The sequence below is a fragment of the Mytilus galloprovincialis genome, chromosome 1, assembly GCF_965363235.1.
Source record: "Mytilus galloprovincialis chromosome 1, xbMytGall1.hap1.1, whole genome shotgun sequence".
In the NCBI taxonomy this organism is placed as follows: domain Eukaryota; kingdom Metazoa; phylum Mollusca; class Bivalvia; order Mytilida; family Mytilidae; genus Mytilus; species Mytilus galloprovincialis.
Genome location: NC_134838.1, coordinates 73,931,673 through 74,220,030, shown reverse-complemented (window position 1 = coordinate 74,220,030; position 288,358 = coordinate 73,931,673). Strand labels below are relative to the sequence as shown.

General features: G+C 32.2%; 3 protein-coding genes across 3 annotated transcripts; all 3 read left to right on the top strand.

Moving 5' to 3' along the window:
* The first annotated feature begins 11,395 nt into the window (after positions 1-11,395).
* LOC143083511 (uncharacterized) lies at positions 11,396-55,182 on the top strand. The gene is made up of 11 exons (XM_076259768.1): positions 11,396-11,586; positions 14,864-14,998; positions 18,965-19,102; positions 20,943-21,086; positions 23,098-23,232; positions 24,857-25,000; positions 26,494-26,586; positions 27,351-27,462; positions 29,653-29,714; positions 53,114-53,144; positions 54,584-55,182. Exons 1-11 carry the CDS (start codon positions 11,583-11,585, stop codon positions 54,714-54,716), a joined length of 1,131 nt encoding a protein of 376 aa, XP_076115883.1. The 5' UTR covers positions 11,396-11,582; the 3' UTR covers positions 54,717-55,182.
* A 15,221-nt stretch (positions 55,183-70,403) lies between these two features.
* Positions 70,404-92,774, top strand: LOC143082356 (uncharacterized). The gene is made up of 13 exons (XM_076258391.1): positions 70,404-70,628; positions 71,652-71,852; positions 72,615-72,788; positions 75,631-75,828; positions 78,152-78,289; positions 78,700-78,843; positions 79,430-79,564; positions 85,641-85,784; positions 86,295-86,384; positions 86,682-86,778; positions 88,866-88,930; positions 90,651-90,681; positions 92,256-92,774. The coding sequence occupies exons 1-13, from the start codon at positions 70,409-70,411 to the stop codon at positions 92,386-92,388; spliced, it is 1,770 nt and encodes a 589-aa protein (XP_076114506.1). The 5' UTR covers positions 70,404-70,408; the 3' UTR covers positions 92,389-92,774.
* A 31,985-nt stretch (positions 92,775-124,759) lies between these two features.
* Positions 124,760-244,330, top strand: LOC143083500 (uncharacterized). Its single transcript, XM_076259760.1, has 31 exons — positions 124,760-124,844; positions 186,510-186,611; positions 197,665-197,874; positions 202,424-202,654; positions 203,425-203,625; positions 204,669-204,842; positions 207,516-207,713; positions 208,129-208,263; positions 209,320-209,457; positions 209,890-210,033; positions 210,582-210,716; positions 212,498-212,641; positions 213,672-213,761; positions 217,986-218,097; positions 220,940-221,007; positions 221,975-222,231; positions 222,550-222,637; positions 223,593-223,660; positions 224,393-224,429; positions 225,576-225,673; positions 225,985-226,116; positions 227,060-227,205; positions 227,921-228,056; positions 230,128-230,277; positions 231,314-231,413; positions 232,155-232,228; positions 233,559-233,684; positions 233,896-234,006; positions 241,006-241,157; positions 242,129-242,264; positions 242,955-244,330. Exons 1-31 carry the CDS (start codon positions 124,811-124,813, stop codon positions 243,027-243,029), a joined length of 4,002 nt encoding a protein of 1,333 aa, XP_076115875.1. The 5' UTR covers positions 124,760-124,810; the 3' UTR covers positions 243,030-244,330.
* Positions 244,331-288,358: the final 44,028 nt, after the last annotated feature.

The following is a 288,358-nucleotide window of genomic DNA, read 5'->3' as shown; positions in this document are numbered from 1 at the left end:
GACAGGTCCCAATTTTGTTGTCTTAAAACTTCTAGAAATATTAACGGAAATAAGGAATGATCATGAGTAAAGGGAAAATAAATATAAACAGAACGACTGAATTAAATAAAAGGATATTCGATATAATTTATATTTAGTTTTATTTTTAAAATCTAAACAATGCTTTATTTTTATCTAGTTTCCTAATCAAAATTATTAGAATGAGAAAATAAATACCTTTATACAGCTTCTTTTACCGTCGATCCTGAAATGTTTAATATTATAAAACAATTTTAGCGTCTTTGACCTACTTTATCTTTTTATTCGGATACTTGTGGTTATCTTCTCCAAGTTCAACGGGAACATTAGAATAATCTAGTATAGAACCCAGATGGAACCAAGAAGTCGGGTTGCTATAACCAAACAACCCGGTTGATGAACCAGTTACCATGGTTTCGAACCAAAGAACCCGGATAGAACCAAGGTTCAGAACCAAACAACCAAGATGGAACCAATTAAGGTTTAGAACCAGAGTGCCCTGACAGAACCTTATTGCATTCGGAATTCTCATGACTTTTTATACCTTCAACGTATTTTCCAAATCATTTATTTATTTAGTATATTTATATATAACTAATTTAAGAATATTTCAAAAGTACAAATCTTCAATTATACGAAAGTACGTTTTGTTACGTTCCGCTAGTCTATGGTACGTATTTACTAGGTTTCTACTTTGTTTCTATTTTCGCTACGTTTGTTGTTGAATTTTCGAAACATACGGGACAGGTCCCGTTTTGAAGAAAGGATCACTTCGTTTTGATACGTTTCGTTGCGTATATCCCGTTTCGCTACGCTTTCAAAACGCAGTAAAACGTAGCTCTTGAAACGTCACGGTGACAGTGTTACTGGAGCTTTAGCAATGATATACTTCGTTTTTTTTTTCTCCGTGGTCAAATTTTGCGCATGTTCAAAAAGTTTTAAAGACACAAAAGTACTACTACGTAAAATGTATGACTTCGGCTACAATACGGAAAATTTAATGTACAGACTAATACAGTTTGCAACGACTGATACCGGTCGTAACCGTTGCTAGATTTGCGTCAAATCCGTGAATGTGTGGCCTAGGCATTACGAAACCGATCTAGGAATTCAATACTTATTTATTACATAATTACTAATTTAAGAATATTTCAAAAGTACAAATCTTCAATTATACGAAAGTTCACATATTGTGACAATAACACATAATAGTATGATATTATTTCTAATTAAGGATTATGCATTTTGCAATTGATAGTGAATGAATTCCTGTACATGAGTACATGTATTATATATACCACGCTATTTACGAGTTAACATATTCAAACGACGAATCCGCAGGATGAGTTCATTTAATAGTTATCCCACATGGACGCGGTGTGTCAGTGTAAGATCACCCGGATAGCCGGAGGCCAGAGGGTGATCTAACACTGACACACCAAGTCCGAATGGGATAACTATTTTACATCCCAGCTGTTTTAGATTAGACGGAAAACCATATACAATTCATAAAATCTAGTTTAGAATGCCACACAACCATTATAATATACTGTTTATATTACTATATGATGTATACCCTTAATGACCCTCAACCACGATGAGTAGATATCAAATAATGTCAACTCGCCCCACTTACCAATCGGCCCACACTATATCGCCACTTTATAAAAAAAATCGCCCCACTCTTCTTTACCGACTCGCCCCACTTTTGAAAAATTGTAAAATCAAATTGAACAATCAGTCTGAAAACTCACTTATTCATGTTATTAACGAAAAAGGTTTAAACCCCAATGAATAAAGGTTTAACAACTGGCCCCACTTATTAAAAGATCTTGCTTCCTTTAAGTATGTCAAATTACTATTAATTCGTATCCAGTCGTCCTGGTGTTGTGGTATGTGTCGTGGCTTGATATGCTAAAGGTCTTGAGTTCGAATCCCAGCATATACACTGGATTTTTTGTACGTGAATTTTGATATATAGTCTTTTCCGTATAATATATTATAAGTTTTATAGTGGATTTGACATTCCCGCCAAAATGTTACAGAACAAAGGAAAGCATGCATAACAAAGAAACTCAAACTGGGGTGATCTGGTAGGGGTGATCCGGTTCAGATCACCCCTGTTAGAACAAAGGAGCTGGGATGTAATTACATATGTTAATGAGTAAAGTAGGGTATATATGTTTCGAACATAATTCAAAAGTGGCCTTGGGATTTTTTATCCAATAAAAAACCAGTGTGAGTGTCCTTCTAGCCCGCTGCTTAGCGCGGACGAGAAAATCGATGCAGGCAATATTTCGAAAATCAGCCGGTTCATTCAGTGCTTACATGTCGTTTAAAAATGGCTGTGAAATTTGAAGACGTAGATTTTAAGGATATTGTTGGAACCGATGACATCGAATTATCTTGATTTAAGTTGATTTAATTTTCTGGGAGCCTGAGAATTTTTAGAACAAAATATTCCCACTCTGATTTGTCATAAAAAATTTCTTTAAAAACAAAAAAGATTTTCCCCAACCAATTTTTATTGCATTTATTAAATGCATTGGCAAAAATAATCTGGCTGTGGTATAAACATCCCCCCACCTTCGAAAATTAAATGTTATATATATACAATGTATGTATCAGCGTAATTGAGGTCAAAATTGACTGTAAACTAAATGACAATAAGCTATTATACTAATAATTAATGTCTCTAAATAATAAAATACTATGATTACAATCTGTCAAAGTGTGTTACAGTTCGATTTTATACCGGTGTCATTGTTATTACAGAAGCTGCTCGTATGGATGGATTTAAATTGTATGTGACAAATACATCAACTATTCCTCCTGTTGGTTATCTCTGTTATGAAGATGGTCCTGGCCTTCCAAACACCACTCAGTCGATTCCATGTAATCAACTTGGAAAATATGTCATTTATTACGATGATAAAGGATCTGAATACAAAAACGGATATCTTGGACCTTTAGTTGAACTATGTTACGTTGCCATTAATGGTATGTTTTAAAGCAACATTAATATATTTTATTCGTTTGATGTGTTATATCATTTGATTTTGCAATTTGATTAGGGACTTTCAGTTTTGAATTTTCCTCTGAGCTCAGTATTTTTGTGTTTTGACTTTTTTCATCTTCTGCATTAAAAGTGTTAGTTCTTAGCTGTGTCGGTTTATAATTATTAGACATCTTTTCATACTTGTATCCCGTCCGAATCCACATGAAAAAGTGTAAATTGCACATAACAGAAGAAAGAGGGAAGAAGATCATAGAGTATTTGATTATTTTAGGTCATACTAGTGTGAGATAGTAACACTTCATAGTCTTACAATAAAAAAAACAAATCTGGAACGTATTATACATATGTTAATGAACTACAACTTTAACAGCATTTTTCAAAATCAAACCATTCTTTTGTCTACTACACTACTACACTTATTTCAAAAATAAAAATATTTGATGTAAGGTTTACGAGCTTGAATTAAATGCTTTTAAACATTTATTCAAAATCAATCGTTATAAATATATATTTTTTAGGATGTCAAAAGAGTTTTTGGGGAAGTAATTGCGAACAAATATGTCCCGAAAATTGTATAGAGCGAAATTGTTTCCCTCAAAATGGTTCTTGTGTATGGGGATGCAATGCTAAAAACTGTTTAAGTGATATTTGCGATAAAGACATATCAGTTTGTACAAACGGTTGTAAACACAGACGAACCGGAATCTACTGTAACAATTGTAAGTACTTGTGTGCTAGTAATGTTTCATACTTTGCAATATTAAAGTTTTTCTTGCAATGAAAAATAATATTGTTTACATGTATAAAAGGTCAAAGGTAGTACTTATATGTACATGAACAAAACGACGGTTGCCATATGTAGAGCAGCATATGGTTACCCGTCCGTAGCACCTGAGATCGCACCAGATTTGAATTATGGATTCGTAATGCTCAATCTTCAGTATATATATATATATATATATATAATAATATTTTTAAATTTGGAAACTACATTTCACATCAAATAATAACAGTTCGTTAAAATATTGTCACTAGCGCTTGTAACGTAATAAACGTTACCTACGGCGGTGTCGTCAAGGACATTGTTAAAACGTCGCCTGAAGATTGCCAGAAGGCATGAAAGCGCTAGTGACAATATTTTAACGAACTGTTATTATTTGATGTGAAATGTAGTTTGCAAATTTAAAAATATTATTATATACATTCTGTACACCGTGTTTATTTACTTTTGCTATATATATATATATATTAATTTGTATTTTCTGTAATGTCTTATGTATTTTGATCTTTTCTGTATTTTCCATGGCGTTGTCAGTCTATTTTTCCATGTTTGGGATGTTTTTTTTTGTATCTTTCATATCACTTTTACTCATAAAAAAGTATACATTCCGTGACCATTAATACAACATAAGTGTTCTAATGATAAGTTTTTGCTGTTTACATGTATAAGTACTTTTGTAACCTCAAGGAAGGCATCTATTCCAAACAAAGTCTTGTATGGTTGAAATCAAATATCCAAAAACGTAACCGTAAATGGTTTTGAACATTTAGTTTTGGTCTTATTTGTATTGCTGTTATTTAAAGTCGCATTTATTACATTTTTAATTTTAATTTATGATCGCAACAAGATTATAATAAAAAGATGTGTCTTTTGTATTTTAAAATTCTTATTCAAATTTAATTGGCTGAAGGACTTTAAGTCAAAAAGACGTCATTCATTTAGTATCAAGGTTATTGCTATTGAAATGAATTCAGATAAAGAGTTTGACTGTCCACTTTCAGTTTTTGTTTGCTTAATTCGTGAATTTGTCTATCCTTTTTATGTATTTTTGATTGAATTTAATGCTCATAAACATTTACGTACTTAGCCTTTAAAATGTTTGAAGGCAAACGTACCTTATTACGATATCTACCAGAAACTTATAGAACCAGCAATAAATATTCATATGTACAACATTTTTTTTGACAATGATTTCTTATATATGTCTCCAATTGCATCGTCAATATGAAATGAAATAAATCTAATTGCAATGGACATCTTGTAATTGCAGATAACATAGCATATGACAGTTTAGTCTGGCAGGATCCAAGTGGTAGTCAACCAGCTGAACAAGCGAAAGATGGAGATATAAGAACATGTTCCAAAACAAGGGGATCTAGTGTCAAATTTCAGGTTGACCTTAAAGAGAAAAGCATTGTTAGAGGATTATTTATCATTCTAGGTGGTATATAACGATATCGATTTAAGTAATATTATGACTTACATATTGTTAGTGTCTATGAAGTAATAACATCAAAAATTTGGTGCACACTGAATATTTGTGCCATTTTTTAGATTATTTCAAATAGAGAGAAAAAAATATTACATGCATTCCTTCAAAAATTATACATTGATTCTAAATTTCATTTTTAAGGAGTATGTGTAATAGTTATCCCATTCGGACTTGGTGTGTCAGTGTAGGATCAGCCAACTCCCGCCATCGGAATGATCTTTCACTGACACACCAAGTCCGAAGGGATAACTATTTCACATTCTATTTTTACAAGATTAGTTCAAAAATCATTTACACTTCGTAAAATCTAGTTTAAAACGCTCCTAAATCCTAAATCAGAGACTTCATATATCTTTACATAGTATTTACCTTTAATTAGCCTCGGACACCGTGTTATAGTATGTTATACTAACATTGAGTTCATATTCAGTCGTCCTTGTGTTGGGGTTTTAGCCGTGGGTTGATATTCTAAAGGTTTTGAGTTTGAATTCCAGCATAGACACTGGATTTTTCCACATAAATTTTGATAGTTAGTCTTTTCCATGTTAATAATTCTAAATGTTATTGCGGATTATGCCTTCCCGTCAAAACGTTACAAAACAAAGGAATGCATGCAAAACAAAACAAACAAAGGGATGGTGATATGGATTAGGTGGTCCGACTCAGATTATTCCTGGTAGAACAAAGGAGGTGGGGTGTAACATATCTATAATCTTATTTTTACCATGGTGTTGAAATATTTTTTTCAATTTTTGTTTTCCTTCATAGACCTTTCCCGTAAAAATAGCCTCATCAGACGTTACAGTAAAGGTGCTTCCGTCAATATTTGATCACATGATAATAATTATTGATATTCTAATGTTGTCTCTTGCTCATCAATCCAAAATGCATACATGTAATACAAATATTAAAATCTAAATATGAAAACCTATCTACATTTTGGTACTAATCGGTGGGAGAAGGGAACATGTCAAGGACCTCATCAACCCACACAGTCAATTTGTATTGCCTGACCAAATATAGCCCTTAAACAAACCACTTGGATATTAAAAGAATAAGGATGTATCACATGAACTTACGCCAAAGATATCAGTCAATGAGGTTAATATGATTTGTACTCACAAGATTCTGATAAGACAAATCTTATCCTTTTAGGTTAATCGAATTCATTGATATAAATCATCGTGCAATGTCATATTGCTTCGTCTTCATTCACCAGCTTGTCAAAAACTGCAGGTAACACCATCTGCAAACAAAAGTATTCTATTAAATTCTTTGTAAAATCAAACAGACCGCTGAACGTGGACCTCGCCGAGACAACTTATAATTCGATACACATCACTCCATCAAACAAAACTACTATCAAAGTGACATAGAATTTCACATCAAATTATATCACTTTCTCAATCTAACTATTCTTTTCTAACAAAGTTTTTGAAGAGCATTTTCTATCAGTATATACGTTATAATAATAATTAATAAATTATCAAAAGTTACAAAAGAAACTAACCAAAATGGCTTCTACTAACGAAAGCTCCGTTTGGAGTTAATGTGTTTAGAGACCACCTATGTCAATACACCTTTCCTATATTGCCTACAAAAGAAACTTTATTCACCCTATTAACACTCTATTATTTGACCATCCGATAAAGGTCTCTAAAATGACATACCAACTGCTACATAAAATATTTTAACGCGATAGCACTCATCCGGCGTTTGACCGACGCACGGCATAACATTATAATTGACCACATTGGTTAATACTACCCATTGCAAGGTCTAAATCCAAAACATTTCGCCACCAAGGTCAAAATGACCACATGGGTCTATTAAGAAGCCACCACTGTGCATATAAATGACCACCAAGGTACATTTGTATTACAGTCACCAAGGCTAGTATTTTTCATTTAATGTTGCCACCAAGGCAAATATAAATGACCACATAGGTATATTGCCACCAAGGCAAATGTAAATGACCATCAAAGTTTTAAACCCATCAAGGCTAGTATTTTCCATTTAATATTGCCACCAAGGCAAATGTAAGAAAAAAATTAAAGAATAAAATTACGTTGCCGACAAAACGTCGAACACGGCTGTTCCACAGCTTGGATATTGAAAGAATAAGGATGTATCACCTATACTTCCGCCAGAGCTATCAACCTATGAGGTTACGTTTATCTTCAATTTTGATTAGTTTTCGGAATGGTTTATCAGAATATAACTGACTGTATAAAGATTTTCACGATTTAGCCAACCATTAAATTTACAGTTTGATTAAGATATTTTGATTTTTGCAATATTGTTAATTGTTCCTTCATAATTAATTTTTCTTAATAAAGAACTCACCAAAACACCAGGCTTTAAGTTTTGTTAGTTCAACGCGCGTTTAATTTCCATACATGTGCTAAATGACGACACTGAGAATGAATACGCTACGGAAAGAGTCGTACTTAATTTCAAACTAAGTGAAATGCATCAATATCAATATATTCATTTACCTCTTTTACGGGGTATAACAACTGAACTAGAGGCGTCATAAGTTTCCCTGTCACAACCACGATTTATGTGACCAATACCATGTGTGTTTACTGGTCATTGATCTTTATAATAACATTAACGGTACCAATTGTCTGCACAAGATGCATATAAATCACACTGGTCTATGTTAATGTTAAGGAAATATGCCATTGCGTTGTTGGTGTACTCCGACTTTCATTTGCAGCACCAAATACAAACAGTACATTAGGTTGGTGTGCTTATTTCTGTTCTATACTTACTTTTGACATTATAGTAATAGGGTTTAAAACAGAATAAGGAATTGTACAATTCTTTGAACTGAATGAACGTTGCTTACATCAATTAAAAATTTCCATAAAAGTGATAGTACAATATACACGTGTTTCGGTATATTGTATGAACGTGTGATAGCGATCGAGGATTTTAGAAAAATAAGTTGAAAAACCTCGTAACAAATGCAAAATCTTGAACATCAGTTAACTAATAGCCCCTAAAACTTGATAGCTCACCACGCATGAATTTCCTGACAAATTTCGGACCGCATTAGTCCGCTGTTAACATATTGTAAGCGTGTCAGTAATATATTAAAGGGTTACGTGCTCTTTAAAAAGTGCAGCATTATTTCTTTAAAAATGTTTTACCATATCGATAACTTATTGATTATTACATTAATGCTTGTTAAATAAGTACATTAAGTTCCAAACAACTTTCCTAATTTTTAGTTCATGGAAGATTAATGTCGTATATGTTTTATGTCCGCTATAGAAGAATTTTAAGAGAGAGATTGTTCACGATTTAATATTTTAAAATATGTGTATTATTATCCTTTTCAATTATGTGGCCTTTCAGATAGTGCCATAATCAAATAGGAACTAGTACCCTTTTTTACCTTTCTTTGTTTAAAGAAGGAATTCGGTCAGACAACACATTCTAAAAAGAATAAAATGTTTAAAACAAAGCGGTTCCCATGCGTAGATGTGGTACCAAATTATACTAAATGACTTGTAATCATTATACAACTGTTTTGACTAATACTTATGAATAATTAAAACATGCATAACACATAAAAAGGAAGGTACATTTTACCTGTTTATATAAGATATAAAATACCTGTTTTAGTACATCTGCAATCCCGTAAACTAGTTCTCTCTTATCTGCAATTACGGAACTTGGATTTGTTTCTGTACAAGACACCATATTTTAGGGGTTTGCTTTGACATGCAATGAATCTTACTTTCCTTATACTTAAGAAGAAAAAAATGTTAACAATATAGTAGTTTAAGTGTCATCATTTTGAATTTTCAAATCAATATATTATTGAATGAAGGATAATTGTGATAAGCTATCATAGTAGCCCATGACAAATGGTCTTATGTAGACGAAACGCGCGTACTAAATTATAATCCTGGTACCTTTGATAACTGTTTACACCACTGGGTCGATGCCACTGCTGGTGGACGTTTCGTCTCCCAGGGTATCACCAACCAAGTAGTCAGCACTTTGGTGTTGACATGAATATATGTCAATTATATGTTCATTTTAATAAATTCCCCCCTACAAAACTTCGAATTTTTTGAAAAACTAGGGATTTTCTAGTCCCTGGAATAGATTACCTTAGCATTTATTATTTGGCACATTTTTTTAGGAATTTTGGTTCCTCAATGCTCTTTAACTTTGTACTTATTTTTTTTTATATAATTTTTAGATCTGAGCGTCACTGATGAGTCTTATGTGTCCTTCTTAATTAGACATAATTGAAATGAACTCACAATCAGCATCTATATGATTAGTAGTGTTTGATAATGTGATTAGTGAAGACAAGAAGTGTATTTCGATTTTTTTATTCACTATTCAAATTATAAACAAAATATATATAAAGATAGTGTCAAAATTGGATACATGTGTCTATTTCTGAAAAAAGAATTTCAATGCATAGTCATTGGTTCCTTACTGTTAGGATTATGTGTACTCTATAATTTTTCATATCATATCATTATAAGGAAAATCAACTGTGTGTCTACTATCCGATAAAGTTATTGAAAATCATGCTCTGAATAATTGAAATACAAATAAGCTTACTACTTTAATGCAGGACACAGAACTTAATTGAAGACTCTTTTTCTTATTTCAAATCCATGTTCTTAATATGAAAGGCCTTGGACTGTTGGCAAGCTCATGTACATATATCCATTTATTCCAAAAGTAAGATATGAATTAAAATTTAAAAGGGGATCCTTTGAACATCTAGATATGTTATTTTGCAGATTTATAAAAAAAGGATATTATTGAATTCGAGGGTGGAGGAGTTTTTGAACTGATCATAACATCCTCTCTTCCTTTTTATTATGGCACCCTCAACGGAGTTGGGGTGACATATTGTTATTGTTCGATTCTTTTTTTCTTCTTATTATTATTATATTTATTCTTCCACACTTTTTTGTCCATATTGGCTTGAACAATATTGATGGAACTATACCATAATGTTGACCACCACATTAAATAGTGCAGTGGGGTATGGCATCATCAAGATGGCTGCCGTTGCCATGGAAACGAAACAAATGTGGAAAAATCCAGTTTTTTTGTGTTGGTGAACTGTTTGGATATGCTTTAACTCAGAATCATTATATTTTAATACAATGTAGGTGCCAACTATATACAGGTGTTGGATGATTTTGGTACTCATTGGAACTACTATGTTGCCATGGGAACTGCACCAAAAATTTCAAAAATATCAAAATGTTCCAAATCTTATGAAACTTCACAGGAACGATGAGCAACATTGGAAGATGTGGCATTTGGAGTTGGAATTTCCAAAATGGCTCTTGTTACCATGGAAACAATGCAAAAAGGTCAAAAAATTCAAAAATAAATAAAAATCCTGCAAACTGGATGAAACTTTACAGAAATGGTCACTGGCATAAGCAGAGTTGACTTTTGCAGATGGAATTTTCAAAATGGCCACCGTAACCATGGAAACAGCAAAAATGTCCAAAATTTCAAAATGCTCCAAACTTAATTAAACTTCACAGTAATGATGAGCAACATTGGAAGATGTGAATTTTGAAGTTTGAATTTTCAAAATTGCCGCCGTAACCATGGATACAGTAAAAATATCAAAATTTCAAAATGCTCCTATCTTAATCAAAATTTACAAAAATGATAATTTGAATGTGTAGATGCACTCTTTGACTTTGGAATCTTCTAGATTGTTGCCGCTCGCCTGGCAATAGGGGAAGGGTGCCATCCGCTATTGCTTGCAATGGCAAATCTAGTAATTTTTTACTTTTCGTTTCTGAAGTATATCAACTCTTACTACATTAATGTGGTATGGTTTTAAATCTTCCTATACTATGTGTGTGCCACATTGCTTTGTTTCTTTATCATTGGACGAGTATTCTATTATTTACGTATCATTTTGCTTATCAACTAATTTAGCAGTACTTTTCAATTCATTTGAATGATCAGATTGTATTGCCAACTAAATTTTGATATATTGCATAGAGAATATAAATAAATATATACTGGTCATCTGAAATGAAACGTTCATTCTTGTTGTTTTAGATGGTACAACTACAGAGGGTTATCATACTGTTTACGCTTCAAATACTAGCAATACCTGGAATAGTGGACCTGTTTTATACAATGGGACATCTCCGAAAAATGAAATCAACTTTAAATCCGTTTTTAGATTTCTAACCTATGTACTTCCAGTTGGAAATCCATCTACTAAACTTGAATTATGTGAAATTGGAATAATGGGTGAGTATTATTAGTAGACGGAACACAAAGTGTCGAAAAAGAATGTATATTTTACCTTAAGTTGAAACGTTTAGTGAATTCACTATTTCTGTTTTATTTTTGTTAAATTGCAAAGTAAAGACTTACATATATTTAGAATATATATGAACGGTTGAAAATAAATATTTGATACAAATTTCATTTTCAATTACGTCGCCAGCCGTCACAACGATGCTCCTTGTACTGAGACCGCAATTTAAATAGGTTAGGTATGTCACGGAGCTGTTATAAGGCACTGGCTTTAAAACTCAAGTTCTTATATACATATTTATTATATACAAGTTCCTAAGTATACACTTCAATTAATTACATTGTTCAATATAAAAACACATCCATTCACTATCATTTACTATCTTCAACTCTCCCGCATGTCAACATTTACCAACTTTTATTATCGTGAAGGCCTTCACTACTTTCATCACTTTCTCACACATAAAATCGTCATTCATCCCCAGACCACACAACTATAGGGACAGAATATAAACAAACAGAGACATAAATTATATGGCTTCTAATTATAAATGATAACATTTAAAAATACAGCTGCATCATTCATTAAATTTAACGGTCAATCAGACTGTCTGCTTAAGTTCATGAAAACAATACATTTACAAATACTTAACACTCTTTACTATAGAAAATTAAGGTGGTACCTAACACTACAGGGAGATAACTCTGTAAAGTCAGCTAAACGTTATTTACGTTGTGTTGTAAAAGGAATATTAATCTTCTAAATGATCTAAATTGGTGTTTGTCAAACTGCTATATTTTTTCTGACAAACGGTTGGTTCAAAATTTTTGAAATTTTTATATTTTTGTTAAAGGGTCAAAGTAAATACTTTGACAACATTTTATGAAAATTAAACGAGCCAAATAAATTTTAATGAAAGTGTTGGGTACCACCTTAATGTGGGTAATTAAATACCGATCTTAGATAGATATAAATGTGCAAAGTTTCACCCTATGACAGGTACATTAAATACCACTTAAAATAACTATGGCAACTATTCGTGAGGAATCCACGTTTGACATATTAAAAGCAAAAGAATTTAGATATATCAAAAGGAGCATCGAACGGTGTACATGAATCTTTAAAATTGATATGTGGTATAAATCAATTATATAACAACCCACCGACCAAACACACTAAATACAATTCGTGGCCAATCAACATTGTTCTTGAACTTCATATATGTCACATATTATAAAATAAGCAACCGTTCTTAATCAAACATGTTTGGGAGCACGAATCTACCCAACTTCTATATATAGTACCGGCGATTTGTACATTTTCCTGTACCAGATATCCCCAAAAATGTTGCAGTTAAAGGCTATCAGAACAATAGAGTCACGTGACCGTGAAAATTTAGTAAAAGTACGGCTGAGACAAACCTCAATTTTACACGGTCACGAAAAAAACATAATTTGTATATACATGTGCATAGTTTTCACTCTGTAAAATTAACACGTCATCTGAAAGTTCCTTCTACTTAATTCTTTTTTCAAACTTTGAATTTGTGTGAAAATTGTCATATCTCCTGATAAAAAAATCTAAATATTTTCGAGGAAACTTAATATGACGGGCGAAATTAAAATATGATAAGGTATCTCATTAAGAAAAACAATCAATATGACTAGTCATGCAATATAATTTTTGATACGCAAACGGCAATTTATTTTTTAATGCATATATCACTGTTTACTGCAGATGAATATCTCCCCAGATATCACAAGTAAAACGTAATTTCATAGCAAATAGGCCTTTTTATGTTATTAAACTGTATCTGTTTTCCTTAGTTGAACAGTGCAATACTGCCTAGAAAATATTCTACAGAAAAGGGTCAAGTTTATTACATGTAGAAATATTTCAGAATAACTTATTTCCATTATACAATAGAAATTCTGCTTACAAATTCATAGTATTTAAAGTGTCATCATTTTGAATTTCACAATCAATATACCAGTGGATGAAGGATAACTGTGATAAGCTATCATAGTAACCCATTCCAAATGGCATTTTATAGATGACGAAAGTAAAAACTTTTTTCGAAAAATACTAAAAAATGGTAATTCTACATGGCTATTTTCTAGTTGCTGTGTAAGTTGGATAAATATATATTGTATATCTGCACCTTCATGGCCTTACTGATATAATCATTCGAGAAGAGAATTATTTAGCAGGTGGTAAGACAGAACTTGTGCAGTTACTAAATGATTGTAAAATTGAATAATACTTCGCTATGGAAATACATTCCTTTTATGTGAGAATTAATTTCGCCATCTAACTAATACTTCCTGCTAATGTTGCTGATAGAGTTTGACCATAACGGACGTTGTCAATGACTTGCTTTCGAAACGATAGAAATATGATTTATTAATTTGTCCGATAAATATAGTTTTATAATATTATTGAGTTACCAATGGATTATCGGATGTGACAAATTCTTATAAAGTGAGAAACTCGGCCAAAACTTTATAATTGATATTCAATGAGGAAAATTTGATAAATAAAAGCAGCAGTAGTATACCGAGATCGAAATTCATCAATCGATTGAGAGAAGGGGAAAATCCAGATGACAAACTAAAACAAAGAGAAACACATCACCTATAAGAAAAAAACTACGAAACAACAGAAACACTAAAGTGCAACAAAAAACCAAACGACAATGCAACACACACAAGAACGAACTATAATGTAACAACTGCCATTTTCCTGACTTGGTAAATCTGATAATCCACTAGTAGTTCTAGGTTAATCTTTTTCTCTAATGAACATCGCATAAATGGTTAGGTTTGATAAACGAAAATCAACTTCGTGTGCCTTCCATAGTCCACAAAGTTGTCAATAATTACACCTATTAAGACAATTTGATTCACAAAGTATGTTTTGAACTTAAACGCAGTCAATCATCTTCGGAGATCATAGGCTGTCACACTTTAATTTATTTTTCTATACTACATGTATGGGTCCAGAATAGGTTAAATTAATACAGAATTAGAGAAAAACAAAACAAATCGCGTTTCATTTTTATACCGTTTTAATCAGCTTGAAAATCGTCTCAGTCTTGGTTTGATTCTCTCTAATAAGTTCTTATCCAAGTCTTAGAATAACTTGTATAGCCTTTCTATACTGCAATGCACTAAAAGCTGTAATACAACACCTAGAAAAAAGCTGTTATATGAATTGAGTGCTTAATTTCAAAACATCAATTATTTCGAATTTATGATTGCTTTTTAGGTTGTCCGCCTACACACTATGGTCCTTTGTGTAATATAACGTGCCCTCAAAACTGTAAAGGTCCGTGTGACCTAGATTTAGGGCATTGTACATTTGGGTGTATAGATGGTTGGACTGGGATAAGTTGTGAACAAGGTAAAACCTAATAGTATGTAAGTCATACATTTATAGCGATTTAATTACACAAGATACCACATGACACAGAAATTAACAACTATAGGTCATAGTACGGCCGTCAACAATGAGTAAAGCCCATACCGCATACACAGCTACAAAAGACCTGGAAAGGACAAATGTATTTTGCTAACATAATATAGTTCAAATAATGCATGAAATACAAAAATTCAAGCTTATTATGTAGTTTGATTTATTGTTGTGAAAAGAAAGAATTTAATTTTACAATAGGTAACATAAAAATTATTATATAAATTCAGATAGGCCTCTTTAAATTTTTTTATTTCTTTTTCAAATCTACTTGGATTTTCATCAAACTATGCAGCTATCTTAGATTTATATTAAGCTTACTGAATCCCACGTCATTTAGTTTTTTGTTGTATTGTTGTAAAATTTAAGAGTTTAAGTAATCATGGTAAAAACAAGCTAGGATTTACAATTCAGACAAACTAGAGATAGTGCACTTTAATTTTTTCAATAACTTTAATAATTTCAAAAACAACAAATGCCACTTTTAAATCGACAAACTACTAAAGGTGGATCTATGCGATTGAGATTTCCGCCAATGACCAAACAATAGTGTAAATGGCTTCTTGCTCTTTCGACTAGTTTAAAGACCTTGCCCTGTGTGGTATATCGTTGTCGTCAATGAACAAGGGTCTTGACAATGTTGACGCAAGTAGGGGATTATTAAAATGAGGGACTACAATGTTTTAAGGCATCAAATCTCTGTATATCTGTCCGTTTATGTTACCCTGAACAATATGCATACCCACCTTATAACGGTATAAGAAGTAACCCCGTACTAGAACACCATCAGCACTGTATGAAGTCCTTGTGCAAAGATTGTTTTGGTCATAAGCCGTTTTGTTTCCCCGCGAAATTCGTATTATGGCGTCTACTGGCAGTAAAAAAACTGACTCCAATCTGACCAATGAGGGTTTTGTCAGCTTCTTATGTTCAAGCATAGATAGTCATTATCCCATTGAAACCTGACGGTAAAGTGCCTGCCTGTAAGTACATGTCTCTATAAAACACGACTTGCTCTTTGGTTGCCTCTATGATTTCGACGGATCAATGTACGAACACTAACACGACCACTTGGAGAAACAGTGTATTTGTAAACGCGCAGATGACCTTCGATTAAACGTTGCTTGACTGCTTTATCGGAGTTCAATCTTTTTGGTCGTAATGCATTTTCTTAGTGTATGTTAAAGGTAATTCATAACACCAAACATTAATATCTTTTCGCAATAGTTAAAACAATATCGCCAGTTATATTTTGGTGGTGCTTAACTTTAGGCGGACTGTATATAGCAAGAAAATGTGGTTTGGGTGCGGTTGAGACATCTCTTAATACTATTCCCTATTTAAAGTGAACCATTAAAGGTCAACGCACGGCCTTCAACGTGGAGTCTTGGTTTACAACAAACAGCAAGCTGTAAAGGACACAAACATGACTAGTGTAAAACTAATCAAACAGGAAATCCAACAGGCTGATTGATATAAAACACGAGAAACACTTATGTAGCACATCACCAAACGACAACCACTGAACAACAGCTGCCATAAACACATTGACGAAAAGTTAAATAATAAGAAACTTCTAGAAGACAAAATGTATTATATGGTTATAAACAACAAATAACATAAGGTTTTTATACACATAATATCCAACCTGTCCAAACCAAGGAATTACAAATATTGCAAAATTAAAAGCAAAACAATCAAAGAACGATCGACAGTTATTTGTTAAACAATTTCTTAATGTTTCGCTAATGAAAAAATTGTAAAACGAATGCAGGAATAGACGAATACGATTAGATCAAAGTTGACAAATCAAAAGAATTGTAATTGAGAAAAATTAATCAATAAGATTTCATGGATGTTAATGTTGGTTTGAAATGATTTTATTGCATATTTTTTTCAACCAAGGCAATACAAAATTTCAATGGTAAATATGATTTTAAATTATTTGGACTCGATATAAATCTTTTATAAAAGATACATTTAGCAGAGTATAGATCGTTTCATGCTCATAAGAGTAAATGAGCTGGTTAAGGCACACTTTGCCTTCTCAAACTGTTAAAGAAATTAAGCCGTGAAGCAGTTTTTTTTAAAGACGTCTGACTCAGTTTATCCGTCCACCAATTTATATATTCGATCCTTATGTCAAAGGTCAAATTTGCTGTCCTGTTTTCTTCTTACGTTTAAATACACTCTTTTTATAAATTTAGTATGATGAAACAATTCTTTCCTAAAAAGAAACTGTTTAAAGTAGAATATACTTCAACTTTGAAAATGTAGAAAAGAACGTTTTTTTAACACAAAAATTTAAGTATATTTAATGTCAAATAAATATTTACATGTACATTCGCCTAAAGAAAAAAAACGAATTCACAAATCGGAATCATGCGACGTTTCTGTGTTTATATAAGAAATACATTGGTAGTTTCAAGAATAAACTAGCTTGATAATAATTGTATTAAATTATTAAAGTGCAGATGTGAATACGCAAGCTATACACAGTGAACAATTGTCTGAACTTAATTCAAATGGCATATGACTCTTAGATTTGACTATTTTGAAATCAGTTATCTACAATTACGCGCTCTGTATCGTCTGTTATATTTTTAACAGAACAGAAATTATGCAAGCATACTATACTCATGCTACGAAGTAGATTTTATTTAATAGAAAAGAGAGAGTATATTGTACCGATACGTGACACAACGAGCAGACGATATAGTAAATGCTTTTATTGATATTCATGATCTCTTGGTCACATTGATGTTTTCAATATTGATAACAATTTCTGATATATTTAAAAATTCAAGACAGTCAAAAGCACAGGTTCAAGTTGAATTATTTGATAGATGTCGACAACTTTATATATGTGGGGTTATATTTGTATTAACAAAAGAGAACCGAAAAATATCAAAGGGATATTAAAACCCATTAGTCGAAAACTAAGTAACAATGCCATGGCAAAAAAAGCAAAACAAACGAAAACGACAAAAACACAACAAAAAATACAACACAACAAAGTTAACTAAAGACTGATCAACACAATTTCCATTACAAAATTAAAGAGATTTCAGTTGATGAATTATTTTCGACAACAGAACCTAAATAATACAATCATACCTGTAAATCCCGTCTGTTATGTTGTGAAATACCGTCAAGAACAAACAATGAAAACAAATGGATGGAATAGAAACATCGTTAATAAAGATTTATAGATATAAGAAGATGTGCTATGAGTACCATTGAGACACTTCCCGGCCAACGTAACAATGTGTAAACAGTAAACAATTAAAAGTTAAAGTATAGAGCACTCGCAACACGGAGCCTTGGCTCAAACCGAACAGCTATATGATACATGTTTATAGATAGATAGATAGTTTTTTTTTAAGTACAACCTATTACATATATATGAAATACAATATATATCAGTTTTAAACATATGTAGTCAATAAACGTGTATATTTATATTAACCAACCTTTATTTAATTGTATAAATAGGATGAAATTTACGTTGAGTAGAGCAGTCGAGTAAATATTTGATGAAATACTGATTGAATTATTCGATTTTTGTCACATGAACATTTTTTTCTTTTTAAATTCATTTCATAAAGCATCTACATCTACATCATACATGCTAAAAGTTGTTTTTCTTTATATTTTGCGATTGTGCACGGTAACTTACAGTTTTTTTTTGTTTTTGTGTTGCTTGGTTTTAAGTTTGCTTTTCAATTTTTATCGACAAGTTGTTGTCATTATCATATACATCAATCTTTTTCTGTTATTGAAAAATAAACATCAAGGAAGTTTTGTGAATCGTGATGAAAATGTTTGCAAATTGTCCTAATGTAGTTTACATTTTAAATTTATTGTGATTTTATGTAGTACACTATATTTTTCAAGTATGTCATGCTGGATTCTACGGCAAAGATTGTCTAGAAATATGTTCAGCAACCTGTTTGAATCCACCGTGTCATCACGTGACAGGGGAATGCATCGGTGGATGTCAAGATGGATGGCAGGCATTCAATTGCTCACAAGGTGTGTTAATTTTATCTTAGAAATATGCTATTAACAAGTGTTTGATATCTTTTATTATACAGCATGTACAGTTAAACAAGGAAGCTTTATTCGAAGTCAAAGAGTAGCAGATGTAAGCTTTAACTTGAATTGATCATATGCAAACTACAATTAAAATAGGCAAAGGCCGTATTCACATAGACCTAAATTCGGTGTTGTGTTAGTGTAACTCACACGTAAACTAAACACACTTGCGTTCTCATTGATAAAACACAATGTTTACATGTAGTTTAAATCATGTTTTGTCTACACACAGTCGATAGTCAACGCAGGCCTTGTGTAGGTTAAGTGTACACAAAACTAGGCATTTAGGACATTAGTTTAACCGTGTTTATATTTAAGGAGGAAACTATTTTTGAAAAAAAATGATATTTTTAACAATTATTAACAAATTTCTTTACAGAAATTGTTGTCTAAAATGTATATGTTTATTTGTTTTAAAAAACTTTAACGTACTTTATTAACCCCTGATCAAGACTCAAAGCAGCATCATTACCGAACTCACAAGGCAGCAATCATTAGATTTTCGGGGGTGGAGCTATGTATTTTTGTCGGGAAAAAAGTTTGTTTTCAAATTTTTGGAGAAACAAATGTTTTTGACCCTGAACAAAATTGTTTGTTACACCCTCAGCTGCCACTATATGTAATGCTAAAATTGAAAGAAGTCACCAAAAAATTTGTCATGAAAAAAACCATAGCCACCCCCCCCCCCCTAAATAAAACAGTTGCTTCCTAATTCATTTGGTAAGGTATTCCCGAATCGACTTGACGTACATAGAAATATTCGCCACTGGTCTTTACTCAAACAACGATTCACTCATAAATGCATTACTAAAAACAAGTGTGAGGTAAAGGATATGTTTTTCTAGTATCTCAGATCCGTTAAATTACACTTAAAATATAAAAAAAACATTACCCTCTCCCTTTGCCAAATACTCCTTGGAGAAGAAATAGCATTTGAAACAAACAGAAAAGATAAAAATGCTGTGATCCCTAATATCTCAATCCTTTTTTTGTCTGTAAATGCGCTGCTTCAGCCTACCTTTTCTAATGCGTAATCGAGACATCTTGTGTATATTTATTTAAACTTCTGCAGTTCATCAAAATAGCGTTTATAAGGGAGCAACCACTTAACTTCAAAAAGGGGGGGTGATTTTTTTTTTATCTGAGTAAGATTTTTTTTCGTGCGAAATTTTTTTCTCTCAATATTTAACTATAATGTATGGGGAAACTCCTGATTCAGAATATTTTTTTTTATCATCTCTATGACTTGATTATTTTTTATCCAATTAGGGATCGGAATATCTCCATCCCCCTTTTTAAAGTCAAATGGTCGTTCCCTACTGCTAGAAAAGTTTTCCGAAAACTTTGCATTCGGTTATACGTAATGAACATTTAAATGACATATAGTTTACAAGTGTGAACAAATCTAATGTACAGGTAATAAAACAAGGTGTAAAGATGTGAACAAATTTAATGTGAAACCAGTGTATGTTACATTAAACTAATTGTAAACATGTTTACTGTACACAGCGTTTGGTGTGAACAAGGCCAAAGTTTAATTAGGATTGAGATTAATATTCTCAGTATCATATTTAATTACTTTGTCAGTTGTAAATGTTGTACAATAAGATATATATATATAATTAATTTTCTTTTTTTAAACTAAGTTGTTCAAATAGAAAATAAATATAATGACCTAGGAATCAACTTGTGATTGATAACACAAATTATACAATATCGACATTAACATATATCATGTAAATATTTATATGATGTTGATTTGTATACATATATTCAGAATGTCCTTATGGTCAATTTGGGAGAAACTGTTCTGGGTTTTGTGATGGATGTTTTGCAAGAACTTGTCACCATGTTAGTGGATTGTGTGATAATTCATCCGCCTGTAATTATGGTTATAAATTCTCTCAATACTGTGATACAGGTACGTAAAGTTTGAAATATCTCATTTATTTGAAAGTTTAACATACTTTTATGTCATTTTAAAACAAGAAGACGTACAATATGATTTTAACCAACGTTTAACCTCCGATTAAATCATTTGTTAACAGGAAAAGCTATATAGGAAGATTTCTTGAACACTGATAGAAAAAGGTTTCCCAAGTCAGAAGCACAAAACAAATCAGAATATCCCTTGTTAGAAAATCTCATAAAACATGTAAAGCATTTAAAGAACACAAGTTTGACCGTGTCCTTCAACCTCAGAGAAAACTATGGAAGATCAAATTTCAAATGAATGTAAAGCCAAGTTCGTGGTTCTTTTCCTTTTCATTTTTGAAGAAGCAATATGCCACGAACGCCATTAAATTATACAACACAACATCAAGAAGGAATTTCATACCGGTATATCACATAGCAATTTATGTGAAACGATGTTTGCTGTCTGTCTGTTTGCTTGCGCGCAGTGCTAAATACACGATATAAAACTACAACTCTGTTCTTTCTATTAAAAAGTACAATAAATTAGCCACAGTGTTTGATTTCAAAGTTCAAAGTGATGTTTGTCAATCGCCTCACCTATAAGAAAAGCATTTATAAAGTAACTTTTTCAATGCTCACATGTAATAAAACCGACGTTGGAATTACACATGTTACACAAATTCCTTTAACATTAGTGTTTCAGTGCGATACTATCTACGTTGGTGGCGGTATATGTTAAAAGGTGTACACTTAAATATTCATTGATTTTTTTTGTGCGATGGCATGAACATTGTTCATCTGAACGCTTTACTGTTTTACAACTATTCAAAGCAGGTGTTAACACCAGGAAGAATATCTTCAAAATCTTACTTCTCGACGTGACTTATATAAATATATAATAATTATTAGTTTAAAATTGACAGAACTCATCTTCAGAAAATCTGCTCTGAACTGAACAATACTTTTGATCTGACACCATCGGTAACTATTTTGAATGATAAAATTTGTCTTACGTTGATCCTAGAGTCATGATATATTCACATGCAACAAAAATCTTAACATGTGGCCCTGGCAGAGCATTAAATAATTATTACGCTGCATATGAGAAACACAGTCTGATCATTGGTTGGATTCTTATTATCTATATCGTTTTTGTTATATTCACACATCGTTGACAACTAATGAAATTCGATGCAACTGTCATACAAGTGAAAGTTTTAGCTGTCTATAAAACCAGGTTAAAAAGTAAAATCACAAAAATACTGAACTCAGAGGAAAATCCGATCGGAAAGTCCATAACCACATGACAAAACACATCAAAAACGTCATATTCCTGACAGGCATTATCAAATCTACCAGTTTCGACATTAGCAAATGCATGTACCATGTCAGGAATATGACAGTTGTTATTCATTTCTTTGTTGTGTTTGAGCATTTGGTTTTGCCATTTGACAATGAATTCCGTTGTGAATAATCCTTTATGTTTTTTTTCTTTTCGAATGTCAACTGTGTTTTTCATTCATCTTTTTAAGTCAATCGGTGTCAGTTAGTCACGTAGCGGACATTTTACAATGACTACGAGTATTTCGTTGTGTGCTTTATGAATACAGAAAAAACAAGGAAATAATCTGTAAATTCAGAAATTATGGCGTGCATTGGTACTTATGATTCTGGTTTTTTAGACTAAAATACGATTTTTATTTTTGTGATATTGAGTATAATCCTGTTTAATTCATATAAAAAGTTTTAAAAACCGAGTTTGAATTATTGCAATGATAACCCTATCGATTTTTCGAGGTTATAAAAACATTACAACAATTTCTGAATTTACAGTATTTATCACAATCAAGGCATATGCCCTGTGTTTCAAAGATATGAAATCGTTAAACAAAAAAACAAAATGAAACAAAACAAAACGTTTTCCTAAACAAATATTAGAGATTTATTGTTACAGTAGGATACATGTTAGTTGTTAAATTTGATTTGTTTGGTATCTATGACTTCTTATCTATCAGCCTGTGATGATGGACAGTTTGGTAATAATTGTGCAAATAGATGTTTTTGTCTCACCAAGCCTTGCAACAAAGTTAATGGGATATGTCCACCTAGCGGCTGTAGGGAAGGATGGTACGGTGAATCATGCAACAAAGGTAGGAAAATGCAACAAGCACTTAATACAATCACATGAAGTCACACTTTCAATTTTTATTCATAAAAAAAGAGTTGAATCACACGTGATGGCATTTTTTGCGTCCTAAGCGTTTTTTGTTAAGAATTTAGCTCGAATCGCACTATTTTCTGCCAATATAACACCAATTTCACTTGACTCTTAAGGAATTGATCATTTGAACGAACCTTGTATGTTACGAGATTTTGATTATTTGAACCGCCTTGAGTTATGCATTGCAGGATCTATTGTTGGTTTTAAATTGTGATTGGATCGTTATCAATGTTTTTGTTCATATGACAGTTATTACCCTGATGATTTTTTAATGTACATTTCGATGTAACCATTGTTGACAGTTCATTATGTTTATCACAGATGTTACTGTATATATTTCTTTTCAAGAGAAAGTTATTAGAAATGTTTCATTCTTGTTACAATAGGTAATACACTTTTAATTACTGTCCATAGTACTATTGATTTTTTAATTGTAATTTTTGATACATTCATTTTATCTAACAAGAATATACATAAAATTGAAAATACATTTATAATAAAAAAAATGTATCACATAATTAAATAAAGTCATAGAACATGAATCAATTGTGTTTAAAACGAACTTGATAAAGACTCATACTAACGCTATAAATAATTGTTTTGTTTGCATATTGAATATACATTTATAGCCTGTAAATTGTTTTGGTCATTGTTCCGTATACAACAACAACATATGTGGTAAAAAAACAATACTAGGTTACAATTTTGAGACTATTGTATTATCCATTACTTTTTGGTATTCCGGCTACATTTGTTTCATCTGTTTAAGTGAAAATAACATTAACAGTTCCTTTTTTATAGCCCCAGACGAACAAGGAAATAGAAAGTTTGTAAATAATTCCGTTCTAATTACTTCTTACTACATACCGAGAAAAAAATATTGTTGAATATCAAACTCTTGAAACACTCTAAATTAAAACAAGAATGTGTCCATAGTACACGGATGCCCCACTCGCACTATCATTTTACATGTTCACTGGACCGTGAAATTGGGGTCAATACTTTAAAATTGGCATTAAAATTAGAAAGATCATATCATAGTTAACATGTGTACTAAGTTTCAAGTTGATTGGACTTCAACTTCATCAAAAACTACCTTGACCAAACACTTTAACCTGAGCTTCACACTATCTTTTGTTTTTGTTCAGTGGACCATGAAATTGGGGACAATACTTTAATTTGACATTAAAATTAGAAAGATCATATCATAGGGAACATGTGTACTAAGTTTCAAGTTGATTGGACTTCAACTTCATCAAAAACTACCTCGACCAAAAACTTTAACCTGAAGCGGGACGAACGAACGGACGAACGAAGGACGAACGGACGAACGGAGGCACAGACCAGAAAAACATAATGCCCCTCTACTATCGTAGGTAGGGCATAAAAATATCTCGGCTTTACAGAGTCAGGAGATAGTTTATCCTTTATTTTTCCTTTATAAATGACAACTATGACTTGAGCAATGTTAATATCAAGATTTCCAAGAATAACTGTTTCCTTTGAAATAATGACAAGAAAATGTATTCCTTAAATTTTACTTGCTTTTTCAGAATGTAACAGTGGTTATTATGGTCGGAATTGTGGAGAATTCTGTGGCGGATGTATATCTAATGTATGTGATACATTTGATGGGTTATGTACAAATACCACTGGATGTGAAGCTGGTTATCTGTACGAGGAATACTGCAACAAAGGTGCGTAGAGTTTAATGTATAAGGTTACTTGTCTTTTCTATTATTTTTCCTTTAATGTCAGTCATTGTTTTTGTATAAGGTTGTTTATGTAGTTATTTGCAAACATTTTTTGAGCAAATATTCATCTGTTTATGTGGCTGTTTCAGAAATCGTCTGTCATTTTCTTTTTTAAAAGGGTTGACAGAAGCTGCTGATATATGAATTTCACAAAAATATACACATTAAATGATATTTTTGAAAAAAACATCGTTTTTGCTTCAAATGTCCTTAAAGGAGTAGGTCCGGTATGGGCTAATTTTGCCTCACATTTCAAGTTCATCTGATAAAAGAAAACTCAAGTGTCTACTTCAGTCGATTCAATTAGTTTATGTGAAAGATTAAAGACGCCCAAATTCAAGCTAAAATAGGAAAAATCTACCAAATACGCCATATTATGTCACTTTCCAGATGGTTTTTGACAAAAATGAAAATGGCCGCATTCGTGTTGACTCTCAAACTTTTTATGTTATGTGCTTTTATTTAATAAAACTTACCTTTAAATATTAAAAATACAAATGTGGTTACTTGAATTTCAGACGGAAACCGTCTAAAATTTATCTTCAGTATGTACAAAGGTGAAATTAAAAAAAAATCAAAAATTTTGAGAAATTTGATATCTAAAATATAGCGTGAAAAGGCTGACACGGACTTTTACCTTACATTGCATTGGTATTATTTGTGTCTTAAATCAAAAGAAATACAATCTGCTAAAATTTTGCTAAATGACCTTTTATGAGTTGTTAAATTTTGGATGAACAAATAAATGGGTGTTATGGGGCAAAATATTATACCTTGTTTTGTATGGAAAAACAGAAAGGAGTTCGAACAGTTGACACAAATGCCAAAATCTCACCTAAGTACATCCTTAAATGCTACAATTGCGAAGATTTCAGTATTTAGTATGACTCAATGATGCAAGTACCCAATATATGTACATTTAATTGTAAAAAAACCAGCCCATATTTATGAAACAGAAGCATTCTACTTTCAAATAAATAGTTTAAAGTTTACATTATAACAATCTTGTAAAACTGCGATATGTTTGGGCCAAAAAGGGGTGTCACTTGACCTACTCCTTTTAAAATCGACACCGGACAGAATATTAATATTAACAGTCTTTAATAAAATAAGTTTTACATCAAAGACACTTCTTGTTAACAAATGTTATCATCGAAACAGAAAAGCTGTTCCAAAGTAATCTAACACATAGATCACTATTACATTGTAACAGCATGCATATAAGTTTTTGATTTCTATTTAATTTTGCCGTTTGCTTATGGACTTTTTGTTTTGAATTTTCCTCGGACATGTCGGAGTAAGTTGTTTTGTTATTTACTTTTGACTTTTGACTAAATCAAAATAAAACGTTATTTCACGGTGTTCTTGAAATATTGTATTCGTATAATTGAGTTGACTTCTTTCTTCGTTGATATTTTTTTTTGTTATTTAACTAGCCTGTGAAGGTGGATATTTCGGTGACAACTGCACGTTGAAATGTAATTGTTTGACTGGAACTTGCAACAGCTTAACAGGAAAGTGTTCTGAAGGTAGACAAATAAATTTTCATAAGGTTGACAATCAAACCAAAGTGATATATATATGTTTTGGGTTGTTGCGTTTGATTTGTTATTTAAAACAGACAATTTGTAGGTTACTTACTCATGGAAATAATAACAGAAATCTGAAAAATTCTGGATATTTCAAAAGAACACATAAACCACAAACACCTCATTAGTTCGAGAAAAAATTCCAAACATAGACAGAACATACAAATATATTGTCCAGATAGCCTGAGATGGAGCCTTCAGTAAAGTTGGCAACCGTAATAACGTAGTACTACTTAGCATGTTTACAACCAACTATAAGAAATCTGATACTTGTTCATAAGTACCAAAAACAGTCCCCTTTTCGATTTTTAAAAAAGAAAGGTTAATCTAAATAGTTTTTGCATCACTACATCTTCCTATATTTATTAACAAAAACAAAATGCATATGCACAATAGTCTCCATTTAGATGTGTTATCTTAAAGACTTTCTCGAAGTGCATATACCTTTTTGAATACCTGGTTGCTGTGAAATCTATTATTCGTTATCCCCTCCCTTAAGTTCGTTTAACAATAAGCAGTAACATTGATTTGGAACGTGACTGTTTAAGGGTATTTTAAACATAGTTGACAATCAAACTAAAGTAACTTTTACAATTTGTGAATTTCTTAGTTTTTGAAGGGATAGAGAGAGAGAGTCTTTTTAAATTATTTTGTGGAGATGCCTTGATCTTATTGGACTTACACTATATGTGTTTTTGTTAAAGATGGAACTACATCACGACATAAAGAAACGTCTAACGCGGCTGCTATAGGCGGAGGTGTTGCAGCTTTCATAATTGTTGTGCTTATAATAGTGGCGGCTGTTATCGTTTACAAGTAAGTTTAAATCTTTATTAAATATACAAAATCTGAACCCTAAACAAAATTCAAAACGGAAAGTCACTTTTCAAATGACAAAATCAAAAGCTCAAACAAATCAAAAGAATGGAAAATAATTGGCATTTAGTTTCCTGGCCTGGTACAGGCATTTCCGTATGTCATAGTCGATGAATGAAAACTGTTTTGTATAGCTGCATGTAGATAAACCTCTCACATTTAACTCAGTCACAAAACATAAATTATATTGCCAACAATGGGTGAGGTGAATAAAACGATCAAACAAACAGTAAGTTAATTTTGCAGCAAAATGCAAAAATATCGTTCATATATAACTATAAATCACCCAACAAATGTATCGCCACAATATTTACACAGGGGCCATAAGCACATACGTATCCAATAACACTACTTTACATGTGTGATAGTTTACTTATTGTGTATACTATGTCTACTGTTATTAACCAACTTGTGGAAACTCGTTTAATACAACAAACAAGATAAGAGCAGGAGACATATATGTATGGCCAATTTAAAAATTGTTTGTCTGAATACCTTTGTATTACGTAAGGAATATCAGGATTTTTTTCATATTTCTATGTATGCATGTATTTTATCTAATTATGATAACAAAGCATCTAAATGAGGTACCACACGTTCACAAATGTAATAAACATAAATAACACAGTAAATGACAAACGCGTCGAAATCATGCTAAATATTATATCTTTGCAACAAGTCAGCAAGAAGATGGAAGCAACACTTATTTTAATAAAAACAATCAGTGTAATCACTTTAGTTTTATATCAGTCATTTATGTTACGTGTATTGGTATTATAGATTAATGCATTTTTTAGTGTTACTATCAGCGCAGAAATAATAGGAACATTTAAAATCGTCCAATTCGGACGCCATCACGAGTTGGTTGATCGTTATGGAATAATCGTTTCACAGATGATATCAGCAGGTTCTTATGACTACAATCCCCTTCGCTTTCATGAATGTGACCTCTCGTATCTTTCGTCCCTCTTTTGATGTAGGTGACACTCAGTTATTTATTAACCATTTTCCATGTTTGACACTACTACAATGTTTGTTATGAAAACAAGATAAATCTGCATTTGCAATCTTCTTTTTATATTATTACCTTATTATGTGCATTATAATATAAATTGATTTCTGCGATAATTATTTGACAAACTGTGTATCTTCTGAATATTGTTGTCTAAAGTTACAAAGTGTATATGTATAACCCCTAAAAAGAGAATTCATTATCATGAATTCAACGGATATTCATTGGAAACTTTTCTTTTGGTGAGCTGAAATTGTCACATATCATTGAACGGGTCGAGTTATAAAATCAAATGTTATTTCATTATCTCGCAAGACTCGACTCTCTTTCGTTTGCGAAATTCGTATATGCCTCATACAAGAAAGTACAACGTTTCTATGCTAATAGGTTTCTCTTTGTTTTAATTAAAAATGTCTTTTGGCCGTATTTGGCACAACTTTTTGGAATTTTGGATCCTCAATGCTCTTCAACTTTGTACATGTTTGGCTTTATCAATATTTCGATTTGAGCGTCACTGATGAGTCTTATGTAGACGAAACGCGCGTCTGGCGTACTAAATTATAATCCTGGTACTTTCCCTTTACAGAATCCTTATCCTGATTTCTTTTAAATAATAATTGTACCAACATCTGCTACTGTTAAGAGGTGTCGGCTAACGTGTAAGGTTAAGACATTAATTAAACATGTCCAATTAAAATAAATTATTATCGTTTGTATTATTCGCACAAAACGAATTGGCACCTAGAACTGTCAACTAATTCATGAAAATGCTGGAAAAAAAATCGTACAATGTGAAAATATACTACTGTATACTAACATGACTAGTGTAACCTTAAATTCATGCTATACTGGCTTGCTCTTCAAACCAGTAATTGATATTGACCTTTAATTATTTTTATGAGAACTGGTGTATAGAAGGAGAATATGCCAGACGTAATATATTATGAACATTGTTTCTTTTTAAAAAACTCTATATAGGAAATGAGATGTAGTGAAATTACCAATGAAATGTTTATTCAACACAATTCAAATATAACGGTTTTGTCAATTATGGGTCAACATATAATCTATTTTTATTTAAAACATCTAATATATCACTGTGCTCTCTTACTTTGCAGCCGCAGATTAATATCATCACAAGATGGGGTTCAGACAACGTCAAGCCATACGACTACTTACGGTGAGGAAAATATTTTCGTTGTTTTTTTTTATATATTTTTAAAAGACAAAATAACGTTACTTTCACCCTAGTTATACTTATACTAAACATTAAATGAGGCCTCCATTACATGCTGCATACATTAATATCACGATTTTTCTTTTATTTAGAACTAATATATCTGTTTGCTTTCAAAACATCACCGGGTTTTAATCAGCAACAAAATGTACTACTATTAAATGTCTTTGTTTGGTTGATTTTGTTTTATGTAGTCACAATTACGGTGGGGATCACGTCTAACCTCTTATCAAATTTGCCAGAATTTGTCAGGAAAACTGTTCTGGGACAGTATGCAGAACTGTCATCCTGACACCTTTTAGACAGTTCTAGCTAGAACAGTTCTAAACTAGAATTGGAATCGTCAGTTCTACCTATAACTGATTTAGACACTTCTACCAAGAACTGATCTTGACAAGTCAAACCTTGAATAGTTTAAAACAGTTCTACGTCTAAAACAGTTCTATGGCTAGAAAAAAGTAAAATAACAAAAATACTGAACTTAGGGGAAAATTTTAAACGGAAAGTCCCTAATTAAATGGCAAAATCAAAGAATAGAAAATCTAACGAATGAACAACAGCTGTCATTGACTTGGTACAAGCATGGTGGATTGAACCTGGTTTTATTGCGCTAAACCTCTCTCTCTTTTGACATTCGCATCGAATTCCTTTATTTTGACAATGATGCGTAAACAAAAGAAACGCAATCGTTAAAATAGTCAAAATATAATAACAGCAGTCATCACTAGTAACCCGAATTTAACTTGATCGGACAAAAACGTGTTAACGCTATTTAAATGAGATTGATCGTTATTTGATAAAGATTGACAAAAATTAAAAATTATATTTAATTCATTTCAATTCATATCAATTCATTTTAACGCCAGTCAAATAGATTTCTCTGCAGTCGATCAATTGAAATCACGTTAGTGGTTAGTTGCGTCAAACTAATAGGCCACGCCCCTGTTAAGCTATTTCAAACATGCATTAATTCGTTTTAAACATGGATGAGACCCGGGCTTTTTACAGGTAAATCACTCAAGCAAAACGACCTCGATGTATCTATCGTTTGGGCAGAATCAATTTGCGCCAATTGCAGTTTTTTGTTTCAAACTTTAAATGCGTACAGTCTTAGTAAAGTCGCATGTTTCGCAATTTAATCAAGCGAATTAATAATAGGGCGCCCGAATAATACACGTGACATGTTCATATATAAGGAATTAAAATAAAAACATTAAAATATATATGCACACGTGGTTTAAAAATGCAAAACTTGTGAATCTGTTGAAAATAAAATAGTTAGATATATAACATGATTTTGATTTGCTCAAATGCACTAGATCTTTTTCGCATATATACATGCGTTTCAAAAATTGCCAAGTTCTATGAAAACTCGTGGCATGTAAGTTACGTGTGGTCCTTTACAACTATTTACAAAACTTTATGTATTCCTGTATATTTACCGTTTCTCTTTTTTCTGTTTTACTATAATAATTCTTTATTCCGTAAGAAAATATACAGCTCATAGGATCAAATACATACACAAATTATACAGTTTACTATATTGTACTCATATGTAAATGTAGACACGGAAAACTACACAGAAATTATTTATTGTGTACATAATTTAAATCGATGTATTTCATATTTTCGGTATTGACTGTAAAAAGTGCTTGAGTGCAGTATGAGTGAAATACAGAATTAACTCTACCTTTTTTATATTTCTTTATTTGAGAGGTAAGCTGCTGGCCAAGTTTCACTTATTCTGTCGCAAATCGTTTACTTCAATAACCAATCAATTGTATTCTGAAAGAAGTTGATTTGTTCTCTGTACGAATACATGAAATATTTCTCACTGAACGTTATGTTTGCAATCGATGATCAAATACAAATCTACAGTATTTATATGAAAGAGACTTAATAATATATTTTTTTTTATTATTATTCTACATATATTTGAAGGATCGAAATAATCAGTTCTACAAATGGATGTTATTTAAAGACTTGAAATTTTACAATTATCAAGTGCATCCATGAAATTTTTATCGACGCACCAACCTTTTCCCTTTCATCGTGCATAGCTCATTTTCCGATTCACGTAAGGTTTCTAACGATCTTCTTACTTGTTCATTGCATTCTAAAATCAAAATCCTACACAAATTGCAAAAAATTTTATTCTCCGGCTAGACTGCGTAAAAGATAAATATTGCTTTGTTTGTGTATACACAATGTTTTGAAGGCCGATATCCAGTTTGGCTAAAAAAGGATAAATTTGCGCCACAAGTTAATTACGCGAATTCTTTTTTTTTTTTTTTATCACTTTATCATAAAAACTGCAACATTCATTTGCGCCAATAAAACACTCATTTAATTGTGCAAATATTATAGACTTGTTTTCGAATGTTTCTTCTTAGAGCACTGAGGAGGTCCTTTTCGGTATTTACATGTAGGTTCAGAATTCGCAAACTGAAAGGGCCTCCTTAGTGCACTTAGACTGACAAAAAAGTGCACTAGGGACCTGGTGGAAAGATAGAATTGACACAAAAAACATGGCATACGGAAGGAGAAGTACATAATTTCGAATTTTAGTAATTATAAAGTTATTTAACAGTTGAAGTAAGTATTATAATGTTACATGTACGTGTAAATATGTTAATAGTTTGGGCAATAGTTTCGAGGTAAATATGACACAATTAATAAAATTGAGAATGGAAATGGGGAATGTGTCAAGTTCCATTTATTGGCGCAATTAATATTATAAAACAGAAGAGATGACCGCTATTCAAACGTTTACAATATGACAAATTACACCTAACCGTTTTCACAAATCAGTAATTTTTTCGCCCGGGGATATACACCTGCCAGTAGTCTACCTTCAGTAACTTTACAATACCCAGCCGTGTCATTTCCGTATATTGTACATGTAGATATCACGTGTTATACATGTATATACACCAGAAATACCCATTCAAGTGATTTTTAATTTCAGAAGAGCTCCATATCGGGTACATCATGTACATAAACATAAAATTACAATAATATGTATCTTTTTTTTTTGCTTCAATTACTTTTTTGTATGTTATTGACTTATTCGTAAATCGAAAAAAAACGCACAAATCTGAAATGAATCGTAAGCATGGCATTGAACATGTTGAATGATTTCTCTAACTCAAAACTAGTTATACATGTACATGTAGATGCCTCTGAAATTATATTTTTCTCGTTGGGTTGCTTGTCCATTAATTGACGTTTACGCTATATTCTTATGTTCGGTATTTGTGAAAACCGCTCATCTATCAATTTTACAAGAAATATAATACTTGTAAGTCATGAACATTGAAGTTTAACTTGCTATCATTTTTTCGTATACGCACAAACATAAAATAAAATGAAACACCTTAAGCTGGGGTCACACATTCACGATTTTTACTACCGTCCTCGACAGGACCATTCCCGATTAAAATTTATCAAAAGTCTGATCAAGATCCTGTAAATCGTGGATGGAAATTCAAACTTAAATCAAAATTTGTAAAAAAAATAATTTGATCGCGACAACAATCAGATAGTGTTCAGGAAGCGACGATATTCAACCGTTTCTAAGCGAATTAGTACCGACAATCCCGTTCTGAATCTGCTTCTAACCCGATTTGTATTTTTCGCCAGGTAAAATTCGACCGAGTATGTCACGACTTCGTCCCGACTCTACCGAACGTAATCCGACAGAGATCAGACAGTGACCAGACAGTGAACCGACGCTGACGGAAGATATCCGTTAGAAAACTCTCGGCATATTCGGGATGATCAGGTACTGACGGAACGTAATCCTATCACGGTCCGCTCTATCGCATTGCAAACGGCTTTGTCTGGTCTCAGTCGTATTGTATTCTGTAATTATCGGGACTCTGACGTGTATGGAAAGCCATACGGGACCCCCGACTCCGTGCAAGTTTTACAGTGTAATAATACAGTACTTGTACGGCCGTGTAAGATAACCGAATCCCGTGAATGTTTTTGCCGACTCCGCGAAAGTTTTGGACCGACTCCGTGAAAGTTGTTGACCGATTCCGCGAATGTTTTATACCGACTCCGTGAAAGTTATGAACCGATTCCGTGAAAGTTGTTGACCGACTTTGCGTTTTGGAACGACTCCGTGAAGTTGTTGACCGATTCCGCGAATGTTTTATACCGACTCCGTGAAAGTTATGAACCGATTCCGTGAAAGTTGTTGACCGACTTTGCGTTTTGGAACGACTCCGTGAAGTTGTTGACCGATTCCGTGAAAGTTCTTGACAGACTTCGCGAAAAATGTGAACTGACTTATTGAAATATTTTGTAAACTCCTTTTCGTTATAATGTCTGAATGGATTTTTAACATTTAATTCATTCAAGTACGTAACATGCCAAAATTGAACATTGCAAGAATGCAGCCGGCTCTGGTTATTTTATAAACTACATTAGTTATCTAAATAGTTCTTCTTGAAATGATAAAAAAAAATTTAAATGAAGTGTACATGAGTGTTTGGATTAGAGTCTTCATACTTGTTTTCTTTAACTTTTTCGACTTTTTTTCTCTCTATCCCTTTCTATTCTTCATGATTTACCATCCCATTATTCGTTTTATTTTCTAGCACTCCACTATTCTCATTTCTTTTGTATCTGGCGCCAATTATTCTCATTTCTATATTATTTGCATATTATTCTCTATTTTGTAAACCGTATCCACACCCTCATACGGATATTATTGATATCATATTTTAAATTGTGATATGGGGAAAAAATATAATGCCTCAAAATGCTTGAATGGCTCGTCCTGTTAATATAATTCACGTGTAGATATCAACTTAATGAATTGTGATGTGGGAACAAACTTAAATATCATATGTTCCCTCAGCAATCACATGAATACAAATGACCAATTACATGTTAGATGTTTCCAAGACAACATCTATAATGTCATATGCATGGGACAGTTTCAAGAGTATGAATTTGTCTATCAATAACTACTAAGTTAAACAAAGTAGTATATTTGGCGAGTATAAAGATGTCTATGGAATTTTCTGTTATTAGATTTATGGAAGATGTGGTATGAGTGCCAATGAGACAACTCTCCATAGAAGTCACAATTTATAAAAGTAAACCATTATAGGTCAAGGTACGGTCTTCAACACGGAGCATTGGCTCACACCGAACAGCAAGCTATAAAGGGCCCCAAAAAATTACTAGTGTAAAACCATTCAAACGAGAAAACCAACGGTCTAATCTATATAAAAAAAACGAGAAACGAGAAACACTTATGAACCATATCAACAAACGACAACAACTGAACATCAGATTCCTGACTAAGGACAGGTACAAAAAATTGCAGCGGGATTAAATGTTTTAATGGTACCAAACCTTCTCCCTTATCTGAAACAATAGTGTAACATCACAACATAGAAAGACACACTATAAAATATCAATTGGAATGGCTTAACTCAATCAAAAAACGTAGTAACACAATGAACATACACTGAACGAATAAATTTGATCTATGATACAATGTAAATACAAAGTTGATAAAAATATTAATATTAATAAAGTCAAAGAAACTAAACAGACTCAAAGATCAGTAATACAAGATAAAACAAAATAAGAGATTTTTGTCATGAAGTCTATTCTCATCTAAAAGGTTGGAGAGTATATATCTATCCTTTGTTTGATATGCCCATAGATCAAGGTGAGCGACACCGCTATGCCAAAATTCGATATTGACAAAAAGAATAACAACAGTATTTAGACACTACATAAAAGCACAAAGACATATAAATTCACCTCATGAAGTAGGGGATGTTCCCAGGTGCTCCTGGTGGGTAACAAGAATCTGGTCAACACGTGAAGCGTCCGGTGCTACTTTTCGCTCATTGTCAGGGTTTATTCGCTCTCTTTTTGTCGAGCCTTCGACTTTAGTCGAAAAAGCGAGACATAGCGATCCTACATTCCGTCGGCGTCGGCGTCGTCGGCGGCGTCCACAAATATTCACTCTGTGGTTAAAGTTTTTGAAATTTTAATAACTTTCTTAAACTATCCTTGAATTGTACGAAACTTGGACAGAAGCTTGTTTATGTTCATAAGATAGTATCCAGAAGTAAATTTTGTAAAAAAAAAATTCCATTTTTTCCGTATTTTACTTATAAATGGACTTAGTTTTTTTTCTGCCAGGAAACATTACATTCACTCTGTGGTTAAAGTTTTAAAAATTTTAATAACTTTCTTAAACTATCCTGGAAATGTACAAAACTTGGTCAGAAGCTTGTTTATGATCAGGAGATAGTATCCAGAAGTAAATTTTGTAAAAATAAAATTCCATTTTTCCCGTATTTTACTTATAAATGGACTTAGTTTTTCTTCCAGTTAACATTACATACAGTCTGCAGTTAAAGTATTTAAAACATTTTTAAGATTCTTAAACTAGCCTGGATTTTTACCAAACTTGGACAGAAGCTTCTGACAATCAAAAGATAGTATCGAGAGGAATAATTATATTGATTTTTTTCATCATTTTTGATGAGTGTGTGATTAACAGCAAAAGTAGGCGAGACACTGGGTTTTGCGGAACCCTTACACATTTTTTTACTGTACGAGCGATATATGTATACCGCGAACAACAATGTGAACCTTTTTTGGGAGTGAGATCAGGATAAAGTTCGAATATCACGGCCCAGGCCGCGTGTAAATTTCCAACAAATCTATGGCTTCCATGAATTATTTCTTAAATAAAAAACGTCGTATCAACTATCGGAAGCCCTCTCGACCAATCATATTAACGTATTTCCTAATGTGCAAATCATATAAGAATTATTACTGGTCTTTTCCCCCTTCCTAAGACAGTTTTACGCTTGACGAAAGCAAGCTGGATAACGGCTCCTCACACTCGAATCAAGCTTAAGCAAGTCAAGTTTATAAATATAAGCCCATACCGCATAGTCAGCTATAAAAGGCCCCAAAAATGACAAATGTAAAACAATTCAAAAGAGAAAACTAACGGTAGGCTAATTTATGTACAAAATAATTTACGAAAATTAAATATGTAACACAGCAACAAATGACAACCACTGAAGAACAGGCTCCCGACTTGGGACATGCAGGCACATACAGAATGTATATGTTCCATCTTCAGACATAAATTCATTTACTCTGTAACCTTTTTTAACATGTTTTTTTTAAATAATTGAGTTTTTATAAACAAATCTAGCGGAAATTGTCATAACTCATACTTATGTTATATTTCCTATTTTATAACACTTATGTAGCAATGTTACATAATGTTTTCTTATTTACTAGAACCGATTTGTTAAATTTATTATGCACTTTCTCGTAGCTGAATCTGTGAATCAAGAATAACATAAAATAGTTAATTCTAGCTTTATTAAACTCGAAACAATGGAATAATATACTTCCACATTTAAATATCAATTATAATATGGGTTTTATTGATGGGCGATATCTTTTTTGCGCCTAAAATGAACTCATTTGCGCCACAACTTATTTACGCCAATGCTACTTTTGCGCCACTCCAATTTAAAAAATATAGGTATCATTTGCGCCAAAAAACAACATCTAATTGCGCCAATTTTATGAATTTATTTATTTTTACTTATATATATCAACTAAATAATTGACTTCTCTCCTCCTTCATCCATGCATAGGACCATCAATTTACCGCCTGGCAGAGTTATTTTAAAGTCATTTTAATACATAAAATATGCTGAATCATCTTTGTTTGTTGCAACACCAAATATCATCAAGAATTTGTGAAATTCGGATTGATTTTTTTGTTGAACTGGATGAAGTTTCCTTCTTTCTCTGTTTTATGTATAGTTGAAAGAAGGAGGTTAAACATATTTCAAATATTAATTATTGTAGGAGGTTGCTCAGATAACATACCAGTTGCTTTTTCGTTTGCATGCTTTTCTCAAAATCTGTCTTTCTAGTTTCTGAGTATTAGTTTCATGTAAATAATCTTAAAGCCTAGAACAACTCGAATATCTGTGTATCTCCATCTAATTTCTCTAACAAATGCCTGACGAAATTTATGTTCTTCGACAACGATGACAAGTTATCCTCTATCAGACTCGTATTTCTCGAACGATATATTATCAGACATCTTTACATATGAAAAAATATTCTATTGATACTGAACAAGTTATTTCTTGGTGACTTTTCTTAATTTTTATGAGATAGTATTAATGAGTAAACCCATTTACAGGATAAATCAACAGGAACATACTTTTAAAACCTTTGAAATAGTTATATTTTCTAGTAGGAATAATGAATATCTATATATGATATTTGTATCCTCAAAAGAAAAAAAATAATAGACAGTTCTTTTCGTGAAACTATAACAATTGCTAAACTTGTCTCCTGGTTCTGCTACTAATTGTATGCATGCATTATAAAACAGCAAAAGAAAAAAGATAATCCGCACTAAAAAAAGAACATCTAATATATTGTAGTCATGTGGAGCAAGTTATCAAAATTAGGGGCGGTACTGTCAATATAGTAACATAAAAAAATCCGCATATATTCTCGTTTTATACCGTTTACATAAACAAAGAACCCCACCCCCAACAAAATTCCCTTCTAAATTATTTCAAATTTTAGATCAAATATTAAAAAACTATAAGAGGTTAGAATAAAATTGTCAAATACATATTAATACAATGACAAGTAGCGAATAATACAAAATAATTATGCATTATATAATTATAATGGTTTTAATGATTCCATGGAGATCGCTAATGATATGTATGAAATGGACACAGTCGGCAATAAATTGTATTACACGACCGCGACCATCACTAATTACTAACGTTTTAATCAAATTAATTACTACAGAGTCGTCATCAATCTTACACGGCCGCGAATGTGCTATGTAATTAAATAAAGTTATCAAAGTCGGCATCAATCTTACACGGCCGCAAATGTGCTATGTAATTGAAATAAAGTTATCAAAGTCGGCATCTATCTTGCACGGCCGAGTATGTCAACTGGCATTGCGTTTAAAGAGTTTGTTGAATAAGTCGGGCTATATCATTCGCGGAGTCGGTCAGGAACTTTCTTGGAATCGGTCCAAAACTTTCACGGAGTCGGTCCAAAACATTCGCGGAATCGGAAAAAAACATTCACGGGTTCGGTAATCTTACACGGCCGTGAAAGTACTATATAAAACATGCACGGAGTCGGGGGGTCCCATGTGGCTTTCCATAGACGTGGGTATCATTGATTAATTTCGTATTAATAACGGGACTGTTTCGGAACGGTTTCGGCAAAAAACGGTTCGCAATCGACAAGATCTGCATGCAATCTGGACTCAATCGGCAGAAAAACAAATATGAAAAATTACTCCAGATCATTCCCGTTCCACAAGACACCGTCCAGAATACACAAGACATAGTTCGGAATTCGATCCGATACAGCAGAATCTGTCACGACATAGCCACGATTGTAATCCGACTAGACAAAATCGGCTGAGTTGTCCCGAATGTTACGGGACGCACCTAACTGTCGGGTGCTTTGCCGAACTATTCGGACCCTTCCTGACCCGTAAGAATCTGTTACGAACTAACACGACTGTGTTCAGACAATGATAGGACATTCCAGATAATTGATGATACTAATCCGACTTTTTCACTTTTCGTGTCGTATTGCTGTCTGATCTCAAACGGGAGCAATAATCGGCAATGTGTGAACCCCGCATTAAAGCGGTTTAAATTATGCAGTGCATTTTGAAAATATAGTTTTAAAAAACCGGTTATTTTTGTTTCATACTTTTTCTATCCCTTTTCTTAAAAATTAGGACACGTGTCACTGGTTAATATAGAATACAATTAACGGTATGAATTTTCTTGTACCAGATGCGCATTTCGAAAATACATGTCTCTTCAGTGATTAGAATTTGAGCTGTTTTATAAGTATATATGATGGTGCCTCGTTATAAGGGATTTTTTATCTATTCATCCATAATTATTTTTTTGTTAAAATACACTATAATTTCACTTTTTTTTAAATGACAACTTGTAATTACCGGAAGATTTGCAGATATTGACCCCCGTGCGTTTGGATTAGCATTAAAATGTTCCTGTATTTTTATAAGAAATACGTTATAACACAATTTGGACTTGTACACGTATATATATGCATCTATAAGTCCAAGCATGTGCATACAATAATGCATGTATGTATACGCATGCGTTTCTCGCTACATTGAAGACCCGTAATATAGGCCGTCCTCTTTTGTCTGCTCTATAGTCGGGTTTTTGTCTCTTTTACACATTCCCCATTTCCATTCTTAATTTTGTAATATACGACGGTATATTGGGGAGCGTCTAAACACCACCTAGGCCGCTTTGGTGCACTAAGCTCAAGAAAGTGCACTAAGCCTATGATGGGATGGTGCTATGAATGTAAAAAAGATACCATCGGACGCTGTTTTTCATGAAGATAATGTATCTGATTTTTTAGTCATTAGAAATTGTAGTTAAGCCGTAATTTTGATTTTTTTCTGTCATCAAAGGTTTTGTCGGACGACACGTGCTAGTAATTAACCAGGTAATAAAAACACTGATCCATGCAGAAATAAAGAAACATAACAAATACACGGCTTCCACCTTTTTGTTTGCCGTGTTATATAAGTGTTTGTTTTTGTAGGATTTAAAACAAAACTTTGTATTTCTTTCTTTTTTGTGTATTTTTTTATAGGTTAATTATTTTGACTTTATGATACTTTTTTGGGGTTTTTTAGTCAAACTTCATTGTAATTCGAAGTTGATGATTTTTGTAAAACGATTGTTTTAGGTGGTGTTTGTTTCGTTGTATTTGTAAAATTGTATGAAAGATTGGTTTGTCCTATAATAGAATACGGAGCAGGTATATGGGGTCAAAAAACATATTCCTGTATTAACTCTATACATAATAGGGCTTGTAGATTTTTTTTCTCGGAGTACGAAAATATGCACCAAATGCTGCAGTTACGAGAGACTTAGGAATACCACCTATTTTTGATATAAACAGTGGAAAAGTATTATTCGTTTGTGGTGTAGATTGACTAACATGAGCTCAAATCGGTTAAATGCAAAAGTTCACAAGTGGGCTGATAGTGTGAGTATTAAGCATAAGTGTGTTAAAAACTGGATTTTCTTAGAAAAAAAACCTTCTAGCTAAATTCAAGTCATTTATCGTGTCCTGAAAATATGGACACTAACTTTGTAATTTTTTTATGTCAAAATTGTTCCTGTAACAAATACCATGTACATGTACATATATGAGGCTATGAAAGTAAATAAATGGAGTTTACAGAAATAAAGATGATAATGGGATAAGCACTTTTAATTACAGAATAAAGAGATGAAAATATAAAGAATAGATTAAATGATTCATGGTTGCTTAAAGACCAGTTACAAATATTACATTCTACCCCTCCATGTTTTTGTCCATCTGATGAGTTAAGCCTATTTAAACTGATTCTTATAGTTCGTTGTAATGTTGTACATGTACTTTTATACTACTGACCGAGACTAGGGAGAGGATAGGGAGCCCGCTAACATGTTTAACCCCGCCACATCATTTATGTATGTGCCTGTCCCAAGTCATGAGCCTGCAATTCAGTAGTTGTCGTTTGTTTATGTGTTACATATTTATTTTTCGTTCATTTTTTTTTTGTTATATAAATAAGGCGGTTAGTTTTCTTGTTTGAATTGTTTTACATTGTCATATCGGGGCCTTTTATAGCTGACCATGCGGATTTGGCATTGCTCATTGTTGAAGGCCGTACGGTGACCTATATTTGTTAATGTCTCTGTCATTTTGGTCTCTTGTGGACTGTTGTCTAATTGGAAATCATACCACACCACATCTTCTTTTTCATATTCCTGTGCTTTTAAAATGCCCATTATAGACATACAAATGTATCATGCTACATTAAGCTTAACATTTTAATTTAACAATTTATATATTTATTCAATAACGACAATGTTGCTGCAATAGGTGCCAAAAACATCAACAATATTTTATTGAAAAGAAACGGCATTTTATTTCACTTGTTCTTAAAGAAAAAGATGTTTAATTTCATTTAGTATACGGACACTGTAAATTTTCAATTTAAATGAGTAAAAATTTGTTTATATTTATATATTGTGTCTTATACGTCTCTTATTTATCTTTTAAAGATTGATGCATACAACACAAATGTTTAAATGTTTTGTTCAGTTCTGTGATTCTCATTTTATGTTTGTATGTGGTGAGACTTTGAAATAATAATAATGATAAAATATTGAATCTAAAAATATTCAGAAACTATACACTTTTCTTAAATTTATACTTGAGTCAGAAAATTAAAACCAGCAGTGTCAAAAATATTTTTTCAAGCTGACAAATATTTTACACTCAGCGGCATTCAATATCATTGACATACTATGTAGCACTAATCGCATTATACATGTACATATATTTTGGAAATTTTATCAGTAATCTCTCTATTGAAGATGTTGAAATCTATGTATTATAATTATACGCTTATTAGGCAAATTCATATTCTACAAAGATATTTTCAATCATTTTAGTTTTGATAAATACCATTACAAATAACATATTTGTCTCAGTCTCCTGTGTGAGGATATTCGATTGATATAAAACAATAAACAATGTAAGGTCGTCAGGTAAATGTGGATTACGGATTAAGATGTTAGATGTCAAACTTGAATTAACAAACTGAGGTGAATTTAACCCGAATATGTAGTTTCTCTTCAACAGTGTTTTAATTCCAAGTTCCTTATTTTCATTTAAACTAAATCAATTATATAGAATGATAGAAAGATTCGGAACTAAAGATAGTCACAATTAAAAATATGTATTTTGAAAAAAAGACAAAAACCGCCAGATCATATCTGATTTAAATCCAGGGTCCGTATATGCATCTTCTGACATCAGACTCGGACTTCTCTTGAACTGAATCTTAATGTGCGTTTTGTTATGCATTCACGTTTCTACATTGGCTAGATGTATAGGGGGGGGGGTTGAGATCTCATAAACATGTTTAACCCCGCCGCATTTTTGCGCCAGTCACAAGTCAAGAGCCTCTGGCCTTTGTTAGTCTTGTATTATTTTAATTTTGGTTTCTTGTGTACAATTTGGAAATTAGTATGGCGTTTATTATCACTGGACTATATATATTTATATATAGTATATATTTGTTTAGGGGCCAGCTGAAGGACGCCTCCGGGTGCGGGAATTTCTCGCTACATTGAAGACCTGTTGGTGACCTTCTGCTCAATGTTGGTTTTTTTCTTTGGTCGGGTTGTTATCTCTTTGACACATTCCCCATGTCCATTCTCTATATTACAATGGTACGTAAATTCAGATTTTATCCGAAAAGACGGATTTTTCTACATGTTCTACAAAAAATTTGTACAACTATTGAATATTGTAAATGTTTAATGCATAAATGTCCATATCTAGATCGAACTTGCTTTGCTTCGTCGAAAGTACGAATATAGAAAAATCACAGATTTATATTACAACTAAAAGGTCCTAGAACAGTTGCAGAAATCATCAGAATTTGTTTATTGTTAGTTATTTGTACATGTATAACTATAATGCGAACCCGAAGTTGTGAAATAGCAACTAAGCGTGAATTCTTTGGAAAAGCGACGGTTCTATGAAAACCTATTGTCAATTTCAAGTTCTGTTTCGACATCATTATAATATATGTCACTGGACGTTAAAATTTAATCCTTTATTTCGTCTTCGTCTTCGTCAAATAGTGCTGTTGGTTTCTGCCGAAAAAAATCTTTCAAAAAGTTGTAACCTTTGTAACTTTTTCAGATAATTTGACCACATGACAAGAAATTATACAATAAACATTGGTCAGGCACGATAGATTCTGATGTAAGACACGTACCGTTACAATACCCAGTTTACACGCATCAGCGCACACAGGTTTGTCGAATAGGCCAGTTGATTGGAGGAAAGTTACCAAAAACCACGCCTACCTTAAACTATTATCCAATCAAACGCCTTTGACATAAACATAAATAATGCATGGGTAATATTACAGAGATTTTGAAAAAAGTTGAGACTCTAAATTCTAACTTAAAAGTATAGATTAATGCTCGTAATGCATTTTCGCAATTAATATTAAATTTTAAACATACTTTCACCTATCTAGTGAGGAAAAAATACAAATTTAAAACAATTGCAAATTACAACTATTTTAAATTATAATGCACAGCAAGGACGTATATTAGTTATCCGTCCGTCTGCACTGTTTGTGATACATGGGTGTCAAAATGTATTAAACAAAAACCTAAAAACCAGTTTCAAGAAGAATTCTTTGCTTTTATTGCAGAATCGCATAAAACATAATGTTGTCGTATTTTCAAAAAGAATCATCAATTTGAAAACTACTTTTCCTTTTTACCTTTCTAAATTCATATATTACCATGAGTACGCAGATATAGAAGTGGTAGTTGCCGATTGAGTCTAGAAGGTGTCAGGATTTACACAGAGAAGAGAGAATATGCCGTCTCTGTGACTCAAACAACATTGATGACGAGTACCATTACATTATGAATTGTAAAACATTTAAACTATAGAAAAAGAAGGAAATGTTTAAGGAACTACTGTTAGTCAAACCCTTATATCTTTAAAGCTGTTCAACAGTTAAACTCATCAAATATTGTAATATTAGAAAAACTATGTAAAAGTTATAAATGTGAAAGTCAGTCCTCCAAGTTTATTTAATTGTATCGTTTACACATGCATGTAATAATTTTACCTTAAAGTTATGTTTATGTATGTTATTGATAACTAGCAATTGATGTTTTATGAGAAATAAAGTATTCGTATTCCTTTAAACCATAAATTACAGTACACGAAGACAGCCTACGGGTAAAGTACAAGTGAATATATCACAAAGATCATCCGTACGCGTCCCTGTAAATGCAAAACTCGGGATTTTCTATGATAATTACCCGAGAGGTTATAAAAGATCTAGAAAAGACTTCAAAAGGTGTTTGCCAAAAATGAATTGAAATAAAAGATTTTTGTGTAGACGAGTTACAACATTGCATAAGCATGATTAGAAAATTTGAACAAAAAATGTAAGTGCACATCTTTTTAGTGGCGAAAAACACGCATATCGAGTTACGTAGACGAAAAAGAATAAGTACATTCATAATGATTATGATGTAAATTCACGAAATTATAAGGTTATAATTAGAAAACAATCTAAAACACGATTCGTCATTCCCCATGTTTATAGATTAAAACAGAATTATAATTTTAATTCTTAAATTAAATTTTGAAATTCAAAAGGAATGTTTCTGATACTTGACAGTTCAGCGAACACTATTACATGAAATGCACAATGATATTGACCGAAAACAAAGGTGAAAGATTCAAATTGTAAAATCAGCCGCTGAACGGTAGAATTTCTATCAATGATTCAACGATAAAAAAAAAAGACTATTGAGTGTAAAAGTATGATAGAAATACTTTTAATTTATTGAAATGCCTGTTAAATTTTTCCAGTCATTGGTTACTAGTGATTGTCAATCCATATCGATATTTCATAGCACTTTTACAAATTCTGAAAAAAATAAAATAAAAATATAATATTCCCATGGGAAAATATATCTTCCCATGAGAAGAAATTTGTCCCGCACAGTGTTTAACTCCCACAAAAGGGAGTCTAACCAGCAAAGAAATGCTTTATCATCTGTAGATTGATTTTTATATATGAAACGATGTGTATTGATTTTACTTGGTTCAATGTTCAGTGGCAAGTATTTTATATATGCGCAGGTCCTGAGACAGAAAATCCAATTACTCATTCACTTATGGTCTTTAAAAATAACGATTGCGGGATGACGGACAGGAAGACTTCAAACGTAACAGTGTGAACTAGCTGTCAGAAACTTAAGTACTCTCAGATCCTTTCTTGCTATTGTCGTTTTGTTCTTCTGGTAAACAAGTGATTCTTTCATTGTTGAAGACTCTCTAGCGACTATAAAGATGAACAGGAATAAAACGCTGACCATTGATAATTTGTATTTTTGTTAAGCTCTGACTTTGTGTTCGATAAGGTCCCGTGGACTTTTACTCCATATTCCTTTATTTTCTATAAATGCGTCTGTATTGACAGTAAGTTGACACGACTTAATACAAGTTAAACCCTTAAATGTAAGACACCAGATGAAAATACTCAAAAAGGAGAGCCAGTTTGGTATTCTGTAAGGTTAGAGTTCAATTCTTCATGAAGAAACGACTATATGTTTTCTGTATTCAGCATAGAATCATATCTTCTAAACTATATTTTTTCGCACAATGTCTGAATATTGGTGGACATGCATCATTGCGAAACCAGACATTTACAAATGAAAATTAATACTTATACTATAGCCATTTAGTAGGAAAGTAAATGCACAAAAGACAAGTAAATCAGAAACATGCATGGATCACGCAAAATTATGCAAGGGCGACACCGGAGTAATGGGAGTTTGCTTCTTGCAAGACATTCGCCGTGAAAACAATTTGATATGAAGACAAGCCTTTGTTTCAACTTTGTTTTAAAATTTCAAACATGAGGCTGTTACGGCCCAGGTCAATGTTCTTAAGCAACACATATTTTCCTTTCATTTTGCTGTTAGCTTTTTGATATAAATTTTACATATTATAGACTATTATGATTCTTTTTTTTCAATTTCAGTTAAACACTATATCTGATTTGCTTTTAAATAAATTTTTACATGTTTAAATGTCTTTTTCTTTTTCTTCATCTTTTTGAAACCCTGGTTTTGTATTACCACTGACCAGTTCAGTAAAGAAACAGCTGACTCATGTTTGCATAAATGTGTTTTTAACCAATCTAACATGCTATTATTTCCTTATTTTTTATTCCGTGTCTATAGATAGTCTTCATCGGGGAGGCAAGATTTATTTTGTCTGTTGGTTGCTTGGCTAGCGTAAGCTAATCGATTTACCTCACATTTTGAAGTTGGATGGAGATTGTTTTTAAATAAATGCCGTACCTTTGTACTTTGGTTTCCTGTCGGATTTTTCTCAATTTTAAATTGGAAAGTTTTAACATTAGTTTTGCATAATTATTATTTTTGACTTGCAAATGAACGATTAATAAATCTATTCCCATATGTGCTAGCGAAATGTCTTTAGTGTAATCTCGGAGTGTAATTTTTATTTCAACTTTTACGTTTGCATCAGGACGACCTAAAACACGAAAACTTTCTTTTTTTTAAGAATGACATTCGTTACTTCAAACAAAGATCGCTTTTATCTTCTTTTTTTTTGCAGTAAAAGACCGGTTTCTTTAAAAAAATCTTTCATACAATCGACTGAACGAAGTATAAGCTTCGGGAAGGTCAAGGATTATAACATATTTTTCGTAATTCTGAAAAATTCAATGGTCGAATTAAAGCTTAATACCTACAAAAAAATCTCAATGAGCGAGAACACTTTCATTTTAGTAATCTCTGGTGTATTTATGATGGCTTGGTTTGACGCGAGAACAGACGAACTATGCTTACTAGTGCTGCATAAAAAACATGAGGATATGGTTTGTCCTTTATTACAAATTTGACTCCAATAAGGATAATTTTTGTCTCATAGAAAAATCGGTATTTTTTACCGATAATTTATTTTTCGATTTTTATCGGATAGAATAGTTATTTTGAAAAATACAAACCGGATAATTATTTATTAAAGTTTCGTATGCATCATAAATCAAGCTCCGGCAACTTTTGACTTGTTCTAATATAAATAGTAATGATTTTCATCGGAGAAAAAGATAGATATTTTTGTCGTGATTGGAAGAATCGTAAAAGTGTTATTTTTCTAAATTCTGTTTGTTTAATCGGACATCGTAGAGTTTTACTTTGATTTCTTTTTGCCGAACTGGACTTCATATTGTGTATTGATTTGAAACATGAACGCGGACCTCGATGAGAACACCTGGATTGAAAGTTTGCAAACGTTCCGACCAATGAAATTCATTTTAATATGTAACGAGAGCACCTAGATGGAATATTTTATCTATACTACAATCAGTTTTAACTTAGAAATTTTCGCTCAAATATATAGGAAATAAAATTATATGAAAGCAACAATGCAGAATGTTTCTTTTCCATTTTTTGTTTTTTTTAACAATGTTTATGTTCATTTCAATTTGGTAAGTAGACTTATATTAAATGCCCAAAACGTAAAGGTATGTTTTCTTTTAAAACATTAAAAAACGTAAGAGTATGCCGAAAAATAGCCTGTCAAGGTCGTTAAACTTAAATCAACTTACCCATCTTTATCGCAGACTAAAATGTATCTCATATATACAGAATACATGTTCATTTATTACAAGTACGTCAGGGTGCATGATAGCACAATAATCTTTTTACAGAATCGTAAGAACAATATTTTTGTTTGATATTTGTTTCTCTTCCACAATTAACGCCCGATTTGGCAAGTGACCGGTATTACAATTTAACACAGTTTTAAAAGTTCAGTGGGTTGCTACTTCATTTAGAATTTTGAGCATGCCTTTCTGTTTATCATATTCAACGTCAACATTATCTTCGTCAATTTTATTATTCAACAATATCTTGTTTTTCATTACAAGCTTTTCCAAATATCAATATACAGCAAGAGAATGACTATATGTTGCTTCCCGGAAATATAAGACACATCAATTTAAATTATGTACACAATAAATAATTTCTGTGTAGTTTTCCGTGTCTAAATTTGATTTACGAGTACAATATTATATATATAGTAAACAGAAAAAAGAGAAACGGTTAATATACAGGAATACATAAAGTTTCGTTACTATATAGTTGCAAAGGATCACACGTTTCTTACGATAGATACATCGAGGTCGTTTTGCTTGAGTGATTTACCTGTAAAAAGCCCGGGTCTCATCCATGTTTAAAACGAATTAATGCATGTTTGAAATAGCTTAACAGGGGCGTGGCCTATTAGTTTGACGCAACTAACCACTAAATTGATTTCAATTGATCGACTGCAGAGAAATCTATTTGACTGGCGTTAAAATGAATTGATATGAATTGAAATGAATTAAATATAATTTTTAATTTTTGTCAATCTTTATCAAATAACGATCAATCTCATTTAAATAGCGTTAACACGTTTTTGTCCGATCAAGTTAAATTCGGGTTACTAGTGCATCACTGTGTTACAATCTCAAGACAAACAAACATTTACAAAAAACACAAAAAGAATCTTTCAAATTAAAAAAAAACCACATTCCTTGTTTCGCGTGTTGGTTGCTAGAAAATTCAAACGTCACAAAACAGTCGTTCAGTGTCTATTGAAAACAGTTATAATTTTTTTCATAGGGAATGGTGGAATGTAGGGTTATAAAATCAAAAGTTATGTTAGAATTAATTTCAGAAACAGACCGAGATTAAAAATTATAAAGCAGTTCTTTAGAATTTTTAAGAATCCATATATGGTTAATACTACTACGCGAGTGAAATAATTTTGTCGTTTGTCGTTCAAAGTATTGTCAAATTTATAATAGAACAACAACATAATGACATATAATAAAACAATAACATAATGACGGGATCTTTGAAAGTACAAAGTCAAGGAAACACAATAAATTGCATATAAAAAACACACCAACAAAAATGAAAGATAATACAAACGCATTGACGGGATGTTTAAGTACCGAGCCACGTTAAATTGATATCACATCAAACAGACCAAACAATAAAATGATATTAATAATTGAACAACGAGAAATAAAAGAACTATATAACACGTAGATAAGATAATAAACAACGTCGGTATACAGAATCTATACATCAAGACAATCATGTATTATTTGTGAAGGTGATACGGAATATTTATCAATAAGGTCTTGGTACCTTCCGATGAACTTCTTTTAGAAAAAGAACGAGACGTTCTTTGACATACCCCTGGTTCATCCATTGTCTCCTCAGACACTGGTGACGTTTTACAAAGTCTGAGTAGAAGCTGCAAGCTCTTGAATATAGAATAAGTTGGAAAATATATATCCCATATGCAGGTAAAGTTGGTATATTGCAACAAAAGGTGGGGGGATTTGATTTATAATTTCAAAATTAAAATTGTCTTGTTTTTCATAGATTCTGATACTGAGATGACTGTGTATTGTCAAATCGAGATGTAAGTCTAAAAATGAGGCGGAGGAATCCGTGTCTTTTGTTTCTTTATTTCTAGTTCTTGGGAATATATTAATGGAACTTATCAGAAAAGTTCGGATTGTTATTGGAAAGGACATCATCAAAATATCTGAAAGTGAAATTTGATAATCTGGCTTCTTTGTCTGTGATCTTCTTGTCTTGACAAGTGTCTGAAGGAACTCTGATTCATATGAAAATACGAAGAGGTCGGCAAGGAGAGGCGTACACTTCGCTCCCTTATGAATGCCGGCAATCTTTTGACAAAATCTACCACAAAAATCAACAAATATATTGTCAATAAGAAGCTCCAACATATTAATCAGTTGTTCCTCTGTGTAGCATAGTTTATCCTTTTGTTCATTGTTAACAAAATATGCTTTATGATATCCCAAAGTAATAACTTTATAGCGTATGCTACCATTTTCATGTTGAAAGGCATTGTAGAATATTTCTATCAGGCGATTTTTAAATTTCACATGGGGAATGGTGGTATACAGGGTTGAAAAATCTAAAGTTTTGATAGAACTAATTTCAGAAAAAGATCGAGATTTGCAATTATCTAGAAGTTCTTTAGAATTTTTAAGAACCCACATATGGTTAATACCACTACACGAGTAAACAGTTTCACAGTATTTATAAATACCCTCTATCACTGCGGACTGAATTTTAGTCAATCTAATGGACGATTATTTAGTGGAACATTCAGATGAGCAGGCAATGTACCGTTGTTTGTACGGAATTTTGTGAAACTTAGGTATCCAATAAAAACAAGGTAAGTCCTCCTATTTATTGTTCAAAGTAATGTTCATTGAAGCCATTAAGGACTTATGATTCGCCAAAATCTCATCTTTGTCAAATGATATGTCTTTGTATGTGCGGTTACCTGAGTGCTATTTTATTCCTTATTCTTTTACAAGGCATGCGTAGTATACGATTAACATACAAAGACAATATTATGTGAAGCTTTGTCCGCAGAACAGTTCTACGATAAAAAGTGATTTGGTCAGTTCTACGGCTAGAATTGATTTAGTCAGTTCTATCCATAAAACAGTTTTAAGAACTCGTTGTCTTAAAAATAAATAAGTCAAAAGAATATAATATATAGTAAAACAAATCTTCTCGCAGAACTGTTCAACAATCCTGACAGGTTTGGTCTGTTCTACTGCTAGACCAGTTTTAGACAGTTCTGTTGACAGTTCTACGGTTAGAACTGATTTGGTGCGTTCTGTTGACATTTCTACGACTAGAACTGATTTGGATAGTTATACCTAGAACGGTTTTAGACAGTTCTACTCTAGAACTTATCCTGACATTTCTACCTAGAACTGATTTGGGCAGTTCAACCTAGAACTGATTCTAGAAGTTCTACTTAGAACTGTTCTAGGGTAGATCTGTTCTAGGTAGAACCTTTCTAGGACAGTTTAGAACAGTAAAAGTGATCTCCACTGTAGTTACGTTGTAAGTTTGGAAAAGTAAAACGTTCAGATAGTTAGTGATAATGGTGTTTTTTTTCGGATTATAACAGACATCATTTAATCCACTGTGTTGTGAATCGTTAATAACTTCGACGTCTTTGTTTAATTTAGCAGGAATAGTTATCACAGTTAAAAGGCTTAAAAAACTCATCAGTGATGCCCAGATAAAAAAAATGGAAACCAAAACAAGTTCAAAGTTAAGAGCATTGATAAACTGAAATTAAAAAAAGTTGTGCCAAATACAGCAAAGGTAATCAATGTCGGGGATAAGAAAATCCTGAGTATTTCGAAAAATTCATACTTTTGAAAACATTACTATATAGTTGATGTTCATGTCAACACAGATGTGCTGACCGATTTTATCGTTTTTGTTTAATTCGAGTGTCAGTGATGAGTCTTTTTTTTTTTTAGAGTAACTGCGTGTATTGTGTATTTATTTAAAAGCCCAATATACTTGTACTGCGTTTTTTTGTAAATATATTTGATGAGTATCATACTAGCATAAATTCCTATATTTATAATCCTATTTTTGTCTGGAAGTCGTATCTTGTTTTCTTTTAACCATATGTGGATTTTCAGTTTTCAATGTTTGTTGATTGCCATTAATAATGTCTTGTTATCCTATTGACCTTGACATTTTTTGTTTGTTTATGTTGCTAATGACTCTTTCGTATGAGCTTACTGTTCAATATATTAAAAGATATGATAGTATTGCAAGTAACAAACTCTCCACAAGAAAATAAGGGGTGTGGATGTCAGTTTTACCATTCGGCCCTTCAACACAAGTAAAACTCATGCAATATAGCAAGCCTTTGCTGACCCTTCTAAACCTTACATATTACAACTCATACGTTAATCCAAATTGTTTGATTTTTGCGACAGCAAGCATAGCAAATTTGACTGTTCAAATCATTTCCAAATCTGTGACAGTTGTATTACATCACTAGCGAATAAACTGTTAACCCTATTCGAAACATGATTGATTGTAAATATCGTTACGAGGTAAAGTTAATACTTTGAAATGCATCAAATAGGACAAAAAATGATCTTTTAATGCAATTAGATACCTTGCAAATACCTAACATCCACGCATTCTAACTTTCATCACAATTCAAAATGGCGCGCGTTTCATCTACATACGACTCAAAAGTGACGCTCATATCAAAATATTTATTAAGCCAAACAAGTAAAAAGTTAAAGAGCATTGAGGATCCATAATTCCAAAAAGTTGTACCAAATACGGCTAAGGTAATCCATGCCTGGGATCAAAAAAAAAATCTTAGTTTTCCTGAAGAATCATTCAGAAAATGAACATTTTTTGGATCTTCCTTCCCTAATTATGACAATTTAAAAACATTACAAATCAAAGAAAAACTAATATAAGCTTGTAAAAATATTATTATTTATCATTTTAAATCTTACAAATGTGTTCTTTCAAATGAATTTTCAAATTAGAAATCTGCATTCCTCATAAAAATGTTCTGACTGAATTAAAATTCTGGACCTAGGGTTCTCTTTTATTTACGATCGAAGATCGCAAAAGACACCCATACCACCTTAATTACGTATAAACGTTTTAAAAGGTTTTAATTTTAAGTTTTACGATCGTATTTTCATATTTACATTTTCACGAAGACAATTTTATATTATACATTTATTGCAGAAACTAGTTATAATGCCAACAACTCACAACAGTAAGTATATATAATTTTTGAAATGATTTTTTGCCTTTCATTTTTGCATTCTTACATAGGTGTCATTAATATAACATTTCCCGTTTAGTCCTTTTTTATGTACCGTAACTTATGTAAAGATTGTCTTTTTATAAGTTACGGTATAAAAGACAACAGTACAATGTAGTTTACCGCTGTTTGATATTTATAAATCGATTGAGATAAAAAAAAAAAAACGGGTTACACACTAAAACTGAGGGAAACCCATCAAATATAGGAGGAGAAAAATGACACAACAGAAACACAACACTAGAATGTAACACACATATAAAGATATAAAATAATAAATTACCATTATAATTAATATCAACTATATCTTACCATTATTGACATACATGTAGTTAGATAGTCGATCGTTAGTTTTAAAGATTTGATTTTTAACACTGTTTATTATTTCTATATAATTTAAAATAAAGAAAAACAACTTTATTTCCCGCAACTTGCAATGGAAACAGTCTGATATTTCATATCCCGAGATTTACAATTTGATTTACTTTCAATCCAGTCTTTGACCCAGCGTGAGAATAAACATTTTAAATTGTGAAAAACCGTAGGATCAAATCTAAATAAAAAAGAACATGTATTTCTTGGAACCAAGTATCAAGTTTTGACCTTGGTTTTCTCAATACCATACTGTGTTGTAATTTCACATATTTTTCATACCAACGTTGGAACTTTCTACATTTTACTAGTTCCTTAAGAAAAAGGCAATTTCTGCTCGGTCAAAAATCCAGTCAATTATGTACGTTGATCAATTGCTAAAATGTCTTTCCAGCATATGCATGTTTTTTTAAGGAAATAATAATTAAGTTCAGAACCGTTTCGTGATTGCAAAAAAATTATGGAATATGGTTTATAACATTTATATACTAAAAACTATGCGACATTTTGGATTTTCCCATCATTCGTCAAATTAACGGATGAACTATGTTCCAAATTTAAGAGATTGTAACGGTTTGCCGTTAATATTATTAATACCACTGTGTAGACCATTTGCTAATGAACTATTAATTCCTCGCAGTATAACGAACTCCGTATCCAGTAATATTGAAACTGGAATGAATATTATTTGTGGTACTTTTTGGTTCAATCAGCGTATATTCGTATATATTAGTTTCAGACTCCAGAGTTTTTAAATCTTGGATCAATAACGAGACATAAATGCTCGAAATGTGCATCTGGTGCAGTAAAATTGCTATTGTTTTTTGTTTATAAGGTATTCTCTTTTTATCATTTTTTTCAATCATATCCTAGTAAATGAAACTTTACATTGATTTATCCAATACAATTGGAGTAAAGGGGTATTTTTTTAATACAGTGTACCCCCTTTTATATATGTGTAAGCTTTTTTAAATATAGCTGTCTACATTTTACAATTCTTTTTTGTTATGATTTTGTAGAAAAGATCAGCAATACGAAGACCTTATAAGAATGGACCCTTCATCACCATACCAGGATCTGACGACTCCTTCAGTATCAAACGAATATGAACAAATTGATAACGCATATGTAAATCTAAGTTTACAAATGTAGCGATTGAGTATTTTTTTTTTGTAAACTGCAGATTAATGTACATATTGTTTATACCCAATACAAGATAAGACTAATATGCTTTCTGCCTTTAAAAATGATAAATAAAGACAGTAAAGAACATTATCACAAGAAAAATGATGAATGCCATATTAACAAAAATCATAATGGAGGACAATGAAAGAACAATACATGTTCTGACACTTATAAATGCTATTGCTGAAGGTTTCATGGCTCATAACGCCAAAACATTTAAAACCTTAACCACTTTCTTGTCAAAAGAAACAATGTTTAACATTTTAAATGCAAAAAAGAGTCTTCGATTGCTTAGGCAGTGTGTTTGGTTTCTTTAGACAAAACAATAGGAAGTTAAAATGGATAACAAATACAGAATAACATCTTGCACTATCATTACTGCATCAGCTTTACTAACATCTATGTGTTTTTTATGAACTTTTAAAAATCTTATATAAATATGAAATTGCAAATAGATGTATATATGTTGCACTTCTATAGATATAGACAACGCAATCTCCCATTGGAATTCCTTTTACAGCTAAATCTTTGCCACTATCACTATTAGTTTAAAACAAAATCTAGAATGAAAAGTTCATATTGACAACTATTTTATTCAAATGTCAAAATATAGGGCTGATCCCCACATGTGCAATAATGATATGCCTGGAACTTCCTATAGTTCAAACTTATACTTAAATTATGTATTATGTCCCTTTGGATCTTTCTTAATCTGCAATTAAACCGCTACACATGTGTATTTGTACTGGCAAAAAAAAGTGATGTACGAGATAAAATCCTGGAACCATAAGGGTAACAAATTAAATTATCTCCATAAAAAAGGGACGCAAGATACCAGAGAGACAGTCAAACTCATAAATCGTTTGTTGACTAAAAAAAACACGGAAATAAACTGACAACGCCATGGCTAAAAATGAAAAAGGACAAACAGACAAACAATAGTACACATGACACAACATAGAAAACTAAAAAATAAAAACACGAACCCAACCCAAAACTAGGGGTGATCTCAGGTGCTCCGGAAGGGCAAGCAGATCCTGCTCAACATGTGGCACCAGTCGTAGTGCTTATGAGATATCAAATCCGGTAAATAGTCTAATACGGTAGGTCACATTTATGAAAGGGAAGGGGATTGTAGCTACGACGTAAGGAACATATCCGATATCATTTTTGAAACGGTTATTCCATAACGATTAACCAACTCGCAATGGCGTCCGTAAAATGTATGAAGAGATGATTTCAAATTCACCATTTGGAACCCTTGATTTAAAAGCTTCCTTGTGAGCAACAAACCTCTATCAAGAAAACCATGATTGGAAATGCAAGCACGGGAATATCGAATCAATTGGGAGATATATACACCGTATGCAGGTGCTGCTAAAATGTTGCTACTTAGAAATGAGAAGTTCACAATTGGGAAGCTGAAATCATATCTTTTGTCGTAAAGTTTTGTTTTTAATCGACCCTCATTGTCAATTTCTAGATGTAAGTCAAGATATGAGGCCGAATTAACTGTATCTTTTGTATCCTTTATTTCTTATTTAATGGGAAAGATGCATTCGACATAGTCACCAAATTTTGAATTATTTAGTGAAAGAACATCGTCTATATAGCGGAAAGTAGAGTTAAAGAATATTGCTAACTTCTTATCTTTCTTCCTAAGAAGTTCCTGTATGAAGTCAGCCGCATTATAATAAAAAACAAGTCGGCAAGAAGAGGGGCACAATTCGTTCCCACTGGAATGTCGATAGTCTGTTGAAAAACACGTCCTCCGAACGTAACAAATATGTTGTCAATCAAGAAATCCAGCATCTTGATAATGTCAGTTTCAGAGAATTTTTTGTTTGAATCAGAGTGATCCTTTACAAAGTAGGATTTATCCCTTCCCAAGACAAGATACTTGTTTCTTCGTTGGCCATTCTTTTTTTAAAGCAATACCAACTCTTTCAATTTGTCTTTTAGTTTGGAATGTGGAATACTTGTATAAAGTGTAGAAAAGTCAAATGTTTTAATACTATTACAAGATGAAAGAGAGTTAGATTGTATGTACTCTAAAAGATCTTCGGAATTTTTAAGTATCCATATTTGATTCACGCCACCTCTAGAATAGGCAGTTTCACAATAACTTTGAAGCCCGTCTTTGATTGCTGATAAACTAGATGTTAATAATTTAGAAAAAGGTTTCGCGGAGCACTTGGAAGACCCAGCAATATACCGTTGTTTGTAAGGACACTTATGCAGTTTATGTATCTAATACAGTTATAGAAGATCCAGTTCATCATCTTTGGTTGAAATTCCAAAAGAACATAGAACAGACATATGATTATCCCAGATTTCCTCTTTGGCAAGTGTCGTGAGGGTATATGTTGGGTTTCCAAGTGAATTGTCAATACCTAATTCGTTTATCAAGCAGTTAATGTAATGAGTTTTTCGCACAAAAACTATGTTGTTTGTGGCTTTATCTGTGGGGACAACAACATATTTGTAAGTGTTTTGAAACATTAGGGTCTTTAAAGATTGATGTAGCATGGGCATTGATAATTCCATTGAGTTTCTTAATTCTGATTTGTATCAACGACCTCACTGCCGTAATCCATTCGGAAAGAGTGTCTACGCATTCCTTCTCACGCTAAGCACATTGTCTGGCCATGGCATAATACTCGACTGAATCCATCAAAATTTTAAAGTTGTATTTCCAATTGATGGATTTCTGCTCACGATATTTTGGGCTTTTCGATAACACATTTCGTAGGGAAGTGTTATTAACAATGTTGAGGTTACCGGTAAAAACGTGGCCAGCCGGATTATATGTGAATTGAGAACTAGCACAACTGCGATCAGGAGGTTTAGACTTAATGTCGTCAATACTGAGATCCTGCAAAAAGGACGCGTGAATTGTGAATCAGCTATATTTGCAACCTATAGAACATATTATTCAGAGGTTATTGCTATATATTTAACACCATGCTTTCTAGTCACGATTGACTAGTGTTGTTGTTGTGTACCACGTTATTCAATAGTTGTTTTATGTTCCTTTGTAAATAAATAATGAATTATTTGTTTAGTATTCAAAACCTCCATGACCTCATCGATTATTTAAATAGAGATGTAAAATGATAAAGAGCAGATCAAGCACCAAACACTCAGAATAACAAAACTTTCCATCATAATTTGTTAAGATCAGTGTCATGATTAGACAATATCACAACTTGGTACTGATTTATAAACTTATTTAATAAGCTTAACATGAAAGTATTTTATTTCATAATTCAATGAATTTAGATAATATTCGAATATTTGTAAGAATTTTTAAACCAAATCGTGCAATAGCTATGTCATTTATACATATTGCTGTATCTTGTATGGCCAGTATTAAATTGGAACAAATGGGAATGGTTGCCGTTATCTGTTTATTAATAGCTATGAAGAATATGTTTTATTTATTCAAATGATATTGCGACACTACAATGGCCATCAATTTCAAAATAAGACATACCATTTTAACTGTAATAAAATACAACATTGTATTTAAAAGTTTCATTTGACATTATGGAAAAACGGAGATATCATACACGTACAGCCATATGAAAACTTACATGTTTTACTATTTGTGTAATACTCTATGGCCATAAAAATATCTGTTTGGTGATTTGACGTCCCAGGCCAGTGATTGATCCTTCAATACAAGGTCTTCAAGAAATACTGTTCATTCGCAATGAAATTGATTTCAGGTATCATTGATGAAAGTTTTCCTTCTTCTTTTACGACTACTTGGTTACAGTTATTATTGCCTATGTTTGACTATTATGGCTTACATGTATCTGTTTAGATTGTTTAGGGAAATGTTTAAAAAAAAGGGGGGTAATTATTTTGATGTGTTCCCATAGTAATGGTTTCGAGCGTACCTTGAAAGTTTTTATGGAAACATTTGTCGTGCACATTGGAAATATTTAACCAGAAAGGATTATACACATTATGACATATCTTTTCTGAATGTACTGTGTTGCCTCTTGTATGCAAACTCTGTTTCATACAAAAAAAATAAAACAAAGTACATGAATTGAGAATTGAAAATTTTAACTAACATACATCATATCAAAAAGAATATGTGGTATGATTGCCAATGAGACAACTCTCCACAAGAGACCAAACTGACACAGAAATTAACAACTATAGGTCACCGTACGGCCTTCAACAATTAGCAAAGCCCATAACGCATAGCTAGCTATAAAAGGCCCCAAAATGACAATTTAAAACAATTCAAACGAGAAAACTAACGGCCTTATTTATTTTAAAAAATGAACGAAAACAAATATGTAACACATTAACAGAGGACAAAATATTGTCACCTGTTAAAAAATTATGTAATGGGAGAGCTCCAGGAGGAGATGAGATTGTCAAAGAATATATAAAAAGCTCGGTGAATCAATTTCTGCATATTTACACAAACTTATTCAATTTAGTGTTTTATTCTGGAATCGTTCCAAATTCATGGCTTATTGGTATCACTAAGCCGTTATTTAAAAACAAGGGGAATCCAAATCATTTGGATAATTACCGAGCTATTTGTCTTATATCGAATTTAGGAAAAGTGTTCACCACTATACTTAATTCAAGACTTAATGCGCTGTCAGACGAGATCAGGAGTATAACTGGTGCCCAGGGTGGTTTTCGTAAGGGGTATTCTGTCCCAGATAGTGTGTTTGTCATGCATGCTTTGATTTCACTATATTTGAGTTCGGGAAGAAATTATTTTTCGCTTTCGTAGATTTTAGAAAAGCTTTTGATACAGTGTGGAGGGTGTGGCTATGGCAAAAAAAAAATATAACATTGGTGGGAAAATGTTGAGCATGTATACGAATATTAAGTCTTGTGTTAAAAATGGAGAACTAAAAACAGATTGTTTCCCGTGTGAGGTAGGTGTAAGACAGGAAGAAAAAATACCACCTTTTCTCTTTGTCTTATACCTGAATGACTTGGAGGATATCTGGATGAAAACTCTGTGGAAGATCTAACATTTATGAATGAAAAATTTACAGAGAATCTTGATTTGTATACCAAGTTATTTATTCTTCTGTACGCTGACGACACTTGTATTTTTGCTGAGTCGGTAGAAGGGTTACAAAATGCTCCGAATGAATTTGAGAAATATTGTTTTGAGTGGAAACTCACTGTAAATGTATCAAAATCTAAGATTGTAATTTTTTCAAAGTGAAAGTTTAATAAGAATGTTACTTTTAAACTATGTAATGAAATTATTGAAATTAAAATATGTTTAGCTCTGTCTGCTGTTTAATTACAACGGAAACATCTTTCAAGCTCAAAAAGCACTTTATGCTCTTTACAAGAAGATACAAAATATCTCACTCCCGATTGATTTACAGTTAAACTTATTCGATGCCTTGGTGGTTCCTATTTTGACCTATTCTTCGGAAATATGGGGGTTTGAAAATAAAAATAATACTGAAAAATCTACAGTTTTGTTATTGCATTTTTTGGGCGGATCCTCTACGCCAAATTTTATGGTGTAGGGAAAACTTGGAATATTTCCACTTGACCTGCAGATCAAAATGGTATGTTTTTGGCACAAGCTTGCAACAAATGATAAAGAATTATCGGGTAAACTGTATAAGCTACTTTGGTACATGCATGGTCATGAAGGTTATAATTTCAAATGGTTTAACTATGTAAAATCTGTGTTTAATGACTGTGGCTTTTGTGAAATATATAATATTCCGGAGCAAGTTAATTATAATTATGTTAAAACTAATATTAATGTAAGGCAGCGTCTCCAGGACTAGTTTATTCAAACATGGTTCTCTGATATAAACAATTCATCAAGGGGGAAAACTTTATTCACACTTTAAAGCCGAGTTTTGCTTTGAACCATATCTGTTAAATTTAAGGTGGGGTCATAGAGTAAATATATGTAATTTAAGGGTATGTGCTATAAAGTTTCCCATTGAAACATGGAGTTGGAGAAATGTACTACTAAATGGGAAAATTTGTCCACTTTGTAAAGCTGGTCTTGAGGATGTGTACCACTACATGTATATATGTATATGTACCAATTGTGAAGTTAAAGATTTAAGGGGAAAGTTCATACCATATTATTTAAAATATCCAAATGTTAAACAAGTACTGGGCATGCTTAAATATTGTAATAATAATATGCTAACTAAGCTCTCAATTTTTATTCAAAAGGTAGAAAAGATGCTTGTCTGATTTAAAATTGCAGTAAACAAAGATGTATTTCTGAATGCTACAAAAACCATAAAATCAGAAGCATATGCTTCAAATGATGCCAAAACGACAAATTTGACTACTTATAAAAAGGATTGCTTTTACAAAATGTCATTAATCTTGAACCGTCTGAATTTCCCACATTTATGTCGTAGCAAATGTAGAAGTGGCGTACACCTTTACATATCCATTATCTTTCATATTGCTTATTTGTTACTACAGCATACAATAGAATTATTTTCTAAACTAAACAATACTAGTTTATCGAATTATTTCTACATTTTTTTCTTTCTTAAAAAAACAATAAACTCAAGCGCTGAAACAGTGTTTTTAATATTACTTCAAAAAGGTTTTGTATTTTTGTATCTGGCTGTAGATAAATTTATATTTTGTATTATCGGACATATAAGTGATAATACCAAAAAAATCATAGTAAATCGAGGCGAATGCGAGGTTTTAGAAAAATCATAGATGTGACTTGCATTGATTAAGCGGTTAGTTGAGTATAAAACAAAATCTGTTTGCATGTGCATGAACATTACTGGGATTATACTGGTAATCTGTAGACTCGTCAATTGTTTATTTTAGGATAATGATAGATTCTGTTTTTTAAAATTAAGAAATAATTGATGCCAGCATTACTTTATTGTAGTTTTATCACGGGTAGGCATTATATTCGTGATTCTTTTTGCCAGAGCGATAGCGAGGGCTAAAATAACACGAATATAATGCCTACCCATTTTAAAATTAAAATAAATTTTGTCATTTCAGTACAACAGTTATTATTAACCTATATTTTATCGTCAGATCATATGTTTCAAAGAAATTATCATATACAATGTAGATGCCTTTTAACAGGATAGATGAAACGTGTTTTTTCAGAGGGAGGGGTTTGACGTTTGAACATGAACGTTACGATATCTAGGTCAAATATGTCAATTTTGAATTGTAACACATAGTTGTAATTGTAAAAGTATTAGTAACAAAATGTGTATCATTTTAGTGTTTGAAAGTGTCCTAAGTTAATGAAATACATTAAATGCGTATACCAAGTTGATAAAATTAATTTTTCTGCCGTAGTCAATATGCGCATGTGTAAACTAATTTTATTGGATAATAAAGTGTGGTTTCTTTACAAAGCTAAAGAAGCACGTCATATTAGAATTGACTGTACTTCACCGTTTGGGTGCAATGTAAACTGTACAGATATCTCAATATTGGCGATAGGGGAATTGTTATAATAAAAATATAGTAGTGTTGTGATTGATAGAAGTAATCGCGCGGGTATTCAAATGAAATACATTTAGTATACAGAATTTTAGTGTAATTCATACACAAATGTTGGTGAAAAAGTGTGTAATAAGATGACTGTTTCAGGTGACCATTGTAAAGCTTTATTTTACTTATTTACTTATTTCTAAAAATCTGATATACATACAATTGTAAGCAGTGAATAGAGACAACGGGGTAAATCCACTTTCAAAAAGAATGTTACAACTACATGACTACAAGTAGAAAAGTATTTGTACCCCCTCCCCCTTTTTTAAGGAAGAAAAAGGGGAAAGTCATGTGTAACTAGTTCTTTAAAAAAAACTATTATTATTCAAAGTGTAAGTATTAACATTATGTTAGCTTTCAGACAATATTTTTTTTCATATCAAAATTTTATGGTATAATTATTGTTTCACCCCAATACAATGTTCAGAGATAATTATACTGTATTTGTAACAAATATATGCTTTAATTTACGTTTCTTGATTGAGTTAAGATTGCCAATTGATATTTTATCGTGTGTTTTTCTATGTTGTGATGTTATGCTATTGTTTCAGAAAAAGGTGGAAGATTTGGTACCATTACAACATTTAATCCCGCTGTAAATGTTTGCACCTGTCCTAAGTCAGGAATCTGATGTACAGTAGTTGTCGTTTGTTTATGTAATTTAAACGTGTTTTTTGTTGTTCGTTTTTTTTTAAATAGATTAAACAGGTGATTTTCCCGTTTGAATGGTTTTACACTAGTAATTTTAGGGCCCTTTATAGCTTGTTGTTCGGTGTGAGCCGAGGCTCCGTCTTGAAGGCTGTATATGACCGTTAATGATTTACATGTATTTATTGTTATTTGGATGGAGAGTTGTCTCATTGGCTCTCACACCACATCTTCCTATATCTATTTACAGGTTAAATTTATCAATTAATATCGCATTTAACTTGAAATTGACATATAGCTCGGAAAATGGTATTCTTGATGAAAGGTACGGTTTCTTTTGTTAAAATATCATCTGTTATTGTCGTTACACAATATATGCAAGTAGCAATACTCTGTATTGAATAATGAGGGTTAGGTATCTTATCATTCTATATAGCATGAATACATTTTTATTTAATTATTTGAATTTAGTTTTAAACATATTTATTTACAGGGGAATAGGGAAACAAGTTATAATAACTTATATCAATTCCTTTAACACTGCTGGTTCGTGTGCTTCCTTGTAACATGTTGGCAAATAGTGAGAACCGGAAATTCAATCCCTAACATTTTCTCCACTGAACCGGGATCAAACAAGGAACCAATAACCTTTGTTTTACTATTGTGTTGTGATTGATAAATAATAGCGTGTGTATTCCAATGAAATACATTTAGTATACAAAATGTTAGTGTATTTCATACATAATTTTCCCACGCGTTTAATTCATTGAGAAAGTGATGTTGATTACATCAAGTTATTCTATACCTAGTACAGCTACTAGGATGTACATACGATAACTGTTGCAAATGACCATTGTGAAGCTTTGTTTCATTTATTTAAACATTTTTAAAAATCTAACATTCATACAAAAGTAAGCAGTGAATAGAGAAAACGGGGTATATCCACATTCAAAAAGAAAGTTAAAACTACTTGTCTATAAGTAGAAAAAAATATTTCTACCCTCCCCCTTTTTTAAGCTAGGAAAAGGTGAGGGTCATGTGTACCTAGTTCTTTACATTAAAGGCTGTTATTATTTAAGGTGGAAGTATTCATATTTTTTAGCTTTCAGACAACTCGGGAAAATGGACAAATTTACTTCCTAGTTCTATTGTTTATTTACCGTGAAAGTATTCTTGATGAAAGGTATGTTTTCTGTTGTTAAAATGTCATTTGTTATTGTCTTTACAAAATATATGCAAGTAGCAATCCTCTGTATTAAATAATGAAGGTTAAGTATCTTATCATTTCTATAGCATGAATACATGTTTATTAGATTATTTGAATTAAGTTTTTAACATATTTATTTACAGGAGATTGGGAAACAAGTTAAAACAAATTATATTAATTCCTTTAACACTGCTGGTGCGTGTGCTTCCTTGTAGCTTGTTTTTTTTAAATCTACAAGGATGTATTTTGCGTGTAAGAGATATAGCTCTCTTTCAACATGGGTCAGCCATTTGTCGTCCCCTTCTAACGGACTATCAACGTTTCTCAAAACACTGCTGGCAAATAGTGAGGAACAAAAATTCAATCCCTGAAATGTTCTCCCCCGGAACGGGGATCAAACCAGGAACCAGGAACCTTTGTTTTACTATTCCGATGCACTAACCACAACACCACAGCTCTCCTTACTACACTACTACTTTTGCTAAGGGCGACTTTGAAAGCTTTTTCAAAGTAGCCGCTTATATTTCAATTGTTTCATGTTTCATTTTTTTACATATAGACCCCCCCCCCCCCCCCAATCTAGAAAATGTCATACTTAAGTGAAACGTCTACTCGAGGAAGGTTCCAGTTCTCATTATTTTGATACTATTCAAAACAAAAATATGAATACTTTTCAAAGACCTTGCCGTCACCGGGTCATTTTTGAAATTGACAGCCACTGGTCTACTGAGACAAAATTACACTGACGGCTAGACATGTATGCGGATATACTAATTCTTACCTGTTCCTTGATCGTTGATGCAAAATATGAAAAAAAATATTAGATGTCAAGTTGATATACGATGACCAATTTTCCTTCACATATATGGAAGAAAATTGACAGAGAACTTACTTTCTCAGAGCTGAATTACCGGATTATAGAAATTTACTCAGGTGTCCAACTCAGAAAAGCATCTGTTTAGCGATACAGGCCTTAAATACCAGTCGATTTGTGAAACAATTGTTCAGATGGTGTTAAAACAATCTAACTTTGTACAGCAAACATTTATAGCTACGAACATATTTCAGAAAATCAAAATGGCTGCGCTGAGCAGTTATTTAAAATAGTCGACAGAAAATTTTGAAAAACTTAAAAAAAAAAAAAAGAAACTCATAAAAGTAAATGGGTTAATCAATTTTTATGAAATAGAATAAATGTATCACTAATGAGAAGAGGAAGTATCTGAGGAAGACTCATCAGTGACGCTAATATCAAAAATGTTTAAAAGGCCAAATAAAGTACAAAGTTGATGAGCATTTAGGACAGAAAATTCCTAAAAGTTTTGAAGTTGAAGATGAAAATACATTTTTGACTAGTAGAATATTAACAATGACTGCGTGGTGTTTTTCCTGTGATAATGCATTTGACGATCTCAAAGATCCATCGACATTTACAATTGTCAAAAGATCAAGTAAATGCGAACTTTACACATGGAAAAAAGTATTGAAACACCTTGAATTTTTCAACCTGGGATAATCAGACTCCTTTTTGTGATAGAATATGAAAAATATTGGTATAATAATATTGCAACATTGTAAGTGATATATTGGTAATAAAACAAGTTAAAAAAAGTATGGAAAATGGTTTTACAGTTAAAATAATAAAGCAAGCAAATCAAAAGTTTGCAAATGCCTTGCTTGCAAACTTTGTCGATTTCGTATAGTTCTTGTTTAAAGTCTCCTGTATGGCAACCACTCTCTTTTTTTCAGGATTGTATTGTTTTCAAAGGGTTTCGTTCTGATCAACCTTCAAAAGGCTTAGTATCCTAGCTGGTGTTACAGGGGGTCCTTCTGATGTCGGTAGGTCTTTGACATCATATATTGCCTGAATATTATTCACAAAACGACTTTAAGTTGTATGATGATGACAAAAATACGTGAAATTTGTCGCCTCGACATACTTATTTCTCTTATGCTGATAATCTGCAATCTTGCTGCAGGTGAGAGTTGTGAAGGACCCATTACATGTTATTAATTACAACTTTACAACCTTTGTTATTTAAGTGTTGAAAACAATGAGGACAAACGAGTGATGTTTGAATTTGAATTTAAATTTAGTGTTGCAATACTTTCTTTCCATGTGTATTGAAAAACAAGACACTGTTCTTTTATCCAAACTAAATGATAGGGGTTTAATATCACCAGAAGCCAAGTAGTATGCTTCATATTTCATTAAACCTCACAACAAAGCAAGCCGACAGAATTCAAAGACAAAGAAGAAAAGCCAGGAATATGTCATCCATCAAATTGTGCTTGCTGAGTTAATAAAATGTATTGATATCTCATATTCTCAAAAAGATATTGTGTCAATTTTCAAACTTGCTGATATCGCTAAACTGTTCGGAAAACGTCTTGCACAACTCAAAGGTGTCATGGAAGGAATGATTCACAATATGCATCTGAACAATTGGTGATTAGCTTTAAAAGAACATCTGCTAGAACATGCGCAAGGTAGATTTGTTCTTCTAATTTTTAACGTTTATATTGGGAGGTTCCTAAAACAGGTCACATCTGATAGTTTTGTTGATAAGGGCATCATTATAGCTAGGGTAGCTAACATAATGCGAATAGAAATCATTGATACTAAGAATAGCTTAACAGGGACTTTTAATGACAGCTTTCTTCATGACTCAGTGCCACAAATTTTAATTATTCCTTCCATCACATCCCCTAATCAATGAAAGCGTTTACTTCATTATTGAGAGAGATCGACAAGCTAGAAGATGGTAATAATATATATTCGAGACCGTCAACCGTCGATTTACTATGTTAATAAGACTAGAGGAATTCTATGGGTAACATATTCCTGACTTGGTTTCTTTATGATTTGATTTTGCCTAGTTGCAATAATATAAACTTTATACCAGACATGTTATGCCTTTTTATGTTCCTTTGATACTTATTGAACGTGGCTCCGTACTTATACATCCCGTCATTATGTTTGCAGTAAGCGTCCTGTGAACTATGAATGTAAAATTAAAAACAGCTGCCGAGGGAGATGCAAAGGTGTACTGCTCTGTGTATATGTGAGGGTCAATATGATAGGATATACTAGAGAGTGACCACTATCGTATGATTTGACAAAACATTTACCACTTAGTTATTGTTTGATATTAAATGTGTCAATTAAGAACATTTTAACAAACAATTTCCTGATAACATTACTTGTATTTTATGTAACAATTTATGTCTGCATGCTAAAGTTGTTTTCGGATAAACAATATAAACCAAACAATTTAATTATTCATCAAAGCAATTGATGTGAGCACTGTCAATCTATTAACAAGGTTGTAGTTTTTTCAAGTATTAAAAAATCTAACTTCGCCATTCTAAAAAAAGGCAACATTTCCCGCGAATTTCTACTTTGAGATTGGGTCCATTGCTGAAACAGTTTTTCATAAGCTATACGACTATTATGCAAAATTTCATGCTTTTACAACAAGCATTTTTGCTTAAAATCTGCAGAAATCAACTAAACTTTTATTCAATTATATATGATTATGTTTTCAAATAAAACTCGTCCGCCCACCAATAGCCAATCGATATTGTTGTTGTTGCAATAGTAGTTAATAACACATGTATCATCTAAAATACACAAAAAGTCAATTATATTGATTTTGACAGTTTCTTAAATTGTAAAAAGGGTAATTGATATTTATTATGCAACAATGTCTTAATATTTCCGTTTTCAATCTTCTATACTCCAACGATACCAGCTGAAGAATAAGTTTTAATTGAACAAAACAATACACAAAAAAAATCCATAATGTATCATTAATTTTGACCGAACTATATCCGGTGAACATAGTATATAAAAACTTGTTTAACTAATACTTCATTTAATGCGTCTTACTGTAGGATGAATGACTGCTTGATCTATAAAGGTTGACCAATCTCTCATCTGTCAGAAATCAAGTTCTCATCTGAATAAACTTTACATGTATTATATGCAAATTAAAAAAAAAAAGACAAAATCGATGAAAAAGTATTCGTGTAAACATCAATGAGAAAGCAACTTTACAGACTTTTACAAAATCAGACTATTCATGGTTATCGTGAGAGTAAATATTCAAATATGATATATATAAATTTGCCGCATTATCTAAATGTATCTTAATTTGTGCTCTGTTCTTTTTTCACAGAAAACCTTACACCATTTGGACAAGCTTCACAAAGTTCCAAATTTGGAGGCCCTGCAAAAAATGCTATAAAACCACCTGTATCAAATGAGTTTAGGTTTGATAAATGTAGCCACACACAGCTTGGCAACACCTCAGAATGGTGGATGTTTGAAATTTCTTTCAAATCTGCATTTGTCACAGATATCACTATATACTACAGAGAACACTGTAATTACATGTATAAAAAATACATAACTGCATATGAGCCGTGTTTGATAGAAACTGTCTATAATAAATTATTTAGAATTATTTCACATTTAAATAATAACTTATAAGGGAAGCTGTAGTCCAACTCTTATACAAACGCTGAAGAGCCAACCAAACATTAGAGGATCTAAAGGAAAACCAAACGCGGAAAAAGAAAAACAGCGAGAGTATGCATTTGACAATCGTTACAGAGTTCCTTTTCTTAATACATTTAGAAAATTTGTGACAGCGTATTGAAAAATAACACAATGTTCGTATGGTCATGGCCAGTACCAAAGAGACCTCATTAAATGTTTCATTTTACCGCTTCAGATGTTCATTACTACAAGTATCGTCTTTTCAGTGATGTTGAAGGCAAGCATACTTGAATATCCAAAATATAACATTGTTATCGAATTCGTATATGTTAGAGAATAATAATCCCTTTCTTCACGGTTAAGTACGACCGAAAGCGAGTACTTATCATGAATAAAGGAATTATCATTCTCTTACAAACTTAGAATATTGTAAAGTGCTCAAGGCGCAAATGATCTCTTGCTTGGGTGTATTCCAGAATTTGTTTCTAATGTTTATAATTGCTGGATGACTTCATTTTGCAGTATTTCATTTATGGGCTAGTTTTAGTGATGTAAGGACTTTCTTTTAATTTTGGAAATATAAAAAATAATTTGTTATGGACAAATTGTAAGGTGACACAGCAGTACAACGTATATGTTTCTTGCCTGTGAGTGTGAACGTAAATCTTATAATATCCGAGCAAGGAATTATCCTTTTTAGCTCACCTGGCCCGAAGGGCCAAGTGAGCTTTTCTCATTACTTTGCGTCCGTCGTCCGTCGTCGTCGTCGTCGTCGTCGTCGGTTACTTTTACAAAAATCTTCTCCTCTAAAACTACAGGGTCAAAAATAACCAAACTTGGCAACAATCATCATTGGGGTATCGAGTTTCAAAAATGTGTCCAGTAACCCGGCCAACCAACCAAGATGGCTGCCATGGCTAAAAATAGAACATAGGGGTAAAATGTAGATTTTGGCTTATATCTCTGAAACCAAAGCATTTAGAGCAAATCTGACACGAGGTAAAATTGTTTATCAGGTGAAGATCTATTTGCTCTGATATTTTCAGATGAAAAGGACTACCCGTTGATGGGTTACTGCCCCTGAATTGGTAATTTTAAGGAAATTTTGCCGATTTTTGCTATTATATTGGAATATTATTATAGATAGAGATAAACACTGTAAACAGCAAGTATGTACAGCAAAGTAAGACCTAAAAATAAGTCAACATGACCAAAATGGTCAATTGACCCCCTAAGGAGTTATTGTCCTTTATAGTCAATTTTTAACAAATTTCATAAAATTTGTAAACTTTTACTAACATTTTCCACTGAAACTACTGGGCCAAGTTCATTATAGATAGAGATAATTGTAAGCAGCAAGAATGTTGAGTACAAACACATCACCATCATCAAAATACAATTTTGTCATGAATCCATCTGCGTCCTTTGTTAAATATTCACATAGACCAAAGTGAGCGACACATGCTCTTTAGAGCCTCTAGTTTTAATTACAGTTTCAATCAATAAATAAATGTCAAATACAACATTTTTTTCAGCCAATACTTCAGTCCGGCTTTTTAAAACTATAGCATGTTTTGGTACTCATCCATTTGCTGGATTTTATTATTTTTTCCTTTGCGTTGCTGACGGAGGTAAATTTTTAAAAAGTGTTTTGGACACATACATTTTATATGTCTATTTATTCTTTGTGGTTAAGGACTGTGGTAAATTCTATGAATTATTTATAAAGGATCAAACAGTTTTATAATAAATTATTTTTTTATAACAGTTTCTCGACGAATGGATGGATTCAAACTATATGTATCCAATGCATCAACTATTCCACCGACAGATCATCTCTGTTATGCAGATCCTGGTCCTGGTGAACCAAACATTACACAGACAATTCCTTGTTATGAACTGGGCAAATATGTCATATATTACGATGATAAAGGATCTACAGAACCAGATGGTCGCAAGGATGGACCTGTTGTTGAGTTATGTTACGTTGTCATTAATGGTAGGTTTAATATGGATGTGTACAGATACGTAATTATATGTAACACAAGCTCAAGTTCATTTCAGTACTTAGCTGTGCTTGTCTATAATTTTCACATGTTTATTGGTTACAGCTCTAAAGGGTATTTCTAAAGTTTGTGATTCAACAAATGTTGTCTGTTATCTGTATGAACATCGTTTGAAATAAAGCAAAGAAAAAACTGGTTTAAATGTTTAAAAGTAAGATATACGGGAGAAGCGCAATAAGTAATAAGTAATAAGTAAATGCATACGGAGAAGTAAACTATATTAGGTCATATTTGCACAAGATAATGTAAATTTGTACCACTATTTTTTTTTTAATATTTACATATTATGTTTGTTTATTTTGTCGACACATCGGTGTCAATAAAATGTAATTTTATGTGACTGTTATACAAGTAAGAGGTTTATCTAGCCATCAAATCAAGTTTAAACAACCATTTTCTACATAGGAAAAGACATGTTCCAATGCAGGAATATGACAGTTGTTATCTATTCGTTTGATCTATTTGACCTTTTGATTTGCTTATTGACTTGATTTAGAAAATGAAGTATGAGTGCCAACGAGATGAATCTACATCCAAGTCACAATTTATTAAAGTAAGAGTAAAAGTACGGTCCTCAAAACGGAGCATTGGCTCACACCGAACAGCAAGCTATAAAGGGTCCCAAAAAATACTAGAAAAGAGCAAAACCATTCAAACGGGAAAACCAACGGTCTAATTTATATAAAAACGAAAATCAGATACACTTATGAGCTACATTAACAAACGACAACTACTGAACATCATATTCCTGACTTAGGACAGGTGCAATTAATTGTAGCGGGTTTAAACTATTTAATGGTACCAAACCCTTGTATTATAAAATATGGCGTACTAGCTAATATGTTAAGGAACCAGATCTCTGTAACATAATGTTTTTAACACAAATAGTTTTTGTGTCTCGATCTTTAAAATGAAAGATACATATAAAGAAAAGCATACGAAATTTGTTTTTTTAGGATGTGAAAAGGGTCGTTGGGGGAGTACTTGTGAACAGTTTTGTCCCGAAAATTGTATAGAGCGAAATTGTTACCCTGGAAATGGATCTTGTGTTTGGGGGTGCAATGCTGAAAACTGTTTAAATGACATTTGCAATAAAGATACTGCAGATTGTACTGATGGTTGTAAGAAAAGTCGAACAGGAAGGTATTGTAACAAGTGTAGGTAATTGTGTATTAATATTATTCATACTTTGTAATTCAGGAAATTCTATATTTAGCATTCATAAAAACATTAAAGGTTACTCATTTACCGTATCTTTATGAAGCCTCTATGCTATGCGATTAAGTAAAACACCTAGTGACAAATGATATAACGTGTTTTGCATGCTATATATGTTACGTTTTGACTCTAATCGAACCTAGGGTTGAAACATCAACCGGCAAATTTAACAACAAAAATAGTTTTGAATATTATTTTTGTCTTTATCATAACAACCGTCTCTTTGGCTTCCAATACTTTTGACGTCAAAGGTACACGATCATAGGTTTTTTTTTACAGATACTCCTGTCTTTCATGCAAAAATCTGTTTCAAATAAACAAATATATATTTTAGTTAAGATTTGTCACAATAACTTTTTCTATCAAAACAAACCTGCATATTTATTTTTTAACCAATGAGCTCTTTTAAAGAGACCGGATCGATCATTTGTTATTTTTTTTCTTAAATCTTACATATATGATTATATTTGCTTTTCAATATATATTTATGAATGCCATTTAAATGTTTATTGTATCTGTCATATTTTTTTGCTTTTAAAAGCAAATAAATGCATTTAACCAATAAGTTTAATTTTAGCCATAGTGTCTATGTCCCTGGTGCGCTCAATACATACGTCTCCTTATATCAATTGACATATGTTTATTCTTATTTCATGTTCATATAAAAACATAAATCTTACTGGTATTTATTTTTATCATAGATAACATAGCATATAATGGTCTGGCATGGCTGGTTCCAAGTGGTAGTACAGATGCTGGTCTAGCAAATGATGGAATTGAAACAACATGTGCCAAAACCACAGGTTCTAATTTTAGATTTCATGTTGACCTTAAGGAAAAAAGTATTGCAACAGGAATGTATATCATTTTAGCAGGTATGTAACTTGAAAAAAAACATATTTTTATCCCTTTTGGATATTTACATGGGGAAACTTTTAAAATAAAGTCAAATACACGCTTTTAATCATAATTGTTTACAGTTTTTTTGTTTTTAATATCACCTTCATATTCACTGTCTTGGAATTTAAAATACTGTTCCGCTAATTTCCTGAATGATTTTCAATGTGATTTTAAATGTTGCATATGGTAATGAAGCTTATACTGCATTCCAAATCAAGGTTGATTTGCCGTCAACGAATGTATCAAAATATGAGTTTCTTGTCATTACTGTCAGTAATGTTTTAACATTTTTTTAGTCCTAAAAAGGCTGCACTAATTATAAATCAACTGACAAAATTATTTTCTATTTAATTTTCAATTTCACACTTGTAAAAACCACCAGTTCACGTTGTAAGATTGTTTTCTTATTGAACGCATTGAACCTTAATAAAATGATCAAATCATAAAATTGATATGAATATACATGTACATTATTGATATATAATTACAAAATATTAGTGTACATAGATGTTGCAATATTATTCCAATGAACAATTTACAGACTTTAATCATGTGCTGTTTGGAAGTGATTTCAAAATTCAAAAATACACACACATTGCTGTACGTGTACTCCATGAGCAACTTAAATCAATGTGTTGGTCTGTTTCAAACTCAAACTTAACGAATAAAGGATTTAAATCGTAGTTCGTTTTAGATTGTTTCAATTTTTTTTTATAGGAAGACATTATTGATCGTCTGCTTTTATAAAGTATAAAGTTCAATTATACCCGCTAAATGCTAAATGTGTACGGTCAAAATTTACAATATTTCAATTGAACATTAAAATGTACATAAAGGTATGTCTAAGCCTGATGATAGTCAACTAAAAAAGCATAGATTAATGTTTTGCTAAATCGACGTAGGCAAACATCAACTAGTCAATTTTATTTTTGGCGTTTTGTCGAACCTGAGGTTAAAAGGTTACTCCTGTGGAGTGTACGTGCCTCCATTTCAGAATGTAACGTTGTTACATACACAAAATGTGTAGCATATTTTTGCTTATATACACTTTTATAATCATGTTAAAATGAAAGATGCAAATTAGTGGTTCTCTTTGTTAATTATCCGCACAATTTATAAAAGAGGAGTAATAGATACCAAAGGGACAGTCCAACTCATAGATCGAAAATAAACTGACAACGCCATCGCTAAAATTTGAAAAAATAGACAAATAATAGTACATATGACTCAACATAGAAAACCAAAGAGTAACACACAAAACAACCACTAAAAATTGGGGGTGATCTCAGATGCTCCAGACGGGAAAGCATATCCTTCTCCACATGTGGCACCCGTGGTGTTGCTAATTGTATTACAAACCCGGTAAATAGTATAATTCAGTAAAATTTCATATAAATGTAATTTCCTTTAATTGATCTGTTTCATACCCTAAAGTTAGCAATCCTGTCAAAACCAGCTATTTGCAGATTGAAGTGTTGGATGTGTACGGATTGATAGTTTACTCTTAGTTGCATGATTTTTTTATTAGTTGTTAGTGGCTTTGAACTAGCTGTCAGATAACTGTGAGTACTCTCAGATCTGTTCATTGTGTCTTTTTGTGTCGGGATGTATAAGTACCGGGCCACGTCCACCTGTATTTTTTGTCCATCTAATAAGTTTAGCCTTTTTCAACTGATTTTTATAGTTCGTTCCTATGTTGTACTGTTATACCATTGTCCCAGGGGAGGATTGGGATCCCGCTAACATGTTTAACCCCGCCACATTATTTATGTATGTGCCTGTCCCAAGTCAGTAGCCTATAATTCAGTGGTTGCCGTTATTTATGTGTTACATATTTGTTTTTCGTTCATTTTTTTACATAAATAAGGCCGTTAGTTTTCTCGTTTGAATTGTTTTACATTGTCTTATCGGGCCCTTTTATAGCTCACTATGCGGTATGAGCTTTGCTCATTGTTGAAGAACGTACGGTGACCTATAGTTGTTAATGTCTGTGTCATTTTGGTCTTTTGTGGATAGTTGTCTCATTGGCAATCATACCACATCTTTTTTATATTCGTAAGAAAATATTTCATTGGTCTAGTTGTTCAAACACGATTTGTATGGAGCTTCTATTCTAATTAAAAAATTAAAAGAGAATAGTTAATTTGCATATCATAATATGTCCTTGCAGTTCCATTGTCATCAATTAAACAACGTAATCAAATTTTAAATAATGTTATTTTCGCTAATGAAATACATTTTTCCAAATCAAAACATAACTACATAATAATGTATAATTATGAGCATTCATTAATCTATATCCTATCGAGACAGTTTACCAGTGTGTTGGCGTTGTAACAAGGTTTCTTAATCTGTTGTTGACGTCTTTATTCTAAATACGTCATATGCATGATATGTGTACTGTTTGATACCGTAGAGAGGCAGATCATTATTAATTTATTATTTATAAATGTCTTTGAACTAGCCTTTGAATTGTCTGAAATCGGTGCCATGTGTCTTATTAGTTTTATCTGTTTTTTTGTGCTGATCTATTGAGGTAAGCAATTTATATCTAATTTGTATTGTTTGCATTTATTTTCATCAACACGGTCCTTGGCTAAAAAAAAAGAAAGCTCACACACTTGCTTTTACATATACACATCATTTACGCGCCTGCCACAATTAAGGAGCCTGTAGTTCAGTGGTTGTTGTTGTAATATTTCTTTTTCATTTTGTTAAATTGAAATGTCTCCTTATATTTTATACTGTTATCTCATGTATCAGTCAGTTTATATTTGGAAAGTGAAATGAAACATGCATTTATGCTTTCTATTTTAGATGGAACAACAACAGAGGGTCATCATACTGTTTACGCTTCAAATGACAGCAATACATGGAATAGTGGAACTGTGTTATACAATGGGACATCTCTACCTACTAATATCTACTTTGACGTTGTTTTTAGAGTCCTAACTTATATACCTCCAGTTAACAGCCCAGTTACAGAACATGAGCTATGTGAAATTGGGATTATAGGTGCGTGTTTTTACATATAGGAGAAACAAAACACAACGTTTTGAAATGGTTGTATATTCACAGTTGAAACGTTTAGGAAGTCTCAATAAAAATAAATGCAAACAATTTTGACTAGATTGTAAAGACTATTCTTACATATTTCTCAAACATAGTAAATTTTGATTTAATACAAACTACTGCAGTTTAATGTTCTTTCTCCTGATGTGGCAACGATGTTCCTTTAATTGCGACTACAAAATTTCCTAATTATGTCAACCCGACGGAGAGGGTTCCTTCTTAAGTTGCACTTTTTTGTGTTAGGTAAATTTTTCAATAATTTTGTTTGTCAACTGTCCCTCAGGAATCCACCCAAATGAGCCAAATAGCCCCTCTATTTAACACACAATCATTATGAAAAGGCAGTCGGAATTCTAGCCTTCATCGGTACTTCGTTGGTAAAAGCAATCAGCGACAAAACAACGCGGTAGAAGAATTTATCAAGCCAATGTTTGATGTTTTGTGGTTAACTTACTAGGAATCTATAATCATTGTTCAACAGTTCACTTGATTACAAAGATTTGAATTGTAAACCTCGACTTGTCAATGAACATGTGAGAAAAAAAGCAGCAGTAGCATACAGCTGTTAAAAAGTCATAAATCGATTGAGAGAAAACGAATCCGGGTGTCAAACTTAAACCTAGGGGGCACATCAACTATAAAAGGAATACAACGAAATAACAGAACACAGAAATTCAACAAAAGCAAAAAAACAATGTAACAATAGAATGAACTATTAGATAACAACTGCCAAAACTTCGTCAAACCCTCCTATTTTACTGATAATCAGCTCGAATCTCTCTCAGGTAGGTTCGTTTTTTATTGCTGCTGTTATGGTCAGCATCAAAAGCTGAAAGTTCAACTTCTGTTATACGGTATGAGTTATTTTTAAAATTGCTCAGTAAAAATCTTTTATGATGTAATACACATTGAGGCATCAATGTGGTTACACAATTATTTCGACTCTATTCTTGTAATAGGTTGCCCACCTACACATTATGGTCGGCTCTGTATTACAGCGTGCCCCCAAAATTGTAATGGACCATGTGACCTTGAAAGCGGGATTTGTATACTTGGTTGTATGAATGGATGGACTGGGGATAAATGTGAAAACGGTAAAACATATGTTTTTTTTTCTTATACATTTATAGCGGCAAAAAGGTTACATAAAGTCGAGTGAAATGTATTGTGTATCAATGTGTTAACAATACAATAAAAGCGAATAACGAAAATGATGTTAAACTAATGACAAATATCAAATACCTTCATAGAAATGATAACACAAAATAGTTACTGACGATTTTTAAAAAGCAAACAGGATTTTCACCTTAGAATTCACAAAGCAAATATGTACCTCAAACGATATCGGGGACTGAAACCAATCTATTGTATTAGTTAATTTATCGTAAAGTACTAGTTTACGCTTTACATTTTGGAATACCAACTATTCATGTATTAATTTTTTCTATTTAGATGTTGTTTTTTTTTTAATTCTTTTTGGTCCCATTGATGTTAACCAAAATCTCCATTATTCATATTTTCCAAAGATATGTTAAACCATATGATTTAAGGTCAACATTATTAAGTCACGACATATTGACAACTGAGCTAGTCTTCTTGCAGTGTCAACAAATGTAAAATTATAGTTATGCTGTATGAATTGTTTACACTTAAGTCAACCTACGTGCGTTAAAAGCACACATGACAGAAACAAGATTGGTATTGCTTTCAGTATCTTTGGTTGTCCGTAACGCTTTCATCATGGTGCCAACATTCTCATCTGACTGCAAATTCAGATTCATATAGAAAAGGGAATTCTGAATTTAAAGTAGATACCCTTTATTTTGGCAAAACCTTTAAACATTTTTGAGCCCTCTTCACATTTTTATCAATAAAAGGTTTAAGAAATATTTGATTTTTGAACATAAATAAGCATTAGATTTTTTTTTTGTATATTCAATCGTAAATTATGAATAAGTTTATAAGAGGTCTCAAGCTACTTAACAGATGGATCTCTCACACTTGCGGAGTACCTTAGTTTATTTTCAGTTTCGCTTAAGTTTGCGTTGCTTAATCTTTAGTAGTCTTTGCACCATTACTCAGCTGTTAGTTTCTTTTATGTCTTTCTCGGATATTTTCATTCGAAAAATAAACAAAATAAAGTAATAAGAATTGTGAAGACGAACAACACATTGTTTTGTCTAATTGTATATATAGCTAACGTGTTGAATTATTTTTCCGTTAAGTGTTTCATATGCATTTTTATTTAGTAAATTTTATCTTACAGAATGCAATAATGGTTCATTCGGCAAAGATTGTCTTGAACAGTGTTCAGCAAACTGTTGGAATACTAAATGCAATCACGTTACCGGCAAATGCGTTGGTGGATGCAAGGATGGATGGCAGGCATTCAATTGTTCAAAAAGTTTGTTCCTTATTTTCCACAAAAAAAAGTCTAAATCATTACCTTTTATTCAATCACAAACAGACGTTATTTCTTGAGATTTAGAAGTTACATATTAGGACCGTTAACTTGAACTTGTACATTTGACGTTAGAAATACACAAACTGTTCAATTCTACTATTAATCAATGGTTTATTCCCTTACCACCTTCACATGTTTAGGTATAACTGTGTCAGTTATTTCAGCGATTCATTTTTTTCTCTCTCAAATAATGAGAAATTTAATTAATGTTAAATACATTTACATACAATATGCACAAATCTCGACCGCAGAAAGTACGTATAAATTAATCTGTCGACTAACAGAATAAAGTGTCCTGTTAAATATGTATAGATATATTTTGATGTGAAAATGTGTATACATATTTTCAGCGTGTCCTAATGGTCAGTTTGGGAGAAACTGTTCTGGATTTTGTGAGGGATGTGTATCAAGTATGTGTGATCATGTTAGTGGGTTGTGTGATAACACCACTAGCTGTAATCCTGGTTACAAACAAACCGCAAAATGCGACTTATGTAAGTAACGTTATATAAAAACTGTTCGGCAATTTCGAAGAATGAATTATAATCATATGAACGTAAATACAAGATATCATACATTTGGTTAACATAGAAATACAGGTTTGCAATATGCTTTTAATAACCTTTAAACTCTTAATGATTTAGTTCGCAATGAGTATAGGCATTTTACTTTTCTGAATAATCGTAGACGTTTGAATAATTTTCAACTATAACAATCTGGAAATTTATATGTATAAACCACGATTAAGAACGGATGCTGATTTGATTCAAAGGTGGATTTAACTGGAAGAACTGTCAATATAGTTTGCCCTTGATACTTATATGACATACACTAAGCTGCTATCAGCAGGTTTTGAAGTCAGTGGTGCAGGGTCTGTCTAAACCAGTTTTGTAAAGATCACTCGGTAAAACTATCAAACTCGGTAAACCATCACTACAAGAACAATCGCTGTTGTCTAATGTTACAAGCAGTTGATGAAAACTTGTAATAGGAAATTGGTGTACAAATAGAAAGCCTTTATATAAGAATATTTTTGAATTTTTAATATTTTATTGAAAACTACGCTTTATTTTACCTCAGCTTGCGACGATGGAGAATTTGGTATTGGTTGCGCAATTAAATGCTACTGTCTTATCGCAACTTGCAGTAAGGCGGATGGAACATGTCCACCTGGAGGCTGTGAGGCGGGTTTCCATAGTAAATCATGTAACCAAGGTAAGACATATCCAAAATAGTAAAATGCTCGGATTTTAAAAATATGGATGAACAAAAATTCTTTTGAAAATGTCCCAGTAAGGCAAATACGAATATTAAGTCAACACTTTATAAAACGCAATACCATTTTGTATTAACATAATGACAAAGCAGACATATATAAAAATAGGGAACATTTTTTTTTATCATTTCAAATTAGAAAATACAGAATTGACTTATTCGACTGCTTTGAATCATGCGATTCGGGATCTACCTTAATTGTGGAAGGTTGCTCTTGCATAATGATTTAAAAACATAAATATGAGTTATTTTCATGTGTTCATGTAGGTTCCAATCGAACATATTTGAAAATCTCAGCAAATTAACGTTGTCAGTCTGAATGATAATATGGTACTTCATTACAAGTCCACCTTTCACATCAATCATATAAACAATATTCGTCCGTATTTTGGTAAAACATTCAAATATTTGTAATGCTTTGCGACACACCCTTTCAAAGTTAGAGTATTAGGTTTCTATCCACTTTAACTTCTTTGAACTTGTTGACGCGTATGTTATGTCTACGATATAAATTTAGATTTTAAACAAAATGTTATCCCGGTAAAGCTGTTAAAGCTTATGTTTAATACTTTATTCGTCCAAGACAAATAAAACTTTTAGTACAAATTACAATTTCCATTAGGTGCTGCCATCTTTTCAAACACAAATATGTTGTATGATAATAAACTACTCATTTTTTACCAATTATGAAATCATTCACAAATTAAAACTTCACAATTTTGCAGACTGATAGACAATCTGCGAACATATGCATACTCAAACTTCGAGGCCTTATATACTAGTAGTTGACCATGCGGTATAGGATGTTCTAGTTTTTTAAGCCGGTAAATGGTCTATCTTTCCTTCAATCTGATTCATTGAAGCCTCTTAGAAACTTTTCTCGTTAGCACTCATATCATATATTCTAATGGAGTATGTTCGATAAAGTCCCAAAATGGCCCCCTTTTTTAGCGTAAATTTAAAATTCGTATTTATCGACCAATATCACGATAAATTATAGATAATACATTGACTAGCTAGGATATAACCCATTCTGTTGAAAATTTTACGTTTCTGCGTTTCATTATGACGTCACAAGTTGTACTCATATTGATTTTTCACGAAAAAATCAACGAAAATGGTAGAATTTCCATAGAGTATTGGACAGGAAACATAGAGCGCATACGTCGACAACAAAGATCTTTTCAAATAATGTTTGTGAAGACATTTCACATGTCTTATTTGAATCTTAAGCTTGTCGACGCCTGCGCTCTATGTTTCCTGGTCCTTTATTTGTTGAAATCTAGCTGATTTTGTCACATTTCATCAAAATCCCTTATCTTGACCTTTTTTGGATGTAAAAATCAACGTGTTAGAATTAAACTTTGACAAAAACAGTTCTGTTTAACTTTCTAACATGTCTTTAGGGCAACTTTAAACATGTATTACCTTGTAACTATGAACTGTATAATTGGGGCCAAATATGGCCCTTACCGAACTTACTTACTTAAATAATATATAATTTACACTTCGACATCAGTGCATTTTGTACGGTTTCTGATACACAAAATGAGTCATGATTATATAACGAGAACGCATTGCAATTAAAATTTAGAACATTGCATTTCCATTGCTAATAAATAAACCAATTAAAAGACATTACATAGCATATTTACCTGACGATATCAGGATATTAGTATTTAGTAAAATCTTAACCGAAATTTGTGACACAATTAGAAAATTTATAAAACGTAAACAACATGTCGAAATATTTAAGCTTGAAATAAATATATTTTTGAATAAGTTAATGCAAGCGCACGAGGTGTATAGTGTCTTTTACGATTACAGGTTTGTAATGTTTAACAACCATATTATATCAGTGTGTAAACACGTTAATTACGGGCTTTGAAAGTCAAGCAGTTCGAACATTTTTCTGAGTAAGTGTTAAAAAATTTCAAACAAATATTCTTTACTGTGGTTAGCATTCATTAGTCGTCAGTATCTACCTTGAACAGGGTTATAAATTTATCTTATGCATGTAGTTTTTCTATTGAATTTAAAATCGTTTCAAAATCTGTAATATACTAGATTCTCGAATTTTTCATTAGTTGATCAAAGACATTTATGTATATCTATAATTTCTTTTATTTGTTTTGAAATGTTTAAAATTAATATATACCAATATAAAGAATTATTTTGTTATCTTATAAATATGTTTTTTTGTTGTTTATGCCCGCGTCACACTGTCCCAATTTTTATATACGATGGACACCCGAATGCGAAAATTGTAAGTTCGTACGAAGTTGGTCCCGATCTCGTTAAAATACCAAAAAGTGACCGAAGCAAGTACGATGAATAACGAAGTCTATACGATGGTGCCGCAATTATATACGATAGCAAAAGATGGACATACGAAGGTTAACCGAAGACGGATATTTAAGCTTCATATCTCAGCCGAAGCCTACACGATTGATCACGAAGGCTACACGATGGATTACGAAGGCTACACGATGGATTACGATGATGGCGCGATGGCCATACGATGTCTAAAAGATACGAACAGAATTACGACAACATATCGTTTCTGTACAAGTCTGCCATGCATGGCGGGAAATCGATCTTTTTGTCTAATTCTTATAAAACTTAGTTTATTATCCCCTCGCCTACTACATGTAAGTTGCGTGTAGATACAATTGTTATGGAGACTCTAGAACCAAACTGCTCAAAACTTGGTATGGTGTTACTCGTTAAGAATATCTTAAGCGCTATTGACTTTAAAGTTCAAAGGTCAAGGTCACAGTGGCAGTTGTAATACAAGGCAATGTCGCCATTGTGGACACTCTAAAACCAATATGCTTCAAAAGATTTTAACCACATTTGGTATATTGTTCCTCCTTGTAATGATCTGACATTTGTTACGTTCAAGACCAAAGGTCAAGGTCATGCAGATGGACTTGTTTTTTCTCCTTGAAATAGCATAATACACAGGAAATTGGTTGCTCATTTTTTAACCTGCTGGTTCTAAAGACAATATTAAAGGTATTTCCAGTTACTGAATGTTTTGGTTGATTTCTAAAAAAATAGTTTATGTATCAAATATGCATATTCAATTTACAATTTTCTGCATGTGTCATATACAAATATAGTGTCCATATTTGTCCCCAATATGTTACATACGAGGGGATGCCACGCTCGGCATTGCCTTGTTTGAACTGTAAAATGTGTGCACTAGTCTGAATAATCACCCATAATTATGCCCATGTTTACTGATCTATCTTAAAGGTAAGGTAATGGATTCGTTGATCCCTTTTATTCAAAAAGAGCTCTTTCCAGGAGAATATCATAATAATATAGACAAAAGGAAGGATGTGGGGAAAGCAACAAATGCGGCAAAATATGACATATAGAAAACAAAATGGTTATGGAGTAAACATTCGTGTGTCAACAACTCAGACGATACATAAAAAATCAGAAAAAGTTGGTTTCCCTATAAACGTGTACCTGCAGTGTTGGTGTACGAGGCGCGTTTATGATTTTCATTATGTTACTTGATATGAAAAATTGTCAAAAAATAATATTTTACTTGTAAAAGTAAATCCTGAGCCTGTAATAGCTGCTCTTTTTGTTCCATTTGAATTAATAGAAACAACGCTGTCGCCTTTCTTGTTCTCATAGAATCATATGATATGAGCTCCATATTTTGTGAACGTCTTTCTTAACTGTCGTATTAGACTGACCAGTGCATATCGCGCATGGCACTTTAAATGTATTTTAGCGCGAAAATTAACTTACATTTAGCTGGATTTATTGCCGTCGTAGTTCCATCTTGTCGCCTTCGTACTTTTATTCGATGGCAACACGACGGGATTACGAGGTCTTCACGAAGTCGTGCTGCCATCGTTAGACCTTCGGGTATCTTCGTGATTCATTCGTGTAGACATCGCAATGTCAAAACTGCCCGATGGAAACGATGGAAACACGAATGCAATACGATGTGCAAAGATGCATTCCCGGTGACATTACGATGGTGATGATGGTGATACGAACTCAATACGAACCCTCAACATCGGACGCACCTTCGGGGATTTTTTAACATGTTAAAAAATTGTAGAACCCTTCCCGAAGTTGTCCCCGAAGGCTAGAAAAAGTGGCCGATGGTTCTACGATGGTTAAAGATGGAACTACGAATAGCCCGATCTGGATACGATCAGTCCCGATTTTGAAAATTTCTATTATCGTGTTGCCATCGGCGTAAAAATCGGGACAGTGTGACGCGGGCATTACTGAAAGCATTCATACCGTGTTTATACGTCAAAAAATAAGCAAGGTCAATGAAATCTGCCTTCATTATCACAAACTTTCTTAGAGCGATGAGCGATCACAGATCACAGGCACACGTTTCAGAATAAAAATTTCCTTTATTTATGAATTTAATGCTTCTTTTTGTAACTTCATTGGGGTGTAAAAGCGTTGATAAAAATACATTTTGTATACAGCGCAGAAGTGCTTCATTTTAAAAATGTGCGCACGGTCAACGCTTTTACAACCCTATGAAGTTACAAAATTAAGCATTCGATACTTATAATTACATTTGTTTAGCTATGATCATGAAAACACGATGTTTATATAATTTTTATTTAATTCCCCTGTGCACTTTATTGTGAGACGACGTGTTATCATGAATGGTAAATTTTATTGAGTAATGCAATTGCTTTAGAAATAAAACGTGATGTGCAGTTAGTCAATCAGAATAAAGTATTATAATGAAACATACATCTAATGTAATTATTATACTTTAATATACCATTAAGGTAAATAGGGGGAAATATTCTGAAACAAGTGACTATGTCTCAGAAAAAGCATCTTCCAAGTGTTCATGAAATTGCTCTCTATTAAGGCAATATTCCTACTTTTAATTTGAGGTACAATATGCCGGTGAAAAACATTAATAATGCTGTCAAGAATACACTGTTTCAAGTTGTGGTATTCATAAAAAAAAGCCCAACAGCATTCGTCCTTCTACTCGTAAAGGCATTTGTTTCTAAGATCGATATGGTGTATACCATTATGCCAGAACTCAAATGAAGCAGAAAGCTGATGTAACTTATCTGCTTTACTCAACCCCTTAAGACAAATACATGAAAGAAGTGTAACAACGCCTAACACAAACACAAAACAGTACACCATAGCCACCACTTTATTCCAGAAGCTTCTAACTGATGCCGAATGCTAGAGTGTAAAATTGTAATTGAGACCTACCCAAAACAATTAGAACTTTTCTAAAAAAGACTATAAATGAAAACAGAACTATATCATCTTCCCATAATGATTGAATGTTAGGAAAATTGACCAGAGTTATCTTACTTTAATCACAGAGAGGGAAAAACAAACAATTTTTAATTTAAGCCTAATTAACATTAAAACAATTTTCCACTAACAAATAAAGTTACCTTATTGAAATATAAGGACTTCGTTAGCTAAATCTATTAATTTTATTAGATGTTATGAATTTTTATGACAATAGAGAAACATGCTACATTACATTCGATTAAATGGTGAAATGTCAGTACGTTTTACTCTTTTCAACTCCGACATATTTAACAATAATATAACTTAAAGCCTTTTCCAAACAATCATTTCGCCAAGGATTTATAAGTTTAAGAATGTATTCATTAACAAACCAAATACTGGACAATGCTTGTGTTTTTATAACAAGGTTGGCATTTGTTTTGGTTATATCATTGCGTTTCAGAATTTTTCGTTGATGTGATAGATAAACTGAACCATGCTGAGCATTACTTTTATTTACATTTTTTATAACTTCCCAAGAAGTAAAAACGTGTCAATATCGTACACTTTATAAAACATTGCATTATAGAAACCACGACATCGGTTAGCCAGATATTTATTTGTAGTTGTATTAAAGACAGTTACATTGGAAAGTTTAGATTTTTGGATTATCTGACGAGATGGTAAATCTTTATGGTGTAGTACTAGTAACACAAAAATGTAGGATTATTTCACGATATTTTTTCAGAATGTAACAGTGGTACGTTTGGTCAAAATTGTAAAAATGTCTGCGAAGGATGTATATTTTCTATGTGTGACAGGATTGATGGATTGTGTTACAACACATCTGGATGTGAACATGGTTATCTAGACGACAAATACTGCAATAAAAGTACGTAGAATGATATATAATACTTTTATTGTACTTTCATATGAGTCAATTCATCATCGTTTCATGAGCTCATAAATGTAATTCCATGAATATGTATTAGTTGTCGTAACCACTATCTTGTCCTCTTTTACTTGATTGCCACATCTCTGATTTTGTACTTTTCATGAAAATTTGTTTGTACTTTCGAAATATTGCAAACACTTTAAAATGTTCAGTTGTATTGATTGACTGGCTTTTCAAATGTAGAAGAATTTGTTATACACAATTAAGATGAGGATAGTAGAATCACTACATATATTTGATAAACATACGTGTTTTCTTATTATAACCACTGTTTTAAACAATTAAAACTAAAACTACTTGAACTAGCTACGATAGATTTAATATCATTTGAGCAAGACAGGCACACTGTTTATTAATTGTTTTACACTTTTCTTATACTCTGGTGATAATCAAGAATATCCGTTACTTTATTGGCATATATAAATATTTGTTTCATTATTTTACTAGCCTGTGACGATGGACATTTCGGTAAAAACTGCACAGGAAAGTGTACTTGTTTGACTGGAACATGCGACATTTCTACTGGAATATGTGGAGGTATTTTTCAGTATATTAAATTTAACAAGACAGCTTTGTCAATGTTATTCCGATCTGATCATCTTATCTTTACTATTGATATAATATTTTTAATATAACAATAAACATGACAAATTTACCAAGAAAAAAGTGATCAATAGTATAGCTATGCATAACGTTCTGGTTTCTTTTCGTTAATAAAATTTTAAATGTTAATACATGTCCGACTTTCAACCCACAATTTATTAAAATGTCCTGTATTTAGTCAGGAAAATGATATATGCTATATGTGCTATATTAAAGATGAATTTCAAATAGGAAGTGAAGAAACGTCTAACGTGGCTGCTATAGGTGGAAGTGTTGCTGCTTTCATTATTGTTGTGCTGATAATAGTGGCGGTATTTATCTTAAACAAGTAAGTTTAAAACTTAGTTAAGTGGAAAGTAAAATAACAAAAGTTCTGAGCTACAATCAAAATTAATAAACGGAAAGTCCCTTACTAAATGACAAAATTAAAAGGTTAAATAAATAAATCAAACGAATGGAAAGCAACTGTCATTTGTCATTATCATTGAGATATGAAAGTTGTTATCTATTCGTTTGATGTGTTTGAGCTTTTGATTTTGCCATTTGATTAAGTACTTTCCGTTTTAAATTTTCCTCGGAGATCAATATTTTTGTAATTTTACTTTTTTCCTGACTGGGTACAGGCATTTCGAACGGTGGATTAAGCCTCTGGTTACACAGCTAGCTAAACTTCTCACTTGTATGACAGTCACAAAAATATCAATAATGTTGACAACAATGTGTAAACAAAACAAACAGACATTAAGTCGTATTAGCAGCAAAATACAATAGTCTTTTTCCTTTTAGAATGGCCATTAGAATGAATCGCACGAAAACTGGTATCCTCACGATATTGACCCATTGGCACGTTAACATCCCATACTAATATTTTGATTTAATGACCGTTCTATTATTTTGTATACTCTGTTCTACTGTTATAAGGCAATTAACTGTAGTTTTTTTTTTAAACTAGAGAAAAATCATTTAACAAAGAAAACAATGCAAGATAAGAGTAGAGGACATGTGACCAATTTTAAAATGGCTTGTCTGAAGACCTAATTAGCATACTGTGATGAACATCAGGATTATCTGTGCGATCACAAACATGCTTTTAATATTTATATTTATCCAGGCATATTATAAGGTTATTCTTATTACCATACAAATAAATTCAAATTAAATCAACTTTACTGTGTCGCGTAATTCTTAACAAATATCAAGAAATCATTTGAAGACGTTTAAAACAGTAGCAAACAGCAGAAAAACAAAAATAACTAAATCACCGACCCCGAGGAAAATTCTAAAAAAGTTGAAAAATTAAAAGCTCATACACGTCAAACGGATGGATAACAACTGTCATATTCCTGACTGTAAATGGAAAAAAAATGTCGAAATAACGTTAATGTTATTCAATTGCAAAAGGTCAGCTTGAAGTTTTAAACCAGACTTATTTTGATGAAAACAATCAATTTTGAAGTCTTATATTATAATAGTCATATAGGTTAGGTTAAGCGGTATTGTTTAATGCACCTACTTGTAGTGTTAAAATCAGTGGTGACACCAAACATGAATAGTATCAACTTTCCATGGTTCCTACTACTAGGTAATGGTTAAATAGTAGAACATCTTAAAAAAGTCAACACTCATTAATTTATTTGCAATTGTCCATGGTTCCCACTACTAGGTAATGGTTAAATAGAAGAACATCTTAAAATAGTCGACACTCATTAATTTATTTACGATTGTCCATAGTTCCCACTACTAGGTAATATCTTAATTTTTTAATTTGTTCTTTACATTATTACGTTGCTGTATCAGGTGGATTAATCGATATCTTCATTTTTTTCAATAACTATTTATAATACTGTGTATATTCTGAAGTTTGCTGTCTGAAGTTACACAGTTGATAGGTATTCAAGCTTTAATTTTATAAAGTATTCACTATAAAGAGAATTCGTTATTAGCAATTCATCGTTTATTGGTTGAAAAATTTTCTCTTGATAAGCTAAAATCTCACGTATCATTTGACTGGCCGAGTTATACAACCAAATTGCATTCCATTAACTCGCAAGATTCGAATTACGAATTACGCACATGCTTCATACAAGAAAATACATGAATGATCAATTTCTTTATTTTTATTCAAGCTCTCGAATGTAGCATGTGTAGAAGAAGACATGCCAGACGTAATATATTAAAATTTGTATCTTAGATAACAGATTTACAAACACATGAATTGACTTTGTGGGTATACCAAACGAGTTGGTAATACACTCTATATAGGAAATGAAATTTAATGGGATTGCTAATGAAACATTAATCCAAAATAATGTAGCGATTAAAGCAACTATGGGTCATTGTATCAGTTATTGACAAGTTAGCATACCTCCTATCTTAAAAATCTTTAACATCACTGTGTCGTCTTTTACTTTTCAGGCGCAGATTAATTGCATCACAAGATACGGGTAAGAGGACAACGTCAAGCGATACGACTACTTACGGTGAGGAAAATGTTCTCGTTGGTTTTTTTTTATTCCTAAAAAACAAAATAACGTTCTTTTAACCCAAGTTTTACTAGTATTGAACCATAAATGAGGCCTCCATTACCTGCTGCATATATTCATATCTCTTTCGTTTCACGAGTTTGTTATTTGGAAGTAATTATATATATAATATCATATGTTTGTTTGCAAACCATATCCTGGTATGAAATTGCAATCAGCAACAACATGTACTACTCTAAATGTATTTGTTTGGTTGATTGTGTTGTCTCTGGTCACAATTATTTATGTTGTAAGGTAATACAAGTAAAGTGTTCAGATAGCTAGTATTTTGTATTTCTTCTGATTATAACATACACCATAAAATCCACTGTATGGTTAATCGGCAGCTACGATTATGGCTCTAGTATATTAGCGGGAAAATAAAATTTGCTCCACTATTTTGCAATTCCGGCGTACTTGATTTTGTTTTCGTTTTTGAGTATCAATGATGAGACTGTTCAGACGCTCTGAACATTTTGTATTTCAAATTAAAAGCACAATATTTTTTCTTAGCTTTATACCACCCTAAATTCCTAAGCTTACTCCAATGTTTGTCTGGGAATAGTATTTTGCAGTTTTTGACGACTGCAGTTGGTCGTGTCAAGTAGTCCTGTTGACATTGACTTTAAATCCATTTAATTGCCTCTTTAGTAATAGCTAACTGTATTATATCAAGTATTAAGAGACATGATTGGTTTATAAATAAGAAACTCGCCACCACAAACTGAAGAAGTAGACTTTAGCATCATCGTTAGGGCTTCGACACAGACCAAAGTCATAAAGCAAAGTCAAAGCAATATATAAAAGGCACTATGAGAAAAAATACAATACAACTAAAATGTAAGACCCAATTGTTTTAATTATGCTAGAAGAAAGAACGACATATATGAGTTTGACAGACAAAAACCATGACAAATTCGACTGTTGATTTTACTTCACAACGAGCGAATAACTCAGTTAAAAGATGATCGACTCACAATATCGAGGCACTATCAAGACTAAAAAAGCAAAACAAATAAAAAATATAAGTCACCTTACAAACAATAGTGTTTTTGTTATCGTTTAGTGACTTGAATATCTTGATATTTGCAGTATTTCATTAAGATTGTTTTTCTGACAAACTATGTTTATGAATGGCGATCAACATCAACGCATTGCAACATCCATCCCAATCACAAATTGCATAAAAAGACGTCTTTAGAAGATTTAACAACAATAATTATATAATCATAACAATATATATCTTATATGATAAAACAAAAAGCTGCTGTTATTTTAGTATAACGTATATTTGAGATAATTTAATCCAACTTGACGGCACGGCGACACTTTAAATTCAGTACTGAATGTTACACGAATTCTAATACATTGTAAAAAGCAAAAAAAAAACCGATAACATTTGATAGAAAATATAATTCCAGGAAACTTCAGGAATACTTTTCTGACATAAACGTAATAGCTAAACGTGACGTCATTCAAAGAAAAAGTTCAATATTTATTAGATATCTGATTGGACATTACATGTAAGAGTTTGTTTATAGATTTTGTATTTAAAATGTAGAAACATTTTTTTTGAAATGTTGAAATATAAAGTTTTATGATGGTATTTGTATTTAATTTACATTCTCACGAAGATGATCGCTTTCAGATAATTATGTAATATAAATATTTATTGCAGAAACTAGGAATACTAACGATAACTCACATCAGTAAGTGTATATTATTTTCGAAAAGTTTTTTCACCCTTGAATTCTACATTCTTGTACATGTATATGAGTCTCGATTATAAAGTGTCTTCAAGTGATACATAAATATCGAAGGCAATAACTGCCTTATGTTAATGGGCATCATTATATTCAGTTGTCACAGCACTATATGCAGCTGTGACAACATTAATGTTCCGACAACTGCATATTATTCTATCAAGACTGTGTATAATGTTGTGACTACGGCATACAATGTTTTAACCACTTCATATAATTTTAGAACGACTGCATATAATGTTGTGACCACTTCATACAATTGTGTGACCACTTATACAATTGTGTGACCACTTCATACAATTGTGTGACCACTTCATACAATTGTGTGACCACTTCATACAATTGTGTGACCACTGCATATAATGTTGTAAAAACAGCATGTACTGTTGTGACCACTGCATGTTATTAATGCTGTCACGGATGTATATAATGCTGGGACCACTGCATATATAGATGACCATCAACATAAGGCGGTCATGGCGTTCCATACAGAAACATCTTACAAGATTATTTATCAAATTTGTTCATTTTTATTTTCTTTCACTCTATAATTCAATTTTGTTAGTTTATAAATGGCACTTATACCTAAGCGACATATAAGATAATACAAACACAAGTAGTTAGTTTTTCGTCATTGCTAATAACCAGAGGATATCATACATCTGTTATTCACTTTGATATCAACCAATTTATAAATATTTACGTTATCTTTTTAAGCATAATGTTTTACAATTCAAACTTTGGTCAACCTTTTCTCCACTATATAAAAAATACAGAGAAGAAGCATTGCATTCTTATCATCAAACAAAGATGTGGAACAAATAAAATACGATACAATCAAATCTTGTAGCTGTGTTTTGTTTCGAAATATTTATTTGATTTGTTGTATCTTTGTCATGTAAACATGTTCAATCGAAAATTAGCATCCCTCTTGTTGTCTGTCAATAAAGATGAAGGAATACTGATGAAATATTATTATGTATTTGTGAATGCATTCTTATGAATTATTGGCTTTAAATGATGATTTACGATTGGAATCAATGCCTATCCCTCTTAATACATTATCTGCTAATGACCTGCTACTCCCCGGGAGTATCACTTACTCGGTAGCCAATAATTACTGTGCTGAAAGAAATATTGTTTGTGGTCCTCTGTGATTTAATTAGCTCGTTAACGTATTTTTTTTTTTTGGACTTTCCAGTGTTTAATCTCGAATCAATAACAATACATTAAATGTGCATCTGGTGCAGTCAAATGATACAGATTTTGTTCTTACGATAATATGTTATCATCAATTTAGTTTAAATCTGATTAACCGAAATTTAAAAATGATTTACCTAAAAAGTCAAAGGATATTTGTGTAATTCAGTGAACATTATATATATGATCCTTTAAATGAATTCTAACGATTTGCATAATTAAAATGTACCACCCACACACTCTTTTTATATGTGTTAGTTATTGTGTAAAACTGCCATTATTTACATTTTCAATCTTTCATTTTTTGTCTTTTTATGCAGAAACGAGCAGCAGTATGATGACCTTATAAGAATGGACCCCACATCACTATATCAGGATCTTATTCCAAATTCAGCATCAAATGAATATGAACAAATCGATAACTCATATGTAAATCTAAGCGTACAAATATAGCAAATGTTTGTTTTTTTCTTTTTCTAAACAACTGCAGAATTATGTAAATATTGTTTATACTCAATTTAAGATAAGACTTATGTGCTTACTGCCTTTAAATAGGATAAATAAATACAGTAAGGAACAGTATGACAAGAATAATGATGTATGCCATATTAAACAAAACTATAATGGAGGACAATGGCAGAACAATGAATGTTCTGACACTTATAAGTGCTATTGCTGAAGGTTTCAAGAGTCATAACTCCTAAACATTTAAAACCGTAACCTCTTTTTTTGTCAAAAGAAACAATGTTTTAACAATTTAAAAGCAAAGAAGAGTCTTCGATTGATTCAGTCGTGTTTTTTTGGTTTCTTTAGACAAAACAAAATGAAGTTAAAATGGAAAACACATATAGAATAACAATAATTTGCACCAACTAAATCAGCTTCACATATATCTACATGTATTTTATGAATCTTCAAATATCAATAAGATAATTGCAAATAGAAGATTCTAATATGACGTGCTTCTTTAGCTTTGTAAAGAAACCATACTTTTATATCCAATAAAATTAGTTTACACATGCGTATATTGACTACGGCAGAAAAATGAATTTTATCAAATTGCTATACGCATTTAATGTATTTCATTAACTTAAGACACTTTCAAACACTAAAATATGATACACATTTTGTTACTAATACTTTTACAATGACAACAATGGTTTACAATTCGAAATTGACATATTTGACCTAGATACCGCAACGTTCATGTTGGCTGTTCTAACTTCAAAACCCCTCCCTCTGAAAAAACACGTTTCATCTATCCTGTTAAAAGGCATGTATATAATAATTTCATTGAAACATATGATCTGACGATAAAATAGAAAATAAAGTATAGGTAAATTATAACTATTGTACTGAAATGACAAAATTGTTTCATATTTATGATAAAATGGATTGACCCTAGCAGGGAATCGAACCCCATTCTCCTATCAAAAAATAGGCGTAATTACCAATATACCACTAAGGTTTCCAATCCATTTTACAAATGCAACAAGATTGTCACTCAGTATTAATTTTAATCATCATGTAATACAGCATTTGAAATCGTCAGATGCACCAGAATTTTGAATAAAATAGTTCAGCATATGAAATTTTCATTCTAGAAAATATTTTTTGGCGAAATTTAGTTGTGAAAGTAGCCCAGTTTTAGCTGTACAAGGAGTTCCTATTGGAAATTGCATTGTATATATCAACAAAAATAATCACGAATATAATGCCTACCCATGTTAAAACTCCAATAAAGTATAGCTGGCATCAATCATTTCTTAAATATAGGTTGACTTTTTGTTGATATATACAATGCAATTTCCAATAGGAACTCCTTGTACAGCTAAAACTGGGCTACTCTCACAACTAAATTTCGCCAAAAAATATTTTCTAGAATGAAAATTTCATATGCTGAACTATTTTATTCAAAATTCTATAGGGTTGTTCGTCATATTTTCAACATGTGTATGCCTTGAACTTTTACGAGTTCAAATTTATACTTTTATTATGTACTACATTTCCCTTCATTTAGGGTCTTTCTCAATATTTAATTTAGCAGCTATCCATTTGTATTAATACTTGTAAGCTACTAACATTCCCAAGTTATGTCTCAACGGAAACAAGTAGGTAAACAAAACAAAAGATCTGCCTTAAAAAAAGGTTATTTTGTGAAACAACTGTATCAACAACGCGTCATTCAGAGGTTATCACTATATATTTAACACAATGCTTTCGTGTCAGGATTGACATGTGTTGTAGTTATTTAAACAAGTTAGTTTATAGTAATCAACTTATCTTTTAATCTTCAAAACAGCAATGGCCAAAAGAGATATACTATAATAAAGAGTAAAGCCAGAATGGAACACGCAGAATTACAATTGTTTGTTCTCGTCATAATGGTTTGAGACCAGGGGGGATGAATTAAGACAATATAATGACTTTGTACTGATTTGTTAGCATTATAAATAAGCATAACATGAGAGTATTTTTATTTCATAATTCAATGAATATATTACATAAAATTGGAGTATTTGTAATTTTTCTTAATAAAATCAACGGTACCAATTTTGTTGCACCAGATGCGCATTTCGACAATACATGTCTCTTCAGTGATGCTCGTGGCCAAAATATTTGAAATCCAAAGCTTATATAAAAGATGAAGAGCTATAATCCAAAAGGTCCAAAAAGTATAGCCAAATTCGTGAAAGGAATCAGAGCTTTGCATGAGGGAGATACATTCCTTAATTTATAATAATTTTTAATATTGTGTAACAGCAAATTTTAATAACACAAAAAATCCGTATTTTCATGCCAGTACCGAAGTACTGGCTACTGGGCTGGTGATACCCTCGGGGACTAATAGTCCACCAGCAACTTGAACTGCATCGTGCAATAAATTGCAATTATGGCAATTACAATTTTTGCTGTATCCTGTTTAGCCAGTAATACATGAGAACAAATTAAAATGCTTATCGATATCTTTATATTAATAGCTATGACGAATATGTTTTAGTTATTCAAATGATATGATTGCACTATGATAGCAATCAATTGTAAAAACAGCACATGACAGTTGCATTTAAACGCATTATCTATTATCATTTTATGTTATTGGCCTAGCGTACTTAAACATTAGGCATAATTATAATAATGTTGTGTTATAATCGTTTACAGTTACTAATATACCATGTGACATGAATGCCAATGAAACTACTATTTGTCCTAGATGAAATTTTGAGAATGAAAACTACTATAATGCAACAATGGACACAAATCGGTCTGCATAATTCGTTAACTACCATGACACAATTTACAGGTTTTACTTTGTTTGTAGTACTATATGGCCATTACAAATAATGACAAACTAAAATACAAGTACCTTGTCTAAGGGACAAAAAAACTCTGATTCAAACAAAATAGTATCTGAAACTTCCATTATCGGAATGCTTGATTCAAGATTGGCTACATATGTGTTACGTTTCGAGGACGTTTTTTTTTTGGTTACAAACCATCGGCATTACAATGAGTACCAACTGTGCTCCTTGTCTTGCTGATTTGTTCCCTTATTCATATGAGATTGTTTTTCTGCTGGATATTCTTAGGAGGAAAAAAAGAAGATGGCAGTATTATTTAACCTCACTTTCTGCTATATAGATAAGCTCACTAAACAAAGATACAGATAAAATGTTACTCACATCTTGACTTACGTTTAAAAAGTAACCAATTATTGCCAGTTGAAAACAAAACGACAAAAGATATAATTACATTTTCCTAATGTTGAATTTTCCATTTCGATATTCTAATGCTTGTATTTACTATTATGATTTCCTTGGTAGATGGTTGTTGTTGTACACGAGGAAGCTAGTATGCCAAGTGTTTCAATTGGGGCAGTTGTAATCAACACCATCACATGGTGGTTTGATGTTATTGAATATCTGTTAAACTGATGACAACGGATATGTTAAAATTGTCATAAATATAATCCCGTCCCCTTTCGACAAATCATTGTGTTTGTACTGTGATGATTAACACGACGGATGCAACATGTGGAGCAAGATCTGTTAACCCTTTCGGAGCACCTGAGATCGTTCCCAGTTGTTGGCGGGGTTCGCGTTGCTCAGTCTTTAATGAGTTCTTTGTTTGTTCTGCATTTTTGTTAGTCTGTTGGTCTTTTTTCTAGACATAGCGTTTTCAATTAATTTTCGACTTATCAGTTTGAGTGTCATTTTGATATCTTTCAGCATTCTTTCATAAAACATGTATCAGAAAATTGGTCAAAGTCAACACAAGGCGGATGTGAGCTCATGTGCTGGATAAGGACAAGGTTTTCAACAATAAACTTTATAAGTCAAACTAGTTTTGATAAAACGTGAACTTTAAACCAAAAACAAAACAATTATCTGGTTAACTAATTTAAAAAATCCAGGCCATCGCTTAACATATTTAGCTGAATGTATAGGTCACGGTATCATTTTTAAAAGTGAGATGAAATGTTACCGTAATATTGTGACAATAATTAAGTCTCTTTGGTATCTTTCACCTCTTTGTATTCTTTAAACTGAAATTTATCTTGTTGATTTAACGTCCTAGTCCACTGAGTGATCCTACAATACAAGGTCTTCAAGAAATACTCTTCATTCGCAATAAAATTGGGAGCAGATGTCATTTATTTCTTTTACTGAGACTACTTGGTTACCGTTACGATTGCCTATGATTGACGATTTTGGCTTATCTGTTTAAATTTTGATGGAAAGGTTTAAAAAGTGGGCGGGTGGTTTAATTATTTTGATGTGTTTCCATATTGAAGGATTCAAGCGTACCTGGAAAGTTATTCGGGAAAAAAGTGTCGTGCACATTGAAAATATTGAACCAGAGAGAATTATGCACATTATGACATATCTTTTTTGAATGTTCTGTGTTGCTTCTCGTATGCTTACTCTGTTTCCTCCAAATAAAACAAAGTACATGTATTGCGAATTGAAAAAGTCATATTTTGTATTAAAAAAATGGTATATTATAACGTGAGGTCTTATCGTTAAATATAATGTTTACATTATAGCTGACTGAAAATAAACATTTATACTTGCTTCAATACTGCTTATACATCTATCTATTTTACTTAACACTAACTCTAATAAAATAGGTAGAACGCATATAATGTATATCATGCAAGATAGTATGACGAAAACTGTAGTATTGGATGCGTGTAGAATCTGTATAAAATGTATTTGTCAAAAAGATAAACAAATTTAAAGAACAGCTTTTTATTGGGGGAAAGGGGGGGGGCATTTGTTGGTGAGTGTTAGTTCATTTAGCTTTTATTTCTGAAGACATCATATCTTCTCGTGCAATTTATACTTCCTGGTAGAATAAAGGAAATATTTTTTATTATTTTATACAAAAAATACATGCATCAAAATGTATAAATTTAATGCCGTAAATTGAAATATTATTTTTTAAACAAACAGGTGTCCATACAATCTGTCAAACTCTGAACCGTCCCATGTTAACAAAATTCATCTCTACACTTAAAGAACAAAATTAAGATTGCAGCCAATTCTCCAACCAAAGAAAAACATTTCGAAAAGGTTACAGAGCTATATTTAGGAATAAAAAATAAACATTTGGAAAAGGAAACAAACTTTTGAGATTTAAATAAAAACAGTTAGAAAAGGTTTAAGATCTATATATGGGATAGACAAGTGAAAATTAGAATTTATTTTTCAATCTTAACCTCTCCATATTTTTTTCACGATGTATCCTATATGGGTGGATGAAAATGTCCATCCAGTTTATCCAGTTCATCCAGTTCATAACCATATCATCTCCTGTGTGACACAATTTAATGTTTACATGCGTGTCAATTTTGTTTCCGTTTCCTATTGTCATATTACGTCTCAATTGTTTCTGTCTAAGTTATTCTCTATATAGACTCATTATCGATCATGTAAGTAGCAGTCTCAGTTTTATTTACATACATATATTAGTGAACATCTTGAACGCCACTTCATATGTACTTGAACATTTCAAATGCGCTAAGAACCTAAATGGGAGATTCAACATACATTCGGAGGGGGGAATAAAAGAATATTAAAAGGTTATACAAATCGTACGTCTGACTATATCAGATCTCTTTAAAATCTTCAGGTAGAAGCTATCTGTTTGCAAACGACATTTTTAACACAAATTATTCACACAGCTAGTTAACTCTATGCTACAACATTCTTTTTGGTCGGAGAATGGTATTGATAATATTAAATAACTGTTAAATATTTAATGGTATGACACATTCCCCATTTCCTTTCTCAATTTTATGTCTTAACTGAGCCTCAAGTTGTGCCTAATAATCCGCAGATATAGTTAACATTTTTTTTTAAACATACAATTTCCGTTTAAGTGAGATAAAAAAAAAAATTAATAGACCATAATTACTACCCTTCCTCTACTTCCTGGTTTAGAACATATCATTAAATGTAGTTTGATTTTGACTAGAAATGTAAATGAAAATTGGACGTTTACAAAAAGACATTTCTAGTAAGTACATTATGTTACATCCTTTTCAAAGCAAAATATTTTGCAGATCGCTTTTTCTCCATAGGCATAAAAGAGGGTAATAATATACATGTACGAATATTTCATGTTGATTCCTTAGTATACAAAATGCATTATCTGCCGATATTGTTACTAGTCTTAGTACTTTTATTTATATACCGAAAGTAGAGCTTCGAAAAAAAAAACTATCAGAATACTGATTTTCCGTATTTTTGTTAATTTCCAAGGGCCTTGGAGTCCCTTGGAGATCGGATTATTCAACATTGATCAGCAACACTCGAATTTTAAGCGTAGCAAAATGTATTCGACTCCTATCCTTATTGATAACAGTTCTGTCTAGATACTCCGACTGCCACCTCGAAAAAAAAAGCTTTTAGACTGCGTACCCGTCCACTTATTTGTTAAATATAAATCATTTATATTTCCAAGATTTTATACTTTTCTAACTACCAACAAGACTTTATCAACTCACAACTAGACTTTCGTAACTCGCAACTCGACTTTTATGACACGGAACTCGACTTTTGTAACTCTCAGCTCGACTTACTTTATTTGCAACTGGATATCATTTTTTTAGAAACCATCGAATTGTGCCTGTCAATCTATTTCTATACACTAGTCAACCTTCCCTACCTTATCTGAAGAAAAACTACAGGTTTAATTATATATTTTTTTAAATCATGTTTGGCCGTGATACAATTTGAACAAATTTATTTGGTGAGACATGTTTCTATAAATTACATATGTGACTGACTATTGATAAGGGGGACTCCGAAAGGTGTGACAAATAAGCCGCTTAATTTGAACATGTTGAAAGTTTCATGTTTTACTTTTGAAATATCTCTACCTATGTCCAATGCCAACCGACCCAACCCTTCTGTTTCTTTAAAACATTTCATCGTATAAGTGCAAAATGTACTATACAAATATCTCAACATGGTTTACAATTATTGTGATATGTATAGTAGTGTGGTGATTAATAGAAAACAATCGCGTTTATATTGAAATGAAAGGTTACATTAAGTATAAAGTAGTTAGTGTATTTCATACACAAAACATTCCCATGCGTTAAATTCATTGAACAAGTCATTTTCCTTAAAGCAAGTTATTTTACGTCTAGTACAGTAACTAGAGTATACAAGTGTGTAATACGATGACTAATACAGGTGACCATTTAAAAGCTTCATTTCATTTATTTACATCTTAATTCACATTTACATCCCAAAGTAAGCAGTGAATAGAGAAAATGAGATGCTATCGACAATAAAAAAAAAAGACTTAAAACTACACGTATATAAAAAGAGAAAAAAGTATTTTTACACCCTTCCCCCTTTTTATGGTTAAGGTAGGAAAGGGGAGGCTCATGTTCACCTAGTTCTGGCACCTTTATAATTATTTAAAACTGTTATTTTTTATGGTGTAAACATTTTTTCTGCGAGATTTTCTGAAAGTATTTTGTTTCAATTCGTAATTGTAAAGTAGCTATTGTTTCACCTAAAACACAATGTACTGAGATAATTATACTGTAACAAATGTATTCATGACTGGTTAAAGGTATAACATAGTATTATATTAAACTTGAAATTGACGTATAGCTCGGAAAATGGACAAATGTACTTCCTAGTTCTATTGTATACTTACTGTGAAAGTATTCCTGATGTAAGGTACGTTTTCTTTTGTTAAAATATCACTTGTTTTTTTTTTGTCTTCACGCAATATATGCAAGTAGTCATACTACACATACAAAATGAGTATAAAGCATGTTATTATTTCTATAGTATGAATACATTTGATAAAATTATTTGCATTTGATTTAAAACATATTTATGTATAGATCGAGGATTGTGATACAAGTACTTTCTTATATTAATCTCTTTTCCCTTTGCTGGTGCGAGCGCTGCCTTAAGCTTGTAGTCTGTTCTTTTTCGAAATTTACAAGAGTGTTTTTTATGTGCAATAATACGACTTATATATGACGCCGGCCTCCGGGTGCAGGATTGTTTTAAATCCTTTGGTGACCCTAGCCTGTTGTCTGATCTTTTGTCGGGTTGTTGTCTCTTTGCACATTCCGCATTTTCATTCTCAATTTTAAGTCGACGTAAAAGTTCAATTTAGGGACGACATCAAAAGTTCAATGAAGGATAAAAAACTTAATTCACATAGTTTTTTCACTGACCCCCCACCCCCCTCTTAACTTAATTTGGGAAAAATTGATTGACCCATATGGATATATGTAAAAATCAATGTCGGATAACCAAATCTTGCAGCCGTTCAACCCCCCACCCCCAAACTATTTGAATTAAGTTTTTTATCTTACATTGATCTTTTGATGTCGTCCCTTACAATGAATCATATCCAAATAATATATCTCTCATTCAAGGAAAATATTTATGTTTAGACATATATGTACATGCAATTAATTATTCTTCGGAGCATTAAATTGTAATTATAAAATTTTATCATGTGATTTTTTTATGACTTTGCATATTACGTTACAGTCCGTTTATTAGTTATATTTTCTAAACTTTGTCCATTCCTTTTTAAGAAACCAATGGGCCAAAATATCATGTTACACTAATCATCAAATAATTTCCTGTTCGTAATGTCCTTTTGGAGTATAAGGGGTGAAAATGTAAATGTCACCAAAAAAAAAAAAAGACGGGTCAATGAACGATATTTCAAAAGGTTATATAGTATAATGATTTAAATCCTAATTGAGAAACTTAGTAACCCGTTAAAAGTTTCATATCCGAGATACTAGGAATAACGACTTGATGACGATTGAAAAGGGGAACAGTTTAGAAAAAAATTGCCGATCACTTTTCTGATATCAGAAAACAGATTGATTTGGAAAATAGATCCTTTGCAACAATTGCATGTTTTTTTCTCAAAATCGGGGACACGACGTCGTGAATAGGTTTATATTAATGTCATATTGGATCGTGATGTAAAATTATCAGAAAGTTTTGTATAAAATAAGCTATTTATTAAGTCAAATTGGACTGCAAAGTTTTAGATATTAAAAACTTCTGTCCCAAAACCATGACAGGAAAACTAAAAATAAGAAGAACTGTATAAAGATTTAAAAAAATCAATGTAAATTGTTTATAACTTGAAGGATATATTGAAACGGATAGAAAAACAAAGTGTATCAAAAGATATTTACGATAAGATAATTTACAATATTTAAGTATCTCATAAATTTACAAAGCCGTTTTGTATCAATATTTGGACAAGCTATTGAAAATAAGAATACATACCATATAATAATGTCAAAACCAAACGAGGGCCCTCCGTGACCGATTGTTCTACGTAGTCAAACTACTGTATCAGTAGTAATAGTCTGCTAATCTTTACACTAGCATTGTGAGTTCATTTCCCGAACATTACAGGTGCGTTCGACTACAATCTTAATTACATGTAACCATGATGTCAGTTTTCTACCGAGGTTCGTTGGTTCTCTCGGGGCACTCTGACTTCCTCCGCCAATAAAAAAAAACTGACCACCGCGAAAAAAGCAAATAGTACCAAAAGTGGCGATTAATAGAGAACAAGTTGAATGTTGTCAGATTGAAAGTGCTATGGTATATTTTTTCTACATAGATGTTACCACTAAATCATTTTTGTTTAGAGTAATCAAATTTAATCCTTAAGGTTTATGTACCCTTCTGTAGTCGTTTTTGTACGAACTTTTCAAACTTCAATTGTATCAAAACTACAGATATAATGAATAATAGAGATAGGCCATTTTGTACATATTTTTTACTGTTCCATTGCATTAAATAGAAAAAGAGGACTTTGTGGCAAATAAATCAAGATTTTTATAGAAAATCCACAGCCTTTATCCTTGTACTCTCATATTTGGCAATTTGATGACTGATAGATATAGGATTATTGTATGCAGTGCTAGCATTGATTTCCTTAAAACAAGTTTATAAATGTAGTTATTGGAAGTACACCTTTTAGGGTGCGCTCGACTTTAGTGACTCAGCACGAGGTGTTTTGGAATTTACAGGTTACTTAGAACTTTTTGTAAAAAATAAACACTAGCACATCATAGAAAATCAAGTGAGTAATTTATGTTTTAAATTTTATAACAAAAATCTCTGTATTAAAGGCTGTGGATTTTCTATAAAAATCTTGATTTATTTGCCACAAAATCCTCTTTTTCTATCAAATGCAATGAAACAGTAAAAAATAATGCTTTGCATCAAGTTTCCCCTTGGAACATGTACTAAATGGCCTATCTCTATTATTTATTATTTCTTTAGTTTTGATACAATTGAGGTTTGAAAAATTCGTACAAAAATGACTACAGAAGGGTACATAAACCTTAAATTTTTCTGAAGAGAAGAAGATTCTTACCAATTTATGTTATAGATAATGCATATTTTAAGGTTTTTCTTGTCGTAGAACACACCGAGGGTTTTCAGGATTGATCAAATGTAAGACCGACCGGAGGGAGGTCTTTCATTGAACAATCCTGACACCCTGAGGTGTGTTCTACGACAAGAAAAACCTTAAAATATGCACTATCTGACTTATATACCGTAAAAAAAATTATTAATTTTATAAAGATTTGTAAAATTTAGTATCCTATTTTACCGACAACACTAAAGTGGGATATTCCTTTCTAATGCGTTCGGGTTTTAATACGACCTGCGGCTCATTTAGAATGTGAAATTAAACTCACTAAATAATTTAGATATAAACCTTTTAAAAATTATTATCCATGCACAATAAAAATATTACTTTAACTGCATGATGTAAGACACAAATGTATTGCTACCATCCGATAACGGTGTATGACAAATACAAGACACATGGTAAGTACTATATTGTACCTCTTAGCTTATGGAAAAGGGGGAGGGGGTATGTTTTTTTCTATTTGTTATGTTATTTCTATCGCGGAAAAGTGGTTATTTTTTAACAATTTTACTTGAATCGAATGAAAAATTCAGCAAGATTGTCTTTTGAATAGCAATACATTTTATTAAAAGATCATCAGGATATAATTATATACCCTCCGCACCCGACCCTTTCGTGAGTTACGTTAATGTTATTCAATAGAATATATAAGATTATCTTATTAGTTGATCATTTGATAGAGTAAAAGGTATACATAAATTTTAAAAAGTTAAGAACTGACACGAAGACGAATATAAATACATGTAGGTCAAAGTATGATTTCCTATTCAGTGTGTATCGTTCTGAACATGCAAACATTTGCTACTGGACGTTAAGCAAGCAACCAACAATCGATCATCCTATTCAGTTTGACTCAATAAGATTTTCAAAATATGTTAAATCTGGATTTATTTTATGAAAGTCTACATTAAAATTCATCTGACATATATGATAATGTTTCTTTATTGTAGCGATAAATTAACAAAACTTCACGTTACTTGTCTCTGAAATAACAATGCGGGACTACAATGACGGTTTCTTTTACACCTATCATCGATTAAACTATAAAAAATAAATTTCCAAATCGGCAACAAAAAACTATTAGCCGAATAAATTTTTGAAGTAAATCATAGATTGCATGTTTATCAAGGAAAGTAATGACCTCACACAGGTCATTATTTTATGCCTTGGATCATATATCATTGAAACATGGTATCGTCCGGGTTGATTCTGAAAAATGACCTGTCGTTCTGAAAGAAAATAACTCCATATAGGTATTTTATATATATATATATATATATATATATATATATATATATATATATATATATATATATATATATATATATATATATATATATATATATATATATTTATATTATTTTTGGGAGAAATTACATCATATTGTAACAAAAATTTGTTCTAAAATAATATATCAGTAAATGTAGAACTTAGATACATAATGTCAGATTATGAGCATTATGGAATATGCCGGCAAGGCTTCGAAAGCCAGACACACATTGTAGTGGTGTATATCGCATGTATGTCTGCATTTCGAATTTGTTGAAATTCATGTGAATGTTAAACTAGATGCTCCAAGGAGCCTGTGTCGCTGACATGATATTTTGATTTACAATTGATGCATGAAATATTGCAACCGTTATACTTTTGCTCTAGTTTCAGAGATACAAGTCAAAAACTGCATTTTCCCCATATGTTCTATTTTAAGCCATATCTGCCATTTTTAAAAACTTAATACCCTAATGCTTATTTGTGGCCATGTTTGTTAAATTTGTCTCAGTTATATCAGTAGAAGACTTTTGTAAAAGATTACAAAAATTTACGAAAAAATTGTTAAATTTGACCTTAAAGGGCAATAACTCCTTATGGGGTAAATTGACCATTTTGGTCATGGTGACTTATTTGTAGATCTTACTTTGCTGAACATTATTGCTGTTAAAAATATCTCTATCTATAATAATATTCAAAATAATAATTAAGAAAACTAAACTTCCCTAAACTAATAATTCAGGGGCAGCAATTTGTCTGATTCGTCTGAAAATTTCAGGATAACTATATCTTAACCTGATAAACATTTATATCTGCATAAAATTTGTTCTAAATCCTTTAGTTTCAAAGATATAAGCCAAAAGCTGCATTTTATCCCTATGTTCTATATTTAACTAAGTTTGTCATGTTGGTTGGTAGGTGGGATCATCGGACACATTTGTTAAACTAAATACCATAATAATGATTGTGACCAAGTGTTGTTAAATTTGTCTCAGTAGTTTCAGAGGAGAAGATTTTTGTAAGATTACAAAATTTTACAAATAATCGTTAAAATTTTACTATAAAGGACAATAACTCCTTACAGGGTCAATTGACCATATTGGTCATGTTGACTTATTAGTAGATCTTACTTTGCTGAGCATTATTGCTGTTTTTCAGTTTATCTCTATATATATAATACTATTCAAAATAATAACCAAAAACTGCAAAATTTCCTTAAAATTACCAATTCAAGGGCAGCAACCCAACAACGGGTTGTCCGTTTTGTCTGAAAATTGCAGGACAGAAAGATCTGATAAACAATTTTGTTTGGGCCATGTGAGCTAAAACATGAGATATTTAATCCGCAGCTTTTATAATTCCAGATGAAATATGGTAAATTTTGTACTTATCTTAATAATCAACCCCTTTTAATTTTTTTCAGACCAGAACAGATGTACATAGATATAAGAAGATGTGGTATGAGTGTCAATGAGACAACTCTCCATCCAAGTCTCAATTTGTTAAAATAAACCATTATAGTTGAAAGTACGGTTTTCAACACGGAGCCTTGGCTCACACCGCACAGGCAGTTTTAAAGAGCCCCAAAAAATTACTAGTGTCAAACCATTTAAACAGAAAAATGAACGGTTTAATCTATATAAACAAACGAGGAACAAGAAACACTTATGAACCACATCAACAAACGGCAATGTACATAACACTTAACAGACAGATTGCACATATTTTGAAGACGTGCACCTGCTTAAATGAAATTGTTTGAGTTTTCATTTTATTTATAGTCCTTATCATAAAAATAACAGGTAACATATTGTGTAATAAACTTATCGAAGATCTTTGAAGTGTCACCGAGTGCAACACTGCAACTAAAGTTTTTATTGAATTGTTATTATTAATAAGGACTTTTTTCCCATTTTTTAAAACTTGGAAACCTAGAGATTTTGTTTTGATACATTAACCCTCCTTTAATCATTTAGACTGTACCTAGGAATACGAGGACCTATATATCCTATCTATATTTCATATCGTTACGTTTATAATTAAAATTGTGTAAGCGCAACTTTATATTTCGCAGATATTTTCTTTAACAATGGCAAATGGTCTATACATTTTTATCTTTTCGAGAATGGCATTTTAGAAGAAAAACATGATATATTTGATGAGGCATATACGTTAATGGGCCTAATTCACTTTTTCTAACTGTATCGCTGGAATTATAAAAGCAACATCTATTATATTTTCGATATAAAGATGCAGTTCAACGAGTTTTAAATGATTAAAAATAGAAATAAAAATAGAAATAAAAAAGATATCGCCCAATTTCCTTATTGCTTAAGTATATTATAAATACTTAGTATGCATACTGACTAAAGTGGAGGTAAGATATGGGGTAATTTTCCTGAAACGTTTGCAATTTCAGTTGCATGTGTTTTTGAGTTGTTGTTTCTTATTTTTATTCGTACGAAATGGACAGTTTCTTATTCGCCTTTGAAATATATACATATGGAACTTTAAAGTATATTAAATTTCACCGTAAACTACAATTGCATGAACTTACGAAGATCAAACAAGAAACTGGCTCGGACGTCGCCCAGTATATAAAAAGGTCCGAAACAGACGTCACCATGGACACGGTGTCGTCTGATATGGCAGAAGTCCTCTCATCACCAGACATTACAAAAATCTCAAACACGACTCATTCAGATCTTCGTCCTAGTGACAATAGCAATATTACATATATACAGCCATGTTCAGTTCTCCTTAAAGACATTTTGGTTTTTGATGACACAATACAACACTGTCGCATTTCAAAATGTGAGACCAAAGGCTGCAAAACTTGTGCTATTTTAATTACAGATGCTGAATTCACTAGCAGTTTGACCAAGAAGTCATATTTTACCAGAAGTTACGATGATCTGAATTGTAAATCGATAAATGTGGTCTACGGATTAGAGTGCAACCTTTGCGGATTGGTATACGTCGGTGAAACGAAAGGAAGGCTAAACAAACGTATGTGCGGTCATAGATCAGACATTAACCTCAATGCTAACGATATTCTATACCAGCATTTCAATCAGCACGATCATTCCATCGTTTCTATGACAGTTCGCATTATCGAAAAGATATACCATAGCTCTAACAATCCTAATCATTCAACGACTCTTCGTAGACAAAAAAGAAGACTACTGGATTAGACAATTGGGAACTGCAACACCTTATGGCTGCAATGACAAAATTGATGGTATAGATATTCTATCTAGTTCTTCGTGTAACTCGGTGAATGTGATGAATATTTGCAACTCGACTCCTCGACGTAGACGCAGTCATGGTCATCGTCATTATTCATCACCTTCTCTGCATGATGTCTCTATTAATGACTTGCTGCAATTCATACAAAAGCCGTTAGGTATTCATCACATTCGCACGAAACTTTATTCATTACCCCTTTCAAAACTTCATTCTCTGTTCAATTTATGTTTGGAATCCACTGTTACAAACCCTCATTCAAACCAATACAAACTTCAAGCTATAATTTCGGATATTGCAAGTCACAGACTTTTCAAGCCAGTTCGCATTGGAAAAGATGAACAAGAGAAAAGATCTTTTCTAAATCTTCCCTTTGCAAACAAAGGTCTCGATGGCGTCAATCTAGGCAATATCCTTCATCATAAATTAGTTCAATCGAAAATACCTCCTTATTTCAAATACCAGTCTGTACCAATAATTTCTTATACCTATACCAAACCTATTGCAACTAAAATTTTCAATTACAAACGCGTTTTGCAGGATCTCGATATTGACGACTTCAAGTCTAAACCTCCCGATTGCACTTGTGCTAGTTCCCAATTCACATATAATCCTGCTGGCCACGTTATTACTGGTGACCTTAACATTGTTAATAACATTTCTCTACGAAATGTGTTATCGAAAGGTCCGAAATATCGTGAGCCTAAATCCATCAATTGGAAATACAACTTTAAAATTTTGATGGATTCAGTCGAGGATTATGCCCGGCAATGGGCTAAGCGCGAGAAGGAAGACTTAGACACTCTTTCCGAATGGATTAAGGCAGTGAGGTCGTTGATACAAATCAGAATTGAGAAACTGAATGGGTCCATCAATGCCTGCCCATGCTACGTCAATCTTTAAAGACCCAAATGTTACAAAAGACCTGTCCGACCTCCATGACAAATATGTTGTTGTCCCCGCAGATAAAGCCCCAAATAACATCGTTTTTGTGTGTAAAAGTCATTACATTAACTGCTTGATAAACGAATTGGGTATTGACAATTCACTTGGAAACTCAACATATACCCTCACGATACTTACCAAAGAGGAAATCCTGGATAATCATAGGTCTGTTCTATGTTCCTTTGGAATTTCAACCAAAGATGAAAAACTGGATCTTCCATCACTGTATTGGATACCTAAACTACATAAGTGTCCTTACAAACAACGGTATATTGCTGGGTCTTACAAGTGCTCCACGAAACCTCTTTCTAAATTATTAACATCTATTTTATCAGCAATCAAAGACGGGCTTCAAAGTTATTGTGAAACTGCCTATTCTAGAGGTGGCGTGAATCAGATGTGGATACTTAAAAATTCCAAAGATCTTTTAGAGTACATACATTCTAACTCTCTTTCATCTTGTAACAGTATTAAAACATTTGACTTTTCTACTCTTTACACAAAAATTCCACATTCCAAACTAAAAGACAAATTGAAAGAGTTGGTATTACTTTGCTTCATAAAAAAGAATGGCCAACGTAGATACAAGTATCTTGTCTTAGGGAGGGATAAATCCTACTTTGTAAAGAATCACTATAATTCAAACAAAAAATTGACTGAAACTGATATTATCAAGATGCTTGATTTCTTGATTGACAACATATTTGTTACGTTCGAAGGACGTGTTTTTCAGCAGACTGTCGGCATTCCAATGGGAACAAACTGTGCCCCTCTACTTGCCGACTGGTTTCTTTATTATGAGGCTGACTTCATGCAGGAACTTCTTAGGAAGAAAGATAAGAATAAAGTCATCAAAGATACCAGGACTAAATTTTATATATACGCCAGACACGCGTTTCGTCTACAAAAGACTCATCAGTGACGCTCGAATCCAGAAAAAGTTAAAAATGCCAAATAAAGTACGAAGTTGAAGAACATTGAGATCCAAAATTCCTAAACATTTTGCCAAATACAGCTAAGGTAATCTATGTCTTAGGTTAGAAGTTAGCAATATCCTTTAACTCTACTTTCCGCTATATAGATGATGTTCTTTCACTAAACAATTCAAAATTTGGTGACTATGTGAAACGCATCTATCCCATCGAACTAGAGATAAAGGATACTACAGATACAAATAAGTCGGCTTCATATCTTGACTTACATCTAGAAATTGACAATGAGGGTCGGTTGAAAACAAAACTTTACGACAAAAGAGATGATTTCAGCTTTCCAATTGTGAACTTTCCATTTCTAAGTAGCAACATTCCAGCAACACCTGCATACGGGGTATATATCTCCCAATTGATACGATATTCCCGTGCTTGTATTTCCTATCATGATTTTCTTAATAGAGGGTTGCTGTTCACAAGGAAGCTATTAAACCAAGAGTTCCAAGTGGTGAAATTGAAATCATCCCGTCGCAAATTTTACGGACGCCATCACGAGTTGGTTGACCGTTATGGAATAACCGTTTCACAAATGATATCGGATATGTTCCTTACGTTGTAACTACAATCCCCTTCCCTTTCATGAATGTGACCTACCGAATTAGACTATTTACCGGATTTGTAATCACATAAGCAACACGACGGTTGCCACATGTGGAGCAGGATCTGCTTACCCTTCCGGAGCACCTGAGATCACCCCTAGTTTTTGGTGGGGTTCGTGTTGTTAATTCTTTAGTTTTCTATGTTGTGTCATGTTTACTATTGTTTTTCTGTTTGTCTTTTTCATTTTTAGCCATGTCGTTGTCAGTTTGTTTTAGATTTATGAGTTTGACTGTCCCTTTGAGACCGTGTATATTTACGCCAAACATTTTTCATTTTAAGCTGAAAAAATAGATTTTGCAAAATACTCTACAAATTTAAAAGTTTATTGGTTTGATAAATGTATCAAAAACTGTTGAATTCACTTCTGAAAAATCATTTTCGTTTTGAGATTAGAAATTTGTAATTTTCATGATATTACAATATTTAATTTCACGAGGATAATATAAAAAGTAATGATAAGTTTGTCTTTAAAAGATTTCATCTGATCAACAGTTTGAATAAATTAAAACAATTGAATTTGATTGCTTTAGAAAAAAAAACCAAATTTCAATCTCCTTCCTAAGAACAAAATATTGAAATTGCTTACCTTAAGCATTTTTCAATTTGCCTTAAAAAATTGAAAAATGAAAAATGCTCCAACGTGGAGCATTTTCAATTTGCCTTTAAAAATTGAAAAATGAAAAATGCTCCAACTTGGAGCATTTTTCAATTTGCCATGAAATATTGAAAAATGAAAAATGCCCCATATTGGTTGAATTTTATTTTTTAGAAAATTTTCTCAAAAATGAAAATGTTTTTGTGTGTAGCATTTTTCAATTTTTGTAATCGTTTGACAAAACGAAAAATGCTCTAAAAAGGTTAAAGAAATTGATATAAAAGATATTGAAAAATAGATAATCAAATTATTTATTTTTTCATTCATTGTTAACACTTTAGAAATTTTGTTTTTATGCTTTAAATATAATACACATGTGTGTATGTGTGAACCCGTAAATGCACATTTATAACCTAGCCCCGAAAAGATAGGAGAAGAGTAACGCACCAGCAATTTTTTTACTGATGTGGCACAGAATATCATGCAATCTTTATTTCCCTTCCTATGTCGTTATTAACATTCAGGTTATCTTAATATTCTATATGTAACTGTTAAATCAAATAGATATTGGTATGTTGAATTCATTGATAAAGATATTTAATTTTACTCTCAAGTTAAGTATTGTTTTAAAAGTTAATAAACATTTAATATATGATCTGAGCCATTTATGAGTGTTATGATCAAGGTATAACTATGCCTGATTTGAAAACGAATTTGAGGTTTTTTAAATGAGTATGCAAAGCTGGTAACAATAACAAAGGGATCTAAGCCCCAACGACAGAAGAGAGAGTTATTCACAAATGTAAAGTAAAAAAAATGTAAGATGGACTTCTAATAAATTAAAATTTCGTACTTTCATGCACTGGCTACGCGTTTGGTAATATCCTCGGTGACAACCTAGAAAAGATGTAAAGATAAAAACAACACCTAGGAAAGCTGTTATTTTCCCAATCTCCATGTATAAAGTTGATGAATGTGCCATATTCCTTCTAAATACGGCTTATTTTGGAAGTCATTTTTTAACTAGATAACATTCATTTTTTCACTGTTTTTGATTTCATTTATTTACTTAGCTATTCAGATACCAATAGTGCTTTAACATTTGGCATCCATCGTCTCAGCTGTTCAGAATTACTCAGGTTACTTTTTGGTCCCGCGAGCAGGGTGTTGATTTTTTTTTTCTGTTTTTAACTGAAATACATTATTTTTGGAAAACTAATCAGGAATGAAGTCGACTAAAGATACGACTGTCGTTAGGAGACAATTTTTAAAACCTAGGTGTATAATTGTTCATGTTGTCTTTTGTTTTTATATTATGGTTTATTTGGTAAATGTATAGTAAAATAGGTTTGATGTTGTCAAGACTGATATTGCTGATTACTTTGTTCATTTTGAGACAGATTTTCTATTATTTAGAATGAATGTGAGGTGGCATTTCAGTTATAAATGAACTTCAAATGTGAAGCTAGTTTACGTTTCTCTAGATATAAGAAGATGTGGCATGAGTGCCAATAAGACAGCTCGTCTTCTAAGTCACAATTTTTAAGATAAAAACCATTATAGGTCAAAATACGGTCCCTACACAGAGTCTTGGTTCACCCCAAACAGTAAGCTATAAAGTTTCCCAAAAATAACAAGTGCAAAACTATTCAAACGGGAAAAACAACAGTATAATCTATATACAGAACGAGATATACTTATGAATCACACGAACAAACGACAACAAGTAACATTAGAAGATAACAAAACCTTTAAACAGACTTATTAAGAAGGGATATACATTTGTAGTTACTATATTGTTGTCAGGTCATTAAAGTTTTCATATTTTGGCTTTAATATTGATTCACTTATAGGGTCTTTACATCGGAATTAAACAGATTTATTTAAAAAAAAACAGTTGTTGGCATGACACGGGTTATGTTCTTCTCTTAAATACTTTATGATTGTATAATACTAAACCCCTAACGGGAGTTGCCTGGAATTCCTACGATTAAGACGTAATCGTTCAATCAGTTTAATTGAGGCTTGGAGCTGGCATGTCAGTAGTCTGTTGTTATTTATGTATTATTGTCATTTTGTTTATTCTCTTTTGTTTTCTGACATCGGACTCGGAATTCTCTTGATCTGAATTTTACTGTGCGTATGGTTATGCGTTTACTTTTTTACTTTTGCCAGATGTATTGGGGGAGAGATCTCAAAAAAATGTTTAACCCCACCGCATTTTTGCACCTGTCCCAAGTCAGTAGCCTCTGGCCTTTGTAAGTCTTGTATTATTTTTATTTTTATTTTTTTGTGTTTAGTTTGTTTAGTATGACGTCCATTATCAATGAACTAGTAGATATATATTTGTTTAGAGGCAAGCTAAAGGACGCCTCCGGGTGCGGGAGTTTCGCGCTGCATTGAAGACCTATTGTTGACCTTATGTAGTTGTCTGTTCTATGGTCGGATTGTTGTCTCTTTGACACATTCCCCATTTCCATTCTCAATTTTAGAAAAGGGTATTGTCTATATAAAAAAATAGAAGGTTCAAAATTATTATGTCTGAAGCTGTCAGGGACAAGATAAAAATTATCAATATTTTGAGTCAGAGATGGCAGATCTTCCAATGATGCCCGCCCCTCCCCCCTCCAAAAAAAAGTAAACAACACTAAAATCTTAATCCGACATTACATATGGAATTTTATTTCATTCACGTGAATGATGTTTGAGTGACTCGGTATGCGCCTTTTCCTAATTATATATAAATTCCTTTTTTTTTGTTCTCCAGATCCCATTTTTGGTGTCCCCTTGATTTCATTACCCAATTTTTATAATCCTATATCCAACATCCCCTTTTTGTAACCTCAACATCACCCCTCTTTATATCCCACTTCGAGGGCTACTTGCAAGATTCATTTTTATCAAGATGGATTTTATGCCCAAAATTATCAGCCTGATATGGAACAGTTTCGTGATCCCTGTAAAAAAAACCAAAAAACTTGTGACTTTCTGTTTACATAACGAATATAAAATGGGAGCGGATGAGCTACATAAAATATAATAGTATAAAAAAGCGGCAATATCGATAAATGTTTTAATGAAATTATTTAAAATTTCTCAAATTACAAGAGTGCACACGCTGAAATGTCTCTACTTCTTTACTAATCATTGATATTATGTTGAGGGGGGTCGGAGGGGTCCCGATTCCGAAATCATGGACGTAAAAACATGAAATAGCGAGGTCCCGAAAAAGGTACTGCCCACCCTCTATGTTGATAGTCCTAAATATAAAGATATCCTACAACGATCACATAAACTTAACATGATCCAAGAAAATTAGGCCAAGATCATTTAAACACGACAAGAAATACATGTACACCTTACAATAAATCACTAAGTATAATTGACCTTTTTCTTATAGTTTCTAAGAAACAGACTTAACCGAGAAAACTAAACACACGAACCATGAGTATTTGACAATCCAAATGATCTAGGCCCGTTTCAGATGACAGTGGGTCCATTCCGGAAAGTTATAAATCAATACACGAGACTGGATACATGAACTTTCACATACTTTATTTTTCCATCTAACATATATACAATCACAGTTCATCAAGCATATTTACAAAACATTAATCATGGCAACATACATTAACCCGCCGCTGCTCGTAGATCGAGAGCGGGGCAAACCGGTGCATCACATGGTTCTCTCTATTTCTATCCCCTTTTCGTTTCAAAAGTAACCTTTATAAAATATGATCATGTACATTTATAAAAATTCATATATATGGCACATGAAAATATATAACGCTGCCGCATGCTCTCCGTGTATTCATTTACTCTATTCGTGAATGGCGTGCTTTTTAACTGACCTGACGACTACTAAACTAAGTGTTTGTTTTATTCATAATTTCATAAAAAAAAGAAGATGTGTAATCAGTGGCGGATCCAGGGGGGGGGGGGTTCCAGGGGTGCGCACCCCCCCTTTATTTTTGCCGATCAATGCATTTGTATCGGGACATATGTTTTTCACCCCCCTGCACCCCCCCCCTTTGCCCTGGGTTAGCACCCCCCCCCCCCCCCTTTCGAAAATTCCTGCATCCGCCCCTGGTAATGATTACTAGAGAAACATTTTTCCCCACCAGACATTAAATGATGATGAAGTAAGCAAGTATAGTTCATGGTACAGTCTTCAACACTTAGGAAAACCAATACCTCACAGCAAATTACAAAAGATTCCAAAATGAAAAATTTAAAACAATTCAATTCATTCAAGAAAAAATAATTTTACGGCTCATATATAGAACTCTAAGTGATTAAAGATCATGAAACTCGTTTTAGGTGCACAACCATCCCCTTAACATTGAACAGTGATAAACAGCATATTATAAAACTTCTTATAAAATCAGTTGAAAAGATTTGACTCATTAAATAAATAAATAAATAAATAAATAAAGGGCTACGCTGTAAGCCCATGCTACTCCCCTTGTCCTTATGTTTGAAATGAATTTTCTCAACGAATTTACAGAAGAAAAATTCCACAACTGTACAATATCAAATCAGAAATTATATAAAAAAAACCAAAAGGGTACTTAGTTTAATAACTGAAAAACATGAAAGGTAGCTTACATGTAAGTCAACAGATATAAACAATTCACTGAAGATTCATAAAATTTTGTAAAAGTGTTTATGAGTGATTGTCCAAACACTGGAGAAAAAAACCTTTTTAAAGCATAAAACTTCATGACACGGAAACGTAAAATCTGAAATTTTTAAAAACCGAAAGGAAGCATACGTCAATAGATATAAACAATTCTTCGAAGTTTGATTAAAGTTGATGGAAGCATTTTTGAATTATTGTCCGAAAACTGGAAAATCACCCCTTTTTAAGGATAAAATTTCATAACATGGAAACTAAAAATTTGAAATTCATAAAAATCGAAAGGGAGCTTACGTCAATAGTCAATAATCAATTCAACAAAGTTTCATAAAAGTTGGTGGAAGCGTTTTTTTCATTAATTGTCTGAAGTGTGGACGACGGACGGACGGACAACAGTATACCATAATATGTCCCATTTTAGACGGGCGTATAAAAACCAAGAAACAAGTTATTAAAAAGGCTAAACGCATAGTACAGATACTAACGTGCTTGAAGTTTGTGATGGTAAGTTCTAAGCGAATAACAACCTATAAACCATCATGTGTCTGAGTCTACAAAATCAGTCAGTAGAATTGCAATGGATTTTGACAAAAACAAAATACGATAATTTTATTATCGATACCTGTTAGGATTATAAATCAATTATGTATCAAATAGATCGACAGTTAATTTTTATCAATCTTTTTTCTGTAAGTTTGTATTCTCAGCAGAATCTCTATTAAAACTATGGCTTTATAATTCTCTTCATACCTTTTTTCTATTACATCGAAACACGATGATTTGATATAAACTGATATGAACAGAAAAAGATGTCGCTTACACGGCAACGAAATAACAACCCAACTAAACACATAACCAACAGTCTCTTGGGAAGCACTTACATTATATTGTATTTAACAGATGACAGGGGTCTCTATACATATATTATGTCAACTTCCGGGTTCAAGTCTCTGTCATGTCATTTGGGAGTAGAAAAGAACGCTACCAAGACAATGATATATAAGAAAAAAGCGACACGACTCACTAGAAGACGATTTTCACACACACACACACGAAACTTGTACAATGACAAAAGATTTATCTATTAAATATTAACTTTTTATTGACCTTTCTTTTGACTAGCAAACAAAAATTAAGGCTATTTAAAAGAGATGTTGTATGTCCCGAATAAAACGCAAAATCCATGACCGATCATGGTAACAGTCACGAAAGCAGACGGAATGTAGGATGAAAACTTCAATCAAATAGTTTGGGTGGGAGAGGGGGAGGGGTGTAAAATTGCTGCGAATTTTGTTTATCCAAAATCGATTTTACATATGTCCATATTTTACAATCAATTTCTCCCAAATTAAGTTAAGAAAAAGTGGGGGTGTCAGTGAAAAAACTATGTGAATTAAGTTTTTTTTATGTCGTCCTTTACTTCTTGTCTTTGTGGAAGCGTTGACAATGTGTACTATACGCTGTCATCATTTGCAGAAATTAAAACACTATGTTTTTCCGTTGGTGCCCCCCCTTTTTTTTGTGGGGAAAATTTGGTTGATTATATAGGTAATCACTGAAGCATGACTGGAGCGCACCCTTTTAAGTTCAGTCAGTGCCTCCCTTAAATGAAAAGTTTTGGATCCGCCACTGCTGCTGTCGTAAATGATGGTAGCGAGGATTAACTGTCGCTAATGCTTTACCAACTCTAGCCTCAGACTCGTTTATTCCTTTGCTTGATAAATGGCCTGTCATCATTTTACGACCGCGTATGTGGGTCCAACTTGAAAATAACACACACTATGCGCACAGCATGTTTTAAATGTAACTACTAGTATATATTCCATGTACATGATGCATATGGTTTTGAATACGTTTGTGTCGATCTGTGTCGATCTGGATTTTTTTTTTTTTTTTACTTTTTTTTTTTATTTCAAAAGAAGATTGTCAATGACTGAGACCATTTTTTGTGTCGACCTATTTGTCCGACAATACTCGTTTTTCTTTCACATATTAAAGATGTAAAATCATATTGAATAAAAGGTAATAGAATGTACATAAAACAGAACCTCATGGGAACTGTCTTATGTTTGTTGAAATACTATTCATATAATTATGATATATTCTTTGCTACATTTGTTTTTCCGGTTAAAGCAAATATAAGAAGTCATTTATCCTTCGAAATATAAGTTTACCACAAATACATGCATGCAAGTTAATTTCATATTTTTCTTTATTATTTAGATGATGCTTATTTGATATGTTGCGACAGAGAATTGTGATATTATAAGCTTGGGAAAAACATGTTTGTATTAACAGATTCAAAATATGGGAAATGCTGTACAATGCAGAAAAATACAAATTTGAAATCAAATACATGTACTTATCAGAATAATATAACATCTACATCCATCCCGTCCCATCCCAATTCATCCGCGAACCCTGTTCCGTGAGCATGTACAAAAACTGAAATAGACAATATCTAATATTCTAATATATTCCCTTCTTTTCTAACATGTTAAGTTTGAAACATTCAGCCACGATTAAATGCCCCTCCATCTACTCTGCATCGCCTATTAATTTCATTTTCAGAACAAAAACGGCTCATTGTTTGCGCTAATGCATGTTTGATTCCTAAAGAAGTCAAGTGTTGAGAAATGTCTTGGTGTGTTCTTCCGTCAAGTAGCATTTGTTGAATCAAACATCGATGGTCTAAAAGTTCTTCCATTCTTAGGGCAGGGCCTTTTGATATTCGGAGGGGGGAGGGGGGGGAATGGAGGATTTGTTTTTGATCGGTTATTTATTTTTGTAAACTAAGAGGACAGATTATTCATTTTCTGCACTATTGAAGCAAGATTTTTCATTTTCATTAAAGCAAGGGACTGATTATTCATTATCACCACTATATTTTTGATATTCGAAAACATACAATTTTTAAATGATTTGTTTATTATAACATGTATAAATAATACATATAGTATAGTCAAGTCATTATGTACCATTTAATTAGATTAACCATACCCCTCTGGAGAAATGAATATTTTAAATTCCCAACTGCATATACATGTATTGCATACATACATAGTATTAAAGTTTAGTTAGAACTAGGCACTTTTTTAAATGTATTGGCAAACATAACGCCGAGCGGAGCGATGCACATTTTTTTTAGGGGTTTGGAGCCACTGAAGGCCTAAGAAACTATAGAACAAATGATGCAAAGTCATGCTTTCTGGGTGTTCCAAAGACCCTTTCATAATCTGAAAATGAAGTTTTGTTTTAATAATTTTTTGACAATACTTTGGTCTCAAAGCAAAATGCATAAATTCAGTGTAAGACTGAAGTTTCTAGGAACAACACCAAAAGACCAATGTGCATGATAAAGCAAAAATGGACATCACATAGTTAAGTCTGTGGCTGCTGTTTTTTTTAAACTCATGATCAACTTTATAACAAAATTGCTAGATAACAAAAGGAATGCAACACTAACAGAATACAGAAGGCAATCAATGAACACAAGACAAATAAATAAGAAACATTGATCCCGAAAAATCAGTACTATAAGTCTGAGGGAAAACAGAACTTTCTGCTTGCAAGGCTGTGAACACAATTTGATATAGAGACAATCGTTTGGTTTTGAAATTTCCTACATGTAGTTACGGCCCTGTTAAAATAAAAGTGAGGTAAGGTTTCCTGAGACAATATACCTCAAGTTAAATGAAACCAATTTTCCGACATTTCAAGTATATTTAAATAATATTTATACTTCTGTTATTGAAAAATTTGGGAAGTGTTTCCCGATTGTTTTGGGGAAAAAGATGAATTTATGAAGAATCTGGTGCCATCTCATACTTTCGATTAGAACTGCTGAGTTATTTATTTTCTATACATTTCAAGTCAGGTAATTTATTTTCAAACTACCACAGAACAAACCATTTATTTTGTGATTATCAAGGCTGAGTTATCTATTTTCAAAATCCTCCTGCCCCCCCGCACCCTCCCCCCCCCCAAGAATATCAAATGGTCGTCCCCTTACAACATGTACATGTATATAAACAAAGGACTTCTTTCTTCACTTCGAGAGAACTAAATTAAAGATTTCAACCTAGACAATTAAAAAAAAAACATGACAAAGAAAAACAAAAGTCAGATATATAGACAGATTGATATATACAATGAATGACAGATTGATAGATCGAAAGATAGACGAAAACATGTAGCTACAAAGACAGCTAGATATATAGATAAAGAGAAAAAATGATTTTTTTGGTGGTCATTATCGTACTTGTCATTGTACCATTCTTGTTCAGTATTTGTTGATATCACACATAGTTCACACACATACACACACACCTTAAAAAGATCTTCAAGATATATTGCGCTTAAAACTAGAAAAAAGAAAACGGAAATATTAAAACATTTAATAAAAAGTGTCAACAATTTAAACATTTAAAACGCCTATTTTGAAACAAATTACATTTTCGTTCTCATTATTACACATTTAAATAATGGACATTTTTCAAATTTGAATATTGCACAGTAAAATGAAAAATGAAAAATTGCAGCATTTTTCATTTTTCCATATCAAACGTCAAATTGAAAAATGCTCCACGTTGGAGTATTTTTCATTTTTCAATATTTGAAGTCAAATTGAAAAATGCTCCATGCTTGAGCATTTTTCATTTTTCAATATTGTAAGTCAAATTGAAAAATGCTCCACGTTAGAGCATTTTTCATTTTTCAATATTGTAAACTAAATTGAAAAATGCTTAAGGTCAGTATTTTCAATATTTGCTTTTAAGAATAAAATTGAAATCTGTTTTGTTTTCTAAAGCAAACAAATCCAAATGTTTAAATATATTTTAACTTTTGACAAAATAAAATCATTTTTAACACAAACTTATTGTTATTTGTTTCAATATCTTCGTAAAATCAAAAATACAATTCCATGAAAATAACAAATTTCAAATCTCATAGAGAAAATGTTTTTTCGAAAGTGATTTCAACAGATTTTTGTTACATTTTTCAAACCAACTACATTTAAAATTTGCAGAGCAATTTGAAAATTTATTTTTCATTTTAAAATGATAAATGTTTGGCGTAAATGTACACGGACGCCTTTGGTATCTTTCGTCCCTCTTTTATACTAGTTCCCATCTATTAATAATTACTACAAATAGCAAACGGAAAAAAAACTATTTCAAACGAAATAAAGTACATTCATAGGTTGTTTTCCTGCTAGATATTCTTGGGAGGAAAGAAAGAAAATGGCAGTTTTATTTAACCTCACTTTCTGCTATATAGATACGCTCACTGAACAAAAATACAGATAAAATGTTACTCACATCTTGACTAACGTTTAAAAAGTAACCAATTATTGCCTGTTGAAAACAAAACTTTACGACAAGAGATATAATTACATTTTCCTAATTGTGAATTTTCCATTTCGATATTCCAAAGCTTGTATTTCCTATTATGATCACCTTGGTAGATGGTTGCTGTTGTACACGAGGAAGCTATTATACCAAGAGTTTCAATTGGGGCAGTTGTAATCAACACCATCACATGGTGGTTTGATGTTATTGAATATCTGTTTAACTGATGACAACGGATATGTTCAAATTGTCATAAATATAATCCCGTCCCCTTTCGACGAATTAGACTTATCATTGTGTTTGTACTGTGATGATTAACACGACGGATGCAACATGTGGTGCAAGATCTGTTAACCCTTTCGGAGCACCTGAGATCGTTCCCAGTTGTTGGCGGGGTTCGCGTTGCTCAGTCTATAATGAGTTTTTTGTGTGTTCCGCATTTTTGTTAGTCTGTTGGTCGTTTTTCTAGACATAGCGTTGTCAATTAATTTTCGACTTATGATTTTGAATGTCCTTTTGGTATCTTTCAGCATTCTTTCATAAAACACGTATCAGAAGATTGATCAAAGTCAACACAAGGCGGATGTGAACTCATGTGCTGGAAACGACAAGATCTTCAACTATAAACTTTATAAGTCAAACTTAGTTTTGATAAAACGTGAACTTTAAAACAAAAACAAAACAATTATCTGGTTAACTAATTTAAAAAATCCAGGCCATCGCTTAACATATTTAGCTGAATGTATAGGTCACGATATAATTTTTAAAAGTGAGATGAAATGTTACATTAATATTGTGACAATAATTATGTCTCTTTGGTATCTTTCACCTCTTTTAATTCTTTAAACTCAAATTTATCTTGTTGATTTAACGTCCTAGTCCACTGAGTGATCCTACAATACAAGATCTTCAAGAAATACTCTTCATTCGCAATAAAATTGGGAGCAGATGTCATTTATTTCTTTTACTGAGACTACTGGGTTACAGTTACGATTGCCTATGATTGACGATTTTGGCTTATCTGTTTAAATTTTTTATGGAAAGGTTTAAAAAGTGGGCGGGTGGTTTAATTATTTTGATGTGTTTTCATATTGAAGGATTCAAGCATATATGTACCTGGAAAGTTATTCGGGAAACAAGTGTCGTGCACATTGCAAATATTGAACCAGAAAGAATTATGCACATTATGACATATCTTTGTTGCTTCTCGTATGCTTACTCTGTTTCATCCAAATAAAATAAAAAACAAAGTACATGTATTCAGAATTGAGAAATTAGAGTAACAACTCCAAGTCATTTTTAGCTCACCTGTCCCGAAGGGACAAGTGAGCTTATGCCATCACTTGGCGTCCGTCGTCGTCCGTCGTCTGTCGTCCGTCGTCTGTCGTCGTCTGTCGTCTGTCGTCGTCTGTCGTCGTAAACTATTTCAAGAATCTTCTCCTCTGAAACTACTGGGCCAAATACTTTCAAACTTTAACTGAATGTTCCTTAGGGTATCTAATTTATAAATTGTATCCGACGTTTTGATCTATCAACAAACATGGTCGCCATTGCGAAAAATAGAACATAGGGGTCAAATGCAATTTTTGGCTTATAACTCAAAAACCAAAGCATTTAGAGCAAATCTGACAGGAGTAATATTGTTTATCAGGTCAAGATCTATCTGCCCTGAAATTTTCAGATGAATCAGACAACCCGTTGTTGGGTTGCTGCCCCTGAATTGGTAATTTTAAGGAAATTTTGCTGTTTTTGGTTATTATCTTGAATATTATTATAGATAGAGATAAACTGTAAACAGGAATAATGTTCAGCAAAGTAAGATTTACAAATAAGTCAACATGACGGAAATGGTCAGTTGACCCCTTTAGGAGTTATTGCCCTTTATAGTCAATTTTTAACCATTTTTCGTAAATCTTAGTAAACTTTTACAAAAATCTTCTCCTCTGAAGCTACTAAGCCAAATACTTCCAAACTTTAACTGAATGTTCCTTAGGGTATTTAGTTTGTAAATTGTATCCGAAGTTGTGATCTATCAACAAACATGGTTGCCATTGCTAAAAATAGAACATAGGGGTCAAATGCAGTTTTTGGCTTATAACTCAAAAACCAAAGCATTTAGAGCAAATCTGACGTGAGTAATATGTTTATCAGGTCAAGATCTATCTGCCCTGAAATTTTCAGATGAATCAGACAACCTGTTGTTGGGTTGCTGCCCCTGAATTGATAATTCTAAGGAAATTTTGCTGTTTTTGTTTATTATCTTGAATATAATTATAGATAGAAATAAACTGTAAACAGCAATAATGTTCAGCAAAGTAAGATCTTCTATTAAGTGAATTTGACCAAAATTGTCAATTGACCCCTTAAGGAGTTATTGCCCTTTAAAGACTTTTTTCACAATTTGTTCATCATGTTGACTTACTTTAAAAAATCTTCTCCTTTGAAACTGCTGTATCAATTTCAGGCAAACTTAGGCTAAATGAGTTTCAGAGTATCTAGTATAAATTTTATATTTTATTTCCTTGTATGTCAAGAAACATAGTTCCTATGGCTAAAATAGAACATAGGAGAAATGATTATTTTTTTTGGCTTTTGAAGAAAATAGGACGATCCAAAAAACATTTAACTAAATTGAAAAGCCAAAATAATCATTGATGAGAGATTTAACCAAAAGAATTAAGGTGAGCGATTCAGGCTCTTGAGAGCCTCTTGTTTGTATAAAAGATTGTTATATTTTAACGTGAGGTCTTATCGCTAAATATAATGTTTACATTATAGCTGACTGAAAATAAACATTTATACTTGCTTCAATACTGCCTATACATCTATCTATTTTACTTAACACTAACTCTAATAAAATAGATAGAACGCATGAATGTGTATTTTACAAGATAGTATGACGAACACTGTAGTATTGGATGCGTGTAGAATCTGTATAAAATGCATTTATCACAAAGATAAAAAAATTAAAGAACACCTATGTAGGGGGAAAGGGGGGGCATTTGTTGATGAGTGTCAGTTCATTAAGCTTTTATTTCTTCAGACATCATATCTTCTCGTGAAATTTATGCTTCCTGGTAGAATAAAGGAAATATTTTTTATTATTTTATACAAAAAATACAGGCATCAAAATGTATAAATGTAATGCCGTTAATTGAATTAAAAGAAATATGGTGCATATGTCAATGTTACAGCAACGAAAAGAGGAAAACGCTAAAAGATATCTTTTTGACCAAATATTCTTTTTTAAACAAACAGGTGTCCATATAATCTGTCAAACTCTGAATCGTCCCATGTTAATTTTTTTTTATCTCTACACTTAAACAAAATAAAGATTGCAGCCAATTCTCCAACTAAAGAAAAACATTTCGAAAAAATCACATAACTATATTTGGGAATAAAAAAAAATTTTGAAAAGGTAACAAACTTTTGAGATTTAAATAAAACAGTTAGAAAAGGTTTAAGATCTATACATGTATATGGGATAGACAAGTGAAAATTAGAATATTTTTTTTTCAATCTTAACCTCTCCATATTTTTTTCACGATGTATCCTATATAGGTGGGTGAAAATGTCCATCCAGTTCATCCAGTTCATATCCATATCATCTCCTGTGTGACACAATTTAATGTTTACATGTGTGTCAATTTTGTTTCCGTTTCCTATAGTCATGTAACGTCTCAATTGTTTCTGTCTTGGTTGTTCTTTATATAGACTCGTTATCGATCATGTAAGTAGCTGTCTACGTTTTATTTACATACATTTAATTGAACATCTTGAATGTCACTTCATATGTACTTGAACATTTCAAATGCGCTAAGAACCTAAATGGGAGATTCAACATACAGTAGGAGGGGGAAATAATAGAAGAAAAGGGTATACAAATCGTACGTCTGACTGTATCAGATCTCTTTAAAATCTTCAGTTAGAAGTTATCTGTTTGCAACCGACATTTTTAACACAAATTATTCACACAGCTAGTTTACTCTATGCTACAACATTCTTCTTGGTCGGAGAATGGTATTGATAATATTAAATAACTGTTAAATATTTAATGGTATGACACATTCCCCATTTCCTTTCTCAATTTTATGTCTTAACTGAGCCTCAAGTTGTAACTAATAATCCGGAGATATAGTTAACATTTTTTTAACATACAATTTCCGTTTAAGTGAGATAAAAAAAAATTAATAGACAATAAGTACTACCCTTCCTCTACTTCCTGGTCTAGAACATATCATTAAATGTAATTTGATTTTGAATAGAAATGTAAATGAAAATTGGACGTTTACAAAAAGACATTACTAGTAAGTACGTTATGTTACATCCTTTTCAAAGCAAAATATTTTGCAGATCGCTCTTTCTCCATAGGCATAAAAGAGGGTAATAACATACATGTACGAATATTTCATGTAAATTCCTTGGTATAAAAAATGCATTATCTGCCGATAGTGTTACTAGTCTTAGTACTTTTATTTATATACCGAAAGTAGAGCTTCGAAAAAAAACCTATCAGAATACTGATTTTCTTTATTTTTGTTAATTTCCTTCGAGTCACTTGGAGATCAGACTATTCAACATTGATCAGCAACACTCGGATTTTAAGCGTAGCAAAATGTATTCCGACTCATATCCTTATTGATAACAGTTCTGTCTAGATACTCCGACTGCCGCCTCGACAAAAAAGCTTTTAGGCCGCGTACCCGTCCACTTATTTGTCAAATATAAATCATTTATATTTCAAAGGTTGTATACTTTTCTAACTACAAACTAGACATTCTCAACTCACAACTAATCTTTCGTAACTCGCAACTCGACTTTTATGACACGGAACTCGACTTTCTTAACTCGCAACTCGACTTTTGTAACTCTCAGCTCGACTTACTTTATTTGCAACTGGATATCATCTTTTTAGAAACCATAGAATTGTGCCTGTCAATCTATTTCTATACACTAGTCAACCTTCCCTACCTTATTTGAAGAAATACTACAGGTTTAATTATATATTTTTAAATCATTTTTGGCCGTGATACAATTTTAACAAATTTATTTGGTGAGAAACGTTTCTTTAAATTACATATGTGATGGACTATTGATAAGGGGGACTCATTCATATACAAAACATTCCCATGCGTTAAATTCAATGAACAAGTCATTTTCCTTAAAGCAAGTTATTTTACACCTAGTACAGTAGCTAGAGTATACAAGTGTGTAATACTATGACTAATACAGGTGACCATTTAAAAGCTTCATTTCATTTATTTACATCTTTAATTCACATTAACATTCAAAAGTAAGCAATGAATAGAGAAAATGAGGTGCTATCCACAATCAAAAAGGAAGTAAAAACTACACGTCTACAAAAGGAAAAAAATGCATTTCTATACTCCTCCCCCTTTTTATGTTTTTGTTAAGGTAGGAAAGGGGAGGCTCATGTTCACCTTGTTCTTGCTCCTTGAAAATTATTTAAACTGTTATTTTTTTATGGTTTAAACATTCTTATCTGCGAGATTTTTTTAAAGTATTTTGTTTAAATTCGTAATTGTATACATGTAATAGTTATTGTTTCACCTGAAACACAATGTACTAAGATAATTATACTGTACGAAATGTATTCATGACTTGTTAAAGGTATAAAATAGTATTGGATTAAACTTGAAATTGACATATAACTCGAGAAATGAACAGATATACTTCCTAGTTCTATCATATACTTACTGTGAAAGTATTCCTGATGTAAGGTACGTTTTCTTTTGTTAAAATATCACTTGATTTTTGTCTCATACGAAATATATGCATGTAGTCATACTACATATACAAAATGAGGATAAAGCATCTTATTATTTCTATAGTATGAATACATTTTATAAGATTATTTGCATTTGATTTAAAACATATTTATTCATAGTGGATTGTGATACAAGTACTTTCTTATATTAATCTCTTTTCCCTTTGCTGGTGCGAGCGCTGCCTTGTAGCGGCATTAGTATGTTCTTTTTCGAAATCTACATGGGTGTTTTTAACGTGCAATAGACATAACTATCTCTTTAAAGGGGTTAACCATTTAGCGTCTGATGGAATATTATCGTTTCTCAAGACTATACTCGCGAATGGTGTCCAATGAGAGCCGAAAATTCAATCTCCAAAATTTCGATCGAACAAGGAACCTCTGAGTTAAGTCCAATGCACTAACCACTACACCACGGCTCATGATCATTTGCATTTAAGTTTTAACATAATCAGGTAATCCTACCAAAGATTCATATCTAATATGTATTTGCATCAATCGTTTATTTCATCCAATCAGACGAATATTTCGATCGGTATGCATCTTTTTGTATTAGTGTTTCTAAAGCATTATGTTGTCGTTTTTGCACCAGACGATTTTTAAATGTATGTACACAACTAGTACACATTTTTTATTAGGGGCTAGCTGAAGCCGGCCTCCGGGTGCAGGATTTTTTTAAATCCTTTGGTGACCCTGGCCTGCTGTCTGATCTTTTGTCGGGTTGTTGTCTCTTTGGCGCATTCCGCGTTTTCATTCTCAATTTTAAGTCGATGTAAAAGTTCAATTTACAATGAATCATATCCAAATAATATATCTCTCATTCAAGGAAATCATTTTTGTTTAGACATACATGTACATGCAATTAATTACTCTTCGGAGCATTAAATTGTAATTATAAAATTTTATCATGTGATTTTCTTATGACTTTGCATATTACGTTACAGTCCGTTTATTAGTTATATTTTCTAAACTTTGTCCATTCCTTTTTTTAGAAACCAATGGGCCAAAATATCATGTTACACTAATCATCAAATAAGTTCCTGTTCGTAATGTCCTTTTGGAGTATAAGGTGTGAAAATATAAATGTCACCAAAAAAAAAAGGCAGGTCAATGAACAATACTTCAAAAGGTTATATAGTATAATGATTTAAATCATAATTAAGAAACTTAGTAACCCGTTAAAAGTTTCATATCCGAGATACAAGGAATAACGACTTGATGACGATTGAAAACGGGAGCAGTTCAGAAAAAATTTGCCGATCACTTTTCTGATGTCAGAAAACAGATTGATTTGGAAAATAGATCCTTTGCAACAATAGCATGTGTATTCCCAAAATCGGGGACACGACGTCATGTACGAAAGTTTTGTATATTAAGATAAGCTATAATTTTTATTAAGTCAAATTGTACTGCAAAGTTTTAGATATTAAAAACTTCTGTCCCAATACCATAACAGGAAGACTAAAAATAAGCAGAACTGTATAAAGATTAAAAAAATTCAATGGAAATTATTTATAACTTGAAGGATATATTGTAATGGCTAGAAAAACAAATTGAATCAAAATATATTTACAATAAGATAATTTACAATATTTAAGTATCTCATAAATTTACAAAGCCGTTCTGTATCAATATTTGGACAAGCTATTGCAAATAAGAATACATACCATATAATAATGTCAATAGCAAACGAGGGTCCTCAATGACCGAGTGGTCTACGTAGTCAAACTATTGTATCACTAGTACTTGTTTGCTAATGTTAACACGAGCATTGTGAGTTCATTTCCCGAACATTACAGGTGCGTTCGACTCCAATCTTAATTAACCATGATGTCAGTTTTCCTACCGAGGTTCGTTGGTTCTCTCGGGGCACTCTGGCTTCCTCCGCCAATAAAAAAAAACTGACCATCTCGAAAAAAGCAAATAGTATCGATTGTGGCGTTTAATAGAGAACAAGTTGAATGTTGTCAGATGGAACGTGATCTGTTATATATTTCCTACAAAGATGTTACCACTATATCATATTTTTTTAGAGTAATCAAATGTAATCCTTAAATTTTACAGAAGAGAAGATTCTTTCCAATTTATTGTATTATACATTTTTATTTTTTAAACATTGTATTGTAACAAAAATCTATTCTAAAATGCATGTAGTATTTAGAAACATAATATCAGATTATGAGCATTAGGGAACATGCCGGCAAGCCTTAGAAAGCGAGACACACATTGTTGTGATGTACATCGCAAGCATGTCTGCATTTCGAATTTGTTGAAATTCAAATGTCAAACTAGATGCTCCAAGGAGCCTGTGTCGCTCACATGATATTTTTATTTACAATTGATGCATAAAATAATGCAACCGTTATACTTTTTGCTCTAGTTTCAAAGATATAATTCAAAAACTGCATTTTCCCACATATGTTCTATTTTTAGCCATTTCTGCCATTTTGCTGGCAAGCAGGGTAATCGGACACGTTTCAAAAACTAAATACCCTAATGCTTATTGTGGCCAAGTTTGGTTAAATTTCAGGACAAGACTTTGTAAAAGATTACAAAAATTTACGAATAAATTGTTAAGTTTGACTTTAAAGGGCAATAACTCATTATGGGGTCAATTGACCATTTTGGTCATGTGTGACTTTTTTGTAGATCTTACTTTGATGAACATTATTGCTGTCTACAAATTATCTCTATCTGTAATAATATTCAAAATAATAATAAAAAACAACAAAATGTCCTTGAAGTACAGTTTTTTTCTGATTCGTCTGAAAATGTCAGGACAAATATATCTTAACCTGATTTAATTTATATCTGCATTGAATTTGCTCTTTTTACCCCTATGTTCTATTTTCCGCTATGTTGGTCATGTTGCTTGGCAGGTGGGATCATCGAACACATTTGTTTTAACTAGATACCATAATAATGATTGTGACCAAGTTTTGTTAAATTTGTCTCAGTAGTTTCAGAGGACAAGATTTTTGTAAGATTACATAATTTTACAAAAAAATGTTGAAAATTTAGTGTAAAGGACAATAACTCCCTAAGGGGTCAATAATTAAGAAAATAATTCATGGAAGCCATATATTGTTGGAAATTTACACATGGCCTGGGCCGTGATATTCTAATTTTATCCTGAGCGTTAGCGAGGGATAAAATCAACAAATATCACGGCCCAGGTCATGTGTAACAATCTATGACTTCCATGAATTATTTCGATTCTAATAGGACAAATACGGTCATTAAAATACTGAAGCGAGGATTGGTTTGGTGTGTGTGTGGCTGATCTTTTTTGGTTCCCTGTTAGATAAAGGTCAAATATCTGAATAAATCCGTAGCTTGCATGGGTAATTATGTGAATAACCGCTCGAAAAAAACCACTAGAAAAAAAAAACGTTTAATTCTTCTAATTCTCAAACCCAACATAAAGGAAAGGGTCTGCAAATAGGTTCCAATACATGTAGATTTACGTGGGAAGTATATTGTAACAGCCATTATTATGTATATCTCTGAGTCTGCGCTTAATATACAGTGGAGATCACTTCTAACCTCTCATTAGAACTGTCAGAATATTCTGTCATAGAACTGTTCCAATTACTTTACTATATATAATAGCAGATGTTTCTATATTTTTTACTAATCAAAAGTTACATGTACAAATATCGAAGTGGATAGGAGGTTATCCAACTCATCGGAAAAATATTTTTATGAGATTGGAAATGAAACATCATTGTTTACGTTTCTTCGTTCCCCGTTTTTCACAGTCTCTTCGTAAATATAACTCTGCATTTAATTCAAGTAAATTTGATCTTAATTTACCTTGTTTGCCTTGGATTTACATTCATGATTTGAGATTCTGTTTTGACAAATGTTCAAACGAAAATTGTACAGTCACTGGGGTAAAGCTGATGACCGTAACTGCATTCACGGTCATCCCAAGATGTCGGATGAAAAATTAGGTCAGTTTCTGTATTGTCTGTTAAAGTGTTTCTATATCATTTTCTTTACAAATCATACATTGAAACGATGTAAATTTATAAAAGAATCACTCGGAAATCACTAATTACTTCCGAGAAATGTGCATGAAACGGGAAATTCGATTTGAAAAAATCGCCAAGATGACCGTAAATCACAATCGAGATGACCGTAACAGAATCAGAGATTCATAACAAGGCTGACCGTAACTGCTTTTAAGATGACCGTAATTTGTAAATGATGACCGTAACTTTTAAAGGATGACCCTCAATTCTAAGAAATATCCGTATTTATATAACTATCTTTTTATATCAAATGATTAATCGTGTTGGTATATACATATTAATATGAGAGTTTTATCCTATAGGTAGAAGAAAATAAGACGTGCTTCAAATGCAAAGATTACCATATGTATCTTTTTTACAGTAGAGGGTTTAATTTTTAAAATGAATTTGACAAAAGACATGCAAATGAACAGGAAGGAAAAAAATGCTACAAAAGCACGATGAAATGACACCTTACAAGCATAATGAAAAAAATGCGGTGCACAGCCTTCAACTGCTCGACAAAAGATTTTGTTTTGTTTCTGGGATTCCTTTAAAAGACATATAATAAATACACATTTTTAAATATGCCAAAAATTTGCATGTACACTCATTGATATTATATCGTCTTTCATTTTGTCATGCAAATAAAATAACAGAAACATTTTGAAAATATCATTCGAATAAACTAGTGAAGGTGAGCCCCAGCAAAGTAGATCCTTAAAATAGTACTGTACGAAAAGCGTATCACAAGGCGGAACGTTGTCAATTTGTATATATACAGAAATGTTATTCATACAGTCAGGATTCTACTTCTTCAAAATTATCTCCCCATTACGCCAGTTCATGCTCACAATCGTAGAAATGGAAGCCATTGTAGGGATGACGCTCTGTCAATTTTGCTCTTGAAAACTGATAAATTTATCCACATAGCACCATTACGATCGATCGTTATATGTCAGTTATATTTTAAAAGACAAATGTCTCTACCAGCTAATGAGCATTAGTTAATGATCTTGTGTGCATTGATTCAACTTAAAAATATTGTCTGTTCGGATGTCAGATGGAATTTTTGAAAATTCTTAAGCATTTAAAAAAAATCTAATTAAATATTTCGTGGAAGGGCAGACTAAACATTTTCAGTAGTTGAAGATTATAAACCCTAGTTATCACACACAAGAAAATCATATTTTTTCGAATATATCCATTTTCATCATCCAAATTAAAAGACTGTCGTCAAGTACTTTTAGAAAAAATAGCTATTCGAACACACCTACTCTGTTTTTGTGATTCTTTAGATAGGTATCTCACTTGACCCATATATTTCATCTTTTCGTACTGTAATTTTTTACGTTATAAAGTCAACCTGTAGCTTTGATATATAATAATGATAGAATCTGAAGCGAGATGCTATATAAAATATTCTTGCTTTGTACGTTTTAAAGACAAAATATACATCCCAAACATGCCCTAACATAAAAAGGTGCACTCGATTTTTCTCGTTTCGATACAATCGTTTAATACCTGGTTTGGGGAATTTTTTCTTGATTCACATACAGTCCCTGTAACGTAAAAGTTAACACTTATTTCGTTCGGTTAGCGTACGTACAGCGTTCGGTAATCGTTCGTATAGAGTTCGGTCATCGTTCGTATATCATTCGTATAGCGTCCGTACAACGTTCGGTCAGCGTTCGTTCATCGTTCGTTCATCGTATGGTAAATGTTATCGTTAATGGTTTTGTATAACGTATGGTTCATGGTATCGTTAATCGTTTTATTTGTCGTATGGTTTATGGTATGGTTTAGCGTTTAGCGTTTAGCGTTTCGTTTATCGTATGGTATGTGATATCGTTTAGCGTTTCATCAATCGTATGGTATATCGTTTTGTTAAACGTCTGATATACACGTATGTTAGGGTTTTATTTCAGAAAGTTATTTCAATTATTATAGTTATAAGATAAAGTGATTTAATATAAAAAGATGCGGGATAAAACAAAATATTAGTTTGGATTGGATTCAATCAATATGGAATATATATAAAACGAATGGGAAACGTTTCCTCCAATCACATTTTGACATGAATAACATTAGACCAAATACCGCGATATAAGTCAGGCTCTCTATGTCTCTCTCTCTCTCCTCCGCCAAACATTTCTCTGATCCAAATATTTCCTTGACACAATAAATTATAAAGAATGTTCTATACATGAGGCTCTATATGAAGTACATGTTTCATATCTAAATGTATTAAAAAAAAAAGCCAACACATCCATGCATGGTATTTGTTCTCCTCAATGTGAGAGTCTGATATAAACCGAAAACTGCCAGGGGTATATAAAAATTCTTTGAAGATATCTATGGAACGAGCGTCGCTTGTGATTCCTGCTGTCAGTGTTAAAACTGTTTTTTACTGTAAAAAGTGCTTAAGTACATTATGAGTAAAATACAGAATTAAAAAATAACTCTACCTTTTTTATATTTCTTTATTTCAGAGGTAAGCTTCTGGACAAGTTTCACTTATTCTGTCGTAAATCATTTACCTAAATAACCATTCAATTGTATTCTAAAAGAAGTTGATTTGTTCTTTGTACGAATACATGAAATATTTCTCACTGGAAGTTATGTTTGCAATCGATGATCAAATACAAATACAGTATTTATATGAAAGAGACTAAATAATATATTTTTTAATTATTATTCTACACATATTTGAAAGATCGAAATAATCAGTTCTACAAATGGGTGTTATTTAAAGACTTGACATTTTACAGTTATCACATGCATCCATGAAATTTGTTATCGACGCACCAAACTTTTCCCTTTCATCGCGCATAGCTCATTTTCCGATTCACTTAAGGTCTGTAACGATCTTCTTGTTCATTAAATTCTAAAATTAAACTCCCCCACAAATTGCAAAAACTTTTATTCTCCGGCTAGACTGCGTAAAAGATGAATACTGTTTTGTTTATGTACACACAATGTTTTGAAGGCCGATATCCAGTTTCGCTAGAAAAGAATTAATTTGCGCCACAAGTTAATTATGCCAATTCTTATTTTGCATCACCTATTGTAAAAACTGCAACTTTCATTTGCGCCAATAAAACAATCATTTAATTGCGCAAATATTATAGACTTGTTTTCAAATGTTTCTTCTTAGTGCACTGATGATACCGCAAACTGAAAGGGCCTCCTTATTGCACTTAGAACAAAATAGTGCACTAGGGACCTGATGGAAAGATAGAATTGACACAAAAAACATGGCATACGGAAGGAGAAGTACATAATTTCAAATTTTAGTAATTTTAGTTATTATAAAGTTATTCAACAGTTGAAGTCAGTATTTTAATGTTACATGTACGTGTAAAATAGGTTAATCGTTTCGAAGTTAATATGACACAATTAATCAAATTGAGAATGGAAATGGGGAATATGTCAAGTTTCATTTATTGGCGCATTTCATATTAAAAAAAAAGAAGAGATGAGCGCGATTCAAACCTTTACAATGTGACAAATTACACCTAACCGTTTTGACAAACCAGTAAATTCTTCGCCCGGGGATATACACTTGACAGTAATCTTCATTCAGTAACTTTACAATACCCAGCCGTGTCATTTTCGTATATTGTACATGTAGATAGCACGTGTGATACATGTATATACACCATAAATACCCATTCAAGTTATATTTAATTTTAGAAGAACTCCATATCGGGAACATAAACATAAATTACAATAATATGAAAAAAATGTATTAATAAGTTCAAATGTTGTTTTATTAAATGCACCTATGTATTTGTAAACTTATGTTAATTCGTTATTTCATGTATCTTTTTTTTTTTTTTTGCTTCAATTACTTTTTTTATCCTATTGACTTATTCGTAAATCGAAAAACGCACAAATCTGAATAGAATCATATGGCATTGAATGATTTCTCTAACTCAAAACTAGTTATACATGTACATGTAGATGCTTCTTAAATTATATTTTTATCGTTGGGTTGTTTGTCCATTACTTGACGTTTACGCTGATTAAGAATCGTGCATAATCACATGGGGACCTTACTTTAACCAAACTTCACAGAAACAATAAATTCAGGATCTTTTGGAATCACAGATAAAGCCAATAATGATTGGCCCGACTATTTACCTTACATGAAATGCATAGGCAGAACTACAAAAGACAGAATCATCCCCCCTCCTACCCAAATTCCTTTAGAATATTAGAATACAAAAAATCTGAATCAAATGTACAGTTTTTTTTTTTTTTTTTATTAGAATGAGTTTTTTTTCTTCATAAAACGATGTTAGACAATATAATTATTTTAAAACAACTCGTGCTTTATTTAAAACCTTCAAAACACGATGCTATATCTTCATCATTATGATTTTTGGTCGGACTAATAGCGAAAACCCGTAAAAATGCTATTTGTCCGGCTTGCCAGATGAATAGACATTTTTGACAATTTGTCTGGACCGTATGCGTACTTTTTTCAAAATACTCATACGGTCGGACCGTACGCGTACGGTCTGATTTATATTAAGAAGTTGGCAAAGTTAATTAGATGCATATAACAGATCAATATAACTTAATTCTCAAAAAAAGTTTAACTGTAATTGAAAAAAAAACTTTTATATTTTATTGATTTAAAAAATTCACGCTAATTGAATCTGTTAATCTCTTGTATTTAGCATGTCGATCACTCAGTAAAATAATTAAATTATGAACACTAAAATTGAAAATATTGGAAGTAAATATAATGTGGGAGGACAATTGTTTTAGAATATTTAGCAACTTTACGAAAAATGCAAATGCTAAGGAACATACACAAACTGCAAACATGTAAATGTAAAAAATATTAGTACGTTACTTGTGGTAGCAAGTGTAACATTGGTTGAGAGTACCAAAATAAGGAACAAGATATATACAATTAAACAGATATTTAATTTCAATTGTTCATTTGTTCATTTTAACCGTGTAATTGTAATAATATTAACTAGTAAACCTAAAAATAAAGATTGTGATTAATGTTAATTTGTTTAAATTTAACACATATGATTTAATAACATATATAGTTAGCTGGTTAGCTCGTACTAGACCATACGCGTATACTCATACGGTCCGACCGTACGCGTATGGTCGGACCGTACGAGTATACGTATACGGTCCGGACCGTTTGGTCCAAATACTCATATGGTCTGAAACATATACACCTATCTATTAGTGAACACTATATATGTTACCCACTAGCTGTCCTTATGTGTTTTTGTTATTTGATTGCTGGCTCGTTGTCGTTAACCCCACTATGATCTCCTACAGTTTCAATATATATTTCCCTTAAGACTGCTCAGAACAAAGTGATAGAATAGGTTTGTATATATATTTTAGCGTTTCACTTTTCAAATTTTAACTTCCCAAAATTTTATTTTAAACTATTAATTTTGAAGACGTGTGTTATCTAAACGAAGTCTAAATGGTCACCAATTACCAGTTTATTGTTTCCCTATTTGGCACACACCTAAATATAAACATTATTATAAATCCGGTCGCAGTAAGTTCTATTGATCACAAAACAAATCCACGTTTTTTTTTTTTAAATATGAAAAAAAATAATATTTATTTTTTTTTACTTTGAAACAAGGAAATAATACTTTAAATTACATTGTGCAAAATATGTCGTAAAACCTTCCTTCGAATTAGAAACTCTTTTTCTTCATAAAAATGTTTGACATAGTTTACCCTGGACATAAAACAACTTCAATCAATCAACTAAAATATATTTAAGGGATTATTATTATGCATGTACATGTATATAAATGCCGTATACCATATACATATATTGTGGGTTAATTATTTTAAGCATAAAGTTCATAAATCGATCTCTGAAACAAATTATATATATATAGAATAAAGTAAAAGTAAAGATTAAACTTATGCATGGCGGAAAAGAAATATATGAAAACGATAGATACAATGGGCATGCAGCCTTGCAAATGATATTTTAAAAAATATATATTTACTTTATTAAACTTAGGACTTTAATTTAAGTATTCTTGATGGGATTTTGAAGTTTCCAGAACATAGAAAATACACAAGAAAATTTATCAGTACACTATTCTATCAAAATTTGTTTGGTGTTCATTTTACAATATATTTGTTTAAGAATTTAGTGTTTTCCTCTATTTTAATCTGTATATATTATATTTGATTGGACATTAATTTATCCCAATTACAATTGTAAAATATACAAACTAAGCAAGCAAGCTAATCAAAGTCTCGCTGTACATGCATACGGAAATTAGCTGTAAAGCCAACATACAAATAGCCGCTATATCATGAGAAGAGACCACGATAAAATTTGAAAGTTAAACAAATCTTAGTTTTCACGAGAACGAATATTTTGTAAAAGCGTTGTAGTGATCATCAATGATATAATTTAAAAAATAAGACGACAAGGTTGAAAATAGTTCTAGACGTCTTATAGCAGGAAAGTCTCCTCACTCAGCTTGTGGTTATTTGTCGGTGGTGAATAGTGGCAAATCGACTTACAATTGACTATTTCTCTGCGGTTACCATTAAAGCTCGAGGTCGAAATCGACACTAGGGAGATACCATTAAATTTTTACAAGGTAGATGTGGGGGAGTTGTGGCCAGGATGAAATATGCTGTCAGACAAACTTTTTCGTGCATGTGACTCCATATTTGAAAAGGGATAAGAAATGTCTTACTTGATAAGTTCTGCATTGCATTTAAAACATCCATTGAAAGAATATCGTATAATTAGAAATCATTGTCTGCTGTTGGAAGTTTAGTTTTGCCATTTTTCGTGCTTGTCATAAGACGATTTTTTAGAGGTTTCGATTGTTAAATTCGTTAAAACAAATAACGAACATATTCCATCTCAACCTGAGAAAGAGTGGCTCATTTACAGTAATTTTATCCAGGCGCCTCGCTCCCTATACGCTAACACGCAGTTGCGTGCACATCGATTCGGCATGCAAAAAAAAAAAAGCCAAAATAAAAATTTATCAAATAAATGTTAAAGGTAACGCCTATGTTGTCACTTTTTTAATTGATGAAATAGCATTAGATAACGGCATTTGGTTTCAAAATAAAAATTTATTGGAGATTATGACAAAATCGGACAGTAACTTGTATCTTTTACAAGATTTGAATTTGTAAAACTCAGTCGAAGACATGTAGTTTTGGAGCACATTTTACAGTGTACGGTTCATCAGTTTGGAATGAGATGTACTAATCGGCATTAGAATAATCAGAACCCGTCGATATCGTTGAAAATATGCCGAGGCGATGTGGTCGACAGACTACCGGAGCCATTCACCCTGCAAACACGCCAAAACAGTATTGGAAAGTCTCATTATTGTTGCGTTCATAGACCATATGATTAGGGATCTGGAGAATGGAGTCGCGTCTAGTATTATCAAAAAATCGCTTCTTTGCGCTGTATCTACTTCATCGTGTTGTAGGAAATATAACAAACTAACAAATAGCAACATTGTCTGAGACATACGAAACTTACCTGGCATGTAATTTTGACCAATTCAATTGGAAGGTCGCTCGATGCCGAACACGTACGCTGGTTTATAACATCTCGCGAGTGCTACCATGGAGATCTATCAGTGTACTACATATGTTGAAAACAAATGTCTATCAACAATGAACAACGACAATTACCAGAGGCGGATTTAGGGGGCCCAGGGGGGCCGCGCCCCCTTTTCTTGGAAAAACTGAAGCATGACCGGTACGGGCCTCCTCTTAGGTAGTCAACGGCCCCCCACTTATGAACATTTCTGGATCCGCCACTGGTTACTAGCATTACTGCATATTCATCGGGATTTCAGTGTGAATATTGACAAAGTAATAGAGCAGTTTGTTTCTGCCTAGACTCAAAGAGCAGATTTTTGACAATTTTGAGTAAATTCTGTATCACAAATATGTGCTGTTTATGTATATTACTCTATTCAGAAGATTTATTTATAGTTTTACATTCATATGTTTTTATAAGTCCTATCTACATATAGCTTCTCTTTTTACCGTCCTATGACCGAAAATTGAATAAAAAAAAATTTGCATAAAAGGGTCCCGTAAAGGTAGTTGCTTGCACACCTTTTCATTCTAGCTACGCCCCTGCTATCAATGATTATCGTTTATAAGATGTTGTACTTTCATTGCTATTTATAAACGCCGAGTAAAATTTTAAATGTTTGGTATAAAAAATTTAAATTGTTCATCTCAAAAATATTATATATATGTTGCTTTTATTAGCTGGTGACGGTGAAATATATCAGAAATACACTAAGATTTAAAACATTCAATTAAAATTCGGAATTCCTACTTCTCAACTCTTCACTCTAGTTCAGTTTTATATATTACTCTTATATGTTTTGTTTTTGAAACAATGCTATATTTTGTCAAAAGACAAGCACAATAACCCCAAAGCGAATTGCGAGAAGTGGTTTCGTATTTCGTTTTCGTTAAAGAAAAAAATACTAATAGTTTATGTAAAATAACGACTCTTGTACGGTGTCGCGTTATATCTTTTAGATGCATTGATGCAATTGGATGCAAACAACAATTACCATAAAATGTCAGATTTGCGATATAAGAAAGTAACTTAACATGTAAACAATTGAAAACCTAGAGATCAATCATGTTTAACATTCGCCAGCAATGAGCAATTTTCATAAATAAAACATGATTTAGGTGAATACTTTGCGAGTAAAGAAAAAGAGACTACTGTCCATAGATTTGTTATTAACCCTAGATACTTGATTGGTTCAAAATAGTATTCAGGAATTACCACTTTGCATTACACATTACAACAGAAATTAGAAAATACAGGTAGGGACTCGAAGTATTTCTAAGACATTGATATTTTCCTGTTCTATGTAGCTTTTTTTTCTGGCAAACACGGTTTTATAAATGCTGACAGGCACTGACCATTGAAAAACAATCGATTTGTTTAAAATTAGAAATGAAAATAATTGTTTTTTTTTATGGCAAAGAAGAAAAATGACCGTTTGATTTGAAATTGTTTAAAATTATTCAGAATAGATTGAAATAGATAAAAATAACGTATTTTAATGTGAAAAGGGTAGACTTTAATTTGTGTCGTAGGGATGTGATTGAGTGGTTTTGTTTACAATTATTTCCCATTATTGAAAATCTGCAATAATTATTGTGTCATCATGTTGTTTGATTTTCACATAATAACAAAAATATGACGGATGAATTTATAGTTAGCTGTTTTATGTCCAGTGGCAACTATTAGATGTATCATTAGGAGGACATTTACAATGTTATGATAACATTAGATGTATGTTTCATTATATGTTGTGTCACATACATATAAATATGTAGTTTTATGGCAATAAAGATTTGAATTGAATTATAATACGTTATTCTGATTGGCTACACTGCAATCTTGCGTTATTCCTTAATCAATTTCATTACACAATAAAATGTATCATTCAAGATGACACGAGGTCCCACAATAGAGTTGACAGGAAAACTAAATAAAAACTTGATAAAAATCGTGTTTTCATAATCCTAGCTAAAAAATGTATTTATAAGTATTGAATGCTTCTTTTTGTAACTTCATACGGTTTTAAAAGCGTTGACCGTGCGCACATTTTTAGAATGAAGCGCTTCTTACAAAATGTACTTCGGTCGACGTTTTTACACCCCAATGAAGTTACAAAAAAAGCATTCAATACTTAAAATAAATATGAACAAGGACATCCTGTGTTATGCAAACATGTGTATTTCGGCACAAGCGATGACATATAGACCGTGTGTATCATATGTATACATAGGGTGGGTTGCTCCGAATTAAGGAGGTATAAATACAGGAAAATAAAGCAAAAAAAAAAAAAATACAAAATTAGAATAGTCTAAGAGTATAACGGGCAAAATAAAGAACAGTGGAAAATCGTAAAAGAAAATTAAGGAAAATGGTATAAGAAAAATCAGGAATAGAGGGAAATGGTCTAGTTTTTTGCCGGACAATTGTTGATGATTGTTTTTTTTTTTTTTTTTTAAGTAAAGTGCATTTATAGGACTGGTAAAATAATACACAATCGTTTGTACATTGGTAGGGATTTATGTTTGGAGTTGATGAGGCACATAATAAGTAATTGTTTTTGTTTGAAATTTCTCGAATATTTTGTTTATTTTCGTCTGATTTTGAAATTAATAAAAACATCTATAATACAAAACTAAATGGTTTAATTACGACATATAGATAAAACTGCTATTCAGTCGATTTTAAAATACATGCTATAAAAGAGAATACATAAAAAATATTTAATAATCTTTTTAAACAAAAAGTCAACCTTAAGACCCGTAATATATTTCGGTAAGAACATTACATTAATTCCGACTTCCATCTAAAATAACTTGAATTGTTGTTCATTTGAAAAAAAAGGGTGATACCTTAGGCTATTTTCAAAAAAATGTTGATTGATCCGAATTTTACGCATATTATCACTTATATAAAAAGATTTAACAGAAAACATTTCATGTTTGATATTTTTAAAAAAAAAACAACATATACGCTAAACGAAACTATGCACGCCAAGAAACGATGTACGCTAAACGATACGATATACGCTAAACGAAACGATGTACGCTAAACGATACGGTATACGCTAAATGAAACGATTTACGCCAAACCATAGGATATACGATTAAAGGGCGCTTATGTTATCGTTTATGGTATGGTTTATGGTACATGGTTTCGTTCGTAAATCATTCGTTCAGCGTCCGTACAACGTTCGGTCAGCGTTACGTTTGCATTCGTACACCGTTCGGGAAGCGTACGTACATCGTTCGGGCATCGTCCGTTCATGGTTCGGGCATCGTTCGTATTGTTAACTTTTACGTTACACGGGCTGTAATGGAAGGACAGACACGAAAATTTCTGAACTAAAAGATTGATATGTTCTCCGTCCGTGATAAAAAAAATCGGAGGTTATGCATTTTCTACATCCAACTTATAGATACTATATATAAAAAAGAAGATGTGGTATTATTGCCAATGAGACAACTATCCAGAAAAGACCAAAATGACACAAACATTAACAACTATAGGTAACCGTAAGGCCTTCAACAATGAGCAAAGCCCATACTGCATAGTCAGCTATAAAAGGCCCTGATAAGAACCATGTCGTCGACTTGATATCTTATTGTTTTACATTACTATGTAATAGATACATTGAAAACTAATGCAAATGGTGTTTTTAAAATAAGAAAATTGTCGTTTTATTTGTTTCTATTAACTTTTTAAAATTTTGTTACTATATCAAACATTCGGCAGTTAACATTTATCGCTTTCTCGATAAACACAGAGCTTCGATTCTTTTGTTTTATTTCAAAAGTGTTTCCGCCTGCATATATCAAGACAAATTAAGATTTTAATCTGCTTCCTCTGGAACCATACACATGGGCTCGATTACCAAATATTCGTATGTATTATTAATGTTTTTAATGCTCCATTTATTGGCATTATGTCTTTCTGGTCTGTGCGGACGTTCGTCCGTTCGTCTGTTTGTTTGTCCGTTTGTCCAGCTTCAAGTTAAATAAAATTGAAACTTAGTACACATTTTCCCCTATGGTATGATCTTTTTAATTCTAATGCCAAATTACAGTTTTATCCAATTTTCATAGTCCACTAAACATAGAAAATGATAGTGTAGATGAGGCATCCGTGTACTAGGGACACATTCATGTTTCTTCAAATTTTCGTCGTATCGCTGTCAATTTGTGTTAAAATTTTAACGTCGATATCAATAAATATTTCATTGTTTACGAGAAAAATGCAATTTACGGTCATCCTTTACAAGTTACGGTCATCATTTTACCAATCACGGTCATCCTTGTTTTATGTTACGGTCATCTTGAAAATATTTTGATTATGATTTACGGTCATCTTAACGATTTTTTCAAATCGAATTTCCCGTTTCATGCACATTTCTCGGAAGTAATTAGTGATTTTCGAGTGATTCTTTTATAAATTTACATCGTTTCAATGCATGATTTGGAAAGAAAATGATATAGAAACACTTTAACAGACAATACAGAAACTGACCTAATTTTTCATCCGACATCTTGGGATGACCGTGAATGCAGTTACGGTCATCCTTTACAAGTTACGGTCATCATTTTACCAATCACGGTCATCCTTGTTTTATGTTACGGTCATCTTGAAAATATTTTGATTATGATTTACGGTCATCTTAACGATTTTTTCAAATCGAATTTCCCGTTTCATGCACATTTCTCGGAAGTAATTAGTGATTTTCGAGTGATTCTTTTATAAATTTACATCGTTTCAATGCATGATTTGGAAAGAAAATAATATAGAAACACTTTAACAGACAATACAGAAACTGACCTAATTTTTCATCCGACATCTTGGGATGACCGTGAATGCAGTTACGGTCATCAGCTTTACCCCAGTGACAGTGGATGAATTATGTGATATCATAGTAATGAACACAGTGTTGTTAAACGCAAGAAAACTATGTACATTTGCACTGCGGTCTCAGATTTGCATTATCTCGTTGCCAAACTTATCCATAACGATAATGAATAATATCTGGGAGTCTGAACGTCAGAAAAATATACTCGATCTGAACATGAATGAAATATTTGCCACTGGACGTAAAGCTACAAACAAAACCAATCATTTTCCTTCTTCAAATTATATTAACAGTATAGTCAGTATACCTTTCCAAGAAGAGAACTTCTCATTCATGTACTTTTCATTTTAAAATAAAGTATATGAATCAGTGATGTGAGTGTTGGATGATGCCGTTAAATAGTTTTGTTTAAAAAAAAAACATCATGAACTACTGACTTAAAAAACCACTTTTTGTGACGGTTCATTATTTAATAATTTAAGTTTGGATGTAACGGGTCTTCTGTCGTTATTGTGTTATCAGCGCCCATAGACATAAGTTAGTCATGTGACCGTAATGTCATCAACGTATTTTCATGGTTTGGCAAGGTTTAAAATGGAATTTAGAATTAAATTATAAGAAATGACTTATCATTTTTTTCTGTCTATTCGAAATAACATAAAAAATGTGGTGCACACAATTAAAAAACCCGCTTAGCGCATTTTTACATTAAAAAAAAGCAAAATGATCAGTTTTGGCTGATGCAGTCATATATGGTCAGATTTGGTTGATGCTGTCAAATATGTTCAGTTTTGATTGATGCAGACACATATTTTTGTTACATGAGTCAGTCTGAGGTATGAAAACTACTGATGTTTGTTCAATTTCCAATATTGCAGTTATTTATATATACTACAGTAAAAAAAAATATAACTGAAGTACTGTGCAACTATATAGACTCGCATAAAAAAAAGCAAATATGGTCAGTTTTGGTTGATGCTGTCAAAAGATTTTATTATACAACTCAGTCTGAAGTATGAAAACTACTGATATTTGTTTACGATTCAATACTTTGAATAAAAAGAGGATATACTGGCACTATAAATTCATGCGAACAAAATTTTGAGGTCATTGTTTTCCAAAATTGCTGTAACTTGTATATTACAGTCCCTCTTGACCTAAAATTATAACTGAATTACTGTGCAGCTTTATAGATTTGCAGAAAGAAAGAGCAAATAAGGTCAGTTTAGATAGATGTTGTCAAAAGATTTTATTACACGACTCAGTCTGAAGTATGCAAACTACTGATATTTGTTTACGATTCAATACTTTGAATAAAAAGAGGACATGCTGGCACTATAAATTCATGCGAACAAAATTTTGAGGTCATTGTTATCCAATATTGCTATAACTTGTATATATTACAGTCCCTCTTGACCTAAAATTATAACTGAAATACTGTACAGCTATATAAATCTGCAGAAAAAAAGAGCAAATAAGGTCAGTTTAGATTGATGCGGTCAAAAGATTTTATTACACGACTCAGTCTGAAGTATGAAAACTACTGATATTTGTTTATGATTCAATACTTTGAATAAAAAGAGGATATGCTGGCACTATAAATTCATGCGAACAAAATTTTGAGGTCATTGTTTTCCAATGTTGCTATAACTTGTATATATTACAGTCCCTCTTGACCTAAAATTATAACTGAATTACTGTACAGCTATATAGATTTGTAGAACGAAAGAGCAAATAAGGTCAGTTTAGATTGATGCGGTCAAAAAATTTTGTTACACGACTCAGTCTGAAGTATGAAAACTACTGATATTTGTTTACGATTCAATACTTTGAATAAAAAGAGGACATGCTGGCACTATAAATTCATGCGTACAAAATTTTGAGGTCATTGTTTTCCAATATTGCTATAACTTGTATATATTACAGTCCCTCTTGACCTAAAATTATAACTGAATTACTGTACAGCACCCTTTTAATGCATTTGAATGAGGACAATAAATTTTAGTTGGACCCCTCTCCCCCTTTTTTTTTAAACTGCTGGATCCGTCCCTGTTGGTTTGGGCCGGAATAACGTATTACATTAAGGTCAGATAATTTTGTTATGTAAAACGAGTCATCCTGACTCCCCGAATGACAATGTAAAATAAATGAAATAATAATCCCCCCCCCCCCCCCCCCAATATTAACGGCTTAATTTATGTTCAAAAAATGAAAGAAAAACAAATAATTTATGTAACACATCAACAAAAGAAAATCACTGAATAACAGGCTCCTGACTTGGAACAGTCACATACATGCAGAATATGGTGGAGTTAAAACCGGCAAAATAGCAAAACTCTTTATAATATTAATCGCTATTTTGCCGAAGCCTTTATATTTAGACAAAGAGTTCTTAAAATTTAAACCAAATCAATTCTAGCCGTAGAATTTATAAATCAATTTTACCTGTAGGATTTATAATTCAATTCTAACCGTAGAATTTATAAATCAATTCTAGCCGTAGAATAAATCAATTCTAGCCGTAGAATTTATAAATCAATTCTGGCCGTAGAATTTGTAATCAATTCTAACCGCAGAACTGTTCTAGAAGTCGAACTGACCAAATATTTGGTCAGTTCTAGGTAGAACTGTCTAAAACTGTTCTAGGGTAGAACTGTCAGGATCAGTTCTAGGTAGAACTGTCCAAATCAGTTCTAGGTAGAACTGACCAAATCAGTTCTAGCTAGAACAGTTCTAACCTAGAACTGACTAAAAGGTGTCAGGCTGACAGTTCTACGTACTGTCCTAGAACAGTTCTCCTGACAGATTCTGACAGATTTAATGAGAGGTTAGAAGTGATCTCCACTGTAGATATATCGAGAATTTTATCACAGTGTTGTTTACAAAGCAAAAGAAGCACGTCATATTAGAATTGATAATTTTGGTCATGTTGACTTATTTGTTACAGTAGATCTTAATTTGCTGAACATTATTGCTGTTTACAGTTTATCTTATCTATGGGTCATTTTCAAAAAACATGCAAAACTATGTCACTTGGTCTTTTTCAGTCACAGACATGAAATTATATCAAATTGAATAATATGTTATAAAAACATCCTTAATGTTTTCTTAAACCCTTGGATATAGCCAGAATTAACTGTTATATATAAATTTTTGAATGAAGTTTTCTACTTACCACCTGATAATTACCCACCCAACCTCCCCACGTAATTTTCTATAGTAGTAATAATGTTACTGAAAAATAGAAAAAAAACAAAACTGGGGTACAGGTAAAGTAAAGCATGTAGGTGACGTAGTTCCGGTTGGAAGTATCTCCGTCATCTAGATGTTTTATTTTAATTGCGAAGTCTGGACTGGTAAGGAAAGTAATATCCTATAGGTGTCATACCACCAATTACTCCCTCAAATTTAGAACGTATGTGAAAGTAGGCCTACTCGGACAAAAAAAAAGTGCATTTGATGTCGTTGTTCACCTAAACTAACTAACATATTTGCAGAAATAAAAGTTTTGTTGCAAGAAAAATATATTAAGACCATTTTGAGCCAAAATTTACCTGTCTATGAGTTTGCATTAAAAATTGAGGATTAATGCGCTCCATAGTATACTAATTTAAGATTTCCAGAAAACCAGGGGTTATTTTTAGTGGTACCTCCTTTCGGAAGCTCTCTGCTTTCTTATATGATTTTGAATGTATGTTGAAAATTGGCATGCAGAAAGGTGACACCTGTACAATTCAGGATATACCTAGTTTCTATGAAGTTAAACTTAAGGTAAAATATTTAAAAAGCTGTGAAAATTGCAAAATTTGGTTGAACAGATAGGGACTTTTAATTGGTGGTATGACACCTTTAAGCAAAATGCGGTGAAACATCAAAATCAGAAAACAATTGTTTTTTTTTTTTTTGTCTTGACTGATCATTTGAGATAATAGTAGCCACATTTCAATCTTTTTGGGAGCAAAATGTCACATATTGCAAATTCAGAGCCTAAATCTTGAGTTTGTCCTATTTTTAGCTTTTCCCATCCTGACAATATGCTTTTATATAAAAAATGTCCTAAATAATGTTATTAATGCACAGAAAGTTATTCTGCGGTGTTAAACATTGAAACATAAGTTGTTTACTACCCCCAAAAAAATTTTGTCATGCAGATTTAATGAAATTATTTGATTTTTACCCCTTATAGCATTGCGTCATACTATGTACTTGGCAGATAGCATAGCCTAATGTAAGCACTGCAGAAACTCACAAAAGCACCATTTATTATTCCAAATGAAACTTTTATATCTTAAATTTTATTATCTGATGTAAATAAACACAGTTAAATGACAATGACTGCACTGTTGATCAATTTGTAGTACTTTACTGACACCAGTGAAAAAAAGGGGGGTCAATATTCCTTGACACTTCAATACCTTGGATTTTGTACTAAATTCATTGCAAAAATTGTTGGAAGTCTTTAAAGAAGTAGAACAAACAAGAAAAAAATCAGTAAAACAATGATCTTGATATTGAAAGTTTATGTTCCTGTAGCCCAAAATGAAATTTTCAAGTATTTTCTATCAAAGTCATACATTACAGTCAGTTTAAATTGAGCTGTGAAATTTTTATTATAAGTCGCATAATGCTCAGATAGGCTGTTTTTAACTACAAATTGACTAAGGATTAAGAATAAAGCAAAATAAAAGATTTCTAATCGACTTTTTTGTCTCTTTAAGCAAAATGCGGTGAAACATCAAAATCAGAAAACAATTGTTTTTTTTTTTGTCTTAACTGATCATTTGAGATAATAGTAGCCACATTTCAATCTTTTTGGGGGCAAAATGTCACATATTGCAAATTCAGAGCCTAAATCTTGAGTTTGTCCTATTTTTAGCTTTTCCCATCCTGACAATATGCTTTTATATAAAAAATGTCCTAAATAATGTTATTAATGCACAGAAAGTTATTCTGCGGTGTTAAACATTGAAAAATAAGTTGTTTACTACCCCCAAAAAAATTTTGTCATGCAGATTTAATGAAATTATTTGATTTTTACCCCTTATAGCATTGCGTCATACTATGTACTTGGCAGATAGCATAGCCTAATGTAAGCACTGCAGAAACTCACAAAAGCACCATTTATTATTCCAAATGAAATTTTTATATCTTAAATTTTATTATCTGATGTAAATAAACACAGTTAAATGACAATGACTGCACTGTTGATCAATTTGTAGTACTTTACTGACACCAGTGAAAAAAAGGGGGGTCAATATTCCTTGACACTTCAATACCTTGGATTTTGTACTAAATTCATTGCAAAAATTGTTGGAAGTCTTTAAAGAAGTAGAACAAACAAGAAAAAATCAGTAAAACAATGATCTTGATATTGAAAGTTTATGTTCCTGTAGCCCAAAATGAAATTTTCAAGTATTTTCTATCAAAGTCATACATTACAGTCAGTTTAAATTGAGCTGTGAAATTTTTATTATAAGTCGCATAATGCTCAGATAGGCTGTTTTTAACTACAAATTGACTAAGGATTAAGAATAAAGCAAAATAAAAGATTTCTAATCAACTTTTTTGTCTCTTTAGGTGTCATACCACCAATTACTCCCTCAAATTTAGAACGTATGTGAAAGTAGGCCTACTCGGACAAAAAAAAGTGCATTTGATGTCGTTGTTCACCTAAACTAACTAACATATTTGCAGAAATGAAAGTTTTGTTGCAAGAAAAATATATTAAGACCATTTTGAGCCAAAATTTACCTGTCTATGAGTTTGCATTAAAAATTGAGGATTAATGCGCTCCATAGTATACTAATTTAAGATTTCCAGAAAACCAGGGGTTATTTTTAGTGGTACCTCCTTTCGGAAGCTCTCTGCTTTCTTATATGATTTTGAATGTATGTTGAAAATTGGCATGCAGAAAGGTGACACCTGTACAATTCAGGATATACCTAGTTTCTATGAAGTTAAACTTAAGGTAAAATATTTAAAAAGCTGTGAAAATTGCAAAATTTGGTTGAACAGATAGGGACTTTTAATTGGTGCAATGACACCTTTAAGCAAAATGCGGTGAAACATCAAAATCAGAAAACAATTGTTTTTTTTTTGTCTTAACTGATCATTTGAGATAATAGTAGCCACATTTCAATCTTTTTGGGGGCAAAATGTCACATATTGCAAATTCAGAGCCTAAATCTTGAGTTTGTCCTATTTTTAGCTTTTCCCATCCTGACAATATGCTTTTATATAAAAAATGTCCTAAATAATGTTATTAATGCACAGAAAGTTATTCTGCGGTGTTAAACATTGAAACATAAGTTGTTTACTACCCCCAAAAAAAATTTGTCATGCAGATTTAATGAAATTATTTGATTTTTACCCCTTATAGCATTGCGTCATACTATGTACTTGGCAGATAGCATAGCCTAATGTAAGCACTGCAGAAACTCACAAAAGCACCATTTATTATTCCAAATGAAATTTTTATATCTTAAATTTTATTATCTGATGTAAATAAACACAGTTAAATGACAATGACTGCACTGTTGATCAATTTGTAGTACTTTACTGACATCAGTGAAAAAAAGGGGGGTCAATATTCCTTGACACTTCAATACCTTGGATTTTGTACTAAATTCATTGCAAAAATTGTTGGAAGTCTTTAAAGAAGTAGAACAAACAAGAAAAAAATCAGTAAAACAATGATCTTGATATTGAAAGTTTATGTTCCTGTAGCCCAAAATGAAATTTTCAAGTATTTTCTATCAAAGTCATACATTACAGTCAGTTTAAATTGAGCTGTGAAATTTTTATTATAAGTCGCATAATGCTCAGATAGGCTGTTTTTAACTACAAATTGACTAAGGATTAAGAATAAAGCAAAATAAAAGATTTCTAATCAACTTTTTTGTCTCTTTAGGTGTCATACCACCAATTACTCCCTCAAATTTAGAACGTATGTGAAAGTAGGCCTACTCGGACAAAAAAAAAATGCATTTGATGTCGTTCTTCACCTAAACTAACTAACATATTTGCAGAAATGAAAGTTTTGTTGCAAGAAAAATATATTAAGACCATTTTGAGCCAAAATTTACCTGTCTATGAGTTTGCATTAAAAATTGAGGATTAATGCGCTCCATAGTATACTAATTTAAGATTTCCAGAAAACCAGGGGTTATTTTTAGTGGTACCTCCTTTCGGAAGCTCTCTGCTTTCTTATATGATTTTGAATGTATGTTGAAAATTGGCATGCAGAAAGGTGACACCTGTACAATTCAGTATATACCTAGTTTCTATGAAGTTAAACTTAAGGTAAAATATTTAGAAAGCTGTGAAAATTGCAAAATTTGGTTGAACAGACAACAAAAAATCACTTTTAATTGGTGGTATGACACCTTTAACATGTTTAAGCAAAATGCGGTGAAACATCAAAATCAGAAAACAATTGTTTTTTTTTGTCTTAACTGATCATTTGAGATAATAGTAGCCACATTTCAATCTTTTTGGGGGCAAAATGTCACATATTGCAAATTCAGAGCCTAAATCTTGAGTTTGTCCTATTTTTAGCTTTTCCCATCCTGACAATATGCTTTTATATAAAAAATGTCCTAAATAATGTTATTAATGCACAGAAAGTTATTCTGCGGTGTTAAACATTGAAACATAAGTTGTTTACTACCCCCAAAAAAATTTTGTCATGCAGATTTAATGAAATTATTTGATTTTTACCCCTTATAGCATTGCGTCATACTATGTACTTGGCAGATAGCATAGCCTAATGTAAGCACTGCAGAAACTCACAAAAGCACCATTTATTATTCCAAATGAAATTTTTATATCTTAAATTTTATTATCTGATGTAAATAAACACAGTTAAATGACAATGACTGCACTGTTGATCAATTTGTAGTACTTTACTGACACCAGTGAAAAAAAGGGGGGTCAATATTCCTTGACACTTCAATACCTTGGATTTTGTACTAAATTCATTGCAAAAATTGTTGGAAGTCTTTAAAGAAGTAGAACAAACAAGAAAAAAATCAGTAAAACAATGATCTTGATATTGAAAGTTTATGTTCCTGTAGCCCAAAATGAAATTTTCAAGTATTTTCTATCAAAGTCATACATTACAGTCAGTTTAAATTGAGCTGTGAAATTTTTATTATAAGTCGCATAATGCTCAGATAGGCTGTTTTTAACTACAAATTGACTAAGGATTAAGAATAAAGCAAAATAAAAGATTTCTAATCAACTTTTTTGTCTCTTTAAGCAAAATGCGGCGAAACATCAAAATCAGAAAACAATGGTTTTTCTTGTCTTAACTGATCATTTGAGATAATAGTAGCCACATTTCAATCTTTTTGGGGGCAAAATGTCACATATTGCAAATTCAGAGCCTAAATCTTGAGTTTGTCCTATTTTTAGCTTTTCCCATCCTGACAATATGCTTTTATATAAAAAATGTCCTAAATAATGTTATTAATGCACAGAAAGTTATTCTGCGGTGTTAAACATTGAAACATAAGTTGTTTACTACCCCCAAAAAAATTTTGTCATGCAGATTTAATGAAATTATTTGATTTTTACCCCTTATAGCATTGCGTCATACTATGTACTTGGCAGATAGCATAGCCTAATGTAAGCACTGCAGAAACTCACAAAAGCACCATTTATTATTCCAAATGAAATTTTTATATCTTAAATTTTATTATCTGATGTAAATAAACACAGTTAAATGACAATGACTGCACTGTTGATCAATTTGTAGTACTTTACTGACACCAGTGAAAAAAAGGGGGGTCAATATTCCTTGACACTTCAATACCTTGGATTTTTTACTAAATTCATTGCAAAAATTGTTGGAAGTCTTTAAAGAAGTAGAACAAACAAGAAAAAAATCAGTAAAACAATGATCTTGATATTGAAAGTTTATGTTCCTGTAGCCCAAAATGAAATTTTCAAGTATTTTCTATCAAAGTCATACATTACAGTCAGTTTAAATTGAGCTGTGAAATTTTTATTATAAGTCGCATAATGCTCAGATAGGCTGTTTTTAACTACAAATTGACTAAGGATTAAGAATAAAGCAAAATAAAAGATTTCTAATCAACTTTTTTGTCTCTTTAAGCAAAATGCGGTGAAACATCAAAATCAGAAAACAATTGTTTTTTTTTTGTCTTAACTGATCATTTGAGATAATAGTAGCCACATTTCAATCTTTTTGGGGGCAAAATGTCACATATTGCAAATTCAGAGCCTAAATCTTGAGTTTGTCCTATTTTTAGCTTTTCCCATCCGGACAATATGCTTTTATATAAAAAAAAAATGTCCTAAATAATGTTATTAATGCACAGAAAGTTATTCTGCGGTGTTAAACATTGAAACATAAGTTGTTTACTAACCCCAAAAAAATTTTGTCATGCAGATTTAATGAAATTATTTGATTTTTACCCTTATAGCATTGCGTCATACTATGTACTTGGCAGATAGCATAGCCTAATGTAAGCACTGCAGAAACTCACAAAAGCACCATTTATTATTCCAAATGAAATTTTTATATCTTAAATTTTATTATCTGATGTAAATAAACACAGTTAAATGACAATGACTGCACTGTTGATCAATTTGTAGTACTTTACTGACACCAGTGAAAAAAAGGGGGGTCAATATTCCTTGACACTTCAATACCTTGGATTTTGTACTAAATTCATTGCAAAAATTGTTGGAAGTCTTTAAAGAAGTAGAACAAACAAGAAAAAAATCAGTAAAACAATGATCTTGATATTGAAAGTTTATGTTCCTGTAGCCCAAAATGAAATTTTCAAGTATTTTCTATCAAAGTCATACATTACAGTCAGTTTAAATTGAGCTGTGAAATTTTTATTATAAGTCGCATAATGCTCAGATAGGCTGTTTTTAACTACAAATTGACTAAGGATTAAGAATAAAGCAAAATAAAAGATTTCTAATCAACTTTTTTGTCTCTTTAGGTGTCATACCACCAATTACTCCCTCAAATTTAGAACGTATGTGAAAGTAGGCCTACTCGGACAAAAAAAAGTGCATTTGATGTCGTTGTTCACCTAAACTAACTAACATATTTGCAGAAATGAACGTTTTGTTGCAAGAAAAATATATTAAGACCATTTTGAGCCAAAATTTACCTGTCTATGAGTTTGCATTAAAAATTGAGGATTAATGCGCTCCATAGTATACTAATTTAAGATTTCCAGAAAACCAGGGGTTATTTTTAGTGGTACCTCCTTTCGGAAGCTCTCTGCTTTCTTATATGATTTTGAATGTATGTTGAAAATTGGCATGCAGAAAGGTGACACCTGTACAATTCAGGATATACCTAGTTTCTATGAAGTTAAACTTAAGGTAAAATATTTAGAAAGCTGTGAAAATTGCAAAATTTGGTTGAACAGATAGGGACTTTTAATTGGTGGTATGACACCTTTAAGCAAAATGCGGCGAAACATCAAAATCAGAAAACAATTGTTTTTTTTGTCTTAACTGATCATTTGAGATAATAGTAGCCACATTTCAATCTTTTTGGGGGCAAAATGTCACATATTGCAAATTCAGAGCCTAAATCTTGAGTTTGTCCTATTTTTAGCTTTTCCCATCCTGACAATATGCTTTTATATAAAAAATGTCCTAAATAATGTTATTAATGCACAGAAAGTTATTCTGCGGTGTTAAACATTGAAACATAAGTTGTTTACTACCCCCAAAAAAATTTTGTCATGCAGATTTAATGAAATTATTTGATTTTTACCCCTTATAGCATTGCGTCATACTATGTACTTGGCAGATAGCATAGCCTAATGTAAGCACTGCAGAAACTCACAAAAGCACCATTTATTATTCCAAATGAAATTTTTATATCTTAAATTTTATTATCTGATGTAAATAAACACAGTTAAATGACAATGACTGCACTGTTGATCAATTTGTAGTACTTTACTGACACCAGTGAAAAAAAGGGGGGTCAATATTCCTTGACACTTCAATACCTTGGATTTTTTACTAAATTCATTGCAAAAATTGTTGGAAGTCTTTAAAGAAGTAGAACAAACAAGAAAAAAATCAGTAAAACAATGATCTTGATATTGAAAGTTTATGTTCCTGTAGCCCAAAATGAAATTTTCAAGTATTTTCTATCAAAGTCATACATTACAGTCAGTTTAAATTGAGCTGTGAAATTTTTATTATAAGTCGCATAATGCTCAGATAGGCTGTTTTTAACTACAAATTGACTAAGGATTAAGAATAAAGCAAAATAAAAGATTTCTAATCAACTTTTTTGTCTCTTTAAGCAAAATGCGGTGAAACATCAAAATCAGAAAACAATTGTTTTTTTTTTGTCTTAACTGATCATTTGAGATAATAGTAGCCACATTTCAATCTTTTTGGGGGCAAAATGTCACATATTGCAAATTCAGAGCCTAAATCTTGAGTTTGTCCTATTTTTAGCTTTTCCCATCCTGACAATATGCTTTTATATAAAAAAAAAATGTCCTAAATAATGTTATTAATGCACAGAAAGTTATTCTGCGGTGTTAAACATTGAAACATAAGTTGTTTACTACCCCCAAAAAAATTTTGTCATGCAGATTTAATGAAATTATTTGATTTTTACCCCTTATAGCATTGCGTCATACTATGTACTTGGCAGATAGCATAGCCTAATGTAAGCACTGCAGAAACTCACAAAAGCACCATTTATCATTCCAAATGAAATTTTGATATCTTAAATTTTATTATCTGATGTAAATAAACACAGTTAAATGACAATGACTGCACTGTTGATCAATTTGTAGTACTTTACTGACACCAGTGAAAAAAAGGGGGGTCAATATTCCTTGACACTTCAATACCTTGGATTTTTTACTAAATTCATTGCAAAAATTGTTGGAAGTCTTTAAAGAAGTAGAACAAACAAGAAAAAAATCAGTAAAACAATGATCTTGATATTGAAAGTTTATGTTCCTGTAGCCCAAAATGAAATTTTCAAGTATTTTCTATCAAAGTCATACATTACAGTCAGTTTAAATTGAGCTGTGAAATTTTTATTATAAGTCGCATAATGCTCAGATAGGCTGTTTTTAACTACAAATTGACTAAGGATTAAGAATAAAGCAAAATAAAAGATTTCTAATCAACTTTTTTGTCTCTTTAAGCAAAATGCGGTGAAACATCAAAATCAGAAAACAATTGTTTTTTTTTGTCTTAACTGATCATTTGAGATAATAATAGCCACATTTCAATCTTTTTGGGGGCAAAATGTCACATATTGCAAATTCAGAGCCTAAATCTTGAGTTTGTCCTATTTTTAGCTTTTCCCATCCTGACAATATGCTTTTATATAAAAAATGTCCTAAATAATGTTATTAATGCACAGAAAGTTATTCTGCGGTGTTAAACATTGAAACATAAGTTGTTTACTACCCCCAAAAAAATTTTGTCATGCAGATTTAATGAAATTATTTGATTTTTACCCCTTATAGCATTGCGTCATACTATGTACTTGGCAGATAGCATAGCCTAATGTAAGCACTGCAGAAACTCACAAAAGCACCATTTATTATTCCAAATGAAATTTTTATATCTTAAATTTTATTATCTGATGTAAATAAACACAGTTAAATGACAATGACTGCACTGTTGATCAATTTGTAGTACTTTACTGACACCAGTGAAAAAAAAGGGGGGTCAATATTCCTTGACACTTCAATACCTTGGATTTTTTACTAAATTAATTGCAAAAATTGTTGGAAGTCTTTAAAGAAGTAGAACAAACAAGAAAAAAATCAGTAAAACAATGATCTTGATATTGAAAGTTTATGTTCCTGTAGCCCAAAATGAAATTTTCAAGTATTTTCTATCAAAGTCATACATTACAGTCAGTTTAAATTGAGATGTGAAATTTTTATTATAAGTCGCATAATGCTCAGATAGGCTGTTTTTAACTACAAATTGACTAAGGATTAAGAATAAAGCAAAATAAAAGATTTCTAATCAACTTTTTTGTCTCTTTAAGCAAAATGCGGTGAAACATCAAAATCAGAAAACAATTGTTTTTTTTTGTCTCAACTGATCATTTGAGATAATAGTAGCCACATTTCAATCTTTTTGGGGGCAAAATGTCACATATTGCAAATTCAGAGCCTAAATCTTGAGTTTGTCCTATTTTTAGCTTTTCCCATCCTGACAATATGCTTTTATATAAAAAAATGTCCTAAATAATGTTATTAATGCACAGAAAGTTATTCTGCGGTGTTAAACATTGAAACATAAGTTGTTTACTACCCCCAAAAAAATTTTGTCATGCAGATTTAATGAAATTATTTGATATTTACCCCTTATAGCATTGCGTCATACTATGTATTTGGCAGATAGCATAGCCTAATGTAAGCACTGCAGAAACTCACAAAAGCACCATTTATTATTCCAAATGAAATTTTTATATCTTAAATTTTATTATCTGATGTAAATAAACACAGTTAAATGACAATGACTGCACTGTTGATCAATTTGTAGTACTTTACTGACACCAGTGTAAAAAAGGGGGGTCAATATTCCTTGACACTTCAATACCTTGGATTTTTTACTAAATTCATTGCAAAAATTGTTGGAAGTCTTTAAAGAAGTAGAACAAACAAGAAAAAAATCAGTAAAACAATGATCTTGATATTGAAAGTTTATGTTCCTGTAGCCCAAAATGAAATTTTCAAGTATTTTCTATCAAAGTCATACATTACAGTCAGTTTAAATTGAGCTGTGAAATTTTTATTATAAGTCGCATAATGCTCAGATAGGCTGTTTTTAACTACAAATTGACTAAGGATTAAGAATAAAGCAAAATAAAAGATTTCTAATCAACTTTTTTGTCTCTTTAAGCAAAATGCGGTGAAACATCAAAATCAGAAAACAATTGTTTTTTTTTTGTCTTAACTGATCATTTGAGATAATAGTAGCCACATTTCAATCTTTTTGGGGGCAAAATGTCACATATTGCAAATTCAGAGCCTAAATCTTGAGTTTGTCCTATTTTTAGCTTTTCCCATCCTGACAATATGCTTTTATATAAAAAATGTCCTAAATAATGTTATTAATGCACAGAAAGTTATTCTGCGGTGTTAAACATTGAAACATAAGTTGTTTACTACCCCCAAAAAAATTTTGTCATGCAGATTTAATGAAATTATTTGATTTTTACCCCTTATAGCATTGCGTCATACTATGTACTTGGCAGATAGCATAGCCTAATGTAAGCACTGCAGAAACTCACAAAAGCACCATTTATTATTCCAAATGAAATTTTTATATCTTAAATTTTATTATCTGATGTAAATAAACACAGTTAAATGACAATGACTGCACTGTTGATCAATTTGTAGTACTTTACTGACACCAGTGAAAAAAAGGGGGGTCAATATTCCTTGACACTTCAATACCTTGGATTTTTTTACTAAATTCATTGCAAAAATTGTTGGAAGTCTTTAAAGAAGTAGAACAAACAAGAAAAAAATCAGTAAAACAATGATCTTGATATTGAAAGTTTATGTTCCTGAAGCCCAAAATGAAATTTTCAAGTATTTTCTATCAAAGTCATACATTACAGTCAGTTTAAATTGAGCTGTGAAATTTTTATTATAAGTCGCATAATGCTCAGATAGGCTGTTTTTAACTACAAATTGACTAAGGATTAAGAATAAAGCAAAATAAAAGATTTCTAATCAACTTTTTTGTCTCTTTAAGCAAAATGCGGTGAAACATCAAAATCAGAAAACAATTGTTTTTTTTTTGTCTTAACTGATCATTTGAGATAATAGTAGCCACATTTCAATCTTTTTGGGGGCAAAATGTCACATATTGCAAATTCAGAGCCTAAATCTTGAGTTTGTCCTATTTTTAGCTTTTCCCATCCTGACAATATGCTTTTATATAAAAAATGTCCTAAATAATGTTATTAATGCACAGAAAGTTATTCTGCGGTGTTAAACATTGAAACATAAGTTGTTTACTACCCCCAAAAAAATTTTGTCATGCAGATTTAATGAAATTATTTGATTTTTACCCCTTATAGCATTGCGTCATACTATGTACTTGGCAGATAGCATAGCCTAATGTAAGCACTGCAGAAACTCACAAAAGCACCATTTATTATTCCAAATGAAATTTTTATATCTTAAATTTTATTATCTGATGTAAATAAACACAGTTAAATGACAATGACTGCACTGTTGAACAATTTGTAGTACTTTACTGACACCAGTGAAAAAAAGGGGGGTCAATATTCCTTGACACTTCAATACCTTGGATTTTTTACTAAATTCATTGCAAAAATTGTTGGAAGTCTTTAAAGAAGTAGAACAAACAAGAAAAAAATCAGTAAAACAATGATCTTGATATTGAAAGTTTATGTTCCTGTAGCCCAAAATGAATTTTTCAAGTATTTTCTATCAAAGTCATACATTACAGTCAGTTTAAATTGAGCTGTGAAATTTTTATTATAAGTCGCATAATGCTCAGATAGGCTGTTTTTAACTACAAATTGACTAAGGATTGAGAATAAAGCAAAATAAAAGATTTCTAATCAACTTTTTTTGTCTCTTTAGGTGTCATACCAACAATTACTCCCTCAAATTTAGAACGTATGTGAAAGTAGGCCTACTCGGACAAAAAAAAGTGCATTTGATGTCGTTGTTCACCTAAACTAACTAACATATTTGCAGAAATGAAAGTTTTGTTGAAAGAGAAATATATTAAGACCATTTTGAGCCAAAATTTACCTGTCTATGAGTTTGCATTAAAAATTGAGGATTAATGCGCTCCATAGTATACTAATTTAAGATTTCCAGAAAACCAGGGGTTATTTTTAGTGGTACCTCCTTTCGGAAGCTCTCTGCTTTCTTATATGATTTTGAATGTATGTTGAAAATTGGCATGCAGAAAGGTGACACCTGTACAATTCAGGATATACCTAGTTTCTATGAAGTTAAACTTAAGGTAAAATATTTAGAAAGCTGTGAAAATTGCAAAATTTGGTTGAACAGATAGGGATTTTTAATTGGTTGTATGACACCTTTAAGCAAAATGCGGTGAAACATCAAAATCAGAAAACAATTGTTTTTTTTTTGTCTTAACTGATCATTTGAGATAATAGTAGCCACATTTCAATCTTTTTGGGGGCAAAATGTCACATATTGCAAATTCAGAGCCTAAATCTTGAGTTTGTCCTATTTTTTGCTTTTCCCATCCTGACAATATGCTTTTATATAAAAAATGTCCTAAATAATGTTATTAATGCACAGAAAGTTATTCTGCGGTGTTAAACATTGAAACATAAGTTGTTTACTACCCCCAAAAAAATTTTGTCATGCAGATTTAATGAAATTATTTGATTTTTACCCCTTATAGCATTGCGTCATACTATGTACTTGGCAGATAGCATAGCCTAATGTAAGCACTGCAGAAACTCACAAAAGCACCATTTATTATTCCAAATGAAATTTTTATATCTTAAATTTTATTATCTGATGTAAATAAACACAGTTAAATGACAATGACTGCACTGTTGATCAATTTGTAGTACTTTACTGACACCAGTGAAAAAAAGGGGGGTCAATATTCCTTGACACTTCAATACCTTGGATTTTTTACTAAATTCATTGCAAAAATTGTTGGAAGTCTTTAAAGAAGTAGAACAAACAAGAAAAAAATCAGTAAAACAATGATCTTGATATTGAAAGTTTATGTTCTTGTAGCCCAAAATGAAATTTTCAAGTATTTTCTATCAAAGTCATACATTACAGTCAGTTTAAATTGAGCTGTGAAATTTTTATTATAAGTCGCATAATGCTCAGATAGGCTGTTTTTAACTACAAATTGACTAAGCATTAAGAATAAAGCAAATTAAAGATTTCTAATCAACTTTTTTGTCTCTTTAAGCAAAATGCGGTGAAACATCAAAATCAGAAAACAATTGTTTTTTTTTTGTCTTAACTGATCATTTGAGATAATAGTAGCCACATTTCAATCTTTTTGGGGGCAAAATGTCACATATTGCAAATTCAGAGCCTAAATCTTGAGTTTGTCCTATTTTTAGCTTTTCCCATCCTGACAATATGCTTTTATATAAAAAATGTCCTAAATAATGTTATTAATGCACAGAAAGTTATTCTGCGGTGTTAAACATTGAAACATAAGTTGTTTACTACCCCCAAAAAATTTTTGTCATGCAGATTTAATGAAATTATTTGATTTTTACCCCTTATAGCATTGCGTCATACTATGTACTTGGCAGATAGCATAGCCTAATGTAAGCACTGCAGAAACTCACAAAAGCACCATTTATTATTCCAAATGAAATTTTTATATCTTAAATTTTATTATCTGATGTAAATAAACACAGTTAAATGACAATGACTGCACTGTTGATCAATTTGTAGTACTTTACTGACACCAGTGAAAAAAAGGGGGGTCAATATTCCTTGACACTTCAATACCTTGGATTTTTTACTAAATTCATTGCAAAAATTGTTGGAAGTCTTTAAAGAAGTAGAACAAACAAGAAAAAAATCAGTAAAACAATGATCTTGATATTGAAAGTTTATGTTCCTGTAGCCCAAAATGAAATTTTCAAGTATTTTCTATCAAAGTCATACATTACAGTCAGTTTAAATTGAGCTGTGAAATTTTTATTATAAGTCGCATAATGCTCAGATAGGCTGTTTTTAACTACAAATTGACTAAGGATTAAGAATAAAGCAAAATAAAAGATTTCTAATCAACTTTTTTGTCTCTTTAGGTGTCATACCACCAATTACTCCCTCAAATTTAGAACGTATATGAAAGTAGGCCTACTCGGACAAAAAAAAGTGCATTTGATGTCGTTGTTCACCTAAACTAACTAACATATTTGCAGAAATGAAAGTGTTCTTGAAAGGGAAATATATTAAGACCATTTTGAGCCAAAATTTACCTATCTATGAGTTTGCATTAAAAATTGAGGATTAATGCGCTCCATAGTATACTAATTTAAGATTTCCAGAAAACCAGGGGTTATTTTTAGTGGTACCTCCTTTCGGAAGCTCTCTGCTTTCTTATATGATTTTGAATGTATGTTGAAAATTGGCATGCAGAAAGGTGACACCTGTACAATTCAGGATATACCTAGTTTCTATGAAGTTAAACTTAAGGTAAAATATTTAGAAAGCTGTGAAAATTGCAAAATTTGGTTGAACAGATAGGGACTTTTAATTGGTGGTATGACACCTATATTTACTATAAATCCTTTCAGACCTGAAATAGGACTATTATTCATACAGTGGAGATCAGTTCTAACCTCTCATCAATTCTGTCAGAATCTATCAGGAGAACTGTTCTAGAACAGTATGTAGAACTGTCAGCCTGGCACCTTTTAGTCAGTTCTAGGTTAGAACTGTTCTAGCTAGAACTGATTTGGTCAGTTCTACCTAGAACTGATCCTAACAGTTCTATCCTAGAACAGTTTTAGACAGTTCTAGCTAGAACTGACCAAATCTTTGGTCAGTTCTACGGTTAGAATTGATTTCAAATTCTACGGCTAGAATTGATTTATAAATTCTACGGCCAGAATTAATTTATAAATTCTACGGCTAAAATTGATTTATAAATTCTACGGCTAGAATTGATTTATAAGTTTTAAGAAATATTTGTCTGAATATAAAGGCTTCGGCAAAATAGCGATTAATATTATATAGAGTTTTGCTATTTTGCCGGTTTTATTTCAGATTTAAAATCGGCAAGAGAACATGTTTAACCCCGCCATATTCTGCATGTATGTGCCTGTTCCAAGTCAGGAGCCCGTAATTCAGTGATTTTCTTTTGTTGATGTGTAACATACAATATTTGTTTTTCTTTCATTTTTTGTACATAAATTAGGCCGTTGAATTGTTTTACATTTGTTATTCTGGGAGTCAGGATGGCTCATTATCACATAACAAAATTAGCTGACCTCATTAACCAAATGTAATATTTGTTTACGAGTAGTTTTCATACCTCGGACGGACCTGTTTAACAAAACTCTTTTGACCACATCAATCTAAACTGACATTATTTGCTCTTTCTTTCTGCAAATCTATATAGCTGCACAGTACTTCAGTTTTAATTTTAGGTCAAGAGGGACTGTACTATACAAGTTACACCAATATTGAAAAACAATTTTGTTCGCATCAATATATAGTGCCAGCATGCAGGGGCAGATCCAGCCATTTTAAAAAGAGGGGCGCGGGGTTTCCAACTATATGTTCCCATTCAAATGCATTGATCGTCAAAAAAAGGGGGTTCCAACTCCTGAACCCCCCCCCCCCTTTGATCTGCCAATGAGCATGTCCTCTTTTTATTCAACATTTTGAATCGTAAACAAATATCAGTAGTTTTCATACTTCAGACTGAGTCGTATAATAAAATCTTTTGACCGTTTCAACCAAAACTTACCGTTTTTGCTTTTTTTTTTATGTAAATCTTTTTTCTCTCGCATCAATTGAGAGTGCCAGCATTTCCTATTTTTATTCAAAATATCGCATCAGAAACAGATCCAGCCATTTTAAAAAGGGGAGCGGTGGGTTCCAACTATATGTTCCCATTCAAATGCATTGATCGTCAAAAAAACGGGTTCCAACTCCTGAACCCACCCCCCCCCCCTTTTTGATCTGCCAATGAGCATGTCCTCTTTTTATTCAAAATATTGAATCGTAAACAAATATCAGTAGTTTTCATACTTCAGACTGAGTCGTATAATAAAATCTTTTGACCGTTTCAACCAAAACTTACCATATTTGCTTTTTTTTATGTAAATCTTTTTTTTCTCGCATCAATTGAGAGTGCCAGCATTTCCTATTTTATTCAAAATATCGCATCAGAAACAAATATCAGTAGTTTTCATACCTCAGACTGACAGTAACATGTAATCATGTAACAAAATTATTTTTCTGCATCAATCAAAACTGACCATACTTGACAGCATCAACCAAAACTGACCATATTTGACCGCCTCAACCAAAACTGACCATATTTGACCGCCTCAACCAAAGCTGACCATATTTGACCGCATCAACCAAAATTGACCATATTTGACCGCATCAACCAAAACTGACCATATTTGCTTTTTTTATGTAACTCTTATAGTCGCATAGTAAATCTGTAATATTTTTATGTAAGGATGGATTGTAAAATCATGAAAATACAAATGATAGAAATATTGGAACACAATGCTACCTAATTTCATTTGCATCAATTTAGAATGCCAGCATGTCCTCTTTTTATTCAGAATATTGCATCATAAACAAATATCAGTAGTTTTCATACCTCAGAATGACTGGTATAACAAAATAATTTGTCCGCATCAACCAAAACTGACCATATTTGCACTTTATTATGTATATGATGTCAATCTTAATAGCCGCAAAGTAAATCACGTATATTTTTATATCTGGATGGATTGTTTAATATACATTTTGTAAATGAAAGCAATATTGGAAAATAAAATTATGCTCACATCAGTTTATAGTGCCAGCATGTCCTCTTTTTCATCAAAATTTTGAATCGTAAACTAATTTCAGTAGTTTTGATATATCAGACTGACTCATGAATATAACAAAATTATTTGTCCGCATCAACCAAAACTGACAATATTTGACAGCATCAACCAAAACTGACCATATGTGACAGCATCAACCAAAACTGACCATAATTACACTTTGTTATGTAAATATTAATATAAATATAGCCGCATACTAAATCACTTATAGTAATACATATTACGATGGATTGTATAATTCAAAAGACAGCAATATCAATGAATATTGGAACACATTGGCTACAAAAAAATTTCCGCATCAATTTAGAATATCAACAAGTCCTCTTTTTATTCCAAATATTGAATTGTAAACAAATTTCAGTGGTTTTGATATATCAGACTGAGTGAGAGTTGTTTTAACAAAATTATTTGACAAAGTCAAAACCAAAACTGAACTTATTTACACTTAATCATGTAATACATGTATATGGCCTCATTGTAAACATGGTAAACCAATATTATTTCTATGTGAGGACGGATCGTATGATAAAAATGACACCAACTTTGAAACACAATACACCTTATCACTAATCCTGGCTGATCCGGCCTCTTGAACTTTTGAAGCATACATTTGTACAACAATGACTTTTCCATTGTGGCGTCAGATATTTTGTTTTATGACGTCAAAATTTTACGGGAACCTGTGTGATATCCAGTAATGGCAGACAAATAGCGACAAGGTGTATTTATACCATATCTAGGAATTTAGCGTGCCATTATTTCCTCTCTGTATCCATAATAATGAACCGTCATTAAACATGCTAGGGTGACTTTTGAACATGTTTAAGTCAGTAGTTTGTGATGTTTTTTTTTAAACAAAACTATTTAATGGCATCATCCAACACTCACATGACTGATTCATATACTTTATTATAAAAAGTAAAAAAAAAGTACATGTATGGGAAGTTCTCTTCTTGGAATAGTATACTGTTAATATAATTTGAAGACAAATGGAAGAAGGCAAAGAGACATGCATGATTTTGTTTGTAGCCGAACTTCCAGGGGCAAATGTTTCATTCATGTTCAGATCCAGTATATTTTTCTGAGTTGCAGACTCCCAGATATCATTTATAATCTTTATGGATATTAAGTCTGGCTAAATTAACGAGATGGTACAAATGTATATATGTATATATAGTTTTTTTACGTTGTACAACACTTTTTTCATTCGTTTGAACATTTGTCAAAACAGAATCTTAAATGAATGTAAATCCAAGGCAAACAAGGTAAATTACGATTAAAATTCCATGAATTAAATGCAGAGTTTTATTTAGAAAGAGACTGTTAAAAACGGGGAAGTCAACGAAGAAACGTAAACAATGATGTTTCCTTATGCAATCTTATAAAAATATTTCTCCGATGATTTGGGTAACCATCTATTCACTTCGATATTTGTAACGTAATAAAAGTCGTTTGATCAGTAAAATATATAGAAAATCTGCTTTTTAATATATAGCAAAGTAATTTATTTCTTCTAAATAAGTGCCCTTATTGCAGTGACGTCATTTAGAACTGTTCTACAGTCCTGACTGATTTAGTCAGTTCTGCTGACAGTTCTACGGTTAGAAGTGATTTGGACAGTTCTACCTAGAACTGATCCTGACAGTTCTACCCTAGAACTGATCCTGACAGTTCTACCTAGAACTGATTTAGTCAGTTCTACCTAGAACTGATTCTGACAGTTCTACTTAGAACAGTTCTAGGGTAGAACTGTTCTAGGGTAGAACTGTTCTAGGTAGAACTGTTCTAGGACAGGTAAGAACAGTTCTATGACAGAATATTCTGACAGTGATGAGAGGTTAGAAGTGATATTCACTGTATCATTTTCCAAATATTCCCTCATCAAAATTTGCATGTTTTTTTATAATGACCCCTATAATAGAATTCAAAATAATAACAAAAAACTGCAAAATTTCCTTAAAATTACCAATTCTGAGGCAGCAATCCAACAACGTTAACGGGTTGTCCGATTGGTCAGAAAATTTCAGGACAGATATATCTTGACCTGATAAACAATTGTATTTGGGCCATGTGAGCTAAAAGAATGAGATATATAATCCGTAGCTTTTATTAATGGAGACGAAATGTGGAACTTATCTAAATAATTAACCCCTCTTAATTTTTTAGACCAGAACAGATGTACATAGATATAAGAAGATGTGATATGAGTGTCAATGAGACAACTCTCCATCCAAGTCACAATTTGTAAAAGTACATGTAAACAATTATAGGAATGGTGTTGCTAAACGGCGGAAACGGAAAACGGAACGGAATACGGAAGAGAAATGGAAAACGGAAACAGAAAGAATTAACATCTTTTCTTTTTGATTGTTTTATCTACATAGGCACGTTTTATATAGTATTACACATGTTCACAAGAAAAAAAACCAGAGGAATGAATTCAAAATAAAAGATTTTAAAGCATAAAGTATTGAAATAATTACCAGGAGATGATGAGACTATGTTTTTGAAATATTTGATAAAGTCATGTGTTCGTCGTTCGTGCGATTCAGGATAGTCTGTTCGACTTTTCTCTTTAAAAAAAGAGTTTGATCAATTTGAAAGTCAATAAGATAGCAACCCAACAACCCAAAAAATCTCTATAGGCTTGAAAAAGATTGACATCGGCCTCGATCGATCGATTCTATAAATAGGTTGTAAAATAATAAACTTTTGGGGAAATCCTTTGCATCATTTCTTTCGTTTTTCTGTTTTAATAGCCTTGAATTAAGATTAGTGTTGTGGTGTTTCTTGTTGCGTTGTTCTGCATTGGTGATTTTTGTTTTATCTTTTCTTGTATAATGAAAAGAAAACGTAATAAAAATTGCAATAGGACAATGGTGTATGGACAAAATCCGATATGGAAACCAGGAAACTAGAATATAAACTTGTATACTAGTATACTTTATTTTTGTGAGAAAACAAACGACAAAATCTCTCACTATACAAAGCCTTTCTCACCCTTTTACAATACTCAAGGATTTGTATAGTAAATCCTTGCAGTACTGAAGTTTGCTGTTTGGTATTTACATAAGAAAAGCATAATTAATATCAATCTAATTAAAAACCGATCTCTCATCGCTCCTGTTTCTGATATGTCGCGTGGGAGATCTAACGAAACCCGCTTTGAGGTCACATGTGAGTGACCTCGTAGGTGTGTCTTTTTCGACCAATGAAATTGAGTCTTCCACGATCTTGGAAGTTTAACGTAAGGCAAAGGGATGAAACTCATTTTATTTACGACGAAATCGTCAGTCAAAATAATTCATAAACTTTTTTGATTGGCTTATTAATAGGTCGTCAACTCATTTGCATATCTTTGTAAATTCATAACTTTTAGTTCACTCACATGTGACCTCAAAGCCGGTTTCGTTAGATCTCCCACGCGACATATCAGAAACAGGAGCGATGAGAGATCGGTTTTTAATTAGATTGAATTAATATCTCCTAGAATTAAATCAATAAATAGGAATTGATGTGCAAAAAGTGGCAAACAATTAGTAGCCTACATGGATATATACGATTTGCACAGTGCCCTCACTAAGTAAAATTAGTCGTAGTCATGTCCTAAGGTTTTCAAAATCAAATTATCTACACTGCTTCAAATATCATGCCGCTTAAGTCAGCTATAAAAGGCCCCGAAATGACAATGTAAAACATTCAAACGAAAAAACTAACGGCCTTATTTATATAAAAAAAATTAATGAACAACAAATATGTTACACATAAACAAACGACAACCACTGAATTACAGGCTCCTGACTTGGGAAAGGCACATACATACAGAATGTGGCGGGGTTAAACATGTTAGCAGGATCCCAACCCTCCCCCTAACCTAGGACAGTGATATAACATTACAACATAAGAATGAACTTACTATAAAATTCCCTTGAAGAGGCGATACTCCTCAGATGGACACAAATACAAGTGGACGTTGCCGGGTATTTGTACATCCTAATAACAAAAAGACACTAGGTACAGATCTGAGTACTCACTCGCAGTTAACTGACAGCTATTTCAAAGCCACTAACAACTAATAAAAGAATCATGCATCTAAGACGTAAAGCATTGATGATATTATAATAATCTAGACAGTAACACATTATGTTGGACTTTACTATATACTGCAGCATCTTGCAGAGAATGCATGTTGGAGATGCATGTACTCAAATTTTCGGAAATGCACAAATGTCTCCTGTTGTCCATTCATCAGGTATCAAGCTGGTATTGATGATTGTTGAAAAATTGGTGATTAATAGCTGCTAATTCATTTTAAATTTTTTAGGTCTTTTTTTTACATTCTTATTATTCTATGACCAATTTCTTCTGGCTTTCAAATTTTTTATGTATAAGTTGAATCCATATTCTAATTTTGTTCTCGCCCATACTTAAGTTATTATGCGAGTTTCTTTCCATTTTGGATTGAACAGTTTATTTAGTGGTACATATTTAGTTGATATCTTCTTAGTTGATACAATTATAGTGAAATGTTCATTCAATCTTTTTGCTCTTTCATGGTCGTTTTCTGCTGATACTAAGACCTGCTTTTGTCTTTAGTGGTATACTTTGCGAGAGTTCTTTTTTATCTGACCTGGCACTGCTAAGTGAGCTTTTCTCGTCACTTGGCGTTCGTCGTCCGATTTCGTCTTTGTTAACTTTAATTTACAAAATTTCTCCGTCTCTGAAATTACTGGGCCAAAAGTTATTGAACATAATTATGTTTTTTACGAAGTCGCCTGATAGTTTTGGTTAAACTTTGCAACAATTACCATTGGTGTATCTAATTTAAAAAGTGTGTTGGATAACCCTGCCTGTCAGCCAAGTTAGGCGACATGGCTCAAATTAAAACGTAGGGATAAAATGCAAGTGTTGTCTATTAAGAAACGTTATGAATAACGAAACCTGATGTGAAAAAAATGTCTAATCTGACATCTGACTCGGACTTCTTTTAAAATGAGTTTTACTGAGTGTATGCTTCATATGTGTTTCTTTATTCTACATTGGCTAGAGGTATAGGGGAGAGTTGGGATCTAACAAAATATGTTTAACCCCGCCGCATTTTTTCGCCTGTCCCAAGTCAGGAACCTTTGGCCTTCGTTAGTCTTGCATATTTTTTTTTAATTCAATCTCATTTATGTGTTTTGGAGTTTAGTGTGACGCCCATTTTCACTGAACTAGTACACAAATTTATTTAGGAGCCAACTGATATACCACATCCGGGTGCGGGATTTTCTCGATGCGCTGAAGACCCATTGATGGCCTTCGGATGTTGCCTGCTCTTTGGTCGGGTTGTTGCCTCTTTGACATATTCCCCGTTTTCATTTCCAATTTTATTAGAATGTTGAGGTCTACCTAATGTTTATTCACGTAAAAACAGTCAAAATTAATGACTTCTTACAGGAGTTATCGACTTCATATGACGAATTTTCTCATTTGCATGTTCGTCTGTTATATTGAAATATATGGTTAATAGATCAAACTTTTAATAGCAAAAATGACCAGCAAGACAAGATCTATTGATTTTCATAGTTCTTTATTCCCCCCCTTAAATTCCGTCTATATAAATTTCATTCCGTTTTCGTTCCGTTTTCCGTTTTCGCCGTTTAGCAACACCCATTATAGTTAAGAGTACAGAGCCTTGGCTCACACCGAACAGGAAGACATAAAGGGCCCCAAAAATGACTAGTGTCAAACCATTTAAAGAGAAAAACGAACGGTTTAATCTATATGAAAAACGAGAAACCAGAAACACTTATGAACCACATCAACAAACGGCAATGTAAATAACACTTAACCGACAGATTGCACATAAAATGAAATTGTTTGAGTTTTCATTTTATTTATAGTCTTTATCATAAAAACAACAGACGACGAAATAAACTTATCGAAGATCTTTGAAGTGTCGAAAAGTGCAACACAAAAACTGAAGTTTTTATTGAATTGTTTGAGGACTTATTTCCCATTTTTCAAAACTTGGTAACCTAGAGATTTTGTTTCCATACATCAATCATCCTATATTGATTTAGTCAGTACCTAGGAATATGAGGACCTAATTATTTTATATCGCTACATTTATGAATAAAATTGTGTAAGCGCAACTTTATATTTCGCAGATTTTTTTTTAACAATTGCAAATGGTCTATACATTTTAAACGGAAACCATGTTATATTTGTTGCTGCTTTTTACAAACATTATACGTTAATGGTCCTATTTCAGTTTCTAAACTGTATCGCTGGAAGTATAAAAGCAACATTTGTCACATTTTCGATATAAAGATGCAGTTCAACGAGTTCTAAATGATTACAAATACTAGTATACTTGAAATAGAAAAAAAGATAACGCCCGATTTCCTTATTGCTTATAACAAGTGTATTATAAATACAGTGGAGATCACTTCTAACCTCTCATTAGAACTGTCAGAATATTCTGTCATAGAACTGTTCTAACCTGTCCTAGAACAGTTCTACCTAGAACAGTTCTACCCTAGAACTGTTCTAAGTAGAACTGTCAGAATCAGTTCTAGGTAGAACTGACTAAATCAGTTCTAGGTAGAACTGTCAGGATCAGTTCTAGGGTAGAACTGTCAGGATCAGTTCTAGGTAGAACTGTCCAAATCACTTCTAACCGTAGAACTGTCAGCAGAACTGACTAAATCAGTCAGGACTGTAGAACAGTTCTAAATGACGTCACTGCAATAAGGGCACTTTAGAATTTAGAAGAAATAAGTCACTTCCAATTACTTTGCTATATATTAAAAAGCAGATTTTCTATATTTTTTACTGATCAAACGACTTTTATTACGTTACATGTAAAAATATCGAAGTGAATAGATGGTTACCCAACTCATCGGAGAAATATTTTTATAAGATTGCATACGGAAACATCATTGTTTACGTTTCTTCGTTGACTTACCCGTTCCTAAATAAAACTCTGCATCGTAATCGTAATTTACCTTGTTTGCCTTGGATTTACATTCATTTAAGATTCTGTTTTGACAAAATGTTCAAACGAAAATTGTACAGTGGATGAATTATGGGATATTAATGAAAAAAGTGTTGTAAAAAACTATATATATATATACATTTGCACCATCTCGTCAATTTAGCCAGACTTATCCATAAAGATTATAAATGATATCTGGGAGTCTGCAACTCAGAAAAATATACTGGATCTGAACATGAATGAAACATTTGCCCCTTGAAGTTCGGCTACAAACAAAATCATGCATGTTTCTTTGCCTTCTTCCATTTGTCTTCAAATTATATTAACAGTATACTATTCCAAGAAGAGAACTTCCCATACATGTACTTTTTATTTTATTTTTAAAATAAAGTATATGAATCAGTCATGTGAGTGTTGGATGATGCCATTAAATAGTTTTGTTTAAAAAAAAAACCATCGCAAACTACTGACTTAAACATGTTCAAAAGTCACCCTAGCATGTTTAATGACGGTTCATTATTATGGATACAGAGAGGAAATAATGGCACGCTAAATTCTTAGATATGGTATAAATACACCTTGTCGCTATTTTCTGCCATTACTGGATATCACACAGGTTCCCGTAAAATTTTGACGTCATAAAACAAAATATCTGACGCCACAATGGAAAAGTCATTGTTGTATGCTTCAAAAGTTCAAGAGGCCGGGTCAGCCAGGATTAGCGATAAGGTGTATTGTTTTTCAAAGTTGGTGTCATTTTTATCATACGATCCGTCCTCACATAGAAATAATATTGGTTTACCATGTTTACAATGAGGCTATATACATACATGTATTACATGATTAAGTGTAAATAAGTTCAGTTTTGGTTGATGCGGTCAAATAATTTTGTTAAAACAACTCTCACTCAGTCTGATATATCGAAACAACTGAAATTTGTTTACAATTCAATATTTGGAATAAAAAGAGGACTTGTTGATATTCTAAATTGATGTGGAAATTTTTTTGTAGCCAATGTGTTCCAATATTCATTGATATTGCTGTCATTTTAATTATACAATCCATCGTAATATGTATTACTATAAGTGATTTAGTATGCGGCTATATATATATTAAGATTTACATAACAAAGTGTAATTATGGTCAGTTTTGGTTGATGCTGTCACATATGGTCAGTCTTGGTTGATGCTGTCAAATATTGTCAGTTTTGGTTGATGCGCACAAATAATTTTGTTATATTCATGAGTCAGTCTGAGATATCAAAACTACTGAAATTAGTTTACGATTCAAAATTTTGATGAAAAAGAGGACATGCTGGCACTATAAACTGATATGAGCATAATTTTATTTTCCAATATTGCTTTCATTTATATTAAACAATCCATCCTGATATAAAAATATACGTGATTTACTTTACGGCTATTAAGATTGACATCATATACATAATAAAGTGCAAATATGGTCAGTTTTGGTTGATGCGGACAAATTATTTTGTTATACCAGTCAGTCTGAGGTATGAAAACTACTGATATTTGTTTATAATGCAATATTTTGAATAAAAAGAGGACATGCTGGCATTCTAAATTGATGCAAATGAAATTAGGTAGCATTGTGTTCCAATATTTCTATCATTTGTATTTTCATGATTTTACAATCCATCCTTACATAAAAATATTACAGATTTACTATGCGACTATAAGAGTTACATAAAAAAAGCAAATATGGTCAGTTTTGGTTGATGCGGTCATATGGTCAGTTTTGGTTGATGCGGTCAAATATGGTCAGTTTTGGTTGATGCGGTCAAATATGGTCAGTTTTGGTTGAGGCGGTCAAATATGGTCAGTTTTGGTTGATGCTGTCAAGTATGGTCAGTTTTGATTGATGCAGAAAAATAATTTTGTTACATGATTACATGTTACTGTCAGTCTGAGGTATGAAAACTACTGATATTTGTTTCTGATGCGATATTTTGAATAAAAATAGGAAATGCTGGCACTCTCAATTGATGCGAGAAAAAAAAGATTTACATAAAAAAAAAGCAAATATGGTAAGTTTTGGTTGAAACGGTCAAAAGATTTTATTATATGACTCAGTCTGAAGTATGAAAACTAGTGATATTTGTTTACGATTCAATATTTTGAATAAAAAGAGGACATGCTCATTGGCAGATCAAGGGGGGTTCAGGATTTGGAACCCCCTTTTTTTGACGATCAATGCATTTGAATGGGAACATATAGTTGGAACCCCCCCCCCCGCCCCCTTTTTAAAATGGCTGGATCTGCCCCTGCATGCTGGCACTATAAATTGATGCGAACAAAATTGTTTTCCAATATTGCTGTAACTTGTATAGTACAGTCCCTCTTGACCTAAAATTAAAACTGAAGTACTGTGCAGCTATATAGATTTGCAGAAAGAAAGAGCAAATAATGTCAGTTTAGATTGATGTGGTCAAAAGATTTTTGTTAAACAGGTCCGTCCGAGGTATGAAAACTACTCGTAAACAAATATTACATTTGGTTAATGAGGTCAGCTAATTTTGTTATGTGATAACGAGCCATCCTGACTCCCAGAATAACAAATGTAAAACAATTCAACGGCCTAATTTATGTACAAAAAATGAAAGAAAAACAAATATTTTATGTTACACATCAACAAAAGAAAATCACTGAATTACGGGCTCCTGACTTGGAACAGGCACATACATGCAGAATATGGCGGGGTTAAACATGTTCTCTTGCCGATTATAAATCTGAAATAAAACCGGCAAAATAGCAAAACTCTATATAATATTAATCGCTATTTTGCCGAAGCCTTTATATTCAGACAAATATTTCTTAAAACTTATAAATCAATTCTAGCCGTAGAATTTATAAATCAATTTTAGCCGTAGAATTTATAAATTAATTCTGGCCGTAGAATTTATAAATCAATTCTAGCCGTAGAATTTGAAATCAATTCTAACCGTAGAACTGTTCTAGAAGTAGAACTGACCAAAGATTTGGTCAGTTCTAGCTAGAACTGTCTAAAACTGTTCTAGGGTAGAACTGTCAGGATCAGTTCTAGGGTAGAACTGTCAGGATCAGTTCTAGCTAGAACTGTCCAAATCAGTTCTAGGTAGAACTGACCAAATCAGTTCTAGCTAGAACAGTTCTAACCTAGAACTGACTAAAAGGTGTCAGGCTGACAGTTCTACATACTGTTCTAGAACAGATCTCCTGACAGATTCTGACAGAATTTATGAGAGGTTAGAACTGATCTCCACTGTACTTGCATACTTACTAAAGTGGAGATGTTATGGGGTAATTTTCTTGCAACGTTGACAATAATTTCTGAATTTACAGTATTTTAAATTGCATCGTAAACACAGTCATTTTCAGTGAACGGTTCTTTTCAATTATTTTTTGTTTTGTTTTCGAGATTCTGTATGTTTATTAATAATTTATCTTTATTAAACAGTTAATATAATTATATAGAAATATTTGAATTGTATACAAATGCTTCGAAATGGTATTTAAATGAGAACAGACATGAAACAAAATTATACAGGAAATTGTTGCAGTCCCTACACATAACCTTTTGATCCCACTAGACAATAGAACCAGACATTGCAATCCACACTTATTTAGGCAAATACAAACATATAAAGACAGTAATAAATATTCATTTTATCCACGAACTGTTATAAATTGGAATCATCTGCGACAACAAATAGTATCATGCAGTACAGTACAGGGATTCAAGAGTATGATCTCAGAATCTGCTCTCATCCCCATATTCTATCCCTAACTATTCTGTTATCAAATGTATATAGGTTTATCACAATTTATTTTTTCAAATGTACATACGTTATGTTGAGTTTTTTGATTTTGTTATTTTTGATTTTTGTAGCTAAAGTGTAAATTATAAATTTTATAGTCGACGCCCGGCGAATAATCTTCAATAATTAAAGGATCGCTAGAAACCTAAAGAAGAAGAAAATTTAAAATTGTCAAACTAGGGGTACAGTAGTCATCACCGTGTCATAATCTCAATTAGAACAAAAAAACAAACACAATCATGTTAAACAAGAAAGCAAAATAGCATCTATCAAATTTAACAACCACATTCATTGCTTACTTATATATTTTATGTATTTTAAATAAACCCATAAAAATATTCGCGTGTTTGACGTCAGAATATAAAATTTTTGCCGTTCAAAGTATTTTAAAAATTTTGATAAAACAATAACGTAATGGCATTAAAATAGAAAAATAGCATAATAGCGGGATGTGCCGGAGGGACACATATGTCCATGGATAAATTTATGCAAGCTTCTTATCAATGCTGTATCTCTTTCAATTAAAATACAGAAGAATAAACAGGGTCATGTTTTTCTCCAATTGGTCCCAAATGTAGTGGTCATTTTGTCGTGACGTCATGTATCGAATGACGTGGTTGTTTGGCATGTTACGTCACAGACGTTGAGCTGTCGTATTTTCCGGCATATGAAATGCAACCTTGAAAAACGGTCGGCAGCAAGAGGGTTAAAAGTACAGAGCCACGTTGTATGTACCAAAGAAACACAAAAAGTCACACGTGCAAAACACACCAGCAAAAATGTAAGATAATACAAACAACACATTCAACGGGATGTATAAGTACCGAGCCACGTCAAAATGTATGGCAAGCCAAAGTGGACAAAAAGAGCTATTTTCTAATATTAAAAAATCATTTTCTAATATTAAAAAATCATTTTCTAATATTAAAAAATCATTTTCTAATATTAAAAAAGAAAAAGTCTATTTATTAATATTAAAAAATGATTTTCTAATATTAAAAAATTATTTTCTAATATTAAAAAATGATTTCTTAATATTAAAAAATGAATTTCTAATATTAAAAAATCATTTATTAATATTAGAAAATCATTTTTTAATATTAGAAATTCATTTTCTAATATTAGAAAATCAAAAGTAATTTCTTATATTAGAAATTCATTTTCTAATATTAATAAATGATTTTTTAATATTAGAAATTCATTTTTTAATATTAAGAAATCATTTTTTAATATTAGAAAATCATTTTTTAATATTAAGAAATCATTTTCTAATATTAGAAAATCATTTTTTAATATTAAAAATTAAAATCTTCATCATCAAAACGTTTTGACTTGTTTGTTTTATATTCAATAACCCCACACTGTTTACAAAAGGAATTAAGAAAATAATGTCCGAATGAACTGAAACAGATTTTGCTAAATGATACAAATGACAATAAATTTAAAAACCAAATATCATTGATCATTAGCTGTAAATCTATAATGGCGGATACAGAACTTTTCATAAAAGAGGGGCGCTTACTGACCTAAGGGGGACCCATGCCAGTCATGCAACCAAATTTTTCCACAAAAAAGGCCCCCTGGATCTGCCTATGATCTTAAACTGATCTAATCACAAACTTATATAAATATGTTAACTTATACAATAGCATAACAAATACCATTGAACTACAAATGTACCACAAATGGTGTTGGGCGCAGGCGTGACATTTAAGCGAAATTTTTTAAACTACAGGACATTTTAGTGTCGACATTAGAGCCGATTTTAGAGCAGAATTAATTCGTTCACATGTTTCATTAGCCCATTTTAGTGAAAACTGACCTGGTTGAATAATACTCCCCTCAATATAACCATAAACAGTAATTTATACTGGTTTAATGACCTTTAATGTTAAAGCTGTTTATATGTTCATCATGGAAACACATAAGAGATGTGTCAAATTCGCTGATTATCTGACCGGATACTATGTAGCTGAAGATCCTATGTTCCCACTGAAGCTTTGGGTAGAAATTTCGTGTAATTCTTAGCAAACAATTAAAGGAACAGAGTCGTTCCATGCCATGTATAATAAGCAATTTTATAGTTGTCACCCAGCTATTCGCGCTTTCTTGATAATTATCAAATTGCAAACAACAAAATATATAAAGGTACAAAATTGATAAAAGACGAATTTGCACCACAATCTAGTAAAGAGAAAGAACCGTTCCTAATGCAATTCTATGTACAGTACTGTACAGGAGGTATATCCAGAGCCCTTTAAAATTACGTTCTCTAAGACATAAATTCTAGACTAGAACGTACTTTTAACAATTAATTCAACCTTTTAGACTTTTTGTGCTGTATTTTATCTGGGATATATATTCGACTAGAACGGACTTTTAACATTTGAAATAATCAGTGTTGTATTTTTAAATGAATATGGTATGTTTTATATTGTGCTGTCTTGAGTTTATTAAACCTTTTTTTTTTATTTTTATGCCCCATTTAAGAACAGTATGTTTTCAGGTATGTGCGTCCGTTAGTCCCGCTTCAGGTTAAAGTTTTTGGTCGAGGTAGTTCTTGATGAAGTTGAAGTCCAATCCACTTGAAACTTAGGAAACTTGTTCCCTATGATATGATCTTTCTACTTTTAATGCCAAATTTGAAATTTTATCCCATTTTCACGGCCCACTGAACAAAGAAAATGACAGTGCAGATGTGGCATCCGTGTACTGGGGACACATTCTTGTTTAAATATTATTTGTTAGAATGGGTTAAAACTGTTTCTCTAAAATGGGGATTGACAAATTTAATTTTCTCTTGAATGGGTTAAAAATCTGGCCCTAAATTGTGCTTTATTTTGGCGCTAAAATGTCAATTTTTTCTCACACTAAAATGTCCTCTGCCGAATGGTTCCCCCTAGTCTGAACTAATCACAAGCTTATACATGTAAAAAAAGCAAAAGTTTCGAAGTCAGTAGACATGACTGAGGGGATAGGGCCAAATAATCTCCATTTTTTGAAGGACATTTTAAACCAAAAAAATGTATGCAATTGATGTATTAAAGTCTTCGAACTATTGGCTGAAAGGAAAGGAAACAACAAATTCATTTTAGTGGAAAATTATACAGTTACGCTAGTAGAAATATGACCTAACTAGTATTGTAGGCAGATTCAGTTTACCGTAGATGACCTTAAGTGACAGGGCTTTGAGAGGACAGAGAGCAACTTTTTTATCCAGTTGTTATCCATTGGTCCGACACCCCATTACCCATTGGTCCGACACCCCATTACCCATTGGTCCGACAACCCATTACCCATTGGTCTGTGTGAATTGAGGTTTACAGAACAAGAGAATAATGGCCAAAGTATAAAGAATAGGGAAATGGGCCAAAAATGAGGTGCTAAAATAGTAATATTATGGAGGGAGTAATGGACAAAAAGTACAAGCATAGGGAAAATGGATGCAAATATACCTCCTTCCCTCCTGCCCTAATTCCGACACTCATTTGACACTCATTTGTAGTATCGTTGACGAGTTATTTGAACTACAGTAACTCTTTCTGTTGAGTTTATTACAGAAACAGATAATACTAAAGAGGAAATGTCAACAGCAGGGCAGTCTCTCATCATAAAGAATAATGTTCACGTATTGAGGTTTCGGGTACACCCCAATATGAAGTTACAAAAAGAAGCATTAAATTCTTAAATGAAACTCGAAAATTGGCGAGTTTAAGTTTATATTATTGATATATAAAGTAAAATTGTTCAATCAGTGATAATTTTTTTTATGTAAAAAGGACTTTTGTAAGTTTAAAACTTCGATAAAAATGGACAAAATGTGATTTAAGAATAATTCGAAAATCTAAGTTCGATATCATTCTGGTGGTACATCCATTTTCATCGAAGTTGCCGCCTTAATAAAGTCATGAAACATTTGCCACTGGACATAATACAAACAAATAACTACCAATCATTTAAAAATAGCCATGTATACATATGTTCTACTTAAATAAGCGATTATATTTGTAATTTCACATTCAAGATACAACTTTATTTGTTTCTGTATTAAAGTATTTTCATTTGTGTTTCTCTTTAACAGGTCGAGACCACTACCTTATATGGAAATGCATAAATTAGCATACTTATGTTCTCGCACATGTAGATGTTTATTTACATGTGACGCAAATTATTTTTACCTAGGTTTTTGACCAACCCACTAAATGAGTCACAATGCATGATGGACTACTACGTGTTTACAATCAACCAAGAACACGTGTTATTTACTGAAATACAACACATTTTTTCGTGCAATGCGGGATTCACAATTTCGCTTAGTTTTTCATTTTGTGTATCCTCATTTATAGTTCGTGATATAAAGTATTACTTCCATGCTCAGATTAACGAAGAGTTGTTTCTATGCGAAGAAAAAAGTGTTTGAATTACCCGATATATATAGTCATTAACATGTTTGATGATGGCACAGATATTTCATATATTTGTCCACCACACAGCAACGAAACAACAGCGAAAAAACACAATTACCCACAAAGCAAACTTACTAGAGTAAAGTAAGCCGTCGATAACAGCCGGTGCTGATATTCACGAGTACAGCAATTTTCGTATAGATAATTAAAGGCAAATGTGTGATCCTTGAATTTTGTGTTCGTAAAAAAGACGAAGAAATATTTACATACATGGCAGTGTTAACAAAATCTATAAGTATTTATTTTTGTCACATTTCAGTATATTGGACTTCCAAACTGTTCCCTTTGTGTTGAATGTAGTGAAGTCGGCAACTGTAGTTTCATTTTGTTCGTTTTTTAACGGGCTCGGACATTTGCCAAACTGAATGAAATCATTACAGCTGATTTCTTATACCTGCAAAGTAAAACTTTGGTTGGCTTGCTTGCTTTGTTTGTATAGTTGTTTATACAAGCTTTGAAAATAAGATTGACATCTTTAAACAATATATAGGCATAGTTTAACTTGTATATTTTATATTTTGTACAATATACAAACAAAGCAAGCAAGCTAACCAAAGTTTTGCTCTACATGCATTAGGAAATAAGCTGTAATGATGTAATCCATATGTATGTGCGACAAGGTGGAAAATTTGATATGTTTTGTGAAAATTGCAGCGTTGGATCTATAATATAAAGAAGATGTGGTATGATTGCCAATGATACAGCTGTCCACAAGAAACCAAAATGACACAGAAATTAACATTTATAGATCACTGTGCGGCCTTCAACAATGAACAAAGCCCATATCGCATAGTCAGCTATAAAAGGCCCCGATATGACAATGTAAAACAATTCAAACGAGAAGACTAACGGCCTTAATTATATAAAAAAAATGAACGAAAAACAAATATGAAACAAATAAACAAACGACAACCACTGAAATACAGGCTCTTACACAATATATGTTTTGTTATGGAATAGATTTCTTCTCCTTTTATACATTGAATTGGGCGGATTTTTTTTTTTTTTTTTTTTATTGTTTTACACAAGTAATGTTTGGGTCATTTATAGCTTACTTTTCAGCATTGAACCTATGACTGCTTACTTTACTAAATTATGTCTTTGTTGAAAAGATGTCTCATTTGGCACTCATACCTCATCTTCTTATTTATATATACAAAGCACGTTTTAGAAAAAAAATAATAGGTAATATGGCACCTACTATGATCCAGAGACTTTTAATATTGGAGATATTTTATATATGTCAACAGGACAGAAGCCAAACGATAACAAACCTCTGAGGCATATTTTGTGATAAAATTAGCAACAAACGGATATTATCGATGGATGAAACTATAAAAAAATGTATTGAGCTATATACCGTACCCGCTCAGTGGCAGATCCAGGGGGCGGGGGTTCCGGGGGATGGACCCCCTTTTTTTTGGACGACCAGTGCATTTGGATGGGGACATGTAGTTTGAACCCCCTCCCCTTTTGTCCAGTGTTAGGACCCCCCTTTTTAAAATGGCTGGATCCACCCCTGCCTCTTTCATAACACTTGTTTTTAGCATACGGAAGATTATGATGTTCCTACTTTTAGTTCAGGTCCTGATAAAAAAATTTACACATTCAGTACAGAAAGAAGAGTTTCGTTGAAAGTATTCGTGTTTTTTCTAGGCAGAAATGATTTTGGAATGACATTATACCGGTTTAAAAGAGCTCAAATGATTTTCTTATTGGACAGTGGTCACTTCATTGGATATTTCACTGTTTCATGTTGTGAAATTAATGCAGGTTCAATTCATAACAATGCACAAAACCGGTTCAACTACTAATGCAAGGCAACAACAAAAAAGTCGAATCGTGAAGCCAGTAAACAAATTTTTTTTAATCTGAGCATGCAAATTTAAGATTACGTTATATATTTTACATTAAATATATTTGCAGAATAAAAACATTGGTAATTAGAGTCCCAGACAATATATTAGTTGACTGTTTTTCCACTAATTCCACGTGTTTTAAGTAGTAGTTTACTCGTAGTAGCCCACAATGCATTGTAGTTCATTGAGTCGATTGGTCAGTTTTTCAAGGCCATATTGGCCTTGTGTTTTGGAAATTACTATGCAAATATATTCTGACGTCAGAAAATCTAGAGTTCTCGACCTGTTTAACAGGTCGGGACCACTACCTTATATGGAAATGCATAAATTAGCATACTTATGTTCTCGCACATGTAATTCATACCTGCCAACTGTCACTATTTGCGGGGGATTTCCCCCATGGAAGCTCTCAAATGGAAATTTTGTAAGAACATTTTTGTCAACAATTTTAAACAAAACAGTAGTTTTACAATTGCTATGGGCTATTTAAAGTATGAAGAAGCCAAAAAACAACATTAAAATACATTTGAAGGCCCCCTTGAAGGTTTTATAGGACTACAAGAGCCCTCTTGCACGCAAAACCCCCATGGGCATTTTGAAAAGTTGGCAGGTATGGTAATTGTTTATTTACATGTGACGCAATTTATTTTTACCTAGGTTTTTGACCAATCCACTAAATGAGTCACAATGCATGATGGACTACTACGTGTTTACAATCAACGAAGAACACGTGTTATTTAATGAAATACAACACATTTTTTAGTGCAATGCGGGATTCACAATTTCGCTTAGTTTTTCATTTTGTGTATCCTCATTTATAGTTAGTGATATAACGTATCACTTCCATGCTCAGATTAACGAAGAGTTGTTTCTAAGCGAAGAAAAAAAGGATTTGAATTACCCGATATATAGCTATTAACATGTTTGATGATGGCACAGAGATTTCATGTATTTGTCCACCAGACAGCAACGTAATAACAGCAAAAAACACAATTACCCATGATACAAACTTACTAGTGTAAAGTAAGCCGTCGATAACAGCCGGTGCTGATATTCATGAGTACAGCAATGTTAGTATAGATAATTAAAGGCAAATGTGGGATCCTTGGATTTTGTGTTCGTAAAAAAGGCGAAGAAATATTTACATACATGGCAGTGTTAACAAAATCTTTAAGTATGTTTTGGTCACATTTCAGTATATGGGACTTCCAAACTGTTCCCTTTGTTTTGAAGGTAGTGAAGTCAGCAACTGTAGTTTCAGTTTGTTTGTTTTTTAACGGGCTCGGACATTTGCCAAACTGAATAAAATCATTACAGCTGATTTCTTACACCTGCAAAGTAAAACTTTTGGGTTGGCTTGCTTGCTTTGTTTGTATAGTTGTTTATACAAGCTTCGAAAAAAAAGATTGACATCTTTAAACAATATATATCTATAGGCATAGTTTAACCTGTATATTTTATATTTTGTACAATATACAAACAAAGCAAGCAAGCTAACCAAAGTTTTGCTCTACATACATTAGGAAATAAGCTGTAATGATTTTATATATATATATATGTATGTGCGACAAGGTGGATCATTCGATATGTTTTGTGAAAATTACAGCGTTGGATCTATAATTAAAAAAAAAGAAGGTGTGGTATGATTACTAATGAGACAGCTGTCCATAAAAGACCAAAATGACACAGAAATCAACATTTATAGATCACCGTACGGCCTTCAACAATGAGCAAAGCCCATACCGCATAGTCAACTATAAAAGGCCCCGATATGACAATGTACAACTATTCAAACGAGAAAACTAACGGACTTAATTATATAAAAAAAAATGGGATAGATTTCTTGTCCTTTTATATATTTAATTCAGCCGGTTTTTATTGTTGTTTTTTTTTGTTTGGATTGTTTTACACAAGTAATTTTAGGGTCATTAATAGCTTACTTTTCAGATTGCACCTATGACTGCTTACTTTACTAAATTATGTCTTTGTTGGAAAGATGTCTCATTTGACATCTCAAAAACAAACCAATTACAGCGGCACTTCTGTATATGAAACTTCTGAATATAGGAATCGAAGTGACCCCACTTTCTCGGAATTTACGTCGGTTTGTCTGGTCTTATTAGCGCTAAGTGTCATGTGATCAATTATTTACCGATTTTTGTGAAACTTATATATCATCAGCAATGTCTTTGACATTTGCGAAAATAATCCTGATCAAATACACAAATCAACTATGCACCTTGGAAATTGAAATATATAGAATATATATTATGATGGAAATCCCACTGTATTTATCATGAAGCTCATATTTTCTCGAGATAAAAAAAAAAAAAAGAACAAACTTGCATCAGAACCCCTCCTATCCCCCTCATAAAGTATGTGCAATGCGGGGACATTGGATCTCTGTTCTTTTATTGAAAATAAAATTGATATTTGTACCTAGATGGAAAAGGGTATTGATAAAAAAAAAAGATGTGGTATGATTGCCAATGAGACAACTATCCACAAAAGACCAAAATGACACAGATATTAGGGAGCTACTATTTGAATTTTATGGGGGGGCTAGGATGAAATTTGAAAAAAATAGGCAGGACAGGAGTTTTGAGTAAAAAAAAAGTCAGGATGAGACACTTGCAAAAAAAAAGAAGTCAGGATCACAATTTATGTAAAAAAAGTCAGGATAAACTAAAAAAAAAAAAAAGCAGGACCGGATAGAGTGAAAAATAAAAAGACAGAACAGAGATTACAACTAAAAAAAAATGCAGGACAAATTTTTTCATCCAATAACCGACCAAATATGTCTGCAAGTCTACGTAGCATCACTCTCTACGCTTGAGGTAGCCAACTTAGCGCTATGACGTAGACTTTTTACAAAAAAACACTTATCTGCAATCTATCCATCTTGTTTACACTGATTCAGTGTAAACAAGATGGATAAACTAAATGATCTGAAAGGAAAGACCACCTATACTCATGATACTTCTTCGGATGTGGTTGGACGCTATTTTCGTATCATCGCCCTTGTTATATTCAGATAACACCTTGTGTTTCTGCTGCGAACACATGCAATTACACAAAATGTATATTGTTAAAATGATGTGGATGCTTCAGCATCTGAGCATATATGCAAGCTACGCAGCGAGTCGGATTGAGCGAGTTGAAATAAATTAATGAGTTTTACTACCTGTACATCTGAAAAGAAATACAAATTGAGAAGAAAATTGTTATTTCAATTCAAATTCAATTTACTATGTCTGGAAAAATTATTAACAAGTGTCTATAATGAGATCAATACTTATAAAGCAACTATAAAACAAATGCATGTAGCTGAGTATGTAAATGTACAAAGAAAGACATTAAAGGCCATCTTTACAATCTCTTGTAAATGATGACCTCTATTTTTTTATTTGGCTGGAACCGTTAAAATTATATCTCAGGCATTTTCCCATTTCGGCAGTTTATCTAGGACTTCTTGTAGTTCGTGCATAGCAGTCGTTGTCTGAGATTGTCCGAGGAAGTGGTCAAGCAGACAACAGCATCATCCGCATACAGTCTCGCTGTTTAGTGTGGACCTTCAGCATATAGATTGTATATATGTCAATGTGCTAGTTGCAACCCCAACACTAATATTATTAAGACGAGGCGATATCGTTACATAAACACAAAGAACCCGAGGTCCTAGGACTGATCCTTGGATACTCCATTCTACTTTCATTCTGTTTATAGTTTCGCATTCCAATAAAAATGAACGCAAGGTTGTATCATGATGTTCAAATAATGAAATATTCACCAATATCGTGTGCATTGTTTCAATGCCCGTGGAGACAACATCAAAGAATTAAACTTTGGAATTGAAGTTTTAGCCGCATGTTGACAAATCAAAATACTCATGTATAAACCGTCTTTAGTACAGTGGCGTCACTTGGCGTACTACATGTATATTCAATGACGTCATAAAACGCTATTACTTTTCATTCAGACGCTTTGAAAAATGATTTTTTAATATTAGAAAATGATTTTCTAATATTAGAAAATGATTTTCTAATATTAGAAAATGATTTTCTAATATTAAAAAATGGTTTTCTAATATTAAAAAATGATTTTCTAATATTAAAAAAGGATTTTCTAATATTAAAAAAGCATTTTCTAATATTAAGAAATGATTTTTTAATATTAAAAAAGCATTTTCTAATATTAAAAAGTACCTTATTTTTTAATATTAGAAAATGATTTTCTAATATTAAAAAATGATTTTCTAATATTAAAAAATGATTTTCTGATATTAAAAAATGATTTTCTAATATTAGAAAATGATTTTTTAATATTAGAAAATGATTTTTTAATATTAGAAAATAGCTCTTTTTGTCCACTTTGGCTTGCCATAAAAATGGATATCACCGAAAACAGACCAAACAGTACATGAGTAATATTAATAATAGAACAAAGACAAATAAAAGAACATTCAAATGCAATTGTTATGTAACAATTTTTTTCATTGGCTAAAAGTTGACCAGGCGTAACTAAGGAGGGACCCGCTATTTTGAATTGATTGAATCAACAAATGTTCGAATAGTGCTACATGTTTATAATCGAAAATAAAACAACACCTATCTCGAATTCGCCGTTTTAATGTAATTTTGTCCAAATTTGAATCGTATAGGTAACGTAATAATTTCCAGTTTGTAAGTTTTCATTTGTATGACGTCACGTTTACCCATGACGTCTTTGCGCCAAAATCATTTATAAAGTTTCGCGGATTTTTTTTCATTTGACATTTTAATCGTATTATTTCTTTTTGTATTGCATTAGAATAGTTGAAGAGTTGCCACCGTCAATTTTGATTTGACGGTCGCAAATCTCCGTTTTACTGTCTCCGCTTCGCGCTGCCAGTAAAACTGCATTTTCGACCGTCAAATCTACAATTGACGCTGGCAACTGCATGTAACTACAGTACACGTTATTAAGATGATAAACAACGTCAATACGCAGAATCTACACACCAAGACCGTCATGTTTTATTTGTGAAGTTGATATGGAATGTTTTTAAACAAGGTATTGTACCTTCCGATATACTTCTTTTAAAAAAAAAACGACGAGACGTTCCTTGAAATACCCCTGGTTCATCAATTTTATGCTCAGACACTGGTGACGTTTTACATACATGTAAATGGATTTCAATCTGTCACGAAATAACGCAAAAAATAAAATTACATTTTTTTAGATAACATTAATAATGTCATTGACAGGTCAAAGACAGGACAAAAACATGTCATACTCTGGAATCCTTTTTTTTTTTGTTTTTGTTTGTTCGAAGGTACCAATTTCACGGATTTGAAATCTTTTCACTGTTATAATTTATAATAAATCAGTACACAAGAACATTTTCCATTAACAAATGACTTGATTGAAAACAATAGAATAAAATAGCATATATGGTAACGTAGAGGAATATTCATGGTTCACATATATATCCAACAAATCCAATTCCCAAGAATAATGATGAATCCAAAGTGCATTGTATTTTATTATATATTTCATTTATCTTATGAGCAGGACGAATATCATGCTATTTTACTCTACGGTATTCTCTAAAACGTTAACTTGAAGTCAAAACTAAAAGTTAAATATGTAAAAAAAAAATGTAAATGTAGTGCCACTGTGTAAGATTTCACAATATATAAAGACAACCTATTTCCAGATATATTCAGATGCAGTATGTTGTAACTCGCTTCATCTAGAACTATTAACGATTCACGGTCGACCATATTTTGGGTACGGGGAAACAATAAATACTGAAAAATGCAGATATTTATCCATCTATAATCGCTTATTTGTACGCATTCAATAAAATAGTATACCAACACTTTTATAAACGTCTTCTTCCTTTTCCGGAAAAACACATTCATATCAAATAACTTCATGTGTAACTATTTATCGACCGCACGAGACCCTTCGAGGATTGTCAAGTTCGTTAAAAAAAAAACTAGTAGAACTTTATATGTGTGTTTTTATTTTTATTTTAGCAAAGCATAAGTTCCGACTAAACATGCTCGAAACTTTGCCATCCAATATGCTGCTCCTTTTACTTATCCACACATCTGTTTTGTTTACTGTTACAGCCCAACGTAAGTAAAATTAAATGTTTGGATGTTTTAGAGATTTATTATACGGTAGTTATAGGAAAAATAATATATTAGCATACGATTTTTTCATTTGCACACAATCGTTATTTCCGATTTATATATATACAGTATATATTAAGACCTGTGCGAGTTAAAATGATTAATTATTCGCAATGCCAATGGTTCAACATAAAAAATAAAGAACTAAAGTATCACGAAGAGCAAAAACATACTATATATCCTCATACGTTATAATAACAAGGTTGATTAATCCTTCAAATCTCTGTTCCTTTATTGATCCTTTATAGTCTTAAATTTTAGCTTTAAAATGAATTACTACAGTGGAGAACACTTGTAAACTCTTATTAGAAATGTCAAAGTAATATGTCAATAGAACAGTTCTAAACTGTCATAGAACAGTTGTACATTGTATCTAGAACAGTTCTACCCTAGAACTGTTATAAGTAGGTAGAACTGTCTGGATCAGATTTAGGGTAGAACTGTATAAAAAAAAAGTAAAACACAAAAATACTGAACTCCGAGGAAAATTCAAAAAGGAAAATCAAAAATCAAAAGGCAAAATCAAAAGTCCAAACACATCAAACGAATGGATAACAACTGTCATATTCCTGACTTGGTACAGGCATTTTCTAATGTAGAAAATGGTGGATTGAACCTGGTTTTATAGCTAGCTAAACTTCTCACTTGTATGACAGTCGCATCAAATTCCATTACATTGTCAACGATGCATGAACAAAACAAACATACTCAAAGAGTAAAAATGTCAAAAATAGGGGTACAACAGTCAATATTGTGTTATCATCTTAATATCACTACATAAACAACAAATGTAACAAAGTAGCACAAAAAGGCATACATCAAATTTAACATTCTCATTTTGCTATTCTTATACGGCTGAATTTATCTATGTAAAGTCTACCCATAAATGAAAGAAGGTTTTCATTACTGGTGTAAAATTGCGCGTTTGAAATTCGCACAGGTAGACTTAAAAATAATTTTGTCGTATGACGGCATACATAAATGCAGACTCACGTAAAGTAGATATAACAAAAAACAGACTTACAGTAAAAATAATAAATAAAATAATGGTGTGGTTCAAAGTATGACGGGACACATAAGTACAGTTTCACGTCAAATACGGCTGAATTTATCTATGTAAAGTCTACCCATAAATGATAGAAGGTTTTCATTACTGGTGTAAAATTGCGCGTTTGAAATTCGCACAGGTAGACATAAAAATAATTTTGTCGTATGACGGCATACATAAATGCAGACTCACGTAAAGTAGATATAACAAAAACCAGATTTAACAGTAAAATTAATAATAATAAATAAAATAATGGTGTGGTTCAAAGTATGACGGGATACATAAGTACAGTTTCACGTCAAATGTATATCATAAAAAACAGACTAAACAGAAAAAGTAGTCTTATTGAATAAAATAGTTTAGTCATTCATAGTATGTCAAGATCCTTAAGTAAAAGTAATATCAATAAATGAAATAATTTTGCCGTTCAAAGTATGTGGTTTTACGTAACCACAGAGTCACTTCAAATGAATATCTAAAAAAGACATATAAAAGAATACTATAATACGTAATTAAGATGATAACAAACGTCAGTACGCAAAATCTATACTTCAAGACCATCTTGTATTATTTGTGAAGTTGATACGGAATATTTATCAACAAGTTCTGGGTATCTTCCGATGAACTTTTTTAGAAAAAGGACGAGACGTTCTTTGACATACCCCTGGTTCATCAATTTTCTGCTCAGACACTGGTGACGTTTTACAAAGTCTGAATAGGAGCTGCAAGCTCTTGAATACCTAATAAGTTGGGAAATGTATATTCCATATGCAGGTGAAGTTGGTATATTACTACTAAGGTGGGGGAAATTGATAATTTCAAAATTAAAATCGTCTCGTTTGTCATAGATTCTGGTACTGAGATGACTGTGTATGTCAAATTCGAGGTATAAGTCTAAAAATGAGGCAGAGGAAGCCGTGTCTGTGGTCTCTTTAATTTCTAGTTCTGGTGGGTATATTAATGGAATCCAATCAGAAAAGTTCGGATTGTTAATGGAAAGAACATCATCAATATATCTGAAAGTGAAATTAAATAACCTGGCTTCTTTGATCTTCTTGTTTTTGACAAGTGTCTGAAGGAACTCCGATTCATATGAAAATAAGAAGAGGTCGGCAAGGAGAGGCGCACAGTTCGTTCCCATAGGAATGCCGACAATTTGTTGAAAAAGTCTACCTCCAAATTCAACAAATATGTTGTCAATAAGAAACTCCAGCATACTGATCACTTGTTCCTCTGTGTAGTATGTTTTACCCTTTTGTTCCTTATTAACAAAATATGCCTTATGGTATCCCAAAGTGATAAATTTATAGCGTATGCTACCATTTTTATGATGAAAAGCATTGTGAATTATTTCTTTTAGACGGGTTTTCAATTTCACATGGGGAATGGTTGTATACAAGGTTGAAAAATCAAAAGTTTTAATAGAACTAATTTCAGAAAAAGACCGAGATTTAAAATTATCCAGAAGTTCTTTAGAGTTTTTCAGAATCCACATATGGTTAATACCACTACGTGAGTAAACAGTTTCACAGTATATCTGAAGACCCTCTTTAACTGCGGACAGAATTTTAGTCAATCTAATGGACAATTCTTTAGTAGAACAAGCAGATGAGCCGGCAATGTACCGTTGTTTGTACGGAATTTTGTGAAGTTTAGGTATCCAATACAAACAAGGTAAGTCCTCCGATTTGTTGTTCAATGCAATGTTCATAGAAGCCATGAAGGACTTATGATTCGCCAAAATCTCATCCTTGTCAAATGATATGTTTTTGTATGTGGGATTACCTGAGTGTTCATTTATTCCTAATTCTTTTATAAGACACTCGTAGTAATACGATTTACATACAAAGACAATATTATTTGAAGCTTTGTCCGCAGGAACAACAACATACTTATCTTGAAGAGATGATAGACATTTCACAGCCTCTTTGTCACTGAAAATGGACTTAGGTCGATCATTCACACAGTTTTTCAACTTATGAATGCGACGTTTTATCAGAGACCTGATTGTTTTGACCCATTCTGACAAAGTGTCCAGTTGCACTTCTTCTCGCTTAGCCCATGCTCTGGCGTAGTTCTCAATGGAATCCATAATTATTTTGAAGTTATGGTTCCAATTGATGTGTTGGGGTTCTCTAAACTTAGGACCACGAGAAATCACCTTTCGGAGATTTTCATGTTGAATTATGTTTAGATCCCCAGTAATAACATGGCCAGAGGGGCTGTAATTGTAAGGCGAGTTGGAACAGTCACATGTCAGAGGTTTATTTAGGTATTGTTCTAAATCAAGGTCCTGTAATGCTTGTTTATAGTTAAATATTTTGGGTGCAATGGTTTTGGTGTAACTGTAGGATACAATAGGAACAGACTGATTTTGAAAATAAATAGGAATTTTAGATGTTACCTCCTTGTGATGTAGAACGTTGCTGATGTTGATTGCATCAATTCCTCTATTGTTAAAGTGAACAGGAAGGAATTTCCTCTTTTCCTCATGTAAAGGTTCCGATCTTACTGGTTTAAAGAGACGGAAAAGAGCTACATCACAAATTATACTGACAAGTCTGTATATTGGAGGAAATGTATTAGTACCTCCTTTGTCAAGTGCATAATCTCTCAAACATTTTAGAAAATTAACCGGCAGTGAAAAAAGAATAGTTCTAATGTAATGTAACCCTAACGGATGATGCAGATGAGAAAGAAGGTCATCAAAGCTTCCAGAGGCCGATCTCGATTTGGAAGACTTATTTACATTAGGCCGATGGTAACGTTTTTGTCCATGACTACGTTGGTTTCGTAAGGTAGTATTAAACAAACTCATTACATTAACATCACTGCAGGCTGGACTTGACAAATTTCCTACTCCTTTGACATTATCATTGCAACCATATGGCATTGCAGTACCTAGTTCCCTTATCCAGAAATTTTCTCTATCTTTTCGGAAAGGAGTACTAAGTACTGGACTATTTGTGTGGTGATAAATTTTCTCGATGATGCGTACTTTCATAGATAACGAAGGATCATGGCCCGGTTGATTAAAGTGGTTATAAAGAACCCTGAATTGCGGATCTTTATTATCAGACCGGTGTTGATTCATCCTTTTACGTAAAGTTTGTCGAGTTTCACCAACATAAAGTAGTCCACACAAAGTACATTCGATTCCATACACTACATTGTCCGTGGAACAGTCCAGAGGTTCGAAAGATTTAGTATAATACGTTTTTCCTGTTAAGTTACTGGTGAAATCAGGAGTCGTGATTAACATATCACATGTCTTACACGTGCTCCTTTTTCCTTTTTTGTGTTTACAAGAAGAAATGATAGGTGTTGATTCACTTGTAGCAGGTGTATTCAAACAGTCGAAAATATTAACGGAACATGGCTTTAATTTATGAAAAGTATCTGAATTTTTAAAGTAGTAATTACCTTCTGGCTGAACGTACGTCAAATCAGGGGTATCCCGGAGGATATTCCGTGGAACACACAAATCAAATGCTACAGTGTTCCGTGCAGCAAAAGGGGACCTTGGTAACCCGGGCGACGTCCCAGCCGGTTTGTTCTTAGTATTATTTGTATTCATCATGCATAAAGCTACCAAGTTAATGATGCCCTCGGGGAAAAATCCACCAGCAGTAAAGTTTCTTCTAGGAAGAAACTTGACATCGACTTGGTTGTAGTAAAAAGTAAAACACAAAAATACTGAACTCCGAGGAAAATTCAAAAAGGAAAATCAAAAATCAAAAGGCAAAATCAAAAGTCCAAACACATCAAACGAATGGATAACAACTGTCATATTCCTGACTTGGTACAGGCATTTTCTAATGTAGAAAATGGTGGATTGAACCTGGTTTTATAGCTAGCTAAACCTCTCACTTGTATGACAGTCGCATCAAATTCCATTACATTGTCAACGATGCATGAACAAAACAAACATACTCAAAGAGTAAAAATGTCAAAAATAGGGGTACAACAGTCAATATTGTGTTATCATCTTAATATCACTACATAAACAACAAATGTAACAAAGTAGCACAAAAAGGCATACATCAAATTTAACATTCTCATTTTGCTATTCTTATACGGCTGAATTTATCTATGTAAAGTCTACCCATAAATGAAAGAAGGTTTTCATTACTGGTGTAAAATTGCGCGTCAGGTAGACATAAAAATAATTTTGTCGTATGACGGCATACATAAATGCAGACTCACGTAAAGTAGATATAACAAAAAACAGACTTACAGTAAAAATAATAAATAAAATAATGGTGTGGTTCAAAGTATGACGGGACACATAAGTACAGTTTCACGTCAAATACGGCTGAATTTATCTATGTAAAGTCTACCCATAAATGATAGAAGGTTTTCATTACTGGTGTAAAATTGCGCGTTTGAAATTCGCACAGGTAGACATAAAAATAATTTTGTCGTATGCATACATAAATGCAGACTCACGTAAAGTAGATATAACAAAAACCAGATTTAACAGTAAAATTAATAATAATAAATAAAATAATGGTGTGGTTCAAAGTATGACGGGATACATAAGTACAGTTTCACGTCAAATGTATATCATAAAAAACAGACTAAACAGAAAAAGTAGTCTTATTGAATAAAATAGTTTAGTCATTCATAGTATGTCAAGATCCTTAAGTAAAAGTAATATCAATAAATGAAATAATTTTGCCGTTCAAAGTATGTGGTTTTACGTAACCACAGAGTCACTTCAAATGAATATCTAAAAAAGACATATAAAAGAATACTATAATACGTAATTAAGATGATAACAAACGTCAGTACGCAAAATCTATACTTCAAGACCATCTTGTATTATTTGTGAAGTTGATACGGAATATTTATCAACAAGTTCTGGGTATCTTCCGATGAACTTTTTTAGAAAAAGGACGAGACGTTCTTTGACATACCCCTGGTTCATCAATTTTCTGCTCAGACACTGGTGACGTTTTACAAAGTCTGAATAGGAGCTGCAAGCTCTTGAATACCTAATAAGTTGGGAAATGTATATTCCATATGCAGGTGAAGTTGGTATATTACTACTAAGGTGGGGGAAATTGATAATTTCAAAATTAAAATCGTCTCGTTTGTCATAGATTCTGGTACTGAGATGACTGTGTATGTCAAATTCGAGGTATAAGTCTAAAAATGAGGCAGAGGAAGCCGTGTCTGTGGTCTCTTTAATTTCTAGTTCTGGTGGGTATATTAATGGAATCCAATCAGAAAAGTTCGGATTGTTAATGGAAAGAACATCATCAATATATCTGAAAGTGAAATTAAATAACCTGGCTTCTTTGATCTTCTTGTTTTTGACAAGTGTCTGAAGGAACTCCGATTCATATGAAAATAAGAAGAGGTCGGCAAGGAGAGGCGCACAGTTCGTTCCCATAGGAATGCCGACAATTTGTTGAAAAAGTCTACCTCCAAATTCAACAAATATGTTGTCAATAAGAAACTCCAGCATACTGATCACTTGTTCCTCTGTGTAGTATGTTTTACCCTTTTGTTCCTTATTAACAAAATATGCCTTATGGTATCCCAAAGTGATTTAAATTTGTGCTAGGTAAAACTGTTCAAATCAGTTCTAGAGAAATAGAGATTCGGATATACAAATATTCGATAGTTTCTCATCTGTCATAACTGGAGTTTTCATCTGTATAAAAAGACAAAAATAGCAAATAGACTGAAAATGAAACAGAGTCTAATCGTTATGATTACCTTTCTTAAGTGCCCGTTCCAAACCCTGTACTATTCCTAGTAGAAACACTAGGATATTTGTCTATTGCTATAAACATTCATAATATCTAATAAAATTAGTAGATCTACATGCACTGACAAAGTCCTTATATTTGAATGAAGTAACATTCATTTAAGTGGAGCATTGTTTTAACGTTAATTAAGATTTAATTAAAAATTGTTTGCTAGCCCGTCTCTGTGATTAATGTAAGATAATTCTGGTCAATTTCCCCAACATTCTATCTTTAGGGATCGAGTAATGCAGCTAAATTAAGACAGCGTGTTTGCTTCATTTGAGTTCTGACATAATTGTATTCACCATATTTAAGCAACAAATGCCTTTAAGAGTAGCAAAATGAATGCTCTTGGTGCTTATATGATGCATACCACAACTAGAAACAGTGTATTCTTGACAGCAGAGTTAAACATGTGTTGTTCACAGGCATATTGTACTTCAACTTAAAAGAAAAGAGAGAACTTTGTATGCCCAACCTACGATAGAAGAGGGGCATTATGTTTTCTGGTCTGTGAGTCCGTTAGTTCGTCCGTTCGTCCGTCCCGCTTGAGGTTAAAGTTTTTGGTCAAGGTAGTTTTTTTTAAGAAGTTGAAGTCCAGTCAATTTGAAACTTAGTACACATGTTCCCCATGATATGATCTTTCCAATTTTAATGCCAAATTAAAGTTGTGACCCCAACTTCAGGGTCCACTGAACAGAACAAATAATAGTGCGAAGTTCAGGATAAAGTTTTTGATAAAGTTTTTGGTCAAGGTAGTTTTTGATGAAGTTGAAGTCACACCAACTTGAAACTTATTAAACATGTTCCCTATCATATGATCTTTCTAATTTTAATTCCAAACTAAAACTTTGATCCCAATTACACGGTCCATTGAACATGGACAATGGTAGTGGGAGTGGGGCATCTGTGTACTATGGACACATTCTTGTTTAAATTATTACCAGAATACGGCTTTAAAATAGAGCATTTTTGTTAATTTTGTATTTGCCAAAACTTTAAGGAATTATTGTTGGTCCTCCATAATCTTCAACTTTGTACTCTATTTGGCCTTTCAAACATTTTTTTATTAGAGCGTCACTGATGATAAAATTGAAAATGGGGTCTTTTTTAGACAAAACGCGCGTCTGGCGTAAATATAAAATTTTGATCCTGGTACATGTATCTATGATGAGTTTAATATTCATGATTACTTGGAAGAAGATGCTCTTTCTGTGATTTTAGAGTAATTTGTCTCATCGCGAAAATGTGAACTGACTATTGAAATATTTTGTAAATTCCTTTCCGTTTAAACATTGATATGCTATGGTTGTTAATTTTTATAAACCTCTAACAGTTTAAGAAACAATACACATTGTGTGCTTGCATTAACTCACCAAAATATATATGTATTAAAAGCCTATTTAGTGTATTTTACACTACTGCAATGTACGGTCAGCACATATATTGCCTGCTTAAATCCATCGATTGCAATATAAGACATATCACGCGGGTCGAGATAATAATAAAACACCTCAAGTACAACACAGAGGGACCAGCATACTTATAGATTTTAGTTGATCATCTCAACGGGATTGGTTATCTCGCTTAAGCCGGGACGGCGAAAGTTATAGGAAAGCAATCGAGTTTAAAAGATGACCAATGATAATCTGTTTATCGCTATTTTACCTATGCCGACGATGTCACTTTCATGTCAATTTCCTTAGCAACTCCACGTGCACTCTAGCGATTATTTTCATGTCACTCGACTCCGTTTTCATATCACTCGACTCCGCTGAGAAAGAAAATTATCAGACGGTAAGATCAAAGGAAAATTTCGTTGGATATCGTAAAATCAAACAGATATCAAATAAAAATAAGAGAGTTAATTGGTGAACGCACCAAATTTTTGGCCGGACATATGGAGGTTTTTGGTGTTAAATAAGTGCAACATATTATATAAACAATCTGTATGTTGAGGGTGCTAATCCTCAATTGCCAGAACTGGTCCAATCCAATTAGTTATGATAATGCTATACATGTAATTAGTTATCAAAAGTACCAGGGTTATAATTTAGCACGCCAGACAAGCGTTTCGTCTACATAAGACTCATTAGTGACGCTCATATCAAAATAGTTAAAAAGCCAAACAAGTACAAAGTTGAAGAGCATGGAGGATCCAAAATTATAAAATATCTTTTAAGTGCAGTTGGTGAAATGGAATATCATCTACTTCATTTTTAAGACTTGATTTTGAAACTTGTGACTATCAAATTTGCATCTACTAACAAAATATGTGTATTCCTCATATCAGATATTGATTTTAACGCAGCCTTTCACCTCATTTACTCATCAATGATTTGTATGTCAAGATGACATATTTTAAAGGAACCTCGATTCTGACTAATACAGACGCATCTACTGACAAAATATCATTTCTCCACGAGTTGTTTCTCGATTATGATATATGGACTCTAACACAAACCCCTTGTTTAATCAAAACGCATCTATGAACAAAATCTCATGAACAGAATGTTAGGAACTATGACTTATACTTCCATAGATAGATGGAGAGGTGTGGTATAGTTGTTAGTGTATAAGACTACAAACACAAAGGTCCCTGTTTCGATCCCCGTACAGGGGAGAACATTTCAGGGACTGAATTTTCGGCTCTCCCTTGACACCATTTGCGAGTGCAGAGGTCTTGAGAAACGATGAAAGTCCGTCAGAAGGGGACGATAAATGGCTGACCCGTGTTAAGAGAGAGTTATAAGCTTAAGTGAAAAGGGATAAATATAAGTTGCAATAAGTTGTTTCTTAATTCACTATAAATAAATATGTTTAAACTAGATACATGTAGATGGACTTTAACTTTATGATAGACAGATGATACACTATATCCCTTCCCCACGTCATTTGACAAAAGATATAAAATCTTAAAGCAAACAAATGTCAAATTATTCCTCTTTGTAAAGGTTGAGAAATCCTAGACAATGTTTTCATTTCTATTCGGTTTTGGTGAAATTTAAAAGTATCAACAAACAGTCACAAAAATAGGAATGTAGTTTTGTATAATATTTAACCATGGATTCTGCTCAAACCGATGCAAAGGATCAACTTGAACATGTTGAACTAACTACCAGTTATGAGAAATATTGATAATTGTTGAATGCCTCATGTAGAAGATGGAGGACAATAATAAAAAACGCATATTTGGGTTTTACCATGTATTGATATAAATATTGTCTCATGTACATTTACTCCATATTCCTTCATATTTTCATTGGGTATACATTGTACAACAGGCTAAAAAACTGCTTCATTCTTAGCTACAACAAAAAATCAGAAAGCTTCAGACAGTATGTAGCAAATTGTCTTTTTCTTGACAATTTTTTTTCATTTCAATCTGTTCGGTTGCAGTAAAATTCCAAAGTACAAAAAAATGTATTAAAAAAAATAAAAACTCCCAAGATCTTTTACGTTGAAAGTAAAGTTATCTTTATTATGATTATTTTCTAAATGATGACAACTGTATTTATAATAATCAAAATAGAATATAAAATATCTATTTAGAGAGAATAACGCAAACTAAAAATCAAGTTCCGACGCCGAGTAGTTGTAAGAACATGGAGCTTATGTTTTAATTTGCATAAGGACAGTCTATTTGAAGATGTTTGTGATAATGATGATTTCCGTTATAATTATTATTGAATTCTTATCACCTATTAGGGTCACCAAACGCATATACAATAGAACTGGGTGTATAATATGGGACGAATAAATGGACACTTCATTGATGAGTTTATCCCAAAACTCCTGTCTATAGATGGACTGGTCTGAAATAAGCGAACTTTTTAAACCCCGCCCGGTCAAGTGAAATAAATCTAGTAATACATTATTTACATTTCTAAAAATAACCTGGTTTTGAGAAATCCCGAGATACGGGTCAGCTTTCTGTGCATAATAAAACAATGAACATCCATTGTTATAAATATTTGGCATGTTCTTCTCATACAAAAATTAATAAGAAATGTTTTTATTTCAACTACCAAAAATCTTTCATTTTTATACACCGCAGAAAATAAAAACTCATGTAACAATCTCAAACCCATTTCTTATAATGGACCGGCTTAGTGCAGGCCCCTAATTAAGTGTATTATTTGAAGATCATTATGTACATTTTGATTATGTTCTGCTCATTGTTTTATAGAGAACCTTGCCAGATTTGGGCAGGCTACACAAAGTTCAATGGCATATGGTTGTCCCGGACAATGTGCCCTAGATCCACCAATATCCAATAAATGGGGTGTTCATATATGTACTCACACAATAATTGGCAACAAACCAGCGTGGTGGATGTTTCAATCTATTTTCGAGTCGGCTTATATAACAGATATTACTATTTACTACAGAGAAGGGTGTAAGTATACACACAATTATATAATTACTTAATACCCGTGTCAGAAACAAATTATACGAAAAAACCAGTATGTCGTTTCTTTTCTCGTGCAATGGACCAAATGCGAACTAACATCAGTTACTCTGCTGTCAATTGTTTCCTACAACGCAGACAATAGAATAATGTTAAATTGGTAACGTTCATTCCATCAGAAATGAAAACACCGTTATTTTATTTTTATGAACTTTACAACATGCACAACCAATTCAGAAAAACAACAACTTTCGTAAATATAAACATAATTTAGCACCAGTAAATGTTGTCTTTAGGGAAACAAAACTTATTCAGTGTTTGGTTCTCGTAAATAAATGCAATGTTTGAGATATTATTCTCATCCTGAATGATTTTAAAATAATCAAAATTATTGTTCCATTTAAACCGATTTATTACAACCATGATCCTAATCACAAAAAAAACAAGAGGATCTCGAGAACCTGAATCGCTCACCTGAAATTTTTGCTTAAATCTTTCATCATTGATTAATTTTGCTTTTCAGTATATATACTAGTACTGTTAACAAATTATCTTTATCAATTCAGGGGCAATAAATTTATAATCAGATACCTGATTTTGCGGCTAACTTAAGGGCGAGTATATCTTGACCAAATGAATACTCAAACATCTTGCCTGTTTTGCTCTAAATGCTTCAATATTTGAGATACAAGTCAAAAACTGCAATTTATCCTTCAGTATTACTATTTTTTGTTTATAAATAAAGCATACAATAGAGACCTTGACAGTAGACCATTTTTTTATGTAATTAATATGTTTATTGAGTCCTCGGTTCAGTCAGAAAATTTTAACTGTATCGCACGTATATGAATACTTCAATATGTATACGTATCCCAATCCTTCAGTCCTGCAACATCTCTATTAGCAGTAAAGATCAGCATGATATTTATGATTTTTGTTAAAATATGACCTTTCTTGAAGATGAAGTTGAGCGGGACATGCTTTTCAAGCCTCTAATTGAACTTAGAGGCTTGGATGTCGGTAATTTTGTTATATAAATCTTATTTGTCGGTTGCATATTTAATCAATATTATACATTGTAAGTGTTATTTTTCATTTTTAGGACTATTTTTGTATCATTTTTAATTTTATTTTCTTGTGTACAATTTGGAGTTTAGTATGGCGTTCATGATCACTGAACTAGACTAGTATATATATTTGTTTAGGGGCCAGCTGAAGGACGCCTCCATGTGCGGGAATTTCTCGCTGCACTGAAGACCTGTTGGTGACCTTCTGCTGCTGTCTTCTATATGGTCGGGTTTTTGTCTCTTTGACACATTGCCCATTTCCATTCTCAATTTTATTTTAAGTCAAAAAGTTTTTCATTAGTAGTCAGTGCTTCTGTAACCATATGTTTTATAGCATACCTTTCTTAAATTATCCGTTAATAAATTAAATAATCTAAGATCCAAACACTATCAGTCAAAATGCATCTTGATACAATTAGAATATAACATTTTTGGTCCCTTTTAGTCATTTATCGTGAATTGGTATTCATCAATCATTTTTGTTTTTAATTTTTTATGGTTAAGCTTATAGCGTTACTGATCAATGTAAATCCAGTAAGGTGCATAGGGCAAGTTAAAGATCTTATTGCTATATCAAATTGTAGATGCAATTTGTGTGTATATTTTTTTCGTGGTGAAGGACTGTTATGTATTCCTCAAGGTATTCACAACGCAAGACCAAACTACAAAACTGCTATTCACTATAATGAGAAGAATATCTTGTTGTCAAGCTGCAAAACTAACTTAAAGTGTCCTACATGCTTTAGTGTACAGGAATTTAACCATCCAGATGGACAAGACAATCCCTTCTCCAAAACATTTTTTTAACAGATTCAATCTTATTACTTGCTTTAATGTTCGTGTTAAATTGATGAATTCAAATATCATTGTGCCATAGGGTTCCTTTGTACAATTTTTTTTCTTATATGATTATTAATCAATAATCTTCTTCAGGTAACTTTTATTCATCTCAACGTACGTTTTCGTAAACTTTTTTGTCGGAACTGGAACCATTTCTTGTGCTTTTGAAAGTGTTTGATTGTTGGTTCTTCGAACTTTTTACCTATATCATTTAGACATTTAATGATGTGTCTTTATTAGGGCCCCGCCGACGGCGGGTCGCCCTATAGTGATCAGTCTGTCCGTCCGTCTGTCCGTCCGTCTGTCCGTCCGTCCGTCTGTCCGTCCGTAACACTTTCGTGTCCGCTCCATATCTAGAGAACCGTTATGATTTCATACTTAATACTTAACATGATTATTAACCAACACCAGAGGATGTGTCATGTTGTATGTACAACTTCCTAGGTCAAAGGTCAAGGTCAAAAACTTTGGTTTCAGTTGACAACCCCGTGTCCTGTGGTGAAGATCGTGTCCGCTCCATATCTAGATAACCATTATGATTTCAAAGTTTATACTTGACATCCATTTTAACAACCACCAGAGGGTGTGTCATGATGTATGTACAACTTCCTAGGTCAAAGGTCAAGGTCAAAAACTTTGGTTTCGAGTTGACAATCATGTGTCCTGTGGTGAAGATCGTGTCCGCTCCATATCTAGATAATCGTTATGATTTCAAAGTATATACTTGTCATACATTTTAACCACCACCAGAGGGCGTGTCATGATGTATGTACAACTTCCTAGGTCAAAGGTCAACGTCAAAAAAACATTGGTTTCAGTTGACAACCCTGTGTCCTGTGGTGAAGATTGTGTCCGCTCTATATCTTGAGAACCGTTATGATTTCAAATATTATACTTGACATCCATTTTAACCAACACCAGAGGGTGTGTCATGATGTATGTACCACTTCCTAGGTCAAAGGTCTGTCTGTCTGTTGGTCTGTCCATCGCTAACAAATTTGATCCACATTATATTTTGAGAGGACAGCTGTTATTATTTCATACTTTATACCTGACAAACATTTTCAACTTAACATATATATTTACCAACACAAGAGAATGTGTCATGTATGCATCCTAGGTCTAAGATCAGTCTGTCGGTCTGTCCATCTGTTCGTTGTTCTTAACAAATTGTGTCCGCTCTACCTCTCGAGAACCATTAATATTTCATACTTTATACTTGGTGGGTCATAATATATTGAAGGCATAATTCTAAAAATATGTGACAAATATCAATTGGGCAGCACCTTTAAACATATTGTTCAAACATCAATCCATATATCCAGAAGTCACCTTAGAGTAGTAAACAATGAGTTCACATGATGCAGTCATATCACTATTATACTATGAAAGTAAGATGAGAATATTTATCAGTTTTAACTTAAAATCTTAGATCAAAATCACACATGAGACTATGTAATAACTTCAAATAATGCTTCATATCAGATTATCCATACAACTTATTTACCCCACGTTATTGACAGCGGGGCCCACAGAGATGGCTCCCATCTCAATGATATCTAGTTGAAAAAGGTTCTGATGGGAATTTCACGTCTTCGGTCTTAATGTTCGAGGAGACACCCTGTCGTAATTGTGTTAGGGTTCGATAAAGTTTACTATTTCTATAGCCAAACGATTGCAATTATAATGCAAATTTAACGTTACACAGTTTTAATGTATGGCCTTTTCATATTGGCCCAGTAGCAATTATATATAATAGGAATAAATAACTACCAAAAATAGTTGGTATGGCGACAAGGCAATGCCTGCTAATTGATTAACGGAAATGATACAGACTTGAGTGATAATAATCGAAAATCGTACTGGAAAAGACTGTGACATATTTCTGTTTCAAGACGGAACAAAACACTGAACCCCATAATTATACTTTTTTAATGATATTAAGTAAAAAACAGTATTTTTAAAAAGTTTTCATTTATTTGAAGAAATAAATGACATTTAGATTTAATCGATGTCTTGTTTCGTCTGTTCATAATCAATGGCTGTGATTTCGTAATGCACAGGTGTGATTTTGTAATGATGACTACGATTTCGCAATGACGACTGTTTACAAGCTTTAAAATTTTTGAAATACTAGCTAAGGTTTTTTAACCTCAGGAATAGATTACCTAAGGTGTATTTCGAAACACTTTTAAGAACTTTTGTTCTCAATCCTCTTCACCTTCGTACTAATTTTGGTCTTTTTAACTTTTTTTGGATTCGAGCGTCACTGATGAATCTTTTGTAGACGAAACCTGCGTCTGGCGTGGTATCACAAAATTTAATATTGGTATATATATATATGATGAGTTTATTTACTGTAGCAGTTTCTCTGTTTATAATGACCAGTTGCCGAAATATTCTATTTATAGAGCATGAGTATTTCTGTACATATTGTAGTAAGCTGGTAAATAATAGACTGTTATAGGTATCAATAAAGTTCCCCCAAGAATAATCAAAATGAATATACACATCGTAACAATATGCTTCTGAAACCCTCTTTTTTTCCTTTGTTCTCATATTGACAGTCTTGCGTACTCATTGGTTCGTTACGTTCGAACTTTTTTATACTGGTTTCATTATTATTACAGTGGCTCGTCGTATGGATGGATTTAAGTTATATGTAACCAACACATCAACTATTCCACCTGAAGGTTATCTCTGTTATGAAGATGGTCCAGATCTTCCAAACATTACAATGACAATTCCTTGTTATGAACTGGGAAAATATATAATCTATTACGATGATACAGGATCTCAGGAAATCACGCCACCGCGATACGATGGACCTGTTGTTGAGTTATGTTATGTTGCCATAAATGGTAAGCTTAATTATATTTATATTGCATCTTCCGAATTAAAATATTGTACTTAGTTGAACTTTTCATAACTATTATTATCATCCTCTTTTTTGTGTGGTTTGAGCTCTTCAGAGTATGTTAGACAGTTCCAAATTTACATGTTTCCTTTGATCTGTACAGTAGGTGCGGGGCAACTTTTAAAATTTAAAGTAAACAATAAAAAAAAAGTTGTTTTTAGAATGTTGATTATTAAACAGAAGTTATAGTTTGATTGTCATGTTTTGGAATGTTTGTCAGACTTTCGGAATCCTCTGGTTTTATCTATTTGAATGCCTTAAAAAAAATGCCCCCCCCCCCTGTTTTTCCTTTTTATAAATCTTTATTTTTAACATGTATCGTTATAAGCCATCTGTAAAATTCTTAAAGTCTTATAAAATCGTTGTTATCTTTTAACAGTTTTTGAGAACTTAAACTTGTCAATGATAAAGCTATGACAAACCAAGAGAGAACATTCTCCCGCCAAAATTTTAATGGCTTACATCTCGAAAACAAGCTCATTAGCCTATATTTTATTTTTGCTCTTTTGATTCCTCTATTGATCCCCTATCAATATATTCTAGTATTATGAAAAGCTTGATATTTTTAAACTGAGTAGCGAACCATCTAAAACATTTCAAATGAATGATTCATTATTTTAAAAAAAAAGTAATAAACAACATTATTTTTAGTATCCTTCAACTACATTCTAGTTATAATACATCAATTGTTATTGAAATTATACTTATTTTTAGGATGTCAAAAGCGTCATTGGGGAAGTAACTGCGAAAATGTGTGTGCCGACAAATGTATAGAGCAAAATTGTTATCCTGAAAATGGTTCTTGTGTGTGGGGATGTAACCCTGAAAACTGTTTAAATGATATTTGCGATAAAGATACTGCAGTTTGTACCGACGGTTGTAAAATAAAACGGACCGGAATCTATTGTAACCAGTGTAAGTAACTGCGTATATTTAGCAATAAAAAATAAAATCACAAAAATACTGAACTTAGAGGAAAATCAATTCGGAAAGTCCAAAATTACATGGCAAAATCAAATAAAAAACGTATCAAAAACGAATGGACAAGAACTGTCATATTCCTGGTACCTTTAATAACTATATATTCCTGACTTAGTACAGGCATTTTCAAATGTAGAAAATGGTGGATTAAACCTGGTTCTATAGCGCTAACCCTCTCATTTTAATGACTCATCAAATTCCGAATTAAAACAACTTTTCTTCTTCGAACGATCGAGCACCTTTTTTTTTTTATCTTTAAATAACTTTTGTGATGCTTCGACTCAAACGGAGTTTACACCCTGTGATCAATGGTACAATAGTATGTTCCAAATACTACGTTTTTACTGTTCTCTAATAATATAGAAAGTAAGGATTTTTTTTATTATCGAAAACTAAGTTGATTAATAAGGATTTCAGGTGTTTTTACTCAGTTTTCTGTTTAAGACGTTTGTCTGTTTCGGTTTTATTTGTAATGATTGTGTCTCTTCGTTTTGGTATTTGAAATTAGACTATTAGGTGCGGTCCAAGGATTTTAATAAGTGGTGCACATAGTTAGCCAACGTTTTGATTGATGCTTATACACATTATATTATGCATTTATCATATATGTAAATGAATAAGGCTTAACCCGGACACACTTCCCTTCCCCTAAGTCTGCCTCAGACTCTGCAAATGTCTCTGTATTTTACTACTCACATTTTTAAGAAACAGGTGCAAGCTTTTTTGCGGAAACTCTTGGCATGAGAACCAAAAATACGGTTTTGGATTTAAAAAAAAAACTACATTTGTAGATTGAGTTTAGATGTTTTTAAGCTTTTCAAAAATCAGTAGTTGTAAACATAAACATGTATGCTTATATCAAAAACTAATCTATTCATATGTACCATCTTATTTGACAATTCTATTTGCAACATCTCCATCTAATTTCATATAAATATAAAGTGAATCTGATTTTAAAGTGCATCTTTTCATCACAGATAACATAGCATCCGAAGGTGTAGTCTCGCAGGATCCAAGTGGAAGTCAACCAGCTAGTCAAGCTAATGATGGAGATATAACAACATGTTCTAAAACAAAGGGTTCTAGTATAACATTTCAGGTTGACCTTCAAGAGATAAGCATTGTAACAGGACTGTTTATCCTGTTAGGTGGTATGTTATTAAAAATACAATGGTCAAAGAGCGAACATTATGCTATTAAGCTCACAATGTTTTTTTTTGTGAGAAAATTCAACAGTATATACAAATTCAAGCTTCATCTAAAATTATTCTCTCAGTCATTGATGTCATGTTCATTTCAAAGTCGTGTTTAACAAATATCTGTTTACACTTGTCAATGTGGGTTCATTGTTGCATTGAAACCTTCGCTACATTTTCGATTAAATCATAAGGAATATGTATGGGTAATTTTTCTTTTTTTACAGCAAACCTATATTTGTTTATTTTATTATTATTCTTGTCCTTCACTTTTTATACGTATAAATATATTTCTGGTTGAAAAAAAAATACCCTCTCAATTATGTAAAGAATTTCATTTAAAAAATATTGTATAGGCATTTATTGATGAATTGTTCTATACAATATGGTCGGTATATTGCTTTGGTTTGTTAAGTCTACATTTGCTCTATATACTCACAATATCATCCTGACAATCAGAGTAGCAATAAACTTATAAACCAGCATTCCGTTTTTATTGATAACCAGAATTGTACTCTTTAGGATTTAAAACATCAATGTAGAACTTAAGTGTGATCGATGGTTGTTCGTTTTTTAAGTAACACGCCAAAGTGGTATGTGTATGAAATGCTAAAGTTCGATGGTACATGACACGCTAAAGTGCGTTAGTTTAACACGCTAAAAATGCGATGGTGTAACGGGAATGGAATTAAGACAAACACTAAAAAAACAATCGTACGAAGTTATTGTTTCCCTAAAATCGCAAGTTAAATTTTGATACTGGTGTTATAGCAGTTTCATTAATTTTGAAAAACAATATAGCAATGAAGTTAGAACATGATGTAATACTGCGGTGAAACATCTATTTTAAATCGATCTAAAACCTAGTGTGAACGGATTTTTTTGTTTTTGTTGTGTTCATATTAGTTTTTCGTCTATTGTATTGTTTATAAATCATGACGTTGTCTCTCTCATTTTAAATTTTCTACACTAGTAATTGTTTGGTCATATAACGCTTGTTATGCGAAGTTTACCATGGCTTCACGTTGAAGGTCATAATGTTATACATACACGATATTTGGTCTTTGCTGGATAGTTTTTTTTTGTTTATACCACATCTTTCTATTCGTTTTTTGTTTTGTTTTTTTATTTTTCATATAAATCAGTCCGTTATTTTTCCTGTTTGAATTGTTTTTGTTTCTTTCTATTGTTTTTAATACATCAGTCCGTTATTTTTCGCGGTTGAATTATTTTACTCTCGTTGTTTTTATAAACTCTGGTCGTTATTAAATACTATTTTAATGGTTAGCAACACGGTAACATAATATGATAATCTTAAATTACATTAATGATATGACATTTAGCCTTGGATGGAACTTATTGGCAATCATATTAGGATATTAGACCTCTCTTTCACAGACACGAAGAACCATTTTGTTAAGCAATGTTTTAGAAAATAATACAATTAGAAAGTTACAAAGTAGGATTGGCTTTTTTTACACGCAAGTAAATAACACGGGATTACGCAGTTTCTGAATCACATTTGGACGAATCAAATACACTTGGTGTATTTTGTCGTTTTTGCTCTCTTTTACGGTATACACCTTCTCCATACTACCATCAGTTTCTATATTTACGAGAACTTTTTTATCCATTATCCTGACAGACACTCGAGTGCCCCCACCGACACAGCAGGATCAACGGTTTGCATTTCTTTAACCTACTGTATATGATATTATGAGAAAAAACTAATGCGCATACAAACTCTTCTGGCTCAGACCAAAAATGTTCCAGATTTAGATCATTTGTTTTTCTTTTCTTGTCAATTATAAAAAATTCATCTGCACAACTCGTTTATCGGCATGTCAATGTGTGTTTGTACAAATGGCTTGTAGCGCCATAATGCAAACGTCCATACTTTTGCGAACAAAAGCACTTTCGCGGGCAACCACACTTTTGCGTATCGTGTCATCGTGTGTTTAGTGTGTTCTAAAAGGAGTAGGTCCAGTAAGGACCGATTTTGGCCTCAAATTTCAGGTTCATCTGACGAAAGATGTTGACCACTTTTTAAACACTTAAGTGTCTATTTTATTTGATTCAATTAATTTATGTGAAAGATTTTAACTAATTTTGTCATTAAAAACGCTCCGATTCAACCTCAAATATAAAACATCTACCAAATATGCCGAAAAATGTCCCTTTTCAGATGGTTTTTGTCAAAAATGAAAGTGGCCGCATCCGTGTTCATCCTCAACCTTTATATATGTTATGTATTATCATCAAATACAACTTACATTTAAATATTTTGGATGAACACGAATGCGGCCACTTTCGTTTTACATGGAAACCGTCTAAATTTTAACCAAAATGCTAGAATTGTGAAGATTTCAGTAATTTAGCATGACTTAATGGTGCTAGTACTCGATATATGTACATCGTATTGTCAAAAACAGCCCATATTTATGTAGCAGAAGCATTCTACTGTCCAATAAATAACTAAAAGTATACATTTTAACAATTTTGTAAAGGGTCTTACTGGACCTACTCCTTTAGCACAGATCATCGCATTTTAGCGTATCAAACCATTGCACTTTAGCGTCTCAAATATATATATAATCCGAAATGAAACATTTATTATATTTTTGTTAGATGATACAAGGAAGGACGGTCATCATACTGTTTACGCATCAAATAATAGTGATACCTGGAAAAGTGGAATTGTGTTATACAATGGGACAGTTTTGTCTACTGATATCAAAGTTCATGCTGTTTTTAGAATCCTCACTTACGTACCTCCAGTTCAGATCCCAGTTACCGACCTTGAAATATGTGAACTTGGGATCATTGGTTAGTGACAAAAACAAATTTTTCAAATTTATAACACTAGTTAAAACATCTGTATAGATGTGCATACACAGTGAACCGTGTGACAAATGGGGACAAATCAGCAAACGTTTTGGTTAGATTGCAAAAAACTACTTTATGTGTGTCATATTAAACCCAAAGAAGCATATTATCAACACAAAATGACAATGAAAACGAACATTGCATTTTATTATTGATCATGATTATTAGCTCCAATATCATCTAGCTCTGTTAGGTTTGAATGTTATTCATGTTATTGAAAACTATTACGGAGGTCAATTTTTTTTATACGGAATTAGTAGTTGATCAAATAAATCTTAGACATAATCTAGTATGGTGTAATACATGTATACCATTATTTGGTTACATAATTATTTCGACAATATTTTTGTTATAGGTTGTCCTCCTTCACACTATGGTCCATTCTGTAACACAACGTGCCCACCAAACTGTGAAGGACCATGTGACCTTAAAAGCGGGATTTGTAAGTTTGGATGTATGAATGGATGGACTGGTGTTAACTGTGAACACGGTAATACATAAATTGGTTTTTTTTTACATTTTTAGCGTTAAATCAGTTATATCGAGTTTTAACCTAACTATGGTGTGAAGCAACACAAATGAATTTTAAATCAATCTTTCACAGAGACAAGCAAATAAAAAAATATTAAAATAACAAATCTTAAATATCTTCCTAAAAATTAAAACACACAATACTGACGATTATCAACATAATAAAAAATACCGGAGAGGATCATATTAACATTAGAATTCAAATGTCCACTTGATGATAGTCAAATTTCTAACTCAAACGGTTACGGGGACTGTAACCAAATCTTTACAATGGTTTTTAAATTATTGTTTTTAAACTCGGTACTGGTTTACGCTGTACATTTTGGAATATTACCTATTCACTTTTTTTTATTAATTTTTTTATTCAGTTGATTTGTATTTTGGTTTGATGTAAACCAACATTTCCATGTATTCTAATTTTTCAAGAGATATAAATCATATGATTCGGAGAGTAACATTATTGAGTACCGAAAAATTGACAAATGGGCTTGTCTACCAGCAGTTTCGACCAATGGAACATAAAGATTATAGTGTAGCATTTTATTACACTAAAGTCAACTTCCATACGTTACAACCTCACATAACAAAAACAACTCTGTATTGCTTTCATTATCTTCGTTGTCAGTGACGATTTCATCGTGCTGCACAAACTCTCATCTGATAAGAAACTCATCATAGATACTAGGAATAAAATTTAATATTTACGCCAGACGCACGTTTCGTCTACAAAAGACTTGTCATTGACGCTCGAATCAAAAATGTTATAAAATGCAATTTCAGTACAGTTGGAATCTCTTACACTTGCGGAGTACCTAAGTTTACTTCCAGTTTCGTGTAAGTCTACATTGCTTAATCCTTAGTTGTCTTTGTATTGTTAATCAGCTATTGATTATCAGTTTCTTTAGACGAAATTCACATTTTATCAAGCTGTTAATATACATGAAGTTAATGTGTTCAAATCTTTATTTCTTAAGTGTATCATATGCATTTCTATGTAGTAAATTGTATCTTACAGAATGCAATGATGGTTCTTACGGCAAAGACTGTCGTGAATCGTGTTCAGTAAACTGTTGGAATTCTCCATGCAATCACGTAACAGGTGAATGCATTGGTGGCTGCCAAGATGGATGGCAGGGATTCAATTGTTCACAAAGTATGTTTCTTATTTTCCAAGAAACAATATACACGATTAAATTTTTGTTTATTACAAATAGAAGTTATTAATTGAGATTAAGGAGTAACATATTAAGACTGGCGTAAACTTGAATTTGTGCATTTATCGTTAGAACTACACACATTGTTCATTTCTACTTTGAATCAAATGGTTAATTCTCTTACCTCCTTCACATGTGTAGTTAATAACTGTGTCAGTTGTATAAGCGATTTCATTTTCTTCCATCTGAAAAAAATGTATACTAGTATTACGAAATTAAATCAAATGGTTATGATTAGAAAATTAGAATCTCGACTGCAAAAATATATATGAAAAGTACAAATAAATTAATTTGTCGTCTAACAGAATATAGTGTCCTGTTACATATCTATGAATATATTTTGATGTAAAAATTTGTATACATATTTTCAGTGTGTCCTGATGGTCAGTTTGGAAGAAACTGTTCTGGATTTTGTGAGGGATGTGTATCAAGTATGTGTGATCATGTTCGTGGGTTGTGTGATAACACCACTAGCTGTAATCCTGGTTATGAACACACCGTAAAATGCGACATATGTAAGTAGAGTTAAGTATATCAAAACTGTGTGACAATTTTTAACAAATAAATTCTTATCGAAAATCGAAGACATCGTACATGTGGTATATGTAAACATTGAAATACAGGTGTGCGATATGCTTATAATTAACTTTAAACTCCTAATGATTTTGTTGTAGTTATCCATGAATATAGGCATTTTTCTCTTTTCTGAATAAGCGTAGACATTGGAATGAGAACGGATTCTGATTTAATTCAAAGATGAATAAAACTGAAAAAAGAACCGTAAATATAATCTGCAATCGATACGGGTGTGACAAACAACAAGCTGCTATCAATAGGTTTTGAAGTCAGTGGTACAGGGTATGTCTAAACCAGTAATGCAAAGATCACTCGGTTAAACTATCAAACGTGGTAAACCATCACAACAAGAGACAGTCTCTGTTGGTCTTTGCTACAGTCAGTCGATTAAAACTAGTAATAGGATTTTGGTGTACAAATAGAAAGTCATTATATAAGAATATTTTTTTTGATTTTTAATTGAAAACTACGCTTTATTTTACCCAAGCCTGCGACGATGGAGATTTCGGAATTGGTTGTGCAAATAAATGTTACTGTCTTACTGCACCTTGCAGCAAGGCAGATGGAATATGTCCACCTGGAGGCTGTAAGGCGGGATTCTATGGTCAATCATGTAACCAAGGTAAGAAACATCCAACATGAAAAACACACTCAGATTTACAAAATATTTATGATAAAAAAACTCTTTCGAAAGTGTAAAAGTAAGGCGACATCGGTCATAAATAAACATTTTGTTAAACGCAATACCAATTTTTATCAACATTTGGACAACGCAGTTCAGAAATTTCTATTTTTGTATACAAGTAACATTGTTTTTGTTATTTTAAATTCAAAAGTATAGAATTGACTTATTCGACTGCTTTGAATCATGCGTTTCAGGATTTACATGAAAACGCTGAAACCTTGTTGTTGCATAAAGATTTTGAAACAAAGATATGACTTTTTATCATGTTTTAATGAAGGTTCCAATCGAGTATTTTAGAACATATCAGCTAATTAATGTTATCCGTCTGAATAATAATATGGCACTTTAAAAACAACTCCACCCTTCACATCAGTCATATAAACAATCTTCACTCCATATATATCTTCTTAAAAAATCAAAATTTTGCAATGCTTGGCGATACACCCTTTCAAAGTGAGAGTTAAGTTTCCATCAACCTTAACTTCTCTGAAATTTTTTGATGACGAGTAATTTATGTATACAATATAAACTTATAGATTTGAAACATAATGTTACCCCGGTAAAAGCCGAGGATCATTTAGAACAGAAAAGAATGGAAACAAATCATAATGCCTCTAGCGAGTATTTGCTTGCCTAGATCATTACTTGATATATTTTTTTATTTTCTCTATGTAAGTTCTTTTGTTTGGCATGCTGTGTGCTGATCTGAACTTTCATGTCATTTCCAACTAATTTTATTAGTTTGTGTTTGTACTTCATGTATTATGCTGTTACAATACTGTCCTATGTTAGATAAGGGCTGGGCACACATACACACACATCTTCCATCAAACCACATTCAATATGTACCTGTTCCAAGTCGTTTGCCTGGTTTTTTTAAGTTGTCGTTTGCTTTCGGTCTTCTTGGTCGTACATGTTTTGTTGAATGTTTTGTCATAGATCCGGCCATTGTTGTGTTTTTTTTTTAGTATTCCCTATTTGGCTATATTAAGGCCTAATATAGTTGACAATGCGGTATGGTTTTAGGTCGTACAATGATTTATCGTTGTTTAAATATTATTCATTTAATCCTCTTGGAACGTTCTCTCGCGACACTCATAGCATGTATTTTAATTTTGTATTATAATTTGTAATTTACACTTCCACATCAGTGCATTTTGTACGGTTTCTGATACGCAAAATGAGTCTTGATTATATCGCGGAATGGCATTGCAGTTAAAGTTTTGAACATTGCATTTCCATTGGCAATACCTACACCAATTAAAAGACATTTCAGTCGATTAAATAGTGAAATATCACTATGATCTTTCTTTTTAGCTCTGACATATTCAACAATAATAAAACTAAGAGCCTTCTCAAAAATCATTTTCACCTAGGATTTATATGTTTAAGAATGTATTCATTAACAAACCAAACACTGGACAATGCTTGAATTCTTCATTGCTGTGATAGGTAAACTCAATTCATGCTGAGCCTTACTTCGATTGTTATAACTTCCCAAGAATTTAAAAAGTTTTAATATCATACACTTTATAAAACATTGTTTTATAGAAACCACGACTTCGGTCGGTTGGATATTTATTTGAAGTTTTGAGAAAAGAGCAGTTAAGATTAGAAAATTTTAGATTTTTAAATTACATGTATCCTACGAAACAATCAATGTTAATAACAGAATAATATTATAATGAAACATTGTTTTTTTCGACGCTAAATTTCAGAATGTAAGAGTGGTACGTTTGGTCAAAATTGTAACAATAAATGTGGTGGATGCATATCTTCTATGTGTGATTCCATTGAAGGATTATGTATAAATACAACTGGATGTGAACCTGGTTATCTTTACGACAAATACTGCAACAAAAGTACGTAAAATATTGCATATAATACTTTCTTATTATAATTTCATTTGAGTTAACTCACCATCGTTTCCTCGGCTTATCAATGTAGTTCCGTGGCTATGATTTAACTATCGTACCCACATTCTTGTCCTCTTTTACTCGATTGCAACATCTCTTAGTTTGTACTCACTATGTGCAATATGACGAATGATATTATGTTATTACAACGTAGTATATATTGACTATATACATCAAAGATTTCCGATACACTTTGAAAAACAATAATTAATTAATTTATCTTTTTGCACTTGCAGATATATGTGTGTTGTTTTTGTCCTTATATCATGCACCTGAGATTAACAAATCTAAATATATTACGTCAGATCCATAATTCGTATTTGTTTTATTTAATTTGACTGAAACTTGCAACTGACAGTAACTGGTCATCGACCAGTACACATTCCCAACGATATTTTATGAATGTTAGAATTTAAGATAAGCTCTTTCTCCTTTAGTTTCATAGTTTCTAAGTACCTATCAATCGATACCGTAGTGTAATTGGGAAGGACTTCGTAGCACAAATTTTACTGATGATGATTGTCGGTGTTCTGTGTAATATATGTATGTACTTTTGAAAAATTGCAAAAAACTATAACATTTTCAATTGTATTAAGTGACCAGTTATTTAAATGTGGAAGGATTTTATGATTCTAAGAAACTATTTTTTGCATACTTGCTGTTGAAGAGTATTATTAAGATTAATTTAATGGAAAACTACAATAAAATGCCTGTTATACATATTTAGAATGCAGAAAGTAGAATCATGACAAATAATTGAAAAACATACCTGTTTTCTTAATATATCCCCTGTTTTTTAACTGTTAAAACTACAGTTTTTCAATTAAAAACTACGTAAACTAGGTAAGAATAATTTGATATCACGTGTCAGACAGGCATTCGTTTGTTTATACTTTCTTTTTAATCTTTTGTTGATAATCAAGAATATCCGTTTCTTTATTGGCATCTTAAAATGTTTATTTCATTATTTTACTAGCCTGTGACGATGGATATTTCGGAAAGAACTGCACAGGAAAGTGTAATTGTTTGACTGGAACTTGCAACATATTTACTGGAATATGTGAAGGTAAGAAAAATATTTCAATTTAATGACATTTTAACAAGACATATATGTTTCTTGATGTTCTAATCTAATAATTATATTATTGATATAACAATATAAATGAACATGATATATTTAACAAGAAGAATAAAGTGATCAACAGTATAGCCATACATATAATTCTGGTTTTTTGTTCATAAACTTTTAAATGTTGATACATGCCCGGCTTTTGAATGTTGTATCATCCAAGTTCCTGAAGATTGCATAACCTTGTCGAAAACACATTTCGGACGAAAAAACTTTGTTCTTTTGGTGTCTTTCTCCTTTGTGTGCGACATTAAGTGGATATATCGTCAGTATTCTGTCGATGAGAAATAGAAATATATATTTACATCATATGATCCTATGGAATTGACTGGACGGTGGGTTATTATTTGAATTGATCAAAAATACATACAAAAATGTCAAATCGTGACAAAAATGTAAAGAAATGGAGTTTATATGCCGTCTTATTAGAGGTTATTTGCTACGTATCAGGTACGGTTGGTACGTAACACAACCGTTGGTGCTGTTTTGGAGAAATCATTTAATGAATGAGATCATTTCATTCATCATAATAAAATCAAAAGATTTGAAATGCATATCAGCAAAAAACTAGCTTAACGTTTTATTTGATAATGATTTGAACGTTTCTAGAACACTTTGTTTATGATTCCTTATGAAATGATTTAGTTGTGCATAAGAGCATGAATCAAACAGACCTGAAACGAACTGATTTGACATGACCTTGATATTCTAAATATAGATTTGAGTTCGTTATTGGTACTGGTATTGTATTACTCAATTTATTTCACTTAACTGGGCGGAGGTGAACCGTCTCGCTCATAATAAACCATTCCATCTATAGATAGGTGTTTTAGGATAAACTCATCAATGAAGTGTCCAGTTATTCTCTTGTAAATTCCTTTGATGGTACTGATAGGTGATTAGAAATCAGTAATAATTATAACGGCAATCATCCTAATCACACACATCTTTAAATAGACTGTCCTTATGCAAATTAAAACGTAAGCTCCGATCAGTTGAAATGACATTCGTAATATTTGTTTCGTGTATTTATAAAAAGAAAAATATTTTGTTTCTTATTTATACTCGTTAACGTGTCAAAATTGTGTTAATTTCATTGTACAATTACTACTTGCATGAAATTAGACATTAATAATATATAATAAATTTCGATTGTTTCCTCAAAAGATTTTTTTTTTATGATTGGAAACCTGAGATTTTGCATTGAGTGAGAAAAGGGACTCTTTTCATATTTTTTTATTAACAACTTGAGACATTTTTCTTGAAATGCATTCTAAAACAAGTAACTGAAAACGTATTGATAAATAAGACATATTTCCCTAGTCTATTTTTGATGAAAAACACCAATATAAAAATGAAGAAATGATATAACGGCCAATGAGACATCTCTCCACCACAGGCACTTGTCTCAATTTCCCCCCTGATATATAGCTTATAATATATTGAGGTAAATAGGGGGAGGGGGAATCTGAGACAAGTACATGTGTTCTCCACAAGAGACCAAATGACACAGAATTAAACAACAATAATAGATCACAATACGGCCTTCAACAATGAGCAAAGTCCATTCTGCATAGTCCACTTTAAAAATCTCCTCAATATCAAATTCTTAAAAAGTTCAAACAAGAAAACTGACGGCCTAATTTATGTAAAAAAAATGAACGAAAAACAAATATGTAACACAGCAACAAACGACTACCCCGGCCCTGAATTACAGGCTCTGACTTTGGATAGGAACATATACATACATAATATGGCGGGGTTAAATATGTAAAGTTGACAGTTGTGTTACAGTTCAACATAAGAGCAAACTATAGAAATCATTTGAAAAGGACTTTAGAAATACACTTAACTAAAACACAGAGTGTACGTGGTCTGGTACTTGTACATACATGTCTCTTAGAGTTCTCACAGTTATAACCATCTAGTTCAAAAACTTATAATAAACAAAATCTTGCATCTTTAGACTTAATTATTAGTCATCATAGAATAAATAAGACTAGACATAATATTCTTTGAATATTTATAAACGTATCTTTTAATTGACACTTTCCTTGCATTTTTATTGGTAAAATGTCGCATTCGTGTAATACGATTTATTTTGAAAATGCAGAAAATAATAATTAAATATATTGATTAATTGATTGTTGGTTGCTTAACGTCCAGTGGTAAATATATTTATGCATATTCATGACGAGAACAAGTTAACAATACATGCAATAGATAGGTCTTGTAATAATAGAGGCCATCTGGGATGATGTTGGGGAAAATCTTAACTGCCACAGGAAAATGAGGGTAAATTGGATAGGGACAGGCATTTTACCTTGCAAAAGGTCACCTGCGGACTCTCAAAGAGTTGTTGCAAGGGTTCTTAACGTACCAAGAGCACGAGGCATCGGATTTCACGCCCCATTCTGTACGGACGTGGATGCATACTTGATACATACCGCACACCCAAACGGACGCCCACTTTGGCAAGCTTTTTACTGCCGGTCGGGAGAAGAACAAGTGACCATATTTCTATTCCCCAGTCCCCCCCCCCCCCTTTGGGGTTCAGACAATATATACAAGTTAGAGACAATGAACCTCAATTCTTAAATAACTTACAATAGAAAATTCAATAAAAAAAAAGAATGCGAAGAATTGATACTCATATAAATGTAGTTAAAAGTGTTTTGATAACTGTTGCAGCATATGCTAAAAAAACATGCTATTAAAGGTTAATTTGTAGACTACAACTACAACTTAGTTGAATATTTCTATCTTCAATTTTAATTTGTTTTAATAAAAGTAACTAGTTTAACCTTTCGAAGGTTCAGTACGCACATTTTATCTACACTGATTTAACGATGGTGTTGACATACGGTGGGTTTACACAACCTTGATAGCCCTTTTTTCAATAGCATTCAATATGCGATCATTTTTGTGTGTTAAAATAGCTCTTATTCTATCATAGTTATGAAAGCCTACCCCAACAAAAGGCCAACCTATTCAATCTATACTGATATATCTATATAAGAGGCGATTATTAGAAAAAAATATGAATGAGTTTTATTTTTAGCTTTTTTTGGCCTGTGTAATTGCAAGGGAAATAAATCTTAATCACAAACCGTTCGTTGCAACGGTTACTTGCAACGGTTGGTTGAAAGCATAATCGAGTACACACAATATCATTTGTTATGAATAGGGAACACATCTACGTGAAATTTATATTAAGTAGTAGCTAAAAATCATCCAAATACTTTTCGTATGTTAAATATCTCCAGATGAAAAACGTAACTAGTACACAGAATTGTCAATCAGATTTAACTCCTAAATGCATAATAAGTTTCTTAATGAAACAGTTATTTTGTATTTATAAACAATGGTTTGATCAAGACTAGGATAGAGTCAAAGACCTCCAATACTCTAGTTAATTCTTTTCTGAGATCTAAGAGAACGTTTTCTTACGTATTATACGAAAGAAGAAGTTGCAATAAGTAAACTTTGATAAAATAAAAAGAATTATAAAATTTGTCAATTAACATACATTATATCATTGTTCATAACAGATACGTTTGAAAAATACATGCTATTGTTCATAACAGATACGTTTGAAAAATAAATGTTATTGTTCATAACAGATACGTTTAAACATCACTATTTTTTCATGATTTGAAATTCTGTTCTACATATTTGCATCAAGATTTGAAAATGTTACGGGGAGATATTGAAGATTTTATTGTTATCATATCATCTTTTAAGCTTTAATTTGACATTGAAGCCATTGAAACTATTTGATTTTGATAGGATGAAGATCTTGACCGACATTCAGTGTATTGTTATTCTAGCTTTTAAGTTTTGTAATGACAAAAAGTTCTACATATAGTATAGATATAGGGAGGTGTGATATAAGTGCCAGTAAGACAGTCTTCCATCCAAGTAAAAATTTAAAAAAAACATTAGGGGTAAATATACGGTCTTCAACATGGAGCCTTGGCTCACACCGAATAGCAATCTATAAAAGGCCCCAACATTACTTTTTTTTTTGTTAAACCATTCAAACGGAAAAAAACAACGGTCTAATATATATAAGGTATGTTGCTTTTATCAAAATTTTGTCTACTAGTATATGTCATGTTTTATTGAAGAAACAATTGCAATATTTGTTTATTATTTCAGATGGATCTGAATTTCGAAGTGAAGAGCCGCCTAACACAGCTGCTATAGGTGGAGGTGTTTCTGCGGTAATTTTAGTTGTGATCATATTGGTGGTGGTATTTATCGTTTACAAGTAAGTTGTAATATTCAAATCTTTCATTAAAGCATTTTCAGTAAGTAACAATGACTATTTAATCGCTTGGAGTGATCAATCGCAGGTATCATATTTTTATTGATTTAATCATATACTAGTTGTCCATTCGTTTGATATGTTTTATCATATGATTTTGCCATTTGATTATGGACTTTCCGTTTTGAATTTTACTCTGAGTTCATTAGTTTCGTTATTTTACTTTATACTAGTTTGTTTGTGTCTATGTTTACTGTTTTGTCGCTAACATAAATAAACAAATAAGATTTTTTTAAATCCTAAAGCCCGGTCACACCTTAAAAGCGCAAACAGAAGACGAATGGATACCTTTATTGCAATCCGTTTATGTCTGTTAGATTTCCGTTTTTATCCGTTAGACGTCCGTTCATTTCCGTTTCATGTGCGTTCAGCGTCCGTTTATCCGTCGACGTTCGTTCTGTCCGATGGAAAATTTTGAGCATGTTCAAAACTTTTAACGGACGTTCAACGGATGAAGTGTCCGTTGTAAATCAGACAGGCGTTGGTTTAAACGGTACTCGTCCGTACCGTTTTGTATCCGTTACGTCCGTTATTCAGCCATTAGACATTTAGAGGTCCGGTAGACACATTCACCAACGGATGTTTAACGAAAAAAACGGATGATCAACGGATGTGAAACGGATAAATGTCAATTGAAAATTTCGCAACAGAAATGCCAATTATTGGTATGTCAGATTTCTTGAAGTAATCGTTTCACAAAGAATCGTACGACTTACGTTTACGATTAAACTTACGTTAAGCGTAAGATTTTGCCTACGAGTGTTTCACAAAGGTGATCGCAAACGTACCGTAAACGTAAACTTACGATTATTATGAAAAAGGGGTGCTCTCTTTGACAGCCGCGTTCATGTCTATAAAAAGAATCGTTCTTCACAAACGTAGCGCGTAAACATAACGTAAACTTACGATTATTATGGAAAAGGGGTGCTCTCTTTGACAGCCGCGTTCATGTTTATAAAAAGAATCGTTCTTTCAAAACCAGGAAGAAAATTCAAACCATCGTATTTTGAAATAGTTATCAGTTACTTTGTTATTATAGTAGTGAGGTTTAGTGAGGTAAGCATGATAAGTGTCCAATCCAGTTTTGATAAATTTTTAGCTTTGGTTTTATTAGAAAAATTGACTGGCGGAGGTTTTTTTTATGCACGGTCTGTTTTTGCTATTGTTGAAGAATGATGAAGTCATACAAAAAAACAGTTACATTCATTGGAACTTTTTTTACTAGAAATTATCAGTATCTTTGAATGTTATTCATGATCAGGTATAAAATGTGTTAAGCATTGTGATAGTTTCTGGTGCGTGTCTAGTTGTCGAAGTAACCCACTGACAAAACAACAATCAATTATGGAAACGTAAAAAGTATATGCATATTTTTATTTCATATTTTATAACGCTATGCGGTGCATTTGTTACTGTATCATCCAACAAATATAATAGTCATCAGGAGATTAAAAAAGCATGAGATATATATATATATATATATAAAAAGAAGATGTGGTGTGATTGCCAATGAGACAAATCTCCACAAGAGACCAAAATAACACATGTAAAACAATTCAAAGAGAAACTAGCGACCTAATGTATGTAAAAATTGAACAAAAAACAAATATGCAACGACAACTGAATTACAGGCTGACATGGAACAGACACATACATACATGTTAGAGGGACCCCCTTTTAACCTGGGATGATAAAAAAAGATTGAAAAACGGCGTTTTCAGTCATGTTGTTACATTTACTAATAAACCATTCAACAAAAGCTATATCAATTTTGAAATGTTGTTACTGATGACAAAATGGAGGTTAAGTAGAATAATGATGATTTTCTTGTACTGTTCAAAAGTTACGGTTCTTGAAATATTGAGAAAAATGTCAATTTACTCATAAATCGTTCAACCAAAGCTTTTCAAATTTATATATAATCTGACTGATGACAAAGTTGTGGTTAAGTTCAATAATGTCGATTTTTACTTTTCCTGTTCTGCAGTAATATTTTTTGAAAGATTGAAAAAATGGGGTTTCCAGTTATGTCGTTGCATTTACTCATGAACCATTCGTCCAAAGCTTTTCAAATTTTCAAATGTTGTTACTGATGACAAATTGGAGGTCAATTGGATAATGAAGATTTTCACTTGTACCGTTCAGGAGTGACGGTTCTTGAAAGATTGAAATAAAACGTCCATTTGGTCATGAATCACTCAACCAAAGCTTTTCAAATTTAAATATATTGGTACTGATGACCAAATGGAGGATAAGTTCAAAACTGCCGATTTTCACTTTTCCTGTTCGGTAGTAATGTTTCTTGAAAGATTGAAAAATGGCGTTTCTAGTCATGTCGTTGCATTCACTCATGAACCATTCAATCAAACTTTTTTAAATTTTAAAATGTTGTTACTGATGATAAAATGGAGGTCAAGTTTAATGACGAATATCAATTGTACAGTTCAGGAGTTACCGTTCTTGAAATATTGCAAAAAATGTCGTGTCTAAGCATTTACTCATGAACCTTTCAACAAATGCTTACTAAATTTAAATATGTTGTTACTGCTGATAAAATAGAGGTCAAATTTGATATTTACGATTTTCACTTTTACCGATCAGAAGTTATGATCCTTAATATATTAAAACACAATGAGTGACGGTTCTTAAAAGATTATAACAATTTCAATTCAGGGCTGTTTTTAGCTTAAATGTTGTGTTTATACTTGCTTAACTGTTCAGGGTTTGACTCTGCGGGAAAATCTAGTTTGCTGTCTCTGACAGCCTCTTGGGTTTTGTTTTGTAGACGCAGATTTATATCCACAAAAGATAGAAATGTTCACCGGCAAAAAACAAGCAATCAAACTTCCATGGGTGAGCAAACTTTTATGAATTATTTTTTACACACTTAGATTCTTGTTATCCAAATAAAGAACATCTTCAACCTTAACTGAAAGTAACATGGAACAGGCATTAATACTTTATTCAGTTAGATAACGTTTTCATGTTGAACTGTCCACGTACATTTTGAGAAGATTGAAATCATGTACTGTGTTGCTAGAAAAGAACATTAAATGATTTAAATTGTCGTGAGCAATTCGCTGCATGTCATTTCTGTAATTTTTCGTATTTGTTTTTTTTTTTGTCACTTGTTATGTTATGCACAACAAATTTATATGAGCTGATGATCAATTATTTTTGTCATTTCATTTAATTACTAAAAATAGAGAATCGAAACGAGGAATTTGCCAAAGAGACACAACAACTCGACCAATGAGCAGAAAACAATACAGAGTTTACAAAATGATGCTCGTGAAGATTTAACAACGACTATCAATAATGTAGTTTGAACATTCAATATTCGACTGGAGTCATTTCTTTTGATTTTAGAATAAATATGTAACAGTTAATCATCTTTGTAGGGAAAATTAATTATAAAATTTAAACTTGCCTTTCGCTACTGGTATTATTCAGTATCTGTCCACCGTTTGTGTTATGTTCAAATGTCTATAAAAGTTAAATGTTATCAACGAGAATATGTTAATACGCTGTAACGTGAATTTCAATTCTTTCCTTGGCTACACAGTTAATCAACGGGTCTAATGAATCGATTTAAAGATTAAATTATCTGTCTTTTACAGTTTTGTGTCGACTATTTGTTTTTTTTTGTCATTTTCGATTAATATTAGCGAGATTTATTCATATTTGATTTTAATTTTTGTGTGAATTCTATACAAACATAAATTCAACATATATTTGTACAATCAAAACACTCTTTGTCAGACATCATCCTTTTTAGATGCACTTATTGTCTTTTAATCAAATTTCAATATATTGTTAGATTCACAAAAACAAATCCGTAATGGAAATGAATATGCAAATATGAATATAGATGACAAGGTAGATACGGAAGAGGTGACTTTTACCCTGAAAGACAGCGAAGATACCGGTCTACAAATAGACGAAATAGGCGATGAAAACGTGTACTCTAATATAACAAGCGAACTCGATATATCTATGTACCAGATACAGATTGAAAACCTCAAGAAGGCTTTAATTGAGAAACAGAGAGACGATGGTTTCAAGAAAGAGTATGAGGTAAATTATGTGCAATTATCTGTTATGTTTGTAATGGAAAGGTTCATTTTGTATGTTTATTGAACATGTTGCATAACTATCTAACCGTTTTAATGTGGTATCCTGTATTTTTATTTCTTATCATAGATGTGACTCTTGCCTTGGTTGAACTCCGAAGTATAGCACATTTAAGTTTAAATTGCAACTTAATACAGTAGATATACTTAAGGGTATTAGTTCTGGACAAGCGTGTTAAAAATAAAGTATTTAACGCTGCTGATATATTTATGAACTTTGCGTAAATAAAAGATAGTACTAACATTTTGTGCTTGTTTGTAGATGTTACCTAGAGGACTTTTGTATGCACATGTTGAAGGTTCCAAAGAAGAAAATAAAGTTAAAAATCGTTTTCTCTCAACATGGCCGTGTATGTAAAATAGTAAAAAATATATATATGACAATATTTTGTATACTTTTGTGCAAACACCTGACTAGTCACTTCAAGACATAAAACAGGAAACATAAGACATTCAGATCTTAATCTATGAAAAATAAAACGATTTTGACTTATCATATCTGCAAAACAAAACATTCAGATATAAGAGGTAAATATTAACGAAACCAAGAACATTTAGAGCCACGTGACAACTTTCAGAAGACATTATTATATATTATATATAATATTTCTGTATTTTTGTTTTTGATATAAAAAGATGTGGTATGAGAGCCAATGAGACAACTCTCCATCCAAATCACAATTTGAAAACGATATATTTTTTGTTAGTATTATAGGGTTATTGCATGAATATTGGAGAATATTGTCCCGAGTAGAATTTTATATTGCACTAGCTTGCGAGTGCAATATATGTTCTTCGAGGGCAATATTCCCCAATATGCATGCAATAACCCTTTTATTTTATAGCAATATACTATTTGAAATTAAAAATTGCTTTAAACTAAGATTTTGTCGTTGATGACGTCATGAATTTTGAAGATTTATTGTACTAGTGCAATATTATAATTTATTGCACACTAACTTTTGGTTACTTACTTTGGGAAATATTATATTGCTATGCAGTAATATATCTTATATCATCTGATCGAATACACCTACTCACCTACAGTTAAACACGTTATTCCTTTAAACATAATGTAATTGCTTTAATTATTAATCCAATCTTTAGATTTAAAAAAAATATATATGTTAAAAGTATGTTTTCATTTGTTTGGATTTTGAATTCAATTTTTAAGTTCAAATTAGGAACTGATAACATTTGAACACAGACATTCAAAATTTAAGATCAATAATATAAAATGTATTTTTAATATTTTTTAATACGAATATCATTTTATATTGTGTATAATGTATATATTCTTTGAAGATGACCATTCAAGAGTTATTCTAAAAGGAGACACGAAGCATGATTATATAAATGCTAGTTACATAGATGTAAGTTTTAAATACCTCACTGAATAACTAGCATGCTTAAGAGTATTTTTTTTATTGAAGCGAATGTGTTTTTTCGATAATGTTTTTTTAAAGAGAGCTATTCAAAATTTCGAACACTCAATATGATAAATGGCAAAACGTCGTTTAACGGACATTTACAGTTGTAATAGATAATTTAACCAGTTTTTGTTGGGATTCGTGTAGCTTTGTCTTCAGTTTTCTATTTTGTGTCTTGTATACTATTATCTGTCTGTTTGTCTTCTTCTTTTTCAGCCACGGCGTTGTCAGTTTATTTTCGATTTATGAGTTTGACTGTCCCTCAGGTATCTTTCGCCCTTCTTTTATCATACCCGAGCAGGTTATCTTTCTCAGAAATTTTGAGATGCAGCAGATATATTTGGTATTTAAATTTTATTAATTTTCCGGTATTATATACGATCAAAATTAAAAGTGAAGAAAAAATCAGAAAACATCATGGCAGACAAAAATTGAACAAATCACGAATGCACCATACATAGGACGCACAACACAACCCCATGAAGACTAGATGGTGAATGAAGATGATCTCATGTGGTTAACACTTTGTACTTTGCTGGAGGTTTTCATTGCATTGCCTATGAGAAAAATTAAATAAATTGACTACCAAACAAAGATGTAAGATGGTTAAAATCGTGGTTTCTATCAATTGTACAGACCAGTTTTTCTTTATTGTTTACTTTTTTTCAATTACAGAACTATGAAAAGAAAAAGGCATACATAGCAGCACAAGGTTCGTCAAATATTCAAAATGTTTTTTGGGTTTTTTTATGTCTTGAATACACTGTATATATTATTTAAATTGGCATTTATTTAATGCAATTGATAACCTAAACAAACTTTTGTTTAGTAAAATTTCCTATTTTATAATGTTATGCACTTTATGAAATATATATTTCTAAAACATTAATTTGTTATTTCATAAGTAAGTTAAGAATAACTATGAAGTAAAATTGCCCTGTAATTTTTTTTTCTCTTACGCACCCAGCAGTGTTTTTTTTTTTCAATGCGGTGTTCATGAACACTGGGTTGATGTTTTCGAAGAGTTCGAAACAACCACCTTCAACATTTTCAGTGATATCGACTCATTTGTATTAATAACAAGCCAAATAGAGCAATTCTCTAAAGTTTTAAAGCCAGAAGCAAATGACGTCCTCATTAGTCGAATAAGCTTGTATAATAAATTTCAGTGGTTATTTGGTCTATTTGGTACTAACCAATTATGTTTTTAATCAAATAAAAAATGAAAAGAGGCATTGATTGGTATGTCGATGATACACATTAAAACAGCTGATAAAATGTAAAAAGTAAAATCACAAAAATACTGGACTCCGAGGACAATTCAAAACGGAAAGTCCATTATTAAATGGCAAAATCAAAAGATCAAACACATTAAAACGAATGGATAACAGCTTTCATATTCCTGACTTGGTACATGTATTTTCGTAGCTAAAACTAGCTAAACTCATGTGTATGCCAGTCGCATAAAATATAATTCATATATTGAAATTTTTTTTTTTAACAGTACTCTTATTGAAATTTTATATTTAGGATTGTTTTGTTAAATTTGTTTTGAAAGAACATTTTTCCTTTCATATACATTGTATAACTTATTTTAAGCAGACAGAACTTTTAAGATGAATGTTGCCTAAAGTTTTAATGACACATGCTTAAAATATAGTACTACAACAAACAGACTTATCTTGCTTAGTAAGAAAAGAAATTAAGTTGATCATGATAGTTGATAGATAATTGCTTTAGAAATTTGTAAAATACTACTAAGAGCTATTTTAGTTTTGCTTTTTTATACATGTTTAAGTACAATTATGTATAATATGCATTTGAACTAGTTATTTTAAAAGTTTTTCATTATATTAAGGTCCTAAAAAAGTTACATTGAGAGATTTCTGGCATATGATATGGCATGAAAATGTTGGGAAAATAGTGATGGTAACACAACTGATAGAAAATAGAAAGGTTAGCTAAATTTACTGAATTTTTCGAATGCTTGTCTAGTAAAATTTTATATTTGAAGTATTTCAAATGATTTCAAATGATTTAAAATTTGATTAGAACATTTTCAACTTAATATGTACATAGAAAGTCTAATTACTAGCATTTAATTTTCAGTGAAACTAAAAACGTTTTAATTTTTTTCATTGACATTATTGTCATCAATTAATATGTTTAATTATTGAAGAAAAAAAGTCTGATATGAATGCAAACATCAACAAACTTTTTTCCATTGCCCGAAGTCTATTTGCTAATTCATGTCTTTATATCTTCAGGCAAAATGTGAAAGATATTGGCCTAAAACAGTAAGAGAACCACTAGTTGTAAACAATTTCATAGTTACAATGAAAGAGGAAATAGAGCATACAGTTTATGTGTACAGGTCGCTGACAGTATTGAACAAAAACGTAGGGGGTATTTTGATTTTTCTTCTGTTCCTCAATAAAACAACAAATATGTTCAGTTAGAATACAATAAGATAATGATGAATCAGCTAGATAACATTTATTTTTCTTGCAGTGCTAGGTTCCCATACGGTTCGAGACGAAACTACATTTGTAAATGAAGTATATCCTCAACCGTGGCATTTTTGTTGTTATACACTTGTCTTCAGGGTCTTCAATACATATATTTTTTATAGTGTCTAAAATGAATCCGGCTGAAATGTCCGCCATTAGCAGTAAGATTTGAAAATAAGATTTGCCTAGAAACGTTTAGGCACTATTTCAAAGCGTTTTGTTTTTAAAGTCCTGACATTCACTTTCCTAAACAAAAACGTTCAAAAGTATCTTAAATCAGGCATGTTTGTAAGAAGACACCATAAGCGGATAAGTTATATTGGTTGTGGATAATATATTGTTGTCATCCAATGATTGTTGCTGTGTTTCCAGCGTCAATAAAAAGTTCTGATAGATATATCTTATAAATGTTTGATAATAAATTGATTGGGTCCTTAGTAAAAAAATGTTTACTTACATATTCTTGTTTAAATCATTTAAATTTATAGAAATAACATTAGTGGAGTGTAAGCAATTTTAACAGGCGATCAAGAAGCTAAATCGCGTCTGGTTATCAACTTGCTTATTTCTTCTTGTTTGCAGATTTTTCTAAGTACATGTAGTTATGTGTTGCTGTCACGAAAGGCTTTTACTATTCTAATCATAGGTCACTTTTAGCTTTTAATTTATAATGTTCGCCAATGCTAATGAAAAATAAATTCTCAAATTCATTTTATATCTTGCAATTTGAATTAAGGTCAGTTGCATTGAAATTTTTATATATTGTATGTCATTCAGATAAACTGTGCCATGAGTAGGTCTTATGACATTGATCCCTGTTGTCCTATTTTAGACTGCACAAGAAAGAACAATTCATCATTTTCATTTTACTCAATGGCCGGATCATGGTGTCCCCGACAGCATAAAACTCGTAAAATTTTACAGGGAAGTCAGGAGTCAAAAATGCAATCAACATGGACCAATGCTGGTTCATTGCAGGTATGTATTAAAAGAATACACCTTGAACATTGGTTCTAAATTCGACATCAAGTATCACATGCATTGTACAATACATAGGACAAAAACTGGAATGGAAGTTTTGAAAAACATCAGCTATATGTTAAACCGTATTTTTTTACAGTTGTTAACAATATAGTTTTGCAATTTTACTTTTAATGTCACAATGCATCTTCCATCTAAAATATGTATATATAAAAGTATAAAAGTCTTATCTAGTTATATGTTACGATGACCTATATTTGGACATTTAAATCATTTAGAGGTATTCTCATAACAATGAGGACAACCGCAATACTTACGGTGATAATAATACAGACTCATTTACCTTTAAATTGTCCTTCCAGTGGGTATTTAAATAGAATTAAAGACTAAAAAATACTGCATGTGCATGAGAAGAAAAAAAAGACGTTTAAGTATTCAACATTAAAATCAACACAAAAGTTTCAGTCCTCTGCTAGTCATTCACTTTTGTATGTATGTGTTTAGAACCTTTTGCGATCCCACAGTTTAAATGTCTATACCATGTACGATGCGATAATTCAGCGTTACAGTGCAATGTTTACCTAATCTCACCCAGTTAATTGATAACGGTTAACCTAAGCGTCAAGAAATGATCGCGTCTACACTGTTATGAAAACGATTCTATTTAAAATAATATGAATTGGATTAATCAAAAAATTTTTTGATTCTCAAGCGCTGGAATTGGACGAACAGGGACATTTATAGCTATAGATGCATTATATGAAAATGGGAAGAAAGTTGGTCATGTAAATATCATGGAGTATATACAGATGGCAAGAAAAGACAGAATAAACATGGTTCAAACACATGTAGGTAACATTGTTGTAGAAAGATCACTGCCACATTTTGGATTAAACCCACAAAAGGCCTTTATTATAAATAAGTCGCTGTTGAATTGGTCCAATTCACTTGTATTATTTACCTCCCGTTGAATTTTAACCTGAATTGAAAATTTTATAGATGACATATATTTTTGAAAAGCTTTCAAAACGCAAAGCTTTATAACAGATCAAACGAAACTGTCATGTCATTTATTAACTCCAAATCATTATGTTTGCATCTCGTGTGAAAAAAATCTAAGTAATGACTGCTTATTGGAATCAGATGAATACTACATGTATATAATGATATGGTTTATAAAATGACTATGTTGAGTTATCCATCGATAATTTGTTGGAAAGATCATTGATAAATGACGATCCCAACTGCTTAGACAAAGTTTAGGCTCACATGGAAGATTTTATTTATCTCTCAATTTTCTTTTATTAAAAGTACTCCTGAATCATGTAAAGTATCTGTACTTCTTTTGGCTTTACATTTTTTTGTAATTTCATTGTGCTAAAAGTGGCTTTAAGCCAGTAGTCAATATTTCGGTGTTGACATGAATAACATACATGTGGTCATTTTTTTATAAATTTCCTGTTTACAAAACTTTAAATTTTTCGAATAAATAAGGATTTTCTTATTCCAGGCATAGATTACCTTAGCCGTATTTGATACAACTTTTGGAATTTTGGATCCTCAATGCTCTTTAACTTTGTACTTGTTCGGCTTTACAAATATTTCGATTCTAGCGTCACGGATGGGTCTTATGTAGACGAAACGCGCGTCTGGCGTACTAAATTATAATCCTGGTATTTTTGATAACTATTTAAGCACAAATCAATCTAGGATTTGGAAAACACAAATAGATCAAAATGTTTACTGAATAAATACACAGATGTGTTGAGAAGTTTGATACCTGATTGTACATACATAAAGATTATAACAAACAGGATTTCACATCAAAATGCAAAGCTCTGATTCCTTTCACGGATTTGGCTATTCTTTTTGGACCTTTTGGATTATAGCTCTTCATCTTTTATATAAGCTTTGGATTTCAAATATTTTGGCTACGAGCATCACTGAAGAGACATGTATTGTCGAAATGCGCATCTGGTGCAAGAAAATTGGTACCGTTAATTTTATTAACGTTGATTTGTTATCATGTTTATGGGATAAGGAAATAAAGTTTGGTACTTTTATATAATTATTCTCAATAGTAATCAATTGGATGCGGATTTAATATTCTGAAAAATTTTGTCATCATTGGAAGTGAAAGATTTTTCTTTTTTAAAGTGTATTAAACATAACTAAAATTTATAGCTATTGGTGTATTAGAAAACCCTTGTCCTACCTCCTGTCGTTGAGTATATTGTGTTTATTTTTTATACCTTTGATTCTTTACTAAAAGAACACGATAATAAAAACAAAACTAAACACGACAAAAAGACAAACTAGAAGTATACAAATCTCATCATAAAAATGCTTCAGACAGCGTAGCACGAATTCCAATAACAACTTAGAGACCAGTTCTCTCAGGTGCTCCGGATAGTTAAGTAGATCCCGTTCCACACGTGGCACTCGTCTTGTTTCAAGTAATAATCGGTGAGAAGTCTCATTTGGATCTATCCTGGTATATATGATGAGTTTATTTGGAAGCTAACATTCGATGAAATGAGTAGGGGCATGTACATGTGGGTACTACAACTGGAACATATCCGTCGTCTCCTGTTAAAAAGATATTCCATAATTGTCAACTAATTCTTCATAGCGTCCGTAATATTTTCGAAAAAAGCTTCCTTTTTACAGCAATGTTAACCCGATATCAGGGATGTTATGATAGAAAATACAAGCTCTGTAACTTGAAGAGATATACAACATACACAGGACCTGCGGCAATGTCATGATTGTTGCTGAAAGGAAATTGAAATTCACAATTGAAGAGCTTAACTCCTTTTTATTGTGGTAAAGTTTTGTTCTCAGCCGACCCTCATTTTTAATTTCTAGATGTAAGTCAAACGTAGAATATATTGTTAGTCGTGTTAATTTTAATTACAGGAACAATATGAAACTGTCTTTGAAGCCTTATTAGAACTGTTTACTGTACCAGAAACGGCTATTCCAAAGAATGGATTTTGTCAATACATTTTAGATCACGAACAAGCAACCTTACCACGAAATCAAGATCTGTATAAAAGTCAATTTCAGGTAAATGTATTTATTGATTATTTTTGATTTGGAAACATGTTCTATTTTAAATCATAATAATATCACAAAACTCAGACGTGCACTTAGAAAAATATTGAAACTAAACAAAGTAGGTTTTAATCAATCATTAAGGACACTCAACTTTGTAAGAAAATACGGACAACATTGTTTTTCAGAAGTTGTCGTTTGTTGATGTGGTTCAAAAGGGTTTCTCGTTTCTAGTTGTTAGCTCACCTAGACCAAAAACTAATTGAGCTTTTATCATCACTTTGCGTCCTTCGTTCGTCGTCATCCGCCAACGCCGCCGTCGTCGTCTTTGGGTTCGTTCGTTAACTTTTACAAAAACCTTCTCCTCTGTATTTACTGGGCCAAATGATTTGTTTTTCATTTTTGCCTTTTATCATGAAAACTGTGATATTTTATAGAGAGAAAACCTTTTCATTTAATCTCATTATGATAGATAAATAAACACTCAAAAATGATTATCAAGTCAATATCTATTAATAAGTCAAAGAAACGAAACAGACTAAAAGATCAGTAACAAAATTAATATTTTTGTCATGGTCTATTCTCGTCTGCAATGTTGGAGAGTGTCCTTTGTTTGATATGCCTATAGACCAAGGTGTGCGACACCGGTTGTTGAGAGCCTCTAGTTTTTTTAAAAGATTAGACCGTCGGCTTACCTGTTTGAATTGTTTTACACTGGTCATATTTTGGGGCACTTCATAGCTTGATGTGAGGTGTGAGCTTGATGTGAGGTGTGAGCAAAGGCTTCGTCTTAAAAACCGTTCTTTGACCTACAATTGTTTACTTTTTACACATTGTGACTTAGATGGAGATGTGTATCAATGGCACTAATACCAAATCTTCTTATTTCTATATACAATGGCATTCTTATATTTTTCAATTGTAGTCATAATACCATTTAACCTTAGTTTGTATGTCTTTGTCAGGGTTGAACATGAGTGCATGTGTATTCTCACTTTATACAATAGCATGCATAATATGTTGTCTTATCGATGTTTCGATGATATAGAGATTGGAAGCCCTAAGGCCTGTGTATCCTCCTTCAGCTTTTATTGCCGCAACATCAAAGGAAAACACATCCAAAAATTCAGCAAATAAAATATTTCCACGTAAGTAATTATTAAGTCTGTTTATCAAATATCCATATACAAACCAACGATATATTGTTGTACGTGTAGTATGAGTTACATATGCAGTATCAAAGTTGCTCCAAATCTTGTCAAGCACAAAATATTTAGACAGACGCGTAAATGCGGTACCGCTTAATACGGTGCCTACATTATATAACAATATATTTGAAAAACATGAATTGGTGAACGATGTTATTATGATTTCATTTGACATGTGAAAGAAAGGAAGATTGTTACCTAACAAATGTCGAAACAAAATTTAATTTCAAATTTTATATCTATTATTGTACTAAATGATAAAATTTGATCGAACAAATAAATTGTGTTTTATGAAAGCAGATCGTAGACCTGATTTTAAACAGGAGTTGAAAAATTAAGCATTTGAACAGAAAACAAGTCCAAGTAAGAACTTAAATAGTCCACATGAGTATAAAAGGGAGGATGTTGAATTAGCAAATGAGACAAATTTGCTGGATAAAAGGAAAGAGGCGTGATTAATAATGATATCATAATGCCTTCAATAAGGGACAGAAAAAAACGTAAAAGTATGCTTTAAAAAAGGAAAATGATAGTCACATAAAGGAGCTAATATATAAATAAAACACAAAAAAAGCAAAGGCATTCATTTCCTATATTAAACAAACAAAATAGATTGCATATGAAATACCAAGTATGAATGGTGTGTATCAATTGTGAAGTATTAATTGTGATTTGTTTTAGACGACAACTATAGACCATACCTCATGTCATATGGTAAAACACGTAATGATTACATCAACGCAGTAATCATACAAGTAAGTATTTTCTCTTTGTTACACTTTAATGTTTTAGGTATCAATAAAATTAAAGTAACAAATTTAGAAAAATTCGAGATGATACTTAGTATTTATAACTTAGTTAAATATTTTTCAATATTTTAATAGTATTTAGAACCAAGTAGTGAATAAACCGATATTCATATGTTATACAGAGATTAATACTTGGCCTTTGATACCCTGGCCGATATGGAAAATGCCATGTATTAATCTCTTAATTATATACCTCCGACAATTGTTTTATGTAAGGTAAATAAACAAATGAAATAACTAAAACAGTCAAAAACGTTTGAAAGAATTCGAAGTTAAATCATGAATCCAACAAATACACTATAAATGTCTAACAATAGCATCACTACCTCCATATATATTATGGTACTATTTCCTATAGAGGCATTTTGAAACATTGAAAATTTGGAAGCTGGAAGCATGGAGGAAGTATTAACAGTTTTATGATCATTATTCCTACATGTTGTCCTATTTGACCCCCATTACTTGACATCACAAAAGTTCCCGTAAAATTTTGACGTTTTAATAAAAACACTGAAAAAGTAAACATACGATACCTGAAATACTGGAAGTAACTTGCACGAGAGGCACTGTTTTTTTTGCACGAGACGCCCCTGATGGGAAAGTATGGCTTGTGTACTTCCGTTCATCACACATATGCAAAAACCATCATATTAATGCTTAGTATATGATAAATATATATATTTTATAATTAAACATGTGCCATTAGTACTAAACCGTCCTTGTTTGCAGAATACTCCTCTAGCAGATGGCATACCGGTACCCTTATGCATTGTTGATAATACTTTTAACATTATAACTTCGCAACAAGTCTCTCTTACATTGATCTCCTAGTGTTGTTATATAACTTTTGAGAACCCTTCTGTTTGACGTTCTCCTACGTTTGAGTATTCCTTTGTTACTTCTTAAACTTTAAATGTTAGATAACATGCGTCGTGAATAGCATGCAAATATATTAACATGATACTGCTCCTTTAGTTTTCGGTATTTCAAAATAATTGCCCAATGTTCGGAATTTAACATTTAAGACTATCAAATTTCGGAGCTGTGAGTTACATGCAGATTGTAGTTCATGTATGTTTTATTTATAGTTTTAAAAGCAAACCAATTAGTATTGCATAATGATTTATAATCAGAGGATAACTTTGTTTTTTGGTTTTTGTCTTTGCCTCATACAGCCAAATCCTACTGTTACACTATCGAAACTGATGTATTATTTAGGTAAACTTGTATGTTCAAAGTGAAATAATATAACAATGCAATACAAATTGTTTTCCAGGGATATGCAGAGAATAGTAAATTGTTAGTAACACAATGTCCTTTAGAGAAAACTGTTGTTGATTTCTGGACAATGTTGTACGACCATGATTCTAACATCGTTGTGTTGTTGGACCAGTTGAACAAGGTTATAATCTTTCTTGATTTATTTTTTACAAAATAACCTGTTTTATCATACAGTTTAATCAATCGTTTTAATTCTTATATATTGAAAACAAACATTGAAATTAATTGACAATTATTGACAATTCACATTTTTATTCGAATATATTTGTTTTTATTTAATTTGTTGAAATTATAATTAAAGAGTGTTAATATAAAATTCTATACTTTGATAGAACGCTCCTTTATGGTTAGAAAGACAGGAAGTTCTAGAGTTTGAGCAATTTTCTATTTTGCAAGAGGATGCATCTAATACAGAGGAGCTTCAGTTAACTTTACATCATAAGGTGAATATTAATGTTCGATGATTTAAAATACAAGGAACAAAAACAACAAACAATGCAACGTCATCTTTGTGCTGTTTCAGAAATTCAAATGTCTGTGTGACGTAATTTGTGTGCCTTTTCAGCACTTAGTATGTGACGTCATTTTTATGACTTTTTGCGTTGAGGCCTGGACTTAGTCGGGTGTGTCTATTTTCTGTGTTGGTCTTCAATGTATTATGTATTCGGGTTTTGTTTTCTGTAATAAGTTAAGAGTTTAGTTTTATCATGTATATCTTTTATATTCATTTGATAAAATTTACTGTGTGCAATAACATAAATTGTTCTAAATTATAAAGATGTTCTTATCACAAGCAGAAAACCCTAGCCGTATTTGGCATAACCTTTTTCAACTTTTGGTCCTCAGTGCTGTACAACTTTGTACTTTTTTTGACTTTCGAACTTTTATATCTGGGCGTCACTGGTAAGTCTTGTGTGGACGAAGCGCGTTTTGACGTATTGAATTTTAAACCTGATGCCTTTTGTTATCTATTATTCATGTGTTTCTTTGCCTAATACGTTCTCCTATTCATTTGTATTGTAGTCCTGTAATATTATGTTGTCATTTTAATGTTATATTTAACAATGCCATTAAAGTGCGAGGTTTGGCATGCCACAAAACCAGGTTCAACCCACCATTTTTTTCTTTAAAAATGTCCTGTACCAAGTCAGGAAAATTGCCATTGTTATATCATAGTTCGTTTCTGTGTGTGTAACATTTTTACGTTGTGTTTCGGTTGTGTCGTTTGTTTTCTCCTATATTTGAGTGTGTATTCACATTACTATAAGACGTGTCACGGTACTTTTCTATCCCAAATTCATGTATTTGTTTTTGATGTTATATTTGTTATTCTCATCGGATTTTGTCTAATGCTTATATATATAATTAGTCCGTTGCTGTGTGTGTTACATTTTAATGTTGTGTCGTTCTCTTATATCAAATGCGTTTCCCTCAGTTTTAGTTTGTTATCCCGATTTTGTATTTTGTCCATAGATTTACGAGTTTTGAACAGCGGTATACTACTGTTGCCTTTATTTTACATCCAGACGATATGAAGCAAAGTGCTTATCTCACTTAACATTTTGTCATTTATCCAATAGTAGTTTTGGTTTTGAATATTCAGTTGCATGATTCGATTGTCTGTCAACTCGAGCATATGAGGGTTCCTAGATGGCAACACATTAAAGAAACCCTTAAGAGTTGACTATGGTATAGAAATATGGTCATATCTGGTCAAATCTGGACTTTGCAATTACCTGAAGTAAAATCCATCGTAAAATAGGGAGTCCTCTTGGCGGTATTTGGTGGATAAATTAGCATGTACATTCAGAATGAGGACGTTCAATCCGATATATACAATTAAGAGAGTGTTTTGATCTCTGTTGGTTACAAAACACTGGCTGCAACTCTCTAATGTGTTTGTTTGGTCCAGTTATTAGGAAACATTTCTAGCCATATCTTATTTAATATAAAAACAGAATATGTGGTATGATTGCCAATGAGTCAATTCTCCACAAGAGACCAAATGACACAGAAATGAACAACTACTCTTTGTCAGCTATTTCTCTCCTTTCACATTCGTACTGAATTAGGAAAACCTGTATGATTGTATAGCTTATTTGTTCTCGTTCTGAATCATTAAATATATTTGCGACTTGACTTTTAGCAAACAGCAATCTATTAATTTCGTTTAATCATTCAATTTTGGCAATGTTATATCACAGATAAAATATCCTGTTAATGATTTGAATATCCTTACTTATATCAGATTAATTGGCAAGTTTGGTATTCATATAGATAAACTATTGACACTATAGATAAAACATACGAAAAGAAGTAGTTTAAGGGTTAGCGAAACAAAAGACAAAACATACTGTCCTCGAAAATACGAAAAAAATATGTACGCAATACAAAAAACATCAAATTCCATAAAAAGATAAACAAAACATAAACATTTAAGTTAACACAACTACTAAAAAGGTTGTCGCCTTGGAACAGACTAACAGTACATTTTGTGAAACATGCAAAAGAGTATCGTAACACATTATCTTGATACATAGTTATCAAAACCGGTAATATATCAGCAATATCGAGCAAGGGGAAAATACGAATGAGATGATGTATTACAGAAAAGGTGTTAAATATGCCTGTAGATTGTTGTTCTTCAAATAAGTAATACTGGTTTTATGGGATAGTTAAAAATTGACTAATCGGGGTTGCAAAAAATGTGTTGAAGATCGTACTTTGACCTATAATGGTTTTCTTTTTACAAGTTGTGACTCATACCACATCCATTTCTATCTAACAAAAATGATTATTGAAATAGAAAAATGTACAAAATGTATCAAATCTTAAGTTGCAATCAAATTATTACTGTTCGGATGCCTACATACAGATGTTAAGTGTGTGGTAGTACCGCAGTCCCACTAGGCCGCACGATCTGAGAAAAAAATGCAAAATCGTAGTGCGATCGAGTACTGTAGATCGCAGTAAGGTCGAAATACGGTCGTGGTGAGGTCTCCAAGATATTAATGAGCGTGGCCAACTTTGAACATATTCAATTGAAGCAATCGTGGTGCGGTCGTGACGAAATTGGGTCGTAGTAGAAGCGTAACGAGAGCACAGTAAGGTCTTGATAAGATCGCAAAGGTCGCTGTACCATCGTAGCGAGAGCGTAGCGAAAGCATGATTCTATTCGTAGAGACGATCTCAAAGCGACGTTACTATGACCTTACTATGACCATCACGTTCTCACTGCGATCCATATACGCGTCGACTACGACTAAACCACGTTTAAACCTCGCTGATTAAACCATAGAACGATTCTAGCACGCCCATGCCGTCCTCATCACGCTCTTCTTACGACCTGACTACTTTCATACTACGAACATCATGCTCATTGTCATTTTCTCATGAACTATATAAAAGATCTTCATGTTTTGTTTAAAATGGAGAATGGAATTTGGACATGTGTCAAAGAAACAACAACCCGACCATAGAGCAGACAGCAGTCGAAGAACACCAATGGGTCTGCAATGCAGCGAGAAACTCCCGCATCCGCACAAATATGTATACTAGTCCAGTGATAATGGACGTCCTACTAAACTCCGAATTATACACAATAAACTAAAATTTAAAAAAAAAGACTAACAAAGGCCAGAGGTTCCTGACTTGGGATAGGCGCAAAATATGCGGCGGGGTTAAATATGTTTTTTTAGATCTCAACCCGCCCCCTATACCTCTAGCCAATGTAGAAAAAACGCACAACAATACGCACAGTAAATAGTTATCAAAGGTACCAAAATTATAATTTAGTACGCCAGACGCGCGTTTCGTCTACATAAGACTCATCAGTGACGCTCATATCAAGATATTTATAAAGCCAAACTAGTACAAAGTTGGAGAGCATTTAGGATCCAAAATTCCAAAAAGTTGTGCCAAATACGGCTAAGGTAATCTATGCTTGGGATAAGAAAATCCTTAGTTTTTCGAAAAATTCAAAGTTTTGTAAACAGGAAATTTATGAAAATGACCACATTATTGATATTCATGTCAACACCGAAGTGTTGACTACTGGGCTGGTGATACCCTCAGGGACGAAACGTCCACCAGCAGTGGCATCGACTCAGTGGTATAAATAGTTATCAGAGGTACAAGGATTATAATTTAGTTCGCCAGACGCGCGTTTCGTCTACATAAGACTCATCAGTGAAGCTCATATCAAAATATTTATAAAGCCAAATTAGTACAAAGTTGAAGAGCATTTAGGATCCAAAATTCCAAAAAGTTGTGCCAAATACGGCTAAGGTAATCTATGCCTGATATAAGAAAATCCTTAGTTTTTCGAAAAATTCAAAGTTTTGTAAACAGGAAATTTATAAAAATGACCACATTGTTGATATTCATGTCAACACCGAAGTGTTGACTACTGGGCTGGTGATACCCTCGGGGACGAAACGTCCACCAGCAGTGGCATCGACCCAGTGATGTAAATAGTTATCAAAGGTACCAGGATTATAATTTAGTACGCCAGACGCGCGTTTCGTCTACATAGTCACTCCGAGTTCGATGTCAGAATAGGTAACAAAAGAAATAAACAAAATGACAATTTTGTAAATAACAAAATACTGCTGACAGTAACTGACATGCCAGCTCCAGACCTCAATTAAACTGATCGAAAGATTATGTTTTCATCATATGAATATCAAGCACACTCCCTCCAGTTGGGGTTTAGTATTATACCATCATAAAATATATGAGAAGAACACATTTTTTGTCTGTATGCAATTTGGACCTCTTGTCTTTTTTCTCCAACGGGTCCACCATGCTTGACATACTGTGTCATCCCTGCTATCGTTCACTAAAACATCGTCATTGAGGTTGATGGGCCAGCAGTAGGTTGTGGTTCAGGTTGCATTGGTTGCATTGGTCGGTTTGACACTCATCAGGATTCTTTACTATTATAGTTACCTCTGCATCTGTCTGCCTCTAAATCTACTCCTAACATCACGCCTACGTGTTCTGGTAGATTTTTGTGACATGACTGGGTTGTTTCAGAAAAATCTACTTACTATTATTAATCAGAAATATAAGGAATAGAACATTATTTATATGGAAAACGATGTTGACGTTATTTCTGAGAACGGTAGTAAGATCGCAGTATGAACGTAGTGACGTTACGCTCGTTATTGCGCCAATACCGTGTATTCAACAAGTCCACACTAATAAACAGCTTTTCTATAAATTCATAACAGTTAAGATATATAAAACTTAAATCCATAGATTAGACAGGTAAATACTATTTCGAAAAAAAGTACAAATTGTTTTATCATATTTTACTATATAGTCTAAAATAAGGACAACATATTGACAAAACGGCAAAAATATGCGTGTCAGACGTAACAGACTATACGCATAATAACTTTAGCAGGGGTGTTTGTGTTCTTCAAAACAGTGTTATATCTACGAAAATTCGAATGAATGATATGCTTTATATATAAAGTATTACAATATTACTGAATATGCGTTCCTGTAACGACCAACAAAAACAAATAGTGTGCATTATGATCAGATTTTGGAAAATGTTAAGTTATCAATATTTTTAGGTTTTAAAATATAAGATTATATGCTATTTCGTTTTTGTAAATTATGCTCACAAAAGCACATACATAGACCATATCAAAATCGAATTTTTGCAGCACTCACACTACATATGAAAATGCAACGGCTTCTGGCAAATGTCATGCAAGATGTCCAATGTCGGATTTCGCCGCTTTTTTTAAAATAAATTGTCATTTGCGACGTTATTTCTTGAAAATTTAGTTTAGTTGCATGCTACATAGTGCTTTTCTGTAATTGTACTTTAACTTTACAAAACAGCTACATACTTTTTAATAATTTGCGTAGTCAAAACGACTTCGTTTTCAAAGAAATGAAATGTCTTGCAAGTTTGTCCACTGGACGATTTTCTTACGTTTTCAACGTTATCGATTCGGGGTACGCTATTTATGGCTGATCATCTGTATATATTTCCTCAGATAGAATTTCTTGAAGGTCAGATACTATCAACATGACCACAAATTATAAAAAAAAATCCGATGACTGGGGTTGTTCGTTTAGATGAGGTTCTTTTAAGTCGTGAAGAAGTTTTGTATCACGAAAGGAAAAAAATCCTCTTTATCCAATTTTCAAATTTGGGAAGCGTAAAACTTCGATTTTTTTTTATTTCTCTGCAATTAGATTCATATGCATATAACATGAAAGTGAAAATGAAATTGGGCCTAAAGCGTGCAATTGGCTATATACATCATACAAAGCTTGTAAACATATGAGATTAGTTATAATTAACCTTTTTATTCTGACAATCGTTTCATTTCTTAATCTAGCCGCTATTAAAAGAAGTAAAGTGGATTTTATAAGCAAAACCCGTTTAACTTGTAATTCCCGACAAATTTCTATAATAAAGCAAAATATATATCTTCCTCCTTTTCGGATCTACATGTAAATGGGGAAACATTGCTTTTTGTTACGTTTTATGTCAATTCGTTTCTGGTAAAGAGTTGTCTCATTTGCACTCAACATACCGTATATATCTTCTCATTTCATATAGATTTATGCATTACCCAAATATGATATGTTTCGTTGTTTCTTACTTACGTTACTTTTAGTTGGATATATTTCATGCATATTCAGTACAACCAAACATTAAGAAGTATCCTGGTTCCATATTGATATGCAAAACAAATATTTACAAGTGAAATAAAAAAACTTATCAGAAATAATTACTAATCGCCGTATAACGTAAAAATTTGACGTTACCATCTGAGACGCAACATCGTGCTTAACGTCAGTATAATCTTGGTAAGAACGTGTTATTATCCCAGTATAGAAGCGTGGTAAGATCGTGTTGCAATCGGATAACTCGTGGTTCATGTATGGTCGTAGTGAGAACGTGATGGGGGTAGAAAGATCTTGATAAGCGTAGTGAGGTGGCAGAATAAACGCGGTGAGACGGTGTATAATCGTAGCAGGATCGCTGTAGAAGCGTAATGAGGACGTAGTAACATCGTGAAAGCAACGAAAATTTACATTTTCATGCAGCTCATACCAAGATCTCACTACGATCTGCATTTAGTTTAGGTCGCGGTGAACGTGGTGCGATCGTAGTCTAGTAGGACTGGGGCTTACAATCGTTTATGATTATTAACAAATTAAATAGACACATATTAAATTATCTTCATTTAACTCTCTAGACTTATGGTCAACACATTAAATACACAGTCATTTTACGATTTACGAATTCAATACATCATATAAATTTCTTTATACTTAAAGTTGATTTGAATGTGTAAGTATTTTTATTTTTTGAATAATACTTTTTCCAAAGAATTCTAAAAATATTACACTCTGAGACGTGAACAGCAACTGTGTGGTATAACGCTTAAACTCTCTTTCCTCCTCAGAAAAAGGACCAGAGGACGATAACTGTTTTTTCGGCAAGTAAATTGAACGTGGCAAGTGTTACAAAGCTTCCATCAAGCATTCTGCTAGGTCTTCTAAAAAAAGTAAAAGACTGCTTGAAAAAAGACAAAAGTTCAATTACTGTTGTTAGCAGGTATGTCATTCAAAATGGTCTTAGACTAGTAAAATAATATAAGTGTAGTTATGTTGTAGTAAATTTGTCTTTTTAATTAAACACAAATTGGACGAGACAAAATGGGAATAACATTAAGGTTTAAATAAACTGTTAAACACCTTACTATTAGTACTAAATACAAAGAAACAAACACAATGTTTGGATACGGAATATAATGCATCAGTAACCAATTATTGTTAACCACACAAAATTATAACATATATAATGATTTCCTCCAGAATTTAAGGCCATTTACCTTAAATAAACAATATTATAATAAAATACAAAACACTGGCATCGCATAACTGCAACAATATAAAACTACAAAACAATGATGTAATGCTCGCAATATTGAGGCCAAATTTTATTATTCCAGTTTCTCTGTCTATGGAATAAAAAAAAACGTCTTATACTCGACTACCTCTAGTGCTCCATCTCAGTGTCCCTACACCTCGTGGAAAATATGTCACATTCCTATATTTCAATCACACTGTTTTAAATAACACTTTGTGTTCCAATTTTCCTCATAATCGCCGGATTCGGAAGAAGACCAGGGGTTGAAGTCCTAAAACTTTGCTCAGTGCTTGGAGCACAAAAATCATGCTCGAAACACCAAATCCTGTATTTTGATTGGTTGATTCTCGAGTCTGAGTGCAAAAATCTTGCTCGAAAGTTTTATGACCGTAAGGCCAGATATATATTCGTTATCTACGTCCATATTAGTACACAAGGTTTTTTGAACAGCCTTCGGTACTTTTAACACCCTTAAGTAACCTGCACACCACGAGACTGTGCCTCAGTGTGTACTAGGATACATGTACTTCAGAATGTTAAAATGCCGATATCTACGAATATGATCGTAGAAATCTTGTATTAGTTCATCAATGTTTATGTTACTTCTATTTCTGGTTATAGCAACAACGTGATTCAGTATTATTATTATTTTACAGCGATGGTTGCACTAAAAGTGGACTATTTGTTGCACTATATCTTGCTTTAGAAAAAATGGAGATAGACGATGAAGTTGATGTTTTTCAATTGGTTAGAGCAATGCAAGTTAGACGTCCTGAATTTTTTATGAAACTAGTAAGTTTTTGTGTAAATTTTAAATATTATAAATACGTTTCAGATATAAAAATGTTCATGTCTGATAACATGTAAATACTGTCGCACCAATAACAAATTAATGAACAAATCAGATTTATCGTGAATATACAGAGCTATCAATGTAATCAAGGTAAAGCATGTTATTTTGTCTTTAAATAAACGTTTTGTTGTCCTAACATGAACATATCTACAACTATACATACAAAGTAACCTTGTGTATATAATAATTCGGAGTTTAGTATGACACCCATAATCACTGTACTAGTACAATATTTTTAAGGGGCCAGCTGAAGGACGCCTACGGGTGCTGGAGTTTCTCGATACATTAAAGAACCATCGGTAGCCTTCGGCTGTTGTCTGCTCTATGGTCGAGTTGTTATCGCTTTGACACATTCCTCATTTCCTTCCTCAATTTTAAACAATTGTTGAACAGCATAAACCTTACAGAAAAAGAAAAACAAGATCCTCCAGATTGGGACACACTTCCGAAAATTCCATTCGTATATCAAAAAATGAATGGACAATCACTGAAAGAGACTAACCCTCACTTTGAACAGTGACTTTAGAGCTGATCAGCCGTTTAATTGTTCCAAAAATATTTCAAATCCTCTAGATACAATGTAATACGTTTTGTTTACTACATGGCTGATAATTTCTTTCTTATTTTAGGATCAGTATGAATATATCTACAAGTGTATCAAGGAACATTTAGAGGAAATAGACTCGTTATATGCAAATTGTTAGTGAAGTGAAACTCTTATATGTATATATATATATATATATATATAAGAATGTTCCTAGATAAATTGAACATGGAGATACAATTATTACAGTTTAAAAGCTTTAAATTCAAATAGAACAAGTAGATAAGTTCAAATTATACGTTGTTTTATTTTTGTATTATTATTTTTACTTTTTATATAACAGATTTTTATATAAACACCACTCAAACATACATTCATTTAAAGCATTTATTAATCATAAATGCAGTCTTCTGTTTTTGTAGTCCTACACTATTCATTTTTTAAATTATCTGCTGAATCGTAGCTCTTATGTCCTTATGATATTTTTTTGACAATTTGCGGACCAGAGATCTAAGGACATCCGATTTCAAAACGCCGCTCGAAATTGAAACCCAGGTTCAGGAGTACACCACATGAATTATAAACCATTATGTCGTGTATACTGAAATAAATTAATTTGATCTAGAAATCTGTGATCAAGAATTTTGGTTATTAAAGTCATAAGAAACCTCAAATTAAAAAAAATCATGCATATGTTTTTTATAACTAAATGGATAGTTTTCATTATACAACTTATGTACATATACTTTTTTCTGAGGAAAATTCTTTAATTTGTCCACATGTAGAAGAAGTTGTCTTTGACTTATTTTTAATTGCTTGCTTCCAGGAAACAATTCGCCGACATATTTTCCGTATGCATAGTGACCTGAAAATAACCCTTCTCGTAAAAATCCGGTGATCGCAGTACGCATGGGTCTGTCATTAAAATAAACAATTATCTGATTGTACATGTTAAACACGTGCTCAATACCCATGCTTTTTGTTATGTGTTTACTATAAGGTGACAATCGGTAAACTTCGGCTTTAAAACACGGCATTTAATGAGCAGCCATATTTTTTAAATCATAACAGACAGACAGAAAAAAAATTGACGATTATACGATATATTTGCGTAAAAAATGACAAAATCGTGCACAGAGTTCTAAGTTTATGATATATACATGCATTGGTTCAAGAATTGGATTTGGTTTCATATGACTTTAAAGCTTTCCATGTTTAATGCATACATTGAACTTAACACCTACAGATAGACAGACAAAAAACTTTAATTGAGTAACATTAAATGATGACCCGACATTGGGATCCCTTTACTGCGTCCGCCCGATAGTACTCTTTTTCACCTAAAAAAAGTATTTGTTACGATCAGTCAGACAGTGAATGGAGAACAATTATTTCATACATGTAATCAAGGTAAAGCTCATTCTCAATTTTATGTATAATATCATTAAAGATTTGATTTTTTCTTTTTCTTATTTGATGCATTACATGGACAGATTGAGTCATTTTTACTATCTTCATAAGATCAAATCAATTTAATGCGGGGTTCACACATTGCCGATTATTAGTCCCGTGTGAGATTAGACAGCGATAAGACACAAAAAGTGAAAAAGTCGGATTACTATCCTCAATTATCTGGAATGTCCTATCATTGTCTGAACGCAGTCGTTCAAGTTCGTAACAGATTCCTACGGGTTGGGAATGGTCCGGATAGTTCGGCGAAGCACCCTGATAGTTAGGTGCGTCCTATAACATTCGGGGAAACTCAGTCGATATTGTCTATACTGATTACAAGCGTGACTACATGTATGTCGTGACAGATTCTGATGTATGGGATCAAAATCCTAACAATGTTTAATATTTTCTGGACGGTGTCCGGTGGAGCAGGAATGATATGGAGAAATTTTTCATTGCTGTTTTTTTGCCGATGGAGTCCAGATTGCATCCAGATCTTGTCGATTGCGAACCGTCTTTGCCGAAACCATTCTGGAACAGTCCCGTTATGATACGAAATTCGTCAATGATACCCACGTCAGAGTCCCGACAATTACAGAATACAATACGACTGAGACCCGATAAAGCCGTTTGCAATACGATAGAGCGGACCGTTATAGGATTATATTCCGTCAGTACATGACCATTCCGAGTATGCCGACAGTTTTCGAACGGACAACTTCCGTCATTGTCAGTTCACTGTCTGATCTCTATCGGATTACATTCGGTAGAATTGGGACGCAGTCGTGACAGTCTCGGTCGAATTTTACCATGCGAAAGATACAAATCGGATTAAAAGCGCATTGAGAACGAGATTATCGGGACAAATTCGCTTGGAAACGGTTGAATATCAACGCTTCCTGAACAATATCTGATTGTTGTCGTGATTAAATTTTTTTTTACAAATTTTGATTAATGCGGGGTTCACACATTGCCGATTATTGCTCCCGTTTGAGATCAGACAGCGATACGACACGAAAATTGAAAAATTCGGATTAGCGTCCTCAATTATCTGGAATGTCCTATTATTGTCTGAACGCAATCGTTTTAGTTCTTAACAGATTCCTACTGGTCGGGAAGCATCCGAATAGTTCGGCAAAGCACCCCGACAGTTAGGTGCGTCCCGTAACATTCGGGGAAACTCAGCCGATTTTGTCTAGTCGGATTACAATCGTGCCTATGTCGTGACAGATTCTGCTGTATCGGATCCAATTCCTAACAATGTTCTGTGTATTCGTGACGGTGTCCTGTGGAACGGGAATGATCTGGAGAAATTTTTCATTGCTGTTTTTCTGCCGATTGAGTCCAGATTGCATCCAGATCTTGTCGATTGCAAACCGTTTTTGCCGAAACCGTTCCGAAACAGTCCCGTTATTAATTCTAAATTCGTCAATTATACCCACGTAAGAGTCCCGACAATTACAGAATACAATACGACTGAGACCAGACAAAGCCGTTTGCAATGCGATAGAGCGGACCGTGATAGGATTACGTCTCGACAGTACCTGATCATCCCGAGTATGCCGACAGTTTTCGAACGGATAACTTCCGTCAGCGTTGGTTCACTGTCTTGTCACTATCTGATCTCTGTTGGATTACATTCGGTAGAATCGGGACGCAGTCGTGACAGACTCAGTTGAATTTTACCTGGCGAAAGATACAAATCGGATTAGAAGCTGATTAGAACAGGATCATCGGGATAAATTCGCTTGGAAACGGTTGAATATCGACGCTTCCTGAACTATTTCTGATTGTTGTCGTGATTAAATTTATTTTTTTTTACAAATTTTGATTAAAGTTTGAATTTCCATCCACAATTCATAGGATCTTGATCAGACTTTTAATCAATTCTAATCGGGAATGGTCCTATCAAAGACGGCAGTTAAAATCGTGAATGTGTGAACCCAGCTTAAAGTTTGAATTTCCAATAACGATTCACAAGATCTTGATCAGACTTTTGACAAATTTTAATCGGAAATGGTCCTGTCCTGCCTGGAAGTATACAAATTGTATGCTTGAGTGGTTAAAGTTATTTAATTTGATGTTTCCAGTTACCCGGATAAATATACTTCCTAATTGATATTATTATTATTATTGGGACGGCGTTTCGAATGCAAGGTACGTAACTTAGAAAGAATTAATATAATTATATCTAAACATATTTTCACATTTAAGAAAGAAACAAAATATGTTAACTTAGTAGTGTAACGTGTAACCAGGCGTTTAAATATCTCCAACGTCCGTTCCAGTAAATACTTGTTACAAGTTGTCCACAAACAATACGTCAATACCAATAACTATAACTATCTATGCTATACACAATGAACTAAAATATACACATTGTCTCTTTGCCTATACAAAGTAACAACGGACAATTATATATATACAAATATAATACAATAAAACAGCCTGTCCTAATGGGACGGTATGTCACTATAAGACAATGTGGCTAGTACAGCTTGTCCTCCGAATGGGACAGTCTGTCATTACTAGACAGTGCAGTCTGGTACAACTTGTCCTCCGAGTGGGACAGTCTGTCACTACCAGACAGTGCAGTTTGGTACAACTTGTCCTCCGATTGGGACAGTCTGTCACTACTAGATAGTGCGGGCTGGTACAGCCTGTCCTCCGAGTGGGACAGTCTGCTGTGTCAATCGTGTCAACGTGTACGTCCACTTTGTACCCAGTACAAAGTGTCCTCTCAATATCAAGGCTCTTCTAGCACTTAATATATCCGACGTACGCTCGGTTGAAGGATGACAGCTCATCGACAGCCAACCGACAGCCTCGAGTGCCGTTTCTCACTCTCTTATATACCCGTGGTCGATACCACTATTTGCTTGATAGGGGTGTTCTCTAAATGTTTCCCTTAGGGAGCATAGAGAGTCCCTTACGATCAACCCTATAAGTTTCGACCCGACCACTAATTGTCCCGCCAAACGTCTAAATCTGCCTAACTCTTTCTCTAGCGTAAACCATGCATTTTTCAACTAAGATTCTACTCAACTGTAATCTTAACGAAAAATAAACATTACAGCAGTAACGTAATTTGTAATGTAATTTTTTTTATTCAATTCAGATAAAAGCATATTAAAAAGAAAGTCATTTGGTTTATCGAGGACCCAGTCCGTTAAATCAACATTTTAAGTGATTTATTTACATATAGGATAATAGCTCGTAGTTCTGAGTAGTAGATGTATGAGTTTTAATGGTTCATTTCTCCATACCCACTTTTTTTTCAATCTGATAAGAAAAGCTAAAATTTCATTATGAAACTTCTTCACAATGCTTATTGGAAAAATTACTGAATTACTTTAGTTTTTCTCAACTAAATGTTCTTAAACTTATACACAATGCTTAATACCACATTATACAGATCGAGTTTGTATTTTGTTCGTTCTTATGTTGTGCTATTACACCACTGTCCCAGCTTCGGGGGAGTGTTGGGATTTCGGTAACATATTTAACCCTGCCACATTCTGTATGTATGTGCCTGTTCTAATTGAGGAGTATGCTATTAAGTTGTTGTCGTTTATTGCTGTGTTACATATTTATTTTTTCGTTCATCTTTTTGTGCATAAATGAAGTCGTTAGTTTGTTTTTTTTTCGTTTGAATTGTTTTACATTTGTTATTTCAAGCCTTCCAAAACTGACTATGCTGTATCGGTTTTGCTCATTGTTAACGACCGTACTGTGACCTATAGTTGTTAATCTTTGTGTCATTTGTTCTCGTGTGAAGAGTTGTTTTATTGGCAATCATACCACATCTTCTTTTCTATATTTATTGCTAAAAAAATGGTCAATTGCGTAACGAATATCTTTCAAGTACTTTACTTTTAGAATCATAAATTTTAATTTCTAAATGCAAAAAAATAAGTTTAGAATGAGAGGCGAAAGAAACCAAAGAGACATTCAAACTCATAAGTCGAAAACTAACTGACAACGCCACGACAAACTTTAAAATAACGAAAGGACAAACATCCGTACACAAAACACAACATAGAAATGATGGGTATGTGAACTGTAAATAAAAGCTCCGCACTTTGATGCGAATCAATTAAAACATCTTAATACCCTCTACATCCCTTAACTGAATACACTAGTAAGTCACCGCACAATCAGCTTTTGTATGTGTTAGCGATTGATTTTTTTTTTCTTATGTGAAAGATATTATTTGATTGCTAAATTTCTTGAAGATAAAAATTGTTTGCTTCTATTATACATGTTATGCTAAGTTAGTAAAAGTACTGTTTAAAACATATTTTCAAATTCTTTGTTATTGAAAAACTGGTAAGTTTGGTTTTTATTTAATTTAAAAACAAATTGTTTCCCACTTACAAAACACACACCTCCTCAAAATAGTACCTATTAGTTATAATACTTCAACAAATAATTATGCGTCTCGTCTCAATATAAAGATTGACAAAGGATGATTGTGCATTCCCTTCACAAGTAATCATAACTTTAAAATTATTTCATCAACATGTAGTAATGTGATACCTAAGAAGTTAACTAACAAAACCTTTTTCATATTCATATATTTATTACAGAGCATGCCAGTATTTATATTTATGTATTGTTCAATAAGTGTATTATGTCTGTAAAGGGAGACAGATTTGTAAAAGCAAATTGCTTGTTTCTGAATCCTTAATATTATTTCATTGTATAATATGTTTAATGTTGATTTATCTGAATAAATATTGTTTAAACTAACTAACAAAACAAAATATGTTAAGACATGAAAGAAAATATGGGGAAATAACTGATAATAAAACTAATTTTAGTTAACGAAACAATACACGAAAAAATTACTGGTAAATTGTCATTTCATTTAAGTGCAAATCTAAATCACCTCTTTATCACATAAATATGTGATTGTCTTGAAATCAATGTGATATTTACTGCTGAACTGTCAGCGTGTTGTCTTTATGGTTTACATTAAATTTACATGTGTTTAAGGCAATTGAAATACTCTTATATTTTACTGTTTTAGCGTATTTATTCTTTTTAAAGATAAATTCTCTAAAAGTTAAATTGACACATACATGTACATTGATAGTTTCTCGAACATACATTGTACATGTAGGCGTGATATTTGATGCTGTACCGTAAACAGCAGAATGGTACTGTTTTTAAAAGTCTAAAATAGTTTCCTTTTGCGTCAAAAGCAAACTTTTAAATATTTTTCTGTTATAGTGTTTTTATTCCGGAGTAACCGTATCAAATGATTATAAATAGAGAATCACTGTAAAATAACTGGATCGGATCTCCTCTTATGCAGTCGCTGCCCAAATCCTCAAATTTTAGCAATTCCCAAAGTAATATTATTCTTTTTACTCTAAAGAGTAATCAAAAGAATGATGTCAAGTATTAACATATTTTCTCATTTTATTTAAGAATATTAACATTATTTCCAACTGCACCTGGATGTCACGACTTGATATGTTGTTCGTTTTGCTTATCCACGCAACTGTTCAGTTGACAATTTCAGCCCAAAGTAAGTTGAATTAATTGTCTTAGATATAGGAAGATGTGGTGTGAGTGCCAATGAGACAACTCTCGATCCAAATAACAATTTAAAAAAAGTAAACAATTATAGGTCAATGTACGGCCTTCAAGACGGAGCCTTAGCTCACACCGAACAACAAGCTATAAAGGGCCCCAAAATTACTAGTGTAAAAGCATTCAAACGGGAAAACCAACGGTCTAATTGTAACATCTAGGTTTTTAGTATTTTATGTCCATAAAAATTATATTTGTCTTTCAGTTGCACCAATCTTTCATGTACTTATATGTAACGAGATTTTATTTCAGATTTTGTTCATAAGAAAATAGAGAAATGTAGTATAATTGTCAAGGAGACCATTGTCAATCAGAAACCAAATGACGTTCATGTTATCAACTATAAATCGCCGTACGACCTTCAACGATGAGCAATATAGTATAGAACAATCTATATTACAAAAGTCCATGTAAAATAAGTCAAATGAGAAAAATAACGGCCTGATTTATGTACAAAACAGCCAAAACAGCAAACGAAAAAACAAACAGGATACATGTAGAATCAAATTCATAACAGTGTGGTCGATGGAAAAAAGTTTGTTATTAATTGAACTGATAAAAATACCTATAACTTGTTTGTCATTGGCGATGATTTTAAGCTCACTCAGTCTATCAGAAGCCTTCAAGTGGGGATTTCAATAATCACTTGTTACACATTTTGATACATAAAATTAAACTTTCTTTTCACAAAGTTTTAAAGGAATCTGTTTTTGATTAATTTTTATACCATCACATACAACAGTTTCATGTTTAAGTAAATATTTTTTTAGTTGATGTCATTAAAAAATCCGCAGGTTGCCTTGTTCCTGTTTTCTGCTCATTTTTCTGGTTGTTGTCTCTTTGATACATTCCCCGTCTCAATTCTCAATTTTATTAAATACTGCATATAAAAAAAGAATATGCGATGCGATAGCCGTCAGACAATTTATTTCAAGGGACCAACAGACGTTAATAACTATAGGTCACCGCGCGCGTGACCTTCGAAAATAAGCAAAACACATACTGCATAGTATGACAGTTTTATAAGGTATTTGCATGGCAAACACGAAAGATGAGTGGATGATAACAGAGAGGGAAAAAAACATGGAAATGGTCCGCAATATTACTTGTGTCAACTTGCTAAAATGAATGAAAGACTTTTCGAATGTAAGTCCTTATCTATGGTTGGGACGTATATTTAAAACAAGGAAAAATTTGGAAATTTTTATAATGTAAGACTTGGTTTTAAAGCTTTTTGGTGAGCTGAATGTCTGTGTCAATTTGGTCTCTTGTGGACATATTCAGATTTTATTTGCGATCGAAAAATATACGAAGTCGTCCTTAACTATGTAAATTGGGTCGATTTAAAAAAAAATAAGTTGATATAAAAAAAGAAAAGTGGTATGATTGTCAATGAGACAACCCTTCACAAGAAACCAAAATGAATACGTTTCTTTCGTCAAGGGTTTTCCGCAAGTATAGTAGTGAACAGAGCGTTTACAGTTCAAGTTCCTATATACACCACATTATACATTTTGCTTATACATGTATATGAAATAATGTAAATGCAAACACAAGTCTTGCAATGATCCAAATAGCTTTTCTACTGTCCAATAACTTTCAAGTACAAAAGAAAAAAACAATCCTTGCAGAAGTATATTTTCTATTATTTTGTCTATATGTTTTAATTTTGCATAACTTTTGAAAGTTGATCATGCATTTGTTCTAAAATAAAATTTCATACCTGATAAAAGTTTAAAAGATGACATAATTCGACAAACGCAATTGATAAATCCCTATAACATCCGAAAAGAAATTATAATTATCAACACATGCATTGTACCTTTTAAAGCCATTTAATTCATTTTTTTTTTCTGAAAGTACTTGCAATATCATAAAAATTGATTATTAAAAGATAACAAAAACACAAGTAAATGTTGTTTTTTTTTTAAGTTTTCAATATTATAAATCATAACGTAAAGGTTATTCCTTGATTAGCTGTTCGAATTATTTTATTTATCGTGTAGAACCTTTGATGAATCCACAGTTTAAATGTCTATCGTGAGAACATCGTGGAATGTGATCGTTACAGACAAACGTTCACCTTATCTGTCCAAGTCAAAGAATGAATTAAATGCGTCAATGGCCACAGCTTCACTGTTATCAATTTCATTCTATATACAGTAACAAACGACAACCACTGAATTACAGGTTCCTGATTACGGACAAACATTGTTTTTATTATTGTTTATACAAAATTTGGTGGGATACAAAAGTTTTGTTAGGGCGCCTAAACTTTCCATAACTTCATGTCTAAATTTTATGTCATTGAATGATGAACTTTTAAATATTTTAATAACTAAAAAAAATACACGAATATTGGATGAACACATTCGATTACCGTCAATACTTGATCCATAATTAAATAGAATTTAAACTTTAGAGTTGAGAATGCATATTGGGAATGTGTCAAAGACAACAACCCGACCAACGAGCTGAAAACAGCAAAAGACTACCAATGTGTCTTCAATACAGCGAGACATCCTCCGCCGGGGGCGTGATTCATCTGGCCCCTAAACAAATAATATGTACCAGTTCAGTGATAATGAACGTGATACTAATCTCCAAAATATATTAAAGAAACTAAAATTAAAAATCTTGCAAGACAACATAAAGCCTGAGACTTCTGACTTCACAAGAACATATAAAATATAAAAGTATGGAGATATGTTTTGACTGCATATGAGACAACTATCCACTCAGTATAGTAGAGCATAAGACGTGAGTGTAAGCATCATTTTTCTTGACCGTAAGCTCATCTACTTGGAGCAAAACCCATATAACTTATCACAGAACTTGTATAAACAAAATTTAAAACAATTCAATCGAGAAAATCAACGACCTAGGCCTCATTGCATAAAACATATATCTTTGGTGTTTCAAAGCATCTGTTTTTTTTGTTTCTGGTGTTTCTATACAATAGTTTGTGTGATCCATAAAGCATCATATAAGAAAAATCATTGTATGTGAAGGGACATTAGTTTTTGAAAAGGACGATGACACCAGTCTTTCTTAATTATGATGAGGGTGTATTTTAGTGTTTATTATAATTGATTTCAAGTAAACTCGAGAACACATTATTTAGCAGCAACCAAAACAAACCTGTGAAATATCTGAACGTCATTATACAATGCTCCAGATATTTTCCAAACATTCAACTAACAAACAATAATATCACCCAACGTTATCTAGAAAATTGAATACACAATACATGTACGCATTTTTTATAGATTATACACTATGTTGCCATTAATTAGATTAATAAAGAATGCTCCTTTTTATAGATAACCTTACGCCACACGGAACAGCTTCGCAAATTTCATCGTTGCAGGGAAACACAAAAGCAATAAACGCTATACAGCCGCCTATATCTAATACATTCGCTAAAGCAAACACTATATATTGTACCCATACAACTGGTTATGTAGAGACTGACCCTCAGCCGGCTTGGTGGATGTTTGAATTTTCTTTTGAGTCTGCATACATTACAGATATACAAATATACTACAGAGAATATTGTAAGTAAAGTCAAGAATTACGAAATAATCTTTGTCAGCAAAGTAATCTAAAACCCATGTACCGTTTGGTTTCGATTTAGACCCAAAAAATCCATTGATAAAACCAGAAAATTTGGAAAATAATGCTATATTAACAGCGACTTTTGGTTCAGTTTTGTAAAACAAAATAGCTAAGAGACATCGCTGTTTTATAATTGTTTTGCAAAACATAAGTTCGACTCATTGTGGGTCCAAATATATATGCATGTAATTTGGAATTGGACCCGTTGGAGATGGATTTCGAATTATATGCCTTAATCGAACATCGGGAGTTCAAGGCTATTGTTGAGGCTAAGTATATCTCCAGCTCGTAATTGAAAGGAGGGCCAGTCGGAAATATGTGACCAATAGATGTTAAAACATATTTACATTATATGTTTTTATGAACAAAAAGGTAGTTGTCTTGTGACAAAAATATACAGAAGAAGGTTAAGTTATAATATTTTTTTATACATGGATAAATTATCTTCTATAAAAAACAAAATAAAACAGTCTTTTGTCACTATGAGTAATAAAAACTGACTTTAATCAATAAAAATTAAATTATTTAACTCCCGATTCTTCACAATTGTCACATTTCTTCATTTACAGTTTCTTCAAAAATGTTGCATCTTTAATTAGTTCCCTGTACCCACCTTATATATGTATTTAAAGCGATAACTTGTAATATAAAGAAAAGACATAACTAAAGTTTAACGGTAACATAGTATTATAAGCCTTTCGTAACCCATGCAATCTTTTATTATGATGATCTCAATATTTTTAACATGAATGCAATGTTCAATAGTATGTTGACATTTTTCAAATTTAATGTACAAATTTAATTGATTAAAAAGTGGTTCTGTAAATTATGTGCAACAAAGGCTCATTCTACAAATACACAAAAATAAAAAAAAATATTTTAATTATTTGGCATTTAATTCGGTGCTTTGCTTTTACGCAAATTTGCATTTCATTTGCGCCTTCATTTGTTCAAATAATAAAGGCCAATACAGGTATATAGTTTTAAAAAAGTAGTTTTTTTCAAAAGAATATTTTAATATTAGCTTTAGACCTCAGTTTTTGATTGCATAAAAGAACCCTCCGAAATCAGTCATTGTAACCATAATGAAAGCACTATACCCTCATACATTGTTAATGATGTTACAACACAGTTCTGCAATGAATCAACGAGATCGTAAACACTACATAAAGGACTATACACTGAAGTAAAACTAAAGTTTGTTCTGACACAATCTGGATACCTACACGTGTGGCAATAACGTTTCAAATGTATTTCCTCAATATAGAAATAGGAAGATGTTGTATGATCATTGCCAATGAAACAACTGTCCCTTACATTCAAAATAAAGTAAACAAAGCAACTAAAGATAACCGTATTGCCTTCAAAACCCTATTAATTATAATCGTCTATTATAAACGACCCAAACACGAAAATATGGAACAATCGAATTCTGAGAAATACAATGAAAACTTACTCATAATTGACAATGTCTTTCGTGATACCTCAAATATGTGACCACTATATAATTTTAAACCTAAGTGACTCGCAGTTTTATATAAAACAATACATAGGAACTTTTTAAGATAAGTTTCACAGGGGAATACTTTTAAAAATCACCTTATTCACGATCAAGCAATGAATATTTTCAACTTTTCCTTTGCATGTTACCTGTATACTGTATAAATAAAGGCAACAGCAGTATACCGCTGTTCAAAACTCATAAATCCATGGACAAAAAACAAAATCGTGGTAACAAACTATAACTGAGGGAAACACATTAAATATAAGAGAACAACGACACAACATTAAAACGTAACACACACAAACACGGAAACGGACTAAGCATTAGACAAAATCCTTACAAATATAACATCAAAACCAAATACATGAATTTGGGATAAATAAGTATAATACCGAAAATGTAGTCTTTATATGAAATGAATTCAAATATCACCTTGTAGCACAAATGAAAGATTGGATTTTGTCAAAATAGGCGCAAAAGCAATGCGACCATTCGATGAAGTTTCATTTTAGGTATTCAAAAGTGAAGAGTTATTCTATTTAGTATATTTCTTAGATTTTGTCCTCAATATGCATGTTGTATTGCTGATTGTTTTTTCTGTTTTCAGTTTCTATCTCATATCGTTTTGGCCCAAAACTCAAAACAAGTGTCAATATCGTCATTTAAGGGCAATCACTCCTATACAAAGACAACTGACAAGCTCATCAAAAGGTTAGCAGACCTATTTGCAGATTTCGTCCCTGCTTGTTCAATTTTCCGTCTAGTTATTATAGTTTTCAAAATAATAGGCAATATAGAGCTGCGCCATAAGCGCATAAACGCCTGTCGCTTTTTCAAAGAATAAAATGCCATTTATCCTCTACATGTATGTCACATCAGAAATTAAAATAAAAAAAAAACATAAAGGGAGACTATTTTAATAAACATAACCAATGTTGTATGGAAACTGTTAACAGCAATTAGAAGTTTTAAAATGTCTGAAAACTGGACACCTCTTTTTTATGAATAAATTCCCCTAACTCAGAAACGTAAAATCTAATAAAAATTTAAAGGAAGTTAACGTCAACAGATCAATTCACCAAAGATACACGAAAACTACTCGAACGAACGGACGGACGGACAACGGGTTATCATTATATATCAGAACAGAAGCATGCAATGGGAGAAAACTGTGTAGAAGCATCATTTATTGATAATACATGTAACCCCAACTTGGACACCAACTGTTAAGTAACCCAAAATAAAGATGTCATAATAAATATGTTCACATGCATTGTTTAAATGATTAGTTTAGGAGTAAGTTAAAAAAAAAATGATATTGAAAAATTATTAGTTATTTTGCTGTAGTTGTGTGAGACATCACAGAAGTTATGTTGTGAATTAATATTGTGTAATTAGCACGCAGTGGAAACCGTTCATACATACATGTATGTTGTCTTCGTTTTAGAGATCAGAGTAATAAAATAGTCCATTATCACTGTACCGTACTAGTATACATTTTTTTAAGGGGCCAGTTGAAGGACGCATCCGGGTGCGGCAGTTTCTCGCTACATTGAATACCCATTGGTGGCCTTCGGCTGTTGTCTGCTCTATGATCGGGTTGTTTTCGCTTTGACACATTCACCATTTCCTCTCTCAATTTTCTTCAAAATTATGTTTTAAGATTAGATAAAAATTAAAAATATATTGCTTTTTTGCAGCAAGATCAAGTATTTGAAAATGACTATTCTTTTGTTTATTTGTTCGTTTTTTTTTTTTTTTTTTTTTTTTTTTTTTTTGCATTATGATCTGATGAGTGGGCTTTTTCAACTGAATTTGATAGTGATTTTTTTATATTGTGCTTTTTACACCTTTGTTCCATGTTATACAAGGGAGTTTGAACCATGAATGGACAAGATTGACTGTTGAATTTTACCTAGCTTAGGAATCACAAGGAAACTGGAAAATAACACATTTCACTGCAGGATTCCGAGGAACTTGATGCCATTGTCGTCTGATTTTTGTCTTTTCACACTGTTAATGGGTGGAATGCTTTTCGAAAGTTGGTGCCTAAAATTTTAATTGAAAATAACTTTTACATTGTATGATACTAGTATTGTCACAAAATTTATCTGGAAAATGTCGTGTGAAAGTCAAGCTGTACAGGAAAATACCGATTGCTCGAACACGTTCTTAGATTTCATACCAAATGATTTCAGTTGAAGAAGAATTTAGATTCATTTTTAACATAATAGACTAGTAGCTAGCATGATTATTAACAGGTTGCAACACATTCCAGTGGCGTGAGAAAACTTATATTCATGTTCTAAAATGTTGTTTTTTGGTGATGTCCTAAAACAGTTATAACGAACATACTTGTATCAAGGATATATAAAAAAAAATCTTGTGGAAGCTTCAATCTATAATACACTTAGATTCAAATTCAGGCTCCTGATCATTTTTTTTATACGCTTAAAATCGGAAGTGTTGCATACAAGATGTTGCATAGCATTACATTCCCAAACGTAAACTGGTGTAACTTTTCTTACAGTTGCTGTACGGATGGATGGATTTAAACTATATGTGACGAATACATCAACTATACCACCTGTTGGTTATCTCTGCTATGAAGATGGTCCTGGTCTTCCAAGCCTCACTCAGACAATCCCATGTTATCAACTTGGAAAATATGTCATTTATTACGATGATAAAGGATCTAAAGAAGTATCAAATGGAAACACCAGAGTTATCGGGCCTATCATTGAACTCTGTTACGTTGCTATTAATGGTAGGTTAAGTATAAATGTATGTATACCTGCTATATATTTCGTGTGCGGTGCCACTATCTGACTGTATATTTGATATTAAATGCACGGTGTGTACAAGAGTTATTGCTGGTTTTAAAGATATTTTTTTAGATATACAATGTTAGTAATAATAACTTATGGTTTCTTTAAGAATCAGAGTGTTCATAGGATATACATCAATATATAAACTAATATGGTATTATATATACAGTTAAACATTTTATATACGAATTCAAGCTATGCTCTCAACGCAAACGATCTAGTATATATATATATATATATATATATATATATATACCATATGAGGTCACTAATGGCATTTGTTAAAATAGTGGATTTGCTGGTTTCAGCACATAAAAAAGTTTCATAATCACATATGAACCAGTCCATGCGAAAAGGTACAAAAACGAAAAATTTACGAAATTCTAAAAAGTGTGCATAATAATTGGTAGTAGACTTGCTTGTGATTTATAAAACACATTTACTTTTCCTCATATCATTAAGCTGTAAGCTACACGCACATGTAAGTGTTGAGACCCTCCCCCTTAGTTTTATCAAGATTTTAAATGAATCATTTCATATATTTCAATCATTTTCAAAGTACAGTTTAAATGGCTTGATTTACCAATTGAAAATGTTAACCCCGGTAGCAGTGGGGATAAGGCTCTCGCTTACAATGCTGATATCAATGCAATCTAACCGGGCAACGGTTCGAATCCCGTGCAATTAAGGTTAACTTAAATTTCAATTTCTGAAACACAAGATGTCAAAGTTTTTGTATTGTTCCTCATGTTTTAATGTTGTCTTACTTTCTTTAAACCTGTAGAACTGACGGAAATTATTGATTTTTGTCTTTGTAGTGTCGTAATTTTTTTAAGTTTCTGGTCTGTATAGCATTAGTTCGGGGAACAAATAATTTTACACTTGCTCAAATACCAAAAATTCTGATATTTCTACGTCTTTTCTGTATATAACGTAATGGCTTCAAGGTAGCACACAGGTGTCAATGTTTTGAAAATTCAACTTGAGATGCTATGTCAATACCATCTGCTGAGATAGAAAAAAACATATGAGGTACTAAATGGAAGTGCAACCAATGAGTTAATGCTAAAACACTATGCTTCTAATATAACTACTAATGAATTACTACACTGTTTCGTTGTTATAATAGCAATTTCACACTTTCAGTTTTGCAGCAATCAAATAGTTTGACTTTGCAAAAATAAATACAGTCTAAAGGCTACAAAATCGTATCTTAGATGTCGAACATAATGTCATATTAAGGAATTTTGGCTGAGTCTATTTTTGTTCAATGACCTAATCAATTATATAATTTGATCTTATATAAAAATCTAAACAATGTTTTGGTTGCAATTTATGCTTTTTAGGATTGAATCGAAATATTTTAGAATCTCGTAAGCTTACAATGCTTAATTATGAATTAGAATGATTAAATCTAGTCTCATCCAAATGAGTTCATTCAAAATCATGCAGACCGATGCGGATTTACTAAGTAAACTCTTAGGATTTGATTTTTGTCTCTTTTTTCTTTTGGATATGATATTTCATTCGTTTAAAAAATCATTTTTTAAATGACAAATACTGGTATTTAAAGAAGACAACCCCATTAAAATTTGAATTAAACTGTTATACTCTTTTTTGATCAGTTAATGATTTGTAAATAGAATTGTGTTCATCATCAGCACGCCAAATACAAAGATATAGACAAGAAAAATAAAATATTAGTCATATGAAACCTCAAATTAAAAAAAAACAATAAACATATGTTTTTTTTTATAACTAAATGGCTAGTTTTTATTATAAAGCTTATGTACACATACTTTTTTCTCAAGAAAATTCTATAATTTGTCCAGATTTAGAAGACGTTTACTTTTTTTAATTGCTTGCTTCATGCAAACAATTCGCCGACATGTTTTCCGTATGCAGCGTGACCTTTCTCGTATAAATCATGTGATCGTAATACGAATATGTAAATGGCAAAAACGTAAACATCACACCTTCATCAAAATAAACTATATCATATTGTACCTGTTCTGTACGTGCTAATCTGGATATACATGCTTCTTTGTTGAATGTTTGGAAACGAGTGACAATCTTTAACATCGGCTTCAAAACACGACTTTTAATTAGCTGCCGTTTTTCACAACACCAATGACCGATTGAAATATTTTTTGACGATTATACGAAATTTATGCGAAAAGAACGATAAAATCATGCACAGCAGACTAAGTTTAGGATATATATATATATATATATATATATATATATATATATATATATATATATATATATATATATATATATATATATATATGCATTGGTTAAAGAATTGGATTAACGGTATTTTTCCCCCGTCACTCCTTTCATATGACTCTAATAAGGCATGGGGATTTTATCTTTTTGGGTTCATTGTTTTTTGTCGATCCTGTGTCGAAAGTCGATGATTTGAAATCTGGGAACGATTTTCATTCAGTTGTCGTCTCCGTTGTATTCAACATAATGATTATTCTGCGTATTGTTATATACGATAAGACATCAATGGATTAAAAAACAATTGAGGAACTCTATAAAACTTGAACAAAAGCTCCTTTATAATCAAGCTAGTAATCAGGTCAAAATTTAAGCAATGTTTTTGTATTCTACCGATACGTGCACGTGTACTTAATTTGATTTAGTTTTTTTTTTCACACTGACAACATCAATCACAAGAAGGATCTGTCAAATTCATTTACGAAATAAAAACAACTTTGTGTCTTGTTTCTCTGTTTTAGCGAAAAAATAATGTAATATACGCACTAATGTGTGTCTCGAGGTACCATTAAGTGCCCTTCTTCATTCTAGCACCAGGTTAATTTTCAGTGCCAAAACACGAAGCGCATAAAGAGGAGTAGACTACTAGTATTTAAGATTTGATTGTACTAGATTATTTGCGTAGAACGTTAGCCTGTGTATGAAAGCATCATTTTATTACATTCCACGTTAAAACTTTATGAAACGTGTTTGTATTGATCATTTCCACATTGTTTTATTTTCAGGTTGTCAGAAGAAGTTTTGGGGTAGTTATTGCCAAAATAATTGCGCAGAAAACTGTATAGAGCACAATTGATTCCCTGGGAATGGTTCCTGTGTTTGGGGGTGTAACCCTACAACTTGTTTAAATGATGTTTGTGATAAAGATACTGCAGTTTGTACCATCGGTTGTAAAGACAGAAGGACCGGTACCTATTGTAATCAGTGTAAGTAATTGGTATCTATATCAATCAGTTGTTTGACATTTTATTATACAATTCCCATAGTTCTTTTTATTAAAGATTTTCAAAATGTAATGAGGGAACTATAATATACACATGTAACTCTCAAAGTCTATAGGTTTAGCTCATTGTTGAAGACTGCAATGCTCGCCAATATCCTTTAATATTTTATGAAAAGTTGTTTCGTTGACTCCTTATAAATATAAGAAAATATTTTAGAATTTCTAATTGCTTGCTTGCTGTAAAATTGTTCCTAGACTATTTTTTAATATTTCAAAAATACAATCCCTCGTTTGCAGAAAAAATACGCCGCCTAACAAACAACAAACTTTGAAATAGAACATAAATTAAAACAAATCGTTCTCTCGGTAAAGTCTTACAATGGATAGAGTCCGGTTAACTAGATTTTTATTTGGTGTAGCCTTAATATAAAACGAGAAATTGAAATATTTTTCATCACAGATAACATTGCATTTGACGGTTTGGTCTTGCAGTACCCAAGTGAAAGTCAACTGGCTACTATGGCAAATGATGGAAATAAAAAAACTGTTCCAAAACACAAGGAACTAATGTGACAGTTCAGGTTGACCTAAAAGAGAAAAGCATTGTAACAGGATTGTAAATCTTATTAGGAGGTATTGTAATGCCGGCTTTCCCCCTTTTTATAGTAAACCTAGGTCTGTATAGTTTCTTGAAATTATTTAGGATAAACGATAGATGTTAGTGAGATGTCTAATGTTGCAAGTAATGTAAGACTTGTAATTTGTCATTTTGGCTGTTGTTTCCATAATACGACAGATTTGTGTATGTTAGTTTGTTAAGAAATTTTATTTCACGTACTGATTCCGTTTTTTCGCGGTAGTTACCTTATTATACCACTACAAACCAGTAAAAGTCTGAAATGGCCTATATCTGTACTATGATATTATTATGTAAGTATTTCTGTATTGGCCTTGTTATTGGTCCGAGGCTTGCTGTATTGGCCTGAGGCGAAGCCGAAGGCCAATACAGCTGGTCGAGAACCAATAACAAGGCCAATACAGAACTACACGTAATAGTATCTTTATTAATTAACTACAGTGTTTCAATATTTTTTTAATTTCGTTTCAAAAAGAATAATATTTTTACCTTGAAATGGAACTATCCAAATCTCAGTTTGTTTCTTTTTATTAGATCCAATACATGTATAATGATCTGGTGCTGTTTCCAGGTGTCTTCAGCATTTTCTCATCTGATGAATTTTTCTACCCTTTTCAGTCACTATAAAGTGTTACAACTTAAATTTAGACGCAACACATAAATAGTAATTGGAAAGGTACTGCCGTTGCATGTGTTATGCAGAAACTAATTTAAAATCGATGTGTACAATGGAGAAATTATGAGGTCGTCAAGAAATGTGATAATCGACTCGTTCCCCAAACCTGAAATAGTTCTATCGTCTGCTTTCAAAATACATTTTAAATGAATGTGGCCGTCTTTCGCCTAAAATGTTTGCCTTACTGATATTTTCAGCATGTTTAAGATAACTAAATGACAACTGCGTCTTCAAAACAACTGTTTACTTTCAGTTTGTGTTTATCGTGACTTTCGATGTAAAATCTAGAGCATTCCGAAATCCTGCACTTGTGTCAACTCGGCCAATATAGAATAACTCGGCCAATACAGAAAAAAATCTGTATTGGACGAGTTTACACATTATATTGCATAGGCAGTTTTCATCATATTAAGTCCAATAACAGTGTAGTTAATTGATAATAGACTGTACTGATTTTTAATCGACCAGTTTGAATTTGTCTGAAGTTTACTTGATAATACTCGACTACAGTCTGAACCATACTTAACAGTCTGAATTTGTACTTGGCCAGTTCTTGACAATTTTATACGAGTCTGAACCATGCTCGACATAGTCTGAACCATACTCGACCTAGTCTGAACCGTACTCGACCTAGTCTGAACCATACTCGACCTAGTCTGAACCATACTCGACCAAGTCTTAACCAACCTAGACCTATTCTGTGTATCTATCAACTGAATTTTATCAATTTAGGAAATATTTTTAATAAAAATGGAATTTGAACAACAACTTGATATTAAAAATTTACATGTATTCAATATAGTATTGAAATTAAAATTTCACAATAATCAATCATAAAATAACTTCAACACAATATTAATCAACACTTACATAATAATATATAGCAACCTTAAAATACAAATAAAACAAGGTGATCAAATAATCTAAACAATGAATTGTGACTAATATTTTCAATATTATTCAAAATTTTATGAATATTTCTGAAGTATTTTATGCTAACTGGACTATTTTTACCATTAAGGGGGCTCTTGCGTATAAATCAAAAAATTTTCTAATATAGGATTTCGCTATATATTTTTAAAAATGAACTTTATTATATACTTAAAAGGAAAATTACATAAAAAAATGGGGTCACCGTTCATTTAAGCTCACAATCTGCCTTCGGAAGGAGCATACATTTTTGTTGATGTCCTTTTTTTCTGTTGAGCTAATAGGAGAAATAGAGGTAATATCGAAATAAAAAAATAACCTAATTGTAGAAATCGCTTAAATTTTACAATTATTTAGTTTATGTACAGCTTATTTGAAAACAATAATAAAAAAATAGGTCACCGATGAGTTAAAAAAAATATTTCAAATTTAATGCCACAAAATGGCATTTTGGTACCAAAGGGAGATAATTTGGAGCTTTTTCAATGATATAAACATTTCAAAAGTCATCTGGGACCAAACTGAATTGTTTTTTGGGTGGATTTTTGTACCATATCATAAAGAATTACCTAATAGTGTAATAAATAAATTTTGTAATGAAAAAATAAAGGTTCAATTTTTTGCTTAAATTTTTGTACCCACGAGCCACCTTAACTTAAGTCTAGTATAGATTTATGCTGTCAGTTAGACTTAAATAATGCAGTGAATGTTTTTTTTAATTAACATTTATATAAAATAGTATATAAAACAACTTCATAAATTAAAAAAAATGAGACCTCAATTGTTTTGTTTTATTAAACCAAGAATTTAATATAAACATGATAATAGAATTTCCATATCGATCCTTAATAACCTTTTTAAAAAAGGAAATGTGTTCCAAAGTAACAGTAAAATTTATTTCAATTGATTTAAGTATTTTTTTGTCAAATTAAAGACATGGCATTCATTAAGCACTTCAATATGGTCTTATTGCCTCAGTACATGTGCGTTTTACCTACAGTAGGTAAAAAGAAAGCCCTATTTTCTTAAATTCGTTTATTACTTATCTTGTATATTCGAACGGCCTTGTTTTTTTTTAAGTTAAACAGGATGTTGCAATTTTGAATAAATGTTATTTAGAATTTAATACCTCTGACCAGGTGTGATCTTATTTATGAGTTTGCCCCAAGCAGAGGTTATACTTAATATTTCACCACTACTCAGAAACACAATTTTATTTGTTTATTTAATTTTATCCCTTTTTGATATAAATTATATATAGTATATTATTTTTTATCCTAAATATAATCATAGATATATTTCTAATATAAGGTTAAATAATTTATAAATTTTGTTGGCTGTTGTTATAAATGTCAGTTAAAAGAAATTTGTTTTAACAGTTAAAAAAGTAGAGGTTATTTGGTCTAGTATGGTTCAGACTGGTCGAGTATTGTTCAGAAGTTTGGTTAAGTATGATTTAGACTGGAAAAAATAGGTCGAGTACATATCAAGAATGGGTTAAGACTGTTCCAGACTGGTCGAGTAATAGTTCAGACTATTTTCAACGGCAAAGAAGTAAAAGTCAGACCAAATCAGACTGTTCGAGTAAAAATCAGTACAGTCCAGTACAGATATAGGCCATTTCAGACTTTAATGGTTTGTAGTGTACTCTAAACTCAAATAAAACGGTTCTTATGATCTATTAATACATTTAAAGTCAAAACCCATCTTTATTGATGAAGATCAATCCATGTTTACAAATAATTTCAACATTACGTGAATTTCCCTTGTGTGATCCATGGTTTCATATATTCATGGGAAGCTACGATTTTTTATTAATTGTTTCCACCAATGTGGTACCCCAACTTGAAAACAAACATTTTTCATGGAAAGATGTCCAATTGAAGCGTGTTTTAAGCTTGTTGTTTTCTTCTCCAAGTAAATATTTGGTTATTATTCATGAAATGTAGACATTTTCCCTTTCGGAACTGTTTCATGCACTATTAAGGTCTTAAATGATGGTTAATTTTGACAATTTGTGGCACTGGACTCTTTGTGCTTTTGGCACCGGCCTTTTTGTGCGCAAATGAATATGGAGACTCATATCTTTTCTGTCAGTCTATGTGTTTACTCCACCTGCATGGTTGTTCAACACTTTATACATTAATCACACATCACACAATGATATATTTTATTAATCCACAAACAAATGTATTGGATTCTATCAGTATCTCGGCCTCATAGCAGGGGGGTTTCTATTTCAAATAATTCTGACGTCTGGGAAGGCTATTCTAGATGCTTGCTTTGACGCCTTTCTGCGACGATGTAAATAAAATTGAGAATGGAAATGGGTAATGTGCCAAAAAGACAACAACCCGACCATAGAAAAAAACAACAGCAGAAGGTCACCAACAGGTCTTCAATGTAGCGAGAAATTCCCGCACCCAGAGGCGTCCTTCAGCTGGCCCCTAAACAAATATATTCTAGTTCAGTGATAATGAACGCCATACTAATTTTCAAATTGTACACAAGAAACTAAAATTAAAATAATACAAGACTAACAAAGGCCAGAGGCTCCTGACTTGGGACAGGCGCAAAAATGCGGCGGGGTTAAACATGTTTGTGAGATCTCAACCCTCCCCCTATACCTCTAGCCAATGTAGAAAAGTAAACGCATAACAATACGCACATTAACATTCAGTTCAAGAGAAGTCCGAGTCTGATGTCAGAAGATGTAACCAAAGAAAATAAACAAAATGACAATAATACAAAAATAACAACAAACTACTAGCAGTTAACTGACATGCCAGCTCCAGACTTCAATTAAACTGACTGAAAGATTATGATTTCATCATATGAACATCAGGCACAATCCTTCCCGTTAGGGGTTTAGTATAATACCATCATAACATATATGAGACGAACATAACCCGTGTCATGCCAACAACTGGTTTTTGAATAAATGTGTTTAGTTCCGATGCAAAAACCCTATAAATGAATCAATATTAACGCCAAAATATGCAATCTTTAATGACCTGACAACAGTATCGTAACTATATCCCTTTTTAATAAGTCTATTCAAAGGTTTTGTTAGTTTTTGAGGTGAATACTGACACCTTTGTGCTTTATAAAGAATATTTCCATAAAAAATTGGATGTGAAATACCTGAACGTATAAGAAGTCTGCATGTTGAGCTATATTTACGAATGATGTCCTTATACCGATGATAAAATTTAATAAATGTTTTGACTAGTTTGTGATATCGAAAACCCTGGTGTAATAATTTTTCAGTAATACATAAATTTCTCTCGTTAAAATCTAAAACATTGTTACATACACGAGCGAATCGTACAAGTTGAGATATATAAACACCGTAAGATGGTTACAAGGGAACGTCACCATCTAAAAATGGATAATTAACGATAGGAAATGAAAAATCATCTCTTTTATCATAAATTTTAGTATTCAGCTTTCCGTTAGTGATATAGATATCAAGATCGAGGAAAGGGCAGTGGTCATTGTTAGGATTAGATTTATTTAAAGTAAGTTCAACAGGATAAATTTCTTTAATATACATACTGAAGTCGTCATTATTGAGAGCCAAAATATCACCCAAATATCTAAAAGTATTATTAAATTTGTTTATCTGATGTTGTTTCGATGGGTCTTTGCTTTTTTTTGTTATAAATTGTAACTCATAGCAATACAAAAACAAGTCCGCAAAGCCTTTCAAGACGTGATAGTTATTTGAACGAGTAGGTATAAAAAAGAAGATATGGTATGATTGCCAATAAGACAACTCTCCACAAGAGTCCAAAATAAAACAATAATTATCAATTATAGGGTTAACGTACGGCCTTCAACAATAAGCAACGTCTATACCACATAGTCAGCTATAAAAGGCCCCGAAATGACAATCGGTTAAACAATTCACTAGAAAACAAACGGCCTTATCTATATAAAAACATGAACGAAAAACAATTGTGTGACACATAAACAAACGACAACAACTGAATTACAGGCTCCTGACTTGGGACAGGCACATACATACATACATAATGTGGCGGGGTTAAACATGTTAGTTGGGGCAGTGATATAACAGAACACCATGAGAACGAACTATAAAAATCAGTTGAAAAAGGCTAAACTCATCAAATGAACAAAAATACAAGTGGACGTGGCTGGGTACTTGTACATCCCACAACAAAAGACAACGAACAGATTTTCGCGTTTAAAGTCACTAATAACTATTACTAAATCATGCATCTAACATGCACTAAATGGGTTCACAATTTAAATTGTCATAGTTATTCACCGGCTCCATGACATCAACGGTCGTTTTTCAGGACTGACACTTAAAGCTTCACTCATACATGCATCATTATGAATATTTCTATTACACCGGAATGAACATGTCTTTCGAAACATCCGTCAAAAGACTTTCACATGTAAATATGGGATACAGCAGAAATAGACCACTTGTGTTTTGTTTGGTATTCCATGTGATATTGCCCCAAACCGATGTACTTTTACTCAAAGAAAAAAATCAAGATTGAGGAAAAACACTTGTCCGTGGAAAGTTCTAGATTTGTATATTCTAGAACACGATGTCAAGTACATGGGGTTATCAATATCTTTTATTTTTCATTTCCCAAACAAACAAAAAATACGAAAACATCATTTTTTACCCTGGTAAAACAATAAAAACACAATAAGTCCTGTGCTAAAAAAAAACCTCAACAGTTCGGTGCCAAAAAAACGTCGTTTTAGGGAAACCCGATTAGTTCGCTGCCAAGCAATTTTGATGAAACTTTAATATAAGATAATTTAAGTTTTTGAATGCACACAAGTGGTTCTAATATTTATTTTGTATGAAATATAGGAGCACAAAAAGTCCACATTCTAATATACTGTGTATTTGAACGGAAAACACGCCATTAGTAGCTGTGTTCGGCCTGTTGTCCTTTTTAGTGAGGAGCTTTTTGAAAAAGCCACGAGTGGTACCGAAGCAAAATGAAAAATTTTGCAAAGTAAGATCATCGGTGCCTTCCGTGATCATATAAACATAAACACAAACGACTTATTTTCGTCTATTTGGCTCATTTTGTGTCATACTGTCTGAAAACAAAACGCGATAAGTCCGTTGCCGAACCCGATTAGTGCGGAAACGCCGAAAAAAAACCGATAAGTCCGTTACCATTCTACACCGTGAAATAATTTTGAAAGTTCCCCTGTTAGAATGTCTGGAAGTGAAGGAGCAACGGATAGAATGGTTGCAAAGGCTAGACTAGAAATGAGAAGGTTTTTGGACCAATGTATGTCCGATTTCACTTATAGAATGCAAGAAATGTTATCAAATTTTGAAACGAGACTTGTCTCAATAATCTCAAGTAAACCTTCCGAAAATAGTAGTAAATATAATAAATTGATGGAAAGAGAAATTTGCTCAATAGAGATAAACACGAGAGTGACCAGATCATTGCTCGATGTTTATGGAGTAAAGCTTAGTAAAAGCGGGTTTGCTTAAATATCTTTACAATATTTGCAAGCCAGAAATAAGTGAAATAAGTATATGTAATACAAAATAGGGCTGTAATGGAAACTAAGAAAAATAAAAGTAATACATTGTAATTAGTTAGGAATAGATAGGAACGACAGATTTGCTCAATAGAGATAGACACATGAGTGACCTAACTACTGGTCAGTGTTTATGGAGCAAATGATGATAAAACGAGTTTGCTGGAGAAACATTTTACAGTGTTTGCAAGCCTAAATATCAGAATTAAAGAAATAACCTGAAACCATAGTTGACAGAAATCAAAGTACAAAAGGTCTTTAAGTGTAGGTGGCTAACATTAATGAATTTATTCGTGTAATTCTTTTAGTATGAACGTCAGCTTAAGAAAACTAATAATAATGAATTGTTTCACGTGAATTAAATCTTACAGACGAATGTATTTGGGGACCGTCGTCGTTAACTTTTACAAAAATCTTCTCCTCTGACACTACTGGGCCAAATTTAATCAAACTTAGCCACAATCATCATCGGGGTATCTAGTTTAAAAAAAATGTGTGGCGTGACCCGGCCAACCAACCAAGATGGCCCCCATGGCTAAAAATAAAACATAGGGGTAAAATGTAGATTTTGGCTTATAACTCTGAAACCGAAGCATTTAGAGCAAATCTGACATTGGTTAATTTGTTTATCAAGTCAAGATCTAGCTGCCCTGAAATTTTCAGACAAATTGGACAATCGGTTGTTGGGTTGCTGTCCCTGAATTGGCAATTTTAAGGAAATTTTGCAGTTTTTTGGTTAATATCTTGTATATTAATATAGATAGAGATAAACTGTAAACAGCAATAATGATCAGCAACGTAAGGTCTACAAATAGGTCAACATGACCAACTTTGGTCATGTTGACCTCTTAAGGAGTTATTGCCCTTTATAGTCATTTTTTACCAATTTTTCGTAAATTTTTGTAATCTTTTACAAAAATCTTCTCCTCTGATACTACTTGGCCAAATTTAACCATACTAGGCCACAATCATCATTGGAGTATCTTGTTTAAAAATGTGTTGCGTGACCCGGCCAACCAACCAAGATGACCGCCATGGCTAAAAATAGAACATAGGGGGTAAAATGTAGATTTTTGCTTATAACTCTTAAACCGAAGCATTTAGAGCAAATCTGACAAGAAGTTAAATTGTTCATCAAGTTAAGATCTATCTGACCTGAAATTTTCAAACGAATTGGACAACCGGTTGTTGGGTTGCTGCTCTGAATTGGTAATTTTTAAAGAAATTTTGCCGTTTTTGGTTATTATCTTGAATATGATTGTAGATAGAGATAAACTGTAAACAGCAATAATGTTCAGCAAAGTAAGATCTACAAATTAATCAACATGACAAAAATGGTCAGTTGACCCCTTAAGGAATTACAGCCCTCTACAGTCAATTTTTAACAATTTTCATAAATTTTGTAATTTTTTGTAAATTCTTAACAAAATATTTTCCTCTGTAACTAATGGGCCAAGATTATTAAAGATGGAGATAATTGTAAGTAGCAAAAAAGTCAGTAAAGTAAGATCTACAAACACATCACCATCACCAAAACACAATTTTGTCATTTATCCATCTGTGTCTTTTGTTGAATATGCACATAGACCAAGGTGAGCGACACATGCTCTTAAGAGCCTCTAGTTTAGTAAACCTATGTCTGTATAGTTTCTTGAAATTGTTCAGGATAAACGATAGATGTTAGTGAGATGTCTAATGTTGCAAGTAATGTAAGAATTGAAATTTGTCATTTTGGCTGTTGTTTCCATAATACGACAGATTTGTGTATGTTAGTTTGTTAAGAATTTTGTTTTCACGTACTGGTTCCGTATTTTCGCGGTAGTTACCTTATCATACTTTAAACTCAAATAAAACGGTTCTTATGATCTACTAATAACCCATCTTTATTGATGAAGATCAATCCATGTTTACAAATAATATCAACATTACGGGAATTTCACTTGTGTTATCCATGGCTGCCGATTGGTAAACAATATGTAACAAGCTCTGCCATTGGTCAGTTGAAAGGATAAGTACAAAAGCAACAACAGAATTGACGGAGTGTTTTGTTGACAAAAATTGGGAAGTGATAAACTTAAATAGAAGCTGAAATATGTCTGAAAGTTAACTTTGTTTTACTTTAAGATTGTCGGTGCCGGTGACGGTGCTATATACGGGTGCCGGTGACGGTGATAAATACAGATGACGGTGACGGTAACGGTGACAAATACAGTCACCGATCACAGTGACGGTGCTAAATACTGTTACCGGTCACGGTGACAGTGTCGGTGACAGTGCTATTGAAGGTGCACATTAAGAGTCATGAGAGTTCTGTTGGCGGTTTTGACAAGATTAATACATGTATGTCATTGTATGTGTTATACTAAGTTGTTGTCTTCTAGGTGTTTAATGTAGAAGGGTGTTTTATCCTTTACTTGAGATTATAGAAAGATACAAAATAAGTGACAACCTTGTTACTTGACTGTTGAATAAAACATGCACTAGTTGTGTATGTCTATGTAAGACAACCTTAACCGGGGACCTGGCCAGACCAGTGACAGTTCCTGCAAGATCCATTCTCTCCGGCGTGGATTATTTTGATATCAATAAAATATGAAACTTTATTTTATTCAGATATTTTATTTCATAACTGAGAATTATATATAAATACAAGTATACGTTTTCCCTTTTTGTAACGTGTTTTGGTCCGACGGTTTATAGTGGACGTCGAACCTTACACTTTATAGATCCTTTAATTCCCTTTTTCTTTGTGACTCTGTGTTCTCTGATGGCCGACTCTAGCACCAGGGAGGCGGCGTCGCTCGGAAAGACATCTACAAAATGGAAACATAAAACCATATCCGTTTTACGTATTGTGGGTTGAAGTCTTATGGATGTAAACCGTTCAACATTATTACCTAGGACTAGATTGAAGTGCCAGGAATTTTGTATGATTATTAACAGCCCATTTACACAATTAGTAACGTAACTTGGCAATAATATCTAAAGAAAATTGTATTACTTAAACAACAATATTTTGGGAACAAACACATTTCTTGAACAACAAAGGGTTGCTCATTAAAAATTACTGATGTCTTTAACAATTATCTAAGGGTCGACAAACGTTGCATTGAATTTGTTCTCATTAAGAAATAATGGGACGAGTGTCTCAATTTTGTTTTTGTAACTAACAGTCCTGATATTTGACAATATTTGCTCTTACAGTACCGACTTAACTTTAAATTGAAGCCTTGGAAAGGTGGTCTTGTTTATTGCCTACCTCGGACTAAGGGAGTTTTAAATGCCATATAGTTGCAGGTTAATACAAAATCTTATAAAACATATAAATAAAAAAAATTAGTAACAATGAAATAACAAGTATATTGTTATAAACAAAAGACTAATTTGAGACTGGTGAGTAAAATGTGCATATGATTTTTGAAATATCAAAATTTGAAGTTTAACTCTCTTGCTGCCCGTGGTTTTTTTTTATAATTTCATTTTGTGTGCCAGAAAATATGAAAGCTAGACGGTTGTGACGTCATTATATGTAATCTGTGCCTTTAATGATAACAAACATTTAACGTACATTTGTTTTTATTTTCAGTGATTGGCTTCTACGACTTGTACTGTTAATTGAAATTGTTATTGCAGGAATACCTTCCTTTCCCTGTATTATTGTGTTTTTGTTTTCGGCTTTTCAGAACAAAAGACAATAACAAAATTACCGAACTCCAAGGAAAATTCAAATCGGAATGTCCTTTATCTAATTACAAAATTAAAAGCTTAAACACATAAATAAAGGCAACAGAATTTATACCGCTGTTCGATATTCATAAATCAATTAAGAAAAAAAAACAAAATGGGTCACAAACTAAAACTGAGGAAAACATCAAATATTAGAGAACAACGACACAACAGAAACATAACATTAAATTACAACACAAACTACTATAATATAACAATGGACATTTTAAGAAAAAATGGTTGGTTAAACTAAAACGAGTAAGAAATAAGGTAAAACGAATAAGAACAACAGATTGAACATCATGTTGGTATCTAGTGCCACTTTTTTTAAATATAAACTGTATAGTTATGGTTAACTTCCTTGCTCTTCTTTCTTCTGTAAAAGTATCATATGATTCTCAAAGTAGGAAATTTAATTTAACAGAATGCCATCTTGGTTTTTACGGTAATGCATGTCTGGAACCATGTTCAGCAAACTGTTCAAGTCCAAAATGTAATCACGTGACCGGGGAATGCATCGGTGGCTGCAAAGATGGATGGCAGGGATTCAACTGTTCACAATGTTTGTTCTTTTTTTATATTTTAAACATATAATTGTTTAGTTTTGTCTTAATAAAACAACGAAAATAAAAGTTATATCTTGGAGATCATACCAGTTCATTTAAGATGAATTATTCAAACTCCATTTATTTTAAATGTGTAGTATGTACTTTATTTCTTATCGTGTGATTAAGTGTAATTTCTATTTATCAATTTTATTCGTATTTAAATATGAGTCAGTCGTATTAGCGATTCAGTAATATAAAACATTTATCTAAAAAATCCAGTTTAATTCTTTACTTGTGCTTTGCTTGTGCTTTGTTTTTATATATATTTACATTGTCGCTTATCCAATATAGCTGTCTTACTTGGTATGTCTATAATATAAATGTTTTATATCTTTTATGTATATTGTGTGTGTTGATATTGTAATGAATCTCGGCCAAAATTAACTCTGCAGAGCTTATGTTTGTAATGATTCATGTTTCCCAACTTAAAATAACATGTTCTATTCTATTCTTTAATACTATAAATGAATGTTTTGTTATAAAATTATAATGTAAATGAACTTTTATGTAAATTATAAAACATCTTAAATGAAACCTCGAAAAAAATATAAACTTCAGTGCCTGGAAATTATATTGTCAACCAATTATTGATTGATACATATTTGATGTTAAAATGTACACATTATTTTCAGCTTGTCCTGACAGTAAATTTGGAAATAACTTTTTTGTGATGGGTGTATATCACGATTCTATGAACATGCTAGTGGATTGTGTGAAAACGAAACAGGTTGTAAAACTAGTTATAGGTACACTGACCATTGTATTAAAATTCCGAAAAGTTTTCGATATAAAAACGCTGTGGCAACTACCTTCACTTATTCTTCCGCAGCACCTGAGATCGCCCCCGATTTCTGGCGGGTTCGTCTTTGTTAGTATTTTGTTTCTGAGTCTTTTTATCGTTTTCTATATTCCTTATTCTGCCTCTATTTTTAATGTATCTTTGGATTGTTGCTGTATAGTCCCACAAAGTACTACACCATCATTAAAAAGACGAAAATACAGGACTTCTATACTGGAATAGTCTCTGATCTAACTTTCAGTAAAGGAGAAGAATCTGTATTTTATTATGGTTTTTTGTAAGTTATTTTTGTGCTTTCTATCAGTTTTATGAATTAAACCCTTTTCAACAAACATTATAGTTTTTATGTTCTGTTTGTCATTTGTGTATTGTTTTGTACCTAAATATGGCACTGAGTTTTCTCTTTTTGGATTGATATATTTTTTTTAATTTCGAGGCCTTTTATGGCTTTCTTTGTGGGAAGACTTTTGCTCATTTAAGAAGGCCATATGGTGACCATTAATTGCTAGAGTATGCGTCATGTGGTCTCTGTGAGAGTTGTGCAACCTGAGATCACCCCCAGTATTTGGTTAGGTTCGTGTTGCTTCATTTTTTGTTTTTTTTTTGTTGTTGTGTTTTGTGTACTATTGTTTGATTGGATTTATTCACTCTATTTCCGATTTATGAGTTTGAATGTCCCTCTGGTATATTTTGCCTATATTTTGTCTGTTGACAATCATATAATATATCCTTATTAAACACTGTATCTTTTGCAGTAAAACAAAAGGAATATGTTCATCCGGAGATTGTAAAGGATGGCCTGCTGAATCCTGTAGCAAAGGTAAAACACAAATCCTAGTTCTGGTTAAACCTCATATTTGAATTATATTGTCAAAGTAATACAGAGGCATCTTTTTTAGTGAAACGTGTAATTGGTGCTCGATGTTATCTAAACATTTTAATGTAAAGAGTTGTTAAGTTGACATACTGCATTGTAACTACTGTTATTATTTTTAAGTTTTGAAGGTTCCTATTTAAATCTTTGAAACTTTAAAAGTTACCTTGCCAGTAAAAAGAATAATAATGTGGGTCCTTCGTGACAAGTTTCATTTAAAAAAATATTGAAATCATATTCTACACCCTTGAAATAAGACACTTTTTTTTCTTACAACCAACTAACCAACTAAATTTGTCAATTTAAAAACTGAGAAATTATTCATGTCTGTTTCTGTAAGTTGTGATGTCGCACTTTGATTATTAATTTCTACGCTTATAAACTGTTTTACCGATCTGAAAAAAGAAATAACACGACGGGTGTCGTATGCGGTGCAGGAAATGCTTATCATTCCGAAGCACCTGATTTCACACCTGGTTTTTAGTGGACTTCGTGTTCTTTCTTATTTATTATTTAAAACTGTTGAAGTAAATGTCTTTTAGTTTTTTTAGTCTTTGTTTACTCCTTGGTTTTCGAAAATAATTTAGAAATAAAGGGTATTTAACGTTTGAAATAATTGTACTGGTGCTCAAGATACATGTTGCAAAATGATTGTTAACGTTGTAATGTTATCTGGGTGTATTTTCTAACATTTAATCCGAAATTGCTGTCAAAAAAAAGAATTTAATATGTCATCGTTTTGCTATTTCCAAACCTGTCCTGTCATTCATAATCTTCATAACAAACAAAACTTCGAAGACAAACTGACAACGCCATGCATAAAAACTAAATTTGACGAAATGACAAGCAAACAGTACATTATGAAATAGCTAAAGACTACGCAGCATGAATCCCGCTAAAACCTGGAAATTATTTCAGATGTTCCGGAAGGGTATGTAGATCCTCCTCAACGTACAAGCACAGAATTGATGATAAATCTAATTTGAAAGGTATCATTCGATGACAAGAGGTCGGGACTGTACATATGGCGACTGCCATTTGAACATATCGTCGTCTTCTGTAAAACATGTATTCATTCATTGTCAACTACTTCTACATAGCGTCCGTAACATTTTCGAAAAGAGGATTTCAACTGGAACTGTTTGTTTAATAACTGTCTTGTTACAGAAACACTATATCAAGAAAACCATGATAGAAAATGCAGGCTCTGTAACTTGAAGAGATTATTATATATGCAGGGACAGCTGGAATGTTGAAAAATAGAATTTGAAAGGTTCACAGTTGAGAATCGGAAAGCAACTCTAGTAATGGAAAGTTTTTTTCTCAACCGATCCTCTTTGTTTATTTCAAGATTTAAGTCAAAAGTAACATAGCTTGAACGCCTTGTTAATTTTATTTACAGGAACAATAGAATTTGAAAGTTCACAGTTGAGAATCGGAAAGCAACTCTATTATGGTAAAGTTTTGTTCTCAAGCAATCCTCATTGTTTATTTCAGATTTTAGTCAAAAGTAACATAGCTTGTACGTCTTGTTAATTTCATTTACAGGAACAATATGAAATCGTCTATGCAGCCTTATTAGAACTGTTTCTGTACGAGAAACGGCTATTCAAAAGAATGGATTATGTTAATACATAACAGATCACGAGCAACCTTACGATGTAATCAAGAGCTGTATAAAACTCAATTTCAGGTAAACAAATTTATGGATTTTCTATTTTGCAAGCAGATGCATCTATTACAGAGGAGCTTCAGCTGACTTTACATCATAAGGTGAATATAAAGGTTCGATGATTTAACATACAAGGAACAAAAACATCAAACAATACATCGAATTATCAAAACCAGTAATATATCAGCAATATAGAGCAAGGGAAGAAATTCGAATGAGATGATGTATTACAGAAAAAGTTACAAAATATGCCCGTGGATTGTGGCTATTCAAATAAATAATTTTGGTTCTGTGATAGCTTTCAATTGGCTGATCGTGGTTGCAGAAAATGTGTTGAAGACCGTACTTTGACCTATAATGGTTTACTTGTCACTTTGAAGGAGACTTGTTTCATTGGCACTCATACTACATCTTCATCTATCTACTTACAACAATGATTAAATATAGTCTCTCTTTGATTATTGAAAAATCAACATTTATAATATGTTTCAAATCTTAAGTTATAATCAAATGGTGTTTACTGTTCGAATGCCTTAACAAGATGTTAAGTTTGTGGTTAAATCTTTTCTGATTTTTAAGAATTAAATACTAGACACATATGAAATTATCTTTATGTTACTTTCTTGATGCATGGTCAGCACATACCATAGACAGTCATTTTACAAATCACGAATTTACTACTTCATATAAATTTAAAGTTGATGTAAACGTGTATATATTTCTACTTTCAAAAAATACTTTTTTCAAAGGATTGTAAAAACATTAGACTCTTACATTTGAACATCAACTGTATGGTATAACGCTTTAATTCTCTTTCATCCTCAGAAAAAGGACCAAAGGACCATAACTGTTTTATCGGCAAGTAGATTAAACGTGGCAAGTGTTACAAAGCTTCCATCAATCATTCTGTTATGTCTTCTAAAAAAAGTAATAGACTGATGGAAAAAAGACAAAGGTTCAGTTACTGTAGCTTGCAGGTACGCTATTCAGAATGGTCTAGACTAGTAAAATAATGTAAGGGTAATTATGTTGCAGTGAATTTGTCTTTTTAATGAAACAATATTTGAACGAGAGAAAATGGGAATAAGATTTAGGTTTAAATGAACTTGTTGAAACACTGAAGAAGTACGTATATGCTTAATTGCTTTAAATGTATAGATATTTTAGTATATGCAATGCTGTACAGTACATGTAACTGTTAAACACCTTACTATTAGTACTAAATACAAAGAAGCACACACAATGTTTGGATACGGAATGCAGCAGTGACCAATTATAGTTAAAAACAAAATAATAACATTTATAATGATTTTGTCAAGAATTGAAGGACATTTATCTTAAACCAGCTATATAATAACAAAATACAAAACACTGGCATCGCATAACTGCAACAATAAAATCTACAAAACAATGACGTAACGCTCGTAATAATGAGCGCCTAATTTTATCATACCAGTTTATCTGTCTCTGGAATAAAATAAAAAGGTCTTATACTTCACTACCTATAGTACTCCATCTTAGAATCCTTACACCTCGTTGAAAATATGTCACATTCCTAAATTTTAATCAAACTTTTTTAAATTACACTTTGTGTTCGAATTATCTACGTCCATATCCGTAGATATAGATATTTTAACAACCTTCAGTACTTTTAACACCATTAAATTACCTATACACACTGAGATTGCGCCTCATGGTGTACTGGGATACATGTACTTCAGGATGTTAAAATACAAATATATACGAATATCAACGTAGATAACTTATACCAATTCTAGTTATATTTGCTTTATCAATGCTTATGCTCCTACCAATTCTGATTACAAAAAAAAACCTGAACCATTATTATTATTTTACAGCGATGATTGATATAAAGCTGGACAGTTTGTTGTACTATATCTTGCTTTAGAAAAAATGGAGATAGACGATGAAATTGGTGTTTTTTCAATTTGTTAGAGCAATGCAAGTTAGACGTCCTAAATTTTTTATGAAACTAGTAAGTTTTTGTGTAAATTTTATGTATTATTAATACGTTTCAGGTATAAAAATGTTCATGTCTGATAACATGTAAATACTGTCGTTCCGTACAATAAAAAATTAATAAACCAATCAGATTTATCCTGAAAATACAAAGCTATTGATTTAATCAAGGTAAACGTGTGATTTAATTTTTTTAGTTGATGTAAACATTTTGTGGTACTAAAATGAACATATCTATAACTACACAAACAAATAATAGTTGAACAGCATATAAACCTTACAGAAAATGAAAAATAAAAAGATGCTCCAGATGGGGACACATTTCTGAAAATTTCATTCATATATTCAAAAATTAAATGGACAATCACTTAATCGCACTTTTAACAGCCAATTAAGAGCTGATCGGCCTTTGATTTGTTCCAAAAATATTTCCAATAATCTTAATAATACGTTTTGTTTACTATATATGACTGAAAATTTCTTTCTTATTTTAGGATTAGTATGAATACATCTACAAGTGTATCAAGGAAAATTTAGATGAAATAGACTCGTTATATGCAACTCTTTAGTGATGTGAAACTCATATGAGTATATATAAAGGCCGTACCTTGACCTATAGTGGTTTACTTTTATAAATTGTTACATGGATGGAGAGTTGTCTCACTGGCACTCATACTACATCTATATAAGAATGTCCCTTGAATAAATGCACATGGAGATCAAATTCTTACAGTTTAAAAGCTGGAATCCAAAGAAAACAAGCGGGAAAGTCCAAATTATACGTTGTTTTATTTTTTTAATTATTTTTAATTTTTATACTTTTAACTGTCACATTAATTTAACAGATTTTTATATAATCAACGCTCAAACATGCATTCATTCAAAGCCTTCATGAATCACCTATGCATCTGTTTTTGTAGTCATACATTATTCATTTGTTCAATTAGCTGCTGAACCTTAGCTCTTTTGGTCCATATGATATTTTTTGACAATTTACAGATCAAATACGGTATATTGTAACGCCGCCTCCCTGGTGCTAGAGTCGGCCACCAGAGAACACAGGGTCACAAAGAAAAAGGGATCTCAATTAAAGGATAAAAACACCCTTCTACATTATAGAACTAAGAAGACAACAACTTAGTATAACACATTAAATGACATATTAATCATGTCAAAACCGCCAACAGAACTCTTAATGTGCACCTTCAATAGCACTGTCATCGTAACCGGTAACCGTACATAGCACCGTCACCGTCACCGTCACCCGTATTTAGCACCGTCACCGTGATCGGTGACTGTATTTGTTACCGTCACCGTCACCGTCACCCGTATTTAGCCCCGTCACCGGCACCGACAATCTTAAATTAAAACAAAGTTAACTTTCAACGCTTGTCTGTATTTCTCAGACATATTCCAGCTTCTATTTAAGTTTATCACTTCACATTCATTGTCAACCCAACACTCCGTCGTTTCTGTTGTTGTTTTTGTATTCATACTTTCGACGGACCAATGGCAGAGCTTGTTACATATTGTTTACCAATCGGCAACCATGGATCACACAAGGGAAATTCCCGTAATGTTGATATTGTTTGTAAACATGAATTGATCTTCATAAATGAAGATGGGTTTTGACTTTAAATTTATTAGTAGATCATCAGAACAGTTGTATTTGAGTTTATAGTATAATAAGGTAACTACCGCGAAAATACAGAATCAGTATGTGAAATAAAACTTTTTAACAAACTAACATACACAAATCTGTCGTATCTTGAAAACAACAGCCAAAATAACAAATTACAAGTCTTACACTACTTGCAGCATTAGACATCTCACTAACATCTATCGTTTATCCTCAATAATTTCAAGAAACTATAAAGACATAGGTTTACTATAAAAAGGGGGAGATTTCGGCATTACATTGCCCCACCTTTAAGGATTTGGTCCCCAAATACATTCGTATGTAAGGTTTAATTAATCTAGAACCAATTCATTATTATTATTTATCTTAAGCTGGCGAACATACAAAAAGAATTACACGAATAAATTCATTCATGTCAACAACCTACACTTAAAGAACTTTTGTACTTTGATTTCTGTCCACTCTGGTTTCAGGTTTTTCATTTCATTCCGATATTCCGGCTTGCAAACATTGTGAAATGCTTCTCCAGCAAGCTCATTTTATCATCATTTGCTCCATAAACACTGACCAGTTGTTAGGTCACTCATGTGTCTATCTCTATTGAGCAAATCTGTCGTTCCTATCTATTCCTAAATAATTATTACTTTTATTTCTCTCTTAGTTTCTTTTACAGCCCTATTTTGTATTACATATACTTATTTCATTCATTATACATTCTGGCTTGCAAATATTGTAAAGATATTTAAGCAAACCCGCTTTTACTAAGCTTTACTCCATAAACATCGAGCAATGATCTGGTCACTCTCGTGTTTATCTCTATTGAGCAAATTTCTCTTTCTGTCAACTTATTATTCTTTACTATTTATTCTTCTAGTTTTGACAACATTATTTGACATTGACTGTATTTGTTCCCCCTTTATATTTATATCCAGGCGTGCAAACATTGTGAAATGTTTCTCTTGCAACCCCGTTCTTGTCTAGCTTTGCTCCATAGACACTGACCAGAAATTAGGTCAAACATGTGTCTATCTTTTTTGATATACATCATATACTCTTGTATTTTATTTATTTTTATATTTTACTCTATTTACGAGTTTTGAGAACAATTCTCTAGATTCTCCGACTAAGAGCGTAATAATATATTTGCATCCTGCTAGTGTGCTGAACAATTGTATAACGCACCACCTATAACCAGAGTTTCTAACCATATTATCAGTTGACCTTCTATATATATATTTTTTTTTAATTTCTAAACAAAAAGTGACCATTACAGATCAGTATATTCACCAAAAGTGTTCATAAGTTTTAAACAAATTGCAACAAAATAGTGTTTAACGCCACTGCAGGCCTTGCCTTTATTAATCATTTATTATGTGACAAGGGCTAACCTTATCTTTGATTATTAAACAATCCTTAGTGAAAGGAAATCAACATATTTATACATATAAGATCTGTTTCGATATTATAATTGTCCCAAACAAATCTGTCTTCAAAATCAAACACTAACCCCAACTAAAACTAGCGTAGGAGTTTTTAATTACATATATAAATCGTTTTTGTCTTTAAAAGTCACTACATTAATTGCTTGATAAACGAATTAGGTATAAACAATTCACTTGGAAACTCAACATATACCCTCACGACACTTACCAAAGAGGAAATCCTGGATAATCATAGGTCTGTTCTTTGTTCCTTTGGTATTTCAACCAAAGATGAAGAACTGGATCTTCCATCACTGTATTGGATACCTAAACTACATAAGTGTCCTTACAAACAACGGTATATTGCTGGGTCTTCCAAGTGCTCCACGAAACCTCTTTCTAAATTATTAACATCTATTTTATCAGCAATCAAAGACGGGCTTCAAAGTTATTGTGAAACTGCCTATTCTAGAGGTGGCGTGAATCAGATGTGGATACTTAAAAATTCCAAAGATCTTTAAGAGTACATACAATCTAACTCTCTTTCATCTTGTAACAGTATTAAAACATTTGACTTTTCTACTCTTTACACAAGTATTCCACATTCCAAACTAAAAGACAAATTGAAAGAGTTGGTATTACTTTGCTTCATAAAAAAGAATGGCCAACGTAGATACAAGTATCTTGTCTTAGGGAGGGATAAATCATACTTTGTAAAGAATCACTCTGATTCAAACAAAAAATTCTCTGAAACCGATATTATCAAGATGCTTGATTTCTTGATTGACAACATATTTGTATCGTTCGGAGGACGTGTTTTTCAACAGACTGTCGGCATCCCAATGGGAACAAACTGTGCCCCTCTACTTGCCGACTTGTTTCTTTATTATTATGAGGCTGACTTCATGCAGGAACTTCTTAGGAAGAAAGATAAGAAGTTAGCAATATCCTTTAACTCTACTTTCCGCTATATAGATGACGTTCTTTCACTAAACAATTCAAAATTTGGTGACTATGTGGAACGCATCTATCCCATCGAATTGGAGATAAAGGATACTACAGATACAGTTAAGTCGGCTTCATATCTTGACTTACATCTAGAAATTGACAATGAGGGTCGGTTGAAAACAAAACTTTACGACAAAAGAGATGATTTCAGCTTTCCAATTGTGAACTTTCCATTTCTAAGTAGCAACATTCCAGCAGCACCTGCATATATACGGAGTATATATCTCCCAATTGATACGATATTCCCGAGCTTGCATTTCCTATCATGATTTTCTTGATAGAGGGTTACTGCTAACAAGAAAGCTATTAAACCAAGAGTTCCAAATGGTGAAGTTGAAATCATCCCTTCGTACATTTTACGGACGCCATCACGAGTTGCTTGACCGTTATGGAATAACCGTTTCACAAATGATATCGGATATGTTCCTTACGACGTAACTACAATCCCCTTCCCTTTCATGAATGTGACCTACCGAATTAGACTATTTACCGGATTTGTAATCACATAAGCAACACGACGGGTGCCACATGTGGAGCAGGATCTGCTTACCCTTCCGGAGCACCTGAGATCACCCCTAGTTTTTGGTGGGGTTCGTGTTGTTTATTCTTTAGTTTTCTATATTGTGTCATGTGTACTATTGTTTTTCTGTTTGTCTTTTTCATTTTTAGCCATGGCGTTGTCAGTTTGTTTTAGATTTATGAGTTTGACTGTCCCTTTGGTATCTTTCGTCCCTCTTCTATAGTAGCCGAAACAAAACAACCGCTTTGTTGGAACGACATAATATTACAATAATAGTATTTTTAGTGTCGAGAATTCATTCTCGCTCCCGACATCATGGACATTTGTCTGTTTTTCTAACGACGAAATGCTCCTCTATTGTTAAAATTTGTATTGAAATTATTTTTATTTCTTCTATAATTATTATCTCCTCGGAATTGCTGATCATTTTGATTTTTGATAATAATTACTTCACTTGTCAAAGATTCAATACTTTGTTTGATTTCATTTATTTCCCGTTTCAGCTCAGGCTCTTGAACGGTTTCAGTATCGACAATACGAACATTTCGACCTTTCTGTATATCTGCAACTCGTAATGCTTCGAGTCTAACGGCAATATTTTCTGCCTCATTTATTGATTTTGGTCCAACTTCCCTTAATCTAAGACGTACTTCTGTCTCGGGTTTTGCATCAATATAATAATCTAGAGCTAATGTGTCTCTAACCAATGGAGAGGTACCAGGATAAGCCCTACGTGTCAGTTTTTTAATAGCCTGAGCTAATTCAGGCAAACTTTCGTTTTTAAATCGTACTCGTGTTTGCAACTCTGCTCTAAACACTTCAGCTCTATTGACTGAACCAAACCTATTCTTAAGAGACATTACTAAACTGTCAAAATCGTGACGATCAACTTCCGTGATTTCATTAAGAATTGCCCGTGCTCCGCCAGACAAACTACTAGCCAATAACAAAGCTTTTGTTTTTGAGTTCCAATTGTGCAATTCTGCTAACAAATTAAATTGAGTTAAATACTCTTCTAAATCATCATTACCGTCATAAACTTGGGGTTTTATTTTACAACTTAATTCATATTTGCCATTTTACCTATCGCTAACAAGTAAATTACTGTTATTACTTATGTCATCCCTTTCTCTAGAAAGTGTTAGGGAACTTGCTACGTCCCTACTACTATTTTCGGGAGGTTTACATGAGATTGTTGAGACAAGTCTCGTTTCAAAATTTGTGAACATTTCTTGCAATCTTTTAGTGAAATCTGACATACATTGGTCTAAAAACCTTCTCATTTCCAATCTAGCCTCTGTAACTATTATATCCGTTGCTCCTTCACTTCCAGACCTTCTAACAGGGAAACTTTCAAAATTACTTTCAGGTAGCGTTTCCTCGTCGTCTTCCCTATTGTCTAGATGGGGCTTGAACGAAATAACATCCGAATCGTCCATATTTTACAACATAACAGACTGATATAACCAAGCTGTATCAATTCCAACTTTCAACTCGACTCTAGTATTAAATCCCAACGCTGCCACCAAATTGTAACGCCGCCTCCCTGGTGCTAGAGTCAGCCACCAGAGAACACAGGGTCACAAAGAAAAAGGGATCTCAATTAAAGGATAAAAACACCCTTCTACATTATAGACCTAAGAAGACAACAACTTAGTATAACACATTAAATGACATATTAATCATGTCAAAACCACCAACAGAACTCTTAATGTGCACCTTCAATAGCACTGTCATCGTAACCGGTAACCGTACTTAGCACCGTCACCGTCACCCGTATTTAGCACCGTCACCGTGATCGGTGACTGTATTTGTTACCGTCACCGTCACCTGTATTGATCACCGTCACCGTCACCCGTATTTAGCCCCGTCACCGGCACCGACAATCTTAAATTAAAACAAAGTTAACTTTCAACGCTTGTCTGTATTTCTCAGACATATTCCAGTTTCTATTTAAGTTTATCACTTCACATTCAATGTCAACCCAACACTCCGTCGTTTCTGTTGTTGTTTTTGTATTCATACTTTCGACGGACCAATGGCAGAGCTTGTTACATATTGTTTACCAATCGGCAACCATGGATCACACAAGGGAAATTCCCGTAATGTTGATATTGTTTGTAAACATGAATTGATCTTCATCAATAAAGATGGGTTTTGACTTTAAATTTATTAGTATATCATCAGAACAGTCGTATTTGAGTTTATAGTATAATAAGGTAATTACCGCGAAAATACGGAATCAGTACGTGAAATAAAACTTTTTAACAAACTAACATACACAAATCTGTCGTATCTTCAAAACAACAGCCAAAAAAACAAATTACAAGTCTTACACTACTTGCAACATTAGACATCTCACTAACATCTATCGTTTATCCTCAATAATTTCAAGAAACTATACAGACATAGGTTTACTATAAAAAGGGGGAATGTGGGCATTACAATATTTCCGATTTTGTAACATTTGGAATTACAATCCATTTTCAGGAGTCTCTTCCATGAATTATAAACCCTTCTGTCTCTATAGATAAATACAGTCATCTAATTTAATCTTGAAATCTGTTATCAAGAATTTGTAATTTGGTTACTAAGCATGTCCATGTTTAATGCATACATTAAACTTTACACCTACACATAGGAGAAACTAAACAGACAAAAAACTTTAAATGAGTAAATTTAAAATGATGGACAGACATCGGAATTCCTTTACTGTGTCCGCCCTATAGTACTGGTGTTCACCAAAAAAGTATTTGTTACGATCAGTGAATGGAAAAAATTATTGCATGCATGTATATCAACAAAAACTTGATATTTCCTTTTTTTCTTATTTGATGCATTATATGAATAGATTTAGTCATGCTTGTCATCTTTGGAAGATCAAACCAATTAAATCATATGTAAATAAAATTGTGTATATGCTCCGCGACCAACATAATGATTGAATATTCTTGATCACATTATGGTTGTATTCAAATATTAAAGATACTCATCTTATATTAAATATAGTACATATGAACACTGAAAGGGACATGTTTGTTGAATTTGTTTAAACTTAACATCCCTGATGTTATTCTGGTGTAAAACAAAGTCAAATCACAAGTTATAAATCATATTTATTTGGACTTATTTTTGTTGAAGCTTACACATTCCATATAAGTGTTTTATAGATAAATACATGCGTTTTTTTTATGTTTTGTAACTGATGTTAATGATAATGTGTGTCTGCTTAACTTCTTAAAGTTCCCTCTTTACAGAGAACATGCACTATTTAATCATTATACATATACATATATTGAGAAAACTACCAGCCAATTTATTTTCAGTTTTATTTTATTCCATTAGTATCAGCTAAAATCAATTTTAAAAACTTTTGTTAATGATTACATGCATGGATTAAGGATACCATTACGCTTATTGTAGCTAATTTTAAAACAACAAATGAGAAACATTTACATTGGTATTTTATGAAGTTCTCAATGAATATACAGTTCATAGTCCTAGTTTCATGATATCCTGGGTTTATTTTTGCCAAGTATGGATGCACGTTCAAATCGACAACTAATACGTCTAACAAATATGTTGTAAAGTCTGAAGAACGGGACATAGCAAAAAAGATTTCGATTGGTAACAGACAACACTGATCTTTCAGTGCTTTGTTGCCATGATTCTCTACGTACAAAGATCATAGTACTCTCCTTGCAAGAGACATTGGATATAAGGTTTCATTCAGAAAGAACATTTATGCATACTACAAAGCCCTCTTTAGGGTTTATGTACTACGGTGCAAGGATCCAAGGGACGTACATATGTATGTGCTTATTAATATAGTATACAGTTTAGTTCATTAATGTATTCATAAAACAACACGGTTAATATGAATTTCAAGTACATTTTTACTGATGCAAGCATTAATTTTAATAACATGTTTACGTCTATTGCTTAAAACACTTTGACTCCTGTGATACTCTATATTTCTGAAATGCAACAATCCACTTCTACAATAGGGTTATCATAATCTACATTTTAATCTTAGAGTTTTACGTGTTATAGTACGTATGACATTTGTGAAAACAGCTTTAAAATCAACGGTATATATATTTTTTTGCAAGTTTCGAAGTATTTGTTTTTAGAAGACGTGGCTTTTATTTGACCTACTTGAAAGTACTTGTGAATGATAAATCTGTGTGCAACATTTGTTTTCACCACACGGACAGCATTCTATGAGATCACAATCGTTACAGCATTACTGGTTGACGTTTTGTCACCAAGTGATGCATGTTTCGGACGAAAAAAAAATGCACATCTGATTTGATCTTCAAATTGGTTGACTCAAACAACAAATCTTAACAAAAAAGTCATTAGCAACGAATTCAGTTCAAAAACATTAAGATATGACATACGGCAACTACTGCATTACTAGCGATGTTCAAAATCAGGGTGAGAGTAGTTATTTTTTATCTTGACCTCCCAACACCCATTCAACCACAATTTTGTTTACTACAAAAGTATGCTACATGTATAGGCACGACAGAATACCATGTCTAGATATTTCATCTCTTTGTCACACTTATTTTATTTTATGTCGTTTACTGTTCAACATACTAGTAAGTAATCAAATATGTTAATTGGGCTTCCGTTTCCTATTGTTGTTAAACATCTTCTTTTAAATTGTTTCCCTTATTGTTCTTGTTCACATGTAAAGACTCATTATCGCTCAAGTAAGTACTAGACTAACTTAAATTTACTACATAAAATTAATCTTCATAAAACGTCACATTTCATAAACAATATCACCCTAGACGGTGTCAACCATTATATATCTTCGGGTAGAAATTCATTAAAACGAGCAGATAAAGTCCGTCTAGTCATTTTTATTATTATTTTAATCAAACGACCAAGCTAAGAAGCTAGTTATATTTGTATTTATTTAGTTATCATGGATTGAAGTGATCTGATCAGGTTAATAAAACGGCGAATTAAAATAGGGAATGTTTCAAGGAGACAACAACTCGACCATAGAGCAGACAATTGGTTAACAGCCGTAGGCCACCAATAGGTCTTCAATAAAGCGGGAAACTCCCGCACCCGGAGGCGTCTTTCAGTTGGCCCCTAAACAAATATGTATACTAGTTCAGTGATAACAGACGTCATACTAAACTCCGAATTATACACAAGAAACTAAAATTAAAAATTATGTTAGACTTA

What these genes read in the sequence shown, in the direction of transcription:
- LOC143082356 (XM_076258391.1), top strand. Translation starts at nt 70,409, where the DNA reads ATGGATGGATTCAAACTATATGTATCCAATGCATCAACTATTCCACCG. An exon ending in TAGTAAATCATGTAACCAAG is followed by an intron (nt 79,565 to 85,640) that starts GTAAGACATATC and finishes ATATTTTTTCAG; the next exon opens with AATGTAACAGTGGTACGTTT. An exon ending in AAGCGATACGACTACTTACG is followed by an intron (nt 88,931 to 90,650) that starts GTGAGGAAAATG and finishes TATTTATTGCAG; the next exon opens with AAACTAGGAATACTAACGAT.
- LOC143083511 (XM_076259768.1), top strand. An exon ending in TGGGATAAGTTGTGAACAAG is followed by an intron (nt 14,999 to 18,964) that starts GTAAAACCTAAT and finishes ATATTTTTCAAG; the next exon opens with TATGTCATGCTGGATTCTAC. An exon ending in AATGCCAACAACTCACAACA is followed by an intron (nt 53,145 to 54,583) that starts GTAAGTATATAT and finishes ATGATTTTGTAG; the next exon opens with AAAAGATCAGCAATACGAAG.
- LOC143083500 (XM_076259760.1), top strand. Translation starts at nt 124,811, where the DNA reads ATGAAAATTGGACGTTTACAAAAAGACATTACTA. An exon ending in CGACAAATACTGCAACAAAA is followed by an intron (nt 212,642 to 213,671) that starts GTACGTAAAATA and finishes TTATTTTACTAG; the next exon opens with CCTGTGACGATGGATATTTC. An exon ending in AGTTAACTTTACATCATAAG is followed by an intron (nt 234,007 to 241,005) that starts GTGAATATTAAT and finishes TTTCCTCCTCAG; the next exon opens with AAAAAGGACCAGAGGACGAT.